The sequence below is a fragment of the Dreissena polymorpha genome, chromosome 5 (genome assembly GCF_020536995.1).
Source record: "Dreissena polymorpha isolate Duluth1 chromosome 5, UMN_Dpol_1.0, whole genome shotgun sequence".
NCBI lineage: Eukaryota > Metazoa > Mollusca > Bivalvia > Myida > Dreissenidae > Dreissena > Dreissena polymorpha.
This window is the reverse complement of record NC_068359.1, coordinates 2204558-2471759: the sequence shown is the minus strand read 5'-3', so window position 1 is coordinate 2471759 and position 267202 is coordinate 2204558. Positions and strand designations below refer to the sequence as shown.

Genomic DNA, 267202 nt, shown 5'->3' with positions numbered 1-267202 from the left:
CACGAGAAAATATTTAAACAAGGACATATAGTATAAAACATAATGTCTTAAAATTGAATGGTCGGGCGTTATATCCCTTACTTATGTCAAATGTTCATCGTCCATTGACGGTTTGATTTGAGTTTAAAGTGAAACGATATTTAATGAACTGAATTCACTAACATTCCGATAAAAAGATTACAAATATAGCTGGCATTTATACGATTGCCACACGTTCTCGTATGCAGATACATTTTGAGTATTACAAATAACTTATAAAATTAAACAAGAACTACATTTGTAAATTTTGCTTGACAGAATACTCACTTCAGCACAAAGTGGCCTGTTGTGGTCGATGTCTGCATGTGTGTACACCTATCAAAGCCTTTCAATTTCAATTATATATTATATACACTCATTTGTAACTACTAACAACTTATGATCAATAATACACAATATTGACGTTAAAACGGTTTTGATTACCCGGATTATTTTTGGTTTTTTGTGGAAAGAATATCATCAGTGAAATGGATGTAATCAAACAAAATTATACGGACTAACGTTTTTGATGTGTTTTTTCTTTCACGCAGTTCTCATCTGCACCCCCCCCCCTCCACACACAAGCACAAACATACACACACACACGCACAAACAACTTAATTTAGCTTTAAAATAAGCACTCCGACAATTTTAATCACATTTTTATGCAATATAAAATTTAAAACTCCGACAATTTTATTCACATTTTTATACAATTTAAAACAAAAGTTACACTTACAGTAATAACACATACACTAATTGCTTCATTTATATTGACATTTTTATAATATAACTATTAGTACACATTCCTTAGCCTAACAGGGTACATCCTTTTACACTTTACTATACAAAATAGAATAAATCCAGTTTCAATTTTGTATAATGCTATTTAAAACGCGTTTAACCAGCGATTAGAATCATTTTTAAAGACCAATACATTATTTTTTTTGTGATTGTATCACCAATTTTATCCAACAAAAACTTATTTGTAAATAAAAGTGATATTGATAAGAAAAAACGTAAAATTAAGTCCAGGCGTTTTTTAAATTGTATTCTTTATTAATATTTTAATCGTATTTCGCACATTCTGTTAACATGCTTATTCGGACCAAATATATCAAATAAGGGAGATAAGAAGCAAGTGTCTATAATTGCAGGTAACATATGTTTCATATGCCTATGTAACAAAACTAAATTCAAACGAAAGTCTAATTCCACGGAAGACTACAGTTGAAATCCCGGAACTCTACCGAGTATGAGTTGTCTTTGTCCTCGAATCGCTGAACGCCAGGCGCATGTGGTGGACTGACAGTGTAAATTTATAAATATATAATAATTAATCATTTGAAATTGATTGTTGAATGTTTTCTATTAGCAATAATCAGAATTATGCTCATTTGGATGAAATGTCGCGACGATGCCAGCACTGACATTTTACGCCAACAAAAAAGTTTGTTCTGCATTAAATAGACCAAAGCCATCATTCAGCAGTCATAATTATCCCCCCACAACAACAAAAAAACAAGTATCCAAACCAAACATAAAAAATATACGTTGGTGAAGCAAGCATGTGACATTCGAAGGCTCATGGTGTCAATTTCAAAGATACACAATTCATAATGATGTTGGTATACTCAAATATGCAAAATGTATCAGACAGCTGCATAACAAAATAGCTCTGATGTCAAATCAACTATTCACAGAGTGTCAAATGAAAACAGCTAAAAACGTTCAGGAGGTGGGGGCATGTGTATACTGGAGTTGACTGTGTTAAAGTGATGTTACTTGGAACTGACTTCAAAATGGCGTCGTTTTCGTGTTTTTCGTAAAGTAGAAGCGGGTATTTTCAACCGGTAAGCCACTTTATATTTATATTTTTTATAAATACGCCTTGTCCGCTTTACGGCTTTGGTGCTTTTTGTTTAAAGATCGTTTAAGTCGGAATAAAATAGTTATTGAAGGAAATCCGCTAACAAATATGTTGTTTAATTACTTGACATTCGAGAACACGGATGTACGAATATCATTTTCTCTTATTATACACATTAATTTCGCATAATTACAGTAAAATATAACACAATCACGATTATTTTGTTTTCCCGACGCGTTTTATCTATTATTATTTATATCATTGCAAATATTTGATTAAAACCCCCTTTCTGGAATTGACTTTCTTTTAAACACATTGTGTGACATAAATTTCAACCGACATACACATCTCGCACCTATGTTAGAAGGTTTAACAAGAAATAAGTGTCGTGAATGAATTCAGAATTTGTATGAATGATTTGAATATTTTTCACTCTTTAAATGTATATTTTTGGCATATTTTTAACGAATGTTACGAAACGTTATACTACATTACAAAAGATTCAACTTAATGAAACAGAACTTGTACTGTTAAAGCGATACTATTTGTGGTTAGCTCTGCATTTTCTGCAATATAAGCAGCATAGCGTCTTGTTTTCAAACTTTGCTTAAAAGAAAGTGCCAACTTTATGATTTCATTGCACTTCTAAATTTGATTGATGTCAATTTAATTTAGGAAGAATAGTAACAATAATCAATAGTGTCATGGCCATACTGTTAACATTCATATAGATTAAAGCAAATTGAACTCTTGTATCATTTTTGGATAGTTGAGCGTGCGTCATAAAGTCAGCTAATAAAGTGTATTGACAAAATGACCTGTAACAGGCTTTTTGACGATGCTGCGAAGCATCGTCTAAGTTATCATATCATGAAACAAGAAATATCTTTAAAAAAAGATATACGGCGTTGATTGTGGTCGATGTTTATGAACGATCAAAAGTTATCTCCATGAGATAAAAAGTAGCGGATGCCTTTTTTCTGCGCAGTTCTTAGCTACATCACAAGCAAATCAATTACGGGGTGTTGCGCCAGATTTCGTGGCTTATTTTGCTTTATGTGATATTTTTACTCAGATATCTATATTAACAGAATAGAAAAACACAAGAAACATGAAAATAAACGAGTGCATATAGGTCAGCCGGCAATACTCGAATCTTATTTAATTGCATAATTATAGTATACTGAATTATTGTGCTCATGCTTAATAAACTGGTCTAAATGGATAAATATTTCTAATTAATTTTATCAAAATTGGTCCTTATCATGCAAATGTTGAAAACATATTAAAAATCGATTATTGACATACCACAATAATATCGCCGAATATCTTTATTTAGTATCTTTCTGATCAAAACAGACTTCAAGTGCACAAAGTTTACGAGACGGCGTTTATATAAAGATTTCTGCAACTGACCTCAAACTGACCTTTCATTGCGGATTGGAATGCAATGCATTAAAGTTAGGTAACAATTCTGCTGCTGAAACGACGGCTTGTTTACGCCAACTGAACACGACCAAGGCAACAGCTGTGCCTAAAATATTGATATATCGACAAAGCGACTAAACGAACTATTTACTCCATCAGACAAAAATAGCATAGATTCCAATTTTTTCCTTCAATGAAAATATCGCAACCCCTTCTGCGAACTCCGGTGATGAACTGTATATAAACTCTGACTTTCACACACTGGCCGCGAATTGACCCGAAACCTCGCGGGTTGAAATGCAATGCAATTAAGTACTAAATATGAAAATATAGCCTTTAGTATAAACGCTTTTGCGCTGGTAATTCTCTGAAAATAAAAGGTGAACGCACAAACTGTATTTATGTCGAAAATTGATTGTAAAACTGTTCTATCTATTGAGCCTTTTCATTAGAGATAAAATTGTTTCATGCAGTAAAACAGTGTTACAAAGACGCGGATATGTTTCCAATGTTCTGGTGTTATACTCAAATCAGCCAATGGAATAAATAAAGTGTATTCTTTCGTACCTAGCCGCGGGAAATTTTATTTGAATATTATTGGACACTTACAAAGGTCAAGTCAGGGTGAAAAGCTGGCTTAATACAGCTTACGCCGAAAAATTCTTCACAATGGCAACCTATGTAAAAGACCGAGCCAGTCCGATTGAGATAGCTCGATTTTTCTAATCGGCATACCTCGCTTATTATCATTGATAAAGGTATAGGAAGCTCAGCTATAAATAGGACAGCATATTCTGGGAAAAGATTTAATAATAGTTTGAAAACGTTAATTTTAAATCAGTTATATTCAATCCATTACATGTTTATAGATCAATAAAACAACTATGCATTTTCTGTATTGTATTTGACTTTTGTCGTGATTCAGTAAATAAATTGCGAATCAAAACGTGTATAATTAACTTTCAACGCGATCATGAGTGTAAAGAAAACGAATTTGTTCGAACCTGCCATTTGAAAACGTTGTAGCGACTATGGTATATAAACAGCATAATAGCCGTATCATTTCTGTGATACTCGCTCTTCTGCATGCTTTCTCATTTTGCATATTTAAAACTTTTCAAACATAAATTACAGAGCCGCATCAGTGCACATACTATGTTTGACAATTCATTCGTTTGTTGGATATTGTTTTCTGTTTTAAACACATATTAGGTCTTATCGCGGAGATCTAGTTAACCTTACCATGTGTTCATGGGCGAACTCACGTATTCAAGTGCTCTTACGACTATGTGCTCATACCCACTTTCGATCGGGAATCATCATGAAATTATTGCCGGACTTAACAAACAAACATGCCTAAACTTATTGAAATAGAGAAAAAGAACAATAATCAAACGAGAAAAAGTATATGTTCATGCACATGGGATTGTGAAATCACGTCCGTACACATAGCATCATTAACTTAGGAAAGGAAACAACGAAATATAAAGTTTGGTATGATATACATGTGAAATTAAAGAGCATGGTGTAATTAAAGAGTATGTCAAGTTTTGAATTTATATGCTGAAACGTAATGTTATAACCCACAAACGTTTTACTGTAACAGACAGTTTTTTAAGATAAGTGGTACAGAAAATACACGTCGAATACCTTTTTAAAGATATTTCTTGTTATATTTGATCGAAAATGTAACCCGCCTCCCAGTTTCGCTGAAAGGATAAAGTTCCCAACAGGTACTACTTCCCCGTACCCCCAATTTTTTTTTCGTAACCCACATTTTTCGTACCCAATTTTATTTTCGAACCCAAATTTGTGCTCGTAACCAATTTTTTTTTTCGCACCCAATTTGTTTCCTACCCAATTTTTTTTCGTAACCAAATCTTTTGACAAACTTAAAAAAAAATTGAGCATAATTTTTGTACCCAAAATCTTCGTACCCATTTTTTTCCTACCCAAAATTTTCGTACCCACAAACACAATTGTGGTGATGTAGATAAACTTAAATAGATGCTTTTATATCAAGCTTCTTCAAAAGCATCGTCACACCAGTACTGTCAGTACTTTGATTTTAACAACAGTACATGGGGTAGATAGGAAAACCATAATTGAAATAATAACCATTAACAAATACATTTTAGTCCTGTTTCCATATTTGTATCCACATCCCAACAAACGTTGTGTTACAGGCACGCAGGAAATTGAGCCTTATACCTATTTTTACAGTTTTGGGCAAGGCTATTTTGATTCAAAACGAAGCGTACTCACACAAGTGTAGCCATTTATTATAATTAAATTCCATTTAAGATGTGTGGACATTGGCATACATGTAGCCAATTGAATATCCCACATGTTCAGTAAAATGTCAGTATCAAGCCACGTTTCATGTAAAAACATGAAAAGCGTTCATTCCGCGAGTGTTGTGTTTAAATCAAAAAGTACAAAACATCATCGATTATATTCTATTTTAACAAAATGTTAAGTGGTTTGTTTGAACACAACGATATGTATATGTTGCTCTGACAGGATTCTAAATAAATAATAAAATTGTTCACCATCATCAACCAATGTCTTGTAAGGAAGACACTAGAGCCTGTTTCAATTTGAATCTTATGAACGATGTTGATCAATGGCATATTTTTAAACGGTAATGCTGCACATGTCAATATTTTTCCTATGGGCAAAATCGTTATTAGATTCTTAGCTGCTCCTTCTTCAGATCCCTTTACGCACTGTTAAGGTCACATTAATGGCCGAGAGTTAACATCTGTGTCCTTTTGATGTTGACCCAATATGTCATATATTATGAACTGTTAAGTTTTAAGTATTAAGCTCAAAGATGACACAAATATTGATCTTACTATTAACTAATATACCTAATGCTTACATCTGGCATGGGTAATCCTAGCCATTTGACGGTCTTGTTAAAACACTGTTAACTTTATATGTTTATTTTACACTTATGAACATAGTTATGCTCGAATATGCCTTAAACTGAATACTATGCTTGCTATATCCAGGCAACAAGACGATAGTTATTGACGTTGAGGATACCAAGGGTATGAAAGAAAAGCATAAAGACTGTCCCGCTCTAGAAAGCGAAGGATACATAAAAACACACACATAAAAACTAAATAAAATATAACGTCCAAGTGCTACGCTATTTAAAAAACACACAAAACACGATGCCTTATTTATAAGTGTCATATAGTGTGGGGTGAACAACTAAAAGAAGTCAAACCGGTTTTATACTATGAAAAGGTTGATGAAACAAAAATACTACCATTCTTGAGATTCGGAATACCTGACGCGAGCTCAGAAGATGCAAATCAGTGTAGTGGGTAGTTTGTTGATTTCAAATTTAAATATGAAACTGTGTTTTTTTTTCAATTTAATGACTAAATATAACGATAATATAACGATACATGCTCTAAGTTTTGGACGACGTATTTTTAATCAAGTTTTTTAATTGATGACTATATCATAATCGCAAAATGTGAACTTGTATTGGATAGAAATATTTGTACAAATACAAATATGATATGATTTCAGATCAATACATATATTTGCATATATATATATACATGCATTTTATTTCTCTTTCATGCTCATGTGAGTACATCTTATTTTATTTAAATCCATGGCATACCGATTTCTTACCGCAATGACTATTTTATCATTTACCTAAGTGCTTAGTACACTTGAAAATGAAAACAGAGGCATCGCGGGAAAACATGACGTAAGACAGCTTATAAGAGTTTATTTTAATATTTTAAAAAAACGTACGAAACTTTCAACAGTGTCAACATAACACATACGGAACGAAATTTGTAATTAACAAGCGCTTAGAGCTATTATATGTTATACTTATCAATGTAGAGTTTATAAAATCACTACAAACATCAACAGTAATTAAATTGTAAAAAACACATAGTGCTCCTGACTAGATGGTAGGTAAATAGTTGTGCACATGTATATACAAAATCTTAGCATTTTACTGACTCTCAGATCACTGAACGTCTATCATGGTCACATCTGGCAGTTATCGTCAAAAAAACAATGGGGTAACTGCCAAAATTCGTTTTAATGCGTTCCGGTGCGTCTTTTAATCATGCGCGGTGCATACATCATATCGCGATTCAGTGTAAGTAACCCCCAATGTCTTTCCTCTTGTTGGGCATTTGTGTGGCTTGTGAAATGTATGCACTAGAACTCTTTGAGATGAACACCTTTTACCGCATTTTTTACATTAACTCTTGCATATTTGCATGTGCAGCATATGATGAAACTGGAAACTTGAAACTTGCTTATTTGATAAAACGCCTATTTATATAATTATATTCAATGGCGTTGTACAAAACATATAAATATACGTACAATTTATATATAAAAAAGAGTGATTGATACTATTATGCACATTAATTAAAGGATTAATAATCTAAAAATGTGTGATATAAATAAAAATGCTGTAAGCAATAAAACAATACAGGCTACAATATTAAAACACATGAAAAATAAAATATTATGTAATAAATTGATATAACTCGGGTTAAGACAATAATTATAATGATATTATGAGCAAAGTTTTGGCAACATAAAGACACTGTTTATCATTAACTTAAAGGATACGTGAAATGTTATTTCTGCACTCTGGCTGTCGGATCCCACAGCAACCGGTCGCCTGTCACCCTTACGGACACTTCTTCTGGGTTTTAACCTTATTTGAACTATTGTGACTACAAGTCACGAATATACTGACCAAGTGCGACTTCAAGACACGACCTGAAGGTTAAAATTTCAGTGTGACTATACGACACAACTAGAGGGGCTAAGCGTGACTAAAAGACCGCTGGATGATGTCATTCAATCATTGAGCAAAGAAGCCGTAATGATTTTTGGTTACCGATCACTTGTACAATAAATATCCTTTTCGAGCAAAGAAGCCCGCACAATTCTTTAATTTCTTGGTCCTCCGAGTCATGGTTGTTGGACAAATAAGCCCGTACAACTGAGTCTCGATTTGTTTTGAAATCACAGGTATTCAAATTAAAATAGGTTGTAAAAGTCTCTGAAGAGAAATGTTTTCAAATTCCTTTTGAAAATGTCTATTGTGACAGAAGTCCGAATGCTTGATGGTAGGTCATTCCACAGTTTTGGACCAACAACTCCGAAACTCCTGTCCATGAAAGTTTTTCTCTTTGTGCGTTTCACATCATAACATCCGTCATACGAGACAGTAGATCGTAGGTTACGTGCTGGTACTTTTTCTTTAAAAAGGTATTTTGGCGCGTGGCCAACAGAACAATTATACATGAAGTTCAGTAATTTGAATGTTATCCTAGCCATTACTGGTAGCCAGTGTAGTTCATAGAAAGCATCTTTTGAACTGTCATATTTCTGTCGGCCGCGTACCAATTTGGCACACATGTTTTGGATACGTTGCATTTTGTTTATTTCGCATTGAGCTGTTCCATACAAGATGAGATTACAATAATCCAGATGGGATATTACCAAAGACAAAACGAGTATTTATCTTGCTTCTTTAGTTAAGTATTTCCTTATGTTTTTGATTTTAAGGTAGTTGTACATGGCTGTACGGCATTTAATTTTGATGTGTTCTTTAAGATTTAGGGTTTCGTCTAAATATGCACCCAAATACCGTATGCATTTTTCTTCTTTAACAGTGTCACCAGCAATATCTATTTCTTTAGATTGACATTTATTTAAGTGGGGTCTATAACCGAACATGACGAATTCCGTTGCAGTTTGGTTAAAAGATATCTAGATAATACCAATACGAGTAAATGGAAATTATTCTACCAGAAATTTCTAAAAACATATGGTGACTACTTACTTTTTGAATGTAATATCGACAATAATATCTTAAATGAAATTTCAGTCAAAAACATTTTTCTATCGAATATCCTATCAGCATGGTGCAAAGTTACTCATAATTTAGAAACCAAAATAAACAGTAAAATCATTCTATGGAACAATAAAGACATAACTACTAACAATAAAACGTTTTTCTATATACATTGGTTCGAAAGAAACATACAATATGAAGATCAATTATACGACTACAGAATAAACGACTTCTATTCTTTTGATAACTTATGCTACATATTCTGAATACCTACAAGTAATTTCCTGATGTACTACACATTAATCAAAAGTATACCAATCCATATTAAATCTGTAATCAATACAAATAACACACCATGTACTCAAAAAACATTCGTAGAAAACATAATTGCAAAACAAAACAAAACGAACAAAATATTTTACACACTTCAAATTAAAACCCCCACCGAAATATCTAAAGCTCAAACTTAATGGCAAAACCTTATTGGAGAAAAAGAATTTAATTGGAAACAAATATGTGTCATGCCATATAAATCAATGACTGATAGCACACTTAGAAATTTCCAATATAAATACATCCAGAGAATCATAGCTACAAACAAAAATCTTTTTAAGTGCAACCTATCCAACAAAAATCTATGTGATATGTGTAGTGAACATATTGAAACAATAGACCATCTTTTCTGGGAGTGTAAACATATTCAATCTCTATGGAATCAATTGACAACCTATCTAGAGAAACAGCAATTAAATGTAAAACTATCTCTCTTTGAGATCAGCTTAGGAGTAAATACCTTCAAAATACAAGAGGTTAATAACGCTGTGAATTACATAATTATATTAATGAAATATTTTATATTCAGCATGAAATACAGAAAACAAATACCCACAATAAACTGTTTTATCAATTATTTAAAACTGAAGATTCAAATTGAAAAACAAATTGCCCTTAACAATGATAAACTTCATATATTTGAACAAAAATGGAAACACATTAAACTTTTATAAACAAGTCAAAGATGCTTTCTACCAACTTTATGCAACTCATTCATATTCATAACTATTCTGTAGATTTTGTTTGGAAAAAAAACACTATATATTAGCATATCTTGTATAACATGTTTGAACATTATTGCTGCTACATGATATTACTTTTTTGTGTGATCATATGCATGTATGCAATGTTTGTCTTATATTGAATATAAAAAAAATGAATTCCGTTTTTGATGCGTTTATTTTCAGTTTATTCTCGTTCATCCAGTTGTCAATTAACAAGTGCGCAACGTTCAAGTTCTTGAATGGCAGTTCTTTTAACAGAAAAAGATGTACGTTTGAATCGCTTGTTTGCGGTGTGGTCGTCTGCAAAACCGTAGACTGTGATGGAGGGAGGAACGACATCAAACAGTGTTCCAGCCTACGTCAGGTAGAGCCAAGGACCAAGACAACAACCCTGGGGGACACTACACTCCAAATAACGTGCCGCCGATAAAGCTGAATTAACACTTATACGACAGCTTCTTGGACGAAGATAAGAGTCTATCCAGTTTAGTGCCGTGCTACATGCACCGTATTGTTTTTGCAACACGTCTAGTAGAATTTCATGATCGACTGTATCGAAGGCAGCACTCAAATCAATGGCGATAAGTGTCGTAACCTCTTGTTCCTCCATACCTGCGAGTATATCATTGACTAGTCTAAGTAAAGCAGATTCACAAGAATGGAATTGTCTGTAGACTGACTGATTTTTTGGAAGGAGATTGTTTTCATTTACATGTATGTTGAGTCTAAACAGAGAAGCCTTTTCAATCACTTTCGATAGAAATGATAAGTTGCTAACTGGTCTATAGTTTGCATAATTCAGGTCTAGTCCAATTTTCTTAAGAAGTGGTCTTACTATTGCCTGTTTTAATTTCGAAGGAAAAACTCCTTGACTCAGAGGGAGATTAACCAATTTTGTCACGAACGGTAGTAACTCGTTTAAAAATGATTTTAGTACTCTTGTTGGCGAAGCATCTAGTTATTGATGATCTTTTTCACTTCATCTTTGGTTAGCTCCTCGAACATACCGAAACATGGTACTTCCTTGTGATCGGGTGTGAAGTGTTCGAAACTTGCAAGGGCATCTCTAATTTTGTTAATTTTATCCAGGAAGTTTTCGGCACAATTTTCAGCTATCGCGGTGTAGCTTTCACCTTCCTGCATGGGGTTATCAGTATTTTTTCCTGTTAATTCTGATACAAACTTGTAGAGTTTTTTAGAATCTAAATTTAAATAATGTACACAATTTACCATCACAAATTCCAACTGTAACATCTTCAGACCTTTTCGAATACAATGCATTCTATCTGTAGTAAATTTAAACAGTTTCATATATTATAGACAGACAGACAGACAGACAGACAGACAGACAGACAGACAGACAGTCGCAATTTCCGATTTTGAAATTTTCCCAAGACCAATCTTAAAAGTATTGGGAGGGGGTGAGATTCTTAAAATAACTCCTCTCTCCTGCATAATAGAAATCCATGGTCAACATTTCATCACGAATATTTACAAGGCAAATAAGTGATATTAATAAACAATGACAGGTGTTATGGTTCCATGCACTTTATCACTTCTCATTGAGATAAACGTACATATAAAATGCGGTCTTATAATATAATTTTTAAAGACTCTATAAAGGTGAAGATCCGTAATTATTTACCGATTTTTAATTTTTTTTTTCATATTTTATTTATAAAGGTTATCAAAAAACAATATATATATGCTATTTGACATTACAATAAAAAATGAGCAATTAAACTTGTTTTGAGCTCAAAATAAAATGTCCTCCAAGTCAATTGTGTTTACAAACAATCAGTTTATTTACATCGCTGTTTACTCGGAAAAGAGCAAGTGAAAGTGACTCAGGTCACCAAAAATATAACGATGATTTTTAACGTTTTCCGGTATCACCCACAAAGTAGGTCTCTTCTAAACGGTTAAAACGTTTGTAGTGATCTAATAAGTTACTTTCTGCTGGTTAAAAGTTGTTTAAAATAGAATTAAAATTGAATTTTCTATCGGCTATTTTTAGCATATGTCACCGCTCTGAGGCTACACATCACGTTAGTTGCAAAAATGTAAACATTTCTTCCAATTATGAAACGGGTTTATCTTCCATAATTCTTGACAACGTTGTACCTAAGCTTTTTTATTAGCAGTTTTTATGCAAGAGTAACTGAAATCCGGTAAAAATCAGACCAGTTGATATGCATAATAATTGGATTTGTCATCTTTATAGAGCCTTAAAGATATGCTCCAGACAAAATTCAAAAATAGAAACTAATGAATGGAAGCAATTTTCAAAAATATCGACGCAGGAGTTATAGCCCTTTGGGGACTCACATTCCCTCAATGCGATTCGGTCTTTTCGTAATTAGGAAGTTGTCTCCCATTCGGGAAGGTATCACGAGTATCCCGGGTAAAAAGCGGTCCGTCTAAAATGCGTCTATGACTCATATCCGCGGATATGACCGAAAAGTGCGGATATGGACGAATATAAGCAAAATTGACACTTTTTCTGCAATGTTCATTTTAATTCTGGATTTTTTTAATTCCGTGTTAACAGAGTTGTCGTTCGTGCGGGAACGTATACCCACTTCCGGTGTCAATATAAACAATGGGGAAAGACTACTGCTCTATCTTTGAGTGCCATAATTTCAGCGGCATAGTGGGTAAATTTTCAAAGTAAGTGGTTTTACATAAAATGCCGAAGGACCCATGTACAAGAAAAGCTTTGGTAATGGCAATAAGCCGAAGAATTGGTTCCCAACGTTGTACACACGGGTATGTTCGGACCACTTTGCAGACGGCATCGGACCTAACCCTGTCAATCGTAAAAAAGTTCCGACTGAGAATTTACCCCAGCGCAGAACATGAGAGAAAGGAGCGTACCATACTACAGCCCATTCCAGAAAATATTTCAGTCACCTCTGCCCTACATTTGCATTCGTAAGTAATAGATATGTAGCATGTTTTGTAATCACTGGTTGCCCACATGCAAAAAGGGTAAATACAAGTATCCTTCTGCCTATAGTTTCACCCATTCCTATAAATTCAGCCAACCCCATATTTTTGAAATTATGACATATTTTGATAAAACTTTTGGTATTTATCTTAATTTTGAAAATTCTATTACAAATGTGTTATTGTTTGTTTCAAAATGCGGTGTGTAGAAATACCGAAATACCCGTAATAACCAAAATCCCCCAAAATCCCCATTACTTTTAATTATTTATCAAAATACTGCAGATATTAAGATAACATATTGCAAAATACACTGAATTCACTGATGAAACATTGTTTTTTTCCAAGTTTGGTAGTGAAAAACTAAAATGTAAACATTATTATTGGGATAACGAGAATGAATTCATAGTGCAAAGCACGGTCAAGTACCGAATTACCCACAATAAAGACCCGCAAGTGTCAAAAAATCATCTAGGAGCTTTTTTAATATTAAAAAGCAGTGGTACAGACAAAAACTTCAAAATGCAAATGTCAGATTTTGTTTTGAAGTAAAACAATTTTGTAAAAATTAAGCAAAATTTGCTCTAAAAGTTGTGTAAATGCCATTTTTTGCAAATATTCATTTTTGAATAGTATATTGGTGTTTAGTAGTCAATTAAAAGATAAATTCAATTATTTATATCAATAAATACAAACATTAAGTGTATTACTATCAAAATGACTGAACAGATTAATGAACAGATTAATAGGAAAGATACTAACAAATCAGGCTTGCTAGATTGCCATCCTAGAATGTTACTAAGGAAATGTCTGATATGGAGATAATTTTGCCTTTATTTTGTTTTAAAGGCATACAAATAATAAAACTACTAAATAACTGCACAAAAGTGATTTCTTAATGTAGAATTAGCACAATTTTTATAGTTATGAATGAATTTATGATTAAATTTGCTTATAGAATATTAATTACTGAATATATAGAGAGAAAGTTTAATACAAAAAATAAACATTTCAAGCAAAAAACAAGGCTATAATATGATTTCTTTATTACAGACTTTTTCCTGGCCAATTTGGGAATTTTGGGATTGGGAATTAATTTAAGTCCACTGATTTTGGAAAAACTAATTTATTATAACTCTTCATAATAATTTAAATAAGGAGAAGAAAATCATATGAATAATAGTTACATACTTTATTTGATGTAATTGAAATAAAGGCTAAAATGCACAACATAGACTCTCGATGTCGCTAAGCTTCACTGTAGGGAAATGACGTGAAGTCCCAGTCCATCCTGCTCGGAGCTCAGCTATTTTGGGAGTTTCAACACCAGAAGATGACGACTGTGGCGCACAATCCGACACAATGTCACACCGCGATCCGATCGTATCTACTACCCGTTGGGCAAGTGTCAACTTGCTTCCACTAATTTTAACATTATTTGCGCGTAAAAACGCTTGCATTTCTACTTTGGAATAGTTCAACACATCCTCGACAGTTGTTTTAATATTTATTGGAATTAAATTCGCCGATGTTATTATAGAATCCATACTAACTTTGTTGAAATTGACGCGCTTATAACTTTTGACAACCGGAAGTAAACAATACCTTCCCGCACGAACGACAACTCTTGCTCGACGTTATTTACAAAAAGACCGAATGTTCAATGAAAAATACACAATATGTATTTAATAAGCATAGTAAAATATCTTATATTTGATTGTTACTATATATTATATTTTATTGGTACGTAAAAATATGCACGTTATTTTATTTATTCAAATGAACAAATGATATCGTAGTGCTACATTTAAATGTTTCAAGAAAGATTATAACCATTATAGTTGCGCTGTTATTGAAAAGCAACGCATGTCCCGCAAAAGTTTTAGATTTTTCGTTAGTATTTCAACAGTTCATATTCAATATCCCGAAAAGTTAAAATACGAAGCCTATATTTTAAAGATCAATATTACAGCTGTTACATTCACTTATAAAACATAATATTAACGAAAAATCTAAAATTTTAGCGGGACATGCATTGCTTTTCAATAACAGCGCAACTATAATGGTTATAATAATTATTGAAACATTTAAATGTAGCACTACGATATCCTTTGTTCATTTGAATAAATAAAATGGCGTGCATATTTGTACGTACTAATAAACTATAATATATAGAGGACATTTGTTGGATTCGGTGGATTATCGATTTTAAAGTGATTTAAGGGTAAAAAGCGGTCCGTCTAAATATTATGTTGGAAAAATGATAATGTCTATTAAATTGTTATATTTTGAGACAATACTAACATATTTAACACATATTGTGTATTTTTTTATTAAACATTGCAGAAAAAGTGTCGATATTGCCTGTATTCGTCCATATCCTCACTTTTCGGTCAATCCGCGGATAGGAGTCATATTCGCATTTTAGACGGACCGCTTTTTACCCGGGATACTCGTGATACCTTCCCGAATGGGAGACAACTTCTTAATTACGAAAATCCAAAATACACCACCGTATGAAATGTCAAGTTGATACTTCTTATAGTTTTCAAGATATGCTACACACACACTTGCAATAAAGAAACACACAAAGGGTAATAACTCTTATACGCTCTTGGTGTTTGATTAAATATCAATATGGAAGAAAGACTTCAATGCACATCCCCTCAATGAGATCTGCCTACAAATAAAGTTTCAAACTCTTTAAGTTTCCAAGTTTTCCTATGGATAACATTAAAGTACTTAAATTAACAAAGGTTAATAATGTAACAAAATTGAAACGGTAAATTTATTGTGCGCATTCCCTCAATGAGATCTACCTACCATTACATCGATATCTCTTCAAATGTTTAAAATATTTAGTTTTCGAAATATGCTCAGGACAAACTTCATATATTAAAATTAACAAAAGTCGTCATGCTAAAGAATGGCTATGTTGAAAAATTTTACAAAATTTGTTGTTGTTTTTTTAACGTAGGGTGTTGAACAGTGCACATGCACAAATCCATATCATGAGAAACAATGCCTGCATATTAAATGGTGTATATTCCATGGTTATAAGTGATGGAGAATGCATCTGATTAATTTGTCTTCGGAACGATAGATGGACAGATGTCCACGGCGTTCCCAGGACACACCCTTTCACTACGTAACAAACGTAAATAAAATCTAAACAATATCTGTCATAGTTCCAAATCCTTTTCTTTTAACAGCATTAAACTCTGGAACTCTTTACCTGAGTCACTCACAGAGGTCAACAGGTTAGAAGGCTTTAAGGTTGCCATTAAAAGTCATTTAATTAATATTTAATTTTTTATATATGTGTATCTTTTCACTTTTAATAAGCAGATATTAACTTCGTCTCAGGTTTTTATTTTTAATAATTATTAGTTCATACTTCATAACATACATTTTAGCAATATATTTAATTTAGATAATTCTTGATACCTCATATCATCAAATTACAACTGTCAAAATATCTATGTGTTGCAATAATTGATAACATTATCAATTGATCTTAGTTTCCAGCTCCTGTCATATTTTCTGAGCACTACTGTGATAATTAGTTTGATCTCTTTTGAACGGTGATATATATTTTTTATTTCATTAAATAATTATTTAACTATGAACATAGTTATGTTTAAGGTCAACATAGTTATGTTTAAGGTCTGCCTCTTTTTGTCATGCCACCAATAATAAGGACCACAATGGAAATAAGGGCTTGCTCTTTTTTGTGTTATCCTTGGTTTGGTGAGCATGTCATAGTTTATTGTACATGATATAGTTTTTAATAATTGCTTATTATTTTATTCTATGTTATGTTGTGAACTGTGTATATGCTTTCTATGCCGAAATAAATCTATCTATCTATCTATAAGAGAACAAATTAATGCGAATATATATCGGTGTGAATGCACTAAGAATTACGTATGCTCTAAAAATAGACGTGGAAAGTCCAAAATGAATCAAACAGAAATTGCCAGAACAACATTTTGAGGTAATTTCTAATACAATGCAGCACTTAAGCTATACACATATGCTAGTTTACAAAGATTGGTAACTTATTGGTCTTTTCGTATTACATGAGAAGTAAAAAGCAAAGGAATCAAAAGGTTTAGCACAGCAGACTGTATATTGTACATGCATGTATTTGTACATGCATGAATGGTACAACTGAAACGACTACAAACTTGAACGTGCATGTTTCAATAAAAATATTTTAATAGTTTTATATTTCCGCCTAATTTTGATTTTTGCTAAGAAGAGACATTCTTGAAACGAATAATATCATAAAAGCGGAAAGTGTCGTCCCTGTTTAGCCTATGCGGACTGCACAGGCTCATCTGGGACGACATACGCACATGAATTAAACCCCTTTTTCACAGAGCACGGCTCATATAAATTGTTCCGATGTACATTTTTCAGTTACTTCTATAATTGATGTACGGTTGTATTTTAAAACTAAACGAAATAAATGCATTTATGTTTTTAATAATATCACTTTACTTCGGTATATCAATATACAATTTTTATGTAGAACACTCGCTCTTAATTAATTTAAATAAATAATAAAACTCTTTACTAAACAATGTTCTTCAGAGATAAATTGACAATACGAACATTCGCCTTATTTCACGTTGAGAAAAACGGTGCCGAATGGAGTTAACGTATGCAAAAATCAAGATGATAAAACTAGATACTTATGCATTTTTGCATTTTATATCGATATTGACTACAGTGTCATCCGTAATTAAAGAACGCTGTGAGTATGCGACCTTTAGCTATTGCACTGTTTTTGGGATCTAAAATCTCAATGATTTGATTTGAAATGAAAAACAGTTTTTTTAAACACGCACTTGAAATGCATTAGTATCCATTAGGAGTAAAATTGAAATACTTGTAAAAAACACAACAACAAATAGTCATTTCAACAGAAATTGCGAAATTAAAATTCTTTTAGAGTTAGTGATGATATAGTCATATCTTAATGTATTGGTTAACAAACAAGGAATCTTTGGTTATAGATACAGGGATCCCCATTTTTTCATTACAAATAAACTTCCTTGTTTACTTTCAGCACACACGGTCGACAATTATAACGATTAAATTTTGTTTGTCGAAAAAGGAAGTACTTATACTTGGTGAGTTTTCAATATATACTCTCTGATACAGCAACAGTGTCTGTAACTTGCTTGTGGTATTTGAAAATACAGTATCGTGTACATATCTTGCTGTTTTGGGAAGACTGGTACAGAAGCGTAATTGAAGTTTTTCGCGCAGGTGCTGCGACATTTCGAGCTTAACGTTCAATAGACAAAGTCCATGTGTAGTCATAACATGCATTTCATTTCTCTATATATCGGACGTTGCATAGATCTATTAATATATGCACCATCACAAATTGATTTAGTGAAACATGCTGTTAAAAAGCGAACATATGTTGTTTTGTTTGTCACGGGCAATCTAACAAGTATATATGTTATGTAACGAGTATAATTAATATAAACATTACATTTCCGAGGAGAAATAAAAGGTAAAATAATAATCGCATATGAAAACTGCTATGCCTTTGAATACACATAGTTTCAGTGAGTAGCACAATTAATGTCCGCTATTGTCTTACGTCAATCATTTATTGGAAGAAATGTTTCGGAAACAGTTTGAAGGCTCATTCATATGTATTCTTGTATTAGTCAGTGAAACGGTAAAATTAATAAAGTTTCAGAGGCATGTGCTCATATTTTCGTATTTTTTGCTAGTGGAGCGGTATGCCTTTTTCATAAATATTGCTTGCTCAGTAAAACACTTCAACAACGACATGCCTTAATTCGCACAGGCGAAAGGCGACATGCAATCGCGTTAAAGTATTATTACAATTGACCGGGATAAGTCATGTCCGATCACTGAACTGGTTTCTTAAAGTCATTATACGTGAAATCAAGGAAGTATAATAATCGTATGACCGATTAACTTACTTGTAACAATCGTTTCGCATAGTTTCGTCAATTTGCACTGTGTTATTTCCTGGAACGGAAACTAAAGCAAATCGTCTTCACAATCGTCAACAAGGCCGAGACATACTTGCCGATTTGTAAGATTTTTATCTTTACTTTAAATAGTTTTGTAATGCGAATTAAGCACATCAAAAGTAATTGCTAAGTTTGGTTTTATGCGCGATCCGTTTTGGTCTCACCTATTTCCGGTTGACGAGTAACCAAAAGGAGATTTCTGGAAGAGATCTCTTCAACTAGTTTCTGTGTAAGGAAGTAGAATATGGCTTCCCTTTCAAAATACTATTTAACCTCATTTAACATGTACGTAATATAATGACAAAAACGGAGAATTAAGTTATTGAACATTAATTTTTATATTCCAACAACTAAATAAAATCATTTCGGTAATGTTCCATTAAAAGGTGAGCATTTTTACATTTTTGGATGTAGTGTTGGTATTAATGAGTAAGCTGAATGTTCTGAGATTTTAATTTGTGATCACTCGGTTTTAATAGTATTTGAAGGCTCGTGAATTATTCCTTCTTCTTATTAAATTCTAAGATACATGTATTTTTACCAGAAATAACTCATTACTAGTTTCACTGTATATTGAATTCTAAGGTGAGAAAGACAGTCTGCGAGATAAGGAACTTAGAGAAGTGAATTATTCGCTAGTAGTTTGTTTTGCTCAAAAATGCGTAACTATACTTGTAGTTATCTTGAACAACATCGTAGAATGCCCTGTCCTATGTTGCTTTTACCCGCTTACAGTGTGTTGATTGATGATAAAGGCGAATAAGGGATTTTTTCTTTAAGTAGAGTTTAAAGGGGCCTTTTTACAGATTGTGGCATCTATTGAAGTTTGCCATTAAATGCTTTATATTCATATATGTAAACATTGGATCTCAAACGCTCCAGTAAAAAAAAAATATTTAAAAAAGACAAAAAGTAACGCTGAACCGGGCTCGAACCATTGACCCCCTGGAATAAAAGTCTATCGCTTAGACCACTCCGTAATCCGTGATCATACATTAACTGACGAATTTTATACTTTATACAAGCAATCCTCGCAGTATCACAACATATAACGACAACAACAGAACCCTCCAAATTATTCAATCGTTTCGCGCTACAACGCTTTATAATTTTCAGGTTTTTACATCATCAAAAGATGAATATAATGGATATTTTAGAGCATGGTGAATGTTCAGTACTTCTGTCTCCTCACATACATCATAACTACAACGAAAATTTGCGAATCTGAAACATTTCTGTTAATTTTATCAATTAACCAAAACGTGAAAAGGCCCTTTTAAGAGACAATTGTGTCTCTTGTTGTTTGCTTCGTGTTTTTTTTTAATCAAAGCTACCATATTTTGATCCCTAGTGGTGTTCATTAGGAGTAAACAGCAAATCACACGAAACCGTTTCAAATCGCTATGAAACTTTAAATTAGAAAAAAGCAGCTAAATGGGGTTTCTTAGAACCAATCCCAAATTAAATGAATTTTAATGTGTGTGTGTAGTTCCTTGTCATTTACACACATATTAAAAACAAGGTAAGAAACATCCGAGGTCGGATAAGAAAAAAAACCCACATAAACAACGCGAATCTGTACTTATTAATACACCATTAACTTCGTAGCAACCGTCATCCTTTCGTTTAGCCTTCAGTCGTAGGACTTTGAACATTGCCGTTCACATTAAAAACCTGAACAATATATTACTTATGGTTTGAATACACGGTGGATTCGTAGTTTTTCTCGAGACGTGATCAGGATTTTACACTATAAAAGACCGGTGAAATCCGAAAACAGCCTTTTATGACCCTGCAGATATTTTTAGTCAGAGCATTATATAGCAAACAATCAAACACTCTAGAAAAGTTTAATTCCTATTCATATCTACAATTTTTACAACGGAGCTCCAACTATATAAACAAATGATTAAATGCAAAGAATTTGGGGTGTGAACCGGTTTCAGGGCAAGCCGAACCTCACAAAATGTAGTGTTCATTAGGATAACTTAGCTGAGGTATACAAGTTCGCACATATATTAGATGGATGATTTATGGACATTTTCGTTATAATTATGTCACATAACTATAACGAAAATGTCCATACATCATCCATCTTCCATCATCATGGAAAGTAAGGAAGAAGGATCTGTACTATGACCAGGATTTATTCCGATCTTGCTAGTGCGAGCGTATGTGTGTGCGTGCGTGCTTTTATGTACCGGTATTTCGAGTCGCGTCCGGCTGAGAACTGTTGATCAATAAGGGAGTTCGAGCTAAATTGGCATAAGTGATCATTCTATAAAGACGAGGTAACGCGCTCAACAACCAAAACGCTCGATTGAACTCCATAATATGGATGTAAAACTTGGATGTTTGTTTCCAGCTCATTAGTTAGGCGTTCATAATGTGAGTTACGAACAAATCGGCAAAACTGATCGCCTTATCACGACGACGGATCGCATAAAAATACCAAATATCGCTCTCTCAAATGTCAAGGAGATGGAGGATTGAGTATAACTAGGTGTACGTGTCCAGCTCATAACTCAATTGTGGATGATTGGATTTCAACATTTATAATCACAAATGATGTTCATATTAAGACGAGGTGTAGCGCGCAACTACCGTGTCTCTCGCTTTAAGGTCAAGGTCAAAGCGGAAACTTCACTTCGTGTTCGGCTTATTTCTGCGTCGACGCAGAGATAAGATTTCAAATGAATTAGAAAAATAGATCTTCATATTAAAACGGCATTCGCGTGCACAAACTATGGCGCTTGTTTAAATGTAAATGCCTCAGTGGACAGCTGCATTGTTTGCATAATGCTTATGTAGAAAGTACATGTGCGTGCCCGATCCGGAAATTCATAGGGCTTGATCGTTTTTCAAACTTAATTGACAGAAAGTTTATCAAATCAAGCTCACGGTTTGCGTACAAACGCATATTGCTGTCATAGATGTCAATGTCGAAATGGGGTCATTCGAAGTTTTTGAATATCCACAATGTAAAGAAATGGTGGGTTTGTGTCCGGTCCATAACTTTATTGTGATTGCTTGTATTCAAAGACTGATTCGCTACAATTGTGTGATGATCATACTGAGACGACATGTCGTGTGCAAGGTGAAGGGCACAGTCGAGTTTGAAGTAAATGCACAGTTCCGTTATAATGATATTACTGTTCGCGTCGGGTCGATATTTTATCGTGCAAGATGGGATTCCAAAATATATACGCATTATTTTAATCATCAAGACGATGTGTCGCGTGCACCAGGCGCTTGATTATAGGTCATGATCTTATAAGCAAAATACGCATGATATACAGTTACAAAGATAAATACCTTTCATGTACCTTCATGTTTTCTTTTTTTCTTAGTGCTTTGTGATTTAATTACATTATTTATATCACACAAGACTGTTGTCCAATGACCTTTAGCTGGGCAGTCCGTGTTCTATGGAGACATTTCTAGTTTACATGTATATATAAAAACACAAGTGTTTATATAAACACTAGAATTAAAATGTTTTATATACATCTAGCGGTAACAATAGCATACAAACCCTTACAATTAAGATGGCACGAAATCTGCACTTTGAAATCCGTGTAAGCTAGCCAACCCAATATTCATAAAGTCCGTTTGTTCGAAGGCCCGCTAACCCGACATCTCAAATTCCCAATAATCAGAAAGCCCGTTTGTCCGAAAGCCCGTTATCCCGACATCCAAAATTCGCAATATTTCGAAAGCCCATTTGTCAGAAGGCCAGTTATCCCGACATCTCAAATGCCCGATATCCCAAAACCCCGTTCGTCCGAAGGCCCGTTATCCCGACATCTAAAATGAGCGATATTTCGAAAGCCCATATGTCAGAAAGCCAGTTATCCCGACATCACAAATGGCCTATATTTCGAAGGCCCGTTATTCCGAAAGGCCAATGTTCCGAAGGCCTGCTAGTCCAAAAAGCATAAATTTTAGCGTTGTGATAAAAACATGTTTCGCATTTCTGTCAAGTTTGATTCATAAAATAAATGCCTTAAGACGGTCACACAAGGTGCCACATGAAGACGCGTTGTTATAGATATGTCGAAAAAGGAAATGTCAGTTGTGTCCATTTCGATCGCCAACAAATAGGGTAAGAAAGTCGGCCACAATTTTTTGGTCGTAAGCTCTTTGTACATTTCCCCTTTTTATAAGAACATGAAATGACAGGCTGATTCTTCCAAATGTCTAGTCATGTCTTGTTCTAGTTCCGATTAGATAAAATTAGATAAAGATTAAATTATTAGGTTTGCAATTTCTGAAAGTTTGGTGAAATGTTTGGCAAAACTTTTAGAATAGCTCGTGGTATCGACACGTCAAGAATGTGACTTCCAAAAGGTTTAACATAGAATGAGCAAAACTAACACATATTATGAGAAAAACTTTCAAAATCAGAGTTAAAACACAACCGTTGAAAGAGAAAATAACATTTTACACAGGGCACGATTCGCATTCAGACACCGATAATTACTACATGTATTAAGTATTAACACGTTTGTCGAAACACCTAAGTTATTCTGTGGTAACCGAAAGTAAAAGTTTACAAGTTGTTCCTCTCCTCGCGCCTCAAGCGACACACCATGTATTTATAATGATTTTGCCTTCCATAGAGTCTTAACTAGAATATGTTTTAAAATTGTGATATTATAAACAACTTATTTGTCAAATTTAAGTATAAAGCGAAGGTTGGTTAGAATTGACAATACTGTGTAGCACCATCGTTTAGAACTATTAACATAAACCAAAGATATATGGTGTACATATTTTGTCAAAGTTATATGTATGTGTATGTAATGTATAATATTGCTTGAATGTGTTGACGAATAACTATGTACATACTGTGTCAACCGAAGATACATGCTCTTTACTGAATTAGTTTACGGCCATGATGTTTTATACCGTGCGCCAGGGGGGCAGCACATTAGATACCATCGCTTACTCGTCGCAAGATAATTCCGTTTTGTCAATTTTATCTTCATGTTGCTGTTGGTTTAAACACTATTTATTTAGTTAATTGAAAGTATATATAAGCAATACAAAACAATACAAAAATACACATTATATTTGTAAAATATGCTAGGCAGGTAGAATTGCAGTATTGCTTAATATAAAGGCTGTAAAATACAATTGGACAGAATTGAGCAGGAAGCTCGAGGCTTATACTATGTCTCTGTGTCAGTTAGAAGCGCTGCTGTAATGGTGTAAACAACCAAACGTATAACAACTATTTAAAGACATGTCCAAATTACGAACAATATATTACAGTGATAGGTAATTGCATACCGTTTAGAAATGAAAAAGTAGTATAAGTTATAATACAAAAAGTATAACAGAGTAATGCAGATAGCATAATAGCTGATAAAATGAGAAGAACATAGGGACATAAGTGAAAGAGTAGAGTTTCAGAATAAGAGAAGTTGCGGTAAGAAAAAGAAGCAGTTGCGAGAACGGGGCATCGTTAGCAGAAAATGGTTTATTCTTGAGATAGAGTTGTGTTTGAATCTATGACTATCACGGATGAAAGACTGAACATGTTTGAATATTAATGAGTTTACTTCATATGATCCGTCTTTAACTCCGAAAAAAAGTAGTTGCAAAGTTATGGGTTGGAATCTGGTCAGATTGCTAAAAAGGATAACTGTTTTTTCTGTATAAATGGGACAATTGAAGAAAAAGTGATTTGTATATTTAATCGCACCGCATTGACAATATGGACTTTGTACAATGTTTTTTGCATACAAATGTTCATTTAAACTGCTACAGTGCATTCGTAAACGCGCATGTAGAACATTAGACGACCGCTCCCCATCGTAGTAATGCTGGGCAATTATTTTCTTATCTTTACTAAGATATGCTTTGAAAGAATAGAGAGAAGGAGCCGTTCTTGCCGATTCCGGTTGATTGTTCTATAAGTTTATAGTTGCTGGTAGGAAAGATCGTGTAAAAAGTTGTGATTTGCATTGAATACTGCGAATATTGTTAGAGTTACGAAGAGGATAAGCCGATCTTTCTCCCACGCTAGAGGGGATAAGTGTGCACAAGTATGGGGGTGATAGTGAATTATACATTTTATAGAAGTGGGAAAGTTTATGTTTTGTTCTCCTATTTTTTAATGGTTCGAGAGCAGTTTCATTATAAAGGTTTTGCAAAGAGGCAAAACGTGTTCCCCCGCTGATTATCCTTGCTGCCTCCCTCTCAAGTTCAATTTCGTCTTGTGTATTAATGTTATCCCAGACTATATCAGCGTATTCAAGAATTGGTCTAATAAATGTTGTGTATATCGATAGAAGGGACTTTCTGTCGAGCGTAAACATAAACGTTCGCATTAGATTGAGTCTTTGCCATGCTTTCTGCTTGATAGATTCAATATGGTCATGCCAGGAACATGTATCAGAAAATGTTAAGCCTAGATGCATGTGAGACGAAACCTCAGTGATTTGGCAATCGTTGCAAAAAAGAGGGGGATGGATTGGGCGGTTGATTTTTCTAGATATAACTTAGGATTCCGTTTTGGATGGATTGAAGGTAACCAACCACTTATCAGCCCAAGAATGAATTTTTGCAAGATCAGAGTTAAGATGATTAGCCGCATCAACAGGGTTGTCGACGATGATATATAGCGTGGTGTCGTCTGCAAATAGGCGAATTGGACAGTGAATATCTCGTACAATGTCATTTATATATATAAGAAAGAGGAGGGGCCCTAATATTGAGGGACTTCAGCGTTTATAGGTTATGGGCTGATTAGCAGCCAGAGATTACAACACACTGGGTCCTCTCATGTAGGTAGTCTTTTAACCAAGATAGAAGATTGCCCGAGATACCACTTAGTCGAAGCTTGTGGACAAGTCCTTCGTGCCATACTCTGTCGAAGGCCTAAGAAATGTCGCAAAAAACGGCTCGAACCTCTTTACCTTCGTCAAGAGCTTTACAAAAGGAGTTATAAACAGAGACTTATTGGTTGACAGTGGAATCTTTTGGAATGAAGCCTGATTGAAATGTGGTTATAAATTCAATAGCCCTTAAATGGTTAAAAAAAATATTTGTGAAGAATTCTCTCGAGACATTTACTGAAAACACTTGAAAGGGAGATCGGTCTATAATTTTCAACATCCTGAGGATCAGACTTTCTGTGAAGTGCACAAACAATTGCTTTTTTTCCAGCTCCGGGGACCCCACCATTAATTACAGAAAAATTAAAAAGATTTTGTAGTGGACCTGCAATCTCAGATGCAATTTGCTTTAGGACCTGACTATTTTTTTGGTCTGGGCCTGATGCCTGTCCCGTTTTCATAAATTTATTGGAATCCAAGACATCTTGACGGGATACAATGAAATCTTCAAAGACTGGGCAATCTGGCTCTTGGGAGTGTAGGTTGTGCATATGCATATGCGTACTGGGTGTAGTTGTAGAGTAGATTGAGATTGAAAGAATGAATTAAGAATATTCGCTTTATCAACGGGTGACTCATATATGGTACCATTATGAATTAAGGGGGGCAACTCGTTATGTGAGGTGTTTTTATTTGTGATTTTTTTTTCCAGAAGTCGGATGATGAGTGTTGATTTTCACGTATTAGTTTATCGAGATTTTCAAAGTGAACTTTTTTCGCTGATCTGACAAGATTATTAACAATATTACGTTGTCGGCGAAAGATATGCCAGTGTCGGTCTAAATCGGTAGCCTTGGCTTTTGTGTATGCTCGTTTACGGCGTCGAATTTCCTTGCGAATATTATTATGTAGCCATGGAAGGTCAGCTGTTCTTATTGTAATTTTTTTGTGTGGGATTGTAGTTTCGCAGAAACTGATAAGTTGACGTGTGAAATTTGAAGTATATATGTCAATATTATTATCACAGCAACTGTTCCAATCATGTTGCTGTTATAAACTACAAATGTAATGCAATAATCAAATGTGTTTTTAGCTCAATCATCTCTTGTATTTTTAGGCTGTATAAATAAATGTTTAAATTAAAAAAAAACATATTAAAAAGACATATAATAATTGATTGATAAATAGTGAAGAGAGTGGACCATCATGTATCAAAAGAGTCGATAAAGAATTCTGAAAAAAATCACAACAACACAGACGATTTTCTGTAAAAGTTAAAACGAAAGTACAATTACACTAATTATACAAACAATGGAATCCTTCTGAGTATAACACGTTTAGAGCCAATGAATTGTAACTTACCGTTTGCTTGAGGTAATTTTTATTCATTGCTTGGTAATGTACTATTATATGGGATATCGTCTTCATTATCGTTGTCACAATATTTGCATCAGTGTAAAACAGTGCATGCTACAGAAAGAAAAGTTAAAGGTAAGACAAATAATAAAATGCTCTTCAAGTGTTTTTTCACATTCTACAAAACATTGGAGTGAACTAGTACTTTACATATTTCGCGGTCACTGAATTTATATATCTATATATTATCAAAAAAATAATGCTGAATTGTATTAGTTTTATTTTTTGAGCGAATTAATACGTAGATATCTCCAAATACATCATAAAATATAAAACTCTTGAAAGAAAAAAATCAGACCAATTTCCGATCGACATGTTAAAGGGACTGTCAACCACGACGACGAAGAAAAGAAAAGTTGTAAAATACCGTATTGTTTTACAATTATTAGTTTATACTGATTAAAATATTACGACTGGTATATTACATTACTTGAAAAAAGTTGTTACGTTTTCTTATTTTCAGTATATTTGGTAATAAATTTTACTGGGTATGTCTACCAGGTAACTACCAGTTAACTATAAATAATGGCAGTAGATTGATCGTAACGTGGTTAACCCAGGAATGCAAATTGTGCATGCGTAGTACATTGTATATATTATAAATATATATAATGATCAATTAACTTGCCTTATTTATAGTGTGTATATCGTTATGTCATATATTTTCGCGATGTACTTTCGATTTTACATGGCGAAGTTTTATTACCGAATATACTGAAAATATGAACTTTTTTCAAGTAATGTAATATACCAGTCGTGATATTTTAATCAATATCAACTAATAATTGTAAAAAATACGGTATTTTACAACTTTTCTTTTCTTCGTCGTCGTGGTTGACAGTCCCTTTAACGATGTGTCAACTTTTATTATTATTGTTATGACACTGGTTGTGTTTCCGTGAAGGGAGATACCACTGTATATAATCCATACCACTATGTCGGACGATTGCTACTCGCTAGTAAATCGGTAACAATACCACTATTCTTCATGTGTTTCATGTTAAATGAATTTTGAAAGAAATTCTCTGATCGGAAATGACTACCCCGCATGACCCGGTCAACAATAACAATACTTAAAAGCGATAGTTTGTCGCCTTTCGCCTAAGACTCTGTATACGCGTTCAATCTAACACGCATTTTTTAAGGAATATTTTATATACTACGCTAAAAAACACACATGCTCATCTGCAGGGGGTAATGCGTATACGGGATCTGACTATGTTTAAGTGAGGTAAGTTGGAAATGACTTCCAAAATGGCGTCGTTGTGATGACTTTCGTTAAATAGTAACTTGTATTTTACCGGGTGAAAATACACGCTACCCATTGGAGAAAATCACGCAAACGACGCCAGTTTGCAAGTAAGTTCCAAATTGCATTACTTAAACACAGTCAGCTACCGTATACGCATGCACCCCTCAACTAATATGTGATTCCCATACAGAACATTTTCCGACAAACAAACAGATTGAAATTGGACAATAGCAAATATTATTTCAATAACTTAAATTGTTTGCCTTCATTGGGATTATTAATGTAATTTGCATAAATAATATTAAGCAGTTTATTCATCTTCGGACAGTGTAACTGTTTTTATATTAACTGTAATATTTATTCAAATATTTACTCGTAAAATGTATTGTAAAAAAGAAAATAATCGAGTGTTCGCTTAAAATCATTTGCTGATTGTGCGATGGTTCATCTTTTAAAAATATCCACACAACGTCGGATTAATAGAGAAATTAGAAGTGTTTGGGGCATTTGGTGTATACACGTGCTTGCACCATGACCAAAGACCGTCAAACAAGAAAAGTCTAATAACATGTCAATATTTAGTAACATGTCAATAACAACTTTCTTTACGCTTCAGTCTTGCAAAACCTGCAAGATATTATTCTGCCCATATTGTATCGGCTTTGAAAATGGCTCACTTAAACAAACGTCATATTTTATGAAATGCACAACCATTAAAATTATTTAATTTTAATAAAAAAAATCTAGATTTAGTTTGAAAGCGTCGATTGAGTAAACATGATACTAGAGTTGCGACACCTTAAGGGTTTCGCGGGAAGGAATGAGTGGGGAGATCAAATCAAATTGAAAGCCGATTATTTCGACAAAAATTTGGGTACGAAAAAATATGTGGGCAGTGGGTACGAAAAAAAAATAATTTGGGTACGAAAACAAATTTGAGTATGAAAAAAAAAGGGTACGAACAAAATAAAGGTACGAAAAACTATTTGGGTACGAAAAAAATGGGTACGAATAAAAAATTAGGTACGAACAAATTTGTGTACGAAAAAAATTTGAGTACGACATATGGGTACGAAAAAATTTGGGTATGAACAAATTTGTGTACGAAGAAATAATGGGTACGAACATAATATGGGCAGGAAAAAAAACTAATTTGGTTACGAAAACAAATTAGAGTACAAAAAAATAAAGGAAACAAAAAAAAATAGGGTACGAAAACTATTTGGGTACGAAAAAATGTGTACAAATAAAAATTTGGGTACGAAACAAATTTGGGTACTAAAAAAATGGGTACGATTTTTTTATTTGGGTACGAAAAAAATGGGTATGAAAAAAAAATTGGGTACGAACAAATTTGGGTACGAAAAAGATTGGTACGAAAAAAAAATGGGTACGAACAAATTTGGGTACGAAAAACATTTCGGTACGAAAAAAATGGGTACGAAAAAAAAATTGGGTACGAAAACAATTAGGAACAAAAAACATTTGGGTACGAAAAAAATGGGTACGAAAAAAAAAAATTGTTACGGAAAAAATTTGGTACGAACAAAAATTTAGGTACGAAAAAAATGGGTACGAAAAAAATTGGGCACGAAAAAAATTGGGTACGTAAAATTTGGGTACGAAAAACATTTGGGTACGAAAATAATGGGCACGAATTATTTTTTAGGTACGAACAAATTTGGGTACGAAAAACATTTGGGTACGACAAAAATGATTACGAAAATCGAAAAATTGGGGTATGAAAAATCTAATTTGAATTGTCTAGCCCGTCAATTGTCTCCTGGGGGTGAATTGTCTTGGGGTTGCTATTAAGGCTACATGTACTTCCGGCCAAGCCACATGTTTATAGCGATTGCGCAATAAAAAACACCACTTTTTCGTGATTTAATCAAAAACTAGATTTTTCCCAGTAATAGCGAATACGCCAACAGGTAGATCGCGTTATATGTACAGTTAATGGAAAATTTCATAGGGCCATACATTGTAACTCTGTGAAAAATCATCTGACCAGAACCGGCTGATAATATGCATGTCTCCTCTTGGTAGTGAAGCTTCCCATTAAGTTCAATTGAATTCCAGTCATTAGTTGCTGAGAAATAGCCCGGACAAAAATTGTGCATGGACGGACAGACGAAGCGGCGACTATATGCTCCCCCCTTAAAAAATTTGGGGAGAGCATAATAAAAAAGTTGTGGCAATTTAAAGGTGGTACGCAAACTTTAAAATAGATTTATCAATTATATGCTTATTCTTAGTGAAAAAAAGGCCATAATTGTTACAAAATGCTTGATACAGTTATCTGCTTTTGTTTATACATTGGGGTCATGTTGGTTAAGAAGCAAAATACATGTATGAAAGCAATATGTCAATGGACATAGGAAATATATTCGAGGTGGTACGCAAACATTCCAATGCGCGCACCTACGCCGGGGTGAGTAGGATAGCTACACTATATATATTTCATATATAATAGTCGAGCTCAAAAGTAAATATACTATAAACAACAAGCTTACCTCAATCACAATTTTAATGCAATGCAGTTAAACAATAAAGTTACAATGATATGCCAGGGATTGAAACTAACTTTTTACTATTGTGGGCAACCATCTTTAGTATTTTGGTTGCCCAGATAAAGAATAACGAGCCCAGAAATATGAACATGTGAATATTATTATATTTTTTTAATAAAATAATAGATAATTATATACATTTGCTGACAATACACATGTTCAATGCATGATGTATTATTATGAGCCTGAATTGAATCATGTCCTATTCCTATATAATGAATGTTATTTAACTAGTATTGATCCATGGTGATCAATTGTTTTTCAATTTTTATTGCACTGAATTGTTTTAAGATTAAAAAAAAAACAAGTTTACCAACTTTTGAAATTGAGTTGCCCAGGCCAAAATCTACTTGCCCCGGGCTCATGGGAAACCACTTATTTCCATCCCTGTATGCTCTTCATTTTCTGTTCTTCCATCCCATTCTCAAAATTAATTTTAAAGCACAATATTTTTTTTAAACATTTGTATGAATTACTAACCATTATCACACAAAACACAATTTTACAACGCTGTAATCGTGTCGTAGAGATTTAGTTTACTATTATCAGTGTTCTCTTTAAATACCGGCAGCCAGCGATTCTGCCGGTTACATTTACTCTTACATTTACATGACTGCTTCTTTTCCCAAATATATCAAGTAAATGTCATAAATGCTTTTCTTTTACTGCATAGTTGCCGGCCATATAACTGGTACTCAATTTTCTGGAAAACACTGAATTATGCATGAAAAACACACAATACTTAAAATCTTAGATTCGTTTTTAAAATAAATTGACACTTCCAGCTTGTCGCCATTAAAGTCCAAAGATTCAAATAATTTTCCACGAGGTACGTCAACAATTGCGTAATCAAATGAATGAAAAAAAAAAGTAAAGAAAGCCGAACTTTACATAAATTCCAGGTTGATAAACACAACAAGGTAAAGGTACCTTGTAGTCGGTGAGATATAATAATAATACAGTTAGTAAGGCTCGTACCCTGGGTACGGTAAATATACTAAAACGTACCCGGGAATTTTAACACTAAATCGGTTGTTGTCGGGTATTTTGTAAAAATTAATTATGTTTACATTTATGTCAATTTTCTGTTCAATGGCATTTATATTATCAAAACTCATTGTTAAAATCAATGATGTGATTTAATTTTAAATCTTAAATTGTTTAAAGTCGCGTCATTGTATGACGTCGTCAAGTATAATATTTTCCGCGACATCGCACGCTCACTTTTTACCGTCATAGATTTTTTTTAAAGAAACATTTTTTGGTTTGCAAGGTCCGTTAAATGGGGAACACCATATTCGGTATTTATATTATGTTTTAACAATTAATTCATGCTGTGTAATAAATATTGAATAAGATATTTCGATATTGATTGAAAATGTTTCATATGTTATTTATGAAACCTCTTATTCTAATGAGTGTATGCTATTATATTATACTTTGAAAAGCATATCTGTTGTACTATAATCTTATTATTCAAATTAAATCGTTAATTTAACAATGCTTGTCGTCAGTGTTAGTCGTAAATGCTTGTGATCATTGTCGTCAATGTTAGTCGTCAATCCTTATCGTCATTATACATGAAGGAAATAAAAGCAGAAACAGAGACGTATTCTTGATTACTTGCTTATTCCTACGACGTCCTCTCAACACTCAAACTAAAAAGCATGTTGATGCAGATTTTTTAAAAGAGAAGGTTGTTTAAGGTTAACAATATTGTTTTACGTTATCGGTAGCATGTTTTACGACATCGGATTTTTGGCGGATGTACAACTAGGATACAATCTAATATTTGCGGGTATGTTTAAGTTTATTTACCGTACCCAGGGAACATGTAAGTAAAGTTAAGAGTACCCGGGGTACATGTACCGGTAAGTAGTACCCGAGCCGAGAATGACCAATCGAGCCTTCGTAAGTGATTGATGGTGTATGGGATAACATGCACTGAGGGTGTATATTTTTCATGAACAAGTCAATTGAAGGTGTTAGAGATGCATTGATCCATAACATTAAAAAGGGTAATTAACCAAGGGCTTATTAAAATTAAAACGATGATATTACATTGTACCAGCTGTTTATTGTTGAGTACTGTAAGCTTGCAATATTTTAAATAATGTAAACAACTTACCTTGTATTAAGTTGGCACATTGTTGTCAGATGTAGAAACTTTTTATACTTATTTCTGTTAAGTTGCACTGGCTGAACCAAAAGAATTATGTAGTCGTTTCTGAATAATCACGAAACAACCTACTAATGCATATGTGCTTGCCAGTAACTGAGTTTGTGCATTTCCATTCATTATATTATCGGCCTTGGCAAACAGCGTAGACCCAGATGAGACGCCGTGCGATGTCTGCTATTTCGTTACGCTGAAGATTTCCATATCCACGGGTGTTTTTGTGTCAAATGTTATGGTTTTTCAATAGATCGTATACTTATCTACAAAACAGCGAATTAGCGTTCACTTTACATCATCTATGTTATTTTGTTAATACTTTCTCGCGTTCTTTTCGAACTTGTATTGACAGCCATTGGTCGACGCCGTCTGCTATTTCCAACGATGAAGATTTCCATATCCACTGGCGTTTTTTTATGTCAAATGCTAGTGTTTTCCAATTGATCGTATACCTATCTACAAAACGGATAAGTAGCGTTCACTTTACATCGTTTGTGATGATGTTATTTTGTAAATACTTTTAAGCGTTCTTTCTGTCGAAGTCGGCCATTTTGACGTGTGTGAAAAAATACCGACATTCCCGCAATTACCAAAATCCCCAGGAATCCCCGAGATCCCACGAAATCCCCATTAATATTGATTATTTATCGAAAAACTGCGTATTTTAATATAGATTGTTGCGAAATACACTGAAATAACTAATGAAACATTGTTTTTATGAAAGTTTGATTTCGGATATTTCGGTAGGGTATCGGTATATCCACATAACGCATTTTGTAATTCCGGTTATGTAAAACTTGCGAAATTTTTTCGTGATTTCATCAAAAACTAGATTTTTCCCAGGTATAACGCCTACGCCAACAGGTAGATCGCATTCTTGTCCATATACATGTCAAATTTCAGCAAACGTGCTAAGCCAGTTTTCAAGAAACTCAAATCGCAGTGATTCTCGCCACCTTAACGAAACTTAGCCCCCTTTATCATTCGTTCGAATGAACGTCATCAATGATGACGTCCAATACATCACTCATTCCATACTAGACTTGCGACACCTTAAGGGTTTCGCGGGATGGAATGAGTGGAGAGATGAAATCAAATTGAAAATCGATTATTTCTAAAAAAAAATGGTACGAAAAAATATGCGGGTAGGAAAAAAAAACAAATTTGGGTACGAAAACAAATTTGAGTACGATAAAAAGGGTACAAACAAAATAAGGGAACGAAAAAACTATTTTGGTACGTAAAAAATGGGTACAAATAAAAAATAAGGTACGAAAAAATTTGTGTACGAAAAAAAAATGAGTACGAACAAATGGGTACGAAGAAATTTGGGTACGAACAAATTTGTGTACGAAAAAATTGGGTACAAAAAAATGTGGGTACGAAAAAAAAATTGGTTATGAAAAAAAATTAGGGTACGAAAAACTATTTGGGTACGAAAAAAAAGGTTCAAATAAAAATTTGGGTACAAAAAAAATTGGGAACAAAACGAATTTGGGTACGAAAAAAATTTGAGTACGAACAAATGGGTTCAAAGAAATTTGGGTTCGAACTTTGTGTAAAAAAAAAATTGGGTACGAAAAAAAATTTGGTTATGAAAACCTATAGGGAACGAAAAAATTAGGGTACAAAAAACTATTTGGGTACGAAAAAAAAGGGTATATATATAAATTTGGGTACAAAAAAAATTGGGTACGAAACAAATTTGTGCACCGACGGACAGACGAAGCGGCGACTATATGCTCCCTCTAAAAAATTTGGGGGGGAGCATAATAAACAAGTTATGGCAATTTAAAGGTGGTACGCAAACTTAATAATAGATTTATCAATTATATGCTTATTCTAAGTGAAAACAAGGGACAAAATTGTCACAAAACCAGGTTTTCATTGTGAAAAAAAAATCTGATAAAGGGAGAAAACTCAAACTGAACTTTTGAAATGACCAAAAAAAATTAACCCCCTTTGAAAGTTTTTTTTTTTTTTTAAATCTATTTTTAGTCGTGGCGGCCTTGACATTGGAGATATTGACGTGATTCTTTCGTGGGACACACCGTCCCATGATGGTGAACAAATGTGCCAAATGATTTTAAAATCTCACAATGAATGACATAGTTATGGCCAGGACAAGCTCATTTATGGCCATTTTTGACCTTTGAACTCAAAGTGTGACCTTGACCTTGGAGATATCGACGTAATTATTTCGCGCGACACACCCTCCAATGATGGTGAACAAATGTGCCAAATGATTTTAAAATCTGACGATGAACGACATAGTTATGGCTCGGACAAGCTCATTTATGGCCATTTTTGACCTTTGAACTCAAAGTGTGACCTTGACCTTGGAGATATCGACGTAATTATTTCGCGTGACACACAGTCCAATGATGGTGAACAAATGTGCCAAATGATTTTAAAATCTGACAATGAACGACATAGTTATGGCCCGGACAAGCTTATTCCGCCAGCCCGCCAGCCAGCCCGCCCGCATTCGCCAATCTAATAACCAGTTTTTTCCTTCGGAAAACCTGGTTAAAAAGGCCATAATTGTTACAAAATGCTTGATACAGTTATCTGCTCTTGTTTATACATTGGGGTCATGTTGGTTAATAAGCAAAATACATGGTGTATGAACGCAATATGTCAAGGGACATAAAAAATATTTGAGGTCATATGCAAACTTTAACATAGATTTATCAATAATATGCATATTATTCTAAGTGAAAAAGGGCCTAATTCTGTTAAAATGCTTGATACAGTAAATGAGTTGTCTGCTCTTGTTTATAGATTGGGTTTATGTCGGTAATGAAGTATGCAAAATATAAAAGCAATATGTCAATGGACATAGGAAATATATTTGAGGTGGTACGCAAACATTCCAATGCGCAAGCCGACGCCGGGTTGAGTAGGATAGCTCGACTATATATATTTCATATATAACAGTCAAGCTAAAATGTAAATATACCATAAACAACAGGCTAACCTCAATCACAACTTTAATGCAATGCTTATAACAATAGAGATACAATGATATGCCAGGGATTGAAACTAACTGTTTACTATTGTGGGCAACCATCTTTAGTATTTTGGTTGCCCAGATAAAGAATAACGAGCCCAGAAATATGAACATGTGAATATTATACATTCTTTTAATAAAATAATAGATAATTAAATACATTTGCTGACAACACATGTTCAATGCATGATGTTTTATTATGAGCCTGAATTGAATCATGTCCTATTCCTAAATAATGAATGTTATTTAACTAGTATTGATCCATGGTGATCAATTGTTTTTCAATTTTTATTGCAGTGAATTGTTTTAAGCTTTAAAAAAAGAAGTTTACCAACTTTTGAAATTGAGTTGCCCAGGCCAAAATCTACTTGCCCCGGGTTCACGGTAAACCACTTATTTCCATCCCTGTATGCTCTTCATTTTCTGTTCTTCCATCGCATTCTCAAAATTAAATTTAAAGCCGATATTTTTTAATAACATTAGTATGAATTACTAACCATTATCACCCAAAAAACAATTTTACAAAGCTGTAATCCCGTCGTAGAGATTTAGTTTACTATTATCAGTGTTCTCTTTAAATACCGGCTGCTAGCGATCTTGCCGGTTACATTAACTCTTGATGCCGGCTACTTTTCCCAAATATATCAAGTAAATGTCACAAATGCTTTGGTTTTACTGCATAGTTGCCGGCCATATAACTGGCTACTCAAATTTTTCTGGAAAACACTGAACTATGCATGACAAACACACAAAAATTAAATACATCTTAGATTCATTGTAAAAAATAAATTGACACTTCCAGCTTGGCGTCACTAAAATCCAAAGATTCAAATAATTTTCCACGAGATACGTCAACAATTGCGTAATCAAATGAATGAAAAATAAAAGTAAAGAAAGCCGGATTTTACATAAATTTCAGGTTGAAACACAACAAGGTAAAGGTAGTCGGTGAGATATAATAATAATACAGTTAGTAAGGCTCGTACCCTGGGTACGGTAAATATACTAAAACATACCCGGGAATTTTAACACTAAATCGGTTGTTGTCGGCTATTTTGTAAAAATTAATTATGTTTACATTTATGTTAATTTTCTGTTAAATGGCATTTATACAATGTATTATCAAAACTCATTTTTACAATCATTAATGTGATTCAATTTAAAATCTTAAATTGTTTAAAGTCGCGTCATTGTATGACGTTGTCAAGTATATTTTCCGCGATGTCGCACGTTCACTTTTTACCATCATAGATTTTTTTAAAGAAACATTTTTTGGTTTGCGAGGTCCGTTAAATGGGGAACACCATATTTGGTATTTATATTATGTTTTAACAAATAATTCATGCTGTGTAATAAATATTGTATAAGATATTTCGATATTTATTGAAAATGTTTCAAATTGTTATTTATGAAACCTTTTATTCTAATGAGTGTATGCTATCATATTATACTTCGAATAGCAGATCTGTTGTACTATAATCGTATTATTCATTCTTTATTGTTAATTTCATTTATTGTAGAGAATCGTCAATGTTACATCTAGTCGCCAATCCTTGTCGTTAGTGTTAGTTTTCAATGCTTGTTATCATTGCCGTCAATGTTAGTCGTCAATCCTTATCGTCATTATACATGAAGGAAATAAAAGCAGAAACAGAGACGTATTCTTGATTACTTGATTATTCCTACGGCGTCCTCTCAACACTCATACTAAAAAGCATGTTGATGCAGATTTTTTTTAAAGAGAAGTTTCTTTAAGGTAAACAATATTGTTTTACTTTAATCGCTAGCATGTTTAACGACATCGGATTTTTGGCAGATATACAACTCGGATACAATCTAATATTTGCGGGTATGTTTAAGTTTCTTTACCGTACCCGGGCTACATGTAAGTAAAGTTAAGAGTACCCGGGGCACATGTACCGGTAAGTAGTACCCAAGCCGAGAATGTCAATTGAAGGTGTTAGAGATGCATTGAACCATAAGATTAAAAAGGGTAATTAACCACCAGCTTATTAAAATTAAAACGATGACATTACATTGTACCAGCTGTTTATTGTTGTATACTGTAAGCTTGAAATATTTTAAATAATGTAAACAACTTACCTTGTATAAAGTTGGCACATTGTTGTCAGGTGTAGAAACTATTATACTTATTTCTGTTAAGTTGCACTGGCTGAACCAAAAGAATTATGTAGTCGTTTCTAAATAATCACGAAACAATCTACTAATGCATATATGCTTGCCAGTTGCTGAGTTTGTGCATTTCCATTCATTATACTATCGGCCTTGGCAAACAGCGTAGACTCAGATTAGACGCCGCATGATGTCTGCTATTTGGTACGCAGAAGATTTGCATATCCACGGGTGTTTTATGTCAAATGTTATGGTTTTTCAATAGATCGTATACTTATCTACAAAACAGCGAATTAGCGTTCACTTGACATCATTTTTAATTATGTTATTTTGTGAATACTTTCTCGCGATCTTTTCGCCTTTGGTCGACGCCGTCTGCTATTTCAAACGATGAAGATTTCCATATCCACTGGCGTTTTTTTATGTCAAATGTTAGTGTTTTCCAATGGATCGTATACTTATCTACAAAACAGATAAGTAGCGTTCACTTTACATCGTTTGAGATGATGTTTTTTTGTAAATACTTTCTAAGCGTTCATTCTGACGAAGTCGACCATTTTGACGGGTGTGAAGAAATACCGAATTTCCCGTAATTACCAAAATCCCCAGAAATCCACGAGATCCCACGAAATCCCCATTAATATTGATTGTGTATTGAAAAACTGCGTATTTTAATATAGATCGTTGCGAAATACACTGAAATCACGAATGAAACATTGTTTTATCAAAGTTTGATTTCGGGGATTTCGGTAGGACTTCGGTATATCCACATACCGCATTTTGTAATTCCGGTTATGTAAAACTTGCGAAACTTTTTCGTGATTTAATCAAAAACTATATTTTTCCCAGGTATAACGCCTACGCCAACAGGTAGATCGCATTCTTGTCCATAAACATGTCAAATTTCAGCAAACGTGTTAGGCCAGTTTTCAAGGCGCCCAAATCGCGACTATATGCACCAACTTAACGAAACTTAGCCCCCTTTATCATTCGTTCGAATGAACGTCATCAATGATGACGTCCAATACATCACTCATTCCATATTAAGCGACCTATTGTAATTTCGCTTTCGGTTTAAAACGGAAAACGCTTTATTCATTTATGGCGATGAATATGGATAAAGCAACCATATTTACACATGTGAAAGAAACAAGCAAACAGGTGACCATTACGTTTTCATGCTTTTAATTGTAATCTATTAAATTTCTAATAATAGTAATTAGAACTATCATACGTTAAATGAGAACATATTTATTGCCTTTTTGCCAAAGAAATACCTTGCAGTTATTATTACAATCAAACTTCACCATACATAGCTTCAAAATGCTTTCGCTGTTTTACATTTTATTTAAACTGATAATTTACATATATGATGTGTTTCAATAACCAAGTATATTAACACAGAGAAAAAACTAAAGTTTTGTATACACGCTAATTCATGCTTTATGAAAAGATTTATATATTTATACAAAAACAATAAAATCTAACCAAATCGGGTAGGATTTTCTTGTGATAGCAGAGATTGTATGTGAGAGCATGCAACGGCAATATGTATTGCGAATCATTTATGTCAAATATATTGCGAATTAAATTAGGTTTTTAAATAGCGTTATTTATTTTCGCTGGTTACTGCCATAGACGGTACGGAGGATTTAATTTAATATATGTAGTTTTTTTCTCTTTCCGTCGATATATATGAACATAATATTAAGCTCTCTACATATGCATGGTTTGAAAATACGGTAAAATGGTCGGTATGTGCGACTATACGTCGTCCCATCGGACGCTTATGTTCGGTAGACCAAAATTTGTCCAGAAATTACATCGTAAAAGGCGTTCGTAAAACTTGACGGAAATATTGATATTGGCTCCAAAAATCCTACCGGTGGGTTATTTGCAGTAGTTTAATAAAGTGACAATCTGTCCGATAGTTAATAAACGTTTTCTGACCAATACGTACTGAATCATTAGCTCAAGATTGATTGAGATTGACAAGGAGCTTGGCAACAAGCAAAGTAAATAAACTCCTATTGGTTACTGGGTTTGTTTTGATAAAACTAAGCCCCATGGAAGAATCATGCGGACAATCCGACCTGAAGCTGAACAATAAGAAAATGTTGGTTCAAACCAATGTTTTACGAGATTGACAATCCTGCTATTTATGAGATTGACAATCCTGCTATGTTAGGATCGTTCCTCTTTAATTTTAGTGTGTATGAATTAATACACACTGATGCCTATCATAAGAAATTGCTGGTTAAAGAGGAGATTGAAACGGAATATATTTCATGTTTAAATGTAAATGCCAGGGTAAGGCTAAATATTGAGGTTAACGATTATTTAAATAGACAGAAGGTGTTGTGATAGAACATGTAAGTTGATATGTCGTGCTCGTATTTCCTTTGTTTGAAAAAGGCGGGCGATTTTCTGAAAAAGATAAATTGAAAGTTCATATTATTAAACCGCGGCTTACATGGAATCCCTCGTAAAATAGTTTGCTCAAAGCCAATCCAGGCAATCAACATATGACCGCTTGAAAAAAAATCAACAAGGACTTATTAGCAGTTTATTGAAATGACAATTTTCCAACTTTTGTAACGGATCCATTTTTATACTGAAAATACGTTTTTGTTTATGAAATATGAGTAATAATAATTAGAACTCCATAAAACTATATATTCGTTACAAACGCGAAACGATTTAATATTTTGGAGTGTTTCTGTTCTTTTCGTTATATGTTGTGACAATACGTCGATTTCATATGTAAAGTATAAAATACGTGTCATGACGTAATGCCTAAATATCCGCGTGGTTAAGAGAGTTTAAAGGATCAGTGGTATGAGCCCAGGTTGGACCGGTTTACGCCTAAGTTGGACGTAAAAGGTTTCTTTTTTTAAACTTAAATATTGTTTATACCGGAGCTTTTCAGTTATGATGTTTAAATTTATCATTTTAAGCATTTAATGACAAAGTAGAAAATAATCTGTGAAGATATCCCTTTAATGAAATATTAAGGAAATAAGAAACCCTCATCTGTGCTCGAATCACTGACCCCTGGAATAAAAGTCTAACGCTAAGACCACTCGGTCATCCGTGCTCATACAATAGAAGATGTATTTTATACTTTATATAAGCAATCTTCGTACTGTCACGAAATATAACAACAACAACAGAACTCTACAAATTATTGAATCGGTTCGAAGTGCAACGCTTTATCTCTCTTTTTAATTTTCAGGTTTTTATACCGTCAAAAATGCATATAATGGATATTTTAGAGCATTGTAAATGTTCAGTATTACTGTTTCCTCACAAAAATCATAACTGCAACGAAAATTTGCGAATCTGATTTTTATTTGTTTTTCAATTTACCAAAACGTGAAAAGGTCCCTTTGAAATGTAATTTTATAAACCAATATGGGTTTAAGTAATAACCCGGATATGTTTTAATCATCCCTAGTATTGTTTATTTTGCTTAAATAAATATTTAAATACATGAATTATATGAAGCTGATCTGATTAAACATATAAGTATACATGACGTGTTCGCAATGCTTTTTTCTGAAAAAAAAAACTCAGACGATTTGCTGTAAAAGACATAACGAAAGTACAATCCACAAGTTAATTATACAAAGCATGGATACCATCGAGTATAATACGTTTACAGCCAATGGATGGCAACTGATCGTTTGGTTTAGGTAATTTTAATTAATTGCTCGGTAATGTAGTATTATAGGTTATATTGTCTTAATTATCGTTGTCACAATATTTGCATCAGTGTAAATCCGTGCATGCTACAGAAAGAAAAGTTAAAGGTAAGACAAATAATAAAAAAGCTCTTTAAGTGTTTGTTTTTTCGCATTCTACAAAAACAATGGAGTAAACTAGTACTGTTAACTGGATTAAATAGTTGTGTGCATTGTGGGATTAACAGAAGTGTGATATCCATGTGCAATTTACGAAGCCATGCAGATTATGATCGATAGATTATTTATCTGCGTTGCACTGTGTTTGTGCATACATGTTTCGCGGTCACGGAATTTTATCAAAAATATAGTTATAATTTTTGTTTCAATATATACATTTAATAATGTGAAAAACGTTTAAATTAGCTCCAAAAACTCATGTAGTAGAAAATATGTTTGTTTGATATTTTAAAGACACACTTCGATGTACATACTAATTTATTGTGTTTAACCATTTTATAACAAGTGTGATTTTTCTTTTACTGTATTCAATCGTTATTATTTATATTCATTCATATGTTTTTGAATCCGAGAATATAAAATCTTCATAAAACAATAAATTGTATTGTTTAAAGATGTGTAATAAGTTTTCACCACACATTTGATAACATTTTCTGAAATGGTTAAAATGAAATTTTATGTATAAAATTTGTGTAAATATACAAAGCAATATAAGGATTCGTGATCAAATATAATAATTCACTTCAATTGTATCCGGTCTATTTATTGAACTTTCATCACTAGTATGCTATCGCGTGCGCACGTCATAGCTATCGAGTGCGCACGTGATAGCTATCGAGTGCGAATGTGATAGCTGACCAGTCAGAAAAGGTATCAGATAAGTCATTTATTATTTTTTAAAAAGGAAATACTTTGTGATTTGTTTCAAAAGGGATTGAAACGCTGGGAAATTTAGCATGTATTGTGAATGGACTACAAAAACACACCATGTGCTCAGTGCGCTAGTTACAAAATGGCTGCGACAAGTTTCATTGGTCAATTATTGCTTTCGCACGCGCTACCTGTTCTGATCTGATACGTTTTCTGATTGGTCAGCTATGACAGCTATCGCGTGCGCACGTCATAGCTTTTGCGTGCACACGTCATATCTATCGCGTGCGCACGTCATAGCTACCGCGTTCGCATGTCATAGCTATCGCGTTCGAACGTCATATTATATCGCGTTCGCACGTCATAGCTATCGCGTTCGTACGTCATACCTATCGCGTGCGCAAGTCATAGCTATCGCGTGCGCACGTCATAGAGACCGTTTGATAAAATATTTCCAATGTCCCCGTTATGCAACCGTAAATACATTATTTGCATAAAAGTATCTTGCTGGTTTTGCCAGACTGAAGCGTAACGTAAATTAATATAGACATCTTACTAGACTTCTCTTGCTGGACGGTCATTGGTCATGGTGCAAGCACGTGTATACGCCGAATACTTTTAATGTATCTATTAATCCGACATAGTGTGGGTATTTTAAAAGATGAACCATTATACAATTAGCCAATTATTTAACGCGAACACGCGATTCTTTGCTTTTTACTAGAAATTTTACGAGCAAATATGTGAGTATATATTCAGTTTATATAGACATTAGTTACACTTTCCATGGATGAATAAACTGTAATGTAATTAATGCAAATGATATTTATAATCCCCATGCAGGCATACGGTTTCAATGATTGGAATAATATTTGCTATTGTCTTATGTCAACCATTTTTTGTCGGAACATGTGCTGCATGGGAACCACATATTAGATAAGGGGGCATGCGTATACGGTAGCTGACTGAGTTTAATGTTATTTGGAACAAACTTACACAATGACGTCATTTGCGTAATTTAGCCAATGAGAAGGAGAGTCGTGTATTTTCAACCGGTAAGACACTTTATGGACCATTAATTTAAAAGAAATACAAATATAAAGTGGATAACCGAGGGAAAATACAAGTAACTCTTAAGCTTAAATCATCAACACGACGCCATTTGTAAGTCAGTTCCAACTTACCTCACTTAAACACAGTCAGCTTCCGTATACGCATGACCCCCTTTTAGATGATCGTGCATTCTTAACACCTGTGTCAGCCCGCGAAACAGTAAGTGACAAGATAAGTATTGATGCAAAGCATCCAAGGGCGTCGGGAATTTCAGTGTTAAAGGCACTTAATGAAGTTACTATGGACCGTTTTTTTTCTACTGTAAATATTAATATATTTGCCGATTATTTTAAACAAAATAAAAAAAGATACTGATATAACCATTATCTATGATTTTGTGTTATAACCCCCAAATAACCATTATCTATGATGCTGTATTATAACTCCCAAATAACCATTATCTATGATTTTGTGTTGTAACCCCCAAATATTTCATAGCTCATTTTATTTACATTGATTTCCTTTTTTTACTGTCATCCGTGTGCAGTTTTCATTAATGGAACAGAACTGTGTAGGTTTTAAAAAATCTGCTTCATCTTGTAAGCGTAATTTCATATTTTTCTCAACTTCAAGGGGAGATGATTCTGAACTTATTCTTACGTTGCTCATTTACGATAGGGGTTGAGTACTCATTGATATGAACACACTGTAAAAGTTTAAATGTTTTTACGAACCCCCCACCCTCTCACACATGTATTTCATAGGCATAATACAAACAAAAAATTGTTACAATAAAACAGCATATTTACTTAGACTAAAATGTCTACATCAAAACAAAAAGTGAACACAAATAAAACTAGAAATGGCGCGACAGAGTCCGACGCGTATCCCCACGCCGCATGTTTGACCCAGGGACGCGCCAGGGTTGGTAATGGGGCCATGTATAGTTGAGATTGACCGTATTGTCATAAGAAATGTTCAGTATAAATTCGAAGTAATTCGGTGTAGAAATGAAAAAGTTAATGTAAAATAACCTAAAAAATTAGTGAAAATCTATACCCTAATTTCTCCTCCTCATCCTGCTCTCCTAACAAATCTAATACTGAATCAACTTCGCTGACGTCCATTATGTACATGTCATCCTCATTGGAATGACTTATGAGATGGCTGAATATGCTCTCTTATAGCCAATCTTCTTGCTTCTGTTTTGGAAGTTATGTTTTGAGGTTAAATGGTTGACTAAATAGTATCGTCTCAGAAATTTTCTATCGCAATCTTGTACACAACAATGAAAATGTTGAATTTCATGTCTGTCTTTGATGTGCCTGTTCAAAGTCCATCTTGCTTTAAATTGCTTCTCACATTTTTTCCACTTGAACATTTTGACAGATTTTCAGTAATGAGTCTAAAAGTGTAATTTAACAAATTGAAAGTTTCAGCCCTTTTATAGAGGCTCTATTCCATGAGTTTCTCATGCTTTTTGTGCTTGACTGCACTCTATCTCTTCTCTCATATACAGGTGTCCCTTTGCGCCAATATTTTATAATCCCGTGTATAAACATTAGAAGGATGAGCTAAACCATTTCACAGATGAGTTAACACAAACAATTTACTACTAAATACATTTATGCGCCACTACTGTGTAACTCTATATGGCTTCGAAATCTAAACGCGGAACCTAAGTTCAAGGTCAAGGTCACAGTGGTAAAAAATTTCATGCGCATGGACAGGTCTTGTCCAGATACACATGCGTACCAAATATGAAAGCAATATCTGAAGGGACACAGCAGGTATGAGCCCTCTTTGAATCGCAGTCGCAGATTTCGAAACCTGAATGCTGACCTCAAGTTCAAGGTCAAGGTCACTGGGGTCAAACATTTTATGCGCATGGAAAGGTGTTGTCCAGATACACATGCATACCAAATATGACATCAATATCTGAAAGGACACAGAAGTAATGAGTCTTTTTCGAATCGCGGTCGCAGATTTCAAAACCTGAAAACTGGCCCCAAGTTCAAGGTCAAGGTCACAGAGGTAAAAAAGTGTATGCCCATAGAGTGTTGTCCAGATATACATGAATACCAAATATGAAAGCAATATCTGAAGGGACACAGCAGTTATGTGCCTTTTTCGAATCGCGGTCGCAGATTTCGAAACCTGAAAACTGACCCTGAGTTCAAGGTCAAGGTCAGAAGGGTCAAAATTTTTGTGCGCATGGAATGGTGTTGTCTACATACACATACATACCAAATATGAAAGCAATATCTGAAGGGACACAGTAGTTTTGAGCATTTTTCGAATCGCAGTCGCAGGAAAATCTCTGACACGGCCCCACCCCAACCCCCATAACTTTTGACCCAGGGGTCAGATCAAAATTCCGAATAGTGCACCGTCGCACATATGCTCATAGCTACCATGTGTGTACGTTTCAAGGTTCTTGTGCTAATAGTGTAGGAGATAATAGTGGCCAGGACGGACGGACAGACGGCGGAGATAACCACAATATCCCCAAGCTTTTCAGAAAGCGTGGGGATAATAATTTGATTCTACTGGGTTCTCGAACCTTGGACCTCTCACATATGAAGTGTTTCTGTTCTTTTCGTTATAGGTTGTCACAATACGTGGATTTCTTATATAAAGTATAAAAAAACGTGTCACGACGTAATGCCTAGATACCCGAGTGATTAAGAGAGTTACATGGGTCGGTGGTTTGAGATCAGGTTGGACTGGTTTCAGCCAAAATTGGACGTACCATGTTGTTTTTTTCCTTAAATTAAATATTGTTTATATGGGAGCTTTTCAGTTATGATGTTTAAATTTATCAATTTTTAGCATGCAATGACAAACTTTAAAAAAATATGTGAAAATGTCCCTTTAATGAAATATTTGCTTATATGCAAACCTTGTTATGTGTGTCCTTCGTCAGCGCCGTTCTCCATATCGTCGAACTGGTGTCAAACTAAGCAAGTTTCTAAACCAAATGTTCAAGGTCAGATCAATAATAAAAAAAGGTTTTCTTTTGCGCTTACGTTCTTTTTTTACAAATACGTACATTTTAATGCCAACGCTCAACTTCAAACACTCCAGCAGTATACAATAATTAATTTGATATTATAAGACAGAATTGATTTACTTAATGTAGACCATTTTAACAGTGTGGTTGTTCTACTACTGTAATTATTAGTATTTATATATTTTCATCCATGTACAAACGAATCTAAACAGCTTTTATTAATAAATTGTGTTGTTCTTATTGATGTAATATGAATGGAACGACCTAACCTAAGGCGCATGTTCACCCTATAGGCGTTAGTTTCGTTAAACTCGGATCATAATTTTCCGAGATCTGAAACGAATTACCGGACGGCTCTGCAAACTCAATCACATTATTTTAAAATTTGGGCGACTCTTTTCTAAATATATTGTATACACATTCATTGCAAAACAACACATATATATCCAAACATGATTTCTTTTTTAGAAGGTACGGACTACATCATCACAATTGCTTAAATTAGAAGCATTTTCGTCTAGCCATTCCCATGTATTATAATATTGCTAACGAGCTTATCTTTCAATGCATTCTGACCGTAGACATAAATAAAACAAGTATGTTATTCGTTCCAGCAAAATCAAGATCGGGAACTAATATATGTATATTTCGAGTTATGCAGAAGCTATCTTTAGTTCTTTTGGTCTGTTTCAAACATCAATCGACCATATTATGATGATGTATGAACTTTCGTGTAATACTGAAATATTGTCTTGTGGGTGGAATATTTTATTTTGACATATTATATTGTTTGGGTGTGTGTGTTTTTTTAATCTACAAAAACAACACATATATAAAACATTTAATTGGCATTGTTCATGACCAATTTTCTACAATAGCTGCTAGAAGATACCATTTGATAAAGATGTCATGTTTCAATGAATATAAGATTAAGATACTCTGATAATGCATTGTACGAAGACGTGAAGGTATTTTGCTTTTCCAAGGTCGGTGCATGCGTCTGTCCGTCGCCAAGTTGTTTCTTCTTTTTTTACCAAATTGTGTCTGCATGACAAATGAGGGACTCTTAGTCAATGGACACAAAATGAAAATTTTGGTTATGGCTATTAGACAATTAAATGTTTACTGTCGATGATCGTTTTGATGGCAGGTCGATCTGTCCGATTGTTTTAAATCCTATTTGATACCTGCACAGAACACAAGTTCAAGGTTCGGAAGGACTGGTTGTTAGGTTGGTCACATGCAAAGCAAAACCTAGTATCGGTAACGGGGTTCGGGGACAACGATAAACTTCTTTAAGAGTCGTTCAGACAATCAGTCCGTAACTTTTTTGTTCTGATAATTTCATTTTTATTTATTTTACAAAATGTAAATTTAAGACTTATGTGCAATTATTAACACCGTTTGCATCTTTATTTCATTGGAATCCCATGCTTTAACATTTAATGACATTTCCAATAGTTCTCGGAAAAAAATTCTCTTGTTATCATGTCATATGATGAAAATCCATAAATAACTTCGTATTTCGCTTTACTTTATATGATGACAAAGCATATAAAACGTGAAAAACTATGTGAATAGTTAGTCCTCACATGCAATACCGCTGCTGCGTCAAGCGAAGTATAAGAAAGAAGAGTGAAAATGGCGCATACTCTCAGAAGAGGAATATAAATTTTATGTGCGAAGAAAACATACGCTAAATTGTGAGCATATGATATTATATCTTGCAAATGTTTGAATATGTGTCAGTGTTTTGGAGGAATACTGTTAAAAACTGCATAATTTATTTCAAGTCAATGGATGAATTAGAACAAGATGTTCATTGGTCATGTGTAGATCACTTAATAAATCAAAGTGGCACATTTTGTTAAAATCATTTTGTTATCAAACTAGTAAACCATTCACATTTTTAATAAGACAAAATAGTTTGCTAGTTTGCACCATGTTTTTAGATAGATTTAAATAGATAACCTATTGCAATTCTTATTTGGAACATAACAAAACGAATTTCTAAGACATCTAAAAAATGTGGAAATACTTAATTAACAAAAATGGCATGGTGATTTTGATGATGATGATGATGATGATGATGATGATGATGATGATGATGATGATGATTATTATTATTATTTATTTTTTTATTATTATTATTATTATTATTATTATTATTATTTTTATTATTATTATTATTATTATGCTGATGCTGATGATGAGGATGATGATTTTGAGGAGTAGAAGGGAAGGGGGAGTTGGAGGTGGAGAAAAAGGCTGACAACGATGATGATCGAATTTAATATGTTAATACCTATTATGTCTCGAGAAGAGTTTTCGCGGGATATACGCTTTGAACTTGATATACGTAACAAAAAAAATCCCTGCACGCGAATATGAGTGGACTGAGACTGGCTCAATCAGGCTTCTTTTACACAAGATTGGGGCTTGCGGTGAGGTGCTTTAATTTGTTGTCATGGAAATCACTCGAACTTGCGAACAAATTCAGGCCTGAAATTTTTATGCACGAGGTGGACTGTGCTTTCATGCTGGGAACTGACAGAAGTAACGTCCTAAAAATTGAGACAGTAAAATGGATGATTATGCATGCAGTTTAATTTTATCACGAGTCTCTCATTTGGAGTTAAACATGTCATGTTTGACTCGCATAATGTACAGTCAAACCTGATCGCGGTCAGTCAGAGGAAATTACCAAAGTTACCGTTGTCTACAAGTGACCGTTGTTTTCGGATCACGATTTTAAGATGGATAGGTAAGTTGGTAGTAATTCAATGTCGTAGCCCCACCCATTCGTTTGCATACAGTGTAAAACAAAGACTCATTGCCGATAACTAAGCATAATAACATAATTAATTTACATTAAATAATACAGAATACTATCTTATAGATTGATTTAATTTCATATTGTTAAACTAAATCAATGACTTTATCAACTCTAGTATAATTGTTTACACATGCATCTCGTTCATTCAGTAAATAAAGCTTTTCACGTCAATGTCACGTCCGAACAAGTCTACACAGCAGATTCGCTGTCATAAACCGATAGTACGGTATAACTGTACCGTTGTCATTCAAAGAAAAAGACGCAAACATTTTGTTAAAATTTATTCGTAGGCAAATATCAGACAAACAGCATTATTTTTTATTCAATAACCTCATGCAATATACAAACATTCATTCTTTATAAAAAAAACATAGTATATCATACACAATAAAGATAACTTATAACGCAAATAACTTCAAAACACACACAACCATTCTCACTTGCAACAATCAAAACAATTCATTCCACGCTAAAAACTCACTAATCTTCTTTTGAATACTACAACACTTGACCCGGTGCGCAAAGAATCACTCATTGTTATTCCATATATTATTCCGAATGCTCTTATAAGTGTTATGTACGCTTGAAAGCTCTTTTAAAGAATGATCCAAAATTGTTATTTTCAAATCCATACTCAAGGTTGCAAGTACAATGTACTAATTAGCGGTCATTTAATTAGCGATCATTACTTTAAACGTGTCACAAACTTTGACATATTTTCTTTTGAAGATACCCCCACATAATTATCCCCGGAAAACAAACCTTCTCAACACCCTCTTGTTGTTTACTCGCAACGTGCCGCTTTTATAATATCAAAGGCAATTACCGCTATCAGACGCTGTACCCGCAAAATAGACGGACAAATGATGTGCTGTGTTTTTAATTTTGAATTTGCGACTCGAGACGACTGACGCGTGACAGTTGTTTTCAGTTCAAACATGAATTTCGGAGTGAAATTTATTTGCCGTCGGCCGTTATGGACAGGTGACCGTTATTCTCAAATGTAATATATAGTGATTTTCGTTGGGGGGAATCCAGACTGACCGTTGTCTGCAGGTGACTGTTATTTTCAGATGGCCGTAAGGTCAGTTTTAACTGTATAAAGATGTTAAACAAATGTGAGCAATCATAATTAAACGATTATTAAACGTCATCAAGTTTAACGTCATTCAGTTATAGTCGTTAAGTTTTGTGGCCAAGCTGAATAAGATCATGTTGATATAGATTTATTGATTTTTGAAGTATTTTGGTAGATTAAGATCCGTTGACTTTGGGGATTTTTAGAGACCAAAGACCCCCCCCCCCCTCCAGATGACAACAAGGCATCCACATGGACCAACACTTTCAACTTGAAAGCAACACGCAATAAACACGTCGCCCTCTAACACAGTCCCGGTAGACTACGTACTTTTACGGACCAGATTGAGCAGAGACACGGATAGCCCCGAATGAACACGGCTTCTACACGGACCGACCGAAACCAACACATTAGCGACATGGACAAACACGGCAGCGACATTGGCCAAACACGATCTTCCCTGGACCGACAACCACTTGTACAACAACAGCTTCATTTTCGGTGTTTCATCATTCTTCAAGCGGATCTCGAATGTGTAATCAAGTATTTCGTGCAAATAGCTAAAACGTCAAGATGGTGGAAAAACGTTCTGTCAACGTGTGCGTTCCAGGTTCCGAAAAATCACTAGCAGAATACCGATGAGGAACAACAGCAAAACACGAAACAAATTCCAGAACTGGAATACCATCACATGTACATGTAGATCTACAAGCATCAGCATCAACCACATAAACTGACGCTGAAACGAAAAAAAAGACGTCCTTCGTCTTTTCATAGAAACTAGAAGACGACATTGTCGATCGGCTGAAAGAGAACACAAGGAACATGAAGTAGTAGAAAAACGCGGCAATGAAGACAGACCTCTAGAATTCAAAGGCAGAAGTGCTAAATCGGTAGTCTGGCCCTATGTTGACTACCTGGAACGAGAGCATCAGGGTGATGGTCGAGGAGCTCAGTTCCATTTCGCAGCCTCACAATATTGTGTAAGCAGATGCATGACAGCACAAATGACGTCACTTTTCCTGGAGACTGCAATATTGTAAGGTGTCGGAAGCGATGAACAAGAATCCAAAACGCGTTTTCTAAAGTCCGTTTCCCCCTGAATAGTCGGTAGTTTGAAAGTCCCTAGTTATAATACATGTGTTTCTTAAAGAAATGTTTCATGAGCCAATGTTTCAAGTAGAATTCGACATCCGCAGCAATCTATAACGGTATTGGTTTGTCGTTGTTCGGTTAATGTTCAGATCAGGTAGGCCCGATACCTAATTGTGGATGGTTTGCGTCAGCTCACTGCTGTTGACCACTTTAGCATCAGCGGGTGATCCATTGCTGCCGTCGTCCTCCCAACAAAACGTGTAGTCGACTTAGACCGAGAGACTGTAGGAATAATACCACTTTTAGTTGTCGTACACGAAATCACCGCGCCGAAACACTGCATGGTGATGTGCTTCCTATCCAAGACACGCACACAGTTGCGTAGCTGACATCTCATGCCGAATTTCTTGGCGATGTTCCTCTGTTCATCTGTCGATTAAGGACAGCAGATTAGTTCCTAAGCAAATTCTACAAGTATCGCATTGCAGACCTAAAGGATGATCTTGGAGATGGTGTCGTGTACGACTCAGAAGCCTTACTCCAGAAAGTGGTAGCTGTCCAGTTTTTCAAGTTAACGCATTGTTATTGCGGGCTTAATGCCAGCTGTCACAGGCTACAGTTTGACTTCTTCGGCTTCAGTATATGCCCAATGCTAGTTGAATATTTTGGTATACCGGTATATTATAACACATGCGCAGGAAATTAGAGAAGCCTTTGTGGTGTCTTCTTTTTTCAGTTAATCGATTAGCCTGGCGTATTGATGAAGGTCTGCTCTTCAGGCGAGCAATTTTCCGATCCAGATGGTTCTCATTTTCATTCTATTCACTGGTGTACACACAATCTTTTAGCGGCCACTTTGAAACAATCTTTTTCACGACTTCTCTATTCCTGTCATTTATTCGCTTAAGCTATCGGGATGTTGTTTGCAACCTGAGCTTTTTACAGTTAAAGCTGACATCTCATCAGCATCAGCTTGTCCTCGGCCGTCATCGCATCGCCAACATATTGCACCGTCGGTAACACAGATAAAAATTCGTCGATTTTTAATTTATACGGATTTATATGAACAACCACCATCGTCAAGGGCAATGTTTTCATCGTAAAGGGCCATGCTAGCACCCTGTCTACCCGTCATCGTCCGAGTTATTGGGATTTTTTACGTGATAGTCCGTATATCCGACGTATTTCCAACGTGTTTTTCCGTGTTTGCACCGTCTTTTTCCTTAGAAGATCCTTGCTGATCCGTGATTGTAGCGATACAATCAAACTGTACTGGCGTGTTCAGTGTAACCGCCGCAAAGGATCCGGAAAAACCGTATAAATGCCGCCATTATCCTGGACTGTCTAGAACGCACATGCACAACCGATGCATGAATTCGTCTGTCTATGGTCGCTACACGGACCATCCCGGATGCTGTCATATTCACGGAAAGTCACGGAACAACCCGGAAATTTTCAACTTCCTAAAACTGCCGGGTTTTTCGCCTTCAGCCTTAATGACATTCCAGGACCTACAGGGATCGACACGGAGCTTCACGGTAGCTGTACGGTTAACATTCCGGATCGTGCTGGATATGATCCGTGTTGATCCGGCAATGATACGGGCCTGGGGCTTTAATTTTAAGATTGTTTCGAGAGTTCCGATTTGCACACCTTGTTCTCGTGTTGAATACAATATTTCAAGGGGATAACTCCGCTTGCCACTACATGCTGTTTATACCGATTGTCTCGCTCTATTGTTAGAATAGGAAAACTTTAAATGAATTATAAAAAAATAAACATTACCAGGTATTTGCTCGATAATTAATAAAAAAAACAGTATGAAATAGATTAAAATAGACATGTTTAATAGTCAAGAATATGCTTCTTGTGTTTTTTATGTTAACATTATTGTTCCTTCTCATGAATAAATTAATAACCTCATATGTGTTTTGAAAGGTATTGTCATAACACAGAATCATAAAACTTTAGTACTTAAACCAAAATCTGGATTGGTATCCCTTAAAGTCAGGATGTGAGTATAAAGTAACATATTTCTTAGTAGATCCTGCAGATTTCACGCGTAAATCGTATCTCGTCGGGTCTAGAGATATGCGTGTATTTAAGTTGGTGAAACATAAAGCTTTAAAAGCTTTTCAACCCTTGATGATAAATCCCCGAAATAATGTATAAAGGTCACGAAAGCAAATTATTATATTTAAAACGTAAAGCACACTTTACACAGATTTCACGTGTTTTACTGGTATAAACATCATCGTCGTTGGCATAGTTCGATATCATTATTATCATCAAAATCACAATAATTTGTATTGTCATCATTATCAAATTCACTATTGTCGTATCATATATGATCAGAATAATCATCAGCATCACTGTCATAATTAATATCAAGATAATCCGATATATTTTTTCTTATCACCAGATTGTTAATATTTCATCGGTGAATAAATACTCTCTCAGATCATGGACATATCAGGAAAACTCATGTTTGGCACCGAATTATTGCTTTGAAACATAATATTATGTATTTTCAAGGGAAAATACTCCGTATGTTGATATAAATTTTCATTGAAGAGTACTCGCTCTTGGTAGAATGAGCGGGGGTCACAATGGGGTAAAAAAAATAGTTCCGGTAAAACAGTGAAAATTATCGTTTTGATTCACTGATATTTCTCTATAAACCACCGAAAAGCATAAAATAAATGATGATAATATAATATGATTATGACGATACAATCTTGATTACGAAGACGATGGAGATAATATATAGCGTTGATATTATTGTTGTCAATGATGATAATGATGACGATGCGTGGTGTTTTTGTTGTCGGTGCTATTGTTGATGATGATGGTGATGTTCTGCGGCAGATGATGATGATGCTGACGATGATTTGCTATACTGTCTTAATATACTTTTGTATAATTTGACATTTCTCTTACATATTGAGAAAGCGATTAAGTTTATTTTTATGTCGCTATAATACATGTACACTATTTGTGCTGATAGTTCAGCTAAAGTTTTCTTTGTTTGTATTGGGAAACATGAATTATCGCCATGAACGATGTCTATATTTTTTCTACGATTTTTTCATTAAGTGTTTTGTAAACGCTTGTTAAAAAAAAATCTTTAAAAAAAGGTCAAAGTTACACAATCTATTAATTCTCACTTAAAGAACTTCTTTCCCTATCTGAATGCATGATAAGGTTGAAAGTATCGTATCTAATAGCAAAAGTTAAACATATGTAACAGTTTAAACTTAACCCTTTTTGTATAGGCCTAATTAGACCATAATTTGTAAATCATACTCTACATTTCTACTTACATGATCATAAAACCTAAAGAGAAGATATATAACTTTTTAGTTTAATTATAGTTTTAGAAATCTGGCAAGTTTATTTGTTTACATAAGACAAAGTCTATACTATTGATAACTAATAGGCCTAGTTAACTGAATTGTGAGATAGCGATCAACTAACAATATTCATGTGCATGCGGGTTTACGATCAATATAGCTACACAATTATAATTGTATGGCGTACCATTGGATCGAAAGTCAACAAAACCTAGTAGGTAAAAAGAGAAATGTACTTCGACTTAAAAAATTGTACAACGACGTACAGTTTTTACCGACCCTTGCGTGTTAGCCAATCAGAAGACGCCTTACATCTGTTACTTTCAGAGGTATTTGACATTATTATTATTGTTGTTATTATTTATACCACATTATGCGACTATTGACCGCTAACTCATAGATACAGTGCGTATTTATTGAACATTATTATTATTATTTATACCAAATAATGCGACTATCGACCGCTAACTCATCGATATTGTGCGTATGTATTGACCTGGCGTGTCGGAATTAACCACTGACTTATGCAAGTAATGGTTATCACAAAATACGACCAATCAGGGAGGTTATTATACATTTTTAATTCCGTAATCGTTTGGTAACTGGTAACCGTTGAGAATTTCCTACACAGATATGCGCTGGACCGTGATACTCCGCCACGCATGGTCAATAAATACTCACAATATGCTTGATAAATAAATACTCACAATATGCTTGATAATTTTAATTTTAAAAAGGTAACCCTGAATCTTCTTCAAATTGGTATATAATCTATTTCAATGCGTTAAATACTTGAAACTTTCTTTTCTTTCAATTTTGATTTTTTTTTCATTTTGTCCTCAATTAAAAGAGATTTTAAACATTTATTATGAATAAAACAGAAGGAAAAGCGGCTCTAGAGACGAGTGTTTTAATTGGCTGTTCAGAAAATGTGTACGTCGAAGTACAAATTGTACTTCGACGTACAAATATATACTTCGAAGTCTATTTCATATTTGTACTCCGACGTACAAGTTTGTTCATCGACGTACATATTGTACGTCGAAGTACATTTCTCTTTTTACTTTGCAGGTCTTGTAGACTTTCGACCCAAATGGTACGCCATATAATTGTAGCTATTTTGGTACATTTGGGAAAACCATGAAAATCATGTATAGTAAAGTTTAGTTCACGTTTATGTGAGCTAAGATAAAGATGTTGTATAGGATGTTATAGATGTGTGGAATATTGTATGTTAGATACAAGTAGGTATAGTGTATATCCTTCTTTACCATATAAATGCTAAAAATAAAGGTATAATAACATGAGATTTAATTGTCTTTTGTAAATTATACTCTACATTTCCACCTACACGATCACAAAACGTATAAAAGAGAAGAGATAGAGCCTTTATAGCTTTAAAAATCTGGCAAGTTTATTAGTTTACATTAGACTAAGTCTATACTATTGATAATTATTATAGTCGAATATGACCGTTTCGTTGTGTACTCTTATATTGTTCTTTCATGAATTAGTTGTATATCTACACATGGTAACTCGCCCTTGAGTCGAGCATGCCCTTGAGTCGAGTCGGACATTTTTATCTTTGTAGTTTGCGAAGATAAGTTTTGTTTGGCATGATTTGAGACGTTATTACCTACACTTTACCCTTTATACATAAAATTTCGAAATACAATGTTATCAAATATTATAGTGTCTATTTCATTTGACCTCTTTTTTATGTTATGCTTTCCGGTGGTTTATAGAGAAATATCAGTGAATTAAAACTGGTAATTTCACTGTTTCAAAATGTGAAAATTATCGATAATTTTCACTGTTTACTGTGAAATGACGCCATTTTTTTGACGAAATGACGTCATTAACCCAGCGAAATTCTTTAGTTAAACACTTTAACAATGAATATAAACTGTGCAAAAAAGCATAAAATAAAAAGAAAATTTGTTAGATTCGGTGGAATATCGATTTTAATTCACTCGTGTCATAGAAAATAATTTTATATGATCACTCGTGAATTAAAATCGATAATCCACCGAATCCAACAAATATCCTGTATCTAATATATTTCCATTAATATGTTGACAAAATAATAAACTTGTAAATTCAAAAACGGAATGTAACTGTCAATATTTGATTTTTTTTATAAATATAGAGAATTGATTATCCAATAAATGCTAAGTAAAGTAAAGTATGTGTCCGCGTTAGAATGTATCCGACCCATGGGCTCATTCAGTGGTAAATGTTAATCAACTGTTTTTCCATGAGAAGTTAGCTGGGAGCCATATAATTATTTGGGGAAAAAAGATTAATAATATATGATACCTTGCGCCTGAACAAGCTTAGTCCCGGCTTTTGTCACATAATTTGTAATTATAGTTTTGTACCGTAAACCCGTCCGACTCATGGGCGGGTAACCCTAGCACTATATACAATTTACTCTTCATCTGTTCATTCGTTGCACTATATAAATAGATATAAAAGGTTGTTTGTTTCCACAAAATCTGCCAACCCTATCGGTGGTGCCGACCATAATCTTTTTTCCAGATTGATCCTTTGATTAATAATTTTCTACATTTGATCGTATTCCCTAAACTAACTTACAATTACCAATAGAAATGTGACTCGTGGACTGGTACGCTGGTGGGGATATACCGAAACATGTTTGATATTATCATTAATAATGAAACATGTTATATTGGTTGCCTCGGGTTATATTGTTAATGTTGTTCTTAGTTTGATGCTTTATTTCAGTGTTGTGAAAACCACTTTGGAAGAAATAAATTTAATAATTACAGTGTTTTTTTTCACCTGTAGGGGAATGGTGGCGGGGCCCGTCCAAAGGGGAAAAATGCGTCGTTTTTTAGGAAAAGGGGAAACTGAAAAATTCACTCTTTTATATGTAATGATATTTATTATATGAATAAACATGTTTGTATGAATGTAATATTCACAGTTGAATGTCATTGTCCTTTTTCTTAAATATATATCAATGATTTTTTCAACATTATTTTCAGACAGTTCAGCCGTCCTGCACAGTCTCATTTTTCCAAACCAATTTGAGTCTAATTGGGATTTTTTAAATAAATAAAATGGCAAATTTGAGCATTTTTTATCAATGAAATGGACCAAATTGGAATGTTTGTATCAACAAATATTGACACAATATAGATACATCGGGCCTTTTTTGACCATTTTGGGGAAAAATGCAATTCATGTGAAAAGTACACTGATTTGGGAAAAACTAATTTAATATAACTCTTTATAATAAAAAAAATATCTCATATTAATTATAGTTATAAACTTTGTTAGTTGTTTTTTATTTTAAATAAATTTGAGATATATTTATCATTTGAACAGTTGTTTCTACAAAAAAAATAATAATTTTTTTTACTTTTGGAGATTTTTTCTACAAAATTGGGGACAAATATAAACTCTTTTTTGAGGGGAATGGGGCCGAATATCGGCCCCGAAATTGCCATAAAAAACACTGAATTAAACCAAATATGTAATTGACACACATAGCCTGGCAACTTCAACATCAACCTTTTAGTAATTGAAACTCTTTTAAAACTGTGTTAGTTTAAATGGTAATTTGATTATGAAAATAAACAACCATGAATAATCTGTTCGTAACTGAGTAAATAGTGAATTAAAAAACACTGCTATTCGTTTTCGATTTAGATCGATAATGTGTAAAAATACAAACAGCACGCTTCGTAGAAATTGTTGTTAAAACGCTTGTTTTATTACTGTTTCCCAGTAATAGATTCCTTTATAGAATGTCAGGCTTTCATTACGATTCAGTTGTGATTGGTATTTTTTTGCACGCGTTTTCAGCTCATTCTCTCCTGGCATCTGCTGTTCCCTCATAGAGCTATCTTGTAGACTCTACATATTATATTCCACCATCTCCCCTCCCAGTGCCCCAGATAAGCTGCGTATCTGCGTCTTTCACCCTATTAAAATGTTTAAAAACGCAAAGAAATACAATATCATGCGTATTGAAAACGCACCCGATTTGCCTTTTACGCACATTCGTCTTATTTGATGCGTACGATACAATAGCTTTGATCGAAAAAACTTTGCTCATTTTCGGTATTTTTTGCGATTATTTTCGTTACGCGGCGACGCTTTTATTCAGCAAGCGCCTGGATGACGGGGCAATAAAACAGTCAAAGCTATTCAAACGCTCTGCGGACTAGATTTCATAGTTAAATAAAGCGGCTGACAAAATTATTTACGACGACATACATGCGTTTTCAATCTGACTTAATCCGTCGTTCATTGTGCAAATATTTGTAAAGTGTCTGTACTTTCAGTTTCTAATACGATGCGTAATAAAAATGTCTAAGAGAAAGACGTCCGCAATTGTTGCGCCAAAATATGTGTCGATCGCTAACTTTATCGAACCAAGAAAGCAAGAGTCAATAAGTGCCGAATCATTCGTGTTATCGATTTTTTTTAAGTTTAAAGTTTATATTATTGACGGTTTCAAGGATTAAAGATGTTATGAAACATCAGTTTATTAAAGTTAATTATATTAGTTTACAGTTTTATTGAATCAATACAATTGTGTGCAGCTTCAACAGAAGTAAAGCAGCAATGGTTTTACTGTATGCATCTTATAACTCATTTCACCCTATTCCAAGAATGAAATCACCCTATTTTTCAAAATCAGTGGGTGAAAACCCTATTACCGAAATAATTATCTGGGGCACTGCCCTCCTATGTGAGCTCTGTTATAATTACTAAGTGATTTAAATATTTATTTACGTATTTGAATATATATAAAAAGACTTATTTCAGATGCAAATTGCCAGTCATGATAAAACTGGCCCCTTACAGCACACCAGTCGTTTTGTCTTCAATCAAGCCGACTGTCTGGGCAAAGGGGCCACCGCAGCAGTCTTTCTTGCACGATCGAGGGTAAGTACTATGTTATCGTAGAGAATTAACATATTTTAGTGTTGTGCGCGATCTTTACAGGTCTTGTCGCATATGTGTGCATTTAACTTCACATTTTACTTAGTTAAATTGTTTATGTATTTCATTGCTATTAAGAGTGACATCATCACATTTAATTACGTCATAGTTTTTGTGATAGATTGAAATCGAGGACTGGTTCTTACCAGGAAAAGAACAGACAGTGTGTTCATGTTTGTTCGCGTGACTTAACATATCCATGGTTACTTTGTTATTATAATGAAAAATATTTCATAAGTTTAAACTTCGACGTTCGATTCTACAACCTGAAACTCGATCTGATACCATTGTCAATTATTTTGAAAAGCTACTTTTGAAACAATACCTTTCATTTAAGTTATAGTTTTGCTCTCTTAAGTTGTGACTTTATAGATGTAATGCTTTATATGTGATTATTATGACAGAATACACTGGTCGTATAATAGCAGTTAAAGTGCTGATTTTTTCTACATGTTTCAAAAATGAAATTTCGGAATAACGTTGCACTTGATTACAATTGATCGTGTGGCCGGATCTATACTGTACAGCACACTTGGTTAACCTAATGTCAATGACAGGTTGTCGAACTCGATCTCTAATGTAGTTAGAATACATAATTCATCAGTGACCTGTTACTGAACTCGAGCTGATTTAACTTCGTTGTAGTCAGCGTCAGAAAAAATATTTACGAATTTTGTATTATATTTTATTTGTAATACTATCTAGATGTTTAATTTCCATTCAACAGTTGCTTCATTAAAAAAAAATATCAAAATTTTGCGGATTATTTATGTTTAATATTATGTCACAGAAAACCATTAAAACTCGTTTAAACGTGCGGGTTAAACCTGTTTTATTTATAATCAAAATGTAAACGGAACTACAAGTAAGCTGTTGAAAATAGATATAGGCCTTCCTACTGATATTAAGGACACTCGTATGTATAATCTACCACTGGTCGTGTTGCATAAGGTGTCCAATTGTCACAATCTCTCGAAACCAAGTAAAATATCCATCATCAATTAAACACCCTTAACAAATGCCTTTACTTAATTTTAAATTCGACTTTCCCTAATACTACTTAAGGTGGCTGACAATTTATCGTTATAGAAGCATTTGACCAATCACTTTACTTACATGTACGATTTCTGTTCTGAATATATTGAATGAGTTTCTGTTACAAAGTTGTACCACAAAATACAGTCTAAACATCATACAAGCAAAAAAAACATAGTTATACAGCGTGCACGCAATCAATGCATTTCATAACGTATACGAGTCCTATAGCCAGGGATATAAATTAGCAGGAGCACACGAACCGTTTGCTCCTATATTTTTGGCCAGGCCCCTTGATAGTTTTGCAAAAACAAACATTTTCCCGTTTTACTGACCTACTGAGAGAGCAAATACAACTAGCTATCGTACATGTTAATTTATAACCCTCTTTAAATTCAGTTAGAAGCGTCCTTTACTCTCATAGGTATAGGCGTGTTGTAATATTCGCATTTCAGTGTGCTGTCAAAGTTACTCTGTCACTACTTGTCAGGTGTATATACCAACCAAGTGCATGCATTTCACATGACATTTTTGATCATGTATGAGCCACACTCATATCTGAACGTGTGTATTTGTATAATCAAAGCGCTGAAGGCACTGAAGTTGTTCGCTGTTGTCCTTGATTAGCTTGTGCGCATTGTACAGGCTAATCAGTGTGCACAGGTTAATCTGATTTGACATGCATTAAGCCCCGTTTTTCCTGAAAGCAGCCATTATGTACAACATTTCAATGATAAACACTAGACTGGCCAATGTCGACTTACAAGCTGGTTTATAAACTCACTGCTAAAAGGTATATACACTCACTGCTAGAGCAGAATCATTTGTCGTCTGCTGCACACAGGCAGCAGTAATCGTCCCTTGCAGGGTGAGTTGTGGTTCTTACCGTACTTAAGGCTTCTAAGCACATACTGATTTGCAAAATATGTTCTGTAAATTTAGCTTGCCGCTAACGCGACCAACTAAAAACTCGTTTTGCGTTCACAGGAAACTGGTTCCCTGGTGGCGGTGAAGGCGTACTTTGACGACTCGCCGCACAACAGGCGCGCACGCCTTCGGGAGATTGAGCTGCTGAGAAGGAACCAGCACAAGAACGTCATGGCGTTCATAGAGGAGGACCGCGTGGTGAGTACAACCACATACCATGTGACGTCACAAAGGGTGGGGAACCCACGCGTTATGCGTGTACGCAGCTCTATACCAAAACCTCATCTCGCATTTCATGGACCTCAAAAACACAGAACCCTTTCCTCCTAGTCTGGTTTAAAAGCGTGTACATGGGTTGGTCGCATGTATCCTTAGACGAAAACCCAACACCGAGATCAAATTACATGTACATATGACTCATCCCCAATTGGACCCCCACTGTGGACCACCCAGATAACTTGCACAAATCAAGCCTTCTGCACACACAGTACCCTTAGTTTTCTGTTAAAACATGTTGTGACAGACAACAAGACGTAGATCTAAGAAACAGTTACATGTAAGTTGCTGAAGGTTTTAAACGGCGAAAGTAAAATAGACATGCATTGTTCATACATGTATTATTAATAAAAAATCATACTTAATATCGCCAATTCTTGTTCATTACCGTATTGATAGAACTATACAGTTGATAGAGCTTCATACACATAGTAGTATCATTACAAGCAAGCTAATCGCGTGTTATGTTTCAGGCCGAGTCAGGCCAGCCGGCTGTGATACTGGAGTACTGCGCGGGCGGAAGTGTGTACAATCAGCTGCAGGCTCCCGTCTGTTACTATGGATTCTCAGAGGAAGATTTCTTAGCCTTTCTTAGAGATATTTGTAAGTTTTTCAGACGAAAGTATATTCCTCTTTGCAGTTTATTTTATGAATTATTGTTAATTTATTTTATTTACTGTTATGTGTTTATAATTATCAACTACACATTTAGCCCTTCTTCTTGTCATGTAAAAAATACAAACTGAGCCCTGGCCGTATTGAGGCCAATAAGGGACCATCTATTTCCCCTGAACCATGTAGGTTGAATTGGTTGCATTATGATCAGATCTAATTAAACTTGATAAATGCCAAGTGGTGCCTTAAAGTTCATGCCGAGTCGGATCAACTAATAAGTACGTGTGGTGTATACGTTATGATCAATTTTACTTACATATGAATATGAGATTGAATAAATTGGTGTGCAAAACTGTTTTGTGTCTATATGTATACAATATTTTATAAAAGAGGTTATTAACGAATGCTTGTAGTGCACAAAAACTTATTGAATTACGTATACATAATTACAATCTATTATTAAATATGATTCACACACTTGCCACTTAGGTAATATAATGGAACATATGGGTAATGTATATAAATATGAGATTAAATAAATTATTATGAAGAGCTGTTCATCGTGTCTATATATATTCATGATGTTATAAAACAGCTTATCAACAGATTTATGTGGAGCACAACTACGCGTTTACATTTTATTTTTAAATATTATCAACAAACTTGTTATTTTTATTACTTAATTGAACATATGCCTATTTTTTATGTTTTCAATGTTCAGGGTATATGTCAGGATAATGCTACGATTGTAAATGACGTACGTTTGCAAACTACAAAATAATTAAATATATATTTGATGTAATTGCTAAAACTTGTTCTAACAGTAAACAACATGTGAGAATGAAACACCATTGTCGACTTTGCAGATGTGACACAAGAATGCTAGTGTTTAAACAGTTATATTAGTCATTTGATCGTTTGTTTCGACAAAACAATGCAATTTGTTGTTTTGTATGCCAGCTTTATACCTTTATATGGGTGATTAGTCGGTTATTCCCTTAAATCATAATACGGTAAAATGATACCTCACAATTTATTGCTCTTTACTACTCAGTGATCTGCAAAAAAACTCAACAAAGTTAATGATGCATGTCTTAAACTTACATTTGAAATTGAATGAAGTTTCATTAGAGTTAAGAAAACATTACTTAAATAGTACCCTTTAAAATCGAGAACCGAATGTCTTTATGAGCATTTTAAATGACGTTCACGTGATACTTCCAGCTCTTGGTTTGTCATTAAGTGCTCACTTCAAACAAGTATGTCTTTCTTTGCGTTTTCAGCCCATGGGCTTCAGTTTCTGAACTCACGTGATATCGTACACAGAGACATCAAGCCGGGCAACATTCTGAAGAGAATCGAAAGTAATGGAAGGTAGGTTTCAACCGAGACCGGTATTCATATACTTCATATGATCTTATTTACACTCTAAAACAGTTTAAATGGAACGGCCATTAGTCCATAGTTATTCTAAAGTCCCGAAAACAACACATCTTCAATATCATAAATCCAAATGATCCGTAATGTATACAGGGAAAACCCCCTTTTTTATCAAATAGTTATATGTTTTTATTATGGGTCAGGCCAACAATAGTCGTTGACTGGCAAGAACATACCGACCCATACCATGCTGCACCGCTTGTAGAACATTATATTATAAATGAGGGAACCGTATAGATAATTTGTAAAAACTCGTCATTATTACCGCATTATCACCATGTTCTCACTTCCACCATGCACAGTTCAACATACGTGCTCACCGATTTTGGAGCCGCACGAGAGCTCGGGGAAGACGAAACATTTATGTCAATATATGGAACAGAAGAATATATCGTAAGTGCCGTCGAATATTATTTTTGCTCCTGGTATTTAAGCCAAGTTTATTCGAAATGTTTTGTATAATTCGTACCTTTAACAAGATTCATGTATGTTTTGTCTTTAACTTAAAAAATGTATTGTTAAATGAACTGGGTTATAATTTAGTTGTAATTTATGTACAGTTGTATTAAAAATTAATCGTTAACATTATAAGGACAGTGCGCATTGATATACAAATAGTATTTGTTGCGCAAATGTTACTTCTTAGTTTGTGTGCGTGCCTATTTTTGCCTTATTCGGGACTCAATTGTGTTATTAATTCGAAAGCTCATAATTCACTTAATTTGCAAGTAGTGAAAAAAAATCAAAAGTTACAAGTGTGTCACTTGCTAATATATTTGTGTAAGATTATGAAATGGGTTCATTCAAACACATTATAAGGCAACAATCCTTTGTAATATCCTTGTAAACAGCTTGGTGTATTATAATGAATGAACATAGAAACAAAAAACGTCGCTACGCATTTATAAGTAACCAAAGCTGAATCAGTAAGCAAATACGATTCACCTGACATACCTATCTTTTTGAAGAGTTATTACTTAAAATAGTACCCTTTATTTACACGATAGTAGGTGGTGTTATTGGATAGTATGTAGCTATGAGCAACCCTCCCCCGTGTTGTTAAGCAACGACAAGACACGATGTTATTTCATAATTTGTTATTGAAAACTTTATGTAACTGTTATGAATAATAAATGAAAAAATCTATGTTCAAACACTAGATCTTTACCGCTCATGACTATGTAGGCAAAACAAACATGCGTATCGAATGGTACGATAATGATTGCTCAACGCAATTCAACCCTTTTCAAATATAGATATTTGGTTATAACGTAAGTTTTGAAATGAAAGTTATTTTTGTACGTATGTATTTATAACACAAACTTAGAGTTAGTAACCAGTCACGTCACGGTCTAGTTATTAAAATGTCAAATTACGTACATGTATATAAAAAACGACATTGACATTCAATCACAATAGATTTTTTTATTTGCTAAAAAATAAAACGTGTAATCACGAAGTGTGCGGTTTTATATTGTGACATATAACAAGCACAAATAACAACTTTATTATTTGAACCCGTTCGTTTATATAACATACTGTAACAAATGGAACGCAAGTACTTTAAACTTTAAAATTCTAACATAAACACATAAGCAGAAACTGGAACATCAATAAACACAATCACTCTCCCAAATGAAATGTATGATACGGAACTGAAATTGCAATAGATTAGCACACATTGGACGCCTGTTCACTGATTTGTTTAAAAATACATACTAGTCATTTGTTTGAATTAAAACTTAAATACATGCAAGGTTTAACCGTTATTTTACATATAGACTGGAAGCGAAACGAAGAGTTATGTAAATAACTGAACTACAGTTTTGAATGCTTAACTAGGTCAATAAAGTAACCAACGTCTGTTTTCCGGTTTACTTCTGAGTTGTTGTAGGTGGCTTGAGTGGGTGTGTTGATTACGATGTTTTATTTAGAATATCGGGTGTTTCAACTGCGGGTTGATGATGAACTATTTATATATTATATAATACGTTGTCGTTTGTTTAGCGAGTCATATGTCACAAATCGCGACCCTGAAATGTTTCTGTAGGCGTCAAGTTTTGTTAATAGCCGGTGGATGGGCATGCATAGCATTCCTCAATGATTAGTTTTTTACAAATGTACTACGGATGTCCGCCTATAGTACAGCGAAATGTATATTTAAGTGTTGTGAATAAAAAAAACAAAAAAAAAGCAACAAGGATATTCATATTAAATAAAAAAATAATATATTAAACATCAGCCATTCTAAACTTCCTTTCTGTAACTAATTTCAATGTAAATCACTCGAAACAAGATGCATTTAACGTAATTTTATTTTGTGTTAAAAACAAGTACCCACAAATTGACGAATCACTCAAGCGAACCTATATGCCGTGCTTGGCGTCACAAACATTTAACTGACACCTATTTATCTTAACATTACCACCTGAACATAAAACAAGTTGACCAGTTTTGAATTAACTTATCGGTGTCCGCCTAGCGATAGGGAGGTCACGGGTTCGATCCCTACTGTGGGGGCGTTGTAACAACCTGAATTGTAATAATGACCTGAATTGTAATAAACTTTATTACATTATTACAATCGCGTGACAACCTGAATTGTAATAACGCCCGAAAGTGTAATAAACTTTTTTCTTGGTTTAATATTGCATCTGATCGCATTTTCAAACACAAATTATTGCAAAATATAATGCATACATGCATATAAAATGTATCTCAATAGGGCAATACGACCTAAGAATGACAGAAAAGTTGGTCTCATACAACCTCAACTGTAATAAAGTTATTACATTATTATTTGAAATCAGAAAAACACCGAGTAAACAGAGACACAGTGTCAATAAGTCAATAATGAAAACACTATCCAGTGTTACATTAAGAAGTAATAAACACATTTCGCTCCTTTATCAAACGTTATGTTTTCTGCTCCTCTTGACTACCATCTTGCCGCTCAACAGTTTTACTTAAACGGATCGGATTCACTAGACAACCGCAACCAGTGAAATGTTGAGACGAAGACACGTTGCTGGTGTTATGAACACGACGATGAACAGTAGCATTCGCATATGAATGTCCGTGTTGCACGAGTTCTCTGCGCTCGTCGATTCCACGAGAGCTGTTAAACGCATACAGTAAAGATTAGAGGCATGTAATGCACATTGTTTCTTTTCACCTAACTGCATAAACATACAAAGACATCTGATACTGAAAGGAACTTATAAGTAGTAGCTCTATAAAATACATCGCAAACAAGACATGCACATGAAATAGTTCTTCTTGAATGCTCTGAGCTTGTATAAGTAAATAATTTGATTATTGCAATTAGTACATAAAATAAGTTAAATGCTTTACCCGTTCGGCTGACTATGGTTCTCGGTCCTCGAAGAAAACCATTCTTGTTGTTCGCAGCACCCATTTAACAATCTTAAGACCATTATCACAATCAGAATTACTGCTACAAATATAAACAGTATAGCAGACATTGCAGTTCTGAATTTATTAAAATTCAATATTCTAATTAAAAACTTGTATTTAACTGCTTTTAAGATCTTCAACAATTCAGTTTTTCCCGTATCAATGTATAGTAATTTTACGTAAAATGTTTCCAACAAGCCACCCGTACCCGTGAGCTGTTCTACTTATATAGCAAGATCTTTGGAATCCCAATTTTATTAGATGAGGAGAATGAAGAGAAAAAATTACACGGAAAGAATGAAGCGAAAACAGTTTTGATTCACCTAGTCGTATTTCCTTGTTACTTATATACATGTATTTTGCAATAATTTGTATTTGAAAATGCGATCAGATGCAATTTTAAACCAAGAAAAAAGTTTATTACACTTTCGGGCGTTATTACAATTCAGGTTGTCAAGCAATTTTAATAATGTAATAACTTTATTACAATTGAGGTTGTATGAGACCAACTTTTCTGTCATTCTTAGGTCGTATTGCCCTATTGAGATACATTTTATATGCATGTATGCATTATATTTTGCAATAATTTGTGTTTGAAAATGCGATCAGATGCAATATTAAACCAAGAAAAAAGTTTATTACACTTTCGGGCGTTATTACAATTCAGGTTGTCACGCAATTGTAATAATGTAATAAAGTTTATTACAATTCAGGTCAATATTACAATTCGGGTTGTAACAGGGCGTTCTGTAGATCTTCACCATAGACACCAAGTAATGGTTCTACTCCCATGGAAACGGACTCGAGAGTGTCAAATAAGTCTTAGGCTTTCAAAGCAATCGAGCTAAAATAAATAGGTTTAAACTAAGTAATTGACGTTATGGGTCTTATAGCGGTTATATACGATTGGGATAATTGTTGTTCTTCAAAAGACTGTTTGTGTCCAACGTGTAAACAATGACGTTAGTTCATAGTAGACTAAATGATATGAGTCAATAGCACAGCTATTATTATTGGTGTTGGCACGTTATGAGACATGAATCGATTTGTCAAACAATAATACATTCGTGTAACCCGGACCTAAACGTCTTTGAAACCAACTACGAATGTTTTATTGATATAAATGTTTATTGATAACGACTTTTGCGACACTCGGACAGTTATACCGCCCCCATGTACGTTTGCCAAAATACCTTAAAATGATCAATGTTCGTGGTCAAACGTGTCGCTTTATATTTGTGAGAGGTAACGTAACGTGACAAGTAAAAACCATTATGTAAAATCTTCAAAAATAGAATTCAGCTACAATCGTTTTTAGTATTTTAGCAAACATTATTTACTGCAAAAATTAATGACTATTCGGTACCCCGCATGAAAGCATCGGTCTTTTGCGAACAATTGATGCTCTTTTTTCAGCACCCGCATATGTTCCAACGAGGTGTTTTAAGGCAGCATGGTCATAGCGAGTTTACGGCGTCCGTTGACCTCTGGTCGCTAGGGGTAACGCTCTTCCACGTGGCATTCGGTCGTTTGCCTTTCCAAGCATTTGGCGGCAGAAGTGACTCGGAAACAATGTAAGTATGACAATTTTAATGCTATTTTAAATATTCAAATTGATTATTTGGTCTGGTGCTAATGTGCACGTTTTCATTGAGTCATATTTGTCTTGATTTTGTATTGTGTGAATGATAAATTAGACAGACCTGTACTTGATGTGACTTCATATTCATAGAAATTTCCTGATTGATATCATTAACTATTTGTCATTAAAGCGTTTCAACTTAAACACGAGGCGGATTGAGTAGTTTTGCATTTGACCTTGAATGACTCGCTTAAGCAGTATCAATCATCGCCCTAACCACGCATACTCATTCATTTTGCTGATGTTTGATATTTTAAGTACCACCGTCGTATACTCTCACTTGATTAACGCGCATGTGCTTTCTTCTTGTGGAGTTTTTATCGTTTGGAGTGATTAGACTTTTGCTGAAAAGAAGCTTAGGTGGTGGCCTCATGTGCCATAATTGCTCTTTGTTCTTGGTTCTTCAGCCTCACGCATGGATACGAATTCCCCTTTGTTCCAATGCTGCGTTACGCGTCTGAAGTTCAACCTCATGGCCTAATACTTCCGGTGTGTTAGTCACATGCAATGATACAAGGGTCTCTATTAAGTAATTTAATTCTGTATAACGTTACTGTTAATGCGCGACTAAAGTCTCAAGTTCAAACTTCAGTCGGCTGCTTGCAATGTGCACGGGGTATCAAATTTAAATTGGCAACCTTGCATGAAATAGATCTTAACTCAACTGGACAAAGTTTCATTAACTAAAAGACCCATTTATGTCTAAGATAAAAATTAACAAATACAAATTGTAGGTACACCAGACAATCAGATCGCTTCATCGTTTACAAAATCGCGAGCATAAGGATTGGTGGCTATTTACACTTAGATATTTGTACAAATCTGAAGTTCACGTGATTTACGACATGTGTGCTCTTCTATGTTAAATATTTTCTTCTTACTGTTATGTTAACCTCGTGCGTTTTCCAAACTCGGCACATTACTTTTAATTGAGGTCAACTCGTACTGGGTCAGTAAATTTAATAGAATCTTACTTTAAATGACGTTTTACTTTATTAAAAGGCAAACTAGTCTATACGATTCGCTACAACTGACGTATTGCATGACATTGACAATTTAAAATACATTTATATATTACATTTTACGACAGCTTATTTTGTGTGACTTATTTCGTTACTTGACGAGCATTTAACGGGCATTTTAATAGTTGGCATAATTTACGACATATTTCTGATGGCATATGTAAAATGTTTAGCCGACATGTAAATGTGAGTTTGAGAGCACTATATCTGGGTTTCTTGCCAACAACTCGTTCATTTATCACAAGGGCTTGTATTGTCTTGTATTTTTTGACATTATTTTCCGTGCAACAAGTCATCGTCATCTCGTAAACGAGTTCCAATTATATATTGGTTAATTATAAAACCTCATTTATTCGAGGAAGTTAAATGATTGACATTGGTTTTAAATTGATACTTCATGATATGAGTGTAATAATGTCCTGTCTTCTGCTACGCCCAATAAACCTTAGAAACATGTTCAAGTTGTATTACATTCGCGCACGTCCACATGTTATTATTTCCTTAATAAAGCATTTAAATCTTACGTAGAGACTATACTTGCAAAAATTTATATATTTATATATAAATATATAACCCTTATTGCCATGTATTGAAGACTGACGGTACTTAATGTTTGCTAAAGGTAGTCGCAGCTATAAGTAAAGAATACATTCACTGAAAACAGCGATAATAGTGCATATTAATTATAAAGGTAGGCCTAATACTTTCTGATTTGTATGTAGTCATTATGCTCATTACTAGATTTTGATTTCTGGCATCTTATTTTTTTTATTATTTATAAATATACGATGATTCTTGTGGCATATGTAAGGATATATTTCCATCTCTGAAACGCTTGTTGCAATACAATATTGCAAAACACAAGTAGCAGTACATTACAACCTTTTAAAGTGTTGAGGTCGAACTATTGTACAGCTAGTATTTACGGCCACATGTCTTCCTACACTTTTAAATCAGAACAGTATAACTCAAACCACAGGCCTAAATTGCGCTCTAAAAATTCTAATTATAACTTGACCCACTTATAAGACACAATGCGTGTTCTACTTTAAATGCATGCTGACTTGGCGATTTGACTTGTTTTAGTAACTCGCAATATTTTTCAGCAATCTATTTTCTATGCACTGGGGATATGCATGTATGAAAACGATACACCTAGGTCAACGCACTCAATACTTTATTTTTTACCAAAGATGCGTGTTCTGTTGTGCAGGTATAAGATCATATCCGAGCGCTCATCCGGCGAGGTGTCTGGGTCGCAGAGGTTCCACAATGGATCCATTGAGAGGTCAAAAGAACTACCGGATACGTCGTATTTATGCAGGTGATACCATAATTGCACATTAATTGTACCCAATCTAAGCGGTTATATGCACATTATGGCACGCAAGTTTGCATACGCTCATAAGAGCAGACAAAAAGATAATGCGGGTATTCATGTATACTCAAAGCTTTTCTTTATCTTTACATCATTTTGGCGACCGAGTTTAACATATTATACTTATGGTTTATGGAATATACGATGTAGTTACTTAAAACCACCGCCTCTCTTTTGACTAGGGCTTTTTACCAATGAGCTATTGACACACTTTCGTTTATTGCTGAATACGCTTAAAAGTCATCTATGCTGATATTGCATACATCGACACTAACTATCGACACTTTCTTAAAACGTTTCATAAAAATGTATGCTGATATTGTTCAACCCTTAATGATAATGAGCTATTGTTCAACCCTTTATGATAATGAGCTATCAAAACTCACAATCGATTATTGCTGAATACGTTTACCAACATGCTGTGCTTAATTATGTTCAAACTTTTGTAATCTAAGCTATTGGCTTATCCTCTTAATTTTTTTCTGATTGCATCATACCTAGCTTTACCTATATTAATTTGTATGAATGAATTGTCAAAACAAACTATTGAAAATATTGATCAAGAATCTGTATTATGTATATGTCGGATTACCCCTTTTGTCCACGTTTCAAACAAAACAGATTCAGAGCCATGTAGTAATTAAAGGTCTGACATGCATTTATCACACGTTACCCAGCTTTACAATGTTGAATGCTCTACTGGTTCTTTCCAGGTCCTTGAAGAGTTTACTGAAGCCGGTATTTGCGGGTCTGTTTGATCCGGACCCAATTAGGACTTGGAACTTTAATACATATTTCCAAGCCGTTTCCGATATAACAGACATGGTTACGTTACTCGTGTTTAATTCGGGGACATGCGAAAACATACGGTTATACCTAAAGAAAAATGAATGGTAAGTAAATATAAGATATGGCGGAACATAGGAGTCGCATGGTTTTACCAGATTACCATAACATGTAAAACACATAGGAACACGTTAGCTCAGTTGATATAGGAGCTTTATTATATTTGAACTTAATGCGTTATTGAAGGGAGATCTGTTATCCACTCTGTTTTAGGGATAGGACCGTTTTCACTGAGATCAATTTATATTTAAATACAAGAAATGAAATATTAATATTTTGCGTTGAAGAGTTTACTAGACAGATAATAACCATTTACCACTGTTGGTTATTGTTTCTTTTCAATAAATAAAGGACCAAATGCAATTGTTATGTGTTCCTCCTGCTGGTAAAGCTATAATTTTACTTTCTGTATGCTTTTAAATATCGCCTGACTTCTCAGTTTATGGCAATGGACTGCACGTTTGTTCTCCTTTCTTATCGATAAATGAGTACGTTTTCGAAATGGGCGATACTCGATATAGAACTCATTTGACTTTTTTCTTTGACGTCAGTACTTCATCACATCGATATTTTTAATAGGTGCATTCGACCTGTCTATAGATTTTATGAGGAAACCCGATAACAGACGGGAAAGTCTATTATTCAAGAAAGTTAGGAGTAACGTCAGTATATTATTTCAATGAATAACCATCCCTCGACAGAAAACTCGAAACTGCACTGCAAGAAGTATGCTATCACTCAATACATATAACTGGGGTACAGAACTTAGTGTATACCTCCTTGAAACTTCTGTATGAAACGTTCAAATGCTTTGTTTTCATTTTCTGATGACAAAGGACCAAAGGAGATCGTTGCTCTACCCGCTTGATTTTTTGTTGTTTTTGTTGTTTCAAATGCAACGTAAAGCATATGTTGTTGATCTGATGTATACACTTGTATCAATATTTGTGCGGTTTAAAGTATAAAACAAGAAGTGTATGTTGTTATCGTGCATGGTCCCATAAAAGCTAACAACTTAACGCTGTGAGTGAAAGATTCATTGAAGAGAGCTTGTTATAGGCACTTATGAAGTGTTGAACAATGGAAACCGACATTTAAAGACAGCATTGTTCACTCTCAATCGATATTTCAATACGCCGTAAGAGAATGCATTGTTCCCGAAAGAACATTCTTTAAATTCCTCAATGATATTCAAGCTCTCATGATCGAAAGTGAAAGGATTTTAAAAATCTATTTTAGGCAACACTGTATTCAATTTATTGTTTACAAATATTTAAACAAAAAAATAACAATGAACAATAAATACAGTACTGTTATCTACAGTATCCCCAGTAAGAGTATGTTTTAACAGGACAGTTATGATTAGCTGGAGGCTGTGTTATGTTTTCTATATTCTACACGTACAGTATAGTGAAACATTGCCTAAATCTACTGACTACTTACCAATATATTATATGACCTTATACATAATACATAACATAACACATGAGTTTCCCAAATTTCCATATACTTCATGTTAGTTTCAGGACTGGTAATGACATAACCATCCTTTTTGACGCAGTTCAAGCGCCTTTGTTTTTCTTTTTAAGGACATCGCTAATACAAAAATGATTCGCATTGTCAATACAATACAATACAATATCAGTGTTAGTTTCGTTTCCAGTATCAGTTGATTTATGTGTAAAGTAACGTTCTATTAACATTGAATCCCAATTCTTTAGCATTTTAGTGCAGTTAGTATGTGTAAGACCTTAAAATGTTGAAAGACCACCTTCTGGATTTCCTTTAACGTTTAAATGTTATGTAATTTTATTATATCCGTAGCGCAAGATACTTGAAACCTAGAACCCACTCTGTATCATTTCCTTATGACTGACGATTGTAAAATATTGGGAATTTTGTTAGCAGTTTTCAATATACATTTGTTAGTTATTTCCTTGTGTTGTGTTTCATATACTATCAAAGCTAAAATTCCGTGAAACATACCGGCTGGTCGTAATGTTCTAAGAGTCAAAGGTTTGCTGAATTCGCCTTGATTATGTAATTATTCCTTCTTACTAATTCAGATGATCTGCAATAATTTTAAAGTGTAATTTGTTGAATTTCTTTTACCTGTCACTTAATTCGTTTCATTGATATGCAAGATCCCGAGCGTAAATACATACCTTAATATGGTAATTGATCCTTGCTGGTTCTTGGAAATGTAATTACATGTATCGCATACATTTTCCTTGATAATTGAGTTTGAGATAAAACGTTATTTTAATGTAAGGTTTGAAGGAGCCTCAAATAGCATTATTTTGGTATTTTGGTTTTATAGTCGATGCTTCAGTAGTTATCGCCCACAGTAACCGTTTATTTTTAAGAAGAAAAGTCGACTAAGTATTACATTAGAAAAGGAAATTCTTGTACTATTAATAGCATACAATTAAGTTTATTCTTAGAAGAAAAAATAATAACCATGATTATGTTAATCGAATTGAAGAACACGTGTCTTATAATTTTCGGTGATTATTTAGCTTTGTTTAGCAGGATAAATAGACTATCAAATAAAAATTTCCCGAGAAATGCAATACGCAGAAACTTTACCTTTAAGTTGATAAACCATTGAATATATACTGTATCGTGAAAGTTTGCGAATTAAAAGCAACAGCGAATTATTATTTAGAAAGTGACTAGGTTATCAATTGTCTTTATTTACTTCTGTAGTTTACAAAAGAGTTGTTGATTGTGGGTGGAGTGGGTGTGTTGATTTCTTTTTACTCAGAATATCGGGTGTTTCTTGTTCACACCCATTACTGTGGGTTGTTTATCAACGATTAATCAAAACTGTTCCAAATGATAGTTTTCATGAGTAAGGTGATTTTGAATATTTGCTGTAATAATTGCTTAGCTCTTTGCCTTGCAGTAAATAAAGGACCACGTGTTATAATAAATATAATACGAGTTGTGTCTTGCTTTTGCAGGAAAAGTTCCAATTGGTTTATATAAGGAGGATTTGCAAATTTTGTAAAAAAAAAATTAACGAATATGTGTTTACACGTGAAGCGGTCGTGTTGGTGCAATAGAAGACGAATGCAGCTTTTGGTTATTTTCTTGATATGCATTTTTATACTGCAATAATTTATTGGCCATGTAAATGGTCCAATTTTTTATAGGTAATGACGCGTCTGTTAATTCATGCATTGCAAGCGAATTTTAATAGTTTATTATGCTCCCCCAATATTTTTTTTTTGGGGGGGAGCATATATTCGCCGCTTCGTCTGTCCGTGTGTGCGTCTGTCTGTCTGTCTGTCTGTCTGTCCGTGCACAATTTTTGTCCGGGCTATTTCTCAGCAACTAATGACCGGAATTCAATGAACTTTATGGGAAGCTTCACTACCAAGAGGAGATGTTCATATTATCAGCCGGTTCTGGTCGGATGATTTTTCACAGAGTTATGGCCCTTTGAAATTTTCAATGAACTGTACATATAGTGCAATTCTTGTCCGGGCTATTTCTCAGCGACTAATGATCGGAATTCAATGAAACTGTATGGGAAGCTTCACTACCAAGAGGAGATGTGCATATTATCAGCGGGTTCTGTTCGGATGATTTTTAACAGAGTTATGGCCCTTTGAAATTTTCTATAAAAAAAATTATTGTCCCCAAACTACTGTTCTAATGGAGCTGTATAGGGTATTCATGGGGCTTTAGTGGATTTCTACATTCAATAACCGTGGGTGATACATTTAACAGTGTTTTTTTGCAGAAATGGTTTTGTTGCTGTGATAAATTTACGTACAAGACTGTGATGTAGGCATTGTTGACAGCCTTAAGGGTTATCTAAAATTCTGCTTAGTAAGGTGCATTGTTATATTGGTATTTCCTTGATAGCTGCCAAAGGGTTACATTCTTAATTTAGTAATGACGACTTTGTCTGGGTATGACCAGTTTATTCCTTTCCAGATCATGTAAAGATCGGATGACAAATTTTGGCATTGATAACAAAAAAATAAGTACGTTGCTTGTATGTATGGATACAACGTTCTTGAATCATTTCTATTTAAATGTCTTAAGGTAATGCACGCCTGTACTCTTTTTTTATCTGTGACGAAACAAACACACATGGGAACTGCGTTAAAGTATATTTTTGGATAACCTAGCATCAGTAGTAATACATGTTACAAAATATGATGTATATTTGCCAGTATAAAGCGTAAATAGAAGAAGTCCGAAAATAAACACGATATATTTGGTTATATACGCTGATACCATTATGAGCAAGTGTGTTTGATCGACCTGCTCTTCACATAATAATTTGTTTTTGTAATGTCCATTACACTATATCGATAACTGTTTATTGTCTTATAGTATCAATCGCTGTGAATGATTTAAAATAATAAACTTCTTGTTAAAATGCAAAAAAACGCTTTATAATTTTCAGGTTTTTAAATCGTCAAAAGATGCATATAATTTACATTAGGGCGTGGTAAATATAATAATTTTTACTGTTTCATCACACATGTCATATCTACAACGACAATTTGCGAATCGTGAAAAGGCCCCTTTAAAACAAAATCATATTATTGTAAATTAAATCGTAAATTTAGCTAAGCATTCCCAGACATCACTCATTCATTCATTCAAGTTGTTTCACTAATGTAATGCGCAATTGTCTTGTTCTGAGTCATAGAGACTTAATGAAAGTGTTTGTTGTTTTAATTACGTTTTAACTACGGTATTACGAAAGGTGAGGCCTGTTTAAAGCCGTACAAAAGTAGCTCGCGGAATATTCCTGGGGCGTAGGTACAAGTGAATTTTGAAAGTGTTTGATTCTCTGTACAATCAATGTATGTTTTTTTAAGAATGAAGTTAAACGAACGCAAATGTCGATGGCGACTAAGTAAATATATAAAGGGCATTGTCGGACCGTATTTGGTACAAAAACGAATATGGTACATTTGTACCATATTCGGCCGAATATGGTACAAATGTACCATACTCGGACCGAAGATGGTACAATTTTCGACCGAATATGGTACAAACATTGTACCATATTCGGTTGGAATAAGTTTTTCTATGCTCGCCAAAACGTATTTGGTACATACCAAAAAAACTCATAAAAATGAAAATGGCCTACGTATATGGTACATAAATTATGTATTTCTTAATAAATGAAATATTCTGCCGATGTGTAAACTTTTTTTCAAACTCAAATACATTGTATTAACCTAATATTGGAAGTGACAAAAGTATCATCATCGTCGTCGTCGTCGTCGTCGAAACTAGCAGTAACAGAAACAGCTAACCTAACCACACTTTACATGGATTTTGCTGGTTGAGTAACTGTTTCGCCGGCTAGCTCAGTCGGTTGCGCGTCAGATTGGCACGCAGGCGGTCTGGGTTCGATTCCCGGGCGGGCCAGATACTTTCGTGGAGATCATTAATAGCAATATTCAAATTTTTAAAACTTTTTTTTTCGAAAGTGTATTTTCACCAAAATCCGATTTAAGAGATTTTGAGCTCTTTTAAATGAATATATCTCTCCAAAAATAAGGATGTTTGACTGGCTGCTTTAGACAGGTGTGACTGTATTCCTAAACATTACTTTGTAAAGTTGATTTGTCGTTCCGACGTCATATTGCTGAGAAGCCGACAAAGCTTTGAAGTTTCCGATTTTTTCTTTGATAACGTGCCGCTTTAAAAAGGCGGGAATTTTGCACACGAGTCTTACTCAGAAGTCAGTAACCATATTTGACTTGGCGGTCGGCAAGAAAAGTTGTGATTTTCGACTAGAAAGAATTGAAATCCAAACTTTCTTCAAACTTCAAAAGAATTCTTGACAGTAAGTACTGTACATAATTTTAATGTTCAGTTGTCTTAATATGCATTGATGTTTTAACATGCATTGATTTTTATGTTTTATGCCCCCCCCCCCCCCTCAGAGTGCATTTGCAGTTGTCTGTCCGTCTATCCAATTGTCCGTGGCATTCCTTCCGGGTGCGTAACTCCTAAACTGCTAAAATATTTAAGCTACAGTCATTTTTTCGAAAGTGTATTTTCCACCAAAATCAGATCGAGCTCCTGTAATCTGTAGATTTGAACATTTTAAATTTTATGGAGTTTATAGGTCTTTGACCTTCGAACCCTGCCTAGTCGTGACTTCTGGTGAGCGACCTAGGCCCCCAGGGCCCCTTCTTTATATCCCTTCCATCCACGTAGCATTGGTTTCTACAGACCGTTTGTCCGTTGACCGCCATAAGTTTGCCCGCTATTTTTCCCCTGAATTTGAATTCGGTTGGATTTCAATGAAACTTTACATGAAGTACTTGCTACTTTCATTGCGCATATTGCCCGGAAGTTCGGATTGTAAATTTTAGCGGAGCTATCAGACGAGTGATTTTAGCTCAGCTCATGTCGTGAGACATTCGTTTTCGACACGCGGTGTTCAATACAAGCTCTATTAACTAATGAAGTATAAATGTATAATAACTTATTATATTATTTCAGATGAAGGAAGCAATTAGGAGAAAAAGGAAGCAATTAGGGTGCTTGCCCAGGTCGAAGTACGACATTATTGTCAGATGTTTAAACGGATCGTTCGATGTCCCTGTGAAGAAACGGACACCTGAAGAGAATAATTGTTTGGCCATGATTAGAAAACGTAAGGACTTCGAGCTTGGTGACCGGGGTTCTTTATTGTGTGGCGGAAAGCAAGTCCTTGTGAAAGAAGATCTTCCTAGATTTGTTGAGAAGATGTTCATGGAAAACAAAGGATGTGGAGCAAGGGTTATTTACAACAAACTGAAAGTAAATTACACGGGGTTCTCGGAACAAGCTATCCTTGAAATACTGTACAATAGCAAGTATTACCATGAGAAGTATCCGAGATTTACAAACAAGCCAAAGCCAAAGACAATTACAGAAGAGGAACCAGGCAAAAGATGGCAGATTGACATAATTAACATGAAAAATCAAAGTGTTAGCTACAAGGGGTCCACATACAGTTATATTCTACAAGTCGTGGACGTTTATTCTAGGTACGTTATGCCAAAACCCCTGAAAACGAAGAGTTCGCGTGAAGTTGCAAAGGCATTAGAGGACGTGTTGATGGTTAACCTTGCCCCTGACATCATCCAATGTGACAACGGACATTAATTTAAAGGCCCTAGTATGAAACTTTTGTTGAACAAGTACAACATCAAAATGATCAATAGTAGGCCGTATCATCCTCAATCACAGGGCAAGTGTGAAAGGTCAAACAGTGTTATAAAGGCCAAGATTCTATTTGCAACAAAAAGTAAACGTGGATTTAACTGGGTCGAAGGGCTTCAAGATTTAGCCTATGCCATAAACACAAGTTTCAAACGAGTTCTTGGGGGTCTCACGCCCTTTGAAGCCTACTACGGAAGAAGTCATGTTTTTACCAAAGAACGTCATAGTTCTCGTGAAATAAAGAAAACCATACGGCGAGCAAATAAAAAGGCTTACAGGTCGCTGTTGAAAAACGCAACTTCCCCAAGCAAGTACAAAGTAGGAGAGACAGTATTAATTCGCTATCCCTTTCGAAAATCCAGGGTGCCAACCAAAAGATATGTTATCGAAGGCAAGGTAGAAAAAGTAAAACGAAATGGTGTTTATATCGTGTCATTTCAAGTACCGAACAAACCCGAACTTGGATTCGTAAGCAAATCGGTTGGGGTCGAAAACATGACTAGCCTAACTGTTGCGTTAGAGAAACAACGAAAAATTAAAAAACATTCATTAAAACAGAACCGCTCAGAGAAACAAAATCACAGAACTAAGTACTATCATGTTTTAACACACCATGAAAATCTGCAGTTGTTGGATGGGGTGAATATTGCCATGGACCCAAATCCGGATGGAAATTGTCAATTTGCTGCTATATCGCATCAACTTGGTAAAATTGGTATATACAAAGACGTAGATGCTTTACGTAAGGAAGCAGTCCATCACATTGTAGAAAACAGATATTTCTATGAAACTTTTGTCTATGATGAAACATTTGATGAATACGTTAAGACTATGTCTAAGAATGGGACATACGGCGACAACCTCACGCTCATTGCACTTATGAGAGAATATAATTTGCAGTGCCTGGTAGTTTCTACCCGAGGACTAGAACACTCATCAATTGTGTCAGCAGATGGAAAGTTCGATGGTGATGTTGGAACAATTGCATTGGGGTATTTCCCAGAAGGATTTGGCATGCATTACGTTAGTATCCGTATCAATCAACGCGTGTACAAGGACATAATATCACGCTTAGAACAGTCGTATGACAACGGTGACTCTGGCGACAGCGCTGCGTCTGGCGACAACGCTGCGTCAGGCGACAACGCTGCGTCTGGCGACAACGGTGACTCTGGCGACAACGGTGACTCCGGCGACACCGCTGCGTCTGGCGACAACACTGCATCTGGCGACAACGCTGCGTCTGGCGACAACGGTGACTCTTGCGACAACGGTGACTCCGGCGACAACGGTGACTCCAGCGACAACGGTGACTCCGGCGACAACGGTGACTCCGGCGACAACGCTGCGTCTGGCGACAACGGTGACTCCGGCGACAACGCTGCGTCTGGCGACAACACTGCATCTGGCGATAACGCTGCGTCTGGCGACAACGGTGACTCTTGCGACAACGGTGACTCCGGCGACAACGGTGACTCCAGCGACAACGGTGACTCCGGCGACAACGGTGACTCCGGCGACAACGCTGCGTCTGGCGACAACGGTGACTCCGGCGACAACGGTGACTCTGGCGACAACGGTGACGTCTCTGTGTGTTCAGCCCTGAAAGAGCTTCAAGATATGATAAACAATAGGAGGGCACAGAAGCGAACGACTTTTCCATTTCTGATGTTACCACTTCACATTCAAGTTGAAATTTTTAAGTTCTGCATACAATCAAACCCGTCAATCCAGTTTGTGTTGGCGAAGGTCGGCAAACCCTTTAGAGATTTAATAAGGTCAATGAGTTTGCAAACACCTAGAATTTACATTCGGCCGGATATTGGACTAGATACTAGTAACAGAAATCCTGTTAGCGTTCGTTTCCTATTAACAAGAGCGGGCAGAAACAGCGGTCTTATTTCGGCAATAAAAGAAATCATCAAGGGGCCAAAATGGGCAAACGCATGGCTGCGTTTGCGTGTTAGTGGAATCGGTTGGTATGATATCATAGATGTCATGTACAGACATTACAGGTGAAATATACATGTATATCGGTGTTTGGAAACCTGTTATGTTATTTTTGTGATTGATGATTATGTTCTTCTACCGGAAATTTGTTGTCATTTGCTCATTTACTGGTAACTTTTTACGAAGCACATTTGGGATATTTTGGCTGCTACTAAAATGAATGTATATATGTATATTATGTCTTGTCAAAATGCTACAGTTGGATTAAAATTTAAATGCTGTTCTATGTTCTTCAATATTACTTTGAAAAATCCTGTCAGTATACCAATAAATGAAAACAGTACAAGTTTGTTGAATCTCTTGAATGAAACAAATTATAAAATACAAAATGTAAAATGAATATGTGATGATGATGATGAGAAAACATTTGTGATGATGATGATGGTAAAAAAATTGTGATGATGATGGTGGTGGTGATGATGATGACAGTGGTTATGATGATTGGGGTTTGATGATTGTGGTGATGATGATGATGATGATGATAATGATGATGATGATGATGATAACAAACGTTTTGGGATGATGATGACAGCGATGTTTATCGGACGATGATGATGGTTATAATGATGATGATAAGTTTTTAGATGATGATGACGGCGATGTTTATCGGCCGACGATGATGATAATGATGATGATGATAACAAAATATTTGTGATGATGATGATGGCGATGTTTATTGGCCGATGATGATGATGATATTCTCATCGTCGTCATCATCATCACAACATCCTCATTATCGACCGAAAACATCGCTGTCATTATCATCACAAAAAAAACTTTTGTGATCACCATTACGATCATGATAATGGATATGATGATGTTGGTTTTGATGGTGATGATGATGGTGGTGTTGGTAAAGATAACAACGATGATGATCATTGGGGTGTTGATAATTGATGTGATGATGATGATGATGATGATGATGATGATGATGATGATGAGATAACGATGATGATGATGATGATGATGATGATGATGATGAGATAACGATGATGATGATGATTACGATGATGAGTGTGTATCATATTCGGAACGAATGTGGTACATTTTTCATCCGAATATGGTACAAGTTTGTACCATATTCGGTCAGGCATTTTACCCCAAAACTGCAGATACGTATATGGTACAATTAGACAGTTGTACCATATTCGGCCGAATATGGTACAAACTTGTACCATATTCGTTTTTGTACCAAATACGGTCCGACAGGGCATACTTATTTATTCGTGCCACCAGGTGTCAAGATATAATATATACATCGCGTCGGGTAATTTGGATATTGGGAACATCCAATTTCTAAAACGTTGTCCTACTATAGACCCATTTTCAGAAAGGAAGTTTGTATTTCAATATTAAACATATTAAGAATGTTCATTGGCTATTTTAAATTTTACTATCGCCAATCGAAGTACGGATGATTGCTATTTTTACAATTAAGACGATGTTTTATCCTTTAATACATAAGTGGTATCCGGTTTGAGATACGGTGAATTCCTTTCTTGGTATATTTAATGTCAGTGATTCATTTTATTGAATCTTCAAAATTATTATTGATAATAAAAGCAAGCTATGAATTTAGATTACCGGTAGCAATTTTCCATGACGTCCGAAATACCAAATTCTTGCTTTAAATATCACACACATAAAGTACATTCTATTGTGTTTCTTAATTTGTATAGTTTTGCTCTTTTATGGGAAATAGGTATGGTCTTTCTTACTTAAATAATATGGAATGAAATAATTGCTCGTAATTTCATGGTTTGTTTATTTTTAGAGTATATCTCTTTTTATACCAGTATCCTAGAAAAGCTAAATGCACTGCATTTGATCTGATAAATTGTGAATTTCATTCTAAGAAAAATCAGTTTTGATTATTACAAGTAAAACACACAATTTCCTATTTGTAATCGACGAAAAATCTGAATATATTCAATATAACCTAACTTAAATAAGTTATATATACACGTGAATAGTGTCGAATACAATGAAAATAGTATTATGATGCAACTCAGTTACTTGTGCAGTATTTTAGGTTCAATCCGCAAAATGACTTGTCTCTCTAATAATGTAAGATTTCGGTGGAAACCCCACCAAAACAAACTATTGGATATTTTTTAAAGGTTAGTTTTGGTAGTAATGCAATTCATTCACCATTGAAGTCAATTAAATGTGCAAATAAGTCATTGTTTGGTAAGTTAATAGACACAGTTCTAGTTCGCCGTACGTCGTGATCCTGGCATTTACTGATACCATGACCCCTTCTCGTTGTATAAATAGCAGTGACGGTTGGTTGAAATACTTTTCGGTTTGTTTCCAGAGTTTGTCATGCTAATATTTGAAACAGACTGACGAAACTTTCAGATAACATTTTGTAGTTGCTACCAAACGTTTATACGACATTGTTCAATCATATGATTGTTTACTATGAGTCGGGCGTGGATTTTGTAAGCATCTGCTTTTGTAAATATTTGAATCCAGTCTGAAAAAGGGGGTTATTATATACATGCTCGTGTTGACATGAAGGACGATATATAGCGAACACACACTATCTTGTAAAGCATTTTTTACGTGTTGCGTTTGTCGCTTTATAAACATATGATCTTTAAAAATACAAATGCAATTGACAACACTGTACGCACAATGCCAGACAAGAGTGTACGCATTATGTCCTACAATTTTACACGCACTCAAATAGACAACATGCACGCACCAGACAGACAATATTGCATGCAGTATGACAGACAAAATGGCACGCATTATATCAGACAACATTAAACGAATTATGCCAGACAACACTGAACGCACTACGCATACAAACATTGCATACACTGTACCAGACAACATTAAACGCGCCATGCGAGAACGTATTACAAGCACTATGCCACACAACATTTCATGCACTATTTCAGACAATATTGCATGCAACAAACCAGAGAACAAAGTACTCTACTGTTTTTTACGGGCAAACGGAGTTTTTTTAAACGAATGTTGGTTGCCTATCTGTTTATCTTCATATTTTAAACATGAATAAGTTTTGATTAATATGTAAATTTTACATATTCCTAAAATATTCCTTAGTAAAAGTCATGTATTATTTTTGTTTATTTAACATGTTTTATTGTGAGTTGCTGTTAAAGGAGCGTATGACTGTTATGTTCTTGAGAATGTATAGTGACAGCTCCGCGCAGAGCTTTGACTGGTGTCGCGCATAGCTCTATACAATAATTGCGTCTTACAGTATCACCGGCATGGAAAACATTTCCGTTGTTATTAGTACTTTGTTTAATTTAGGTATTGTTTATGCCCCCGGATCGAATGATCGGAGGGGGGTATATTGTTTTTGGCATGTTTGTCATTGTATGTATATGTATCATTGTATGTGTGTGTCTGTCCCAAAACTTTAGCCTTGGTCATAACTTTTGCAATATTGAAGATAGCAACTTGATATTTGGCATGCATGTGTATCTCATGGAGCTTCACATTTTCGTGGTGAAAGTTCAAGGTCACGGTCATCCTTCAAGGTAAAAGGTCAAATATATGGCTTCAAAGCCCATTAGGGGGCACTGTGTTTCACAAACACAGCAAGTGTTTATTATGATTCTCAATTTCTTCACTGTTTTCAAAATATAAAAGAAAGTGATACTAATTTTCATAATATAATAACTCCAAAAATCGTCCAGATCTGGCTGGATATTCTTGTGATGGCAGCGTTTAATGCCAGTAGCCGTAGAGAGTTTGGTAAAGCGAAAACTTTCACTTTTCATTTCGTGGCTATGTATGAGGCACGTGCAAATAAACGGAAATCATTGCAAGCGCGTAAATCATGCACCGTCGATCTGAGGCGTACCTATGTGAGATGGCGTTCCAAGTGAAATGTGTGATTCTTGGAGAAATTTCAATACTGAAAGGAAAGAAATAACAATCTTTAATATCAATGATAGTTAGTTAAAATGCGTATACATTTTCCCCTGTTTTCCCGTGTCATCAACTTCATATATTAACTATCTAGGATCTTACAAATAATCGCTCTATAAGTAACTTCGCTCTTAATTGAGTCTTGTGAACATCAAATTTCAAATTTAAAAAGTTTGATTTGAGGAAGTTGGTGTATATAAGATATTGATTTCCATTCGCTATTTTCAATTAAATAATAATTCGGTGATTAGCGGATGTTTGCGATTTAAACAATGTTTGTCTAAAATAACTAAATAGTATCTGTTTGCAGTTGAGTTGAATCTTTTTGGTGGAGTCATAAACACAAATGATGCATGCATTTAATTAGTGATAATTACATTAAGTTTAGAATCAAGGTTTATGAGAACCAATTATTAGCAAATTGTTCAAGTGACAAACATTAATGCACAGTGATTGTTTTAATATAATTGTGTATTTCATACGACTTGGCTACGAGAAATGTCTGTTGATAGACAGTTTCATTGACGTATTGCTTTGAAAGACCTGTCGTGTCTCGTATCAGGGTTTGCCAATGTTCGTTCTGGAAAATAATTAATAAAATAGTTAATTGTCAAACTCAATAATGGCGCTTTAATGTACTTCAGTCTACTTGCACTGTTCGAGCATCAACTTTTGGTTGAAGTTTGTTTCCAACCATCGTCTTTTTATGTGATAATGGCTTCATTTTGGTTTATTTGATGTGGATGTGCACATATCTTAAGGAACATCTCAAATCTAAAAAGTGCAATAAACATAATATATTGCCAATCATGCATGTGAGCCACATTGTAACAATTGTAAAAATGGTAAAAACGTCATATTATAAACGTAATATTTTCTCAAATAAACGAACTAAGAGCAACACATTATTTCGCATGAAGTACATATGCTCCGTTTTGGTATCCGTTGACATAAACGCTTTATAAGCATATCGAGTTATTTTGTTAAAATGTTTCATGAATGAATTAAATCGCGTAAACATTGCAACTAAACGAAGGTATGCAATCAAATAATTAAGCCAAATACTGTTTTGGGACCTTAAATGTTTAAAACGTCGGCCAATCATTGGTTTGTGTCGCTTTGAGGATATAGTGTGCTTACTAAAATGATGATTTTACTACGTGTACTTAGGTATATGCGAAGAAACTATTAACACTTTCATTCAGCCCATTTTGCCTGATCTGTATTATTGCATTTTTATTTTCAGTCTCGTTCATATTCAAGAGAAGATTGGTTATTTGACAGAAATACCCGCGAATAGACAGATAATACTGTTGGGCGACAAACCACTAACAAATGTTGTTGATATCAACGACCAGATACAAAGCTTTCCAAAAGTAGTCCTAAAGACGACTTTAATTGTCTATGACAAAGATGGTTGTGAACAGTACCAGTGCAATATACCTAAAATACGTAAGAACCATTTTAATTATGGAGGAAAATGTAGCAAACAAAATGATGATCAACTCTATTGCAATAGTAATAATGCCGTCTAAAACATTGTTAAGAATTGCTAATTCACCACTACTAATAATATTGGCAAACCAATGTCAAGCGTCAGAGGACGAATATAAACGAATATGCAATATGTACTAAGTTTACGTCAACATAAATCGTATGATCTCATCATTTTTATATGTTTATGTGCATTATTCGTAGGAACATGTATGTAGTAAACGTATATAACCTCAAATATCATTTAAAGTAACGCATTAAACAGGGACGGAATTAAAATGTAAACTGTATCACATAATTATATTTTAACCGCATTACTAACAACTTCCGTTAATTGAGTATCAGGTTTGTTGATAAAAAATAACTGTGATAAAAAAAAACAAGCAAATGGCTTGATTATGTTTATCATTGATTTGTAAGCTCATTATCATACTTGAATAAAATGAAATATGTAATAGGACATGTTTGTTTAAAAATAAAAAACGATTTAAGATATTTCGGTTTGCGAAACTAAATGCTTATTGTCCCCTACCGGTGAAACCGGAGTGGACTTATGGTTTGCGCACTGTGTGTCAGTCAGTCCGTCAGTCAGTCAGTCAGTCAGTCAGTCAGTCAGTCAGTCAGTCAGTCAGTCAGTCAGTCAGTCTGTCCGTCACACTTTTCTGGATCCTGCAATAACTTTAAAAGTTCTTTATATTTGTTACTGAAACTTGAAACATGGATAGATGGCAATATGGAGATTATGCTAGTCATTTCATTTTGTTTCTACGTCGAAAATGCTGGTTGCTATGACAACATATAAATAAAATCTGACAATGGTGGAGTTTCACCGGAAGGGGACCATTTTGCTTGTTTTTTTTATTGTGTTTTATTTATACATTTTTATTGATGAATGATGGTTCAAAATGGAACTAGGCATTCGTCAAAATATTGTGAATATACTGGAAAATGACCTAATAACCCTATTGGAATCTGTTCAACTAAACACGAAGGTAATCTCGTCAGTCTTTAGATATGTTAGTATGATCAAATAAGGAATGCGAACAATGATGTGTTTTATCATTGTAATATACGTATATTTCAGCCCCTTTTCCATCGTTACCGTTAAAGACGTCACTTAGCAACGATGAAGCGGTTGCTAAGCAATGCGCAGGAAATGCCTTCTTCGTTGAATTCAACCTTAAACAGGTTCTCGAGAACCAACATTTAGCTGTGGAAGCGTTGATTCATTTAAGGTATAGTATAACTGCCCTACTCTTTACATTCGTTGGTGTAATATATTATATATTATACTCGTAAAGTAGTTATGCAAAACCATTGATTGCGGAAGTAAGTTCGCATTCAGTTTTTAGCTGATAGGGAAGTTTGTTTATAACCTCGACGAAATGGGTAAACTGTTGCCAATAAAATTAGGTTTATTATTTGAATATTATGTATGATGCAATATTTTTCATCTGTGTGATCAAATTTATAGCTGTAAATACACTGTCTGGTTTAAGTCAAAGGCAATCTAATCTTAAATAGTATTGACAGTGTATATACAGTGCCCATTTTTAAAATATGTTTGATTTGATCAGAACTCTTTCATTTTGATCAATGAAGGGTTTAATACGATTGAACGTAGCCTTACGCAATTCACGTATATCAATATACTGTTTGTTTAATAAAGGTACATGTATGATACTAGGCTGTGATAACTGCGTAATCTGATTCGTAAACATTGGAACAACTGTGTTTGTTTAATGGCCGGTAAAGTTCGATTGTAGACGAAGATCGATTCAGCTTTTGCATTTAAAAGTTTTGTAATAATATAAATAGTGTTATGCTTATTATTCATAAGCGAATAACACAGCAGATGCTTATATTCGTATACGCGGAAAACAGTTCAACACCTTTGTTTGTTTGAAATAGTGACCGAATTATTTTACTACGCAGTTTGATAAATTAAGTTGGTTATTGCGTGTTGACCTCATTTAAGTCATGTCTTAAAAATAATGCTGATGAAATTCTGCAGTGCTATGACATAAACAAACTTTCAATGAGCATGTAGCACTAACCCTTAAATAGGGCAAACTTATCAGAAATGATATTCTGTCGGGCATGTTTAGTTTATAGACGTTTACCGTTTACGCAGGAAACATATAAGATCCGAGATTGTTTTTCCGTCTTAATTTTTAGCTCACCTGATTGCTCAAGTGAGCTTTTGTGACCGGTCTTTGTCCGTCGTATGTCCGTCCGTCCGTCCGTCCGTTAACATTTGCTAGTAAACACTCTATAGGCGACATTTCTTGTCCCATCTTCATGAAACTTTGTCAGAAGCTTTGTCCCAATGAAATCTCGGCCGAGTTCGAAACTGGGTTGTGCCGGGTCAAAAACTAGGTCACAATGTCAAAAAAGAACAACCTTGTAAACACTGTAGAAGTCACATTTCATTCCCTATCTTCATGTAACTTTGTCAAAATGTTTGTCTTAATGATATCTGGGTTGAGTTCAAAAGTGGTTCCGATCCGTTGAAAAACATGGTAGCCAGTGGGCGGGGCAGTTTTCCTTATTTGGCTATAGAGAAACCTTGTAAACACTCTAGAAGTCACAATTTTTGCCCAATCATCATGAAAGTTGGTCAAAACATTGGTTCAATTGATGTCTCGGACGAGATCGAAAATGGTCGAGATCGGTGAAAAAACATGGCCGCCAGTGGGCGGGGCATTTTTCTCTATATGTATATAGTGGCAGTTATCCCTATTTGGCTATAGAGAAACCTTGTAAACACTCTAGAACTCACAATTTTTGCCCACTCATCATGAAAGTTGGTCAAAACATTGGTTTTATTGATATCTCGGACGAGTTTGAAAATGGTCGGGATAGGTGAAAAAAACATGGCCGCCAGTGGGCGGGGCATTTTTCTCTATAATGTATATAGTGAAAACATGTGAACACAGTAGAAGTCACATTGGCCCAATTTTCATGAAATTTGCTCAGAACATTTGTTTCCTTGATACGAGAGTTGAATTCAAAAATAAAATGGTTCCGGTCAGTTGAATAACATGGCTGCTGGGAGGGGGGCATTTTCTCATTATGCCCCCCCCCCCTTTCGAAGAAGAGGGGGTATATTGTTTTGCTCATGTCGGTCCGTCCGTCCACCAGATGGTTTCCGGATATTAACTCAAGAGCGCTTATGCCAAGGATCATGAAACTTCATAGGTACATTGATCATGACTCGCAGATGACCCCTATTAATTTTCAGGTCACTAGGTCAAAGGTCAAGGTCACGATGACCCGAAATAGTAAAATGGTTTCCGGATGATAACTCAAGAACGCTTATGCCTAGGATCATGAAACTTCATAGATACATTGATCATGACTCGCAGATGACCCCTATTGATTTTCAGCTCACTAGGTCAAAGGTCAAGGTCACGGTTACCCAAAGCAGTAAAATGGTTTCCGGATGATAACTCAAGAACGCTTATGCCTAGGATCTTGAAACTTCATAGATTCATTGATCATGACTCGCAGATAACCCCTATTGATTTTCAGGTCACTAGGTCAAAGGTCACGATGACCCGAAATAGTAAAATGGTTTCTGGATGATAACTCAAAAACGCTTAGGCCTAGGATCATGAAACTTCATAGGTACATTGATCATGACTTGCAGATGACCCCTATTGATTTTCAGGTCACTAGGTCAAAGGTCAAGGTTACGGTGACCCGAAATAGTAAAATGGTTTCCAGATGATAACTCAAGAACGCTTATGCCTAGGATCATGAAACTTCATAGGTTCATTGATCATGACTCGAAGATGACCTCTATTGATTTTCAGGTCACTTGGTCAAAGTTAAAGGTCACGGTGACCTGAAATAGTAAAATGGTTTCTGGATGATAACTCAAGAACGCTTATGCCTAGGATCATGAAACTTCATAGGTACAATGATCGTGATTCGCAGATGACCCCTATTGATTTTCAGGTCACTAGGTCAAATGTCAAGGTCAAGATGACCTTAAATAGTAAAATGGTTTCTGGATGATAACTCAAGAACGCTTATGCCTAGGATCATGAAACTTCATAGGTATATTGATCATTACTCGCAGATGACCCCTATTGATTATCAGGTCACTAGGTCAAAGGTCAAGGTCACAGTGCCAAAAAACGTATTCACACAATGGCTGTCAAGGTCACGGTGACTTAACTTAGAAAAAATGGTTTCCGGATGATAACTCAAGAATGCTTACGCCTAGGATCATAAAACTTCATAGGTACATTGATCAGGACTCGCAGATGAAATAATGATGAAACTTGACCAGGATGTTTGTCTGGACAATATCTAGGTCAAGTTTGACATTTGGTAAAGATTGAATGAACCGACTCCTCTCAGGTGAGCGAACTAGGGCCATCTTGGCCCTCTTGTTCTTTTCGCAATACTAGTATACCAAGTACAACTGCATATTTAAATAGACTTGTTTAATCAATGAGAAAAATCGACAAAACCTGTTTATGAAATATCTAGAATCCGTTTATGCGAACTAAATCGGGTTCTTGCATGGTCTCTGCGTTTCGTCCGTCCGAGCTTGTCCGGAATGGAATTGCATCATGCAGCTCGCACTTTAGAAATAACTATCCACCTCTGTTCACCATGTTGATGCGGCGTATCGCTTGTAAGACCCGTGTTCATAGCTAAAAGGTCATGGTCAAATATCACATTTGGACATCATACACATTGTCCGCACTTCTATTGCAGAAATCATGACCAAGATGCTCTTAAGCCAACGGAAGTGCTCATTCCGGAAATAGAAAAACAGACAGCGTTAGTGAAGGTGCGCATAGAGATGATACGTGCAAGCCAGAAACAGGCCCAGATGTGTTTGACTTTCCTTAAAAATATTGGCACGCTTGATCCGGACTCCGGTGTGGAGGAATTGGAGGCATTTGTTGTCACTGATAACAGCCTACACGAGTTATTAAAAAAGGTATCGTCGATTACTGATGCATCTTAGTTTACTCAAAGCAATACAGGTGTTTAACCGGTTTAACCGGAAATAGTGTCCTGTATCTAGAACAAAGTTTATCTAGTATATGCACGAAGAGTGTACAAACTGAAAGTAAGAAGAACTCGACAATAGCCAGAAATCAACAAATGTTTGTGATTAAACCAACAGCCTACTATATTAAAATTTATTTTAGTGCCTGATTTGTAAAGTATTTATGTGAAACATTTTTCAAATAAGGAAGTTAGAAGGCCTATTGGTCTTTATTCCACCAATCCAAGATACCGGTTACTTCCTTGATATTAAACACTTAATGATAAGTCATGCCCTTATTGAAAGAAGTTATGGTGTGATGGGTCGTACGTTTGAAATCGTGTGCATTTGTTCAATCAAAGCATACACGCATAGACTTTTATTAAAACAGACACGCAGATAGTCTGTATACTTTTATTAAAACATACACGCAGATAGTCTATAGACTTGTATCAAAACACACACGCAGATAGTCTAAAGACTTATATCAAAACTTACACGCAGCTACTCTGTAGACTTCGGATCTGAACTCGGTGTGACCTCGTCAAGGGTTATGAATACTTATTATGAATCGATGTATTTTTTGTACTGACGAACACAAGAATGTAAAGAATCTTTTTCAGAACTAAAATACCATAAATTGTTTTATTTGTATAGGATGTTAAAATATCAGGCTTAAATCCGCTCTTATTATGGGTCACAGGGAAACAATATCAGCTCACGAAAAACGTCTTCCGGTTAAGTTAAAATTAACTATATTCTAAACGCATTTTACAACTTGCAGTCTGAAAAAGAACATTTGGAACGATAAAAAAATAGTACTGTCCTTTCATGAATACTTAAAATAAACTTTATCATAAGGAACGCGGATGTAAATATGTTAAATCTTTGAAAATATTCAATAGTTTAATTTGAGAACATTGTGACGTGTTTTATCCGTAGATAGTGGTTATATTTAAGTTTTGTTTCCTGCGCCGGAAATACGTATATCCTTCAAACGTATACCGGGATTTTCTACGCATTGAACAAACTTTTGTTAATTACTTGTATTGATGTACTTTAAAGTATTACATTCATTTTGGCGATTATTAGAGCAAATCAACTTCCTATATCGGTTAACAAAAATTCTTGAAACAATCCGCTGTTTCTGAACGAGTTCATTGTTCTGTAAGGGATGTGCCTAAATCTGTACCCACATTTCAATGCTCACTAACTAGGTCTCTCGATGTCCTCTGTGGCTTCTAGTATTAAAAAAGCAATTATGTTTACCAACATCAAAACATTCCATTGCCTATTTCCAGACGCAGGGAAGGGTGGATGAAATCCGCACCTACATGTCGGTCCTGTCCAGGAAGGTGAACGACCACCCTCTGTCACCTAGTGACGATCTATGCTGTGACGAGGGTCGAGATCGGTACATTCATAGTATTGAGTCGCGCTTTGGGAAAACCGGGCTTAATGCATGAGCGTCAAGTGTCATCCCAGGTTGGCATGTGCAGTCCGCACAGACTAATCAGGGACGACAATTTATCGCTTTCATGATTTTCTTCATTTTCAGAAATTTTCTTCTAAACAAAAATCCAGTCTATGCGGAGAATGTTATCGTTATCATGTGCGGACTGCACTAGCTTTTCTGGGACGACACTTTACGCACATGCCATGAGTCCGGTTTTCCAAGAGCTCGGCTGATATTAATTGTCATGTTGTCATAAGTACTTTTACTATTTTTTGACCCATCATTGTTTAGGTTGCTTACGGCAATTTTAATGTAAAAGCCATCTCAAGTAAACTCTTTACGGTCAGGATAAGAATGTGTGACGCGATGCATAAAGAAACGAGCCCCTGTTTAGGCAATACGACGGCATAAATTTCTAAATTACTTTAAAGTGTTGATTCCAAGAAGGCGAGATTCAACACAGCCAATCAAAAGCCACACAAATCGTCTGTGAAGGATATGCGCTTGATGGTTTAGTTGTTGCAATTTATATATGCTAAAGATGCATTATAATATGATGTGTTTATCTATCGACTTGCAATTTCATTTAGTTTTGGTGTTTGTAAGCACTTATCCCACTTCATTAACAAAAGAAATATTGCGTTATTTGACTGCTTTCGTCGAAAAACAATCAACATATTTTGCTAGTGTGCTCAAGTACTTCTTGAGGTCCACAAAAACCTGTCTTTCTTACTAAATTGTTCATTAACGGGACACATAAGACGAAGATATATGCGCTTTAAAGATGTCGCCCCAAGCGCGTGTATCTTGATAATTATTACAAAACACTTCCATGTTTAATCTGTACTCAAAATGCCGTCTTTGATATTTGATAGCGTATATACATAAATTACAGATACAACTGTGATTAATTTCTTGTATATGTGGTGTGTGTCTTTCAAATTAAATATTGGAATGCAGAACTAGTTAACTAATCTAACTGGACTTATTTTGGGTAAAACTCTGGTTTCGAGAAGATTTAATTAAATGCCTCAACATGTGCTTGCAGTCGGACAGAATGTTCACCTTTTAACGTATTTGTGGTACTGTATGTGTAGTACTTTCTTAAAAAGAATCGTTTACACATAATTTTCGGAGACATAGCGTGATGTTGTTTCATGTTTAACCCATGTATGCCTAGTGGACTCTCCCATCCTTTTAAATTGGATCAATTTATTTCCAAAATTAGGGATGTCTAGTATATTTATTTCTATATTTAGACTATTTCTTACAGAAATTCCTTAAAGCAAACAGTGCAGACCCTGATGAGACGCCGCATCATATGCGGCGTCTCATCTTGGTCTACGCTGTTTGACAAGGCCTTTTTTTCTAGACGCTAGGCATAAATGGGCTAAATACGCGCTTGATATTAGAAATATAATTATAATATATAATTTATAATAAATAAAATTATTATTGAAATATTGCTATTTAAATTTGTCGATCCGAATAAACTATTCATAAAGCATTTATCTGAAAACATTTAATGTTTATGTATAGTGGTACAAGATTAGAGAAATATCCAGAAATGTTTTGATGGTTTCTTTACGTATAAGTATAGAATAAACTATTCATATTGCATTTATGTGAACATTTAATTTGTATGTATAACGGTGCAATCTAAGATATATATCTAGAAAATTTGTTGAAGGTTTCTTAGGGTATAACAATAGCATTAGTGAGTTATTTACATAATTATAGACCGTCCATAGAAATGATTGCTCATAACGTCTCCATTGCTTGTTGTAAAGCCATTTGTATGCCCCCAAAGGAGGGCATATAGTGATCGCACTGTCCGTCCGTCTGTCTGTCCGTCCGTCCGCCCGCCTGTCCGTCACACTTTTGCGTTTAGGTTTCGAAAAATGCTAATAACTTCTATGTCGCTTCAGATGTAACCTTCATATTTGGTATGCATGTGTATATGGACAAGGCCTTTCCATACGCACACTCTTTTTACCCATTTGACCTTTACATTGAACTTAGGGTCCGCGTTTAGGTTTCGAAATCTGCGTTTAGGTTTCGAAAAAGCGTTTTTCGAGGGCATATGTCTTCCGATGGAGACAGCTCTTGTTCTCTCTAATATATCTATATCTTATTTCCATATCTTTATATAATGTATCATCCATGATAACTATATGCACATTTTTATTAGTGAAATATATATGTAATACATTAAAGAAATAAGATCTTGATCGTCTCTATCATCGGCATGTTTTCTATTCCAGGTGTCTAACGAAAATGGGTCACCTCCGACAGGGAATTGCAGCTGTCTCCAGCACCTTCAGCAAACACCGGAAGTACTCTGACCTGCATGCGCACGAGGAGTTTATTCATAAGTGTGAAAGGTAAGCTTGAACCTATCCTATATAATGTATATCTTAACTGAATGCAGTTTTATTGAAAACGCATTTACCTTATAAAATAGAGGGTTGGGATTCGTGGTAGTTATTTGTTTCAGATTTCTTGCGCTGGTGTATATTTCATAATTCACAACATGTGATTAGTCAAAATCGTGTACACACCATTGTTTTCTCACAGGAAAAGAATTAGTTTAATTGTCAAATGGAATTTCGTTTGAAGTTATAATTGTAACCATGCATGGTAAGTGGTTGCGTTGTTTATCAATACATATTTGAACCTGAAATGTTTAATAATTATGGGCTCTACTTTTTTTAATCTAAAAATTTCGCTGTCTTAACTTTACAATTTATTAACAATTATGATGTATAGCATAGACTTTTACTAAGTATATGTTGTATCTATTAAAAATAAAGCGATAGGAATTAACCATCATGGTAACACTAGAGTCCAATCTCTTCATTTTATCATGGCTATATACGTATTATTGTTCATTTATTAGCGATAAAGTTACACATACAAATATTATTCAAAGGCCGTATAATAGTATTATTTTCTATTTTAATTTGTAAAAGTTATAAGGCAATCACGTTTTTTGTTTTGAATGTTATGGGTAATCTGATTTTATTTGCTGTATCATATGATTTGGTGCATGACTGCGGATTAACCCCAAACACGTGTGCGTTCTAAATTAAGTTCTATAAAAATTATACATGTTACCTTATGAATATCAAGTTGTTTAAAGTGATACAAAGTGACAACTTCATTTCCGAACTTTAGTAATGAGCTTCGATGAGCTTCATGAAACACGTGGTATGATCAACATTGTTTTCAATCTCATATAAATCTGGTTATAAAAATCTTTGTATCATAATTACTTGGCATTTTGTTTGAAGTGAACGTGGGTTATAGTTTTGGGGATTTCATAAGCATTAACCTTCAATGAAAGGCCATTGAGAGCGAGATTATTACAAAGAATTTCCGCATATCGGAATGTTCGATTTATTGAATGCACGAGCAATTTCAAGCGATTTTATTATGAACGAAGTGATTGAAAACGAGTTAACCTTGAACGAAGGTCGTTTACAGATTAGGTATTCATTACGAACCTACTTGAAAATTGCATAAGACATACCGATAATCATGCATGTTTAATCACTTTATTGGCAAATACATATTTCAAATATGTATCGAAGTATATGTTGTTAAAATATGCCACTGTATATGTTAAGTCATGTATGGGGGGATTTTAAGAATAAACTCTGTATTTGTATGGGCTTATAAAGTTTTGTTTATTTGAGTAATTTACACAAATGAAATATATTATATTAAATCATTAGCAATTTACGTTATGCATAATATTGTTTTGTTTTATTTAATGAAACAAAATGAAACACTTTTACAGAGAGAAGCTGGAGAATTCATTAATACCTGTCATAGAGCTATATCAGAGTCACTGCGTGAAAAACCTCACAAAAGTACACCATTGGTCCTCCCGAAATATCAGGTAAAATAATTATAAAAATATAAAAGCAATTTCCTCTAAAGATATGTTTGTTTTGTTACAGAGATACGGGAGACTCCTTTTTCTATGAGGCGACCGCAGGCTTATGAGGCCTTGTATGAGGCAATTCTTAAAGGGGCCTTTTCACAGATTTTGGCATTTTTTTAAACTTATTCATTAAATGCTTTATATTGATAAATGTAAACATTGGATCATAAAAGCTCCAGTAAAAAATCAAGAAAAAAATTAAAAAAAGGAAAAGAACATTGCCCGGAGCAGGGTTCGAACCAGTGACCCCTGGAGTCCTGCCAGAGTCATGAAGTAAAAACGCTTTAGCCTACTGAGCTATTCCGCCGAGTACACATAATTGACGTATTTTATACCTTATATAAGCAATCTTCGTAGTTTCACAAAATTTAACGACAAAAACAGAACTCTCCAAATTATTCAATCGTTTCGCGTTGCAACGCTTTATAATTTTTAGGTTTTAAAATCGTCAAAAGATGCATATAATGGCTATATTAGAGCATGGCTAATGTTCAGTATTACTGTTTCCTCACAAATATCATAACTAAAACGAAAACTTACGAATCTGAAACAACTTTTTTAAATTTTGTCAATTTACCAAAGCGTGAAAAGATCCCTTTAAATTTCTGTTTTCATGTGTGTTTCTATGTAGTTTGTGTGACCTGTATCAATCGATATCGTGAATGTCATAGTATTTTACTTTATTGCGATGTCAACAATTACGTTTCACACGTAGGTTGGTAGATTTCACATTATCGCCATAAGTTATATTGTCAGCACTGAAACACGGATATGAAAATCGAAAATGCTTTGTCACCAGTGTTCTTTGCTGTAATTATGGAGGTAATTATTACACACGTCAGCTTGCTTTTGTAAGCTTGCCTTCTGTGTCGATATTAATTACACTAGAAGAAATGTCTCTGCATGTGAAATATTCCGAGTACCAAGGCAAATGATATTACGAGAACACATATTAAACTACAGATACATTAACATTAATAGGAGCCTTATCTCAAAGAAGATACGCATTACATCTCACGCACGACATTAATATGCATGGGAAATTTCACGTTAACCCGACCGTATTGCGTGAAGGTTATCACAACAGCGCTGGTATCTACAAGTAATCATTCCACGGAACTTAGCGTAGATGCAACTGGACAGGGCAGGCCAGCAAAATAGTGAACGATACGCTGGTCTTTGTTTTGTTACGATCTTCTGGTTAATATTTTTCAGTTCTTAAGATGTCGTGCCTTAGAATCATAAGGATATATCAACCAAGCCTGTTACACGTGTTGGTATACTACAGGGGATGTCATTTTAAATCAAAGCGCTGAAGGCACTGAACTTGTTAGCTGTTGTCGTCCTTGATTAGCTTGTGCGCATTAAACAGTCTAATCAGTGTGCACAGGCTAATCTTATTTGACATGCATTAAGCCCCGTTTTCTCTAAAAGCAGCCAATATGTACAGATTTCAATGATAAACATTAGACTGGACAATGCCGTCTCACAAGCTGGTATATACACATACTGCAGAAGTAGAGCAGAAGCATTTGTCGTCTGCAGTGCAGACAGGCAGCGGTAATCGCTCCTAGCATAGTGAGTTGCGGTTCTTACCGTAGCTAAAGATTCTAAGCACATACTGATTTGCAAAATATGCTCTGTAAATTTAGTCGGCCGCTAACGCGACCAACTAAAACTATGTACATTTAAATGCGCGTCTGTTGACAACTGCTATCAATTAATCGCAGGTGATGGAAATGGATAGTTGTAAGCTATTATAAGACGTTGTTTTTCCGGCACGAAACCTAACAAGTTTTTCATGACCTGTGTCGGTGTCTGTCACGTTTGGCAAGATAATCGCATAGCAAACGCTTGCCAATTCTTTCTATTCCCACAAATACTGCCTCAGTGAAAGAATAGATGCAGCTGCAAGATCCTTAAATGTTGCATTAACAATCTGATCTAAACTAATAAAAACTTCGAAACGTTTCTTTTTTTTATTTTAACCACGGTTTGTCTTATTTACGCCACAAACAAACAATCATAATGGAATTACTTCTTAAAAAGCAGATGCAAGCTTACACATGTATACAACGGCAGGCGGCTATAAGATAATACGCGCGCGTGTTGTTGATCACAAAGATGTTATCTAAAACCGTCAACAACGCTTTTGCTTTACAGCATATAGAATACATCATATACATTTTACAATTGAAATGAAAAAAAATCGACAGTATAAACAGTAAAATGTGAGGTATATGGCAACGACGTACTTTATTCATATATGTTAATGTCACACTTGCAGTATTAACCGTCAAATAAAAGGAAAAAATAAATATTAACTTTGGTTGTAAACCTCTTCTTAATTCCAGCGTCTTTCTGAAGCATCTAGCACGGTCAGTAAAGGTGGAAACCAACGTAAGATGCGTCACAGACTGTCTCGATCAGATGAACGAGAAACTGCTCAAGGTAGCTTACTGATAATAATTTCTACGATGGAATATCTGAATAACGTTAGAGGAAAAGAAGACCGAGGTCACTGACTCGGGCTCATTTACAAAGCTATAGTTAACGTTTACAGCTGTTGTGAACGTGATAAGGCAAATTAAATTACTATCTTGAAAGATAACGCATTGTATTTCAATTTCGCTTTCACTGCTCTGATTATATTGAATTAACCAAACTTCCCCGATTTTCACTTCCTGTTAGGCTTGTTGTCGCCATTGTTTTAACTTAGGACTTTAAGTTGTTTGAAGATATTTTCCTTAACACTTCTTGATGTCTATTTATCAGATTGAAGATTCATTTAAAATGGCGACGGAAAAGCTAATGTCACTGTTTGCAACAATAACAAGCCAAACATCAAAGCTTCCAGTCAGCCTTCGGGAAACTCCAGAAGGGAGCTCGGCATGTGCACGAGGCTCGTTCAACTCCGAAAGAAGTATTCAAGTTTCCGAACGTAACGAGTTGCTGAAGAGTTTAATTACAGAGTACGTTAATACATATTCTTGTTGAAAGTGAATTTTATATGTTATTGTTATGACGAACTTCATTAACAAGCCACATTTTCGTGTATTTTCGGCTTTGAAAGACGCTTTTTAATTCCACAACTATTGTACTAAGTCGTTCCGAAAAGCTATAAAACAAAATCAGTATATGTGATAAAATGTATGGAAATATTTATAGATTTGCGAATTGCAACTTTTGTTGTTCAGTCTTGCATTCAAAACATAATACACACACTATTTAATATTAATGTAAATAATTTTCGAACAAATTGCACTGATATTTATTGTTAATCATTGTCTATTTAATGATCATAAATAACCTAATTATTAGACAATTATGTGTTTAATTAATCCCCGAAGGAGTAATGTTTTGTTTCATCCTTTTTTATTGGTTCCGTGAGAGAGGAAAGCTTTTTCTATTTGTTTGGGGTGGGGGCTATTATTAAAAAACAAAAATATGCGAATATGTGTGTGTTCTTTTCGTTTATTGTAATATAGGAAGTTTGAAATACCAAGGTTTTGAATACCAAGGTTAAATATGCTTATCGAGAAAAAATATTCTTCCTTTTAGATTTTAAAGCAAAGAAGTTTACTTAATGAAAACCTTTCAATTGTGAGGGTATTGAATATCAGTACATGAACAACTTGGCTTTAACTTCCTGTTCCTATTGCGTTTTTCGTTCGGCACAAACACATAAAACATTTACAATTTAAAACATAATCGGTATTGTCTCCTTGCAATTGTTAAAAAGCAAAATAATACAAATATTATCAAACGTCTCTTGTCTACATACAGTTTATACATTCGCAGCTTAGTTGTTTTTATCTAATAAACATATATATTTAAACATTCTAAATACTACAGTAAACCGGTTGCGTGCATGTACACATATGATTAATACATAATTAACAGTGTTGATTTAATATGATATTATCCAAAAGGTTGTTTCCTGTGATATATTGTGAACTTACTATTATTTGATCCCTTTCAGAATTGACTATATTCGTATTAGTGGCCAGGAACTTGGAACAGTTCTGTTGGATAATGAACGATCCATACAAGAACTTAAAAGGTAATGTTTATAACGTTTGGCCATCCGTTAGGTTCATATATGAAGTATTATATCTATTGTGGATGACTAACAAGGGGTTAGAAAAAAAAGCTATCTCCGCAGTACAGGTTTCAAACATAGCTCTTTTTGATGGTCAAATTGGAACATACTTCTCAGCAGATGATAAATATGTCCTGTTGCAAAGACGCTCAACGGTGTTGAGGCTGAATTTAACTGCCATTTATACTTGTTCTTATTCGTATGTATGTTGTGTACAGAATGGTTTGATGGCGACTTTTTCAATTAATTCAAGAACCTCTAAATCCTTATGATGTTACAGCGACATACTTAATGCCGAATAATTTGCTAACTATCAAAGATCGGCCCCCGGAAAACAAAACAAATATGTATACAATTAAAACATTTTCACTACATTAAGAAATTAATTGTGAACGTGTTGATTGTGGATTTTAATCACTTTGAGCAAAATAAAGTAACAGTTGTGGTTTACACCTCTTGATCCTTAGTTGATCTGTTCGATTATTCTTTTTCCTGCACCAATAATTGTGGTTTTTATCAACGAAACCATACATGTATTAAGTTTCTAAAGGCATCTTTTTTCCTTAAATTTTGTCATACTCTTGTTAAATATTTACTTTTTTTATTCATATGTGTCGTATTTGTTTGCAGTCGATTGGAGATGGCCTCTATGCCCAGCATGCTGTTCTCTACTCGCGGTGAAACCAGTGGGTATGGTAGTGGTGCACCAAATGTGTTCCTTCAGCCAAGTCATGATTTAATTCCAAGACCAAGTCCTGGCATCGATGCAAATGTTAGAGTTACGTCTAGTGATGCTTTGCCTGTTTACCATGGAGCTCAAAATAACACAGGAACACCTATTGTGCATCCAAGTAATTTGGATTCTAAATTTGAAACGCATTTATCAACGGATTGTCCGAGAACAGTGCACGTGTATAATTCCCCAAATCATATAAGTCCATACCCTTCAAATACCACTAACCATTTGAATCATATACACAGAACGGCCAATGCGATTTCAACAAATAATGGATATTCTTTGACGACCCCTCTTTCAGAGTCGACGAGGATCGTTCAAGAAGCGTCGGTATCGAAACCTACAAATGTAAATGCTAAAAAAAACTTCAATACAACGTACGAAAAACAACTCGATGATTCAAATTCTACGGAACTGATTCCCCGCGGTGCATTATCGCCGTGTTATAATCTGAAGTCGGCAAAAAGAGCCAACAATCCAGACCTAGGTTATAATTCTACAGACACTTTCGGTTCTTGATGAAGGCCAGGGCATGCGCTTTAACAGAAACATAATGTATAAGGGTTGCAAACATTTTGAAGGTTACTTTTTAATACCAATGTCGCTTATTTCTATACGAAAACGGGTCCCAATTCATGTATAGTAATCGACATTTTGGCATTGTAAATTCCATTTTATTTATTTTAGAGTAGAATAATGTATGAAGTAAATGCGTATTTGCTAAAAATAACGCACCTGAAAAGCATGCTCGCTGTGTCTTGGTATTTAAACAAATATCGCGGTTGTGTTATATACACGCATGCAAATGCATTTGCTTCGATGGAAGACACTAAACAAATAAATCTCCTTAGTTTTTTTTCGCAATCATGTCATCCGAGATTGTACGCGTCTCCTTGTCATAAATCGTATTAATCATCTACATCATGCCGAAAACATTCTAGCAATTGATTGAATAATATTAATGTTTTATTTACGAATGATTTTATTTACATCACACACAAGTATGATAATATTATATATTTATGCCCCCCCCCTTCGAAGAAGAGGGGGTATATTGCTTTGCTCATGTCGGTCTGTCTGTCTGTCGGTCGGTCCGTCCACCAGGTGGTTGTCAGACGATAACTCAAGAAAGCTTGGGCCTAGGATCATGAAACTTTATAGGTACATTGATCATGACTCGCAGATGACCCCTATTGATTTTGAGGTCACTAGGTCAAAGGTCAAGGTCACGGTGACCAGAAATAGTAAAATGGTTTTTGAATGATAACTCAAGAACGCATACGCCTAGGATCATGAAACTTCATAGGTGGATTGATCATGACTTGCAGATGACCCCTATTGATTTTGAGGTCACTAGGTCAAAGGTCAAGGTCACGGTGACCCGAAATAGTAAAATGGTTTCCGGATGATAACTCAAGAACGCATACGCCTAGGATCATGAAACTTCATGGATAGATTGATCATAACTCGCAGATGACCCCTATTGATTTTGAGGTCACTAGGTCAAAGGTCAAGGTCACGGTGATCCGAAATAGTAAAATGGTTTTCGGATGATAACTCAAGAACGCATACGCCTAGGATCATGAAACTTCATAGGTAGATTGATCATGACTTGCAGATGACCCCTATTGATTTTGAGATTACAAGGTCAAAGGTTAAGGTCACGGTGACCCGAAATAGTAAAATGATTTTCGGATGATAACTCAAGAACGCTTTTGCCTAGGATCATGACACTTCAAAGGTACATTGATCGTGACCCGCAGATGACCCCTATTGATTTTCAGGTCACTAGGTCAAAGGTCAAGGTCACAGTGACAAAAATCGTTTTCACACAATGGCTGCCACTACAACGGACAGCCCATATGGGGGGCATGCATGTTTTACAAACAGCCCTTGTTAATAACAATATAAACGAAAAATAATAACAATTTTTAATAAAACAAATATACCATTGAAATGATGTTATTACAAAAATCTGCAATTATTAAATTGCACAGTTTTGTTCAATACTTTTGTGTATTATTGATTGCATACATACACAAATAATGTATGTCTTGTACCATTTTGGCAAAATTATTACAACTTATAATTACCTCTCGTTTAAGTAAATGATATTTTTAATATGGCTACATAATATCATGTATTTGCTTAATGCGTGATGTTTAAAACTGTTAATTATTTAAAAAAAAGTATTCGATTATAATCTTATGTAAATATCAAGTTAAAATTAACCAAAAATGTTGAGAATATCTCACATATGGGATTTTTTTTCTAATACTGTCCTCTTTTGTGGGTATTGTCAATACGTGACGTTTTCGTGAAGGCAAAATCAACAGTTTGTCCGTACATTTTCGTTGAAGTAATTAAAAGTTTGCTAGCTGTGAGCACTAGGTCACGTGTTCATTTTCGTGTTTGTTTAGACTGTTTATAGTTTTTGAACTTTCGATTTTATTTTAAATAAAATGTTAACTTTGCTGTGTTTATAAAGTGACTGTGTTTTTCTAGTAACGTTCACTATGTGAACTTATATATTGCATATGAATCATGCCATTTTTATTATGGAGGTAACTTTTATAACTTATTTTTGTATTGTATTCCATAAGAATGTTGAAGCTAATTTATAATCATAGAACATGAAAAACCTAGTAAACGTAGATTAAAGGTGTCTTGCTTGATTAGTATTTGTTATTATAAATATTAATGTAATTATGTAAACGTAATATAATATGGTTAACGTGTTTTTTACGTTTTTTAAACAAAATATATGAATGTGTATAAGCCTTTACTATATCATGAGAGATTTAAGTGTCCATTAATATCAATGCATCAAGCTTTACAGGACTGATTTTTTTATATTTCCTTGTTTTATAAATATACAATATAGGTAATATATAAACAGTTATATAGTGTCGCTATTTAAATGTTTGTAACCTCAAGTCATATACATATTTGATTGAAACACGTGTTCTTGTGGAATTTTCTTTCCTAGTTATTTTAATTTCATTTAGCACATACTAGTTAATTGTTTATGTTGTTAGTGCTCAGTAATGAAGACATTTTGCACTCCTATTGATTATCTTGGTCGCACACATGCACGTTTTTTAAAAGATTGTATTTGTTTATAATCCGTTGAATCCACAACGCTCTCACTTCTTGTTGATATTCAACACGTCTTTGAGGGCAAGACATGGAATTTTGTTTTCTATGAAAACATATAACACTACTGTGTTTATATGAGTTCATACAGAATTCAATTTCTAATGGTTTTGATTGTACATGTACAAACAATATTACATTTATATGCTACGAGAGTTGTTCACTGTTGTGCTTAGTTGATGATAGTTCTCACGTTCTGTTGAAAGTTTATGTGACCCTTTACGCACCATACGTTGTTAAGTAAAACATGTTTTAATGTCTCTGTTTCAGCGCATGCCCGATATAACATAGTTTGTTATTTCAATTAAACATTTAACAAAGCACGTTTGTTTGGTATGCTGTTTTTGTTTGATCACCAGTTTTATATTTGCATGTTTTTGAGCCCTGTCCGTCCATCGTTCTGGCACTGCTCGTATGTTGGACAATTTTGCCCTTGCTCAGTTATGGTCATATTCATGTCACAGCTTGCGATTTAACCTTTACTCTAACGTTGACGTCTGTGAACGGAATTTACCTTAAACATGACTGCTTAAAAATTATTAGGTAGACATTGCCGTTCTAACATCTGACTATTCTGATCCCTGTAATGTGTGTGTTTGTGTAATGAAAAAAAACACGCGTTTGAATGTGCGTGTTGTATAAAGCGCGTTTCAGCGTATACTGTACAAAAAAGGCACAAGTTGAAGTATGGCGATAGTTTTTTTCGTTAATTTCCACATTCTTTAAATAAAACTAACCTATCCCACATGGGAAGAGGACAATTACAACGAGCGAGGCATGGTATAACCCTGGGTTATGGTTAGATTAGGGTTAGTGTTAGGGGTCGGGTTAGGGTTAAGGTATGGGTTAAAGCTAACCCTAACCCAAACCCGTCCCCTAAACCTAGCCCTTACCCTAACCCTCTACCCTCCCCCCCCCATGCGCATTACAAATAACATGCCTCGCTTGTTGTCGTTGTCCGCTTCCCATCCCACATCCACGGAGGGCGTTCTCTAGTTCATGTTGTCCTCGTGTTATTCAAGATGTCGGCAGTCATGCCAAAATGTGTAACGTGTTTTTGGTTCACATGTTATTGGGCATAGTTTGTGTTGGATTATGTAGATGTGATTCTGTGAAAAAAAGAGGATTTACACTTAGGAAAACGGGAGAAAATAGTGCTACTTACTTATTGAACTGATGCAATAGGAGAGAAAAGGAAAGAACTGACACGTGTATGTGAACGCGTAGATTGCCTAAAAGGCAGTTCGATTGTGACAGCTGATAGCAAGAATATTTTGCTATCTGAGTGGTTTGACCTTTGATGAAATGAACAACATAACGCCTATCATGATTTTACCAATCCGTCAGGAATAAGTCGACTATATACATTTAAAAATAAAGTAGAAAACAAACATAAGTTATCGTATCTTTGTAATGCCCCCCTAAGGAATTCATATCGTTTCCACACTGGCAGTAAATCCTTCTGATATTTTGGTTTCCGCCCTCCAACTCGACCAGATTTCACCTGATTGTCACCAACCTTTCTGAATAATGTTTACGGCTTTATATGGAGTTCAATAACAAGCCAGAGCTCATAATATGGCTGTGTAATATTTTCCTCTCCTTAACTAGACCAGTATTTATTTGATTAGCACCAATCTTTCCGAAAATGCATAACATTTTAGAACGACGTTTTATGTGTATCCCCTACATGTGCCATAAAGACTGTTACGTTGTCATGTATCATGTTATTTAGAAATAAATTACTACTTGGCCATTACGAGGAGATAGTTTGTTCTGTGTAACACTTGTCTCCTTATCTCAAATGTCGATTTCACACTTAGAGGTCAACAGTCAAGTTTGGTGATAAAACAACCAGAACATTACTTTCTATGTCATACTTTTTAATTTAACAATAAGTAAACACAAATGCAAGCCATTATAAAAACAGAACAAACGTCATGTCGAGTGTAACACTCGTCTCCATAACTCAAAGTTCAAGGTCGTACTTAGAGGTTGAATGTCAAATTGGACCATAAAACAGCTCCTCCGGACTGTCACATTTTCACACCATAAGGAGATATCACCCGTCCAAAATTCCAATGTCTAACTGTCTATGCCACACTTACATGTAAACACCCAAATATTGCACACTTAATAAATAAAAAGACAGATGTAAATAGGGAATGGGTTACCTCACACTCCACTTTTGTCTCAAGTTTCCACTTATTTCAAAAACAAACATTCCACTTTTGTCTCAAGTTTCCACTTATTTCAAAAACAAATTCTTACTGGCATGTGTGATTTGTATCATCCTGCGTCAAACTCATTAGCCTGTTCATACCTTCTTTCGAACAAGGCGGCATTGTAGCAGTCGCACCGGCCAACTGCATGCCTTTACTATGTGAACTTCCCAAAATTCCTGTCTCAGATATATTTTGTCATATTATTAATACGACCTTTGGGGTTAAAGCTCGAATCTGGCGATAAAACAGACAGTCTGGAATGTAATTTTGTCACATGTCATGCAATTAAAAAACACTTGCCACAAACGACCACAAGGAGACGGCGTGTCGCGTTTATCAAGTTCGCATATGGAGGTCAATATTCAAATTTGGCAAAATAAAATAATGTTATTGACATAAGTGAAGATTTGAAAGTTTGGAATGTGGGCGCATCTGTATGTGATGGCCACGTGTCTCTTTCATCGAATTCATGAAATAGTTAAGAGTATAGTTCGGTCCTCAATTGAGTCAATAATATCTAGGAAGGTCTGCGAATTATTCCGATTGGAATTCGATGCTTAAGAATGAACTATGATTAAGCTTCGAATAATGACACAGATTTAGAATCGTGGCGAATAGTGTTTCAACAGTTCAACGTATGCCTCAAATCCCCGATTGATCAGGACTTCCGCCTAACTCATTTACGAATCAGTTAAAAACTTTGCAAAGTAATTACCGTATGATACACTAAGAATCCGCAAATTGTTCAAGTTGTGATAGCTGTAAGATATTGATAAACGATTTTACTATATAGAAAAAGTATTGGCAAACATACACAGACTTCAAAGTGTCTGACATTGATTGTCATATCGTATCTTATTAAAATCTAGTCTAGATATGTTACAAAGCAGATAAGATCGTATCTTATGTGTAATATTAATAGAATGATGCCATAAAAAGACAGCGTGAACAATGGTTATGTAGTTTCATCAGCCACCAGAACTGATTTCGATGTGTCACCCAATGATTGCACAGTATTTTGAGGAACAAAACAATTGTGTGGTTTTGTTATAGCATGCCACACGATTTGTCCCATGGTTCTTTTCTCTTAGTATTCTTTTTTTCCATTATAAAAGACGATGGATTATCTAAGTACAAATGTTTCAGTTTTATTGGAAGGGTTATCTAAGTACAAATCTTGCAGTTTTATTCGATGGATTATCTTAGTGCAGCTGTTGCAATTTTATAATCAAAGCGCTGGAGACACTGAATTTGTTCGCTGTTGTATAATCTTAGACATAACTCAGTTTAAAAAAAATGTTATAGCTTTTAATATCGCAAGTTTGAAATGACCACAACCCATTCAAATTTATAAAGGGTGTGTCTTAAAACACAGGTCGAGATGTGTGTGTTTTTTTCCAAATCATTGATACAGCTAATCGGTGTGCACACTTGCTAATCTTATTTGACATGCATTAAGCCCCGTTTTCCCTGAAAGCAGCCAATATGTACAGATTTCAATGATAAACACTAGACTGGCAAACGTTGTCTTACAAGCTGTTAACTAACTTAACTACACACTATGTAGTGTACCATTGAGAACAGGCAGATGCAGTGGTTAGAGCAGACGCTTTTAGCATCCTCGTCTGCTTTAATTTAATGGAGTTATCCACACAGGCAGTCACGGGTTACGGTTCCTACCGTAGCTAAGGCATACTGATTTGCAAAATTGCGTCTGCATTACAAATAAAAACGATGGGTTAATTAAGTACAAGTGTTGCAGTTTTATAAAAAGGTGGGTTATTTAAGTACAGAGGTTGCAGTTTTATAGACAAATGCTATTCACAAACTTAAGTCATATATCAATAATGTATCGTCATTCCTCAGACATGAAATACGAGTTGACGTGGTTAGTATTAGTATGAACCGCGTTCAATTAACTTAATATTCAAGTACAACATTACACGTTTGTATTCATTGACATTGTTCCCAATGACTTAAAACTTGCTGCATACAATTGTTTTATTGCCTGACTTATTTGACAGTATTAGCCCCACTAAAAGTATATCATTTCATCTGTACGTGCTTATGAAACACAGAAGAGTTGTTTTTCCGTATATTTTCTTATTATTGAACAATGATAAGCTCTAATTGTTTTTACATATGACAGTTCATACTTTTATTCAGTTTAAAAGCTTTATATTAAAGCCACACACCTTATTTGGCATAGTAAATTAAAGTATAAATAAGAAAAATATTTTATCTATGCCAACTAGAATATATATCGTGGTTACAAGGTTGAAATCCGGCTTTTTTGCGCTATAGATTTACTGACAATTTTGCACACTTTCAAATTGCATCTATATGTATTGATTAACGTGTATTTTACTTCAAGGTGTGTGGCTTTAATAATAATCAATGTACTGACAGTACTGGTGTGACGATGCTTTTGAGAGGATGGATATAAAAGCATCAAGTTAAGTTTATCTACATCACCACAATCACCACAATTGTGTATGTTGGTACGAAAAAAAAATTTGGTACAAAAAAATTGCGAAAAAAAATTAGGGTATGAAAACAAATTTGGGTACGAAAAAATATTTGGGAACAAAAAAATTGGGACCGAACAAAAATTGGGTACGAACAAAAAATTGTGGATTAAAAAAAAAATGGGTACGAAAAAAAAATTGGGTACGAAAACAATTGGGTACGAAAATTTTTAGGTACGGAAAATTAATTGGGGGAACGGGAAAGTAGTTCCTGTGGGGAACTTGACCCACACTCGCACATTTTCGGCCCTTTCCGTCAAACATCAGATAAGTTCCTCGAAGGCAATAGTATGAATACACATTTCGGAAGCGGTAATGCGGTCCTACCTACGCGCGTCAAAATGTAAGCGAAATATGTCAGGAATGATTGAATTAACGAAGAAAAAATCGTGTATTGATGTAAGTTTTTTTAAGAAATGTGCAGAAAATATATTAAACAAGAGCTGTGTATGTGAAACACAATTCCCCCTGCTGCGCAGCTTTGAACCCATATATTTTACCTTTGACCTTGAAGGATGACCTTGACCGTTCACCACTCAAAATGTGCAGCTCCATGACATACACATGCATGCCGAATATGGAGTTGCTATCTTCAATATTGCAAAATTTGACCTTTGACCTTGACCTTGAAGGATGACCTTGACATTTCACCAATCAATATGTGCAGCTCTATGTGATACGCATGCACGCCAATATTGAAAAAGTTATGGCCAATGTTAAAGTTTTCGGACAGACAGACAGACGCTTTATATTTGACATTTGACATTGAAGGATGACCTTCACCTTCACCTTTCACAACTGAAAATGTGCAGCTCCATGAGATGCACGTGTTTGCCAAATATCAAGTTGCTATGTTCAATATTAAAAAAGTTATGGCCATTAAAGTTTTCGGACGGACGGACAGACTGACACACTGACTGACTGACTGACAGTTCAACTGATATAGGCCACCCTACCGGGAGCATAAAAAGCAATGGCGATATTTTTCTCAGCCACATAATTGTTAATAGTTTGATATCACAAAATGAACTGTCATAAATGACAACCTGTCAACGTGTTGTTTATGCTGGCACGAGAGGGCGATTACACTCAATGTGTTCACATTTTGACCATAGGCTTTGTCAATGACCTTTATAGTATGGGTAGCTTTGATATATTTGATATTATTTATTGCTATCATGTAACTGCATGATTGTGTATATGTTTACAATACACAAAGCATAAATAATGATATAATAATGATATAAATATACTGATTGAGCTTATAATAACCTGAGAACTATAGCCAGGTCAATTAAGGACTTAAAATACAATTTTGTGTCCTGATTTCCTGAAGAAATGACCATGCATGTCCTAGATTTCAAATTCAAGGCCCTGGTGTGACACATTGGTAACATTACCGTTAAACTTTTAACAGGCTTATGAAATTAGTTTTTATTGAACTATCTAAGGAAATCTAAATCAGGCACTGATTTTTTTTGTTTTAATACAGTCATAGATCATTTGTGGCCTCTGGGTAATGACCAATTTTTGCTTACTTGTCACACCCTTAAAACTTCTCACACGTCTATAATAGCAAATCTGGATTTAGGCGATCTTCAATTGTACATTTAAACTTTAGCTCTGTTACAAGAGTGCTGGTAAAGTCCAGTCACATATTTAAATCTAGGCCATGTCAAAATCAAAGTGTCAAAGACAAATGAAAGATGCGTTCATTAATTATTGTCCAGTTGTTTACTACTGCTGTAAGTTTTTATATAATATGACTGATGAACATCATGTGAGAGAAAATTCACATTATCATTGTATATCAGGTTTAGCAACCTTTTAGATAACAAAGTATGCTAGTTTTCAATGTCGCTTCTGGGGATCAAACCCGTAGGGCTTTTAGGAAGATTCTGAAATTTTCGATCCCTCGAGAGCGACCAAACCAAAAATTAAGTCAAATATTGCCGACTCGGTTTGTTGAGTCGGTTCATGAGGGATAATGGAGCTTGATTGGTCATTTTCGGCTCTGGTACTACTTACATGTACCCCGGGTACTCTTAAGTATACTTACATGTACCCTGGGTACTCTAAGTATACTTACATGTACCCCAGGTACGGTAAATAAACGTAATTGTACTCGGTCCATATTAGACTGTACCCGAGTTGTATTCGCGCCCAAAATCCGATGTCGTAAAACGCGCAACCGATCATCTTAAACACACTTCTCTTCAAAAAACACTGCATCAACATGCTTTTTGAGTATGTGTTCCGATAATATAGAGGCCATTCTACAGAAAATTGACATAAATGTGTATATATAATTATTACAAAAAAATAGTCGACAACGACTGATTTTGGGTTAAATTTCCCGGTTACATTTTAGTATATTTACCGTACCCGGGATACATGTAAGTATACTTAAGAGTACCCAGGGTACATGTACGTAGTACCCGAGCCGACAATGAACAATCGAGCGATACTGGAAGGTGCAACATCTCTCACGCCCCCTAGCATCGCCTTTAGCAGTATTCAATTCTCAACAGGAAAGTGCTGGAGTCATTGATCCCGAGGGACAAGAAAAACAATTGATTAATGTTCGAAATAAATAATTTGATTAATTACAATTCTGTTATTTGAGCCAGGTCACAGGAAAAGCGCAGTCAAATCAGTATCCAATTAAATTATTTGTTATTGTCAGAAAAACGCTTTTAAGCAAACAGCTTTCAAGCGACTGCTGGCTGATCTAGATCCAAACTGGCCACAATCGCCATAATGTCTCTTTTACTGTGACACAGTTCATTTAACTTTAAAATGATAAAAAGTACTAACACTAATAAAGAGTACTAAACAGTAAAGAGTTTGAAATCAATGTTGAATCTCAGGACAGCTTGGTGATCTGCAAATCCCCGATGAAATGTTGATATCGGGTATCATAGTCATTCAATAAGTCGCAAAATGCTCGAATACAATTTATAAAGCACAATGTGACTTATATTGATAACTAAAAATACCAGTAATCAGTATGCCAGTTTTGCCGTGTCAAGCTGTTACGATCCAGAAAGTCCTTCATTCACATCGAGTATATATCCTTCGAATTCCAACTATTGTTGTCATAAGCGGAGATTTAGTGAATAAATAATTCATATATCCTAAATGACAGCTTCTAAATAGCGAAACAAGCCAATGTATGCAGTAAGAAAGTTTTGAATCGAGACTCTCATTAAGGCGGCCATTGTTGAATGTTGAAACACGAACGACAACTCTGCTAGGAGAATGTTAACAATGCTCCTACGCAGTGGCGTATGCAAAAGGGAAGTAACTGAAAAATCGAGTTATCTCAATTGGACTGGCTCGGTCTTTTACATAGGCCGCCATTGTGAAATTTTTTAGGATGGTTATCAAACCTTGGACGATGCTGTTCGCATCGTCAAAAAGCCCAAATGACCCTGACTAACATTTGGAACGGACTAGAAATTACTAAATATAGTATTACAAAGGGTTGACACTTAAAAGCACATCGGATAAACGGAAACGGAAGCAAAATCGTGGAACAAAAACAAACAATTTGTTAGTATTGGTAGCGGTCAATCGTCCACCCATTGAATCCAGTGAACGACTTGATCGGATCGTGTTTTGTTTTTGAATCATTTGTTTTCAGTAATCACTTAATTATTATGAAAAATAGGGGTTTGCGTGGCATGTAAGTTGTGAAATAGAATCTTGATAATCGAAATTATGTCTAATCAAGATTTTTTTCACAGAGACGTAAAACGTTCATATACCCAGATAACAAACCGCATATGTTCATTACTTGCCACACGTGTAGTTAATTGCTTATATATGTATGATCATAAGTTGACACTTTAAAAGTAATAAAAGTGAGTAATATTGCGACTATTAGCCTGCATCTTTTCGCACATTCATATTCAAGTGATTTAAAGGCAGTTGCAAGCCATGTATGCACTTGCACAGCCATGATGTGACTGCCGATGATGTTTTGGTTTCTTTTCAAATTTTACACACCGCTTTTGGGATTGATGGGTAGACGGAATCAAGGAAGAACAAATTTAGTTTTCATTTCGAAGTGAATTTTCGTTCGGTATTAAAAGTGCGATCATTTCAGTAAAACATGTGAAAAGACATATATTTTATTTCCATAAAATGAGACCGATATCCTGATTGGTGGTGCACTAAAATGTACAGGTAAACGTTTTCAGTAGTCATATAGCTTTTCTTTAAAAACATGTTTTGCAGTTGTGTCCTTTTGCTGGACTCTACAATGGTATTAAATATGTACACGTTGTTGTTTTTGTTCTTGTTCCTTAATGAATATATGTGATTTAAACGCCACTGTGCAATGAATCATGATCTTGAAAAGTATACGATTACGTGTAAGTACTGGCACTCAGGAACTTCGTAAAGACACTAATAGCGTAGTACTATGATGATTAGTATAACCAAATGGGTAATGCGTGATTGGAAAACACACATTAAAATGTTGTACTTATAAAGTCTTTATCGCCACAGAATGTGCAAAATAGTTCAAATAGCTTCATATATAGCTCGCACTTTAATTAGGAGCATATATGCATACAGGTCGGCAGGTCGCGCATTGATGCGATTTTCGAATTAACGTTGTTCATGAAAGTTATGGTGCCGCTGATATGAACGCAGATTTGACAGGCTTAACTGTGGTTCAATTGTGTTTCTTTTTTCATTGTATGTAGCTGAAGCAGACATGCACCTTTAACCGCACTGTAACACGTGTACATACATTGTATATCTGCTTTAGCTGGATCTCTTCATTGGTCTGGAAAACGATTTAAGTCTAGCGTTTCGCCGAATATTGCTTTTGTGCGTATTGTATGTTTGTATGGCTAAAATATAAACATTATCACAGCAGACATTTCAACCAGACGAAAACGAAAATACTACATTTTTATTGGCATGATAAAATTGTATACGAATTCAAAATTTCCTATATCAAGCTATAAAAAAAGCAACTAGTCTAAGCCATCTGACATCTGCCAATACTGCTTTTGATCTTTGTAGAGAGAAATGGAGAGTAATCTTTTAAAGGGGTCTTTTCACAGATTTTGGCGTATTTTGAAGTTTGTTATTAAATGCTTTATATTGATAAATGTAAACATTGGATTTTAAAAGCTCAAGTAAAAAATCAAGAATAAAATTAAAAAAAGGAAAAAAAAGTATCCGGTACCAGGGCTCGAACCAGTGACCCCCGGAGTCCTGGAGTTAGTCAGAAGTAAAAACGCATTGGCCCTCTCGGATTTTCCGCCGGGTATACACAGGTTAAGTATTTTATACGTTATATAAGCAATCTTCGTAGTTTCGTAAATTTAGACAACAACAGAACTCTCCAAATTATTCAATCGTTTCGATTTGCAACGCTTTATAATTTTTAGGTTTTAAAATCGTCAAAAGATACATATAATGGCTATATTGGACTATGGTAAATGTTCAGTAATACTGTTTCTTCACAAATATCATAACTAAAATGAAAATTTGCGAATCTGAAACAACTTTTTTTCAATTTTGTCAATTTACCAACCCGTGAAAAGATCCCTTTAACAATGTGCGTGTATTTCGTTCACATCAAAACGTTGCTTATTCGAGGTGCGCGTTTTGGGCACGCCATGTGTTTATCAAGATTTGACTATGTCAAGGATCGTTTTATTTTTCATAAGGCGACAGTTTCAAAACATTTCAATGCCAATGTGCTCACTTACCCATGATTAGCACCTGCTCGGTACCGATCTTTTTTGCAAAGCACGCTTAAATCACTTTTTCTTCATGTTATTTCATATGTTTGCACTCTGTACCATTATGTGTTCATGATTCTACAGATGACGTGTTTTTGTTTTCTCGTGCCATCATGTACAATTGTTTTTTGTCTATGGTCACGTTCGCTTGCGGATTGTAGAAAAATAATCTTAACCGCTAAAATGTATGTGACTTCCTTTATAAAGTGAGTGCTTTTGAAGAAATATGACAATGATGCAATGCTTCACGTATTTCAATTTTTTGAGACCTCGTACGTGCCCGCAAACATACACTATCATACAGTCTCTATGCACCACTGTAAATGCAGTCGACACGCGCATATTGATGCGTGACTACAAATGTTAACTTTTGTTAATTGTAATACACCTTTTCAGGGGTGCCCTTGTCTTATTGTCTTCCGTTTTAAGGGATTTTTTAACAGGGCGTGGTTTAATTTTTGAAGACTCATTTCTAAGTATACAAAAGTCAAAGTTCTGTTTTAATTGGCGATGTTATTTTAAGCAACAACAACATTATTACGTTATTTTCTCAATGTTAGAATAGCTATAGAGCCCAATAAAAAAGTGTGAATATGGCACATAACTTAACTATGCAAGATCCTCAATTATATAGGAGGAGGAGTTTTGTTGGCAGATTTATAACTGATATTAAGTTCTTCAAAACCCGTTTCCAAAAAAGTTCGACAAAAATCAAAAGAGGTTTAAGCGTTAACGGGAAAACTTCTGAATGAATGGATAGACTTTTATATCAAATCAATGTTGTTTGTTAAATCATGATGTTTTTACGTCAGTTCATTGAGTTTTGATTTTCGATACGAAAATAGTATTCAATGTCAAAGAAATCATAATCCTCACGTTTAACAATCCAACACTCTTAAATCTTAAGGATAAAAATAGCACAACATTTTTGCGGTTGTTTGTTGTTGTTGTTTTGTCAGCCATTTTGATTTAAATGTTTCGGCTTATTTTTGCAGACTTTATATTTCATGTCAAATATGTAAAATTGCTCGAGAGTTATGTCTTTATATGTTAAATTGTACAGATTATCTATGACTACGAGGAAAATACCGCGTTTCAAAGCAGTGTCAAACAAACGTTACATATTGTCCGACATTGATAACCTTTTTTCGTTATCTTATCTTAATCTACCGGTAGTCTTATTTTAAAATACATATCGAACGATATTATAATCTATATTTACACAATTGCGAAAATTTTTAAACTTACAGATACACGTCATTCATTATTCTAAGTAAATACCATACATTATGGGTATGTTTTGGTATAAAGCATGATTAATTAAATCAATGATGTTATCAAAATGGTACAAACCTGTACCATACACGCGGTGTGACGCAGGACTGGTATCATATGAATACCATTATTGTAGAGGTGTTATTACTTTCATAAAAGTTATTGAAGTATTTCTATACTCTGCACCTGGTACTCTTTTTCAATCCTATCACCAATCCTATAATGTATTTAATCGAGCACATATTGCATAAGACTGCACTGAAAGGTCGCCTGTTACTATCTAAGACGTCAGTTCTACTTTTGAAGACACCCTTCCCATTCATTGTAAATGTACACGTGCAAGACACTTACTTAAATCGAAGTCGAGCGTGATTTTTTGTATGCATGAACATTTTTTATGCATGTTTGTTATTGAACCATACTTTATATGTGAAATATGGAATACATCATTTAGTTTCGAACCTCTTTGGTGTCAAACAATTATCGCGCTTTTTGTTGATGGATTTTATTTCTTTCAAACGCATTAGACTTGTGGGAGCACACTACTTGTGTTCTATATTTGAAATAAATTGTCGCTATTTATACGAGTCATAGTCGCGTGAAACACATGTGAAAGGGTCGTATATATGCTAACATATGTAATCTGTTCATAAATAAACACTGTAACTGCATGTTTCACGACGGTATTTAGCGTTGACACTGTGTCTGATTATCAAAGATTGCCCAGTATATCCACTAACTTTTATTCCTACATTGACATTATTATGTATTCATTCATGTTGGTCCTACTATTTATATATACAAAAATACGAAATATCATAGTACATATTAACTGTAAACGGAATGGCATTATTTTTGTATCAGTTTTTAATATGAACATTCCGTCGAAAAATAGATTACTTTCTTGTTATTTTAATATGCATATTAAGGTTAAATCATAATTGATGTGCGATTATAATGCGTCAAACTAATCCCACGTTATTTAACTGAAACATAGTTTGCATTTCTCGACAATTTCCCACGAACAAGAGTGTGGGCCTTCGTATAAATTATGTTTTTTAATTCCCTATTGAACTCCTTCGCAGACGGTTTCGTTCATAATCTAAAGATATGAATGATGTGTAGACCAATCAGTTAACTTCTCCATTAAATCGGCCAAGAGTTGTAAACCTACGTCAAAATTACCATATTGCGATTAAACATTCGCGTTGCGCGCTCGCTATCGCAAGTAAAGTGTAAACTTATCAATAGAAGTTTTCAATTTTATAATATTAATTAAATATATATATGAATTATCAATGGAAATGATGCTATACAACTTGAAAATTTTCAAGCAATACATTTTTTTATTAACGGATAACCTAAAATTTATTATTGGCGATGTCTTTTATGATAATATTGTTTTCTTGTTAGCAATCACAATTTATTTAAACTGGAAACCTTTTCAGGCACGTGTACGCTCGTGAACGTGTTCTTTAAACAAAGACCTGGTCCCGATCAAACATTCACCACTGTGGTTTAATAATAAATTGCTTAAGTCCCTAATTGTTTTAACCCGTAATTCTAATATCAGTTTACAGTGTTGTTCGTTAAAATATGTCTAGTTTTGATTCACATATAGTTGGCCTTTACAGATTAATAATAGTTTACAATCAAATTTTGGTAGACTATTTCAATATGTATATAGTGATCTCAAACCTATTTTGATGAAACGTACTATAAATATTTGAGTACTCGGGGCCTGGTCAAAAACTAGGTCACCAACCAGTCATGATCATAAGATGGGCTCTTTTGAAATATGTTCCCAATTATGTATGCGTTATACACAATCACGAGGAACTTTTCATTGTGACAATACATCACGTCTTCGACCGTGTGCCTGATGACTGTTTCGATGTGATTTATTTCTAAATAAACGTACTAAGACCGATTTCCAACTTATGAAGTATTACATGTAATTTGTAATGTATACTGTAAATTGAAGAGTATGATTTCAGTTAAAGTTGTTTATACATGTATTAAAAATTTATGATACACATGTACTCGGTTTGCTCATAGCAAATAATTATTTATAAATAGCATTCCGTGGATCCGCGCAGCAGTTGACCCTCTTACATCAATAATAAGCACAAATTACCATGACTTACATTCGAAATGAACTCGAAAGTACCAAACACTGTATAACAAAGGGTGCATACTTAATAAAGACACAGCAAAACAAAAGGAAAGAAAGCAAAACTGTGTAACATAAAGCAATTTAATTCCCACATAATCGACTAATTATCCACAAATTATGCAACACATATTAATTGTCACTATCGGACTTTGGACTCAAACAGGTCCGATTTAGCTATCGTGTTTGTTGAAAATGTAACTCTCAGGCGTTAAGCCCATGTCCCATATAGATGCAGGATCAACACAGATCATATCCTGAATTGTCCGGCATGCGAACCATGTCGCCACCACGTAGCTCCGTGTCTATCCTTGTAGGTCATGCAACGTCCGTGAATGTCTTATGGGATCCGGGAGGCCGATGCGGCAGTTTTGAGAAGTGTTGATCCGTAACGATCCGAGACTATGGCAGCAACCGGGATGATCGGTGTAGCTGCCGTAATGGGTCCGTTGACAGCAGTATTTATGCATTGTTTGTTAGTGAAAAACATTGTAATGTTGTGTAATTAATTATATAGAGAAAAAGTGGCTAGTTCTTGAATGGGGAAAGTTCATCATGCAAGTTATAAGACTTGTATCCGGTGAGCCGAGTCCGATAAACTTTCCCCATACAAGACACTAACCATCTATTAATTTAATCCTAATAATTCCATTGTGTTTTTTATTTGAAGCTTTTCATGTCGTGGACAAAAAATATAATTTTAAGTTAACTCAATTTCAGACGTAATAAGTTAGTTGCGGCATGTGATAAAGGCAATAGACATGGCACATTTCACCTAACCGTACATCATTAAATTTATTTCTATACCCCTTTATCCGGCAGTAAATATGGTAATTGATATGATAAAATAACATCATGTAATTCAAATGACAAAACAACATGCTTATTATAAATGTATAATAAAACTTCATAATGATCTGTTCTTCCCTTTCGCTATGTGAGATACCAGGAACATAAAGTTTGGCATTATGAAGTTTAGCCTATCAGTCATGTTTTTGTTCAGAGCTTCCCGTCTTGTCTAACAGTCCTAACGATCTCTTACCAAGTCTTCAACATAGGCCGGACCCCAAATTAAGCTCTGCTGCGTTTGAATTCTGTCTTCTTTGCCGTGTTCTGTAATTCTTCTTCGTGTAAACATATGGTTCTCCTTGAGCACATCGACCATGTCGAACCACTGTTTCTCTGTAAGGGACGACATCATTTTCTTTTAAGAGTCAGTTACCGTGGGTGGTGCCGGTGCTTGTAGATCTATTTGTGAAGCTTATGGCGATCTTAATCTGGACCTCGAGTGTTTTTTTCTTGATTGTGCTGGTCTTCATTTGTAGCGGATGGTGCTCGTACGATCGTTTGAAAACCGGAGGCCCTTTGTACAGTACGTTTACGTTTTAGCAAGGTACACAAAATACGAGGTTACACCTTCGATATCTGATTGGATATTGATGTAAATCAACGTTTCTGTATGTGTGCATTTCGAAAATCCCGAGGCTCTTCCCCGTCTCGGGCTGTATTATGTGTCCCAGCACTCCTACGGTACCTAATGTATTTACTTAACTCACTTATTTTTGACTAAGTTTGAATTTTACCAGCAATTTTAACTGGAACTGTTCAATATTAGTGGAAGAAACCCCACCAGTTCGTTATGACGCAAAACAAGTGCACATGCAGCTGGGAACGAGTACTAAGTATTAAACACTAGTCGCCGAGGTGAGAAACGCGTGTACCTACCGCTGCGCAAACCGGACAGCCGAAGTGATGGAATCATTGAAAATAAACCTGCTTTTGTATAACTTATTTCCGGTCTTGGGCAAGTCGTGTTTGTTCCGTATAGATGCCGTGTCGTTGTCGTGTAGGTCCGGGATGGTCGGTGTAGATGACGTTTTGGTCCGTGGTTATCTGGTGTTATCGGTAGTGGTGCCGTGATTGCAATCGTGTGGGCGCCGTGTTGATTGCGTGTTGCTGCCGGGACTGTCCTTGTTGGTACGGCTTGGTCCGTGTGGATACCGTGTTGATACCGGGGTAATGGTCTTTAGAATACCGTCGACGCTCAACAATTCTTGAAAGTCAACGGATCGTCCCGGATTGTCCGGGATCTTAATCCGGGTGTCCGTGACTATCCGTGACTGCCATGTACATGCGTGTTTATACGGGACTGGGGTTTTAACAAGTTGTTTACTTCAACTAAACTCGACCGACACTTTTGTAGTTTTTTTTTATCATTTTCAATTTATTTGCTCGCATTTAAAAAATTTACTATAACAACAAAGAAGTGTTTGTTATAAAGTGATTCGAAGGATGAACATAGTCAATATAATTTTCTTGAACAATATAATTATAAAGTGACTTGAGACGCCTGTTTGTAGGTCATTTATCTACACAAGAGTCTCACCTTGGCGACCAGGGCTCAATGACCGATCCAGGCTCATATAAGTTTGGATTATGGTCATCAAATCGGACAGGTAGGGTTTCCTCCGGTAACACCGGCCCCCCACGGCAATAAACCACACCGACATTGAATATCTCAGTAAAAGTGAAATAGCTGGAAAGTGCAGCTATTAAAGTCGTCCCAACGTTTGTGAGTCTAATAACCCTTTCAGTGCGGGAACCAAATTTTGAAGGCCTTTGCAAACAGTTTGGATCCAGATGAGACGCCACAGAACGTGGCGTCTCATCAGGATCCAAGCTGTTTGCTATTCTGATAATATTTTTTGAAAGAAAATCGAAGAAAATGCTAATTTTAGAAATTCAGCAGACGACATTTTAGCAGATGACAAAATTCCCAGCATGCAAAGGGTTAACCAACTAGGCAGGAGTGCTGGGATGAACTCTGTGTCATCGCATAATGCAGCCTCAGGCGCAAAAGGACCACATTCACTTTGAAATACACACGGTCACCCCCACACACACGATCGGTTGTGGTAGCCTCTGGTTATCTTATGTTGAGTTTTTGTGGTCGGTTAGCGCTTGCATGGGAACCACAATCGTCGTCTAGTTAATCATAAAGATTTCCTAGTGTACTTCAATGTTTGCATCAACGAAGATCTATGGATAATGAAGCTGTGCATACAAAGATTAATGGATGTTAAACGTTATTACAACATTACATGAAAAGAAGAGGGCATGAAAGGCCCAAATTCTCTCACTTGAGATACAAAGAAACTGACCTGTTCTGTGCAGCCCAAGATGTCATTAGAACAAATGTTCTGGCCAACTTTCACGAAGAGTGAACAATAAATGTAACTTTAAGAGCTTCTTACAAGGTTTGACTATGACCATATAAGAATAAATTCCCCAATCTCTGGCGGCAACGTTTTTTCAACAGACCGGTACTATTTTCGAACACATCAAAGATATCATTACAAGAAATGTTCTGACAAAGTTAAATAACGATTGGACTATAAATGCGACTTTCAGAGTGTTAACAAGTTTTTATTATAGTCATATAAGGAAAAATGCACCGCCCCCTGGTGGCCATGTTTTTCAACGAAACAAATTGGGAGCATTTTCAAAGTTGTCCAAGATAGAATTGGGACAAATCTTCGGACAGAGTTTCATGAAGACCGGACAATAAATGTGGCCTCTAGAGTGTTAACAAGGTTTTACTATAGCCATATATAGCCATACAATGAAAAATGCCTCGCCCCCTGGTGCCCGTGTTTTACAAGCAACCTAAACTATTTTTCATCTTATCCAAGATATTATTGGGACAAATCTTCTGACCAAGTTTCATGAAGATCGGAAAATAAATGTGGCCTCTAGAGTGTTAACAAGGTTTTATTATAGCCATATAAGCCATATAAGGAAAAATGCCTCTGACCCGCTGGTGGCCAAGTAACCAGAATCATTTTCAAACCTGTCAAAGATATCATGGGGACAAATTGGGACAAATCTTCTGACCAAGTTTCATGATGATCGGTTAAAAAAAGTTGCCTCTAGAGTGTTAACAAGGTTTTACAATAGCCATATAAGTAAAAAAAATGCCCCCGCCCCCTATTTCAAACTCGTCCAAGATTGTGTAGGCACACATGTTCTGACCAAATTTCATGAAGATCGGACTATAAATGTGGCCTCTAGAGTGTTAACCAGGCAAATGTTGACGCCGCACAACTCACGACTGACGACGCAAGACGCACGACGAACAAAGACAATCACAAAAGCTCACCATGACTAATCGTGCTCAGGTGAGCTAATAACGGTTTCGTGCATTTTTACATACGGCAGAATTATTAAAATAATATTTCATAACATTGAAGTCTAACTATTAAACATATGGAGAAAATCTCGATTGCAGCCTTACTTCCTGCTTTGTGACCACATGGTCATTTAATATTAGGGAGCGTTTATGGCAAGCGGTTCGACGCATAATCTCAAGAAACTAGGTTTCTCATGAGAACCTAGGTTCTCAGAATGAACCTAGGTTTTTAAATGAGAACCTAGGTTCTCATGAAAACCTAGGTTTTCAAATGAGAACCTAGGTTCTTGAAGCCATGTGCAATCTTCAAGCGAGAACCTAGGTTCTCATTCTGAGAACCTAGGTTCTCATGAGAAACCTTGTTTCTTTGGATTATGCGTCGAACCGCAAGAAACTAGGTTTCTCATGAGAACCTAGGTTCTCATTCTGAGAACTTATGTTCTCATGAGAACCTAGGTTTTCAAATGACAACTTAGGTTCTCATGAGAACCTAGGTTTTCAAATGAGAACTTAGGTTCTCATGAGAACATAGGTTCTCATTTGAAAACTTGGGTTCTTGAAGCCATGTGCAATCTATAAGCGAGAACCTAGGTTCTCATGAGAACCTACGCCTTCAAATGAAAACCTAGGTTCTAATGAAAACCTAGGTTCTTATTTGAAAACTTGGGTTCTTGAAGCAATGTGCAATCTTCAAGCGAGAACCTAGGTTCTCATTCTAAGAACCTAGTTTCTCATGAGAAACCTAGTTTCTTGGGATTATGCGTTGAACCGCTTGCCATAAGCGTTCACATTTTTGCGGAATAGCCGTAGACATTTAAAGGTAGCATTACACATTTAGAACTATTGTGATTGACATTTTTGTGGCAAAGTGAACATTAATGTACCACCCGGCGTGACACAAATATTTTGATCAAATGATATTTTCATTCAAAAAATACCCTTGAAAGAAACCACGAACCACATACGATCTACACATGTTTATAGGAATGTGTGGGCTTGTTGCATGTAAGCGTTTTTGTGGTTACCGCTAGTATTATTTGATTATATTTATGTTAGGAGTAGCTCGTGGAATTGAATGGAATTTAAAAATGAACTACATGTATACTGCAAGAAGCGAAAACACAGTTGGCTGTACTTTTTTTCGTTAACTTTTTCATTCATTTGCTTAAATAAGAATATACAATCATCTTCCTAATCTCTATGAAAATTTCATTTTTCCCCTCCAGTTATGTATTGTTAAATTAAAGTTAAATTAGGAATTATAATATAATAATCAAAAGTTAGGCTACTATTCCATCTGTCCGTATCCGCATCCGCATTATACAACCAACGCAGTTTTGCATATCGGGACTCTGATTTCACTTCAAATGTTTGGAAAAGCATAGCCAAGGTACTAGAAGAAGATGTTTCAGGTATTTACCATTTGTATTCTTTTACAGGCAGAATGATGATTTGTGCCTTATATCTACTTAAATTCACGCTTGTCCTTCATAATAAGTATATCAGTTATAATTTTCAGTTTTATCCATATATTTTTTCCCAAAAAAGAAAGATACGTTCGACCTATGCGCATAAATGGAATATAGCGTCCGTATTATGGTTTTGCGAATACTGATGCGGATACGGATGCGGATAGATAGAATACTAGCTAAGATTAATCGTTCCTTAAGTTAATTTTGAGAATATGATCGAATAAGCAAACGTTTACCCGATTGTAATAGTTTATTTAGTGAATTTGATCACATTTGACAAAACATATAGAAAACTTAACCTAGGTTTGCCAAAAAAGTGTGTGGTTGGCACATAAGAGAGTCGGTCGGGTTCGAGGAAACCAACAATTTGTTACGCCTAATCCGCTTATCGTGCTAATTTTTATCCGGTGTTTTATTTTTGTTAATCGATAGTGACACCGTCATACGTTCATGTGTTATTGTTTACATTATTTAGAAGCCAATGTATGTGGTACTTTGTAATCGGAAATTATACTTATAACTGCATTTTAAACGATAGGTGGATAGGTACAGTTTGAACGTTAATGCGTACACGCGTCGTGGACTGATAAACAAGGCAAGTAAACATATGACGTTTACACTACGTACATGACTATTTATACCAACCTATATGGTTTATTCCACTTGTTTATTTGCGATTTGCATTAGTCTAGATCGTGTTTACAGAACAGTAGCTACACACTGGGTGATACGGGACTTGTAAATATGTGTCATAAACATGACTTTTATCAGTCATTCACCTGTTATTGTATCCCATGCAGTCATGGGTTGAAGGTCACGTATTAAAAAGGCAGTGTGTTTTTATTGAAGTTCTATTTGTTTAGTTCGTTTAGACTCTTGATCGTTATTTCTCGTTTAAAGCGCCTTATCTATCTTTTTTATCCTGACCACAAGCTTTTTTAAAAGTGCTATTTTAAAGAGGCGTGTGGGCATTTATCGCTTGTTGACCGAATTGAGCGTGGGCATTCATCGCATGTTGACCGAATTGAGCGTGGGCATTCATCGCATGTTGACCGAATTGAGAGAAGAGTAGACTGTGTACGTATTCGAAATTGTAATGCGGAAGCTACAGATTCGCGTTTAAGTTGTTGTTTCTTCTGATTGACGTCCCACTTTCGGAAGCAAACTGTTAATTTGTTCGGTACTTTAAAGTGCTTTTATTTCGGTCAGAAATGATGTGATTACACATTGCTGGTAAAGTACATATTCTTGATGTATATATTCCCTGTATCCGCTTCATTTAAAGTATACTTATTTTTTAGAATGGTAAAAGTGCACCGTTCATGTTTGATTTTAATGAAGTAATCATGCATTCTGCATGAAAGTACATTCAAAGGTTCTTTGGCATCACATAGTTTTACTTTTAAACTTGCTTTCAGCTAGGCCCGTTTTTATACAATGCATGCTCAAAGTAAGGTCAAACTACGAGGATCATTCTATGATCATAACAAATTGGAAATACGTGATTGATGTGTGCAAAGTTACATATTGTAGTTCAATTTTGAACCCCATCTTTATAAGATAATACATAACTAATGCTTAAATAAATAACACACTTAGTTGGTAAAGGGAGGTTGCCTTCGAGACCGTCAAAGAAAAGCTTGATAGGCAATGTGAAAGAGTTGACGTCCAACCTCATGGCTGAATCCACAATAGACCTGACTTGGGGAGGATTTCTGTGTCGTCGTCTCTCATTGCCCGCCTCCTGCCAGACCGGTTGAGGAAGTGATGATAATAGGGAAGATGATGAAGAAAAAGATGATGATGATGGTGATGAAGATGGTGATGATGATGATGGTGGTGGTGATGGCGATGATGATGATGATGATGATGATGATGATGATGATGATGATGATGACGATGATGATGATGATGATGATAAGGATGATTTTAGGGATGATGACTTTGACGACGACCACGATGATGATTATGATAATGATGATTCTACCAAGACCAGAAAATCGTTTTCATTAGAAATAGTATGAAAATAAACTTCGTATATCCTGCAACAAACCCTAGGCGGAGACCAATTTTTTTTAAGTTTTCCGTTAATTTGTCATTTTGAAGGATTCACCACACAAGTAAAAGCTCAAATGCAAACGTTCCATCGGCAATTGAACCCGTTCCGGCTTTAAGAAGTGAAGTTAGCTAATAAGCATGTACGGAAGTGTCTACACTTACATTCATGTAGAGAAAAAACTTAATGATGGTTTGATCTGAAATAAGTCCTATGATTGTTCTTGCTTGAAAACTTCTAGTTCAAACTATTATTGTTAACTTTTTTATTTCAAATAAATTTGGTTTACTTTATTTCAAATAAATTTGCTTTACTTTTTAGCAAAAAAAATGTGTCTGCGCTATTCGAATTTTAATAATTTATGATCTACACTTCATTATCAAGAATAAAAACAAAAAACAAATGATCATGTCCAAATTGTTAAGTAAAATACAAGTGCTTAAAAGAATGATATAGCAAACTTGACAAAAAAATATTCTTTGTGCAATTCAGTTAAAACACATGGGTAACGCAAGTTGTATATCTTAGTTAATCAAAATGTCAACGTTCAGTTAATTTGTCGTCTCATTTGCATTTATTCACATACTATTTTTACGGTATTTAACAACCCTTACGACGTAACTCGATTAACAATTCAATGTTTATCAATGAGATCAACTCATTTTAAATTGTTTTGTCAATATTAAGTTATCAAAATGCACGTGTGTATGTTCACGACCGTTAATTACGGGCGCCACCTCTTTTTGCGATGCATTACTACATGAGCCAATGCTATTTCCGAGGTGGCGCTAACAATTCTTCGGGGTGAGAAGATTTATATGTTTTTCCAACATAGTTCGCATTTTTTTTTAAATAGTGCAATATAGTGCGATTCAGCGAAGATTTTTGCATCCACAAATGTACATAAACATACAACCACAACCCATTTGGAAACTTTAGGACCTTTATAAGTTGCGACACGGTGAAGAATTTTTTAAAGCTAATCAATATATTTTGCCTATGTGACGAGAAAAATTCCACCCGATTAATTCGCGAACGATATCAAACGATTGCGTTCAACATATACTAGGTGCTGCATGAACAGACACATTGACATCTTGCAGATCTATTATATAATTTTGTATTTTTCCAAAAGAAATGGAGCCAATGCCAAGGAGGTAGAGCTAAGAACATGTGGTGGCGCAAATGCGATATATTAATCAGGACATGACTTACTTTTGATAGATTATGTTACCTTTTTATATTTCTGTTTATTTGTTTATTTTTTAACTTTAATACTTAAACCAAAATCTATGCAGAACATATAAATAAATTCTATAAACAATGTAAATATGAGAATATATAAGTAACTAACTCAAGTAATGAAGTCAATAACCTGAAAAATACATATTGTGCGATACAACTCCAAATAGGTAATACAATATTCAATAAATCAAATTACTTAATTCTCAACATTCTCATAATATGTTCTCTACAACAAATGTGTAAGCACAAAAACAAAGTTCTCGAAGCAATAAAAAATAGTACTTCTTATTAAAACGCTGAGTTTTGTCTCCTATTAAAATTTCTTAATTTACTAAAAGGCAAAGGTCAACGAATCTTAAAAAGGCTAACATAAGCCATTTCTTCCTACTTATATCTGCAAACTATTAGGATAGCTTCGGTTTTAATCGTTACCTTTTTTGTTATTATACTCAAGTTTCTGTCCATTGTTGTAGTTTATTCAATAACATAAATTAAAAAGAAACTTCTTGCAACACGTTTCTTCACAATTATGTAGACTTTACTTTTTGATTATATTTCATTATGATCAAATTAAGAAAAAAGATCGAACACTCAACCAACCTGGAAAAACTAAACAAAAAGTGTAAGGTCGGTATTGAAAATTAAAATAGCTGAAATAGTGAATTGGCGCCACCTCCTGTCATTAACGCCACCCCCTAGGCATTGGCTCCATCTCTTTTGGAAAAACACCAAAAGTGCATCGGAAAACTTATACATGTTCAAAGCAATGGTTATATGTTGTTAGTGATTTCATGTGGTGGAATTTCGCTCGTCACACAGGCAAAATACATCGATTTAATTTTAAAATCTTAACCATGCCACAACTTATAGAGGTCATCACGTTTCCAAATGGGTTGTTATTATATGTTTGTGTACATGTGTGGATGAATAAATCTTCGCTGAATCGCACTTCATTGCCCGATTTTAAAAATAATCTGAACAATGTTAAACACACACATATAAAACTAACTCACTATGTAGAATTATCAGTGACATTTAATAACATCTGGTACTTAGCGTCACATCGAAAGTAGCATTGCAAAAAGTAGCTGGTGCCCGTGATTGACGGCGTGGTGTTTTTCTCTTAAAAGGTTGTGTTTATAATATATATGAATAGCTTTTTATTTTACAGATGAAGCATTATTAATTCGTGGTTTATTAGTGTGAGCAGATTTTTCAAATCAGTATGTGCTTAGAAGCCTTAGCTACGGTATGGAAAGACAACTACTGCCTGTTGCAGCAGACGACACATGCTATATAGAGCGTCTGCTAGGAAAGATAACCACCCCATTTGCCTTTTTATAGTTCACCACTGGTACACTGCAGAGGGTTTATATGACTAATAGTGTTTAACAGCTTCTAAGACGAGATTGACCAGTCTAGTGTTTATCATTGAAATCTGTACATATTGGCTGCTTTAAGGGAAAACGGGGCTTAATGCATGTCAAATAAGGTTAGCCTGTGCATACTGATTAGCCTGTGCACTGCGCACAAGCTAATCAAGGACGACATTTTACAACAGCGAACACATACAGTGCCTTCAGCGCTTTGATTTTCTACGCCTCGGAACCATTTGTTTTTACCGCACTCACTCACTGAACTCAATCCTCTCTGCGCCGTCTGGTGCTTGAGGCGACGGCAAGGGAGCGTTTTTACCACAATAACAAACAATTGGTCGGGCAGCATTGATAAGGACTATGGCATATCTATCACGTGCATTGTATTGTCATTGAAGAAGTACTGCTGCGGTGCAAGGCACTCGTTTCGCATTCACCTGTCACAATGTGTACCATGGTACTCGTTGAGTAACATTCTTTGTTTTCTTTTTCATACAAGGTTATCGAAGTGCACATTTCAGAGAGTTATTCAATACTTGAGTGGGAGCAGGCGGAGTAGGCGTTCCCCCACAAATTAAACATTGAAAGAAGTTATGAGTGTCGATAGCGATGAATGTACATGCAGATATTACTCAAATACATCAACTTTTAAAGTATCCAATTATAAATTGTCTGTTCCCTTTATTGTAAATGTAACACGCTGAATCGTTGGTCGATATTACTTAAGCTGACGCAGACGATTTCATTCATAAACTACATACATGTTGAGTTGCATAATCGTAATTCGCCGATACACTGAAAGATAGCGTGTCCATTAAATCGACCATGCATTGTAAAACTACGTCATAGTACAGGCTGTTGCGCGTAAGTACAAATGTAGTGAACTGTGATTGGTAGGGTTTGCCATTACGTTATGAATGGATCGTTATGAATGGGATTGCTCTTTGAAGCGAATGTATTTTACAATTTTTCATTAGTAAAATAAAGACACAAAAACAATCCAACTTACGTATATCTATGTTAACTGATACGTCGTTTGCTGGCTATGGGTTTTATTTTTGTAATCATATTGTTTAATCGTGATTACATCGTTTCTGAAAAACAACATCTCGGTTAGGAACTAGATCAACCCTTTGAAATAAACTAACGGTTTTCTATTTCCAAATATGCAAATCTAAGTAAATATTGAAGGGGAACTTTTCGTTGTAACAATTACTATTGGTCTTCGACCTTATGTCCGATACGTGCTGTATGCACGTGCTTTATTTCCAAACTGAATACATGTCACGTAATCGTTCATAGTTCATGGACGACACATAGTTACTAGCAATGTTCATTACACTTAAATTACCGGTGTGTAGCCTATCATTCAATATCACGTCATGCGCGTATTGCCAAGATGACGAGATTTGCATTAACTACCATTTTCTCGTGTCACGCATGGGACAAGTCGGTCCCTCTCTATTATGTTGGTTTCTCTGCATTATGTAAAATAAAATATTCAACAACACCATGTATCAGTTTCTAGTCCAATTTAATGTCTAACATACTTAATATTTTCGGTTATACAAATACAGTCTGACAGCTACATGATCGTATCTTTCTCGATCCGTACGCCTCCAAGTCTAAACGCTAACTTACTCTATCCCTCTAACATTTGCCCCATGAAACTCAGTTATGAATCCCATTGGTCAGTGTTCTATGCGTGGTTGTTTCTGGTTGGATACTTAAGATACTGAATCAATGAAGCCCTGGGAACGGGATAAACAAACCACCCAAATATTAACAAGCTTTATCCAACGTTTTGATGAGAGATTTAACTGAATAAACACTTTTGCCTGACCAATACAAACATTACCGGCCTTGTGTCAAATATACTATTCTTTAATCTCTCCCTCATCGATAAGCTTATTTGAACATATGTGCACATTGTGACTGTCATGTTTACTGGCCCTTTTGATAAAATTTTCAATATTTTTGAGGTAAATCCATATATTCCACCTATAATTTCTAACCATAATGTGACATACATGTGTGGTATTAGTTGTCACAATTTTTCTAATTTCTGTATAAACTGCTTACAGTAAACACCGAATGGCACAAATTTTGGTTACTAGTATATCAATTTACATATAACAATTCATTTCTATGGATGATAATTATTTGAAATTCCCCGTCTTGCAGACCTGTAAACGGACTCGACATTATCAAATACCGTATAAAAAAGGGCGGACACTAAAAAGACACGCAAAGAAAATGAAACAAAGACGCATGTAACAAAAACTAATTAGCCAGTAGTGGTTAATTATCCACCCAGAGCACCCAGTGCGTCATCGACATTATCGGATTGTGTTCTGCTTGGAAATCATTATGGTTCTAGTTATCAGTTGATAGTCACGTACAAATTACTAATAGCGTTCATTGTATGCAAAGAGAATAAAGCCTTTCATGAAGTGCAGATTACCAGCCGCATATTTTCAGTACATCTCATTATGAAATCATACATGTGGTTGATTTTTTTTCAGATAATAAGTTGACACTTTAAAATAATCTTACGCTTATAATGAAAAGTTTGAACAAAGTTGTGTTAATATATAAAATACAATAATAAAGCTAAACATTTTGAGGTTTATTGTGGTGATGAACAGCGTGACGAATAACGTTGGGCTGCATCTGGTCGTTACCAACAGGTCCCGGATCCGGATTGTCGTCTTTCCTATGAATAAGACATACCGAAATTGTATGGATATATTAAATAATAGTACATTTGCACTGCAATGTTGTGTCTGACAATGTTTAGATTTCTGATTCTATACAGAACTAGACAAAAATGTTTCCTGTATTAAAAGTGCGTTTTTCAATTAGAGGAGACGGATATGTTATAGATACCCTTTCACCAGTAGTTAAATGTACTGGTTTTACGTGGTACGGTAGATTGCACCTTTTTTATTCTTATACAATTAAATACAATGCAAGTATCCTGATTGGTGGTACAAATTAGTGTACATGTAAAGTTTTGGAAGTCCGATAGTTGATTTTTTTTAACTTGTGTTCTGTTGCTTTACACTAAACGTGAGATACATTAACATATAATCAGGAAATCAGTGCGGACACTAGTGGTGTACCATAGACAAATGTGTGTGCTCCGACATTACACAGGCAATACGTGCTTGATAAGGACATTTTTTGTAGGTGAATGGTTTACCCCGCTGTTTGAGAATGTACCATAATGCAAAAAAAAAAACAGCACATTCTTTGTGTGACTTTTTTATTGAGCGACAAAGAAAAGACGTTAAAGAAGAATAAATAAATTCAAATCTGGTCTCTATTATCAAAACAGAAAACTGTTTTATTTTTGAACAATCAATATGGCTCACTGTGGCCTTACACGTATTGATGCGATTTTATGTATTTAGTGTATAGAATTTTCTTCATCCCAGATAAATCATATGCTTACCTGGAAATATTTGTCTTCCAAGGTGATGTTAATAAATAGCAAAATAACAACGCATTGTTGGCAAATTGTGTATTTCTAAACGACATTTTATATATTTATTTGAATATAAACATGGTATTTAGTCAATCGCTTTACAGATAATAGTGTCATCTATTACGGTATAAATATATGCAATAATTATGCAAATATAAACTCGAGTTACAAAATACGGTTATGCATCTACCGGATTTTCCCTATCGCAAATTCTAGTGATTTCTGCAGTTTGCATTATCTGCTTCCATTTCAGGGTGCGGGACCACGTGACTTTTTGGGTTTCAAAATTAAACGTAAACGGGTGTAACCACGCCGGTAAATGGTGCTTTTTTCGTATTACCTTTTTTCCGAAGACTTTCCACTAGTGCATAAAACACATTTTTTATGCTCCTTATGACAATGTGAAATGCACCAGAATACACCAGAATTGCTTTATTTAATAAGCCTGTGTTCTTGACAGCATTCATCTTCACGGATATGCTGCACCCAACGTGAAATTTTGGCACTGATTTCGGACTTATTCAAGGGTTTATTCTCAAATCTAAAGATATAGGCACAAACTGCAAGATTAACTGTCTTTTATGCAGTAAAGATATTTGCAAATGGATTTCAATGACTTGAGATATTTGCAAAAATAAAGTTCTTAACGGTGTTTTTACATTCTGTCCAGACCGTGTGTACGCCCCAGGGAACCCGGTTGATCCCGCACCCTTGTTATTTGTGAGCGCTAGCGCTTGCAAATCAGTATGGGATTAACTACGCTAGGAACCTTAACTCGTGACTGCCTGTGTGTATAACTGCATTAAAATTAAGCAGACGACGAATGCTAAAAGCGTCTGCTCTAACCACCGCATCTGCCTGTTTATAGTTCCCACTGGTACACTACATAGTGTGTATGTATTCAAAAGTATTTAACAGCTTGTAAGACAACGTTAGCCAGTCTAGTGTTTATCCTTGAAATCTGTACATAGTGGCTACTTTCAGGGAAAACGGGGCTTAACGTGTCAAATAAGATTAGCCTGTGCACACTGATTCGCTGTATCAATGATTTGAATACACTCTACACATCTGGACCTGTGCTTTAAGATACACTCTTTATAAATTTGAATTGGTTGTGATAATTTCAAACTTGCGATATGAAAAGCTATAACATAATTTTGAAAACTGAGTTGCGTCTAAGATTATACAACAGCGAACATATTCAGTGCCGTCAGCGCTTTGATTTTGTTTAGCGATTCATAGCGGGTGTTCTTGTGTTCAAATCTTTGGAGACTATAAAGCTGGGCCCTGAACACAGTAATGCTAATAAGGCACAATATTACACGTGCAATTAAAAATATGTATGGCCCTTTTTTCTGTTTTAATTCACAATGGTTAATATTATTATACATTTAAAATAAATTTTGAACAACAACCCACTCTATTGTGAATCTTTCATATGAACATCGTACATGATTCATATCATATTTTAGAATAAGGGTTATCGTTTATAATCTTTTTTTGCTTATCTACGGTCAATAAACCAACCCACCCGTTTTCTGGGTTCGCTGGTTAACCAGTACTAAGTGTCAATACATACATATACATGTACCAGTAACGGCATGACTCGTTCCCTGCTTTAATCAGATGAATAGCAGGGGTGGGGTAGGATTGCCTGGACCAATCCCCACACACGTTATAAGGCCAAATATTGATTGTAAACGAAACTTGACTGATCTTGTGAGGCCAAATAGGTTATTTGTTTCCAATAACATCGTCAACAAAGAATGGTGCATATGACAGCTAAAGTTTTATGTCGTTAAGTTTTTTTAACTATTCCAAAATTGAAAACAAAATGCAATTACATGCTGAAATCTTCGAATCTCGATTTGGGTATTTTAATGTATATGATTGAATGTAACAAAACTGGTCGTAAACTATGTAGTCATTGTGATGAATTTAACAAATATTATCGAACAATCAGCATTACAAAACATGAACCAGTTTAGTCATGTTAGAGGAAACAAACTATGTGTTATGTCTTTTTGACAATAACGTAAATTCGTAGTAGTATTTTGAATGGAACGATATGGAGCGAAAGTGCACAAATTATAACGTATTGACGGTATCCATTTCCATATTCCACGTATGAATGCATCACAATGTGATACTGGGTTGGTGTTAGTTGCCTCATTCTAAAATAGAGATCTTAATCTCAACTAATTGGTAACACTATGGCGATAGAACTCGAAGGTCGCAGGCTCGACGCCCTCATAACTCTAAGCTTCTAACTCGTCTCTCGCACGAGGCGCTTATCCCAGGTACAGTGAACTAGGTGCTTCACACCCGGCGGTAAAAGACCAAGGGTCGTCTCTGGAGCTGGACGTCTCCTGTATCGCGCACTATCGACCGTAACACAACTAAAAATCTGGAGGTTCTTGGTCATATGGGAGATAACACTCTTTTACATCCACATTCCACAATAAAACTAAACTCTTAACCCTAACCCTAAGCCTAACCCTTGTAGGTATATCGCAATACACACTCCATATTTTTGTAATTCAGGTGTGTTTTTGTTTTGGAAGTAGCACCTAGGAGTGTATTTAAATAATCGCCAATAGCTGTTACAGCATGTGAAGTATATATTACTTGCTGATATTACTTTGTTCATAAATTCCGATATCGTTAGTCCCCGTCAAGGTTGTACCTGGGTATTATTTTCACAAATGTACTAAAAGACTGATCAGCAAGTTGCGTAAATGTAACGTAAGAACTAATGAAACCAATTTAATTCGGTAACGAGTAACTTTGAATACAGGTTTCTTGTTTATATTTGCTTTATATTATGGTATAAATATCCATAAAACTCGTTTAATAGTAAGGAACACAAATCTAAGGAACATACGTATTTGTCATAAACATCACTATATCAGTCACTGAACCGAAGGTATTATTCATACAACACGTGGATGTTAACGTGAAGTTCATGTGAAGCTTACGTGATTCGACAGCGTTTTTCAATATTAATTATGCTTGTCTTTGTCTTTTAGACTTAAGAATGTGAGATGTCTTTTCATATGATCATCATGATCACGAGCACATTGTCATTCTTTATTTAAAGAGGCGTGTTATCTTATCGTGCATGTTCGCCGTATCGTGACACCAAACATGCACATTGCATTTTACAAGCATCCGAAATCTTATGTGAACATCCTTTATAGCCCCGTTGGTTATTTATTACGTTTAGTATACTTTTTTTTCAGAAACATATAGTATACGGGTGTGTCACGTGTCAATATTCCACTATTGGTTTAAATACGTTGTAGTTTTGTTGAGCTGATGCCCAGTTCATGCGGCGACCTCAAATTTTCTAGCGCCAGTATGAAGCAAAATTGACACTGAAGCTCAGTTTAGCGTGTCGGGTCGGCTAGACAAGTTGATAGCGCGCTGGATTACAAGTCCGCGGATCGCTGATTCGTTGTCCGACCCGGCTACATAACCTACGTGGGGATTGGTCGTGAAACAAGCTCTAAGGTTAATGTGTCCCCCCCCTCCCTATATTCAAGGAGGGCTGAGGTCACTCACCAGCATAACAAGGTGCACCTAGTACTGGTCAACGAGCTCACATATATGTTTGATACACGGCCGTGATAAGACTAAAAAACTGTTGAAAACGGCGAAACATGCAAACAACAACAAATAAAAATACCGTCCTCTTGCAAGAATTCGTAGATAAAGATGTAGCGCTGAATCGATCCCAGACCCTTTTAAATAACTGGTTCCGCACCAAGATCAGAATCGTGAAGATACGTCGACCCTTGTTGCACTAGTACCTTCAATTATAGTAATTGAATAAAGGGCGAGCGTCAAGAATGTACAGCAAATAAACGTCAAACTTTGTAAAAGTAAGATCTTTTACACAAATGTGCGTATTAAATGTAAACACGTGATTTTATTCATCGCGTGGTGTGTAAGTGCATTAAGGTTTGCTCCGTTGATGACGCGTCTGAATGTATAAACACATTAGTTGCTCAAAGCCACTAATTCCCACAATAACAACATGTTTTGCTTACTTCTGCCGCTCCCTGGTAATCATTGTACTTAAATGCATTTCTGTACACAAAAGTACACTTCGCATAAAATTTACCATAATATTGGTATTGTGAAAGCGAGATAACTATGATATAAATAAGCACATATTTACTGCTTTACCTCCTTTTTTATGGGTCTCGACTACTAAAAATAACAATAAAAAAGATATTGGCATTGTTTACAAAAAATGAAGGTATTTCAAAATCAATGCAAAGGTTAACGTGGATTTTATCAAACTAACATTTGAAAAGCACGCTTCAAACCCAATAATGAGGCTAAATTTAAATACATGTATTAAATGTGTACAAGGATATAATACGGACATAAGAATTAATTACCGGACGCCAAATTTCGTTTTATTGAAAATATTTGACGCTTATCGTCATAATGAACTGGAAGTGAGTTCATAGTGAACTCAAGTCTCCGCCAAAACGGAACTAAATATTGCGTTCACAAGAAACGTGCGCTGTCAACAACAAGGTAACGATGTCACGGAAGTATGCAAAATAACATTTAAGCGAATAAAAATCCCCATCCAACTCCGTCACATTTCAAAATAAAAAAACTCGGTCGATTGTATCCAACAGAACGAAAAGTACATATGAACAAGTTGTTTTCAGATGAAAGTTTGCTCTTCGCAAACAAGCACGTACAACTTTTACCACGTGAAGAACTAATGCTTTTCAAACGTTCACTTTTTTTAATAAGCATAATTTACATCTTTAGTCACAAATATATCTTTTTTGTCCGGAATAGAAACTATAAACTGTGGTTAACAAGTGTTTTGCAATTCTATTGAAGATCTGATTAGGGAATTTGTTTAAACTTAAATTGCATAGAGTCAGAGGACAAAGATTCAAACCTGAAATATCTCTCCCCCCCCCCCTCCCCCCGTACTGTTGCTTCTGTAACTCTACCCAGAATTACGTTCAATCGCATTTCTATTTAAATACTCGATCTTAACAAATACGCGTATTATTGCTTTTCGAAGAATTGCAAAAAGTCAAATAAACACTTTTAATTTATTGAATTATCAATACATTTCTTTTCTGAGAAAATAATATTCAAATGGAGAAAAGCGAACCCGAATTAAACATTTTTTTTTTTTATAAATCAGATAGTATCGAGCTGTAGCGTATTCTAAGAATGTATCGCGAAACCGAAACGCGATTAACTGCCGAGTATTTATAGAGAAAATAAACCATATATATGTTTGCTGATGGTGTTGATCATTCATTTAAAGGGGCATTTTCACATATTTTTGCACGTATTGAAGTTTGCCATTAAATGTTTTATATTGATAAATGTTAACATTGGCACTTAACAGCTCAAGTAAAAAACAAGATTAAAATTAAAGAAAGAAAGAAATGTTACCCTCAACTGGGCTCGAACCACTGACCCCTGGAGTAAAAGTCTATCGCTTAGACCACTCGGCCATCCGTGCTCATACCAGGAGTGGTGTATTTTATACTTTATATAAGCAATCCTCGTTGTATCACAAAATATAACGACAACAGAACTCTCCAAATTATGTAATCGTTTCGCGTTGCAACGCTTTATAATTTTCAGGTTTTTAAATCGTCAATAAATGCATATAATGGATATTTTAATGCATGGTAAATTTTCAGTATTACTGTTTCCTCACAAATATCATAACCAAAACGAAAATTTGCGAATCTGAAACAACTTTTTTTTTTATTTTGCCAATGAACCAAAACGTGAGAAGACCCCTTTAACCCATTTATGCCTAGTGTCTAGAAAAAAGGCCTTGCAAACAGCGTAGACCCAGATGAGACGCCGCATAATGCGGCGTCTCATCTGGGTTTGCGCTGTTTGCTTAAAGGAATTTCTGTAAGAAATATTTTAAATATAGAAATAAATATACTAAACATACCTAATTTTGGAAATAAATTGATCCAATTTATAAGGATGGGAGAGTCCACTAGGCATAAATGGGTTAAATTTCAGGATGTATGCCTCAGGATAGCTTGTTCGGCCTTCAAGCCATTTCATACACGAAACCGACAAATATTTTTGGCGTTCCAAATATACATTTTCTTCGAACAGCGCAATTGAGATAAAGTCTTTCGGGGAACGACCTTTTGATGAACAACTTTTCGGTGAACGAAATACGGTATGGATTTCAATTATTTTATTATTAAATGATTTTGTATTTCGAGCTATTTTTATACACTTAAAACGGTGACGGTTTAAACTGTCGATAAAAGAAGCTTTACTTTTAAGAAGCGATATTCAGTTTCGAAATGTTTGTGAATGTTCGTTGAAAATGATAAAATCATCATAAAATTTAAATACGCAACACAACTCGCTCAATTTTATGAAAATTATAAACTTACGAACTGTGCAATTTCATGTGATGGCGGACAAAGAAGTTGGCATTGTACGAGGCGGCAGTCGATTTCAGTATAATAGCTCGATCTGCAACATCACACGATATGGCACAAATTGAAAGCCCATGCTTGTTTTGTTATATGACTTGTAAAACAATATCTGGTACAACTGTTACTTTTTAAACTATAATCAATTACAAATAACCCAGAGGTTAATATTTAGTTTCAATTTATTAGCTTGAAAAATGTGGAACGTGTTTTCTTAACAATCTTGTAGCATGTTATGCGGACTGACCAACCGACAAAGCTACCTAAAGAATGACACCAATATACCCCCTTTTTAACTCTAATGGCGGTGGTATAGAAATACTAAAGTAATATATTAGCATCGCACTTTAAATTACAATGCCAAAAAATAGAAACAATTCCATACATTACTTACAAGCATGACATTTTGTGTCTTGTTCTGTGAAATTTGGGCATAATGCATGTGCGTACAGTGTAGTCCCAGATTAGCCTGTGCAGTCCGCACATGCTAATCAGGAACGACACTTTCCGCGTTTATGGTATTTTTAGTTTCAATGAAGTCCCTCCTTACCGAAAATTAAGTTTAAGCGGAAAGTGTCGTCCCTGAATAGCCTGTGCGAACTGCAAAGGCTAATCTGGGACGACACTTTACGCACATGCATTATGCCCAGATTCGTCAAAACGGGTCTCATTTAATCAAACTTAGTAATACAATAAAATCATGATCGACAAGACATATAAGTTAAATATATAAATAACACTATTCAAATTATATTAAATTTCATTTTCACCACTGAAATTGATCATTAGACCTAAAAATGCTTGTTTCCACAAAGCCGACCAACCTCTATTTTGTTTGCCAATCCTAAACTTCTGTGAATTCGTAACCAATACGACATGGTACGTGTATCATGTACCACAGGTGGTTAGCGTGTGGCTGTGATATTTATTAGTGAAAACATCAATTTGAATGATAAATCATCATATTATAACGAAAAAATAACTTTTCTGAAAAAAAAAATAATGTTTTTTTTTCTGGAAATTTGTTTTTCGTTATAATATGATAATTTATCATTCAAAATGATGTTTTCACTAATTAATATCGTAGCCACACGCTAACCACCAGTGTCATGAACTATACATATGCCGAACAAAGTACACGAATCTTTACATAAAAATAAAGACAAATCATTTATAAAACAACAGACATTGAAACGAACTATACCAATTATCACCGAGCCACATAGACACACACTATAATGTACACTCAAACGCACTTCTTACGCAAAAGTTCTTTTTTCCATTATATCTCGATTATTTATCAACGGATTTCGTCTTAATTTGGAATATAATTAAATACATCATAATTTATATCACATTGAAATGTCTAATGTGATACAAATACACATTAATTGGCTACAAATAGTTGACGATCGTGTGCTCACACCGATGTTCAATAAGTCATCCTTTTCATGTGGTAACATTTTGATGGGAGAGCAACGTTATGTTTTGTTAGTTGATTCTTCCAAGTATAAAAAAACATGTATTGCACGCGCGGTACCATGCTTGTGTTCAAATACAGGACTGCTGTAACGATCGATCAGTCTGAAATCATCTTATCAATACATGTATACATGTAATGTTAAAACAATTACTTATGTTTTTCGATCATGACAACAATTAACATTGATACACACTTATAATTTGGACCCTGCGACAACAATAAACATGGATGCACACTATAACAACTGAGCAATGCAACAATAATATACATCAATAAATACTTTAACAATCGCGCCACATGTTTACAATTAACATTGAAACACACTATAACAATTGGCCATTTGATACCAATTAACATTGAGCCACACGACAATTAATCATGATATACACTTTTACAATTAAAATTTGAACACACTAAAAAAACACACATTTAGACACCTTGGACAGGGACAATAAACCACACTATAGTATAACTTTTAATATTGAAACGCACTATAACACACCCAGTATTTAGACTGTCTACTCAGCGAAGACATTAGCAAGTTATAATCGTATCAACTACAGAAAATAATCAAATTTCCATATCTGAGTTACTTGAAACGCTGACAAGCTAATCTTGCACCAGTCTGTCCGTTGGAAACGCAAACGAAGTCAGTATACAAAGATAATGCATTCACTTAACCTGGTATTCACGCACGATAACAGAGCGACTCTGGTCCCTGGCCGTCTTTACCTTATATGGTAATCATAACCATATATGTCACAACACAAACATCTATAAATAAACGTTATGAATGAGTGTAATATGACCATATATGAAGAAAGCGTAATCAAATAACGTGCGAGGGGTACCGAATGGAGAAACAAGAAAAAACATCGTTGGAATAATCTCCCCTTTTGATTGCCCACGAGCTTTCAAACGGTTGAGATCCGGTATTGTATACGTTTGTGACATTGTTTTGAGATCAAGAAGTCATTTCGGCGCTGATATATTTCAGTTTTGTTTTTGAACTTGCAATAGCTATCTTTTAAATGTGATTTTGTGTATTTCGACGTTGTAAAGTGTATAATTCAAAGTGGCATTCATTTTCGCGACCTAGTCCTAGTAACTCGGTGTGAGTGAACGAAGGATTTGTGTTTACTTTTCACCTTAAGTTCAACTGTATGTTTTATTACCCATTTTGTGATCTATTAAAACCACGTGCTTCGCGCATTTGGACACTTACAGTGTGTTTTACACTAGTGCAATAATTGACGCTTTTGATGTGTTAATAGCGACTGTGTGATATTTGCATTGATTGAACACTTACCAGTGGATTGCAATTTTGAGTGACACTTTAATACTAATTATTAAAAAAACAGGTGCTTCACGCATTTGGACACATTCAGTGTGTTACACACTAGTGCAATAATTGACACTTTTGACATGTTCATAGTGATATTTGCACTGAACACTGACCAGTGTATTGCAATTTTGACACTTATTGATTATTGAAAACTAGTGCTTTTTAACTTGTGTGACCTTTATTTTTATTAAAGCGTGATTGATCTGTTTTGTTTATATTCTTTTTGTGTAGTTAGATACACATAAGACAAGTTTAGTCGTCCTTATTAGTCTTGTTGCAATAGTATTGTTAAGGTAGTATTTGGGTTGTTAAGACTTGTCTTTTTATAATTAGTAGATTTATTACGCAGGCTCTTTTGAACAGGATGCAGCGTTGTGTCAGGAAGCATTTTCCTTTTATTTTTTCAGGTGCCCAAGACAGGAGAAAAGTGAACCGTATTGCTGGGGACTCCAATGCTCATCGGATTAAGGATATTCTTCCTGACGATATAGCTGTCAAATGCCTGCCAATCTCTGATGAGAATATGTAATGACAATGGTATAGAACAGTAATTACAGTTTCAAGTTTGTTTCTATTAATTAGGGCTGTCACGATACGCCGTGAGCGTACCGCGGTATATCGTGGTACGGCAACACTGTATCGCGGTACGTACCGCGATATTTTACAGAATATGTATCTGTAAAGAAAACAGTTTACAAACTTTATTAAACTCAATAATTAGAAAACACTGGTATCATAGTATGACTAGAAACTGTAAAAGAAACTGTAATAAACTTGATAGAAGTAGTCATTGTTATTGTTATTCGCGTCTTTTTCTAAAATGTCCGCCATGTTGTTTACAAATTACAATAGCTGTGACTACGACCCGTGTAAATCGAACTTTTCAAGGGCATGTTTAAAATGCGGAGTCAGTATTGAAAATCCGTAGCGTTCTGACTCTTCCTCGACTTATTCATAATCTTAAGATAACATGATTTGGAAGTGCCATGCTTTGAACGATCGATATTCTTAAGAAAGAAAATAAGAAATAGAGTAAACATCTTTTGGATAATTATGAACTTATTTGCAAAGGAAATCTAACCCAAATTCCAAAACAGGTACGGACCCATACATCGCCGTATTTTAAACGTGAAAGTTAAACATCTACCAGTGGAAGCGCTTGCTTGACCTGGATATTAACGGATTATTTATTTAGCCCTTTTGAATCGCTTCTACAGTTTTCAAAACGATATCTATATCAAAATAATTATGTAATGTATTAATATGTGCTAATATAATAATATTTAAAAAAACCGGTGCGGCAACGCCGTACCGCCGTGCGATTTTTTTCACGACATGCACCGCGATATACCGGTATACCGGTGAATCGTGACAGCCCTACTATTAATGGTATCACATGTACACATTTTTCTAAACGTTAAAACGAAATGATTAATGAAATAAACAAAAGGTTACCGTTTAAACGGTATCCATATGTCAGTTATAAAAGCGTCATTGACATCGCATTTCCAAACTGAAAGTAATGATTATTTCCAGAAGTTATATTCAGATCATAACCCATTTGGGCAATGACGTCATATTAAAACCAACTGTTCTTGCCGTTGTTGAGTCATTGGGTACACATTTTCTACTTACATGCCGTAGTATTTTATAGCAAAGACAAATAAATATTGATCCCACATTTCTTCAATAAGACTACACCTGTGTAAATTTTTTTTTGTTTTCTACCTAACAAGATGTACATAAAAACGAGTATCTGTTTATTAAATTAAAAATGAATGCGGATGAATAAATGTCGGGAAAATTTCCTCATGCACGTTGTGCTGACGCGCATCAAACGTTCAAGACAATTCGGGGAATGATCATGCAACAAATAGCTGGAAAATTTTTCCGAGCACTTTGTGCCGACGTGTGTCAAATATTCAAGACGTCTAGGTCGTACATGGTGTTTTGTTATGTTTACGCTGTTGTGAATAAGGGCCATCTGGCACACATGATACAAATGTATACCAGTCTTCTTTTAACAGCTTTTAATAAGTTTTGCAACATTGTAACGTAATGAACTAAAATGGATTATGTTGATATCAACAGTCGTTAAAATGTTTACTGTTTTTGTAAACATTTTTGAGAAAACACGAAACGCCACCATTTAAACGTGATACTCATAGTTTCTATAAATGATGTAATTATTTCATTTCTTTATACTTAAACAGTTCAAATGTCAAGTCCTAAGCTTCGTATGATTACAGTATTTGTCATCAATATAAAGTTAAACTTATTATGCTGATGTGCAATGATTGGCATCATTGCGTTTTCTAACTAATTTGCATGGTTATATATTTTATTTAAGCGTGTGGAATATTTCACAGATTGTAGGGAATTGTAATTGCAAACTTTTCATTTTAATCTTGAGGCAAAGCATGCATTTTCCTTGTGTATTCATTCATGTACATTTGTGATTTATTTACACAGACATTCGCCAACTCTGTTTTCAAAGGTGCCAAATTTTCTTGTGATCGTTTTTGCCATGCATTGTTGAGAGACTTGCGGAAGATGGATGTTCAACAGCTGTATCTTCATCTAGGCTCAAATGACATTCTTACGAATGAAGCGGTGTTTTACCGGTACATATACAATTATAAAAAAAGCTTTGATATTTAAATTTAATGTAGTTGTTTCCCATAACTATATAAATTTGCAAAACCAACATTTAACATGGTTTATTCCTCAATGAGTCATGGAAACTTGCAATCATTTTAGAAGTGTTATCTAGTTTCTAATTTATAAATAAAGCATTTCACAATATTTTCTATTATCCATGTTAATTTGACATTTTATGCTCCCCCAAAAAATTTGGGGGGAGCATATAGTCGCCGCTTCGCCAGTCCGTCTGTCCGTCCGTGAACAATTTTTGTCCGGGCTATTTCTCAGCAACTAAAGACCGGAATTCAATGAAACTTAATGGGAAGCTTCACTATTAAGAGGAAATGTGCATATTATCAGCGGGTTCTGGTCGGATGATTTGTCACAGAGTTATGGCCCTTTTAAATTTTCTATTAACTGTACATATAGTGCAATTCTTGTCAGGGCTATTTCTCAGCAATTAATGACCGGAATTCAATGAAACTTTATGGGAAGATTTACTACCAAGAGGAGATGTGCATATTATCAGCAGGTTCTGGTCGGATGATTTTTCACAGAGTTATGGCCCTTTGAAATTTTCCATTTACTGTACATATAGTGCAATTCTTGTCCGGGCTATTTCTCAGCAACTAATGACTGGAATTCAATGAAACTTTATGGGAAGCATCACTACCAAGAGGAGATGTGCATATTATCAGCGGGTTCTGGTCGGATGATTTTTCACAGAGTTATGGCCCTTTGAAATTTTCCATTGTACATATAGAGCAATTCTTGTCCGAGCAATTTCTCAGCAACTTATTACGGGAATTCAATGAAACTTTATGGGAAGCTTTACTACCAACAGGAGATGTGCATATTATCAGCCGGTTCTCTTCGGATGATTTTCCACAGAGTTATGGCCATTTGAAATTTTCCATTGTACATATAGTGCAATTCTTGTCCGAGCTATTTCTCAGCAACTTATTACATGAATTCAATGAAATTTTATGGGAAGCTTCACTACCAACAGGAGATGTGCATATTATAAGCCGGTTATGGTCGGATGATTTTTCACAGAGTTATGGCCCTTTGAAATTTTCTATAAACTGTACATATAGTGCAATTCTTGTCCGGGCTATTTCTCCCCAACTACTGACTGGAATACAATGAAGCTTTATGGGAAGCTTAACTACCTTGAGGAGATGCGCATGTTATTAGTGGGTTCTGGTTAGATGATTTATTTACAGAGTTATGGCCCTTTGAAATTTTTAAGTTACTAAACCATCCATTGTATTATTTTGTCCAAAGTTATGCCCCTCAAGACGTTTCCTTTTATCTGAATATATAGTGCAATATTGTGACAAAAAAACCTTTGTGGAGCATCACCCGTCTCAAACGGTTTCTTGTTTCATTATTTGCTGTCTACAATTAATTTTACATGAAATAGCAAATGTTTTATTTATGCGCATAATATTAACAATATAATTATACAAATTTGTTTATGTAACTATTTTGATAGGTAAGTCAGTCTGCAAAGAAAAAGAACACATTTGTATATATTTTACTCCACATTTTTTATGCCCCCTTTCGAAGAAAAGTGGGTATATAGTTTTCGCACTGTCTGTCTGTCTGTCACACTTTTCTTCTCCGCTCTCTAATTCAAATAGTTTTCATCCGATCTTTACCAAACTTGGTCAGAAGTTGTATCTAGGCAATATCTAGGTCAAGCTCGAATATGGGCCATGCCGGGTCAAAAACTAGACCATGGGGTCACTTAGTGCATTTTAAGGTTTAAGCATGGTGTCTGCTCTCTAATTGAAGTAGTTTTCATCTGATCTTTACCAAACTTGGTCAGAAGTTGTATCAAGACAACATCTAGGTCATGTTCGAATATGGGTCATGCCGGGTCAAAAACTAGGTCACAGGGTCACTTAGTGCATTTCAAGGATTAAGTATGGTGTCCGCTCTCTAGTTTGGGACTTATTTTGCATTTCTGGATTAACGTTTTTTATGCCGCCAAAGGAGGGCATATAGTGATCGCACTGTCCTTCCGTCTGTTTGTCTGATGTCTGTCTGTCCGTCCGTCACACTTTGTGTTTAGGTTTCGAAAAATGCTCATAACTTCTTTTGTCGCTTCAGATGTAACATTCATATTTGATATGCATGTGTACATGGACAAGGCCTTTCCATACGCACACAAATTTTTACCCCATGACCTTGACCTTAGGGTCCGTGTTTAGGGTTCAAAAAATGCATTTAGATTTCGAAAAATGCTCATAATTTCTATCAAAGCATTTATTGGGGGCATACGTCATCCTATGGAGACAGATCTTGTTTAACAATTTAATTGAAAATAATATGCTGTCAACATGAAGTGTATATATGCAAGATCACATTCCCAGTGACAACAACTCTTTAATTGTTGACTGTATTTTAGCTGGACTATTATATATGAAATATATATAGTGGAGCTATCCTACTCACCCCGGCGTTGGCGTTTCCGTGAGCGTGCAAATGTTAAAGTTTGCGTACTACTTCAAATGTTTTCAATGTCCATTGACATATTGCTTTCATATTTTGCATACTTGTTTACCAACATGATCCCAACCTATAAACAAGAGCAGACCACTGTATCAAGCATTTTGACAGAATTATTGCCCCTTTTATACTTAGAATATGCATATTATTGATAAATCTATGTTAAATTGTGCGTACTACCCCAAATATTTCCTATATCCTTTAACATATTGCTTTTATATATTGCATACTTGTTTACCAACATGACCTTTAACCTACAAACAAGAGCAGACCACTTAATCAAGCATTGTGATAGAATTACGGCCCCTTTTATACTCAGAATATGCATATTATTGATAAATCTATGTTGAAGTTTGCATACTACCCCCAATAATTTCCTATGTCCTTTGACATATTGCAATTATATTTTGCATACTTGTTTACCAACAAGACCCCAACCTATAAACAAGATTAGACCACTGAATCAAGCATTTTGATAGAATTATGGCCCCTTTTTTACTTTGAGAATTGGACATTTTGCTTAAATTCACATAACTTCTTTATTTATGATAAGATTTTATTAATAATTTGACAAAACAACACTTACCTGAATACCACAATGGATTCCACCCGTGCAATACCAGTGCTCCAGCTAGGCCTAAATCGAAGGGCGCCTTGCCCTGCCATTGTAATTAATTTATTCCTCATTGTAGTAATTAAATTTGAATTGTTTAATGACAATGGGAATAATTTATTCTTACAATTATTGATAACACATAAATTAACATGCATGAGGAATCATTCTAGAAATGCCCGCACGCTCGAAAGTGCCCTTTTGACAAAATACTGCGCGTCCAAAGTGCCCTTTTGACAAAAAATCCCCCTGCCCTTTTCAAATCCTAGCTGCAGCACTGCAATACCCCACGCCCCAACCCAGAATCCCCACCCCCCCCCCAAATTTTTTGTTTTCCTTTTTTTATTTTTGAAAGATCGTCAGATCGTCTAATAAATGACCACACCGCACGTTATACCCCCCTCTCAACCCCCCTACCCCCTCCCCAAATTTTTATTTTTTTTCCTTTTTATACGCCCGTATAAAATACGGGACGTATTATGTGAAACCCCTTGGCGGGCGGGCGGGCGGCGGGCGGGCGGCGGGCGGAAGGCATCACTTTGTCCGGACTCTAATTCAAATTGTATTCATCCGATCTTCACCAAACTTGGTCAGCAGTTGCATCTAGTTGATATCTAGGCCAAGTTCGAATATGGGTCATGTCGGGTCAAAAACTAGGTCATAGGGTCAATAAGTGCATTTTCAAAGGGGCCACTTTGTCCGGACTCTATTTCAAATTGTATTCATCCGATCTTCACCAAACTTGGTCAGCAGTTGCATCTAGTTGATATATAGGCCAAGTTCGAAAATGGGTCATGCCGGGTCAAAAACTAGGTCATAGGGTCAATTAGTGCATTTTCAACGGCGCCACTTTGTCCGGACTCTAATTCAAATTGTATTCATCCGATCTTCACCAAACTTGGTCAGTAGTTGCATCTAGTTGATATCTAGGTCAAGTCCGAATATGGGTCATGCTGGGTCAAAAACTAGGTCAAAGGGTCAATTAGTGCATTTTACTTTGTCCGGACTCTAATTCAAATTGTATAAATCTTATCTTCACCAAACTTGGTCAGTAGTTGCATCTAGTTGATATCTAGGCCAAGTTCGAATATGGGTCATGCCAGGTAAAAAACTAGGTCATAGGGTCAATTAGTCCATTTTCAACAGCGCCACTTTGTCCGGACTCTTATTCAAATTGTATTCATCCGATCTTTACCAAACTTGGTCAGTAGTTGCATCTAGTTGATATCTAGGTCAAGTTCGAATATGGGTCATGTCGGGTCAAGAACTAGGTCATAGGGTCAATTAGTGCATTTTCAACGGCGCCACTTTGTCCGGACTCTAATTCAAATTGTATTCATCCGAAACTTTTAAGCAACTTTTTATCCTGCGTCAAAGTGGTATGGGGGTATATTGCTTATTTCCAAAACAAATACATCAATCATCAGTGTATCATCTGCAATGGCACACGAATCGGGCGTATATTGCTCCGTCATGCGGCGCTCTTGTTTTATTTTTGAAAGATCATCTAATAAATTATTGAATATGAACAATTTCCCCATGATGGCTTACGTTATACTGTCAAGCACTTGAATAGTCGAGCGCGCTGTCCTCTGACAGCTCTTGTTATCTATTTTTATTAATGAAAATGATTGTATTGAAATAATTTCAGAGATGTAGCTGACTTGTGCGATTTGGTGCATCAGGTCAGTCCAGACACTGAGGTTGTCTTTTGCAAAGTTTTCTGAATAAAATACATTGAATTTAGTGGTTTGATAAAAATAGAAAATGCCCAGAGCCAGTAGCACTGACACTTGCAGTGTGATATAAGAAATGGCAAAAATATTTTGAACCATCTCCCATAACAGATATCTCCCTGTTAGCTAACAAACGTTTTTTTGACTGATAGTTCAGTCACATAAATGTGAGGGGACTGTCAGGATGTTTTTTTTTAAATAATAATAATTGATTAAGTGATAAGAAAATATTGAAATTGTGTTCATTGTTATTTGAACTAACTTTAAGAAAGTATTGAAATTGTGTACATTGTTATTTGAACTAACTTGCTTACATTACGTGCATTTCAAGGATTAAGTATGGTGTCCGCTCTCTAGTTTGGGACTTATTTTGCATTTCTGGATTAACTTTTTTTTATGCCGCGAAAGGAGGGCATATAGTGATCGCACTGTCCTTCTGTCTGTTTGTCTGATGTCTGTCTGTCCGTCACACTTTGTGTTTAGGTTTCGAAAAATGCTCATAACTTCTTTTGTCGCTTCAGATGTAACATTCATATTTGATATGCATGTGTATATGGACAAGGCCTTTCCATACCCACACAAATTTTTACCCCATGACCTTGACCTTAGGGTCCGCGTTTAGGGTTCGAAAAATGCTCATAATTTCTATCAAAGCATTTATTGGGGGCATATGTCATCCTATGGAGACAGCTCTTGTTTAACAATTTAATTGAAAATAATATATATGTTTTCTTATCTAAGTTAATGTCAAAGTTCTTGTTTAGTAGGTATTTATTGGTTAAAATGATGAAAAATAAATGTTAAATATATTTTTATGTTTCACAAAGTTTTATATTTAAAGGAGGTGCACAATCGGTGTCCAGAATGCAGGGTTGTTTGCTCCAACGAAGACGCTTTGCTGAGCCACTTCTGCAGTCGCCACATCAAGCAACCAGAGACTGGAAAAGAGAGTAAAATTAAGCTGATAGGCTCACCAATGGTATGACTTTAAATCACTAACTTGTGTATGCTTGACAAGCATTTTATGTACAAATAAAGTAACAAAAAAAGGAGGTCAACACATGCACTTTCCCATATAATGCTTTCTGTATCTTTTAGCAACTAATGACACGATTTTGTGTTGACATACTCAATATGATAGTTATAGCCCTATATAACTGGTATGTTCATTTTAGTTAATCTTTCTATTTTAATTAAACCTGTTTGTTTTAGCTAGATTGCTTGAAAAACACAACCAGGATTATTTTTATTCCCCCGGATCGAAAGATCGGGGGTATATTGTTTTTGGCCTGTCTGTCATTGTATGTGTCCGTGTGTGTGTGTGTGTGTGTGTGTCCCAAAACTTTAACCTTCATCATAACTTTTGCAATATTGAACATAGCAACTTGATTTTTGGCATGCATGTGTATCTCATGGAGCTGCACATTTTGAGTGGTGAAAGGTCAAAGTCAAGGTCATCCTTCAAGGTCAAAGGTCAAAAAAAATAATTCAAAAACTTTAACCAAAACTTTAACCTTCTTCATAACTTTTGCAATATTGAACGTAGCAACTTGATATTTGGCATGCATGTGTATCTCATGGAGCTGCACATTTTGAGTGGTGAAAGATCAAAGTCATCCTTCAAGGTCAAAGGTAAAAAAATAATCAAAGTGGCGCATTAGGGGGCATTGTGTTTCTGACAACCACATTTCTTGTTAGCATTGTCTTGCCCCTGTTACATGCAATGTACATGTGGCTTATTAAATTGGAAACCCTGGTTTGCATTAGAATATTTTGCAAAACATAGTTGAAAAAACATACATGTATACAAATTTAGTCATTACCAGGGTTGTCATTATTAACCGATTGCCGATCAAATTCATCGGTTAAAATCGCAAAAAAAATCGTTTGTTTTTCCCGAATCTTTAAAATTGCGATCGGAAGTTTTGATCACGCAAACCGACAATACTTGACGAGGAATAACCGTAGTATAGTAGAGCGACGCCCGGTCATTCATTCAGTCCATTAACTCCGCATAAGAGCTACTGTTTTCAAGGGATCTTTTCACGGTTTGGTAAATTGACAAAATTGAAAAAAGATGTTTCAGATTCGCAAATTTTCGTTTTAGTTATGATATTTGTGAGGAAACAGTATTACTGAACATTTACCATAGTCCAATATATCTATTATATGTATCTTTTGATGATTTGAAAACCTAAAAAATTATAAAGCGTTGCAACGCGAAACGATTGAATAATTTGGAGAGTTCTGTTGTCGTTTAAATTTACGAAACTACGAAGATTGCTTATATAAGGTATAAAATACTAAAAGTGTGTATACTTGGCGGAATAGCCGAGAGGGGTAATGCGTATTGAATTCTGACTTACTCCAGGACTCCGGGGGTCACTGGTTCGAGCCCTGGTACCGGCTACTTTTTTTTCCCTTTTTTTTAAATTTTATACTTGATTTTTTACTGAAGCATTTAAGATCCAATGTGTTCATTTATCAATATAAAGCATTTAAAAACAAACTGAATATGCCAAAATGTGTGAAAAGGCCCCTTTCAATGAATTTCTCAGCGAGTGGCCAATATTGATTTTCCAGCTGTCAATCAAATTCTTCTTGGAAAGCACGTCAACCAATCAGCGCTCAGGCAGCCGAATACACGCCGACCCCACGTGAAACTCTATCAAATAGCTGTACATTTCACAGATTATAACTGACCTATCTCAACGAATGTAGCACTGTAGAGCGTAATTAACTAGTTTTTTTAGTTAGAGAAAATGTTTCCACATATTAAAAAATGCTCTTCGATGTTCTACCAAAATAAAAGATATCAGCGACCTCTGCGCTACGAAGTTGTTATTCAGCATCTAAATATTCAAGTCCACGCTTTCCCCGAGGAAGAATGACGTGATGTTATACATGAAGTCTAATTTTGGCATGATTTTCATCTTTACATGAAAAACACGAGAAATGTGTCTCTGTTGCTAGAATTTTCTTAATTTTCCGTGAATAATGAAATCTGAAAATGATTTTGGATAGCACATTTAATCATACGTATTTTAAAATACTGAAATTAAAAAAGGCATTTTGTTAAACAAATGTTCATAACACATAATGTAATAAGTAGGTAAATAACGTGTTTTGATATTGCCAAACTACGCATACATATAGGTCTACATGCATGAATGACCTGACACGTTACATCTCGATCCGGAATGAAAAGTACTCGGTAAAATTTAAAGAAAGACGCATTTTTATTCTCAGAACTTCACTTTCACTTTCGCAAACTTTTCTGAAAGGAGGTACATGTAACAGTTTAGATTGAGTCGTTGATTGGTCGTAATTACTAAATATTAACGGTTCTCAATGCTCTCAAACCGTGTCACGTGATTCACGCATGTTCAATGGGAATCCCAAATCCCACAATTCAATTTGTATATGCACTTGCGTTAAATGGCGGACGACATTCATCGTCAATATTGGCCGTAATTTGGTTTTGAAAAAAAGAAATCGTAATAAAACTGGATTATCCGTTAATGGATAGAATTGGAACATGCAAAGATCTATCAATATAATATGTTTTTACATTGTACAGTATACTAAAAATATGAAAATCTTAAAATTTTCTATTCTTTTTAGACCTCATTTTAACTTTTTATGCTCTGAGAATAGCAGTTTTTTTTGTCCCTAAAATGTGTAGAATTCTTTCCCCCCCCCCCCCCCTTGACCCCCGGCCAAATCGGTTACTATTCCAAAATAATCCTTTGTTTACAATCATAATGACAACCCTGCATTACTGTTAGTATAATGAGCACCTCTATTTCTGAATATTTTGATTGGATGGTTATGGGCCTTTATGCGTGTGTCACATTTATGTATGTGAAAGTGTGTAATTAGACAAAAGAATTTATATTTTTTTATTTTTTGGGTAACAATCACTTATTTTAGAGTTATTTATAAGTAAATCTTACAGATTGCATCTGCTAATCATGAACTCAACGAAGTCAGCTCAAGGAAGTGGAAGGCATGCTTGGAAAATAGAAGTTTCCATTATGAAGGCAAATTTTAGTATATTTCAAATTTGTAACCAAATGAAGTGACAAGATCTTGAATGAAAATTTGATTGAACATTTGTTATCTGTCAAGAGAAACAGTTTGAAGCGAATGAATTAAGTATTGCATATTGTCTATAAGTTAATTGTGTGACCTGAACCTTGTGAGGGATATTACTTATTTTTATACGCCGGTTTTGAAAAAACGGGACATATTATAGTTTCACCCTTGGCAGGCGGCGGCGTCCATAACAGTGTCCACTCTCTAATTCAAATAGTTTTCATCCGATCTTCACCAAACTTGGTCAGAAGTTGTATCTAGACAATATCTAGGTCAAGTTCGAATATGGGTCATACCAGGTCAAAAACTAGGTCACGGGGTCACTTAGTGCATTTGAAGGATTTAGCATTGGTGGCTCTCTAATTGGAGTAGTTTTCATCTGATCTTTACCAAATTTGGTCATAAGTTGTGTGTAAATGATATATAGGTCAAGGTCAAATATGGGTTATGCCGGGTCAAAAACTAGGTCGCGAGGTCACTTAGAGCATTTCATGCTTTTCGCATGGTGTCTGCTCTCTAATTGAAGTAGTTTTCATCCAATCTTCACAAACTTTGGTCAGAAGTTTTATCTAGACAATTTTTAAGTCAAGTTCAATTATGGGTTATGCCGGGTCAAAAACAAGGTCAGGGGTTCACTTAGTACATTTCAAGGATTAAGCATGGTGTCCGATCTCAAAATGAAGTAATCATCCGATCTTCACCAAATTTGGTCAGAAATTGTGTCAAAATGTTATCTAGGTCAAGTTCAAATATGGGTCACGCCAGGTCAAAAACTAGGTCACGAGGTTACTTAGTGCATTTCAAGCATTTAGCACGGTGTCCAATCTCTTATTGAAGTAGTTTTCATCTGATCTTCAACAAATGTGGTCAGAAGTTGTATCTAGACAATATCTAGTTCAAGTTCAAATATGGGTCATGCTGGGTCAAAAACTAGTTCACAGGGTGCATCTCAAGGATTTAGCATGGTGTAAGCTCTTTAATTGAAAGAGTTTTCATCCGATCTTCACCAAATTTGGGCAGAAGTTGTGTCTTAATGATATCTAAGTCAAGTTCAGATATAGGTCATGCCGGGTCGAAAACTAGGTCACTTAGTGCATTTCCAGCGTTTAGCATGGTGTCCAAAACCTTCAAACGGGTGTATCTTGTGACAGTTTAGCACTCTTGTTTATTACATTAAAGCCACACACCTTGAAATGAAATACATGTTAATCAGTACATATAGATGCAATTTGAAAGTGTGCAAAATTGTCATTAAATCTATAGCCTAGTTAGCAAGTAATTTATTTTTTTATATTTTAAAACTGAATGTATGATTTGTATACGTACATGTTCAATTTGAGAAACACAATTATTTTTAAGTTTTAAAGCACAATAAAGACGGATTTCTACCTTGCAACCACCAGATATATTCTAATTGGCAAAGATAAAATATGTTTCTTATTTATATCCAAATTTACTATGCCAGATATTTCATTTCAAGGTGTGTGGCTTTAAGGAATGTTTTTTAAATGGGTATATTACCAAGATCTGCACAGCCAGGATGATATTTACCTTCAGAAGTTAAAGCTTTCTAAAAATTTAAGGCTTGCCTTTTATACTTTAAATGATAAATCATTAACATGTTTTGTTCTTTAGGAACATACAAACATTTCCCACCCACCATGTGGATCAAGATGTTTGGGCTGATGATTCTGGGTCGTATGTGTGGACAAGGTGGTCTTCATTACATCATGATGCAGCTGTGTATTCAACAACATGTTAACCTGTCCCAGCGGATGTTGATGCTCTTAAATGATGTTGAGAAAAATCCAGGACCGGTACTTTATGACAAAATATACATCGTTTATTGAATAACTATATATATTTATTTTAACATTAAAGTGATTTTTTTCTTGCATTTTTGTGCCTTTTGTTACTGAGAACTATTTTATCATATGTTGGTGATTGAAACCCAGGACCTGTAAGTGCTTCTTAATATTTGCAACAAATGACAAATCATGTTAAGTTTTTGAAACATCTGTTTTTTGTTCAATTAAAGGACATATTGAACTCACTAATTGCTAAGTTAACTTAGATGCATAAGTTTTTATTGATGATTTCTACTTTCAGTTGAATCATTATCCTTGCCAAAGCCAGAGAGATATAGTGTTGGCGTTTTCCATCGGTCAGTCTGTCAGTCCATCCATCTGTTTGTTACAAACATTTTAGGGCTTCATATCATGAATTTACCGGTAATAAGATTTCAACATGGAAAAATAAGTGTATGCCATATTCATACAATAGAGCAAATTTACTTTTTTTCTTTCTTTTTAGATTAGTTATTAACAGAAGAACAGAACAGTAACATACTTTTATTACATTAACAGAGGCTCTGATTAGATGTGTATCTGCGTAAAGTACTCATGGAAAATATCAATATATAGATAAATAAAACAAAAATAGAGTTAAACAAATCATGGTGAAATCCACAATACACACCAAGAGCTATTAGTAGGCTTATCTCCATTGACTTATTTCACAGTAAATCTATTTTTTTTGCCTTTTCATTAACATTTTCAATCAAAAATAACATTTGTGAAAAACTTAGTCAATGATTATAACTAAAGTTAAAAATGTGGACACTGTAAGTTAATTGACTTTGGCTTCCAATCTGCAGTTTACAAAGTTGCTTGTTATAGGAGTATTCGTGCAAATGGATATCTTGCAAGGAAGACTTCCACTCCATAGGACAGCAAGATGCACATATCATCTCTCATGTGGTTCAAGAGAAATGCTGTAGATGGGGAGACTGTACCAAAGTCCTGAGCTTTAATAGTCTTGAAATCCATGAACTTAAACATCTCTATGATGTGAGTTTAGCACTGTGTATGAACTGGTGTTGTTTCATTTTCTGCATATCTTTATCTCAGTCTTCTCTAGTGTTGATGGTCAAATACATATTGTCTGCCAGTTTTTTCCCCCAATACTGCCGTTCATCGTTTGCTTGCATCAAGAGTTTTAAAAGAAATTAAAACTCATTTGTTTAGTTAGAATCTTATGAAAGACTTAAATGGCCATGTTTAATACAATTGTATAACAACATATACGAGCTAAAAAAATAGTTGGAATAATTAATGTATATATGAACATAACAAATTTACTTAAAATCATAGGTCTTGTTTTTGTCTGCCATTATAAGAACCAGAACATATTTCGGACATTCGAGGATTGACTTGCTGTGTTAGAGGATCATCAGGTGAAGGAAGAAACCAGGCTTTTTTCGACTCAATGTTGATGAAACCTGATCGACATACTCATCTTGGTTGAGTAAGCCTGGGTTAAGTGTGTCCAAAAAGTAGGTAACCTGGTGAAATCTTAGGAAAACATTGTAACCAGATCCAGGTTTATTTGACTGACAGACCGATGGACAGTGGGTCAACCGTAAATCCCTTCATGTGAAAACGGTAGGGACAAAATAAATATCACATTGCTCTTCTGCGTTCATTTGTAAACCAAGTTTTATCACAAAATTAAAATGGTCAATGTATTATTTTGTGTATTTAAAAATTATGTGAATATTAAGTTTCATGAAATCTTACTGAGTTTTCTCAATTTTAGCTACTATTCGGACATGGACTGACGGACAAATGGGCAACAATGTCGCAATTTGTATACCAAGTTTTATAAGAATTGTTTCATAAAAGTAACCAATGTGTCTGTTCTATGTCAAGGTAACTACTAGGATGAAATACACAAAAAGATTTTGGTTCACAATAGGGTAGGCTCCGCGTGCCGTGAACCGGGCAACAGCTTTTGTCATTTAACATTTGTGTTATAATGGCATAAGCTGGCAGATACCCTTTAACTTTAACGATGTTTCCGATAATTTCTCGGAAAATACAATCTAGCAATTTTTAGTTAATTTAGATTACTAAAAATTAATATTATATTTATGCCCCCCTTGGAAGAAGAGGGGTATATTGTTTTGCACATGTCAGTTGGTTGGTCCGTCCGTCCACCAGATGGTTTCCTGATGATAACTCAAGAACGCTTTGGCCTAGGATCATGAAACTTCATAGGTTTATTGATATCGAAATAGTAAAATGGTTTCCGGATGATAACTCAAGAACGCTTACGCCTAGGATCATGAAACTTCATAGGTACATTGATGATGACTCGCAGATGACCTCTATTGATTTTCAGGTCACTAAGTCAAAGGTCAAGGTCACAGTGACTCGAAATAGAAAAATGGTTTCCGGATGATAACTCATAAATGCTTACGCCTAGGATCATAAAATAAAAAAATCATAGGTATATTGATCATGACTGGCGAATGGTCCCTATTGATTTTCAGGTCACTTGGACAAAGGTCAAGGTCACAGTGAATCAAAATACTAAAATGGTTTCTGGAAGATAACTCAACAATGCTTACGCCTAAGATCATGAACTTCATAGGAACATTGATCATAACTGGCAGATGACCTCTATTGATTTTCAGGTCACTAGGTCAAAGGTCAAAGTCACAGTGACTCAAAATAGTAAAATGGTTTCCGGATGATAACTCAAGAATGCTTAGGCCTAGCATCATGAAACTTCATGGGTACATTAATCATTACTGGCAGATGACCCCTAATGATTCTCAGGTCACTAGGTCAAAGGTCACAGTGACTCAAAACAGTAAAATGATTTATGGATGATAACTCAAGAATGCTTACGCCTAGGATCATGAAACTTTATAGGAACATTGATCAAGACTGGGAGATGACTCCTATTGATTTTCCGGTCACTAGGTCAAAGGTCAATGTCACAGTTACTCGAAACAGTAAAATGGTTTCATGATGATAACTCAAGAATGCTTACGCCTAGGACCATGAAACTTCATAGGTACATTGATAATGACTGGCAGATGACCCCCTTTATAGGTACATTGATAATGACTGGCAGAAGACCCCTATTGATTTTCAGGTCACTAGGTCAAAGATTAAGGTCATAGTGACTCAAAACAGTTTAATGGTTTCCTGTTGATAGCTCAAGAATACTTAGGTCTATGATCATGAAACTTCTCAAGTACATTGATCATGACTGGCATATGACCCCTATTGATTTTCAGGTCACTAGGTCAAAAGTCAAGTTCACAGTGACAAAAACGTATTCACAATGGCTGCCACTACAACTGACAGCCCATATGGGGGGCATGCATGTTTTACAAACAGCCCTTGTTCTGTGTTAAAATTATGTACACGTCTGCGTTAAATAAATATGTTCACATTTGAAATAAAGCTAAAAATGTGTATTGTTGTTATTAGTAATTTGAACCGAATTGCTCTGTGGGAAGTAAAAGTACTATCAACCAGACCTAAATATGTGGGTAATTAAAGAGCACGAGAAAAGATGAAAATTAAGTTAGCTCAACCATTTTAAGCAATATTACTGGGTCACACTTTTAACGATGCAAAATCTGAAGGGTCCCTAGACTATGATGATTACTTACACGAGGAGTGTCCATTCATTGCTGCCGCATGATCCTATCAGTAACGCATTAACGCTTGTATCGTTAAAGCAAGTTGTATATTCACGTGTATAAATATTTAAATAGAAAATAAAGGTTTAATTGTCGCATATCCACCGCATGATGTGTTTCTTATAAAGTGCACGTATATTCAAACCGAACAATTTTGTCCTTAGATAAAAATATACTACATGTGATCATATGTGGCCTCACAAGGCTTATTATGAATTTATTATATCGCCATCGCAATGAGATATAAATAGTTCATACATGCACAGTGTTCTTTCAACACAACCAAACCACACTTATAGTCGCGTCTTGCGAAAATAGGTCTTAATGCGTATGCGGCCAGCGTAAGTCAAACACGGTCTGCGCTATTTCGCAGTGATTGTTGTTAGGTCAAAAACGTGCATGAAGAAGTCCGGATTTCCGCAGTGATTTGGCCAATGCTGTGGGTGATTTCTCTGAAATCAATAATTAAAATATTCTGATTCATTCATTCGGGTCTACAGGCGTGAAAGCTCCATCATTTAATTGTTTGTTGATAAAGGGTATTAAATGTGAAAAGCTTGGTAAGACAGCTACGCCGAACTAGCATTCATTAATTTGATCAAAATATGCACACAGCAGAATGATTGTGTTTCTTACATGGCTTTTAGAAGAACAGACCATGCAGGCGAGCAGTGAACAATATGATTAGGTTTAGTTGCCCTAACCCTATATACCCTTGGTATGACTCGTGAGTGTTGAACTAATGTGCTACAGCATCACTTTAATACGAACATACGATAGTCAGGTATCCCCGCATAATGACATATAGAATATTACTGGGTAGATACCGCTTGGCAAACTTGAGCCTGGGATAGTCGGTTATACCCGCTTTGTGAAATTAGGAATATAACAGGTTTGATATAGCATTAACAGTACGTACTTAGGGGTTATAGGAAATACCCGCTATGTGACTATCCTGTATATAACTAAATGACGTCAAAAATACAACTGATGTGATACGGCATTACTTATACGAGCATAGGGTAGTAAGGTATAACTCGCCTCCTACAAAAATGACCTGATTCGATTTGCTTTGAGAGGCCATGTGCCCATTGTGTATTTTCCATACACCCTGAGAAATTTCCATACACCCCGAGACATCGGTTGAGATATAATAGATACACTGTTAGTACCTGATTGTGTATAGGATATATACCCTCAGTTCCCTTCTCGAGCTTCGCTCTCATACACCATCAGTTACAAACAGTGTAACTAATACGGTATTACTTATAACAGCATGGGGTAGTAGTATATACCGCTATATAACTCGCTAGTATAGTACAGGCTTGATTCGGCATTACTTATATACGAGCATTGGGTAGTAGGATATATCCGGTATATAGCTCGCTAGTATAGTACTGGCTTGTTACGGCATTACTTATACGAGCATGGGGTAGTTGGATATACCCGGTATAAGACTCGTTTACCAGCATGGGGTAGTAGGATATACCCGGTACATAACTCGCTAGTATAGTACTGGCTTGATACGGCATTACTTATATACCAGCATGGGGTAGTAGGGTATACCCGGTATATGACTCGCTAGTATAGTACTGGCTTGAAACGGCATTACTTATACCGGGTAAACGAGCATGGGGTAGTATGATATATCCGGTATATGACTCGCTAGTATAGTACTGGCTTGATACGGCATTACTTATATACGAGTATGGGGTAGTAGGATATACCCGTTATATAACTCGCTAGTATAGTACCGGCTTGATACGGCATTACTTTTATACCAGCATGGGGTAGTAGGTTATACCCGGTATATAACTCGCTTGTATAGTACTGGCTTGAAACGACATTACTTATATACGAGCATGGGGAAGTAGGATATACCCGCTATATATCTCGCTAGTTTAGTACCGGCTTGATACGGCATTACTTATATAAAGGCATGGGGTAGTAGGATATACACGGTATATGACTCGCTAGTAAAGTACTGGCTTGATACGGCATTACTTATATACGAGCATGGGGTAGTAGGGTATACCCGGTATATGACTCGCTAGTATAGTAATGGCTTGGTACGGCATTACTTACATACGAGCATGGGGTAGTAGGATATACCCGCTATGACTCGCTAGTATAGTACCGGCTTGATACGGCATTACTAATATACGAGCATGGGGTAGTAGGATATATCCGGTATATGACTCGCTAGTATAGTACTGGCTTGATACGGCATTACTTATATACGAGCATAGGGTAGTAGGGTATACCCGGTATATGACTCGCTATTATAGTACTGGCTTGATACGGCATTACTTATATACGACCATGGGGTGGTAGGATATACCCGGTATATAACTCGCTAATATAGTACTGGCTTGATACGGCATTACTTATATACGAGCATGAGGTAGTAGGATATACCTGCTATATAACTCGCTAGTATAGTACTGGCTTGAAACGACATTACTTATATACGAGCATGGGGTAGTAGGTTATACCCGGTATATAACTCGCTAGTATAGTACTGGCTTGAAACGACATTACTTTCTAGTATATACGAGCATGGGGAAGTAGGATATACCCGCTATATAACTCGCTAGTTTAGTACCGGCTTGATACGGCATTACTTATATAAAGGCATGGGGTAGTAGGATATACCCGCTATATAACTCGCTAGTATAGTACCGGCTTGATACGGCATTACTTATATACGAGCATGGTGTAGTAGGATATACCCGGTATATAACTCGCTAGTATAGTACTGGCTTGATACGGCATTACTTATACGAGCATGGGGTAGTTGGATATACCCGGTATAAGACTCGTTTACCAGCATGGGGTAGTAGGATATACCCGGTACATAACTCGCTAGTATAGTACTGGCTTGATACGGCATTACTTATATACCAGCATGGGGTAGTAGGATATACCCGGTACATAACTCGCTAGTATAGTACTGGCTTGACACGGCATTACTTATATACCAGCATGGGGTAGTAGGATATACCCGCTATATTACTCGCTAGTATAGTACTGGCTTGATACGGCATTACTTATATACGAACATGGGGGTAGTAGGGTATACCCGGTATATGACTCGCTAGTATAGTACTGGCTTGGTACGGCATTACTTATATATAAGCATGGGGTAGTAGTATATACCCGCTATGACTCGCTAGTATAGTACCGGCTTGATCGGCATTACTAATGTACGAGCATGGGGTAGTAGGATATATCCGGTATATGACTCGCTAGTATAGTACTGGTTTGATACGGCATTACTTATATACGAGCATGGGGTAGTAGGATATACCCGCTATATAACTCGCTAGAATAGTACTGGCTTGATACGGCATTACTTATATACGAGCATGGGTAGTAGGATATATCCGATACATGACTCGCTAGTATAGTACTGACTTGATACGGCATTACTTATATACGAGCATGGGGTAGTAGTATATACAATGGCTGTTTGTAAAACATGCATGCCCCCCATATGGGCTGTCAGTTGTAGTGGCAGCCATTGTGTGAATACGTTTTGTCACTGTGACCTTTGACCTAGTGACCTGAAAATCAATAGGGGTCATCTGCCAGTCATGATCAATGTTCCTATGAAGTTTCATGATCCTTAGTTTCATGATCCTAGGCCTAAGCATTCTTGAGTTACCATCTTGAAACCATTTTATTATTTGGAATAACTGTGACCTTGACCTAGTAACCTGAAAATCAAGATGGGTCATCTGCCAGTCATGATCAATGTACCAATGAAGTTTCATGATCCTAGGCCTAAGCGTTCTCAAGTTATCATCCGAAAACCATCTGATGGACGGACCGACCGACCGACATGTTGAAAACAATATACCCCCTCTTCTTCGAAGGGGTGCATAATTAGAGAGCGGACATTATGCTCAAAGTTTAAAACGCACTAAGTGACCCCTTGGCCTAGATTTTGACCCGGCATTACCCATATTCGAACTTGACCTAGACATCATCTAGATACAACATCTGACCAAGTTTGGTGAAGATCGGGTAAAAACAACTTGAATTAGAGAGCGGACACTTAATACGGACCGACAGACAAGACAGGCAGACGGACGGACAAACTTCGTTTGTGGGGGTATAAAAATGTATTAATAATGCTACTGGTATTTCATTTCTGCGTATTTTGGTCTTATATACAATATGTATAGTTTCTATTAAGTGCATTATTCCAATTCATGACACTAACTTCTACGTTATAAACAAATACTTTCAGATCATGTGCTGTTATTTGTAACTGAACGAGCAATGAAAAAAATCTTACGTTTTGAATAACTAATAAATCCTTCCAACAATAAGCATTTTTCCTTGTGACTTGACTTTCACTGGGAATCAAACCCAGATCTCCGACTTACTTAGTAAGTCGGCATGTTTTCTTTACACCATGAAAGCGATAAGTTGAAGGAAAAAGCTAATCATTATGTACACAAAATATATTTAACGGATAAAATTTTTAGAAGTCTTTTTCCTACAAGTCTGTATTAACCATTTGACCCCCATGGCATGGCCAGTTTTATGCTAACACAATTGTGTTTAGTTTTACTACATTTACACGATGCTATGCTGAATACCAAATATCTATGCAGTCAGATTCATAGATAATTTTCCACTTTATACATATAAGGAAAACAAGATACTACAAAGCAGGGTTAATTAAATTTGGACTTGCTCACATTTTGGTAAAATGACAATTTTCCAAAACAATCAAATTATAGAACAAGAGCCCTAAGGTGCTCAACTGTGACCAGAAGGAACTAAACTATTCTGAGAGGGTGTAGTTTAGAATAATAAACGAACTTGATGAAAAATATGTAATTTGTAGGCAAATAATCATTTATAAACTTGACTTTGCTTTTCATTACAGCAAATGTTTTGAAAAACTTTAAACAAGATGTGTTTGTGAAACACAATGTCCCCCTATATGACGTTTGACCTTGTAGGATGACCTTGACCCTTCACCACTCAAAATGTGCAGCTCCATGAGATACACATGCATTTCAAATATAAAATTGCTAGCTTCAATATTGCAGAAGTGACATTACATGATCAATTTTGACCCATATATTTGACCTTGAAGGATGACCTTGACCTTTCACCACTAAAAATGTGCAGCTCCATGAGATACACATGCATGCCAAATATCAAGTTGCTATCTTCAATATTGCAAAAGTATTCATAAAATTAGTGATTTGGGCCACATATATTTGACCTCTGACCTTGAAGGATGACCTTGACCTTTCACCACTCAAAATGTGCAGATCCATGAGATACACATGCATGCCAAATATCAAGTTGCTATCTTCAATATTGCAAAAGTATAATAAAATGAGCGATTTTGGACACATATATTTGACATCTGACCTTGAAGGATGACCTTGACCTTTCACCACTCAAATTGTGCAGCTCCATGAGATACACATGCATGCCAAATATCAAGTTGCTATCTTGAATATTGAAATACTGCAAAAGTGTACATTAAATGAGCGATTTTGACCCATATACTCAACCTTTGACCTTGAAGGATGACCTTGACCTTTCACCACTCAAAATGTGCAGCTCCATGAGATACATATGCATGCAAAATATCAAGTTCCTATCTTCAATATTGCAAAAGTTATTGCAAATGTTGGCGCAAACCAACCAACCAACCAACAGACCAACAGACCAACCAACAGACAGGGCAAAAACAATATGTCCCCCACTACTTTAGTGGGGGACATAAAAAAGGAACACAATTTTAAATGCAACTTCCAGTGTTTACAAGCTTTTTTTAATTTGACATTTTGACCCACTTTTTGACGTTATGTGATCCAGTTTCAAAGTCAGCTGAGATTACATTGGGCCAAATGCTCTGACATCTTTCATGAAAAAGGCAAGGGCCAATTGTGTGTTAACAAGGTTCTACTCTAGCACTTTAAGAAAAACTGTCATGTCCACTGGCAGCCTTGTTAGTCTACAAACCGGAACCAGTTACAAACTCGACAACTGAGATATCATTAGAATAAATATTCTGACCAAAATTTATGGAGATATGGCTAAAAATGTCACTTCTAGAGAATTTACAAGGTTTCATTATAGCCATATTAAGACAATTGCCTCGCGCTCTAGTGGATATGTTTTTTGAATAGACATAAAAATTTCGAAACTGGACTGAGCCATCATTTGAACAAATATTCGACCAAAATGCATGAAGATTGGGAAAAAAACAGTGACTTCACTAGTGTTCAAAAGGTTTCACTATAGCTATATAAGGAAAACTGCCCAGCCCTGTTACATACGGTCATTTATGAAGTTCCACAACTGTTGTCGTACGTTAAACAGTTTTCTAGATAGTAATTTCCCACTATTTTTTCCATCAGTGCAGCTTATGATCAACAGTTAACTAGTCACTTCCACTTTAAACCTGTCCACTGTAAACACAAGGTTTACTGTTTTGACCTTTTTATACTTTTTATTTCTTATTGCTTTTGAAATATCATCTTATATATAATGTTATAATGTTCGCATGTATCTCCAATTATATTCTACAACACCGGTTCAATACATTGAGCTGTACACTATAAATGTAGGGACTAAAATATGATGATAACATTTCTCATCTCTTCTTCTTCTTGTCAATCACTCAAATGGAAACACTGGCCCCTGTGGTACACATTCTTTTTGATCAGCATGTTTTGTCTGCCAAACTGAACAAAATAATAATCACAAATAAACATTTTAAAGAGAAGTGTAATGCCCCCACACTAATCTTTAGTTTCAAAACAATTGTAATGTCCAAACAAAATTAAACTAAAATACCAAAGTGTGCAAATTCAAATGCTTTTTACTTTGAGCTAATAGAGAGAGTTATACAGACAACAAGACATTTGCACATGGTGAATACTTGTGTTATTTGGATAAGGCATTACCATGATATAGTCTGAGCAGTAGTAGGACGCAATGCATGCCTCTCCAACCGCTCAACTATTGTGACTGCTAGATGATGATTTCAGCTGAGGAGCTAAACAAAAATGAGCAAGAGCCATAGTTCTGCAAAATTTGGGCTCATACATAATTTATTCCTTTAAGATGCCAATGTTTCCAATGTTGACTAGAAATGGCGCGGCAGAGACCGACGCATATCCCCACGCCGCATGTTTGACCCAGGGGCGCCCTAGGGTTGGTAATGGGGCCATGCATAGTTGACCGTATTGTCATAAGAGAAGTTCAGTATCAATTAGAAGTGAATCGGTGTAGAAATGAAGAAATTATAGTAAAAGGCAATTTTGGGTGGGCGTGGCCTATGTGGGAGGGGCACCCCAGGGTTGGTAATGGGGCCATACATAGTTGAGATTGACCGTATTGTCATAAGAGAGGTTCAGTATTAATTTGAAGTAAATGGGTGAAGAACTTTTAAAGTTATCCAAGGATCCAGAAAAGTGTCAGACTGACAGACACAGAGCGCAAACCGTAAGTCCCTCTCCTTTTTCAAGGGTAGGAAACTAACAAGTTTTGATAATAATGTAAAAATAATTGTCAAAACAAGAAACTGATTGAAATACAAAGTTAGGTCGCCCAAAGAGTGTTCTCATTATGTTATATGCACAAACAGGGATTTCAGATATTAAAGGGGTCAGGACCATGGATAATTAATAAACCCTCATGTCAATTTCATGTGAATTGCCAGCATTTAATTCTTACGTTCACCTACCATTACTAACATCAAGAGTGTCTTGGTTTGGGTCAAGCTTTCGTATATTGTTTGGAGGCATAGTGTAATAGCTGTGATATTTTAGGAATAAAATGAACCTAAACACAAAACTGAAGCAAATCTGCACCTTTCTAGGTATATTTTGACCTTTGACCTTGAAGGATGACCTTGACCTTTCACCACTCAAAATGTGCAGCTCCATGAGATACACATGCATGCCAAATATGAAGTTGCTTTCTTCAATATTGCAAAAGTTATGGCAAAATATTAAAGTTGGAGCAAACAAACCAACAGACAGACCAACAGACAGGGCAAAAACAATATGTCCCCCACTATAGTTCATTCCAACGCTCACGGACACTGGAACCCCGGGGAGAGTAGGAAAGCTCCACTATATATATTTCATATATAATAGTCGAGCTAAAAACCCTATTTTACTATGATTCAAGGGCCATAACTCAGGGGTGTCTGGGTCTATTTGGCCCATTATCTAACCTGACCTAGATGTTATTGCCTTACACATTTTCATGAAGTTTGGTGAAGATCTGATGACATTTGCTTGACTTATTGAACGGAAAATAATCCGGAAGGACTGACAGACGGACTTACTAACTTACAGACGGACGGATGGACTAACAAACTAAAGGACGGAGCGATTTTAATATGCCCTCAAAATCGCTGGTTCGGGGGCATAAAAACGACATTGTATAAAATGTATTGTATTTCTTAAACTGTATGAACTGTTATATCATACATACCATACGTCCAGGATTGTCCAGGACAGTCCTGGAAATGAAGAACTTGTCCCGCTGTCCCGGAAATCTGTCAAATGTCCCCGAATTTACAAAATCCATATATACATGTACCTTATCTTAGGCTTAACTGCACCTCGAATCTGTGTATATATGCAGCGTCTCCATGACAATGCCTACCCGAATAGGCAGACTACGCTACGTGTCAAAATCGATCAATTAACAGGGGTCCTGTTATCATATTGATTGTCTCACGTTCGCGGTCAAACCGAAAAGGCGGCATTGTTTTGGTTGTTAATTGACTTCTACAGCGAAACAAGAGTGTAACTAATGTGTGACTGTCCGGATTTTAAGTTGACGATCTACCAGTACTGTTTTGTTGTATTTGTTTTATGTGATTGGTTGTATGTATTGTGAATTGATTTGAGTTGACGATCTAACGGTACTGTATTGTTGTATTTTGTATTATATAAATGTTATAAATGAATAAAGGCGTATCAACAACTACGCGTTACACACCGGTCTTAATAACAATAACGCAGTGACGTCACCATCTATTTTTAGAACGCTTACACTGAAAACACATGGCCTGTATCTAGTAACGGAACTAGTAATGTTTAATTTGACGTTAATAGATCAAGTGTATTTCGGATAGGCTTTCGAACTTTTGTAATTAACGATGCGAAACAAAACAAAAGTACCAAAAATGCATTTGTCTAAAAATATCGCTACATTTTATACATGTCCCGGAAAATCGGCAAAAGTCCCGGACAATTTAACACAATGTCCCGGAATTGGTCTGAAAAATTATGGCATGTATGGTTATATGTAATTTCCATTTAACATTATCATTACATCTTCTCACGCTAGATTGGAAGGTTCTGAACTGTTATATACAGACAGATCAATCCCTAGTTTATCTTCCAGGGATCAGAAGATGTCTTGAAATCATTATGAACTGTTCCATCATTTAAAATACTGTATGAAATAAATGACAAAGTTATGGCCCAGACAAACTTTAGGTTTAAAACACAATAAGTGACCCCATGACCTAGTTTCTGACCCGGCATGATCCATATTCAAACTTGACCTATACATCATCTAGATACAATTTGTGACCAAGTTTGGGTGAAGATCTGATGAAATTTCGGGACAGACTGACGGACCGACAAAGTGGTTCCTATATAGCCCCCATTACCAATTGTAATGGGGGTATAAAAAGATAGTATTACCAGCAGTTGGTTTCAATGGAAATTTCTTACCAGACAAGAGGTTTGATGCAAATTGTTGTGAGGGGAAACTGGAAAATATCTGAAACAAAAATAAAGTCTTATATAATTTGAAGCGCTATATTGTTAAGTCAAATTTTAATATTTGATAATCATAATACTGCTAGCTGTCTGATTACAGAGGAGTCTTCACAACATAATGCGTTAACAGTTTTCCTGCAATAAGCAAACAGGACAAAATCAACAACACGAGTATTTATAATATATTCAGAGACAAAGATGATCCATCCATGTCTTTGGAAATAAACAAAGGGCATTTAACAATTATTTTGGCCTCATTTTAGCCATGTTGATAAATATAATGGGTCATACTGCTTGGTGTGTTACAAGTGAAACACCATCAAAACCAGTGCTCCAGCTTGGCATGAATGGAAGGGCGCAGCACCCTGCCATTCAAAGATTCCAACCTGTCAACCTTGGACACCCTTCATGCCCTTTGATGAAAATGCCGAGTTGGGAACAATTAATAGGGAGTAACAGTTGTAAGATCGTACGCGAATATCATTTGCCATTTAAAAGGAATCATGATGTTCAAACTTAACCTTTGACCTAGAAGTTGGCAAAGGGTTTGTTTTTAGTTGGTCGCATTTTAGAATTTACAGAGCATATTTTGTAAATCAGTGTGTGCTTAGAAGCCTTAGCTACGGAAAGAACTGCAACTCAATTTGCTAAGAACGATCACCACTGCCTGTCTGCAACAGATGACAAATGATTCTGCTCTAGCAGTGGTTGTATATACCAGCTTGTAAGACGACATTGGCCAGACTAGTGTTTATCATTAAAGTCTGTACGTATTTGTACCATTTTTGACCTCATCCAAGATATCATTGGGACAAATCTTCGGACAAAGTTTCATGATGATCAAACAATAAATGTGGCCTCTAGAATGTTAACAAGGTTTTACTATAGCCATAAAAGGAAAAATGCTCTGCCCCCTGGCAGCCATGTTTTTCAACCAATCAGCATCATTTTTAAACTCGTCCAAGATATTATTGGGATGAATCTTCTGACCATGTTTCATGAAGATCCGACAATAAATGTGGCCTCTAGGGTGTTAACAAGATTTTACTATAGCCATTTATAGCCATATTAGGAAAAATGCCCCGCCCCTTGGCAGCCATGTTTTTCAAGCAAACATAACCATTTTCAAACTCATCCAAGATATCATTGAGACCAATCTTCTGACCAAATTTCACGAAGATTGGACAATGCGGCCTCTAGAGTGTTCACACGGTTTTACTAAAGCCATATATAACCATATAAGGACCATATATAAATAACCATATAAGGAAAAATGCCCCGCCCCCTGGTGGCCATTTTTTTAAAGCAACCAAAACCATTTTCAAACTCATCCAAGATATCATTGGAAAAATGTTCTGACCAAGTTTCATGAAAATCTGACAATAAATGTGGCCTCTAGAGTGATAACAAGGTTTACTATAGCCATATAAGGAAAATGCCCCACCTCATAAATGCCATGTTTTTCAACCAACCGGCGTCATTTTAAAACTTGTCAAAGATATTATTGGGTTGAATCTTAAGTAATATGCATATAATAATGGAAAAAGGGCCATTATTCTTACAAAATGCTTGATACAGTTGTCTGCTCTTCTTTATAGATTGGGGTCATGTTGGTAAATAAGTTTGCAAAATATGAAAGCAATATATCAAGGGACATTGAAAATATTTTAGGTGGTACGCCAACTTTAACATAGATTTATCAATAATATGAATATTCAAAATGGTAAAGGGGTCATAATTATTACAAAATGCTTGATAGAGTTGTCTGCTCTTGTTTATAGGTTGGGGTCATGTTGGTAAAGAAAAATGCAAAATATGAAAGCAATATGTCAAGGTACATTGAAAATATTTGGGGTAGTAAACAAACTTAAACATTTGCTGCATTTTCTAAGTGGAAAAGGGGCCATAATTATTACAAAATGCTTGATAGAGTTGTCTGCTCTTGTTTATAGGTTGGGGTCATGTTTGTTAAGAAGTATGCAAAATATGAAAGAAATATGCCAAGGGACATTGAAAATATTTGGGGTAGTACGCAAACTTTTAACATTTGCATGCTCACACTAACGCCAATGCTAAGGCTAACGCCAACGCCGGGTGAGTTGAATTGCTCCACTATATAGATTTCATATATAATAGTCGAGCTAAAAAGGGTCTTTCTGTAAATCTTTAAGAGAACAAATTAAAAACTCAACAGGCCTTTTTTATTATTAAATATGCTTGTTTCCATATATAATTTAAGGCCCTAAAATCATTCAGGATATAACTTTGAACATTTTTTACAGAAATAAAATGATCTTAAAGTTCTCTGCAATGCAAAGTAATTTTTACACACTAGATATTTAAAAAAATAAATTGTTAACTTGTCCATGCTATTCGGGCCGGCTGTGCTCTAACTGCCTATGGAAAATCTTGATCATATATATATTATATATATATACCTGTTGTGACCCCTGAGATCCTTATGAAATGTTCATAATTCACTAATAACTGTATGTAAAAAAAATAGTATTACCAGATAATCGGGTTCAAAAGTTATTTCTTTCAAGACAGGATGGTTGGTGGGAAACGTCTTCCGACGAAACTGAAAAACATCTAAAACAAAAAGAAAGTGACTTCTTGTATAATTTGAAGCACTATTCATTTTAATACAATTGTGTTTTGACAGCCATAGTTCTGCTGAGCCTAAAAATTAAAAGCAGGTCAACAAAACACAAAATGAAATCCAATGATTGCATCACCAAATTTTCAACATATCCAATTAATAAAATTAATTTTTATATATAGACGGTTTTGATACATGGCACAACATCAGGGGTGTCAAATGTCCCAAATTTGAAATCCTTATGATAAAGTCTGGAGTCTTAGGCTGTAGGTCCCTTACAGGTAGAGCCCCCCAAAGCCATAGTTCATTGTTCTTTTTATAGTCTTAGTTGCTATTTCTGGTGAGTAAAATGCAAAATATTATAAGCCAGACCACCAGTAACACTCGATGTGTAATTGTCATTTTATATAAATGTTATAAAGAACATCGATAACAAGGGCTGTTTGTTAAACATGCATGCCCCCCATATGGGCTGTCCGTTGTAGTGGCAGCCATTATGTGAATACGTTTTTGTCACTGTGACCTTTACCTTTGACCTAGTGACCTGAAAATCAATAGGGGTCATCTGCGAGTCATGATCAATGTACCTATGAAGTGTCATGATCCTAGGCAAAAGCATTCTTGAGTTATCATCCGGATTTTTTTTTACTGTTTCGGGTCACCGTGACCTTGACCTTTGACCTAGTGACCTGAAAATCAATATGGGTCATCTGCAAGTCATGATAAATGTACCCATGAAGTTTCATGATCCTAGGCGTAAGCGTTCTTGAGTTATCATTGGAAACCATTTAACTATTTCGGGTCACCGTGAATTTGACCTTTGACATAGTGACCTCAAAATTAATACGGGTCATCTGCGAGTCATGATCAATCTACCCATAAAGTTTCATGATCCTAGGCATATGTGTTCTTGAGTTATCATCCGGAAACCATTTTACTATTTCGGGTCACCGTGACCTTGACCTTTGACCTACTGACCTCAAAATCAATAGGGGGTCATCTGCGAATCATGATCTATCTACCTATGAAGTTTCATGATCCTAGGCGTATGCGTTTTTGAGTTATCAACCGGAAACCATTTTACTATTTCGGGTCACCGTGACCTTGACCTAGTGACCTCAAAATCAATAGGGGTCATCTGCAAGTCATGATCAATCTACCTATGAAGTTTCATGATCCTTGGCATATGCGTTCATGAGTTATCATCCAGAAACCATTTTACTATTTCGGGTCACCATGACCTAGAGCTTTGACCTAGTGACCTCTAAATGAATAGGGATCATCTGCGAGTCATGATCTATCTTCCTATGAAGTTTCATGATCCTAGGCCTAAGCGTTCTTGAGTTATCATCCGGAAACCACCTGGTGGACGGACCGACAGACTGACCAACCGACATGTGCAAAGCAATATACCCCCTCTTCTTCGAAGGGTGGCATAATAAATGTTAATCCACTAACCATACAGTAAAACAACTGTCCAAAAATATATCCAGATATGTCTTTTGCAAATGAAATAATATATGCACTTAGTTTGACAGCAGAAAATGGAAATTTAATGATGGGGGACATATGCTACATTTTGTAGTATGTAAGATTTCTGGAAAGTAGCCAAGAGGTTAGGTCAGTTACCTTTTATGTCCGTGTCAGCGGATAACCAATCAGACAATAGTAAAACAAGGGACAAAATTGTCACAAAACCAGGTTTTCAATGTAGAAAAAAGTCTGATAGAGGGAGACAACTCAAACTGAACTGATTGTTTATAATTAACCCCCTTTGTTTCAAAATAAATATATTTTTAGTTGTGGCGACCTTGACCTTGGAGATATTGACGTAATTCTAAAGTGCAATCGTCCCACGATGGTGAACAAATATGCCAAATCATTTTTAAGTCTCACAATGAATGACATAGTTTTGGCCCGGACAAGCTCTTTTAAGGCCATTTTTGACCTTTGAACTCAAAGTATGACCTTGACCTTGGATATATTGACGGTATTCTTTTGAGCGACACACCGTCTAATGATGGTGAACAAATGTGCAAAATGATTTTAAATTCTCACCAAGAACCACAACGTTATGGCCCGGACAAGCTTGTTCCGTCCGCCCGCCAGCCGGCATTTGCCAATCTAATAACCCGTTTTTTTCTTTGGAAAACCTTGTTAAAAAGACCAGGAAAAATCCATACTAAGCACACATGCCCGGCATGCCAATGAAGCAATTACAATATTTGTTCACACCCCCTTAAAACAAATCATCGGATTTACACTGATCTAAAATTCAATCCTGAATGGCTCAAATCGGGATTTCCAAATAATCCGGACAATTAACACCCTTGCAACATGCATGGGTTGCTAAGTTACTAAATGTCCTACATATAAAAAATTCAGAATTTGTGTACCATCCCACTCACATAAATAGCAATTGCAAGATGATGTCCATTACAAACCTGTTTGTTATCATTCTGACCTTTTTGTACTTCTATAGTTTTTCAAATTTTAATGTGATTAAAGTGCAAACACCTGATTATAGAAGGTATACCTAAGATCATATTGCTTGCCATGAGTAATAATCCAACAGATTGGCTTTGTTTGTATGCCAATAGATAGAGCTTGCACATTCTTTTTCAATATGTGGTTATGGACAACTGTAAACATTACTTTATGTATTTTAAGGGGCCTTTGCATGTTTTGGTAAATTGACAAAATAAAACAAGAGCTGTCACCATAGGATGACTTATGCCCCCTATAAATGCTTGATAGAAGTTATGAGCTTTTTTCGAAACATAAACACAGATTTCGAAACCTAAACGCAGACCCTAAGTTCAAGGTCACAGGGGTCAAAATTTGTGTGCGTATGGAAAGGCCTTGTCCATATACACATGCATACCAAATATGAAGGTTATATCTCAAGGGACATAGAAGTTATGAGCATTTTTCAATATCTAAACGCAGATTTCGAAACCTAAACGCGGACCCTAACTTCAAGGTCAAGGTCACAGGGGTAATTTTTTTTGTGCGTATGGAAAGGCCTTGTTCATAATCATATACACATGCATACCAAATATGAAGGTTATATCTCAAGGGACATAGAAGTTATGAGCATTTTTCAAAACCTAAACGCAGATTTCGAAACCTAAACGCGGACCCTAAGTTCAAGGTCACAGGGGGTAACAATTTTTGTGCGTATGGAAAGGCCTTGTCCATATACACATGCATACCAAATATGAAGGTTATATCTCAAGGGACACAGAAGTTATGAGCATTTTTCAAAACCTAAACGCAGATTTTGAAACCTAAACGCGGACCTTAAGTTAAAGGTCAAGGTCACAGGGGTAAAAATTTGTGTTCGTATGGAAAGGCCTTGTCCATATGCACATGCATACCAAATATGAAGGTTATATCTCAAGGGAAATAGAAGTTATGAGCATTTTTCGAAACCTAAACGCAAAGTGTGACGGAAATACAGACCGACAGACGGACAGTCTGATAACTATATGCCCCCTTTTCTTCGAAAGGGGGCATAAAAATTGTTTCAGACTTGCACATTTTTGTTGCAGTTATGATATTTGTGAGAAAACAGTTATACTTAACATTAACAACCTGAAAATGATAAATCGTTGCAAAGCAAAACAATTGAATAATTTGGAGTTCTGTTGTCGTTTTTTGTGACACTACGAGCTTTGCTTATAGAAACTGAAAGTATAAAATATTGTATGAGCATAGATGGTTCGATGCCCAGATGAGGATTACTTTTTCTTTTAATTTGTTCTTGTTTTTTAATTGAGCTTTTTAGATTTAATGTTTACATTTATAAATATAACGCATTTAATGACAAACTTCAATACATGCCATAATCTGTTATAAGGTCCCTGAAATACCAAGATGAGTATCAAGGAACCTGAGTGAAACATTTTATTTTATTTCGGATATATACAGGACTGCTTATTGGAAACAAAAAGTTTGCTCGATTCTTGAATGACTTACAAAAATCAAGTAGGTTCGTTTATTCTTCGTCTGTTGTCCCATCTCGCCAACAGTCAACCAGCTCCCTCCAGGCTTGTCAGTTCCAGGCGAGTCTCTCTAGCTGCCCCCATTTTGGCCCATCTGCCAGGCTTTTTCCGCCCTATGCCACGGGTCCGAAATTCGGCCCCATTCCCAATGCAAATCTGGTTGTTTTTTTCCCAATTGAAAAAAAATTCCCAATTAAAAAAAAAAAAAAATTTTTTTTTTTTTTTTTTTCACCCTTAAAATATATAAGTTGACCTGATCCGGTGTAGAAAATAGAAAGTATTGCATAATTAAATTATCTGTTGCCTTGAATTTGTTTTAAAAACTGTAAAATATGCTAATGATTATATAAGACTTTCCTTATTTTCCTCAAAATCCGGCTCGCGCGATTTTTTTTCATCTAAAAAAAGGCCAAGCCTTTTCCCCAAATTCAGATTAAAAAACCTTATCACACAGTCATGTTCATAATATTTTGTAAAATTTTAATAATAAGTTATCCAAAAAGTCGTTATTTACCAGTTAACGGCTTCTTTAAAATATAAAATACACTATTTACATGCGATAATTTTTCCCAATTGAGCCAATTTTGCGATTAATTTTTTTCCCAAAATGGGGGTTTTCACGACGCGAAATTCCCAAAATTCCAGTGTGGTGTTTTCCCAAAATGGAGCGGAAAAAGCCTGTCTGCTTAGAATCTGCATCCAGGTCACGACGCCAGGTGTTACTGTATTTGAAATAAAGTAGGTTGGATGCCATTAAATGTGACTTTAAACACCATAATGACAGACAAAATAACAGGTTTATTTCCCTTCAATTAATAACAAGCAAATTCATTGAATTGTTATCCCCCGCTAATTAGCGTCTGGACACAAAAGTGTTATATTTGACACTCAGGTAAAAAAGCATTTTTTTAGGTTCGAAGGGCCATAACTCCGTTATTAACAGATAGTGTACAATGCCATTTGGCATGCATCATCCTCTTATCTATACATATACTCATACCAAGTTTCAATGAAATCCGCCAAAGCACTTCCAAGATATGGCTCCCAACACAAAACTGCCGGATGGACTGAAAGACGGGCGGACAAGGCCAAAACAATATCCCTCCGCCTATAGCTGAAATAATTCGCGTTCAGAATAAATCTGAACGCTGAAACTCCGGTCTGCAAAAACCATAACGAAAAATAAATACAATACTATTATATCAATATGCTTAAAATTGCAAAATAACATTACCAACTCATAAAGTTTTGGTTAATTAGTCTATTTTTACCTCAAATAGCGTCGAATTGAAGTTAAAATGCATAATTTGTTTCAGTTAAACTTCTGCATAAATCGCTATACAATCACTGACCTCTCGCCATATTATGAAATATTTAAATATCAACCAATCAGAAGAAGGCATTACGGTGTAATAGGCTGCGTTTTCGATTAAAATCTACCTGCCGTATACAGCGGGCACAGCGATTGGAATTGAAAATGTGAGTAGTGTGTTGATTTAAATTGGTCAGGCGTGCAAAATTGAAAGAGTCATTACATAATTCTTACGGAACATTATTGAGAAATGAATTATCTACACAGGTATGTAAATATTATTGCAATCCGTTGATATTAACTGTCTGATATCGGGGCTTGAATGTTGCGCACCAAATTCCTTGCGCATCAATATAGACAAAGAAGGAAAACTCTCGCTATTAAAAAGATAGAGTGGACTATTGACGCCAAGAGTCTGCCAAAGCAAAAATCATCAAAAGACTCTTAGGCGGCAATTTATATTGACTACTCCGCCTATTGCAGGGTGATAATAACATGGATGTAAATTAAAACCAGCACATATATGAATTTACTGCCTAGATGGGTGTATTAAATATAATTTAGGGCTGTACAATACTTTCTGATATGTGAGCATATATTTACTTTTAGTAAATATAAATAAATGTAACAGTAATACTTACACACTTGTGACTGTGAGTTTATACATGTAACTAAACTTCCTTTTTAATTTTAGAACAGTTTTTTTTTATTCCTGCCATAGTATTAAGAAGTCACTTGCTCAATAACACATTTAAGCATGAGCTGTTTTTTTTAATCTGCATACATATTAAGAAAACATCGAAAAAAAACACAAGAGGAGCATGTATCCGAAAGTAAATTACGTCCGAAATCAGGCAAGTTAAGCATGCGCGAAATTCACCAAAACATCGATTAAATATGGTTTAAACAGAATCATATGTAAAACGTGAATGATAAATTAAACATTATCCAACAAAACATGCAGCTTTAACCAAAAAACAACAACAAAAATCAGCAATATAGCGATGTTGTTGAATAACTCAGCGAAGGCTAGCAAGAAGAGAATTTTCCAGGGGAAACAACTAAAAAAGTAATGCAAACGGATTTAAATGGCTCATGCACGAAAGTTTATAATATAGCAACAACACATGATTTAGCTACAGAATGCGAAAGATTTTTTTTAACTATTACTCGAAGATTCCTTTACTAAATAAAATATCAATAAAAGTTAAAACTATGAGTTTGACCTATCCTCGAGTGCCCAATTTCGACGCATACAAGCAGTTTGTTGAAGTTTTGTTGCTCAATATAGGGATTTATGTAATAAATTTTGTTATTTCATTACACATGCACCTTTTATTTACACATTTTAAATTCAATCGATTGTGTTATCAACAAAAATTCGTTGAAAAACGAAATGACCCAAGTCTATGTAACGGCGGCCATATCTGTTGAGAGTGCCCTAAAACGACGCATCTGATTGGTTATATGATTTTAATGTAAATATCACTCCTGTGGAGACTGAATGCATAAAATAATAACTCATGGTTGTTCTACTTAAATGTGTAATTGCTGTAAAGGTAATATGAAACTGAAATTAATTAAATCAATTAAGATTTTTAATTGTGTGATGCCATACTGTATGGCAGTGGTTTTAATAGGGGCCTGTGTCAGCAACCCTGTCATAAGCTGTGTTTATGGAAGATATGTGAATATAACCTGTAGTTCTTTTGTGGAACCTGCACTTATAATTAATTAAATGAAAATTAGTAATAAACATAATATGCAATTACCAACATAAACACGTGCTACATATAGTTAAAATTGTATTACAGCATAACGAAAAACATATCCGGACTTCAAATGAAAGTTTACGCGTACACCTTTTTCATAGTGAAAATAAATCTATTTATACCATGTTTTGTCAAATGGCAGTCACGTGACTTATGAATGAAATTGTGAACTTTTGCATACGAAACCGATGCATTATCCCACGGTCTTATTAACAAAGACAATTGGGTGTAAAGTGTTCAAAAGTTTTGCATAAAGTAAAGTACATAAAAATCCATCAATTGCAAACCGATCAACCATATCTTACCTTTTAACCCGCTATTTTCCACATAACACACAATAACTATAGTAATTTGTGCGAAGAGTACCATTTGCTATTGTATGACGTCAACGGATGTCGCTCATGTATCAAACAAAGGCAAAACAAAAAATGCGTCGAATTGGGGCAGCGTCGATTCGGGTCACTCAACGATACTTAGCAATCAATGGTCAAAACAACCTCGAAATAGCTTTTTCTTCATGTCAACAATACAATTATTGAGTTAATGTTGACGTAATACTAATAATGATAATACTATCCATATTCTCTACCTAGAATATTCATCGTATTAAAATATCCAATAAATGTATATTTCTTTTCACGCTAACAATTCAAGATGGCTTACAATCGGTTTTGCTTGGGCATGCGCATTGCAAGCCTATTTGGTTTGGTCCCGCCTTTTTCTCCATATATGGTCATTTGAGCTTGTGGACGGCCGTGGACCATCCACCTACAGATAATTACGATAATGCGTTCGTAAAACATGTACGTACAACTGGGTTCATGATACGCTTTATCAGATATTGCGGGCATCTGCATAAGTTTTTGGGTCATATAAACATTTGATTTAATGAGCAACATTTAAAATTAACGTCCGTATATACTGTTACACATACCTCTGTCACAAAGATCTCAGACACAAATACTTCTGTCACACAGACTCTGTCACACAGATCTCTGTTTCACGGAACATAAGCATACTGACCTCCGTCGAACTGTCACATTTTCTAGATAGACTATGGATTACATACCTCTATTTAACAGTCATCTTTCACACAAACTTCTGTCACACAGACATTTATCACGACAGTGCAACAACAAACGTCATGATCTACATTTGAAACCAGGGACCTATACAAACAAACAACTCTGTGTGAACTTGATTTTGGGGCTCTATACAAACATGTTAATCTGACTACAACATGACCTGAATTTGTTTGATAAGCAGCAAATACTCGTGTGATATAATTGTCTTTAACAGTAAAAGTTGTTTTATCTATAAAATAATTGATTACTTGAGCACTCAGGAAAGACAAATGAAAAGACAAACAACCCTGTGAATAATTGTTAGCATATTTATCTGTTGCTTCAAGAGCTGTCAGTTTGCCTTAATTTATAAACTTATATTTTCATACTTCTGTTTTAAATTCATATTGTTTTATATTTTCAGTGCGCTTAAAAGAAGCAAAAGAGGTCTATTGCTCTGAAGACGGAAAGTTTGAACCCGCAAAGGAAAATGTCATGACGCCAGCGAAACGTGCGCTACCAACCCAGGTCATTTCCACATTAAGAACTGATAATGCTTGCAAAACATTGTGGACCTTAAATAGTGCTGACATACATGGGTGATCACAGCTGTGCCAAGGATACTGAAACTGATTCAACGCCGAAATTTGATTTCTGTCTTTTCCTGAGACGTACCTTGACCATCCCAGCACTAAGATGATAATAAATTCATGTCTACTAGATAAAGCAGTGGCGACAACAAACATCACAAACCTTCAGGCTTGCCGACGACCGACGACAAAGGAAAATTCAATCTGAATTAGTTTTAAATATTCAATTGATTGAATTAAACTTATCATTTTTTTCCACAAATAAACACATTCCAGCAGTGAATATCTCTACCTAACTCAAAAGTGAATGTTGGATCTTTGATCATGTTAATTAAAAAATGTGTTCCCAGAACTCATTATAAATTTTCCAAACTTGTTTAAACAAGATCATTTGGTATTTAATTTTAATAAGCTTTTTGTGTATTGCTGTAGGCTTTGAATAAATCTACTGCATCACCATGTCAGGAGGAACCTCAGTCTTTTGTTGTTGAAATAATAAAGAGAAAATTGTTAGTCTTATTATTAAGTTCTATTTCACATTGCAAATAGTTACTTGTGCAAAATCTTGTTCACAAATGTGACTTTTTCACGTGCTATTGAGTTTTTAAAAAGAATTATTGTTACACATACATGTACTCTTAAAATTAAATAAAACCATCATGCATGTACTAACGTGTATGTGTCAGTGATATACTGATTTATATTGAAAAATAAAAGATAAGCGACCTTTCTGAATTGCCTTGTCTTCAAATTCTGACTGCTGTTTTTTTTTAAATAATTGAACACGAAATCACGAAGACTTTCAGTACTACCATGGATATCATGTTCAAAAGTATAATATAATGGCATGCGAACCTTCATTGTCTCGGATGATAAAAAACAATTTTAAATTGTAAGCAATTGACAGGCGTTGATAATGCCTATATTTTTCACACAGCAGGGACACGTTTTTGATTAATAAAAAGACCGGTCTTTGTTACATGCACATACGTGCGATATACAATGGCAATTGAAACCCTTAGAAACAAATGGTATTGTTACTCGTCAACGCATCCGGTAATTGACATGACGCCTTATCAGTGATCGCTCCGCCCACTTAATTGACATGACGCCTTATCAGTGATCGCTCCGCCCACTTAATCACGTGGCTCAGTGGGAAGAAAACCTAGACAAGCTAACACCAAAATGGCTTCTTTGCCTATAGACTGCATATAGATTTACGCGATATTCAGGATGATTTTATGGACTTGTTTAACACCATATTACACTTGTAAAGGGGTTGATGCCATTTAGTAAGTCTGCAAATGCAAAAAATATACGATTAAAGAGAACATCAGCTATTTATAACGGGTAAATCGGTACATTAAACACGCTCTCAAACGCTTGCGCGCTTACCGAAATCGAACCCGTTATTACGTAAAATGGTGGTATTTGCAATAAATTAACACTTCACCGGTATTTACCCGTGTTATTAACAAAATTATTACCGAAACATTCCCCCTTCCAGTGTATTTGACACGAAATAGCGCTTATAACTGGGAATTCGGTGAAGTTTTTCGCGCTTTCTGACGCCGGGTGGGTACCTCAATCCCACATGTTATTGCGTATAAAAGTGATTTTAATCATATTAAACATTGCTTATGCGACATTTATCAATCACTATAATTTAAAGCGCAAAACAACACAGTAAGTTTGGACAGAGACGTAGATAACAGAGACTGGAAGGTCAAACATTTTATATAATAAAGCGTGCCGAGTTCTCACCCGTTACGGGATTTCGCGAGACTTGAAGAAAAATATAGACGACGCCATTTTGTTTGCAAAGCGGGTAAAAGCTACTAACTAAAGAGCGAATTTAGAGCGAGTTCTTTGTTGACTTTGACTGAATATGTTATTTTTAAATTGCTGGATAATGTTTTCACCAGACCAGTTCAGTAAACAAGGGACATCATTGGAGGTTACGGTAAGAATCGTGACGAACATTACTGCATTTTTACGCTATTCTCGGTAAACACACGTTTTGCTCCAATTGCAGTTAACTTGTGACGCATTTATCTAAGAAAATATGACCTAAATATTATTAAATTTGATTTTTGTATTAAAGTACTGATTCGGTTTAATGAATTCACACCTTTTTATAGTGATATTCTGTTAGATAATAAAATATCACCAGATTTTATTTACCCCATTTTGTCGATGCATTTGATTTTCTATTTAAACTCCTCATAGTTTTAGCGAATAAAACTTCGAATATAAACTACGGATCACATCATATATGGTTTCATTTTAAAGTGCTGATTGGGTTTTATGTCTGCCCATATTTTCAGTGTGATATTCCATTAAATAATGAAGTTGTGCAAGTTTTAATTTTACCCTATTTTTCACATACTTGCTTTCAGCCATTTTGGTTTTCCATAAAAAACATGCATATTTCCAGTGACCAAAGCTAAAAAAGGGTGCATTGCATCATATCATAACTTATATTTTTTTTAAGTGCTAATTGTAATTTATAAAGTCACATATTTTCATTGTGATATGCCTTTGAATACGAAATTGACACCAAATTAAATATTCCCCATTTTGTTGGTGCATGCGATAAGCCAAATATTATTTTAATCCAAACTCTTCATAGTTTTAACGACTAAAACTGACAACGTGTTCTATGGATCATATCATCAATGGTATCATTTTAAAGTGCAGACTGAGTTTTAAGGCTGCCCTTATTTTCATTTTGATATTCCTTTCAATAATGAAATAATCCAAGTTTTAATTTGTCCTGTTTTTCAGGTATTTGCATTCAGTCGTTTTGATTTTCCGCAAAAACCTTGCATATTTTGCGTGACCAAAGCTAAAAAAGGGTGCATTGCATCATATCATAACTTATATTTTTTTTAAGTGCTAATTGTAATTTATTAAGTCACATATTTTCATTGTGATATGCCTTTGAATAAGAAATTGACACCAAATTAAATTTTCCCCATTTTGTTGGTGCATGCGATAAGTCAAAAATTATTTTAATCAAAACTCTTCATAGTTTTAACGACTAAAACTGACAGCGTTTTCTATGGATCATATCATCAATGGTATCATTTTAAAGTGCAGACTGAGTTTTAAGGCTGCCCTTATTTTCATTTTGATATTCCTTTTAATAATGAAATTATCCACGTTTTAATTTGTCCTGATTTTCAGGTATTTGCATTAAGTCGTTTTGATTTTCCGCAAAAACCTTTCATATTTTGCGTGACCAAAGCTAAAAAAGGGTGCATTGCATCATATCATGACTTATATTTTTTTAAAGTGCTAATTGTAATTTATTAAGTCCCTTATTTTCATTCTGAAATTCCTGTGCATAAGAAATTTATGCCAGATTTTATTTTCCACATTTTGGGGGTGCACGCTTTAAGCCAAAAGTTGTTTCTATCCAAACTCCTCAGAGTTCTAGCGACTAAAACTGACAACATGTACTATGGATCATGTCATCAATGGTATCATTTTAAAGTGCAGACTGAGTTTTAAGGCTGCCCTTATTTTCATTTTGATATTCCTTTAAATAATGAAATTATCCAAGTTTTCATTTGTCCTGTTTTTCAGGTATTTGCATTCAGTCGTTTGGATTTTCCGCAAAAACCTTGCATATTTTGCATAACCAAAGCTAAAAAAGGAAGCATTGCATCATATCATAACTTAATTTTTTTTAAGTGCTACTTGTAATTTATTAAGTCACATATTTTCATTGTGATATGCCTTTGCATAAGCTATTGACACCAAATTTCATATTCCCAATTTTTTCGGTGCATGCTAAAAGCCAAAAATTGTTTCAATCCAAGCTCTTCATAGTTTTAGCGACTAAAACTGACAACATGTTCTATGGATCATACCATCAATGGTATCATTTTGAAGTGCATACTGAGTTTTAAGGCTGCCCATATTTTGATTTTGATATTCCTTTCAATAATGAAATTTATCCAAGTTTTAATTTGTCCTGTTTTTCAGATATTTGCATTCATTCGTTTTGATTTTCCGCAAAAAACCTGCAAATTTTGAGTGACCAAAGTTAACAAAGGGTTCATTTCATCATATCATTACTTATATTTTCAAAGAATGCTAATGGTAAATTATATAGTCCTACATTTTCAGTGTGATATTCTTTTGCATAAGAAAATTACAACATATTTTATTTACCCCACTTTGCAGGTGACTTCTTTAAGCCAAAAATTGTTTCAATCCAAACTCTTCATAGTTGCAGCGACCAAAACGTCAAATATAAACTATGGATCGCATTAAATATGGTATCATTTATGAATGCCAATTGAGTTTTATGTCTGCCCAAATTTTCATTTTGACATTCTTTTAAAAATGAAATTTATCCTGTTTTTCAGATATTTGCATACAGCCGTTTCGATTTTCCGCAAAAAAAACCTATATATTTTGAGCGACCAAAGCTAAAAAAGGATGCATTGCTTCATATAAAAACTAATATTTTTCTACAGTGCTGATTGTTCTTTATTTAGCTCCACAGTTTGAAAGTGATATTCCTTTGCTTAAGAAAGTTACACCATATTTTATACACCCCATTTTGCAGATGCATGTTTTAATCCATAAAAAATTTCCATTCAACTCCTTCATAGTTGTAATCACTTAAACTTAACACATAATGGCCTGTAACATAAACTTAAATTATTTTTCAGTGCAGATTTAGTTTTATGGTTGCCCATATTTTCATTTTGATATTCTTTTTAATAATGGAATTGTGCACTTTTTATTTGACCCAGTTTTTCAGTCATTTTCATTCAGCCTTTTTGATTTTCTGCAACCATGCTTAAAGACTGTAAAACTTGCTTTTTATTTTAACATAATTATATCCCAATATGATTGAAATTTTTCAAAATGGAATAAAAAATAAATTTGTTACAAAGAAATGGACTCATGCTGGCAATTCGAGGAGAAAGATTATGGGAAAATTTTGATTTCAAGCATTCTGATGACAGTTGACAAAGTTTAAGGCTATTATTGAATAGAATTAAAGCTCAATTTCAACATGTGGATGTTAATTACAATTAAGAAATTTAATTATAATATGAATATGGTTAAATGCCTCATTATTATTGATTTCAAAAACAATAAAACTTGGCATATCTCTGTAATTAAATTATCTTGATCGAATGTAAGTGCACACAGTTAGGGATTCCTTTATTCCTTTCTTAGCTTTCCCAAATATCCATAAAAACCTTTCAAGGCAGATGTCAAATTGACACAGTTACTTATGTTATGTAATATTCCAATCCATACAGAACTGCCAATTCAGTCATCTAGTGTATGGCTATATGGGTGAAATATGCATTATCAGTAGATCTCAAATTTATTATGGCAGAGACAGTATGGTGCCAGATATGGTGACAGCATGTTTTATGGATCATATCATTAGCCCTCCCAAATTTAATCAACTTTTTATAATAATCATGTATAATTAGACATCATACTCATTCGCAATATAACTTTGTGTAAATTAGTATAAATAATAGTTTGTTTATTTTGTGTAATTTAAACCGTTGATGAATGTGCATAATTAAAAAGTGCTTATGTTTTATAAGTTGAGTAAGGTTTTAATTAATTAATCATTTAATATATGATTTAATTTATAAATTTAGTCGTGTGATTATTAATATAAGAATTTAATATTAATCCTAATGGTTCTTGTTGATCAATTTATAATATAGTAAGGTAATTAAATAAGGTGTCTTAGCTCAGGTAATATTTAATACCACACAATACCTGGTAATAAGACCAATTTTTTGACTTATTACCAGGTATTATGTGGTGTAAATGGTGGATTGATTGTTTATTGTCTTTCTGTGTTCATTTGCTGAAATATGACAATGAATGTATTCATGAATTTATCAAGAGGAAACATTATAAAATGCATGTTTATATGCCTTCTGAATAAATTTCATGAGGCATTTATATTTTTCATGTAAATTTAGAATAGCATATAATAAGTATCATATGATTTGATGCTCATCTGCCATGCTCATTGGTATTTTCAGTTTGGCCAGGCCCAGGAGGGAGCGACTAAGTGATGGGGTGCAAAAGCGATCTCGACATTTACTTGATGAATCATCCCGAACAGCACTTGTCGATCGTCTCCTGCTCGATGAGGATGAATCCATAACTGAGAACTGAGGACGGTACTTCTCTCAACATCGCATTGTATGAAGACAAAGCAAGCCAACTAAGTGTGGTTTGTCATCGTCAACAACCGAACCAGGCTCAGCTGCCGTTGGAGTCTGCCAAGTTGAGATCACTTTGCCTATCAGGGTTGAGTGTTACATACTTAAGGAAGTGATCCAAAGCAATATATTGTCCATATGCACGCAAGAGACCTGGAAATGCTCTGTTTACATTCAGATCAAACATTGGCACCAGGGGGTGGGGCATTTTTCTTTATATGGCTATATATGGCTATTAAAAAACCTTTTTAAAACCCTAGAGGCCACATTTATTGTCCCGTCTTCATGAAAATTGGTGAAACAATGTGTCCCAATGATATCTCGGACAAGTTTGAAAATGGTTCCGGTCGGTTTAAAAACATGACCAGGCAGCGGAGCATTGTTCCTTATATGGCTATGGTAAAAACATGTCAACACTCTTAGTCAGATTTATAGTACAATTTAAATGATGAAAAATTCTTATGTGATTATGATTTTTTTTCTGAAACATTAATACCCTGCCTCATACGATAATGGCTCTTATGCTAACATGTTTGTTGCCTGCATAACTGCAGAATATTAGCCGTTTTCTTCCAATATGTTATTTGTAATATCAACAACTTGCTTAATATGTGTTATGATTTATAAATTGCTTAATTTTTGTTATGCCAGGTGTATTGATATTTGTTCATGAATTATGAAGTTTTGATGAAATATCATTTAACTGTAAAAACTATGTTCATGCATTCTTTTATTGCACAGACAAAATTGTTACTAGTTACAGAGGTTTATGAAGAGACTGTATCACATAAATGGTTGCATAGGCTCCTCTGTAGAAACCGGGACACACTTAATCATAATGTACATGAGAGGACATAAATTTCAAGTTAAAATGATGCTTTTTTACAACACACAGAATCCATAATATGTTCTTTTCATTAACTTTTGCAATCTGGGCACTCATACACAACTGACTGAGTAATGTCCTGAACAAATTCACTACCACAATGTTCATCATAATCGGTATACCTAGAAGTAAATCCAGATTTAGATCCCGGTCATCCCTTGACACAAAATCCGTCTAAGACATGGTGTTAATATCGGAGAATGGCAGAGTATACGGGTCTGAAGATTTCTATACATATACTCAATGTGGTAATGTTATAATTGGTAAAATCGTGCATTGAATTAAGCGGTAATTAAAGAGAACAATGAACACAAACAGTCGATTAGAGCAGACCAAGAATAGATGCTCTCAATAAGAAGACAAATTTGTTCAGAGCTTAATTAAAATTTTACTACAAGTAAATGGCATTCGGATTCATCAAATTAAAACACTGCAATTAAAATTAAAAAAAAAATCTAATTAAAACAACCAATTATTATTGTGTGTCGTAAGATTCTGATCGCTTCTTTATTTGAATTTATCGTATTTCAAAGGCCATTTTTAGATACCGGTAATCAGGTTTTTTTTCAAACTGGAGGCGATTTAAATCGCTAAATACAACAATGCGGCATGTGATTTATTTTAATTGACACATTACAATTCTGTGATAATACCGCATACATTCTTATTTTAATAATACATAACAGTTTATTTGTTTCAAATCGCACAGACTGAAACGCGAAAGCGTGTTTCAGAAATGTTGATAAGCGTGTTAACTACCGTGGCAACCGACAAACAGTTGAGCGCTTATCTTGCCGAAACCCGCGACGTGCGAGAATTTGCCGATATTTGGCGAGCTGCTTATCTCTGTTATCTACGTCTCTGGTTTGGACATTGTCTGATATAAAATTAGCGTTGTACGAAATGGAATACGGTCAGGCTATTATAAATTAATAAGGCTACCAATATCAGACGCTCGCGCAGGTACCGACTTACCCGAAGTTACCGCATTTATTGGTTAACTAATATCAGTAATAATAACTCTTTTACAATAGCATTTATCGATACGTCTTTATTAAAATAATAACAAAATGGTTTTCACTTGTTTCTGACACACACAGAAACGCGATTTTTAACGGGGATTTCGTAAAGTTACACGAATTGGGTACCAAAATTCTCAATTATTTTACATGCACACGTGACATAATACATACTTAATAATGATTAGTTATTGCTTATATGACATTTCAAGTTTGTGAAATAAATTAATGTTCTATAAAGGGGATCTCAGTAATTCGTGAAGCTTCCACTCGCTCTTGTCAAGACCGCATTGCCGCGTTGGAAATGGTATAAATTTAATTCATCTAACTTATCTTTCTGGATACCAAATGTCAGAGTTGCATTAACCCTTTTTACACCGTTTTTGCCATATTTCATTTCCGTTTTTTAATCCGAACAAAATAAACGAAACTCGTTTAAAAATGAGATCTAGGCATTCGAGCTCCTAGTGTGGATTAAAGGGACTGTCCAATGGATTAGTTTACTGAATTTAGAAGGCTATTATATAATTTATTAAGATTCCGATCTGATTTTATTTAATTCAACAAGATGAGTTTATCTGCCGTTGAATGGTAGCGAATTGTTGGTCTTTACCTTGCAATTCGATGCTAAATGTCGCTGGTTTACAAATTAGACGATAAAATCAGTATAAACATGATCAGTTTAAGTAGTTAAATGTTTAAAGTTATTAACTGTTTCAAGTTTTATTGTTTTGGACCAAAAGTTATGAACTATACTGTAATTGTGTACATGGTTCGAAAGCTGGTGCTCTTAAGAGGCGGCCATATTGGATTTTTTGTGACAGGGTGGTGGAAACTACCTAGCATATTTCAAAGGTATGAATTGGGATATACATACGTAAATTTATGCAGGTATGTAGTAGCAAACATTATATTTTTGGAGGTATTGTTTATTTCGTTGTAATTGTAATAAAAACTATTATTTTATTGCATCTAATATTAAGGGGTTCGAAAGCCGGTTCGTCCACGCTAGAATACTCGGGTGAACATGAACATGCATGAACATGAGAATCAATTTAACGTATTTTGATTTTATGATTTTCTCGTTTTGACTTTCGAATTTTGTGTAGTTTATTTTGCAATGTACGTTTTTCATTAACTTTTAAATTTTGCTAATAGAAGCCAGTGGATTCTTCCACAGTAAATTCGTACCCAGATCCTAAAGCACAAATAAGTCGGTGTATTTGTGTTTATGTTTTTTTATTTAGGCCAAAACAGTGGGAGAGATGAGAAGAAGTAAACGCGTGAGACAGCCAGCTAAGAGAATGGTGTTGTATTTTCAGGACACAGATTCAGTGAGTTCATTTTAATGCTGTTGTGTGTACACATTTTAATTATATGCCAGTTATTTGATATATTCTCCCACCTGGTCAACCGGAGGGGTATAGTGAATTATGTATATCTATTTGTGTCCAGCCGAACTAAGAAGAAATAATAATATCACCCTTGTCCGCTCTGTGTTGATAAATGCAGGTTTGACTATAACCCATTATGATTTACAAGTTAGAACTATTATTGTAAAGGCCTGAGAGTTGAACAGCAACCTTGGCTTAGTATAGTAGGACTTTTTGCTTTTCTTCACAATATTTAGGTCCGAAATCTGTGGATGTAGGCTGTGGTTGCAAATAACATGTATTAAATCAAGAAATGCACTATAGCTCATGTGATTAGGTCATGACATTGACATCATGTTTTTGTCATTTTAGGGTTACTCTTTTTGCTATTATTTATTAGATTTTCTGCATTACTTGGTTTTTATCAAATGCATGATGTTTTATTTGTTACACTCAGGATTCAAGTCTTCAGAAGGGTAAAGGAAAACGTCCTGCCAGAAAGATCCAGAAAGTTGATACATTAGCAACAACAACTAAGGGGACACTCGAACACCATAGCACGTGTGACGATGTAAGACTTGCTTTTATTTGATGATTAAGTGCAGTTAGTGAGTTATATTTTATACTTCTCATTCTAACATTTAACCTCATCTTTTAAGTGATTCACATGGAACTAAGTGGGTGCTTAGAATAATTTTTTGTTTATTTCAACATAACACTTTTATAAATGATCACAGCAGAATATTTGCACTAATTATACTTCATATCTTTATAAGGTTTTCTTGGAAATACAAACTTGTAACAAACTTTCACTAGCTGATGAAGTTGGAAGTCCAAACTTCTACATCTTTTTCTGATGAGGTGTTATTTATTTTTATCTTATTACTTGGCTATTTATATTTGTTGCATTGCAATATGTAACTCCTGGATGTTTATTTATATTTAGGAACCTGTACTGGCTTTTGTTCCTTCAAGTTCTGATGAGTCTGAAGGAGAACCACTCAGTGAGAGAGAGGTAACTTAAATTATTTGAATTACAATTATTTATAAAATCATAATTTTACTGTTTCCTCTCTGTGTTTTAGAGAAACATATATGCATAGTACTGAAAATGTTTCGTGTTGAATAATCAATAGAGTGGTATGGCTGTTTTAAATCCTAAAAAGTCAGTTCATGCATAATCATAAGTGTCAGTGCTGTTTAAAATGCATCTTTCATTTTTTTCGCTCCTTCGTTTGTCCGTTCATTCATTTACAGTATTATATGAAAACACATTCTATGCAGTCCATATGATATGAAGTTACTCGTAAGATAAACTTGAAACAACAACATACCTGAAATGAACACCTTACATCTTTGTATATGTTTGGACATGCTTATTGAAATTTAATCATGTATTTTTTTCAAACATGTCATGTTAAATCTTTTTTAGGATGATTTAAGAACCAAACGAAAGGGAAGGAAAAGAGGAAGTAAGAAAGTGAAAGGGCGCTGTTATGACCATGAAGAACAAGAAAGAATTCTTGAAAATAGAAAAGAACAAGAACGAAAATCTAAGGTTTGGTTTTCGTGTTTGTTGAAAATATAGACAGAAGAATTCTAGTTTAAAGCTTTTAACAGATTAATAAGCATGCATGTAGATTGGAATAATAACAATACATAATTAAGCAATCAGTTGATCATTATGTCTCCCCCATTCTTGCCCTCAAGTAAGGGCTACTTTGGAAAGGTAGCACTGTATAAAGTATAATTTCAGTATCACTGAAGTCATTTCCAATAATGTTATATGCCTAATAGTTATTTGTTCACCATAAATTCTGCTCCTAACACCTAGTTTGTTTGAGACTCTAATAGAAAACTGGCCATTTTTCTCATGAAGAACTTTGTGAGGGAGACTTATTTTTTCACAAAAAAACTGCAAGTTATTGTTGTGTTCACTTCCCTAAAATTTTCTGTGGCAATGTAGATTTTTATTTAAACATTGTCAAAAACAAAGCTTTTTTGCACCGACTCACTAGAATTTGCTTAAATATCATTTAGTGCTGTTTTTTTTTAATTTTGATATCAAGTCAATACTTAATTGGGGGTAAATTCTGAAATAATCATAAGTTTATTTCATGTGGTCATATTTTTACCCTGAGGATTTTATAATTGAATTTCAGTGACAGTTATGCACTAGTTATTAATATCCAATCTCTCAAGATCAGTTAATGCCTAGGATCTTGAAACTTAATAGGTATATTGATCATGACTGGCAGATGACCTCTTTAGATTTTCAGGTCACTAGGTCAAGGTCGCAGTGACTCGAAACAATAAAATGGTTTCCGGATGATATCTCTAGGATGCTTACGCCTAGGATCATGCAACTTCATAGGTACATTGATAATGACTGTCAGATGACCCTTATTGATTTTCAGGTCACTAGGTCAAGCTCACAGTGACTGGAAATAGTAAAATGGTTTCCTGATGATAACTCAAGAATAATAAGGCCTAGGATCATGAAACTTCATGGGAACATTGATCATGACTGACAGATGACCCATATTAATTTTCAGGTCACTATGCAGGGACTATCCTAGGCCTTAAAAATAGGGAGAAGTGACTTCTCCTTTGTTCTGAAACAGGGAGAAGTTTGGAAAATCAGGGAGACGTTTGTGCAAACAATATCAAAAACAAAGCGTGTTTATTTTATAACTTTTATTATTTCTATCATTATACTATGTTTATTTGCAAAAACAATAAATTCTCACTAAAATCTTCTTCATCATAACACATTTAAGTCATTTAACACATTTAAGTATTTAATAATTTGTACAAGTAGCACCTTTGCATCACATATTTATCATCATTATATTATCACCATCCCTATGACTGCTTTTGTAACAAAACACAATATTAATGCATGGAACATCTAGTACATGTATATCTATTACTGTTTATCCGAATACTTTACATGTCCGAAATATGTTCACTTAAGAATGTCTTACCTGTTAACTTTAATAATCTAAATTTTCCTTGTTGCTATCTGGTTTAACAAACCTTATCAAATGTTTGTTAAATCCAGTTAATGCTTTCTCCATTATTGAATCACCATTACTTGTAATGTGAATCGCCAGCTTTGAATTAAACGCGGGTGTAATGTTACAATTCGTCCGCCATTTGCAATGTTGATGGTCATGACATAGCAATTTAATTATACTCGGATAATTTATATCTAATCGAGGAAATGTGTTTTCTCAATAATTATGTGTAGTATTATGACTTATAGTATAAAAAATGAACTGTGATTCCAGTTTATATAAGATGGGTGTTACTCGTAATTTTCGGTGGATTAACAAACTGACAAAACTCGCTGGACTTTATAGTGGATCTACGCAATTTATAGACCTTTGATCAAGTTTGTTGTTCTTGAATTATTTTTGCCGACTTTCTTTAACCGTGCTGTCTGCCAAAAACCTGCAATTATCGGATGGTAAATCAATTATCACGTAATTAGTAGACAACTTGCGGCACGCGCGAAGAGGCACGAGTGTGTTGTTATAGCAACCAATATTAATGGGACTGCTTTGTCACGGTCAATTAACGATCCGTGCGGGGGGTAAATCGTGTCACCGTTAGATAAACAACAAACAATAAACTTGCTTATCGCCTGCGGGCGGTAGCACGCCTTAGCAAAAATAATCGGGCGGTTTGATTTTCGCTTTTCTGGTCTTGTTTACTCAAAAAATACGGCGACTTTATCTTCGCTTTTCTGGGCTCGTAGGGCGAAATCACGGGCGTAAGAGCGAAATTATCGCTCATAGTCGCCCGTAGGGTAGTCCCTGACTATGTCAAAGCCTTTGACAAAGGTCAAGGTCATAGTGACAAAAAACGTATTCACATAATGGATGCAACTACAACTGACAGCCCATATGGGGGGCATGCATGTTTTACAAACAGCCTAGTTGCTATTCTTTTTCATTTATCAGACATAGAACTTTCTTAGTTTTGATTATTTTTTGTTCTGGCTCCTTTTTGAAACATTTATATTTATGCAAATCATTTGAATTATGCTTAATCATTTGAATTTTTCAGTTCTATGCATTTTGTTTTGAAATACCAATTTGTGTGAAATGTGCTAGTTTATTATTAAAACTTGCACAGCAGTTTTTACATTTGTATGCTTACTTTGGTGTCATTTGAATGAAATGCCATGAGTACTCTGGATTGTAAGATGAAAGAAATAAAAGAAGCAATGACATATTTCTTAAGAATACTATGTAAATAAACTAATTGAATATCAAAATTCATTTCTTGTATACTTATTTTATTTTCTTGTTTGAACTTAATAGTTTGATTTTTACACTTTTTAGCTCACATGAGCACAATGTGCTCATGGTGAGCTTTTGTGATCGCCTTTTGTCCATCGTGCAGCGTCTACATTTGCCTTGTTAAAACTCTACAGGCCACATTTATTGTCCAATCTTCATGAAATTTGGTCAAAAGATTGGTCTCAATGATATTTTGGATGAGTTCGAAAATGGTAACGTTTGCTTGAAAAGACCGTTCATAAAAAAACAGTCAATAGTGTATTACCTGTTTGTATTCTGATTTTTTATATCTTTTGCTTGTATTCAATTTTAAGTTTGCATTTTGATTTTTTTTATTATGCCCCCCTTCGAAGAAGAGGGGGTATGTTATTTTGCTCATGTCGGTCCGTCCGTCCACTGAATGGTTTTTGGATGATAACTCAAGAACGCTTACGCCTAGGATCATAAAACTTCATAGGTACATTGATCATGACTCGCAGATGACCCCTATTGATTTTCAGGTCACTTGGTCAAAGGTCAAGGTGACTAGAACCAGTGAAATGGTTTCCGGATGATAACTCAAGAGCTGACGCCTAGGATCATGAAACTTCATAGGTACATTGATAATGACTGGCTGATGACCCCTATTGCTATTCAGGTCACTAGGTCAAGGTCAGTGACAAAAAACGTATTCACACAATGGCTGCCACTACAACTGACAGCCCATATGGGGGGCATGAAAGTTTTACAAACAGCCCTTGTTTATTCTTATTTCGAGTCATTTTGTTTCACACTTGATATTTTGTTAGATTAGGTTTCTTAAAATACTTTTCAAACTATGACATATGCTAATGCATGATTAAACATTTTGAAATCAATAAAAAAGCAACAAGTTGCTGTTGAAAATTTGAAAAATAGTATCTTATTATTGTTCAACCATGTTTTGTATCTTGTGTGCTTTCTTTATGTAGTAACCTGTGCAGACCGTCTACATTTTAGCTCGGCCGAGTCTTTCATATCTATTAAATTGATATACAATTGAGGTATTTTATTCAGTGTGATAAGAACTTGTTGGCCCATGCATGGAAGTTTGATTTTTTTTACAAATTTTGTATTATATTCATCTGGTGTCAGAAAATGGATCGAACTCAATACATACATATAGAAATGTGACAGGAGTTGGTTCGAGTGTATGATGCTGGCATTTAATTATTTAGGTGATTTGCCTTTCAAATGAGTATGGTCATTAAAAAGTATTAAATGTTAATGTGTAAATAGAACACTGAGGCATGTCTGGATACACTATCACATTCATAGTATCGATAATTAAAGAAGAAACTACTCTCGAGGTCAATTATAAGAGGCTTAGAGACATTGACTACAATGGTTTATTAAATACAGGCTATAAAGAAGACAATGAAAAACACATATCAATAATCAAATAAAAAACGAAACTTTTTGTAAGAAAAATTGTGTTCTTTATGTGTGTAAAAATGTATGGATAAAAAACGCAAAAAATATATTAAAAATAAACAAGATGTGTTTGTGAAACACAATGTCCGCCTATTATGACGTTTGACCTTGAAGGATGACCTTGACCTTTACCCTTCACCACTCAAAATGTGCAGCTCATTGAGATACACATGCATTTCAAATATAAAATTGCTAGCTTCAATATTGCAGAAGTGACATTACATGAGCAATTTTGACCCATACATTTGACCTTGAAGAATGACCTTGACCTTTCACCACTCACCACTCAAAATGTGCAGCTCCATGAGATACACATGCATGCCAAATATCAAGTTGCTATCTTCAATATTGCAAAAGTATTCATAAAACTAGCGATTTGGGCCACATATATTTGACCTCTGACCTTGAAGGATGACCTTGACCTTTCACCACTCAAAATGTGCAGCTCCATAAGATAAACATGCATGCCAAATATGAAGTTGCTATCTTCAATATTGCAAAAGTATTCATAAAATGAGCGATTTTGGCCACATATATTTGACCTCTGACCTTGAAGGATGACCTTGACCTTTCACCACTCAAAATGTGCAGCTTCATGAGATACACATGCATGCCAAATATGAAGTTGCTATCTTCAATATAGCAAAAGTTATTGCAAAATGTTAAAGTTGGTGCAAACCAACCAACAGACCAACCAACCAACCAACCAACAGACCAATCAACAGACAGGGCAAAAAACAATATGTCCCCCACTACCATAGTGGGGGACATAAAAAAATATTTTATGCTAAATTCAATATTAAATCTTCCTGAAAAATGTCATTGCATTGTACAACCAAGAGCATTCATTATTTATAACATAATGTAAGATTGTACATTTTCAAAACACTTCTAAAATTATATTAACACTAAAGATGTGAAACTTAATAGTTATCTAACAAAGATAACTTCTGCGTCAACTTCAAATGAATATCAAACACGTCTTGTGCAACAATTCATTTTTTTCGCTTTTCTCAATCTAGAGACATGCTGATCACTAAGTATCGATGTAGGTGGACAGGGGCTATAGTTGAGCTAATTCTTTCGGGGTCTTCAGACAGCTGTTCACATTTGCCACTTTTTCTTTTCTTGCCTATGGTGAATTCATTTGTAACTTCAGTGATCAAACCCGTTATGTATGTATACTCCTTGGGTTTTTTCATAGGTCTAATGCTCCAATTACCAGCAGCTTTTGAGTGCACTCTTTCCCCTGAAAGATTGTTTTATAACTGACATGATGTTTGGAAAAATGAAATGACAATTGCTAAATCAAAACCGAGAATTAAGATCTATAGACAATATATATGCCATAATATAAATTTACTGATTCAGTGCATACTACAGTAGTTATTTTATGCCAGGAGCATTGTTTGCAAAATGTATACTTATTTTTCATATCACATGAATGTGTCAAATTTGAGCTTAAATACATCATGTTTGTAAATTCAGTTGAATTGTTAATAAATAAAACTTTCAATAAGTAAACATAAATCTATAAATTGATCCTTACAATTCAAAATTTAATAAAAACAGGAAATGTGTTTCTGACAAAAACTATCTCCCCTACTGCGCCACTTTTATTTTTTTTATCATTTGACAGGTTCAGATGAGCTCTTTAAAGCTTATTACTACTCTTGAATTTTTTTTCTTTACCTTTGACCTTGAAGAATGATCTTGACCTTGACTTTTCACCACTCAAAATGTGCAGCTCCATGAGATACACATGCATGCCAAATATGAAGTTACTATCTTCAATATTGCAAAAGTTATGGCAAAATGTTTAAGTTTGACGCAAAAAAACAAACAAACCAACATACAGGGCAAAAACAATAATATAAATACATCTAATTTCCTTCTTTGTCCAACAAAACAGGACGATTCAAGTGTTTTGAATAATCTATTGCTGCTAACTGACACATGCATCTATAAACAGCATAGCTGAAAAAAAATAATTTTAGAAATGAAACTCAGAAAATATCACGCAACTCGTGTGAAAATCTGCCTTTAGGACTTTGATGATGTTACACTAAATATGAACTAATTCAACACCAATGACTTGAAATATTCATAATCAGAATTCATTTCTTGATTTACTACTAGTTGTTTAAACATCCTGTGAACAAATACAAAAATCCTGTTCACAAATAATTTTACTATCACATGATGAAACAAGAGCACCGCATAATGGGTGCCATGCTCGGCTTCGAAAGCTTGTCAGATTTTTTTTTTTTAGAGGCCACAGTCAGTGACATTAACCTAGTGACCCAAAAATGGGTGTGGCATGTAGAACTCATCAAGGTGCATCTACATATGAAGTTTCAAAGTTGTAGGTGGAAGCACTTTGATTGTAGAGCAAAATGTCAAAGTTTTAGCACTAAGTAGGCGGACGACACGACAACGACCAGCTGGCCATGACAATACCTCAGGTTTTCTCCGAAAACAGCTAAAAATATTCATATTTTAGTCATTCAGGCAGTTTATTACGAGACTTGTCACAAAGGGTACATCGTTTTTACATTATTAAAATGTAAATTCTCATAAATTCCTTTGTTCAATGAGCATGTGCTCATGAAATAAAAAAGAAACACTTAAAACATAGAACGTTTTATTTACCTGAAAGCATTTCGCTTTGGAGCATACATCAAAAGATGATTGTTGAAGCTCTCTAGTGCAGAAGTAGTTCTGAAATTTAAAAGCATATTACATTTCTAAAACAAATCTTTTATACTTAAAGGGTTTGTGTGTGTGTTTAAGTCAAAACGTGTTCATTAATTGGGCAAAATAATTACGGGAATTTATAGAAAAGTTGCTATGACATACAAACTGAAAATGAAGAAGACTTACGCAGCGATCAATAATTCCATCATTTTCTCGTCCTTTTCAATCCCAGTAGCTTCTTTAACTCTTCTCCATCGATCACACTGAATACCAATGTCTAGTATCCTTTCCCTTTTATTACATCTGTACCTTGCATCTCTTGTTGTTTTTTTTGTCTTTTCTTAGCGCTAGCACTTGTTTATGTCTGAACCATCTTGTATTCTGATCGCTTTCAGTTTTCGACCGCATATTCGTATTTGTGAAAAGTGATTTTCCAATAAAAATATTGATTTAAATATGAAGTATATTTTATTGGTTGATCAAAAATATTCAATGAAAATTAATTATTTGCTCAACAAGCTAAAGCTCTTTCTTTAGAAATAATGTAATTTCTATGCAAAAAATAAATGACGGTACCATGTACCACGTGACTTGTCAGCTGATTTTTCAGCTACATTTATTTTTAGGTCAAAAACGTCGAGCGGCGTTTTTGAAATATAATATGGAATTCCCAGCCGCTTGGGCTTATGTGTTGGTTTGTGTTATACTTCCTTTTGTCTGCTTTGAGCTTTTATATCCTTAAATCCAAGGCGATAATCGTTTTTAATATCTAAAACAATAATTTTATGTTTTGTTCAAACCATAATCCATTGGACAGTCCCTTTAAAGCGAAGAGGTATACAATCATAACGTAAATTCTGCTTCATGTTTTAATTTATACGATCAAAAAGTCCTCGGCAGATAAAGGTTTCAAATCTAGTAAGTGTACTAGTCCATATTAGTATATACTATATTACATATTAAAGTCGTATATGGTCGTTTCGTGATTCGTTTTGTCTTTTTTTGTCATGAAATATATAGATTATGAGGATTTCTGTATTTCATTTTATGTTTTATTAAATTGGATATCGTTACAAAAGTTAATGACAAAAAAGTTAAGCTTATATAGCCTACTATGTTAGTGATTTTCTTGTAAAAACTATTTGCTTTTTTTTGCCTAAATGTGCCGCGTGGTTCGCTTGATTGGTCTTTGGCCCAGCTCCGATACATGTATTATCTAATATGTTTATGTTCAAACATATTCAGTTTGTCGCTCCGGGTAATTTTGTAAATGTTACTATGGGTTTGATGTATTATTACCGTGATGAACAAAATGCCATTATGTAAGAAAATAGTTTCATACTTTAACCAAATATGCAATTGACACACATAGCTTTATGACAGTATCGATACACAGTTTTAGTACCGGTAATTGAACATGTGTTGAAACTTTGTTTAAATTATATTATGAACATAGCCACACATTATTTATGTTAGATAAGGTACATTAAAACTGCTATTCTTCTTCGATGTATGCTGTGTTATAATACGCACAGCTAGCACGCTTCTTAGAAATATTATTTTAACGGTTATTAGATGCATTTTTACCATGAAAACATTTTCTTATATATTTTCAGGCTAGCATAAAGGTTCATTTGTGATTGGGTATGTTTGCCATTTCAACGTGCACTTGTTATTTTGACATTTCCTCTTATAACTGAGGACACGTGCTACATGTGTGATACCAATACACTTCTGTAGTTGTTTGATTAGCTTTACTAACGTGAATTCAAAGTGTTTTATTTTAGATTTTGTTCACGTCTTATTACAAGTATGGATAGCTCCTTGCGTTAAACTAACACCGATATCTTGAATCAAGATAGTGAAGATTACGATCCAGCGTCTTTTCTTGGTAATCAGTCAAGTGCGAATCTTGTGTTCGACGAGTGTGCGCCTGCACAAAGAGGTTTTTGTACCTGTTTCCATGATAGTTCATTTTCCTTAGCAGGACACGTAGTTGAAGGGTAGTTTACCCAAGGTTCTTCTTAAAGCCACACACCTCGAAATGAAATACATGTTAATCAATACATATAGATGCAATTTGAAAGTGTGCAAAATTGTAATTAAATCTATAGCCTAGTTAGCAAGTAATTTATAATTTTCAAACGGTACCGCTTTTAAAACCGAATGCAGGATTTCTATACGTATACGTCCATTTCGACAAACGCGATTAATTTTAGGTTTCAAAGCGCAAAAAGGACGGATTTCTACATTGTAACCACCAGATGTATTCTAAATGGCACAGGTCAAATTAAATATCTAGCCTAGTAAGCAAGTAATTTATTATTTTTCAAACGGTAACGCTTTTAAAACCGAAAGTACGATTTCCATACGCCCATTTCGTAAAACGCGATTATTTTTTAGTTTAAAAGCGCAAAGAAGACGGATTTCTATCTTGTGACCACCTGATATATTCTAATTAGCATAGATAAAAATTAAATCTTTAGCCAAGTTAGCAAGTATTTTTTTATTTTTCAATAGGTACCGCTTTCAAAACCGAAAGTAGAAATTCTAGACGTATACGTCCATTTCGACAAACGCGATGATTTTTAAGTTTTAAAGAGCAAAAAATACGGATTTCTACCTTGTTACCACCAGATATATTCTAATTGGCATAGATAAAATATATTTCTTATTTATACATGTACTTAAATTTACTATGCCAAATAAGTTGTGTGGCTTTAATATTGGGCAGTCAGTGTTTCCGCTCATTCTCTCAAGGCATCACATGTTCCCTCAAACGCTATCTTGCACGCTCTATATATTATAAATTTCCCCATCTCCGTCCCTATGTGAGCTCTGTAAGTACGTTATTTAAACATTTATTGACGTATTTAAGTACCGGTATATATGTAAAACTTATTTCAGATGCAAATTGCCAGTCATGATAAGACTGGCCCCTTACAGCAAACCAGTCGTTTTGTCTTCAATCAAGCCGACTGTCTGGGCAAAGGGGCCACCGCAGCAGTCTTTCTTGCACGATCGAGGGTGAGAACAATGTTATCGTAGAGAATTAACATATAATAATAAAATTAATAATAATAATAATAATAATAATAATAATAATAATAAAAGCTTTATTTAAGTGTTGTGCGCGCTTTTTACAGATCTTGTCGCATGTGTGTGCCTTTAACTTCACATTTTACTTAATTAAATTGTTTATGTATTTCATTGCTATTCTGAGTGGCATCATCACACTAAATGACGTCATAGTTTTTGGGATAGGTTGAAATTGAGTACGGATTCTTACCAGGAAAAGAATAGACAGTGTTCACGTTTGCTCGCGTGCCTTAACATATCCATGGTTACCTTGTTATTATAATGAAAAATATGTCGAAAGTTTTTACTTTAGACGTTCGATTCTACGACCTGAAACTCGAACTGATACCATTTTCAATAATATTGGATTATACCATTAAATTCCAACATTAAATTTCGGAATATCATTCAACTTGATTACAAGGCCGTTTGGCCGGATCTATACTTTATAGCACACTTGGTAAACCTAATGTCAATGACAGGTTGTCGAACTCGAACCCTCATGTAGTTAGAATACATAATTCATCTGTGACCCGTTAATGAACTCGGTCTGATTATAGTCAGCTTCAGAAAAATATTTACGAATTATTGATTATACCTTATATGTCTTGCATACTATCTAGTTGATTAATCTCAATATAACAGTTAGATCTACCTTATTAAAAAAATCCAGAGTTGGCGGATCGTTCATGTATAATATTATGTCACCGAAAACCAGTAGAGTACGTTTTAAACGTGCGGATAAACCCTGTTTTATTTCTAATCACCATGTAAACGGAACTACAAGTAAGCACCTGAACATAGATATTGGCCATCCTACTGATACTATAAAGGAAGTGTATGTATAATCTACCACTCGTCGTGTTGCATAAGGTGTCTAATTGTCACACTTTCACGAAACCAAGTTAAAATATCCATCATCAATTAAACACCATTCACAAATGCCTTTCCGTCATTTTTACTTCGACTTTCCCTAATCATACTTAAAGCGGGTATATACAATCTTGTCAGATATTTATTACTTAATATAAAATGTGTAAAAAAATATTATGCATATATTTCAATATAAACTAAAATAAAAGTTAAGAAGAACATGTGTCGAAAAATGCTAAATAAGCCAGATATTTAATTCTGAAATCGAAAAAGGCTGTACAGCCGAATTCGCCAGCATGTATATCATGCATGTACGATGTGAATCTAAATTTAGTTTAACGGTTCATTTGAAATTCCTGCAGCGATATCGATTCATACGACACACGAACACTTACTAAAAAAACGAATGCATCGGTTATTATAGGAAAATATGTGCGAATTATCTTCGTCACAATCGGCTCGGGGCGCTAATTTGTATTTGCTTCATTTTATGAAATTCGTCTTAAATGTATCATTTTTCTTGCATATTGTGTGTTATTATAACATATTTGTATCAATATATTAAAATTCAACACATATAAAAATCGTATAATCTCGCTTTAAGGTGACTGACAATTAATCGATATAGAAGCATTTTACCAATCACTTTACTTACTTGTACGAGTTCGTTTCTGAATATATTGTGAATATATTGAAAGAGTGTCTGTTTCAAAGTTGTACCAGAAAATACTGTCTGAAAATCACACAAGCAATAAAAAACATAGATTTTTCATGCAATAAATGCATTTCATAACGTATACGAGTCATATACTGTGAAACCATTATTATTCGTCCGACATTAATTTTCGCCTTTTTCGTCCTTCGACCGATGGACGAATTCAAGATCCTAACGAACAATCATGTCCCATATTTGAAACAAATAAGACTGAATTACCGTAGGCATGAGGCATTTAAATCCAGCGTAATCCACGCATATACACAGGGCTCGAAATTAACACTCGCACACTCGCAAAATGCGAGAAAAAAAGATTGCAAGGTAAGTTATAAGCCACTAGTATTTTTTGCAAACAAAGAAATAGTGAAAAAAAACGAGTTATATTGCTTAATGCGTTCGACGGCGTGAACGCTAAACCGTAGGTCAATTTTTTGAACGTCCGAATACCCATATGCGGAAGCGCTCACCTTGTTTGTTGACTGGTATACTTATAATAAAGATACACAGATGGTATTGATACAAAGAACATGAAACAGTCGACTATTCACACTCAAGTTAAATCCGGTTTTGACACAAAGGGGTGTTCATTATACAGTGTACTGACAACTGACATTTCCTGTAAAACGCGAATGCAATAAGGCTGTATCGAATGCGTCGACTTCGTTTAGGTATAATAGTGTTGATAAGCGCTAATTGTTAACAACTTTATTACCCATTGTGTGTATTGTGTTTTTCTGGGGTGTTGCAGATTATACAGCCTACACGCGGCGAATCCGGATTGAAGACAACACTATTAAACGCAATTAAAATATGACGATGTGTGATCAACACCTGACTGAAATATATTCTGCGCTTTGTTACAAATTAATAAAGAACATCTTGATTTGTGTTTGGTTGTTTGCGTTTAACTGCAATTGGCAGTTGGCTTCGTTGTTTAAAACACTCGTTAACGATCATTCAGTCGCACTTATCCGCTAATCATAACAAAGAACGTGTCAATTACATAAAATAATAAGGGACAGTTACTATCACCTAAAATAACAGACTTGTTAATTGGCATATGCCAAACAAGGCCCACCTCCTGCAAGTGACTACCAAGTGTCACCTCTCTTTCCCCAGCACGATTTTTTCGCAACCGCGTATTACATGTATTACAAACAAATCGGACGTTTTTGTGTGTTTTTTTCAAAACCAGAAATGGACGAATTTAAGAGCGGACGAAATTGTCATTTTTATGAAAAGGGCGAAATTTTGTGCCGACGAAAATAAATGGTTTCACAGTAACCAAATTAGACTGGTATATAAATTAGCAGGAGCACACGAGCCGTTTGCTCCTATATATTGGGACAGGTCACTTGTAAAAAAACACAATATTCCCGTTTTGCTGACGTACTGAAAGAACAAATACAACTAGCTATCGTACATGTTAATTTATAACCCTCTTTAAATTCAGTAAGAAGCGTCCTTTACTCTCATAGGTATAGGCTTGTTGTAATATTCTCAATTTCGGTGTGATGTCAAAGGTACTTGTCAGGTGTAAATACCAACCAAGTGCATGCATTTCACATGACATTTGGGGTCATGTATGAGCCATACTCATATCCATGCGTGTTTATTTGTATAAAAACTCGTTTCGCGTTAACAGGAAACTGGTTCCCTGGTGGCGGTGAAGGCGTACTTTGACGACTCGCAGCACAACAAGCGCGCACGCCTTCGGGAGATTGAGCTGCTGAGAAGAAACCAGCACAAGAACGTCATGGCGTTCATAGAGGAGGACCGCGTGGTGAGTACAACCACATACCATGTGACGTCACAAATGGTGGGGAACCCACGCGTTATGCGTGTACGCCGCTCTATACCAAAACCTCATCTCGCATTTCATGGACCTCAAAAACACAGAACCCTTTCCTCTTAGTCTGATTTAAAAGCGTGTACATGGGTTGGTCGCATGTATCCTAAGGCGAGAACCCAACACCGAGATCAAATTACATGTACATATGACTCATCCCCAATTGGACCCCCACTGTGGACCACCCAGATAACTTGCACAAATCAAGCCTTCTGCACACACAGTACCCTTAGTTTTCTGTTAAAACATGTTGCTACAGACAACAAGACGTAGATCTAAGAAACAGTTACATGTAAGTTGCTGAAGGTTTTAAACGGCGAAAGTAAAATAGACATGCATTGTTCATACATGTATTATTAATGAAAAAAATCATTAATATCGCCAATTCTTGCTCATTACTGTATTGATAGAACTATACAGTTGATAGAGCTGCATACACATAGTAGTATCATTACAAGCAAGCTGCATACACATAGTAGTATCATTACAAGCAAGCTGCATGCACATAGTAGTATCATTACAAGCAAGCTGCATACACATAGTAGTATCATTACAAGCAAGCTGCATACACATATTAGTATCATTACAAGCAAGCTGCATGCACATAGTAGTATCATTACAAGCAAGCTGCATACACATAGTAGTATCATTACAAGCAAGCTGCATACACATAGTAGTATCATTACAAGCAAGCTGCATACACATAGTAGTATCATTACAAGCAAGCTGCATACACATAGTAGTATCATTACAAGCAAGCTGCATACACATAGTAGTATCATTACAAGAAGCTGCATACACATAGTAGTATCATTGCAAGCAGCTGCATACACATAGTAGTATCATTACAAGCAGCTGCATACACATAGTAGTATCATTACAAGCAAGCTGCATACACATAGTAGTATCATTACAAGTAAGCTGCATACACATAGTAGTATCATTACAAGCAGCTGCATACACATAGTAGTATCATTACAAGCAAGCTGCATACACATAGTAGTGTCATTACAAGCAAGCTGCATACACATAGTAGTATCATTACAAGCAAGCTGCATACCCATAGTAGTATCATTACAAGCAAGCTGCATGCACATAGTAGTATCGTTACAAGCAAGCTGCATACACATAGTAATATCATTACAAGCAAGCTGCATACACATAGTAGTATCATTACAAGCAAGCTGCATACACATAGTAGTATCATTACAAGCAGCTGCATACACATAGTAGTATCATTACAAGCAAGCTGCATACACATAGTAGTATCATTACAAGCAAGCTGCATACACATAGTAGTATCATTACAAGCAAGCTGCACACACATAGTAGTATTATTACAAGCAGCTGCATACACATAGTAGTATCATTACAAGCAAGCTGCATACACATAGTAGTATCATTACAAGCAAGCTGCAAACACATATTAGTATCATTACAAGCAGCTGCATACACATAGTAGTATCATTACAAGCAGCTGCATACACATAGTAGTATCATTACAAGCATACTGCATACACATAGTAGTATCATTACAAGCAAGCTGCATACACAAAGTAGTATCATTACAAGCAAGCTCATGGCGTATTATGTTTCAGGCCGAGTCAGACCAGCCGGCTGTGATTTTGGAGTACTGCGCGGGCGGAAGTGTGAACAATCAGCTACAGGCTCCCGTCTGTTACTATGGATTCTCAGAGGAAGATTTCTTAGCCTTTCTAAGAGATATTTGTAAGTTTTCAGAATATAGTTTATTCCTCTGTGCAGGTTATTGCATGAATTAATGTAAATCTATTGTATTAACTGTTATGTGTTTATAATAATCGACTTCACAAGTTACACTTGTAGCCCTTCTTCTTGTCAAGTAAAAAATAAACACTGAGCCCTTGCCGTATTGAGGCCAATAAGGGACCATCTATTTCCCCTTAACCACGTTCGTTGAGATCATTATCATTATGATCAGATCTACCGTAATTAAACTTGATAAATGCCATGTGGTGCCTTAAAGTTCATGTCCGAGTCTGATCAACTAATTAGTACGTGTAGTGTATACGTTTTGATCAATTTTACTTAAATATGAGAATAAATTGCTGTGCAAAACTGTATTGTGTCTATATATATACAATAATTTATAAAACATATGGTCAACAAATTTATGTAGTACACGAAAACTTATTGAATTGCGAATACATAATTACAATCTATTTTTAAATATGATCCACACACTTGCCACTTAGGTAATATAATGGAACATATGGGTAATGTATATGAATATGACATTGAATAAATTGTTGTGAAGAGCTGTTTCATCGTGTCTATATATATTCATGATGTTATAAAACAGCTTATCAACAGATTTATGTGGAGCACAACTACGCGTTTTCATTTTATTTTTAAATATTATCAACAGACTTGTGACTTTGAATCCGTAATTGAACATATGCCTATTTTTGTTTTCAATGTTAACGATATATCTCAAGATATGTCACACCAAATCATAATGCTTTGATTGTACATGATGTACGTTTGCAAACTACACAATATCTCAATATATAGTTGTTGTAGTAACTAAAACATGTTCTCACAGTAAACAACATGTGATAATGCAAAAACCATTATCGGCTTTGCAGATGTGACACAATAATACTAGTGTTGTAACAAGTAATATTAGTCATTTGATCGTTTGTTTCGACAATACAATACACTGTTTTATATTTTATGCCTGCTTTATACCTTAATATGATATTAGGTGATTTGTCGGTTATTGCCTTCAATCATAATACTGTGAAATGAAACCTCACAATTAATTTCTCTCTACTACTCGGTGATCTGCCAAAAACACAACAAAGTTAATGATGCATGTCTAAAACTTACATTTGAAATTGAATGAAGTTTCATTGGAGTTAAGAAAACATTATTTAAATAGTACCTTTTTAAATCGAGAACCGAATGTCTTTATGAACATTTTAAATGACGTTGACGTGATACTTCCAGCTCTTGGTTCGTCATTAAGTGCTCACTTCAAACAAGTGTGTCTTTCTTTGCGCTTTCAGCCCATGGGCTTCAGTTTCTGAACTCACGTGATATCGTACACAGAGACATCAAGCCTGACAACATTCTGAAGAGAATCGAAAGTAATGGCAGGTAGGTTTCAACCGAGACCGGTATTCATATACTGCATATGATCTTATTTACACTCTAAAACAGTTTAAATGGAACGGCCATTAGTCCATAGTTATTCCAAAGTCCCGAAAACAACACATCTTCAATATCATAAATCCAAATGATCCGTAATGTATACGGTGAAAACCCCCTTTTTTATCAAATAGTTATATGTTTTTATTATGGGTCAGGCCAACAAAAGTCGTTGACTGGCAAGAACATACCGACCCAGTTCATGGTGCACCGCTTGTAGAACATTATATTATAAATGAGGGAACCGTATAGATAATTTGTAAAAACTCGTCATTATTACCGCATTATCACCATCTTCTCACTTCTACCATGCACAGTTCAACATACGTGCTCACCGACTTTGGAGCCGCACGAGAGCTCGGGGAAGACGAAACATTTATGTCAATATATGGAACAGAAGAATATATCGTAAGTGCCGTCGAATATTATTTTTGCTCCTGGTATTTAAGCCAAGTTTATTCGAAATGTTTTGTATAATTCGTACCTTTAACAAGATTCATGTATGTTTTGTCTTTAACTTAAAAATGTATTTTTAAATGTACTGGGTTATAATTTAATTGTAATTTATGCACAGTTGTATTAAAAATTAAGTGTTACCATTATAAAGGCAGTGCGCATTGATATACAAATAGTTTTTATTGCGCAAATGTTACTTCTTAGTTTATGTGCGTGCCTATTTTTGCCTTATTCGGGACTCAATTGTGTTATTAACTCGAAAGCTCATAATACACTTACTTTGCAAGTAGTGAAAAAAAATCAAAAGTTACAAGTGTGTCACTAGCTAATATATTTGTGTAAGATTATGAAATGGGTTCATTCAAACACATTATAAGGTAACAATCATTTGTAATATCCTTGTAAACAGCTTGGTGTATTATAATGAATGAACATAGAAACAAAAAACGTCGCTACGCATTTATAAGTAACCAAAGCTGATTCAGTAAGCAAATACGATTCACCTGACATACCTATCTTTTTGAAGAGTCATTACTTAAAATAGTACCCTTTATATTACACGATAGTAGGTGGTTATATTGGATAGTATGTAGCTATGATCAGTGATCACCCCTCCCCCTTGTTGTTAAGCAACGACAAGACACGATGTTATTTCATATTTTGTTATTGAAAACTATATGTAACTGTTATGAATAATAAATGAAAAAATCTATGTTCAAACACTAGACAGTCTTTACCGCTCATGAGTATGTAGGCAAAACAAACATGCGTATCGAATGGTACGATAATGATTGCTCACCGTAATTCAACCCTTTTCAAATATAGATATTTGGTTATCAAGTAAGTTTTGAAATGAAAGTTATTTTTGTACGTATGTATTTATAACACAAACTTAGAGTTAGTAACCAGTCACGTCACGGTCTAGTTATTAAAATGTCAAATTACGTACATGTATATAAAAAAAACGACATTGACATTCAATCACAATAGATTTTTTTAATTTTTGCTCAAACATAAAACGTGTAATCACGAAGTGTGCGGTTTTATATTGTGAAATATAACAAGCACAAATAACAACTTTATTATTTGAATCCGTTCGTTTATATAACATACTGTAACAAATGGAACGCAAGTACTTAAAACTTTAAAATTCTAACATAAACACATAAGCAGAAACTGGAACATCAATAAACACAATCACTCTCCCAAATGAAATGTATGATACGGAACTGAAATTGCAATAGATTAGCAGACATTGGACGCCTGTTAACTGATTTGTTTAAAAATACATACTAGTCATTTGTTTGAATTAAAACTTAAATACATGCAAGGATTCACCGTTATTTTACATATAGACTGGAAGCGAAACGAAGAGTTATGTAAATAACTGAACTACAGTTTTGAATGCTTAACTAGGTCAATAAAGTATTCAACGTCTGTTTTCCGGTTTACCTCTGAGTTGTTGTAGGTGTGTTGAGTGAGTGTGTTGATTACGATATTTTATTTAGAATATCGGGTGTTCCAACTGTGGGTTGATGATCATCTATTTATATATACTATAATAAGGGGGCAGTCTACGGTTTTTCTTGAAAATCCCTAGGCCGACAACCACTGGTCTGCAAAACACCCTCAAAACAAGGCCTTCAGTCCCAACCTGAAAATAGATTCAGACAATATTCAGTGCAGCTCATCAACAGCTTGCAAATAAAGCACAAAACAATGCAGAAAAAGCACTTTAAACTGGTATCTGATGTAAAATAGACCTTTTCGGAGGTCTCGAAACTTGCCCCTAAAAACCCGATTTTCAGATAAACCCGGCAATCACATTTATCTTTCCGGGTAAGTATACGCACACAGTGGACAACATGCTTTGCACTATCACAGCAAAAGCTTTCAAACTGAGCCAAACAAAATGGGTCATTACCATTGAACTTTTTTGCACTGCTAACTTATTTAAACCCACCGTTGAAATCTGTCAAATGCCGGCTGCTTTAAGCAGGAAGTACATTTGTTTACATCTCACTGAGCATGTTGTTGTTGTTGACTAAAATTCGGGTAACTTAGTTTCGAATTACTGAAAACAAGTGAAATTACTAGAATATTGACCATTTGTACTTACATTTAAGCTCCTGGAGTCAAAAAACAATTTTGTTTAGGTCATACACCTTATGTTCAGGAAATTGACCGGGGCCAATGCGCAAATAGGGCTACAAAACTGTAGACTGCCTCCATACGTTGGCGTTTGTCAAGCGAGTCATATGTCACAAATCGCGACCCTGAAATGTTTCTGTAGGCGTAGTGTTGTTAATAGCCAGTGGATGGGCAATGGGCATGCATAGCATTCCTCAATGATCAGTATTTCACAAATGTACTACGGATGTCCGCCTATAGTACAGCGAAAGTTATATTTGAGTGTTGTGAATAAAAAAAATCAAGGATATGCATATTAATTTTAAAAAAATACAATGTATTAAACATCTGCCATTCTAAACTTCCTTTCTGTAACTACTTTCAATGTAAATCACTCGAAACAAGATGCATTTAACGTAATTTTATTTTGTGTTAAAAACAAGTACCCACAAATTGACGAATCAAACAAGCGAACCTATATGCTGTGCTTGGCGTCACAAACATTTAACTGACACCTATTTATCTTAACATTACCACCTGAACATAAAACAAGTTGACCAGTTTTGAATTAACTTATTGGTGTCCGGCTAGCGATAGGGAGGTCACGGGTTCGATCCCTATTGTGGGGGCGTTCTGTAGATATTCACCATAGACACCAAGTAATGGTTCTACTCCCATGGAAACGGACTCGAGAGTGTCAAATAAGTCTTAGGCTTTCAAAGCAATCGAGCTAAAATAAATAGGTTTAAACTAAGTAAATGACGTTATGGGTGTTATATACGATTGGGATAATTGTTGTTCTTCAATAGACTGTTTGTGTTCAACGTGTAAACAATGGCGTTAGTTCATAGTACACTAAATGATTTAACCCTTTCAGCGCGGGAACCGAATTTTGAAGGCCTTTGCAGAACGTGGCGTCTCATCTGGATCCAAACTGTTTGCTATTCTGATAGTATTTTTTGAAAAAAAATCGAAGAAATGCTTATTGTAGAAATTCAGCAGACGACATTTTAGCAGACAATAAATTTCCCAGCATGCAAAGGGTTAAGTCAATAGCACAGCTTTTAGTATTGGTGTTGGCACGTTTTGAGACATGATTCGATTTTTCAAACAATAATACATTCGTGTAACCCGGACCTAAACGTCTTTGAAACCAACTACGAATGTTTCATTGATATAAATGTTTATTGATAACGAATTTTGCGACACTTGGACAGTTATACCGCCCCCATGTACGTTTGCCAAAATACCTTAAAATGATCAATGTTCGTGGTCAAACGTGTCGCTTTATATTTGTCGGAGGTAACGTAACGTGACAAATGAAATCCATTATGTGAAATCTTCAAAAATAGAATTCAGCTACAATCGTGTTTAGTATTTTAGCAAACATTATTTACTGCGAAAATTAATGACTATTCGGTACCCCGCATGAAAGCATCGGTCTTTTGCGAACAATTAATGCTCTTTTTTCAGCACCCGCATATGTTCCAACGAGGTGTGTTAAGGCAGCATGGTCATAGCGAGTTTACGGCGTCCGTTGACCTCTGGTCGCTAGGGGTAACGCTCTACCACGTGGCATTCGGTCGTTTGCCTTTCCAAGCATTTGGCGGCAGAAGTGACTCGGAAACAATGTAAGTATGACAATTTTTATGCTATTTTAAATATTCAAATCGTTTGTTTTGGTCTGGTGCTTATGTGCACGTTTTCATTGAGTCATATGTGTCTTGATTTTGTATTGTGTGAATGATAAATTAGACAGCATGTACTTGATGTGACTTCATATTCATAGAAATTTCCTGCTTGATATCATTAACTATTGTCATTAAAGCGTTTCAACTTAAACACGAGTCGGATTGAGTAGTTTTGCATTTGACCTTGAATGACTCGCTAAAGCAGTATCAATCATCGCCCTAACTACGCATACTCATCCATTTTGCTGATGTTTGATATTTTAAGTACCACCGTCGTATACTCTCACTTGATTTACGCGCATGTGCTTTCTTCTTGTGGGTTTTTTTATCGTTTGGAGTGATTAGACTTTTGCTGAAAAGAAGCTTAGGTGGCGGCCTCATGTTCCATAATTGCTCTTTGTTCTGGGTTCTTCAGCCTCACGCATGGATACGAATTCCCCTTTGTTCCAATGCTGCGTTACGCGTCTGAAGTTCAACCTCATGGCCTAATACTTCCGGTGTGTTAGTCACATGCAATGATACAAGGGTCTCTATTAAGTAATTTAATTCTGTATAACGTTACTGTTAATGCGCGACTAAAGTCTCAAGTTCAAACTTCAGTCGGCTGCTTGCAATGTGCACGGGGTATCAAATTTAAATTGGCGACCTTGCATGAAATCGATCTTAACTCAACTGGACAAAGTTTCATTAACTTAAAGACCCATTTATGTCTCATATAAAAATAAACAAATACAAATTGTAGGTACACCAGACAATCAGATCGCTTCATCGTTTACAAAATCGCGAGCTTAAGGATTGGTGGCTATTTACACTTAAATATTTGTACAAATCCGGGGGCCCGTCTTATCAAACATCGTACGACATTCTCACCTTACGATGCAATTTTCGAAGCGCCATATAAACGTAACCGTCGCATTTATAATTACTTTTGTTGAAAATTTCCATTCATTTCCAAAGAAGCTGTCAAATATCCATTTGAAACATACAAATTATAATCACCTATATTTTTATGTCCTCCACTATAGTAGTGGGGGACATATTGTTTTTGCCCTGTTTGTTGGTCTGTTGGTCTGTTGGTTGGTCTGTTGGTTGGTTGGTTTGCACCAACTTTAACATTTGCAATACCTTTTGCAATATTGAAGATAGCAACTTGATATTTGGCATGCATATGTATCTCATGGAGCTGCACATTTTGAGTGGTGAAAGGTCAAGGTCAATGTCATCCTTATAATAATAATAATAATAATAAAAGCTTTATTTACAGAAGGTTACACATAAAGACAATGACACATTATACATACAATGCAAATGAATCAATACTTTTTTACAATGTGGCCTTCTTAAAATATCATACACAAATAGGTCTATAATAAGTATAACGTTCAAACAATATTTTCTTGCACCTATACATAACACACATAGATAGACACACATTAAAATATTATTGATTATAATAATAATAAAAGCTTTATTAACAGAAGATTACACATAATAAAAGCTTTATTTACAGAAGATTACACATTAAGACAATGACGCATTATACATATTATGCAGATGAATCAATACTTTTTTACAATGAGGCCTTCTTACACTAACATACACAAATAGGTCTATAACAAGTAAAACATTTAAACAATATTTTCTTACACCAATACATAACACACATTTTGCCTTTTAGACAGACACACATGAAATATCATTGATTAGAAAAAAAGAGAACAACAACATATGACATATTATTGATTAGAAAATAAATGTGCTTTATATTGCCTTTTAAAAGCAGAGATAGAGCATGCCATTCTTATTCCAATCGGTATACTGTTCAAAATATCCATGCTATGGTATGAAAAGCTCGTTTCTTATAACCTGTATGCTTTGGTATTAACAATATCGCTATGGGTGGCAGATCCTAAGTTATATTTTTGATTTTGAGAAAAAGTTATAATATTATTTAAATATTCTGGAGTCTGATTGTTGACACATTTATATATCAAGATTGCAGTGTGGTATTTACATCTATTATTTAACGAGAGCCAATTAAGCTGTAAAAACAATTCTTTGGATTGTGTTCTATTTGGCTTTTGCAGAATGACTTTCGCTGCGCATTTTTGTAAAATATTCACTTTTTTTAAATTGGTTTTATTAGCGTTGCCCCAGGTCGTACAACAGTAATCGAAACATGTTAGTATGTATGAATTATGAAATAATTTCTTCATATCAAAATTGAGATAATTTGATATCTTTTTTAGTAGAGTTATTTTACTGCTTATTTTAGAGCATGTTTTATCAATGTGTACTTTCCATTGCAGATGTTTGTCAATATAAAGACCTAAAATGTTATGACTGGTCCTTCAAGGTCAAAGGTCAAATATATGGGTCAAAATCGCTCATTTAATGTACACGTTTGCAGTACTTCAATATTCAAGATAGCAACTTGATATTTGGCATGCATGTGTATCTCATGGAGCTGCACATTTTGAGTGGTGAAAGGTCAAGGTCAAGGTCATCCTTCAAGGTCAGATGTCAAATATATGTCGCCAAAATCGCTCATTTTATGAGTACTTTTGCAATATTGAAGATAGCAACTTGATATTTGGCATGCATGTGTATCTCATGGAGCTGCACATTTTGAGTGGTGAAAGGTCAAGGTCATCCTTCAAGGTCAGAGGTCAAATATATGTGGCCCAAATCGCTAATTTTTTGAATACTTTTGCAATATTGAAGATAGCAACTTGATATTTGGCATGCATGTGTATCTCATGGAGCTGCACATATTAAGTGGTGAAAGGTCAAGGTCAAGGTCATCCTTCAAGGGCAAATATATGGGTCAAAATTGCTAATGTAATGTCACTTCTGCAATATTGAAGCTAGCAGTTTTATATTTGAAATGCATGTGTATCTCATGGAGCTGCACATTTTGAGTGGTGAAGGGTCAAGGTCAAGGTCATCCTACAAGGTAAAGGTCATCCTACAAGGTCAAACGTCATATAAGGGGACATTGTGTTTCACAAACGCATCTTGTTTAATTACAAAATGCAATCGTAAGTTAACAATGTCGTGCGATCTTTGATAAGACGGACCCCTGAAGTTCACGTGATTTACGACATGTGTGCTCTTCTATGTTAAATATTTTCTTCTTACTGTTATGTTAACCTCGTGCGTTTTCCAAACTCGGCACATTACTTTTAATTGAGGTCAACTCGTACTGGGTCAGTAAATTTAATAGAATCTTACTTTTAATGACGTTTTACTTTATTAAAAGGCAAACTATTCTATACGATTCGCTTCAACTGACGTATTGCATAACATTGACGTTTTTAAATACATTTATATATTACATTTTACGACAGCTTATTTTGTGTGACTTATTACGTTACTTGACGAGCATTTAACGGGCATTTTAATAGTTGGCATAATTTACGACATATTTCTGATGGCATATGTAAAATGTTAAGCCGACATGTAAATGTGAGTTTTAGAGCACTATATGTGGGTTTCTCGCCAACAACTCCTTCATTTATCACAAGGGCTTGAATTTTCTTGTATTTTCCCTGACATTATTTTCCGTGCTACAAGTCATCTCGTAAACGAGTTCCAATTATATATTGGTTAATTATAAAACCTCATTTATTCGAGGAAGTTTAATGATTGACCTTGGTTTGAAATTGATACTTTATGCTATGAGTGTAATAATGTCCTGGCTTCTGCTGCGACCAATAAGCCTATGAAACATGTTGAAGTTGTATTACATTCGCGCACGTCCACATGTTATTATTTCCTTAATAAAGCATTTAAAATATAATTAACGTAGAGACTATACTTGCAAAAATTTATATATTTATATATAAATATATAACCCTTGTTGCCTTGTATTGAAGACTGACGGTACTTAATGTTTGCTAAAGGTAGTCGCAGATATAAGTAAAGAATACATTCACTGAAAACAGCGATAACAGTGCATATTCATTATTAAGGTAGGCCTAATACTTTCTGATTTGTAAGTAGTCATTACACCCATTACTAGATTTTGATTTCTGGCATTTTATTTTTTTTATTATTTATAAATATACGATGATTCTTGTGTAAGGATATATTTCCATCTCGGAAACGCTTGTTGCGATACAATATTGCAAAATAGAAGTAGAAGTACATTACAACCTTTTAAAGTGTTGAGGTCGAAATTTTGTACAGCTGGTATTTACTCCCACATGTCTTCCTACACTTTTAAATCAGAACAGTATAACTCAAACAACAGGCCTAAATTGCGCTCTAAAAATTCTAATTATAACTTGACCCACTTATTAGACACAGTGAGTGTTCTACTTTAAATACATTCTTACTTGACTTTTTGACTTGTTTTAATAACTTCTTATATTTTTCAGCAATCTTATTTCTATGCACTGGGGTTACGCATGTATGAAAACGAAACACCTAGGTAAACATCCTCAATACTTTATTTTTACCAAAGATGCGTGTTCTGTTGTGCAGGTATAAGATCATATCCGAGCGCTCCTCCGGAGAGGTGTCTGGGTCGCAGAGGTTCCACAATGGATCCATTGAGAGGTCAAAAGAACTTCCGGATACGTCGTATTTATGCAGGTGATAGCATAATTGCACATTCATTGTAACCAATCATAGCGGTTGTATGCACACGATTGCAGGCAAGTTTGCATCGCTTAAAAGAGCAGACAAAAAGATAATGCGGGTATTCATGTATACTAACATTGAAAAGCTTCTCTTGATCTCTATTGATTTACATTATTTTAACGACCGATTTGAACTTGATACACATATGGTTTATGGAATATACGATGTAGTTACTTAAAATCGCAGCCTCTCTTTCTAGGGCTTCTTACAAATGAGCTATTGACAAACTTCCGTTAATTGCTGAATACGCTTAATAGTCATCTATGCTGATATTGCCTACATCGACACTAACTATCGACACTTTCTTAAAACGTTTCATAAAAATGTATGCTGATATTGTTCAGCCCTTTATGATAATGAGCTATTGTTCAACCCTTTATGATAATGTGCTATCAAAACTCACTATCGATTATTGCTGAATACGTTTATCAACATGCCATGCTTAATTATGTTCAAACTTTTGTAATCTAAGCTATTGGCTTATCCTCTTAATTTTTTTCTGATTGCATCATACCTAGCTTTACTTATATTAATGTGTATGAATAAATTGTCAAAACAATTTATTGATGATATTGATCAAGAATCTGTATAACATATATGTCGGAGTATGCCTTTTGTACACGTTTTAAACAAAACAGATTCAGAGCCATGTAGTTATAAAAGCTATGACATTGAAATGAATTTATCACACGTTACCCAGCTTTACTTTGTTGAACGCGCTACTGGTTCTTTCCAGGTCCTTGAAGAGTTTACTGAAGCCGGTTTTTGCGGGTCTCTTTGACCCGGACCCAACCAGGACTTGGAACTTTAATACATATTTCCAAGCCGTTTCCGATATAATCGACATGACTACGTTACTCGTGTTTAATTCGGGGACATGCGAAAACATACGGTTATACCTAAAGAACAATGAATGGTAAGTAAATATAAGATATAGCGGAACATAGAAGTCGCGTAGTCTTATCATATTAACATAACATGTAGCAGACTTTCGGAACAAGATAGCTCAGTTGTTAACGGGGTGGATATTATATTTGCAATTAATGCGTTATTGAATAGAGCTCTGTTATCTTCTCTGTTTAAGGGATAGGGCCATTTGCACTCAGATCAACTTATATTTAAATACAAGAAATGCAATATTCAGATTTTCTATTGAAGATTGTACTAGACAGATAATAACCATTTACCACTGTTTCGCTATTGATTCTTTTCCATAAATAAAGGACCAAATGCCATTGTTAGGTGTTCATCCTGCTGGAACAGCTAAAGTTGTACTTTCTGTGTTCTTTTAAATATCGTCTGACTTCTAAGTTAATGGCGATGGACTGCACGTTTGTTCTCCGTTCTAACCGATATATGAGTACGTTTTCGAAATGGGAGATACTCGAAATAGAACTCATTTGACTTTTTTTTGACGTCAGTACTTCATCACATCGATATCCTTAATAGGTGCATTTGAAGACATGTCTATAGATTTTATGAGGAAACCCGATAACAAACGGGAAAGTCTATAATTCAAAAACGTGAGGAGTAACGTCAGCATATTGTTCAATGAATAACCATCCCTCGACAGAAAACCCGTAGTTGCACTGCAAGGAGTATGCTATCAGTATATACAAATGTGGTAAAGAACTGGAAACTTATGTATGAAACGTTCAAATGGTTTGTTTTCATTTTCTGATGACAAGGCACAAAGGAGATCGTTGCTATACCCGCTTGATTTTTGTTGTTTCAAATGCAACATGAAGCATATGTTTTTGATCTGATGTGTTCACTTTAAAGTTAAAAAAAAGAATTATATGTTGTTATCGTGCATGGTCCCATAAAAGCTGACAACTTAACGATGTGAGTGAAAGATTCATTACGGAGATATTGATAGGCACTTCTGAAGTGTTGAACAATTGAATTCGACATTTACAGACATAATTGTGCAATCACAATCGATGTTTCAAAAAGCCACACGAGAATACATTGTTCTTAAGAGAACAATCTTTTTATTCCTCAATGATATTTAAGTTATCACGATCGAAAGTGAAAGGATTTTTAAAATCTATTTTAGGCAACACTTTATTCAATGTATTGTTTACAAATATTTAAACAAAAAATAACAAAGAACAATAAATATGTCACCTAAAGCACCAAGCAATGCCTTCGATTGAATGCCGCCTCTACAATAGCCCCAATAAGAGTATGTTTAACAAGTACAGTTCTGATTTGCTTGAGTCTGTGTTATGTTTTCTATTTTCGACTAATTGCGAATTTCATTTAAACTTGGTATGAGTATATATATGCATAAGAGGATGATGCACGCCAAATTGCATTGTACACCATCTGTTAAAAACAGACTTATGGCCCTTTGTATCTTGAAAAAATGCTTTTTAGTGTCCGGAGCCATATCTTGGAAGTTCTTTGGCGGATTTCATTGAAACTTGGTATGGGTATATATATGCATAAGGGGATGATGCACGCCAAATGGCATTGTACACCATCTGTTAAAAACAGACTTATGGCCCTTTGTATCTTGAAAAAATGCTTTTTACTATAGGCACTTTTGTGTCCGGAGCCATATCTTGGAAGTGCTTTGGCGGATTTCATTTAAACTTGGTATGAGTATATATATGCATAAGAGGATGATGCACGCCAAATGGCATTGTACACCATCTGTTAAAAACAGACTTATGGCCCTTTGTATCTTGAAAAAATGCTTTTTACTATAGGCATTTTTGTGTCCGGAGCCATATCTTGGAAGCACTTTGGCGGATTTCTTTCAAACTTGGTATGAATATATTCCCGCGCCAGAGGCGGAGGGATATTGTTTTGGCGTTGTCCGTCCGTCCGGCTGTCCGTCCGGCTGTCCGTCCGGCACTTTTGTGTCCGGAGCCATATCTTGGAAGTGCTTTGGCGGATTTCATTTAAACTTGATAAGAACCTTCCTTTGTCTTAGTTTTGTGTTATTGTCCTCCGTCCGTCCATCTATCAGTATGTTCATCCGTCCAATTTGCACCCATCCTCAAACTTAGCATATGTTGCGGGAGATACCTTGGGCCTTTCAGGCCCTCTTGTTCAAGTAGTGTTCACCCGATCTTCACTAAACTTAGTCAGAAGTTGTATCTAGATGATGGCTAGGTCAAGTTCGAATATGGGTCATGCCGGGTCAAAAACTAGGTCACGGGGTCACTTAGTGCATTTTAAACATCACCATGTTGTCCCCTCTCTAATTCAAGTAGTTTTCATCCAATCTTCACCAAACTTGGTCACAAGTTGTATCTACATGATCTCTAGCCAAGTTTGAACATGGGCTGTCGGGCCAAAAACTCGGTCAAGGGGTCACTTAGTGCGGTTTTAAACATTCAGCATTGTGTCCGCTCTCTAATTCAATTAGTTTACATCCGATCTTCACCACGCTTGTTTGTTTTTGTAATGTCCATTACACTATATCGATAACTGTTTTATTGTCGTCTAGTATGAATCATTTTGAATGCTTTGAAATAATAAACTGCTTGTTAAAATGCAAAAAAAAGCTTTCTAATTTTCAGGTTTTTAAATCGTCAAAAGATGCATATAATTGATATTTTGGGGCGTGGTAAATGTTATTTTTTACTGTTTCATCACAAATGTCATAACTATAACGACAATTTGCGAATCTGAAACATTTGTGTAATTGGGTCAATTTACCAAAACATGATAAGGCCCCTTTCAAACAAAATCATATATTGTAAATTAAATCGTAAATTTAGCTAAGCATTCCCAGACATTACTCATTCATTCATTAAAGTTGTTTCACTAATGTAATGCGCAATTGTCTTGTTCTGAGTCATAGAGACTTAATGAAAGTGTTTGTTGTTTTAATTACGTTTTAACTACGGTATTACGAAAGGTGAGGCCTGTTTAAAGCCGTACAAAAGTAGCTCGCGGAATATTCCTGGGGCGTAGGTACAAGTGAATTTTGAAAGTGTTTGATTCTCTGTACAATCAATGTATGTTTTTTTAAGAATGAAATTAAACAAACGCAAATGTCGATGGTGACTAAGTAAAAATATAAAGGGCATACTTATTAACTCGTGCCACCAGGTGTCAAGATATAATATATACATCGCGTCGGGTAATTTGGATATTGGGAACATCCAAATACTAAAACGTTGCCCTACTATAGACCCATTTTCAGAAAGGAAGTTTGTAATTCAATATTAAACATATTAAGAAAGTTCATTGGCTATGTTAAATTTTACTATCGCCAATCGAAGTACGGATGATTGCTATTTTTACAATTAAGACGATGTTTTATCCTTTAATACATAAGTGGTATCCGGTTTGAGATACGGTGAATTCCTTTCTTGGTATATTTAATGTCAGTGATTCATTTTATTAAATCTTCATAATTATTATTGATAATAAAAGCAAGCTATGAATTTAGATAACCGGTAGCAATTTTCCATGACGTCCGAAATACCAATTCTTGCTTTAAATATCACACACATAAAGTACATTCGATTGTGTTTCTTAATTTGTATAGTTTTGCTCTTTTGTGGGAAATAGGTATGATCTTTCTTATTTAAGTTGTATGAAATGAAATGATTGCTCGTAATATCATAGTTTGTTAATTTTTATGCCCCCCTTCGAAGAAGAGGGGGTATATTGCGTTGCTCATGTCGGTCGGTCGGTCGGTCGGTCGGTCCGTCCACCAGGTAGTTTCCGGATGATAACTCAAGAACGCATACGCCTAGGATCATGAAACTTCATAGGTAGATTGATCATGACTCGCAGATGACCCGTATTGATTTTGAGGTCACTAGGTCAAAGGTCAAGGTCACGGTGATCCGAAATAGTAAATTGGTTTCCGGATGATAACTCAAGAACGCATACGCCTAGGATCATGAAACTTCATGGGTAGATTGAGCATGACTTGCAGATGACCCCTATTGATTTTGAGGTCACTAGGCCAAAGGTCAAGGTCACGGTGACCCGAAATAGTAAAATGGTTTCCGGATGATAACTCAAGAATGCATATGCCTAGGATTATGAAACTTCATGGGTAGATTGATCATGACTTTCAGATGGCCCCTATTGATTTTGAGGTCACTAGGTCAAGGTCAAGGTCACGGTGACCCGAAATAGTAAAATGGTTTCCGGATGATAACTCAAGAATGCATACGCATAGGATCATGAAACTTCATGGGTAGATTGATCATGACTCGCAGATGACCCCTATTGATTTTGAGGTCACTAGGTCAAAGGTCAAGGTCACGGTGACCCGAAATAGTAAAATGGTTTCCGGATGATAACTCAAGAATGCATACGCCTAGGATCATGAAACTTCATGGGTAGATTGATCAAGACTCGCAGATGACCCCTATTAATTTTGAGGTCACTAAGTCAAAGGTCAAGGTCACGGTGACCCGAAATAGTAAAATGGTTTTCGGATGATAACTCAAGAACGCATATGCCTAGGATCATGAAACTTCATAGGTAGATTGATCATGACTCGCAGATGACCCCTATTGATTTTGAGGTCACAAGGTCAAAGGTCAAGGTCACGGTGACCAGAAATAGTAAAATGATTTTCGGATGATAACTCAAGAACGCTTTTGCCTAGGATCATGACACTTCATAGGTACATTGATCGTGACTCGCAGATGACCCCTATTGATTTTCAGGTCACTAGTTTATTCTGTTTTCACACTGTCCAGTAAAGAGACTTACAAATTGAATTTTTGACACATGCTCATTCATAATGATGTATAAGCCTTTGTTTCTGTGCCAGTAAATACTATGTTTATGGAAATGACGTGAGAATCCAACATTTAAAAAACCAATGTAATATGATATGTAATATTATATGGCAACAGGACAGTTGTGATTTGCTGGGTCAATTCTATTTAGCTTGACCATCCAAGCGGTTGATAGCTTTGACAAACTGGTGGTCTGAAACATTGAGAAAATGTCACGATTCACTGACAATAAATCAAACATGTAATTCTTGCTACGCAACTTGCATTTAATTTTGTCAATTCAAATTATACATAAAAATATAATTAATTTTTAATCTGCTTGTTAATTGAAAACAGCAACACAGTTTGTATGTATAAAACAATGTTAATACATAAATAGGATCAAGCATATTAAAATATCAACTTAGATTTAGTTTCCTTTACTGTACAGGATTTGTAAAGTTAGGTTAATATTTGTGTATTGAACAAAAATAACAACAGTGTAAAGAAACGTTAATTTGCGGATGTTCTATCCAAACCCTGAGAGTTCAGATTTCCTCAAATGCCAAGTAAAGATTGTAAATTTCAACCCACTCCTCTGGTTAGTTTTCAGAGGCACATATAATTAACTTTTGAGCTTAGTGTCTCATTTGTACATGCATTACTGTATTAGCTCCAAATCAACTAGTACAAGTGGTAGGCCAGTATTACATGGACTGGTGTTCACTGTTTACACAGTTTCACAACCCCATCTGATACTGGTCAGTATCTTGGCAAGTGGCCAAAGTTGGGAGCGTAATTAATGGTCTATTACATAACTGACTTCTGTGTGTGGTAAACACATGATACTGGTCATGTGGTCAAGTTGCACTTGTATACATTTGCCCAATACACAACACTAGCCTTGGCTATTTTTAATCAGATTGCATTGCTATCTATGGTGGTCATTGACTAGAGGAGTTAACTGCTATAAATAACATGTTTCATTACCATTAATAAATAAAACATTACAAATTGTGTGCACGTTTCACATATTGTCAAATAAGTCAAAATGTGTGAAAGGAATCCAAAAAATCAAAGACTCAATCATATAATGGATATAATTGATTAGTATAGGTCCTGATTGGTTTTTGCACTTTTAATTGGATACATTTCACAGGTCATTGACATACAGTGACAAAAAACATATTCACACAATGGCTGTCACTACAACGGAGAGCCCATATGGGGGGCATGCATGTTTTACAAACAGCCCTTGTTAGAGTTTTTATACCAGTATCCTAGAAAAGCGAAATACACTGCATATGAACTGATAAATTGTGAATTTCATTTTAAGAAAAATCAGTTATGCTTTTAACAAGTAAAGCACACAATTTCCTATTTGTAATCGACGAATAATCTGAATATATTCAATATAACCTAACTTAAATAAGTTATATTTAAACTTGAATAGTGTCGAATACAATAAAAATAGTATAATGACACAACTCAGTTACTTGTGCAGTATTTTAGATTTAATCCGCAAAATGACTTGTCTCTCTAATAATGAAAGAATTCGGTGGAAACCCCACCAAACAAACTAGTAGATATTTTTTTTAAAGGTCAGTTTTGGTAGGAATGAAATTCATTCACATGTCCATTAAATTAGCAAATAAGTCATTGTTTGATAAGTTAATAGACAAAGTTCTAGGTCGCCGTACGTCGTGATCCTGGCATTTACTGATACCATGACCCCTGTCGTTGTATAAACAGCAGTGACGGTTGGTTGAAATACTTTCGGGTTGTTTCCAGATTGTGTAATGCTAATATTGGAAACAGGCTGACGAAAGATTCAGATAACAGTTTGTAGTTGCTACCAAACGTATAAACGACATTGTTCAATCACATGACTATTTACTATGAGTCGGGCGTGGATTTGTGTAAGCATCTGCTTTTGAAATTATTTGGATCCAGTCTGAAATATGGGTTATTATATACATGCTCGACATGAATGACGATATATAGCGAATACAGACCATCTTGTAAAGCATTTTTTATGTCCCGGTAGGGTGGCATATATCAGTTGAACTGTCCGTCCGTCTGTCCGTCCGTCCGTCTGAAAACTTTAACATTGGCCATACCTTTTGCAATATTGAAGATAGCAACTTGATATTTGGTATGCATGTGTATCTCATGAAGCTGCTCATTTTGAGTGGTGAAAGGTCAAGGTCATCCTCCAAGGTCAAAAGACAAACAATAAATCCAAGGGAATTAATAAGCTTTAAAAAGAAGATAACTTCTAAACCTGCCAAATGATATATTGAAATTGTATTTCAAAGTGGCGCAATAGGGGGCATTGTGTTTCTGACAATCTTATCTCATGTTTACTTGTTGTGTTTGTCGCTTTATAAATAGATGATCTAAATAATAAAAAAATGCAATTTACTATATGCCAGACAACATTGTACGCACTATACCAGGCAAAATTGTATGCGTTATGTCAGATAATTTTGCAGGTACTATGCCAGACAAAATGGCACGAATTATACCAGACAGCATTCACGAATTATGCCAGACAACATTGCACGCACCTACCATACAACAATGCAACTTGCACGCACCTACCATACAACAATGCAACTTGCACGCACCTACCATACAACAATGCAACTTGCACGCACCTACCATACAACAATGCAACTTGCACGCACCTACCATACAACAATGCAACTTGCACGCACCTACCATACAACAATGCAACTTGCACGCACCTACCATACAACAATGCAACTTGCACGCACATACCATACAACAATGCAACTTGCACGCACCTACCATACAACAATGCAACTTGCACGCACTTGCCATACAACAATGCAACTTGCACGCACCTACCATACAACAGTGCAACTTGCACGCACCTACCATACAACAATGCAACTTGCACGCACCTACCATACAACAATGCAACTTGCACGCACCTACCATACAACAATGCAACTTGCATGCACCTACCATACAACAATGCAACTTGCACGCACCTACCATACAACAATGCAACTTGCACGCACCTACCATACAACAATGCAACTTGCACGCACTACGCATGAAATCATGGCATACACTGTTTCAGACAACATTACACGAGCCATACAAAAAACATTGCAAGCACTATGCCAGACAACATTTCACGCACTATGCCTGACAAATATTGCATGCAACATGCCAGAGAACAAAGTGCTTCACTGTTTTGTACAGGCGAAAGGAGTGACATTATTAACAAACGATTGTTGGTTGCCCATCTGGTTATCTTCATATTTTAAACATTAATTAGTTTTGACTAATATGTCAATTTTACATGTAAAATATTCCTAAGTAAAAGTCATGTATTAATTGTTATTTATTTAACATTTTTGTTGTCGGTTGTTGTTGCTCTTAAACAAGCGTATGACTGTTATGTTCTAACTTCTAGAGAGTGTATAGCGACAACCTCCGCGCAGAGATTTGACTGGTTCCGAGCATAGCTCGATACAAAATTTCAGCCGTTCTACATACTTTACAACTAACCACCTGATGATAGCCGAGCCGCATTTTCATTTCGTGGCTATGTAGGAGGCACTTGCAAATGAACGAAAATAGCTCGCGCAAATCATTTCAAGCGCGTGAATCATGCACCGTCGATCTGAGGCGTAGCTGTGTGAGATCGCGTTCCGTTGTAAATGAAAGGTGTGATTCTTGAAGACATTTCGATACTGAAAGGAATGAAATAACAAGCTTTAATATCAATAATAGTTAAGTAAAAAGCTATTCAATTGCCAAAGTTTTCCCGTGTCATCAACTTCCTTTATAATCTATATAGGATCTTACAAATAATCGCTCTATAAGTAACTTCGCTCTTGATTGAGCCTTATGAACATTAAATGTCAAACAAAAAAGGTTGATTTGAGGAAGTTGTTGTATATAAGATATTGAATTTCATTCGCTATGTTCAATTTAATAATAACTCGTTGATTCGTGGATGTTTGCGCTTTAAACAATGTGTATGTCTTTAAATCACATAAGTTTATCCGTTTGCAATTGAGGTGAATCCGTTTCGTGGAGTCATAAACATAAATGATGCATGCATTTAATTAGTGATAATTACATTTAGTAAGAATCAAGCTTTTTGAGAAACAATTATATAAAAAAAATGTTCAAGTGACAAAAATTAATACACGGGGATTGTTTTCATATTATTGAGTTTTTCATACGACTTGGCTTCGAGAAATGTCTGTTGATAGACAGTTTCATTGACATATTGCGCTGAAAGATCTGTCGTGTCTCGTATCAGGGTTTGCCAATGTGTTTGCTAGAAAATAATTAATAAAATTGTTAATTGTAAAATTTAATAACGGCGATTTAATGTACTTCAGTTTACTTGCACTATTCGAGCATCATCTTTCGGTTGAAGGTTTTTTACAACCATCGTCCTTTCATGTGATAATGGCTTCATTTTGGTTTATAATGATTTGGTTTAAACATATTTATTTTGGAATGCATATACAGCAAATAAATACACAGTAATATGTGGATTGACCTGGAAGCTAAACTTAGCTTATTGTAGGTCGTTCCACGAGCATGAATAAGCGATGCATTAGGCGAGAAGGACTTCACTACATAAATGTTAATGAAGAGTGGTTGTGGTGGAAAGTACATGTGTATAATTATATTGAAGTAAGGTTTAATGTGGGAAAAGTAGATGAGTATGGATACATAAACAAAGTGGATGTGTAAGTGATAGTAGGGAAGAGTTAGAGAAATGGAAGCGGAGATATAGTGGTAGAACGAGGTTGGAGAAAGAGTTTGAAGGAGCTGTGGAGCACGTTATAATAATGTGGGAATTGGTACCGAAGGCGTCTTATCAAAACGTTTAGATATATCAATAAAGGTATGTACTGCTGCAAAAATAGTACAGTTGTCTTCCAAAGAAAGAATAGGATTTCCAAAAAGCAATACCTTGGTTGAGGGTAGGCAGAAGTGCGATACACAGTTCAAGAGGCGCACTCGAATGGTGGAGTACAATGGGCAGTGTAAAAAATAGTGGCTATTGTAGTGGTATTCATTGGTGGACATAAGTCAGACAGATAGGATGGGGTTAGGTTATTAGTCATTTTGTAAAAAAGAGTGAGTTTATGTTTGGCTCTGCGATTACTTAAAGTTTCCCATCCGACTTCTTCCAAAAGCTTTTGGATAGAGATTAATTTCGTGGCACCTGTGACTATTCGTGCAGCCTCATGTTGGACGTTTTCTAACAGTTCTTGGTCTTGTAATGTACAGTTGTCGAAAACGACATCGCCGTATTCGAGTAAAGGACGAATAAATGATAAGTACATGGTTTCCAATGAGGAACGATCTAAATTAAATTTTAACTTTTTCATCACGTGTATTCTTGTGTAGGCCTTATTAACTATGTACTCAATATGGGCGCCCCATTTAAGATCTTTCGTAAAGTAGAGTCCTAGATGTTTATGTTTTGTTACTTCGCTAATGGCAACGTTATCCATATATACAGGGGGATGTTGAGTTGTGTTTGTCTTGCGACTTATAATCATCGATTCCGTTTTCTTAGGATTAAAACTGACAAGCCACGTTTTAGCCCATTTATTGATTCTTTCGAGGTCGGAGTTAAGTATAGCTGCAGCGTTGACTGGATTGTCGACTACAACATAAAGGCTAGTGTCGTCGGCAAATAACCTGATGTTTGCATGAATATCTTTTACAATATCATTAATGAAAATTAAAAACAAAAGAGGTCCTAAAATTGAGCCTTGGGGTACTCCAGCGTTGATACGAGACCAATTGGATTCTGCGTTTGGGAGAACAACTTTTTGTTTGCGGTTAGTAAGGTAGGATTCGAACCAGGATAAGAGACAACCTCTTATGCCTATATTCGTAAGCTTAAACAACAAACCCTTATGCCAAACACGGTTGAATGCTTTGCTGATGTCGCAGAATATAGCTCTGACCTCTTTTCCAGAATCGATAGCCTCGTTAAAGAAGTTATAGAGAAACGTAAGCTGGTTTATTGTTGAGTCACCAGGGACAAATCCAGATTGTAAGGGGGAGAGGATCTGATGAGTGTGTAGGAAGTTAAATGTATATTTAAATACAATTCTTTCGAATACTTTTCCAAGTGTGCTAAGTAAAGAGATAGGACGATAGTTGGCTGGGTTAGATGAGTCTCCCGATTTGAATATTGGGGTGACAAAAGCTTCTTTCCATGGTTCTGGGAATACAGAGGTGCGTAAGGAAGTATTGAAAATATCACATAAAGGAAAAGATAGTTCAGTTGAAAGTTCTCTCAGGATGCGGCTATTTATTGAATTTGGGCCAGAAGCTTTATTTAATGGTAAGCCTCGTAGCACTGATTCAATCTCAGTTGGAGTGACCACAAGGGAGGTCAGAGTTTCGTTGTTATGATATATGAATTGCCTTAGGTTAGGTGCTTCTGAGTCGTCCAGGATAGTTTGTTCTGTGAAGAAGTTGTTAAGGACAGTAGCTTTCATGGTGTCGTCTTCAATAATTGAATCTTGATGGATAAGTGAGGGTATGGATGATGTCGAGTAAGGTCGAATGAAGCTTTTCAAACATGACCACCAGGATCTAGAATTTGGTGTTGATTGAAGCTTTTCAGCCAATTTGTCTTGATGATTTAGTTTTGCCCGTCTAATTTCGGCCACAACTTTGTTTCGCAGAGTCCTGAATTTGAACCAGTCGCGTTCAAGTGTTGTGTGTTTGGCTTTGCGAAACAACCGTCGACGACAACGAATGAGATGTTTTATGTGAGTGGTTATCCAGGCTGGTTCGATTGGGCGAATTGTTATTAGTCTGTTTGGAATATAGTTTTTCGCCGTGGATATTATGTTATCGGATATGTTTTTAGAATAAATATTAAGGTCGTTATGCTTTATAGCGTCCCAGTCGGTGTTAGCCATAACTTCGCGAAGCGCTTCGTAGTTGCCCTGATCGAAAATCCATATATGGCGCTTAAATGTGCGTTTATGTGCCTTTTTGAAGTTAAGAAGACCATAGATGGGGCAGTGATATCTAATATTTTGTTCAAGACAGGGGTCTCCCACCCCGATGAGTGAATAAGGTTAGGCTCAGAGGTGAGTATTAAGTCAATTGTTGAAGAGGAACGCTCAGTGTAATGTGTAGGGTCATTAATGGTTTGGTAGAGGCCGCATTGGTTGCACAACTGTTTGAGTTTGTTGTTAGGGTCCTGGAAGTTGATATTAAAGTCACCGGTTATAATAATGTTGGTGATTCCCGTGTCAACAGCAAGATTTATAGAATTTTCAATGGCAGCATGTATATGTGCAGGTGTATCTGGGGGTCTGTAAAATACGCCGAACAGGGTATGTTTACAAAATGTAACGAGTTCAATCCAGATTGATTCAGTACCATTGATTTCGAGGTCTGTGCGTCTTTTGTAAGATAGATTATTTTTAATGTAGACTAAGACACCACCGTGGCTGTCTCCAGGCCGATCTTTTCTTTCAGGGGGGTTAAAATCTGGAAAATACAGATCTTGTGTAAGGGACGTTTCAGTGAGCCATGTTTCTGAGAACGATAGAATGTCGAAATCCTTAAATTCGGTATATAAAATGTCTAATTTCTTGATAATACTTTGGACGTTGTAGTGCATAAAGGATAAGTGGTTACTTATATCAACTGATTGAGAAGAAGAGGTGAATGATGTTGAGGCAGATTCTAGGTTCTGTCTCGAAATAGGACCGGGATTTGGGTGGATGTCACCACATAGTAAGATAAAGAGGAACATGTAGGCGACATAACTCACGAATGACGAAATCAGAAGTTTTAGTAACACGCATGTCATCTCGATATTAGATCTGTGAATTTCCGAGATTACGATATTTGAATTGGTATACGGTGTTAATGGTCTGGCAACCGTGAAGGTTTGTAGATGATGTAGGATAGAATACTTCTCCACTTGAAAGAGGACCATGGTGCATAAGAAAGAGATTACAAGACGCCATTGGTATTTGAATCGTATGTTTCTCGTGTAGACGCAACACTTGCTAGTCATTATGTTATTCCTGTGCATTGACGCTAGGCACGAGAAACAGTACCGGAACCATCGGTAGTTGGGATACGAATTCCAAATTAAACCAGACTCCATGAGGTGCTCCAAGAAGTATAGTAAAGAGGGTTAGGAACAGAAGACAGGAAGAAGGATGAAAGAAGCAAAGAGGCATGTCTCGCATGTCTCGATTGAAGTAAGAATGAGTGGCTATTAGGAATGGGGTTGTGTTTAAAGTTTGTGGTAAAGCGTTCAAATACAATGCAGTTGCCAAAAGGCCAATGCAGTCAAGTTGGATTGAAATGCCGGTGAATCAATTTAGTGGTGTGCCTATGTATGCGTGTATGCGTGCGTGTGTATGTGTGAGCGTGCGTGGCGGAATGTGTATGTTGGTGTTGGTCCATGTAGATGTGTAAGAGGTGTGCATGTGCGCGTGGACCTAGGCGGGCGTGAGAGACGACGTTATGGTTTGACATGACTTAAGAGACTCAAATTTAAATCAGAAGTGGGAAATTACCTAAAAGGAAAACACATTATACACAATTAAGATAACACACAAATCCAACCATGGTTAAGTAAGGAGGTATGACCAAGAAAGTTATCCCGGCCTTGGGTAATGGTCATTTTGTTATCAGCTTCTTTTTACATTGTTAACATTTACAACAATTGGCAGGCAGTGTTTATGACAATGTTAAGAGAAGGTATAACAGTTCACTACATTAATTTTAAAAAAAGAGAGCTGAATACGCGTGCTTGAAAAGAAATCAGGATAAAAATAGTTACAGTGGATTCCTTGGTTATGGTTGGAATAACAAATAAAAAATGACACACTGATTATTGATACAAAGCACATACAAATTGTAAACACAGCTGTTTATAATATGACGTTTTTACCATTTTCACAATTGTTACAATGTGGCCCACATGCATGTTTGGCAATATATTATGTTTATTGCACTTTTTGGATTATAATGATTTGATGTGGATGTGCACATATCTTAAGGAACATCTCAAATCCAAAAAGTGCAATAAACATAATATATTGCCAAACATGCATGTGGGCCACATTGTAACAATTGTGAAAATGGTAAAAACGTCATATTATAAACGTAATATTTTCTCAAATAAACGAACTAAGAGCAACACATTATTTCGCATGAAGTACATATGCTCCGTTTTGGTATCCGTTTACATAAATGCTTTATAAGCATATCGAGTTATTTTGTTAAAATGTTTCATGAATGAATTAAATCGCATAAACATTGCAACGAAACAAAAGTATGCAATCAAATAATAAAGCCAAATACTGATTTGGGACTGATTAAAACGTCGGCCAATCATTGGTTTGTGTCGCTTTAAGGATATTAGTGTGCTTACTAAAATGATGATTTTACTACGTGTACTTAGGTATATGCGAAGAAACTATTAACACTTTCATTCAGCCCATTTTGCCTGATCTGTATTAATTGCATTTTTATTTTCAGTCTCGTTCATATTCAAGAGAAGATTGGGTATTTGACAGAAATACCCGCGAATAGACAGATAATACTGTTGGGCGACAAACCACTAACAAATCTTGTTGATATCAACGACCAGATACAAAGCTTTCCAAAAGTAGTCCTTAAGACGACTTTAATTGTCTATGACAAAGATGGTTGTGAACAGTACCAGTGTTATACACCTAAAATACGTAAGAACCATTTTAATTAGGAGGAAAATGTAGCAAACAAAATGATGATCAAATCTATTGCAATAGTAATAATGCCGTCTAAAACATTCTTAAGAATTGCTATTTCACCACTACTAATAATATTGGCGAACCAATGTCAAGCGTCAGAGGACGAAGATAAACAAATATGTAATATGTACTAAGTTTACGTCAACATATATCGTATGATCTCATCATTTTTACATGTTTGTGCGCATTATTCATGTGAACATGTATGTAGTAAACGTATATTATCTCAAATATCATTTAAAGTAACGTATTAAACAGGTTTATTTTTATTGATGAATGATGGTTCAAAATGGAACTAGGCATTCGTCAGAAGATTTTGAATATACTGGAAAACGACCAAATAACCCTAACGTAATCTGTTCAACTTAAAACGTAGGTAATCTCGTAAGTGTTTAGGTACGTTAGTATTATCAAATAATTAATGCAAAAAAATGACGTGCTTTATACATTGTAATATACGTATATTTCAGCTCCTTTTCTACCGTTAAAGACGTCACTTAGCAACGACGAAGCGGTTGCTAAGCAATGCGCAGGAAATGCCTTCTTCGTTGAATTCAACCTTAAACAGGTTCTCGAGAACCAACATTTAGCTGATGAAGCGTTGCTTCATTTAAGGTATAGTATAAGTGCCATAATCTTTACATTCGTTGGTGTAATATATTCTACTCGTAAAGTAGTTATGCAAAACCATTGATTGCGGAGGTAAGTTCGCATTCAGTTTTTAGCTGATAGGGAAGTTTGTTTATAACCTCGACGAAATGGGTTAAAGGCTCTATAAAGGTGAAACATCCAGTTATTATGCATATCAACTGGTCTGATTTTTACCGGATTTCTGTTTCTCTTGCATAAAAACTGCTAATAAAACAGCTTAGGTACAACGGTGTCAAGAATTATGGAAGATAAACCCGTTTCATAATTGGAAGAAATGTTTACTTGTTTGCAACTAACGTGATGTGTAGCCTCAGAGCGGTGACATATGCTAAAAGTAGCCGAAAGAAAATTCAATTTTAATTCTATTTTTAACAACTTTTAACCAGCAGAAAGTAACTAATTAGATCACTACAAACGTTTTAACCATTTAGAAGAGACCTACTCTGTGGGTGATACCGGAAAACGTTAAAAATCATCGTTATATTTTTGGTTACCTGAGTCACTTTCACTTTCTCTTTTCCGAGTAAACAGCGATGTAAATAAACTGATTGTTTGTAAACACAATTGACTTGGAGGACACTTTATTTTGAGCTCAAAACAAGTTGTATTGCTCATTTTTTATTGTAATGTCCAATAGCATTTATATATTGTTTTTTGATAACCTTTATAAATAAAGTATGAAAAAAAATATTTAAAAATTGGTAAATAAATTACGGTAACTGTTGCCAATTAAATTAGGTTTATTATTTGAATATTATGTATGATGCAATATTTTTCATCTTGTTTGGTCAAATTTATAGCTGTAAATACACTGTCTGGTTTAAGTCAAAGGCAATCTAATCTTAAATATTATTGACAGTGTGTATACAGTGCCTATTTTTAAAATATGTTTGAAATGATCAGAACTCTTTCATTTTAATCAATGAAGGGTTTAATAGGAGGTTTTTGTGTGACGTCACAAGAGGGGTTTTCCGTTACTAAAAATAGATTGGCCGTCAACTTCTCGATCGCGGCCTATTATATTGTATCAGAGTAAAGGTCGTCGGAAGACTTAATTCTTACAATTTCACAAAACAAAACTATAAATACCCGTATTCTTTTTTAAAATAAGAATTTAATAAATGATATTTCAAAAATAATAAAACATATACTAATTTTAATATTATTATAAATGGTGTGGATGCGATAGTGTTATTTTTCATTAACGATTGAAATTTAGTGTACGGGGTGCATTGAATCAGTTATAAAACAAAGCCCTAAAAAAACTCAATACATTTCAATCTTGAAATGTATTTTTAATTTTCTTTTACATTGAATGAATTTTCGTTTCGTTTACATTGAATGAAAATATTAATAAATTTAAGCATTCAAATTGAAAAAAACACCTGCATATTTTGCAAATTGAACTGTCTTTGCATGTACACGTATATTGAAAATTCGTCTGTAGTGATAATGAGCGATACAAATCTAGCATTTTATGATACCATTAATCTACACATTTCATTTATTTAACGCAAGTATTATATACAATATAATGACCAAACGCGATTGCTTGTTTTCATGATGATGTTTCGAACACTGCAGTAACGAACGATCTTTACACATTATAGCAGAGTTTACATTTGCAGGTACCCGTTAAAAACGCTAATTGTGTAGCAGTAAATGTGTACAATATTTTAAATGTATAGTTATTAAACACTTTATTATTATGTTTAAACTGGCTAATATATATACTTAATAGTTCCTATAGCTGTTAATCCATTTCGGACAGATGTCTATTTTTAAATATGTTCAAATATTTTATTAAAGCAACTGTTAAGTTTTTGACTTAATATGTCGAGAGATGACATGGAGGTATCATAAATTATGTTAAATGACCAGACACATGTGGTTTATGCAGAGACCCCATACAGAGTCATACAAGTATAGGTCCCTGGGTTTATGACACACTGTTTTCTTAGTAATTGTCGGGACAGTATCCGATCATATCGAGATAATTGGTTTGTGATAAAGAAAGGGGCAATTAAACACTGGCTTAAAATGCTGTAACAAAGAGTGTCAAAATTGGTGTGAACAATTTAACTAAAAATAATTAACATTTATCAAGAGGATTTAGTTAATCTGTAACAAGGTAAGTTTTTATAGACAAATAGGTTCAAATCAGTTTCTATATGTTGATTAGATAAAATCAATCAATTTGTTGTTTGTTTTCGTCCTTATTTGTGTTCGTTCATTGGATTCAATTTAATCTGAAAGAATTTCAATTTCTGAGTATTTTTGTTCTTCAAAAGGGTCGCGAATATGTTTGTTACCTTATCACGATGCGCTTCATCAATGCAAACAATAGCAGAATGGCCGCAGTTTTGACGGCCAAAATTTGAGCATGCGCAAACGTGACGTCATTATCGGAATCCCCAAAACCTCCTATACAATTGAAGTAGCCTTACACAATTCACGTATATCAATATACTGTTTGTTAAATACAGGTACATGTATGATACTAGCTGTGATAACTGCGTAATCTGATTCGTACACATTATAGGGACAATTGTTAAATGACCGGTAAAGGTCGATTGCAGACGAAGATCGATTCAGCTTTTGCATTTAAAAGTTTTGTAATAATATAAATAGTGTTATGCTTGTTATTCATAAGCGAAAAACACAGCAGATGCTTATATTCGTATACGTTGCAAACAGTTCAACACCTTTATTTGTTTGAAATAGTGACCGAATTATTTTACTACGCAGTTTGATAAATTAAGTTGGTTATTGCGTGTTGACCTCATTTAAGTCATGTCTTAAAAATAATGCTGATGAAATTCTGCAGTGCTATGACATAAACAAACTTTCAATGAGCATGTAGCACTAACCCTTAAATAGATATTCTGTCGGGCTGTTTAGTTTTTAGACGTTTACCGTTTACGCAGGAAACATATACGATCCGAGATTGTTTTTCCGTCTTAATTTTTAGCTCACCTGATTGCTCAAGTGAGCTTTTGTGACCGGTCTTTGTCCGTCGTATGTCCGTCGGTCCGTCCGTCCGTCCGTTAACATTTGCTCGTAAACACTCTATAGGCCACATTTATTGTCCCATCTTCATGAAACTTGGTCAGAAGCTTTGTCCCAATGAAATCTCGGCCGAGTTCGAAACTGGGTTGTGCCGGGTCAAAAATTAGGTCACTAGGTAAAAAAAACCTTGTTAACACTGTAGAAGTCACATTTCATGCCCAATCTTCATGTAACTTTGTCAAAATGTTTGTCTTAATGATATCTTGGTTGAGTTCAAAAGTGGTTCCGATCCGTTGAAAAACATGGCCGCCAGTGGGCGGGGCAGTTTTCCTTATTTGGCTATAGAGAAACCTTGTAAACACTTTAGAAGTCACAATTTTTGCCCAATCATCATGAAAGTTGGTCAAAACATTGGTTCAATTGATGTCTCGGACGAGTTCGAAAATGGTCGAGATCCTAGAAAAAACATGGCCGCCAGTGGGCGGGGCATTTTTCTCTATATGTATATAGTGGCAGTTTTCCCTATTTGGCTATAGAGAAACCTTGTAAACACTCTAGAAGTCACAATTTTTGCCCAATCATCATGAAAATTGGTCAAAACATTGGTTTTATTGATATCTCGGACGAGTTTGAAAATGGTCGGGATCGGTGAAAAAAAAATATTGCCGCCAGTGGGCGGGGCATTTTTTTAAGTATAATGTATATAGTGAAAACATGTGAACACAGTAGAAGTCATATTTTTGCCCAATTTTCATGAAATTTGCTCAGAACATTTTTTTCCTTGATACGAGATTTGAGTTAAAAAATGGTTCCGGTCAGTTGAATAACATGGCTGCTTGGAGGGGGGCATTTTCTCACTATGCCCCCCCCCCCCCTCCCCTTTCGAAGAAACGGGGGTATATTGTTTTGCTCATGTCGGTCCGTCCGTCCACCAGATGGTTTCCGGATGATAACTCAAGAGCGCTTATGCCAAGGATCATGAAACTTCATAGGTACATTGATCATGACTCGCAGATGACCCCTATTGATTTTCAGGTCACAAGGTCAAGGTCACGGTGACCCGAAATAGTAAAATGGTTTCCAGATGATAACTCAAGAACGCTTATGCCTAGGATCATGAAACTTCATAGGTACATTGATCATGACTCGAATATGACCTCTATTGATTTTCAGGTCACCTGGTCAAAGGTCAAGGTCACGGTGACCCGAAATAGTAAAATGGTTTCTGGATGATAACTCAAGAACGCTTATGCATAGGATCATGAAACTTCATAGGTACAATGATCATGACTTGCAGATGACCCTATTGATTTTCAGGTCACTAGGTCAAATGTCAAGGTCAAGGTGACCTGAAAAAATAAAATGGTTTCCGGATGATAACTCAAGAACGCTTATGCCTAGGTTCATGAAACTTCATAGGTATATTGATCATGACTCGCAGATGACCCCTATTGATTATCAGGTCACTAATTCAAAGGTCAAGGTCACAGTGCCAAAAACGTATTCACACAATGGCTGTCAAGGTCACGGTCACTCAACTTAGAAAAAATGGTTTCCAGATGATAACTCAAGAATGCTTACGCCTAGGATCATGAAACTTCAAAGGTACATTGATCATGACTCGTGGATGAAATAATGATGAAACTTGACCAGGATGTTTGTCTTGACAATATCTAGGTCAAGTTTGACATTTGGTATAGATTGAATGAACCGACTCTTCTCAGGTGAGCGAACTAGGGCCATCTTGGCCCTCTTGTTCTTTTCGCAATATACCAAGTACAACTGCATATTTAGATAGACTTGTTTAATCAATTAGAATAATCGACAAAACCTGTTTATGAAATATCTAGAATCTGTTTTTCTCGGCTTACCAAGCAACATTTCAATTTGACTGAAAGTTTAACTTTAGCACGATAAAAAGCATGAATAATATGCGAGAAGACAAGAAGAAGCAACGTAGCAAACTATTTTATCCTATTACCAGATGAAAATCGATAGTATGACAACGATCGTATAAACACGAGCTTTATACTATCGCTATTTTTAGATCAGATTTGGGTTTTTCCAAAAATTGGAGAATCTGTTTTTGTCAACTACTGAAAAACTAAATCGTCAAAAAATGCCATATTTGACATTTATTAATGGAAAATTGTGAGGAAATAATAGGATAAATAGAATATTATGTGAGTTTTGGATAAAGATCAAGTTTATCATGCTCGGCACGAACCATGTTAGCGCTCGGCAAGCCTCGCGCTACATCGGTTCTAAGCCTCGCATGATAAACTTGATCTTTATCCAAAACTCACATAATATTCTCTATATGGTACAAAGCATATTACATTAGGAATTCGATATTGCACGGAAAGAATTTCATAATAAACGTTTATCTTCCGTGTTCGTGTGTTAAGTGTATTAAATTGATTTTTATCGAGTGCACTGGATCCCCCCCTCCCAGCGGAATACTTTGTTGGGTTCATGTTCAACAGCAATATAAAAGAGAAACCTCGTTGCAGAGAGGAACATATGTCTTTTGGTGTTCGGTGTAAATCATCTAGGACATTTTACCTTAGTCTAACGTTAAGTGCGAAAGACGAGTTAGTAGCCTAGGTTGGTGTGGGGGAGAGAACCTGAAACACATGAGTTTTGGTAACACTTGAGCAAGGGTCTACTCTCATTCCAAAGCTCTATGCGAACTTAATCGGGTTCTTGCATGATCTCTGCGTTTCGTCCGTCCGAGCTTGTCCGGAATGGAATTGCATCATGCATCTCGCACTTTAGAAATAACTGTCCATCTATGTTCACCATGTTGATGCGGCGTATCGCTTGTAAGACCCGTGTTCATAGCTAAAAGGTCATGGTCAAATATCACATTTTGACATTATACGCTTGTCCGTCCTTCGATTGCAGAAATCATTACCAAGATGCTCTGAAGCCAACGGAAGTGCTCATTCCGGAAATAGAAAAACAGACAGCGTTAGTGAATGTGCGCATAGAGATGATACGTGAGAGCCAGAAACAGGCCCAGGTGTGTTTGACTGTCTTTAAAAATATTGGCACGCTTGATCCGGACTCCGGTGTGGAGGAATTGGAGGCATTTGTTGTCACTGATAACAGCCTACCCGAGTTATTAAAAAAGGTATCGTCGATTACTGATGCATCTTAGTTAACCCAAAGCAATACAGGTGTTTAACCGGTTTAACCGGAAATAGTGTCCTGTATCTAGAACAAAGTTTATCTAGTATATGCACGAAGAGTGTACAAACTGAAAGTAAGAAGAACTTGACAATAGCCAGAAATAAACAAATGTTTGTGATAAAACCAACAGCCTACTATATTAAAATTTATTTTAGTGCCTGATTTGTTAAGTATTTGTGTGAAACATTTTGCAAATAAGGAAGTTAGAAGGCCTATTGGTCTTTATTCCACCAATGCAAGATACCGGTTACTTCCTTGATATTAAATACTTAATGATAAGTCATGCCCTTATTGAAAGAAGATATGGTGTGATGGGTTTTACGTTTGAAATCGTGTGCATTTGTTCAATCAAAGCATACACACAAAGACTTTTATTAAAACAGACACGCTGATAGTCTTTATACTTTTATTAAAACATACACGCAGATAGTCTATAGACTTTTATTAAAACACACACGCAGATAGTCTATAGACTTATATCAAAACTTACACGCAGCTACTCTGTAGACTTTGGATCTGAACTCGGTGTGACCTCGTCAAGGGTTATGAATACTTATTATGAATCGATGTATTTTTTGTACTGACGAACACAAGAATGTAAAGAATCTTTCAGAACTAAAATGCCATAAATTGTTTTATTTGTATAGGATGTTAAAATATCAGGCTTAAATCCGCTCTTATTATGGGTCACAGGGAAACAATATCAGCTCACGAAAAACGTCTTCCGGTTTAGTTAAAATTAACTAGATTCTTAACGCATTTTACAACTTGCAGTCTGAAAAAGAACATTTGGAACGATAAAAAAATAAAACTGTCCTTTCATGAATACTTAAAATAAACTTTATCATAAGGAACGCGGATGTAAATATGTTAAATCTTTGAAAATATTCAATAGTTTAATTTGAGAACATTGTGACGTGTTTTATCCGTAGATAGTCATAAGTGGTTATATTTAAGTTTTGTTTCCTGCGCCGGAAATACGTATATCCTTCAAACGTAAACCGGGATTTTCTACGCATTGAACAAACTTTTGTTAATTACTTGTATTGATGTACTTTAAAATATTACATTCATTTTGGCGATTATTCGAGCAAATCCACTTCTTATATCGGTTAACAAAAATTCTTGAAACAATCCGCTGTTTCTGAACGAGTTCATTGTTTTGTAAGGGATGTGCCTAAATCTGTACACACATTTCAATGCCCATTAACTAGGTCTCTCGATGTCCTCTGTGGCTTCTAGTAATAAAAAAGCAATTATGTTTACCAACATCAAAACATTCCATTGCCTATTTCCAGACGCAGGGAAGGTTGGATGAAATCCGCACCTACATGTCGGTCCTGTCCAGGAAAGAGAACGACCACCCTCTGTCTCCTAGTGACGATCTATGCTGTGACGAGGGTCGAGATCGGTACATTCATAGTATTGAGTTGAGCTTTGGGAAAACCGGGCTTAATGCATGTGCGTCAAGTGTCATCCCAGGTTGGCATATGCAGTCCGCACAGACTAATCAGGGACGGCAATTTATCGCTTTCATGATTTTCTTCATTTTCAGAAATTTTCTTCTAAACAAAAATACAGTCTAGGCGGAGAGTGTTATCGATGGTTATCATGTGCGGACTGCACATGCTCATCTGGTACGACACTTTACGCACATGCCATGAATCCGGTTTTCCAGAGCTCGGCTTAAATTAATTGTCATGTTGTCATAAGTAGTTTTACTATTTTTTACCCATCATTGTTTAGGTTGCTTACGACAATTTTAATGTAATAGTCATCTCAAGTAAACTCTCTTCAGTATAAAGGATAAGAATGTGTGACGCGAAGCATAAAGAAACGAGCCCCTGTTTAGGCAATACGACGTCATAAATTTTTTAATTACTTTAAAAAGTTGATTTTAAGAAGGCAAGGTTCAAAACAGCAAATCAAAAGCCACACAAATCGTCAGTGAAGAATATGCTCTTGATGGTTTAGTTGTTGCAATTTATATATGCTAAAGATGCATTATAATATGATGTGTTTATCTATCGACTTGCAATTTCATTTAGTTTTGGTGTTTGTAAGCACTTATCCCACTTCATTAACAAAAGAATTATTGCGTTATTTGACTGCTTTCGTCGAAAAACAATCAACATATTTTGCTAGTGTGCTCAAGTACTTCTTGAGGTCCAGAAAAACCTGTCTTTCTTGCTAAATTGTTCATTAACGGGACACATAAGACGAAGAGATATGCTCTTTAAAGATGCCGCCCCAAGCGCGTGTATCTTGATAATTATTACAAAACACTTTCATGTTTAATCTGTACTCGAAATGCGGTCTTTGATATTTGATAGCGTATATACATAAATTACAGATACAACTGTGATTAATTTCTTGTATATGTGGTGTGTGTCTTTTAAATTAAATATTGGAATGCAGAAATAGTTAACTTATCTTAACTGGTCTTATTTTGGGTAAAACTCTGGTTTCGAGAAGATTGAATAAAAATCCTCAACATGTGCTTGCAGTCGGACAGAATGTTCACCTTTTAACGTATTTGTGGTACTGTATTTGTAGTACTTTCTTAAAAAGGATCGTTTACACATAATTTTCGGAGACATAGCGTGATGTTGTTTCATGTTTAACCCATGTATGCCTAGTGGACTCTCCCATCCTTTTAAATTGGATCAATTTATTTCCAAAATTAGGGATGTCTAGTATATTTATTTCTATATTTAGACTATTTCTTACAGAAATTCCTTTAAGCAAACAGTGCAGACCCTGATGAGACGCCGCATCATATGCGGCGTCTCATCTGGGTCTACGCTGTTCGACAAGGCCTTTTTTCTAGACGCTAGGCATAAATGGGTTAAATACGCGCTTGATATTAGACGTATAATTATAATATAAAATTTAAAATAATAAATAAAATTGTAATAGAAATATCGCTATTGAAATTGGTCCATCCGAATAAACTATTCATAAAGCATTTATCTGAAAACATTTAATGTTTATGTATAGTGGTACAAGATACGAGAAATATCCAGAAATGTTTATATGGTTTCTCTAAGTAAAAGTATAGAATAAACTATTCATATAGCATTTATCTGAGAACATTTAACTGTATGAATAACGGTTTATATCTAGAAAATGTGTTGAGGGTTTCTTAGAGTATAACACTAGCATTCTTGAGTTATTTACATGACTATAGACCGTCCATAGAAGTGTTTGCTCATAACGTCCCCATTGCTTGTTGTAAAGCCAGTTTTCTCTCTAATATATCCATATCTTATGTCCACATCTTTATATAATGTATCATCCATATGCACATTTTATGCCCCCGGATCGATAGATCGGGGGTATATTGTTTTTGGCCTGTCTGTCTGTCATTCTGTCCCAAAACTTTAAGGTTGCAGTAAAGTTTTGCAATAACTTTTGAAATATTGAACATAGCAACTTGATATTTGGCATGCATGTGTATCTCATGGAGCTGCACATTTTGAGTGGTGAAAGGTCAAGGTCATCCTTCAAGGTCAAACGTCAAAAATTAAATATATTAAAGTTTTTCAATAACTTTTGAAATATTGAACATAGCAACTTGATATTTGGCATGCATGTGTATCTCATGGAGCTGCACATTTTGAGTGGTGAAAGGTCAAGGTAATCTTTCAAGGTCAAAGTCGAAAATTTAAACCTTTAATATAGTAAAGTTTTGCAATAACTTTTGAAATATTGAACATAGCAACTTGATATTTGGCATGCATGTGTATCTCACGGAGCTGCACATTTTGAGTGGTGAAAGGTCAAGGTCATCCTTCAAGGTCAAAGGTAAAAAAACCCGGTGCATTAGGGGGCATTGTGTTTCTGACAAACACATCTCTTGTTATTAGTAAAATATACATGTAATACATTAAAGAAAAAAGATCTTGATCGTCACTTCTAGCCGCATGTTTTCTATTCCAGATGTCTAACAAAAATGGGTCACCTCCGACAGGGTATTGCAGCTGTCTCCAGCACCTTCAGCAAACACCGGAAGTACTCTATCCTGCATGCGCACGAGGAGTTTATTCATAAGTGTGAAAGGTAAGCTTGAACCTATCTTATATAATATATATCTTAACTGAATGCAGCGTTATTGAAAACGCATTTACCTTATAAAATAGAGGGTTGGGATTCGTGGTAGTTATTTGTTTCAGATTTCTTGCGCTGATGTATATTTCATAATTCACAACATGTGATTAGTCAAAATCGTGTATCTTACACACCATTGTTTTCTCACAGGAAAAGTATTAGTTTAATTGTAAAATGGATTTCGTTTGAAGTTATAATTGAAACCATGCATGGTAAGTGGTTGCGTTGTTTATCAATACATATTTGAACCTGAAATGTTTAATAATAATTATGAGCTTTACTTTTTTAATCTAAAAATTTCGCTGTCTTAAAGTTACAATTTATTTACAATTATGATGTATAGCATAGACTTTTACTGAGTATATGTTGTATCTATTAAAAATAAAGCGATAGGAATTAACCATCATGGTAACACTAGAGTCCAATCTCTTCATTTTATCATGGCTATATACTTATTATTGTTCATTTATCAGCGATCAAGTTACACATACAAATATTATTCAAAGGCCGTATAATAGTGTTATTTTCTATTTTAATTTGTAAAAGTTATTAGGCAATCACGTTTTTTGAATTGTATGAGTAATCTGATTTTATTTGCTGTATCATATGATTTGGTGCATGACTGCGGATTAACCCCAAACACGTGTGCGTTCTAAATTAAGTTCTATATTAATTATACATGTTACCTTATAAATATCAAGTTGTTTAAAGTGATACAAAGTGACAACTTCATTTCCGAACTTTGGTAATGAGCTTCGATGAGCTTCATGAAACACGTGGCATGATCAACATTGTTTTCAATCTCATATAAATCTGGTTATAAAAATCTTTGTATCATAATTACTCGGCATTTTGTTTGAAGTGAACGTAGGTTATAGTTTTTGGGATTTAATAAGCATTAACCTTCGATGAAAGGCCATTGAGAGCGAGAGTATTACAAACGAATTTCCGCATATCGGAATGTTCGATTTATTGAATACACGAGCAATTTCAAACGATTCTATTATGAACGATGTGATTGAAAACGAGTTTACCTTGAACGAAGGTCGTTTACAAATGAAATATATTATATTAAATCATTAGCAATTTACGTTATGCATAAAACTGTTTTGTTTTATTTAATGAAACAAAATGCAACACTTTTACAGAGAGAAGCTGGAGAATTCATTAATACCTGTCATAGAGCTATATCAGAGTCACTGCGTGAAAAACCTCACCAAAGTACACCATTGGTCCTCCCGAAATATCAGGTAAAATAATTATAAAAATATAAAAGCAATTTCCTCTAAAGATATGTTTGTTTGGTTACAGAGATACGGGAGACTCCTTTTTCTTGAGGCGACCGCAGGCCTTTTGAGGCCTTGTATGAGGCAAAACTTTAATTTCTGTTTTCATGTGTTTTTCTATGTAGTTTGTGTGACCTGTATCAATCGAATGTCATAGTATTTTACTTTATTGCGATGTCAACAATTACGTTTCACATGTAGGTTGGTAGATTTCACATTATCGCCATAAGTTATATTGTCAGCACTGAAACACGGATATGAAAATCGAAAATGCTTTGTCACCAGTATTCTTTGCTGTAATTATGGAAGCAATTATGCCTCAAGTCAGCTTGCTTTTGTAAGCTCTATTTGTCCATATTAATTACACTAGAAGAAATGTCTCTGCATGTGAAATATTTAGAGTACCATGGCAAATGATATTAAGAGAACGCATATTAAACTACAGATACATTAAAATTAATAAGAGCCTTATCTCAAAGAAGATATGCATTACATCTCACGCACGACATTAATATGCATGAGAAATTTCACGTTGACCCGACTGTATTTCATGAAGGTTATCACAACCGCACTAATATCTACAAGTAATCATTAAAGGTGGGTTCCCACTGCCGATCCGATCAACTCGATCATCCCGATCACCGAAATTTCCCGACAAAACCCGGCCAAGCTCGACTAAAAAGGGTATACACGACTTCTTAACGACCTCTTTTCGATGACACACGACCCCCACACGACTCATTCACGACGTCCACTCAACCATCTTTCCGATTTCCGCTCGATCATCTCGACCTATACGCGAGCCATATACGATCTCAGCTCGACCAAGTGGACCTCAGCTCGATCGCCACCAGATCTTCACACGACCAGATCGTGATGGTCGTACTATAGTCGTACAAAGCGATCTAAAATAACTCGGGTAGAAATCGAGCGGCTCGGGTACAGAGCTCGTGTATGGTCGAATAGAAATCGTGAAGTGATCGTGTACGGTCGAGTAGCCGTCGGGTAGCAATCTAGTAAATATGTACATCAAATCGAATAGAGGTCGAGTGGATCGTGTTGCGATCTAAAATAACTCGGGTAGGTGTCGAGCGGATCGGGTATAGATCGTGTAAAAGATGTCAATCCGATCGCCACACGATTGCTTCACGATCAACTCGATCTTCTACTCGACTAATACACGACCACTTCCCGAGCGCTTCTCGAACCATTTCCTACTCGACCGCTACTCGATATTTTTTGACAAGTCAAAAAATATCGGTTAGGAAGCCCGACCAATGCCGACCTACCCGACCGCCCTCGACCACTCATGCCGACCGAACCAGACCAGTACCCGACCGCTTGGTCGGGCTTGATCGAGTTGATCTGATCGGCAGTGCGTAGATGCAACTCGACACGGGCAGGCCAGCAAATAATGACCGATACGCTGGTCTTTGTTTTGTTAAGATCTTCTGGTTAATATTTTTAATTAAGATTCCGTGCCTTAGAATCATAAGGATATCAACCAAGCCTGTTACAAGTGTTGGTATACTACAGGGGATGCCATTTAAAAAACTTAGCTATCGATTAATCGCAGGTGATGGAAATGGATAGGCGTTGTTTTCCAAGCACGAAAATAAACACGTTTTTCATGACCTGTGTCGGTGTCTGTCACGTATGGCAAGATAATCGCATAGCAAACGCCCCATTTGGTAAAATAGCTACCATGTACATTTTTATTTCAATGTCAAATGATACCTTTTTGCAACCATTTTTTACCATTGAAATATAAAAAAACAGTAACAGTAAAATGTGAGGCGTTTGTCAACGACGTACTTTATTCATATATGTAAATGTCACACTTGCAGTATTAACCGTCAAATAAAAGGAAAAAAATAAATATAAACTTTGGTTGTAAACCTCTTCATAATTCCAGCGTCTTTCTGAAGCATCTAGCACGATCAGGAAAGGTGGAAACCAACGTAAGATGCGTCACAGACTGTCTCAATCAGATGAACGAGAAACTGCTCAAGGTAGCTTACTTATAGTAATTTCTACGTCGGAATATCTGAATAATGTTAGAGGAAATCAAGACCGAGGCCACTGACTCTGGCTCATTTACAAAGCTAAAGTTAACGTTTACAGCTGCTGTGAACGTGATAAGGCAAATTAAATTACTATTTTGAAAGATAACGCATTGTATTTCAATTTCGCTTTCACTGCTCTGATTATATTGAATTAACCAAACTTCCCCGGTTTTCACTTCCTGTTAGGCTTGTTGTCGCCATTGTTTTAACTTAGGACTTTAAGTTGTTTGAAGATATTCTCCTTAACACTTCTTGATGTCTATTTATCAGATTAAAGATTCATTTAAATTGGCGACGGAAAAGCTAATGTCACTGTTTGCAACAATAACAAGCCAAACAGTAAAGCTTCCAGTCAGTCTTCGGGAAACTCCGGAAGGGAGCTCGGCATGTGAACGAGGCTCGTTCAACTCCGAAAGAAGTATTCAAGGTTCCAAACGTAATGAGTTGCTGAAGAGTTTGTTTAGAGAGTACGTTAATACCTATTCGTGTTGAAAGTGAATTTTATATGTTATTGTTATGAAGAACTTCATTAACAAGCCTCATTTTCGTGTATTTTTTGGCTTTGAAAGACACTTTTTAATTCCACAGCTATTGTACTAAGTCGTTCCGAAAAGCTATAAAACAAAATCAGTTTATGTGATAAAATGTATGGAAATATTTATAGATTTTCAAATTGCAACTTTTGTTGTTCAGTCTTGCATTCAAAACATAATACACACACTATTTAATATTAATATAAATAATTATCGAACAAATTGAAATGATATTTATTATTAACAAGAGGGCCTGAAAGGCCCAAGGTTATCCCCCGCAACATATGCTTTGTTTGAGGATGGGTGCAAATTGGACGGATGAACATAATGAAAGATGGACGGACGGAGGACAATAACACAAAACTAAGACAAAGGAAGGTTCTTAAGCCTTCACAATTTATTTAGGTGAATTAATAAGTCGTGCGTTTGCCACAAAAACATTCAACGTTTACAATACTCATATCAAGTTTAAATGAAATCCGCCAAAGCACTTCCAAGATATGGCTCCGGACACAAAAGTGCCGGACGGACAGCCGGTGGCGCGGGAATATATTCATACCAAGTTTCAAAGAAATCCGCCAAAGCACTTCCAAGATATGGCTCCGGACACAAAAATGCCTATAGTAAAAAGCATTTTTTCAAGATACAAAGGGCCATAAGTCTGTTTTTAACAGATGGTGTACAATGCCATTTGGCGTGCATCCTCCTCTTATGCATATATATACTCATACCAATTTTAAATGAAATCTGCCAAAGCACTTCCAAGATATGGCTCCGGACACAAAAGTGCCTATAGTAAAAAGCATTTTTTCAAGATACAAAGGGCCATAAGTCTGTTTTTAACATGTGGTGTACAATGCCATTTGGCGTGCATCATCATCTTATGCATATATATACTCATACCAAGTTTCAATGAAATCCGCCAAAGAACTTCCAAGATATGGCACCGGACACTAAAAAGCATTTTATCAAGATACAAAGGGCCATAAGTCTGTTTTTAACAGATGGTGTACAATGCCATTTGGCGTGCATCATCCTCTTATGCATATATATACTCATACCAAGTTTAAATGAAATCCACCAAAGAACTTTCAAGATATGGCTCCGGACACAAAAGTGCCGGACGGACGGACAGCCGGACGGACGGACGGACGGACAACGCCAAAACAATATCCCTCCGCCTCTGGCGGGGGATAATAATTGTCTATTTTATAATCATAAATAGCCTAATTATTAGACAATTATGTGTTTAATTAATCCCCGAAGGAGTAATGTTTTGTTTAATCCTTTTTATTGGTTCCGTGAGAGAGGAAAGCTTTTTCTATTTGTTTGGGGTGGGGGCTATTATTAAAAAACAAAAATATGCGAATATATGTGTGTTCTTTTCGTTTATTGTAATATAGGAAGTTTGAAATACCAAGGTTTTGAATACCAAGGTTAAATATGCTTATCGAGAAAAAATATTCTTCCTTTTAGATTTTAAAGCAAAGAAGTTTACTTAATGAAAACCTTTCAATTGTGAGGGTATTGAATATCAGTACATGAACAACTTGGCTTTTACTTCCTGTTCATATTGCGTTTTTCGTTCGGCACAAACACATAAAACATTTACAATTTAAAACATAATTGTTGTTGTCTCCTTGTAATTGTTAAAAAGCAAAATAATACAAATATTATCAAACGTCTCTTGTCTACATACAGTTTATACATTCGCTGCTAAGTTGTTTTATCTAATAAACATATATTTAAACATTCTAAATACTACAGTAAACCGGTTGCATGCATGTACACATAGGATTAATACACACTTAACAGTATTGATTTAATATGATATTATCCAAAAGGTTGTTTCCTGTGATATATTGTGAACTTACTATTATTTGATCCCTTTCAGAATTGACTATATTCGTATTAGTGGCCAGGAACTTGGAACAGTTCTGTTGGATTATGAACGATCAATACAAGAACTTAAAAGGTAATGTTTATAACGTTTGGCCAACCGTTAGGTTCATATATGAAGTATTATATCTATTGTGGATGACTAACAAGGGGTTAGAAAAAAAAGCTATCTCCGCAGTACATTTTTCAGACATAGCTCTTTTTGATGGTCAAATTGGAACATAATTCTCAGCAGATGATAAATATGTCCTGTTGCAAAGACGCTCAACGGTGTTGTGGCTGAATTTAACTGCCATTTATACTTGTTCTTATTCGTATGTATCTTGTGTACAGAATGGTTTGATGGCGACTTTTTCAATTCAAGAACCTCTAAATCCTTATGATGTTACAGCGACATACTTTATGCCGAATAATTTGCTAACTATCAAAGATCGGCCTCCGGAAAACAAAACAAATATGTATACAATTAAAACATTTTCACTACATTAAGAAATTAATTGTGAATGTGTTGATTGTGGATTTTAATCACTTTGAGCAAAATAAAGGAACGGTTGTGGTTTACACCTCTTGATCCTTAGTTGATCTGTTCGATTATTCTTTTTCCTGCACCATTAATTGTGTTTTTTATCCACGAAACCATACATGTATTAAGTTTCTAAAGGCATATTTTTTCCTTAAATTTTGTCATACTCTTGTTAAATATTTACTTTTTTTATTCATATGTGTCGTATTTTTTTGCAGTCGATTGGAGATGGCCTCTATGCCCAGCATGCTGTTCTGTACTCGCGGTGAAACCAGTGGGTATGGTAGTGGAGCACCAAATGTGTTCCTTCCGTCATTTCATGATTTATTTCCAAGTCCTGGCATCGATGCAAATGTTAGAGTTACGTCTAGTGATGCTTTGCCTGTTTACCATGGAGCTCAAAATAACACAGGAACACCTATTGTGTATCCGAATAATTTCGATTCTAAATTTGAAACGCATTTATCAACGGATTGTCAGAGAACAGTGCACGTGTATAATTTCCCAAATATTGTAAGTTCATACTCTTCAAATACCGCTAACCATTTGAATCATTTACACAGAACGGTCAATGCGATTTCAACAAATAATGGATATTCTGGGACGACCCCTCATTCAGAGACGACCAGGATCGTCCAAGGAGCGTCGGTATCGAAACCTTCAAATGTTGTAACTTACTTCAATACAACGTACGAAAGACAGCTCGAAGACTCAAAGTCTACGGAACTGATTCCCCGTGGATTATTTTCGTCTGTTATAATTTGAAGTCGGCAAAAAGAGCCAACAATCCAGACCTAGGTTCTAATTCTACAGACACTTCCGATACTTGATGAAGGCCAGGGCGTGCGCTTTAACAGAAACATAGTGTAAAAGGGTTGTAAACATTTGGAAGGCTAATTTGAAACGAGAGCGCCGATGGCGTTAAAAGCATAGGTGCAAGATACAGGGAAGTTGCTGCTTAAGTAAATGTTAAGGGAACAGTTGACTGAATGAAAAACTAAAAGGCTATCAAGAAGAAAAGTTAATTTTAAGGTTAAGTACAAATAATGAAACAGGAAGTGAGGAAATATTGCAAATCTTCCTATAACAATCGGAACATCAGGAACACGTATTAAGTGAGCTTGGTATTTTGCGAGAAAGTAAATGCCCGGATGTAAATGTTATTTTTGGCTGGACGTTTATTTCTGTTGTTGTTTTAATTTGGACAAGAATAGTTTCCTACAGATGTGTCCGTTGTTTGTGTAATGAAAATATGAAGTAACTCATAACAATTACATGCTCCTGAGAGATATTTGTACAATGTGGTAATGAACGTTATCATTAATATGTGCGAGACAGAACGACTTTTTCATTCGGAAAAAAATGGCAAAAACATGTTTGTTTTTATTGTTTTGTTTGTTACTTTAAATTATACTGTACTGTTACGTTACTGCGATTTTCATTCAAGCAGAAAGGAACATAACACCAATAGACCACTTCAAGCTTCAAGTGCGCATGCGCCGAGTTAAATCTCGAATCGCGTGACGAGACCCCATATCGCGAGATTTGCAAAACTGGGGGCTGGCTTTCTCATGCATTTCATTCGCAGACAGGTGATACTCATTGAGTACGATTCAGCTAAATGTCGGGTTTAATAGACGCTTGCAACATAATTGGTAAACAACGCCGTTTTCTTACACTGATGAAGCGAGTCTTTATTCAAGACAACAAAACCTGCAATACTTTTCGTTTAAAGTGTTATTATGGGTGGAAGGGACTATTGCTGTGTCGTTCGTTGTGTAAACAGACGATCTAAATCAAAGCTACCAATTCATTGTATTCCTAAAAAGCCTGAACATCGAAGGAAAGCCTGGATTAAAGCATCCGGACGACAGTGCCATGGAAAACACAAATTTATTGTCACAGAATATACTCGTATTTGTGGTGCACATTTTGTGAATGGTGTTAAAAGCAATAATCCTTTGGACGTTGACTATGTGCCAACAGTTAATTTGCCAAGGCCTATAGTTGCAATAATCCAACTCCCAGTTATTGACCCTCCGGGTCCTGGGAGTTGCAACTGGTTTCGCGATTTACCATAGCAAAATCACCGCCTGAAATCCGAGCGGACATTTATTGGTAAAATTAGCAACATAAACTATTTTCTGGCATGAATAAACACAAATAGATCGTCAATATATCTATAATGAGCAAATTAAGATATCTTACATGATATGGTGTGCTCGCAGAAGAAAGATTTTAAACAAAGTTTCAAACACGTCAATCGTAAATGTAAATGTCAACTTGTTTGCATATGGAACAGTTTTTATTAACCAAAAGAAAAATTAAAGGAACGCACGCGGTGTGTTTACAACAACATGTACCAATAAACGGTTTACCTATGCTTTTCTCCGAACATACAATTTATGTTTTTAAGAAAGGTTATTTTCAAATATTAAATATTTGTTTTAAATGGACAGAAATTTTATATATAATTTGTTCAAATTTTACTTAATACTTATGTTAATTGTATATGAATAGCGGTCAGATCTGCCGTAAGGGAATTATAATACAACATCTACAGCAGCAACATGTATTAGCTCTAAAGCATACAATTGCTTTAAGCCATATACAAAATAGAAAATAACAAAAGTGTAATGCATGGATTATACGAATTGTGATTTCCCCAGGCGATTTTAGCCCAGCGGTCTAAAATGCGAGCTTGAAATTCTCACAAGCGCTTGCTGTCTGCTTTCGGCTAATGTTCAATCAAAACATGCACGCTCTTATCAGCGGTTTGTGCATAAGGGGCTTAGATAACATGTATGAGCGATTTACGGGTCGTTCATGGGGATCAATTATGGTGTTTGTCCCTAATAATGGCCGATAAGGATCTATTATTACCGGTACATGTGGAGTAAGAGCAATTAAAGATATGCTCAAATTGTTTGTTTGTTCTATTTTAATAGTTTAAACCTATTTATTGTAGCTCGATTGCATCGAAAGCCGTAGGCTTATATAAACGCTCTTGAGTCCGTTTCCTGGGACTAGAACCAGTACTTGGTGTCTTTTGGGGGAGATCGAAGGAACGCTCACAGTGGGGTTTTAACCCGTGACTTCCCGATCTCTAGGTGGACACCATATCCACTACGCCACAGTGATCTTTTAAATATTTTAATTTTTTACGACTATTGCAGAAAATAAAAAGTATAAAAAACTTGCTTCAAAAACAAACCGTAACTGATGTGTGTTGCGGTTGTGCGTAATTTAAGTTATAAATACAATTAATTGGAATCAAACGTCTTATTTGATTGCTCTCGACCATTTACAGTAACATTACTACTCAAAATCATAGAACATTTCATACAAATGTTCGTAAAATAAACTTAACCAATTAAAAATCAGTGTTCTTTATGGCATTTGCCGAAAGTTCAACGCCAGATGTGGACTGGTAAAATAGATGTTTGTAGATACAAAATGCTCGTTTTCATTATTGTTTTGCATATCTATTCATACGACACATGTACACTAAAATGGTGTTCAAGTGTCGTATGAATAGATATATTCGCGGGAATTAATTGTGGCCACAAATAAATAAACACGAGCATTTTGTATCAGTTCTACAAAAATCTATATAATCATATCACATCTAGCGTTGAAATTTTGGATATTGCTTTAAGGAACACTGATTGTTAAGGTGTTAACTTTATTTTACGAAAAACTTAACGAAATTTTCGTTGATTTTGAGCTTTATAGAGACTTTAAAATGTGTTCAAATTATTTTCTTAACGCCGACTATAGCTTAACAGTACCAATATTTAATATATTCAGATCCAATAGATATATAGTTTCTTTCATATTAACGAAATTCGCTATATACCTGCAACACATTTTTCTTTAGTCTTTGTGCATGACAGAATACAATCTAATAAACGACCAGTAGTTGGAAGCAAGATTTTCCATGGGTCACAGAAAGTTTTTCAATATTATTTTTGCTTTCTGTTTATTTTGGTTGTTATTTAATATTATAATATATGACTTAAATGAAATTAACTGAGGACAAATACATAAATATTAAAAGAAATGTTGTGATTTGGTAGCTCCAAAGTAGTGTGGATTTTGATTTATAACATTTAGAAAGTATATAAAGAATTCGACACCAACCGCCTGTCGCAGTGCCTGACCAAATTCCTGGGGAAATGCCAGTATATATATATTATTCGCTTGTTATTCTTGTTTGTTTATCATAACATTTTAATTGCACAGCAACTGGAACAACGCTGACAAAGATCACACTCACATACAAAACAATTCTTTAAAACGCAACCTTCCCTAAGGCATAACACACTTTCACCCATCTCTTTAGTCAACAAAGTCTTTACTACAGACAGCCTTAAGCACTCAACACTCTTAAACGTCTCTCTCAGTCAACTGTCTCCCACTAACGAACGATCATACGGATAGACAACGGCAAGGGACGGGTTCTATATGCTTTTATTTTAATATGTATTTCAATATTTACACACATTATCAAAGCTTTACAATATGTACACTAGGAGACATACATCTATACACTGTTATTTTAATATTTATTTCATAATCACACACAGTATCAAGCTTTACAATATGTACATAAGTAGACATACATCTATATACGTTTATACTAATATTTATTTCATTCCGTTAATTAATTAAGTACTAAATTGTATAGCATGAAAAAATAAAATATTTATTAAGTATTCCATACTACAGCCTTATCTCTAGGCAACCCCTTTCAGTAATAGCTTTATCTACCCTTCGATAATCAGTACCCTCATCAGCTCTGAAATGGCCTATTGCCTTATCAAAGACATTCGCACGTGTTAACCCCTTTGTCAATGCACCGCAGAGTACATAACAGGGCGGTAGACTTGCTAAGCATGTAAGAACACCCGACACTACATCCAGATTTTTTCCGGATTTTCAGTTCAATTAGCATACAGCGCAATAACTGTTTATACAATGCCGTATCTAAAAGCACGGACTCTGCCACTAATCCGATCGCAGCGAGAATACAGTAATAAGAATGTGTCATAATTCAAACTACACTGTTATGCGGCGCAATACAATTTCAATTGCTACCACAAGACATCGTCAGATACTACAGTTAAAACAATTTGTGCAGTGTAACCTTTTCTTTTGCTTTGTTCAAATCGACAATTCACAACTTCCGCCATGAACGATTTGTTATCAAGTTTATGTTTTGAGCATTTCTCAACAAAATACACGCACATTGATGTCGATTGCAACAGGTATTGTGTTTGTAACAATGTATTAGGTTGATTTAACTCGATTTTATGTACATATGTGAGACATAATTTTTTTACATTGAATTTAATTTTAACAAGAAGAACTATGAGCTGTACGTATGTACTCATAAAAGCATTTAAGAAGAACTACCAAGGCCTATATCATTGACCCCTGTGGTAGAACGAGCTACAACAACCAGTCAGATGGCAAAGTCATACAGTGATGCGGTGCAGAATGCAATTAACCGGAAGAAAGCTTCAAACAAATATTGTGCTTGTAAAAAACTGATCTTATGTGAGCCAGATATTGACGATGTGCATATGGAAGTAGAGGTTGGGTTGCCAGCAACACAAAGCCAGAGCGACTACGAATTTGTTGTTCGGGGGCTAGAAACAAACGATGCATCGGTTAGTTGTTTGTTGTTGAATGAATGGAACTGTAGAAGTTATGCACATGTCCCACAGCGTCCTGTCCGTATAATAAAATAAGATGAAACCTCTGAAAAGCTCCACATTTCTTAACACATTTAAGCCTCGAGGACTCTCCCGTCCTTCTAGATTGGATCAATTTATTTCCAAAATTAGGGATGTCTAGTATATTTATTTCAATATTTAGAATATTTCTTACAGAAATTCCTTTCAGCAAACAGTGCAGACCCTGATGAGACGCCGCATCATGCGGCGTCTCATCTGGGTCTGCGCTGTTTGCAAAGTCCTTTTTTCTAGACGCTAGGCAGAAATGGGTTAATCTTTTTTAAAAATAACTTCATAAGAAGCTGTAGACTATAACTGTTTATTTGCTTTGTGGGTTTGGATTACAATTGATTTTCTTATGTTCTGTCAAGGAGCTTCGCAACAATGAATTATGTATGTATGGCTAATTTTAAACATATTTAAATGAACCAATCAGATAAATATGCATTTTTTTCTGTTTCAGGTACCCAAGTATGAAGACCATGTATATGCAAAAGCAGTGTCCTAGTCAGCCTCGGTTAGCTTCAACATCAACCAGTGTCCAGACCAAAGATCAGTCATACTGCCAGGATGAACACATCTTTAAGGCACGTCCTATAACAGAGACTTATGTCCAGACAGACTTAAATGCAAAATGTGATAAGACAGTTCAGATTGACTCTTTTGATGGTGATATCATGTGTAAGAATTTGACTGAAATCAAACAGAAAAACCAGATGAAAATCATAAAAACTTTAAAGGATAAAGTGACAGACCTGTCCAAGGAACGCACTGAACTGAAGAGGAGAGTGTTCTCATCTTCAAATATGCTTCATTCCAATGACCAGGTCCAGTTTTACACTGGACTTCCAAATTTAGAGACTTATAATGCACTGTTTAATTATTTACAACCAAAGGCACTAAATTTGACTTATTGGCGAGGCAAAAGCATGACAAAAACTCATTCGAGACTAGGGGGCACAAAACTGTCTCTTGAAGAACAGTTCTTCATGACTTTGGTTAGACTCCGGCTCAATCTGTCAGTTGAAGATTTATCTGACCGGTTTGGGGTCTCTGTTGGAACAATATCATCAGTTTTCAACACATGGTGTCGATTTTTACGCCTGGAACTTGAAGACCTTTTCCCGTACCCTTCCGCTGAACAGGTTCAAAGGAATGTGCCTTCTTCATTTTCCAAATACCCAAACACCAGATTAATTATTGACTGTACAGAAATATTTGTTCAAAAACCATCTGCTCTGAAAGCACAGCGTCAAACCTGGTCCAACTACAAGCATAGAAACACACATAAAATTTTGGTAGGAATCACACCAGACCTGATGGAACTGTTGTATTTATTTCCTCATTGTTTGGTGGGTCTGCGTAAGATAAATTTATAGTAAAGCATAGTGGACTTTTGAAACTGATTGAAGTAGGTGACAATATAATGGCAGATCGTGGTTTTGACATTCAGGCACAGCTGTCTAAACTAGGTGCTCATCTGAACATGCCACCATTCCGCAGTGGAAGTTACCAATTGACTCCTGAACAGGTGGAGGAGACACGGCGAATTGCAGAAGTTCGTATTCATGTGGAGCGAGCAATACAGCGAATAAAGACATTTTCCATATTGTGTGGAACAATGCCAATTACTCTGCACATGGTTGCGGAGGACATATTTAAAACATGTGCATACCTGACAAACTTCCAAACACCTATATTGAAATCTGAGTAATAGAGACTGTTTTTAGTTGTCATCTACACAACATCTACACAAACTTGTTGTTTGATGTTAAGAAGTAATAGAATTAAAAAGTTAATTGCTGTTGTTTTTTTCAACTTGTGTTCAAAGAATAACAAGAATGATGCTTATGGTGGTGATGATTATTTATACATTGCGATGATGTATACTGTAATGGGGGTAATTATGATACATGTAAATGATTATGATACACAATGATGATGGTGATGATTTGATAAAAACATATTCCTACCCCTTTTGATTTATGACGCATTTCACGCATTTGCAGTTACTTACAGTGTTATATTTAATTAAAAACCTTTCTTACTAGATTCTTCAAGTTTTTAAGGCTTCTTATCCAACCCTGAAATACTGTTGAGCAGCAAACAGCATAAAACCTGAACAGACTGCGAGTTACTCGCAAGCTGTTTTGGTTTTATGCTGTTTGCACATAGCCCATTTCACTTCTGTTTCACTTCTGAGTGGGAAAGGGTTAAAAATTGCTAGCGTTTAAAATGGTCTGCACACACAACATAAAGGCAGGTCAGGTTAATGGAAACATACAACATTTTTATAATAAAAGAATGGGATGACTGAAAAACTGAATGAAACAAAACAAAAAACATATAACACAAACTTTATTCAGCACATTGGTCTTCAATAAATAGGCATTTTTAAATAACTGTTATTATTAGCATATAAATTTATTTAAAAAAACAAACAACACACACATCACTTATTATTGAACTATTTCATCTTAATGAAGCTTTGTCTCGCACTGAAGAGACAATAACTGATATAATTGTCATAGTTAAACAGTACATTAATAAATAACATTGTTATATCCCACACAAGACAAGAAAAAATGTTCATTTCTCACGCCGGGTATGCGAATACTTCGTTTACGGATGGCACTTCACTTACAGAGAACAACAAACGCCACGCGCGAGAGGTGAGTTCTTTAGCTTTTTTGTATTTATGTTCTGTTTATTTGGTTTTTAGACACAGAACATTGTTTGGGTGATTAATGGTATAGCACTTCGTATTGCGAAGAAAGAAATTCGCGGAAAAACGGTGAATTATTAAAAAAAAAAAAAGATAAAATTTCATCGATAATCAGCATGAATTGAATGATCAGTACATATTTAAACAAAATAAACATACTTGGAAATAAATCAAGAACGTGCTTACTATTCGAAATAAAAGATCAATATATCCAGTAATGTTACAACATGTTACATTTTAGTTTACTAATGTATTTGAGAAAATTCAAATGTTTTAAGAGTCGCATGCACATTTTTCATCTGCACTTCGTTTGCCGATCATCTAAAAAACAATGGCACTTCGTTTCCTGACATCTAGACACTTTTTTCCAGATATAACACACTCGTATTTTTTGAATCAAAAATGCAGAATTCGCTGTGGAATACTGTTAAAGTAAGCAGGCAATAAATAAAAATGTACGTACTTAGTACGCAAATAAAAAACGAATAACCGAAGCATGTTCTTATCCCTTTGAAATATGATTATGATTTGGTATAAATGTGAAAGATAAATGTTAAACAAATTGGATATGTCTAATGAGTAAAATCTATATGACCATATATTTTAAATTACGTTCTAAGCGGTTGATCTAAAGCATTTATCTTTATGTCCAAATGAAGGTACTAAGGCTATTTTCTTTTATATTAGATAGCATGTCATGAATAATCACTCTGCTTAAACTGCCTCTCGGAGATTAATATCAGCAGCGATGCAGGTTCGAAATTCTATTGGAACTTTTTGGCTCAATGCCAATAAACGAAAATAGCAATAAAAGAACGGGCGGGGTTGATTTAATCACACGATAGTGGTGTAAAAATTATGCATATCCGTCTTTGTTTTAATATAAACACAACACATGCTGCATATGAAGTTCTATCCAATATAGCACCCTAAACTTCGTTTGTGTGGGTATACTAAGTACTGACTCCATAATATGACATTTAAACATTTTATGTACGCATTCCTTTTTTCCAGAATCAGTTGATTTTACGATTTAATTTTAACCGTGATTCTTTAAACTCAACCAATACAGTGATTTAGGGTCAGGTGAATCGCACTTCGAGCAAACGTTAGCGTTGCGTAAAGGGAAGTGCTCCCTATAAGCAGGGCTCAAAAATACAGGGAGTTTTACCATTCTCTTTTTAATTTTGTTGCTACGCATAAGTATCGTCTTGATGATGCGATTCAAATAAGCACAACCGACAGGATTTTATGAAGAACAAATGTGTATTTGCGTCATAAAGACCCCTTCACTACCGTTATCTAGAGCCCTGCTATAAGTAAAATTAAACACGATTGTGTTGATTCGCATTATCCGTACACATTTATTTAATAATAAATATTATCTTATTTGAAAATTGCAATTATAATAAACATAGTATAAATTAATAGTCATGTGATTTTTGAAAAATATATTTTAAAAATGTTTCGTATGAATAGCCATAATATAAATAAATGCATTTGAAGTAGAAGATAAAACTCAGTTATTAGAGTGCCCGCTTTGTTGAAAGTCTCCGTAATCTGAAGTGCCCTTTATCGGTAAACAAAGTGGCTGCAACTTTATGTATGCCACCTATTACAAAATGTACTATCTTTGTTTATATTTCATTGAATGCTATCAAAATTTCAGTATTTGAAGAACAGTGATTACTCTACATGCTGGAATAGCAAAAAAATTCTTGTAATAATTCTAAGTAGTTTTATTTTGTTAAAATGTTTACTGTTCATCCAGTTTATGCTGTTTTCCGATCAAATTTTCTATTTTTTGGGCAAAACTGTTCCATTCTTCCGTGAAATTGTGTATTCCCAATACAAAAGGATACACCATTTATCAACTCGACCATGTGTCTTGTCTTAAAAACTAATCTTTAGGATATAACTTTAAATAAAACAGAGGAACTTACCTCTAGCGCGTGGCGTTTGTTGTTCTCTGTTAGTGAAGTGCCATCCGTAAACGAAGTATTCGCATACCCGGCGTGTTTCTAGGATCAATATATTTTTATGAAGCTTTAAATTTAATTAATCTTGATGTAAATAGTACTAGTTCATAATCATTAAAGTGAAAAAAAAACGGTATTACCACTATTTGGAAAGACACAAGCAGTGCAAAAAATAATAATATAAAATTCCTGATCCATATAACATTTACAGACACATTATATTATACATTTTTAATACAAAAAGATGAAGTTTGTAAGTTTTAAACTGACATTATTTTTCCCAGATCACTCAATTGCATTGATTAAAATAATGATCAAAAGTAATATTCTTGCTAAAGATATGACTGACGTCAAATTAATTTCATTAATGTCAACTGGTTGTCTTTGATGGTGACGTAACAAGCTCCAAGCGCGATTCTTAGAACCAGTTAAAGATTGCACATTGTTTCGCGACGTATGCGACACATCAATAGGTAGTTGAATTGAATGTAACTGGTTTCGAGCGTTGTGATGATCGCAAATTTAAAGCGGGGAACTACACTACCTTTGTCTGTCCTGTGTCTAGATTTTATGAACATTGTGAACGTCATTATTAAACGTCATAATAATGAAAACCAGCGAAATCGTTGAACTGATATCCCCCCCCCCCAATTTAGAGCTTTGTCACCTGAAAAAGCATTTTTTTCAAAATACAAAGGGTCATAACTCTGTTATTAATAGATGGTGTACAATGCCATTTGGCATGCATCATCCTCTTATCCATATATATACTCATACCAAGTTTCAATGAAATCCGCCGAAGCACTTGCAAGATATGGCTCCGGACACTAACGTGCTGGACGGACGGACAACGCCAAAACAATATCCATCCGCCTTTCGCGGGGGATAATAAACTGTACAGTATTTTGTATTCAATGGTTAAAGAAGAATGAGGTGCGATATGATCTGGATAGGTTCGACAAATTTTGTAAGTTATGGGACCTTGTGTTCGACAAGATTTTTTCGTGTATCGCATGGGTTGGTACATCGTTTGTTGTTGCTTCAATAAAGATTTGCAAGATTGCATAAACGAAACCACAGGTGCTGGGCGTGTGGCTTAGTCACTTTAACACTATCAATATGTTATAAAACAACATTTTTTTATCAAAAAAAAATACGATATATGTATATGTGAAAATAACAGAAACAAGAAATGAAGTTGTAAAATATTTATTTTGAAACCAGCAGTAAAAAAAAATGCATTTAAAACGAGATGTATTACAAGCATGTCATTAACGAAATATGTAATAGAACAGATGTAATGCAACTATTGATATATATGGTGTTGGGAAAATACCACAAAATGAGCATATTTGATATTCGATTGTATAAACACAGTGCTAAGTTTTTGTAACTGATGTATAAGAAGAATCATAATGTAAGTACTAAATAATCATTATGACAAGGTAAAAAGTGAAACTTCTTATGTAACGAAAATGATAAAATGTACTTAAAGGATAAGTAATCACACCCTCAATAGAATGAAGCAGTTTGTATATTTTTACGTTTTCAAAAGAAATACTAATAAGTGAAAGAAGAACGTGAAGATGAAACAAGATGTGTTTGTGAAACACAATGTCCCCCTATATGACGTTTGACCGTGAAGGATGGCCTTGACCTTGACCCTTCACCACTCAAAATGTGCAGCTCCTTGAGATACATACGCATTTCAAATATAAAATTGCTAGCTTCAATATTGCAGAAGTGACATTGCATGAGCAATTTTGACCCATATATTTGACCTTGAAGGATGACCTTGACCTTTTACCACTCAAAATGTGCAGCTCTATGAGATACACATGCATGCCAAATATCAAGTTGCTATCTTCAATATTGCAAAAGTATTCGTAAAATAAGCGATTTTGGCCACATATATTTGACCTCTGACCTTGAAGGATGACCTTGACCTTTCACCACTCAAAATGTGCAGCTCCATGAGATACACATGCATGCCAAATATCAAGTTGCTATCTTCAATATTGCAAAAGTATTTATAAAATAAGCGATTTGGGCCACATATATTTGACCTCTGACCTTGAAGGATGATCTTGACCTTGCACCAATCAGAATGTGCAGCTCCATGAGATACACATGCATGCCAAATATGAAGTTGCTATCTTCAATATTGCAAAAGAATTCATAAAATGAGCGATTTTGGCCACATATATTTGACCTCTGATCTTGAAGGATGACCTTGACCTTTCACCACTCAAAATGTGCAGCTCCATGAGATACACATGCATGCCAAATATGAAGTAGCTATCTTCAATATAGCAAAAGTTATTGCAAAATGTTAAAGTTGGCGCAAACCAACCAACCAACCAACAGACCAACCAACCAACAGACAGAGCAAAAACAATATGTCCCTCACTACTATAGTGGGGGACATATAAAGGTACGCAAATATATATACATGCATTTACAAACACTATGTTAAACATTGAAAAATGAAATGAGGAGCAAACAATGAGGAGATCATACTTAGGTAAGATTATGCTAAATGGAAGCATTTGGCAATGTGTAACATTTTACAGCCTTCCTTGTTTGACATTAATGTACATGAAATTGTAAGCATACATAGCAAAACAACAATGAAAAGATACGCGTTCTAATTTATGTTGGATTTAAACAGATACACATTTTTACTGTGAATATTATATATATATATATATATATATATATATATATATATATATATATATATATATATATATATATATATATATATACAATTGATCAAAGTTCCATCATTGAGAGTGTTTACTGTTTAAAAAAACATGCAGTTAATTACATTTGTTGTAGTGAGATTTATTATTGTAATTTGAATGAAGATAATAGTTCTTAAATAATTGTTAAATAATGGTAAGGAAGTTAAAATTTGTGGAAATTTAAATAGCTGAACATGAAAGGAAAGCAGTTGTTATGTGCATAATATATATATCGGTCATAATAGAAAAGTAGGGATCTGTGTCCTTAATGAATATTAAATATTGTGACATGAAAGCAGAGTATAAGGTATTAATGTGATATTCTGTTTATATTTATTAGTATGAATCATACCCATAAGTCGAGCAACTATGCGAAAAGAAATTATAGATGATTTACAAGGGTATATTTGCTTGTTAGAAATTAATTTATATCGTAAGATTTAGAGAACAAATGCTTTATAATAGATAAAGCATCAATGGGTGTATATTCGCTTGCAAGAAATTGAATATCGTATGATGTATACAAAAAATGATGTATTTTAATATAATAGAAGAACAAAAATTAAACAATGCATCAATATTTTGCAAGGAACATACACATACATAGCACCATAACAATCCAATAAAATATATTTGAACAAGTGTAGTACTGTATGAACTACTGAATATATGATTGTTAAGTTGTATGCATTAATATTATCCTAATATTTCTCTTCAACAGTATACTGCGAACATTAATATGCCTTTGTTTAAACAGATTGATTGGAATAAGGAATATGAAGCAGATACGAAAACATTAAAGGTTTAACTGTTCACCTTTAAATGTGAGCTGATTTTTATCTGCCTTGACTGAATTATGCACTTTGAACATTAACTAGATTTCTTTAATGAAAGTAAGCAAAATGTATGGAAATGATGCAACGAATATAAGAGACACAACAGGATGGAAAAGTAGATGCTAAAATATTTGACCTTGCAAGGTCTTAACCATAGAGTAGTGTTGCAGGAAAATGACTGAAATGGGTAAAAACATATGGAGCGCACACAAAGATACTGACAAGCTGATTTTGATAGGGAAGTTAATGTAAAATGCAAAAACAATCATACCCAATTACATAATGCTATAGATGACAACAAGCAGAAAAATGAGTGCACTTTAACACATGAAAACAAGCAAAGCGTATGACATTCTGCTTGTGAAGTAAAAATGTACATGTAACAAAGAGGTAGGGAAGACATAAACAAATTTTTTTTTGCATATCTGTAAATATGAACATAAGTAATGAAAACAATCAACACTACACTAAAACAATATAAGTGTCCATAAGTGATAGAGGTTAAAGCAGACATTAAAGAACATTATTTACATATCTGTAAAAAATGAAATGAGTAATAAAAACACTTATTAACTTTTATTTACCCAAAATGAAATGAACATGACTAGATATATTTTTTTTCAAAGCATGAAAATGGTTTTTTACACGATGGAAATGCAAGTAAAAACAAGAGGGTCAGAGGCCTGAGACTTAATGGTACTGCTCTCAGCAACTTGTATGATGTTTCTGAAACCATTTACAACTTTGGCCAAAATATGAACGAAATAGTTTACAAGGCCTTTCTATAGCCATATAAGGAAACAAATCCAGCCCCCTAGAAGCCATGTTTTTCAACAGACGGGAACAATACTTGAAAACAACTCCAGGTATCATACAAACACATGTTCTGACCAAGTTTCATGAAGATTGGACCGAAAGTGTAACTTCTAGATTGTTAAAGACGTTTTACTATAGCCATATAAGGTAGAATGCCAAGCTTCATGGTGGCCATGTTTTTCAACAGACCACAACCATTTTTTACATGTTCAAGATAGCATTGAGACAAATTTTCTGACCAAGTTTTATGATGATCAATCAATAAATGTGGCCTGTAGAGTGTTATCAAGGCAAATGTTGACAACGGACAAAAGGTGATAACAAAAGCTCACCATGAGCACATTGTGCTCAGGTGAGCTAAAATACACATGTCAAGTCACATTGCATGAACCCGCTCAACTGTGGCCCCTCGCATGAAAAGACGAAGGGTGACAGGAGCATTCTGGGCGATGAATGTGTCTATGTCCTCGCCAGGAAGAGCCTCACTTAACACCTCGGTTGCTACCAAGTAGCATTCTCCATCATCGGCCAGGAGCTCTTTTGTTTCCTGGTCTCCCCCAACGCCTTCAATGGTTACTATTCTTTTATCTAAAGGAGCCTCAGCAGTCTGAAAGTACATCAAAATAGGTGAATAATTAATTTTATTACTACAATGTATGAAGGGAATAATCATTTTAATGCAAATCCCTCGATGTTATAATGTGCCTTACTGAAAGATAATTAAAATTTGACAGGGCGTAAGTTCATGAAAACAAATGACGGTGTGCAGTAACACACAGGCAACTGAAATGTTATGTTTCGCCACGGCTATATGTAAGTAAGTTTCTGTTAAATGTTTTTGCATTTTTGAAGACAATATATAAATGTAGTTAAGTGTAAACATAAAAGTTCAATATGGAAAATAACTCACTACTGATAACCAGATGCATTAAGCAGCATTATGTGAAAAGCATTTATGTCTAAATCTAGCACAAGAAAGTATTACCGACAAGAAGCAGGACGTAAAGTGAGTAAAGAAGAAATTATTCTGTGAGTAAGTTTGATAATTTAATTAACGAACTGTAAAGTCATCTTTTTTCATTTATTATAGTATTAAGGACAGACAATACTGTTACAATTATCAATTGTAAATTGAAACTGACTCAAGATTTTTAAGCATGAAAGGTTCATGTCAGTTCCACAACTTGCAACAGATTTGCGCATTCAGTGTTGAATAAAAAACCGTTTGAACACTATGTAAAAGGAAAATAATAATGTATATTTTTTTTGTTAGAGTTTATAATAGCAATCTTACATACCTGGATAACGCTTCTTGAGGTCAGTGACAGCGAAGTTTCGCCTCTGTGAACGTTGGTCACAGCATTTGTGACTTGGATGAACGTTCCCAGACCGTGGGGCATATCACAAGCCT

At 35.1% G+C, this 267202-nt stretch overlaps 4 protein-coding genes and 3 long non-coding RNA genes across 22 annotated transcripts; 5 read left to right on the top strand and 2 right to left on the bottom strand.

Moving 5' to 3' along the window:
- Positions 1–17123: 17123 nt before the first annotated feature.
- LOC127832264 (inhibitor of nuclear factor kappa-B kinase subunit epsilon-like) lies at positions 17124–106553 on the top strand. 3 transcript variants are annotated; one of them, XM_052357639.1, is made up of 19 exons: positions 17124–17183; positions 60429–60548; positions 62628–62765; positions 63317–63446; positions 64742–64832; positions 65201–65291; positions 69732–69889; positions 72193–72303; positions 73071–73250; positions 87572–87777; positions 88904–89054; positions 92554–92782; positions 94135–94247; positions 96554–96673; positions 98092–98193; positions 100593–100689; positions 101014–101210; positions 102221–102301; positions 102971–106553. In XM_052357639.1, the coding sequence occupies exons 2-19, from the start codon at positions 60429–60431 to the stop codon at positions 103593–103595; spliced, it is 2940 nt and encodes a 979-aa protein (XP_052213599.1). In that variant the 5' UTR covers positions 17124–17183; the 3' UTR covers positions 103596–106553. The 3 variants fall into 3 exon arrangements, with proteins under 3 accessions (XP_052213599.1, XP_052213597.1, XP_052213598.1); XM_052357637.1 differs by lacking the exon at positions 17124–17183 and adding an exon at positions 56767–56869; XM_052357638.1 differs by lacking the exon at positions 17124–17183 and adding an exon at positions 56767–56873.
- Positions 106554–140097: 33544 nt separating this feature from the next.
- Positions 140098–182081, top strand: LOC127832327 (uncharacterized). Its single transcript, XR_008026796.1, has 2 exons — positions 140098–140234; positions 181407–182081. It is a non-coding gene; the product is annotated as an uncharacterized LOC127832327 (long non-coding RNA).
- LOC127832291 (uncharacterized) lies at positions 142791–158678 on the top strand. Of its 2 annotated transcripts, XM_052357703.1 has the most exons (9): positions 142793–142914; positions 143735–143864; positions 145800–145951; positions 150752–150785; positions 151678–151815; positions 154795–154879; positions 156570–156751; positions 157044–157098; positions 157613–158678. In XM_052357703.1, the coding sequence occupies exons 2-9, from the start codon at positions 143856–143858 to the stop codon at positions 157711–157713; spliced, it is 756 nt and encodes a 251-aa protein (XP_052213663.1). In that variant the 5' UTR covers positions 142793–142914; positions 143735–143855; the 3' UTR covers positions 157714–158678. The 2 variants fall into 2 exon arrangements, with proteins under 2 accessions (XP_052213662.1, XP_052213663.1); XM_052357702.1 differs by lacking the exon at positions 157044–157098 and having other exon boundaries at positions 142791–142914; positions 145825–145951.
- LOC127832310 (uncharacterized) lies at positions 164866–177050 on the bottom strand. 2 transcript variants are annotated; one of them, XR_008026770.1, is made up of 6 exons: positions 176809–177050; positions 172738–172817; positions 170178–170226; positions 168922–168985; positions 167382–167473; positions 164866–167159 (listed from the first exon to the last, which is right to left on the bottom strand). It is a non-coding gene; the product is annotated as an uncharacterized LOC127832310 (long non-coding RNA). The 2 variants fall into 2 exon arrangements; XR_008026769.1 differs by lacking the exon at positions 168922–168985 and having other exon boundaries at positions 176809–177006.
- Positions 182082–189567: 7486 nt separating the features above from the next.
- On the top strand, positions 189568–252322 carry LOC127832261 (serine/threonine-protein kinase TBK1-like). 9 transcript variants are annotated; one of them, XM_052357626.1, is made up of 25 exons: positions 189689–190595; positions 190952–191038; positions 191535–191648; positions 192024–192092; positions 192510–192635; positions 202444–202563; positions 205848–205985; positions 207650–207779; positions 209102–209192; positions 209561–209651; positions 212707–212778; positions 213303–213460; positions 218009–218119; positions 218904–219083; positions 233422–233627; positions 234146–234290; positions 240243–240471; positions 241829–241941; positions 244473–244592; positions 245789–245890; positions 247842–247938; positions 248263–248459; positions 250420–250500; positions 251166–251225; positions 251511–252322. In XM_052357626.1, exons 1-25 carry the CDS (start codon positions 190590–190592, stop codon positions 251710–251712), a joined length of 3045 nt encoding a protein of 1014 aa, XP_052213586.1. In that variant the 5' UTR covers positions 189689–190589; the 3' UTR covers positions 251713–252322. The 9 variants fall into 9 exon arrangements, 8 of the variants coding, with proteins under 8 accessions (XP_052213588.1, XP_052213583.1, XP_052213586.1 ...); XM_052357623.1 differs by lacking the exon at positions 189689–190595 and adding an exon at positions 189577–189648 and having other exon boundaries at positions 251166–252322; XM_052357625.1 differs by having other exon boundaries at positions 189690–190595; positions 240243–240360; positions 251166–252322.
- LOC127832323 (uncharacterized) lies at positions 197080–199936 on the bottom strand. The gene is made up of 3 exons (XR_008026788.1): positions 199723–199936; positions 199492–199560; positions 197080–198088 (listed from the first exon to the last, which is right to left on the bottom strand). It is a non-coding gene; the product is annotated as an uncharacterized LOC127832323 (long non-coding RNA).
- Positions 252323–256102: 3780 nt separating the features above from the next.
- Positions 256103–258487, top strand: LOC127832288 (uncharacterized). Of its 4 annotated transcripts, none has more exons than XM_052357696.1 (3): positions 256128–256217; positions 256519–256622; positions 257152–258487. In XM_052357696.1, the coding sequence occupies exons 2-3, from the start codon at positions 256615–256617 to the stop codon at positions 258065–258067; spliced, it is 924 nt and encodes a 307-aa protein (XP_052213656.1). In that variant the 5' UTR covers positions 256128–256217; positions 256519–256614; the 3' UTR covers positions 258068–258487. The 4 variants fall into 4 exon arrangements, with proteins under 4 accessions (XP_052213654.1, XP_052213656.1, XP_052213657.1 ...); XM_052357697.1 differs by having other exon boundaries at positions 256396–256622; XM_052357695.1 differs by having other exon boundaries at positions 256153–256217; positions 256349–256622.
- Positions 258488–267202: the final 8715 nt, after the last annotated feature.

Bases quoted from the DNA above. Each gene is read 5' to 3' on its own strand.
- LOC127832264 (XM_052357639.1), top strand. From the start codon at position 60,429: ATGCAAATTGCCAGTCATGATAAAACTGGCCCCTTACAGCACACCAGT. The intron at 73,251-87,571 runs GTAAGTAAATAT...TTTTATTTTCAG, and splicing joins TACCTAAAGAAAAATGAATG to TCTCGTTCATATTCAAGAGA. The intron at 87,778-88,903 runs GTAAGAACCATT...CGTATATTTCAG, and splicing joins GTGCAATATACCTAAAATAC to CCCCTTTTCCATCGTTACCG.
- LOC127832291 (XM_052357702.1), top strand. From the start codon at position 143,843: ATGAGAATATGTAATGACAATG. The intron at 143,865-145,824 runs GTATAGAACAGT...CTGTTTTCAAAG, and splicing joins GAGAATATGTAATGACAATG to GTGCCAAATTTTCTTGTGAT. The intron at 151,816-154,794 runs GTATGACTTTAA...TAAATCTTACAG, and splicing joins AGCTGATAGGCTCACCAATG to ATTGCATCTGCTAATCATGA.
- LOC127832261 (XM_052357621.1), top strand. The intron at 209,193-209,560 runs GTAGGTTTCAAC...TACCATGCACAG, and splicing joins AGAATCGAAAGTAATGGCAG to TTCAACATACGTGCTCACCG. The intron at 241,942-244,472 runs GTACATTCATAG...TTTCTATTCCAG, and splicing joins TGTGACGAGGGTCGAGATCG to ATGTCTAACAAAAATGGGTC.
- LOC127832288 (XM_052357694.1), top strand. From the start codon at position 256,141: ATGAACGATTTGTTATCAAGTTTATGTTTTGAGCATTTCTCAACAAAA. The intron at 256,218-257,151 runs GTATTGTGTTTG...TTTCTGTTTCAG, and splicing joins ATTGATGTCGATTGCAACAG to GTACCCAAGTATGAAGACCA.